Consider the following 288,358-nt stretch of genomic DNA (forward strand, 5'->3'; position numbering starts at 1 on the left):
TCCTGTGACTTGATGTCGTCATCGATCAATTTCATCTTCTTGAAAACCTCTCGACAAATTTGTCGTGATCATTGTCAACAATTTGACTTCTTCCAAGTTGTGTGTCGAAATTCAGGATGAGAAATTCCATCCCTGCCCCTCGATGAATTATGTTATCATCAACAATATTCTTACCTTCCCCCCCCCAACACGAACTTGTTCATATTTTGTGATGTATCTTGATTTCCCCTGCTATCCAACTTATGTTATGTTCCACCGTGGAGTATTACCATTTTTGATGTCAAGAATGTCGTGAACATTACTCCACCTCTTAAGAATTCTTGGTACAATGATACTTCTCACCATCACCATTCTTTCTTGGTCCCCGTGTAGTTTCTAAACGAAATACCGACAAATGGTCTGTGATGTGTAGATTCTAAACTTCTAGCAACCCTATTGCTTTGAAGTTATTGGTCTATAGTTCCATTCTACGTCTATGGCTTAATGAATCATCATTCGAACGTTGATCGTGCTACCTAGCCCATATTTCGGGTGCACATTTCAGCCAATGTTAAACTGTGTATGTTTTCCTCGAGCATACATCATTAAGTCATTCGATCTAGCAAATGTTATCTCCTTGTTCACATAGTTTTGGAAATCCATCTTTTGGAAGTCTCAATGGATTGTCGCTGAGTCAATCAGTCACCTCCTCACCTCTCCTTGGTTTAATGATGAACTCTTGTTTCGGAACTTGCTTTCATGGTTCATTTCCCGAGAATCTTACAATGTCATCACATCAATTTGTGTTGCACCTTTCTTCTCAGACATCCTAAGTCTGAGGTAACCTGACACCAATCTGATCTGAATCTTGGTCAGAAATGATGGTTGGAACGTAATTCCAAGAGTTATAACATTAGTCTTTTTATAACCCGGTAAGATGATGTCATGCCTAGCACACATGGCCGGATGACCTATTGATATAGTATCCTCCTTACCAAGGTTAGCCATTCTTCCATGAGGAAATTGTAAGACTTATTCCATAAGTTGTTCCTGATGGATCCTTTGTGAATCCATGGCCTGATCTTACCTATTGACCATGTCAATGCTATCTCGAAGCATGTCTATGGTACTCTGGGTTTCAACAGGAACATTTGAAGCCCAAAGCTAATTGTTTCCTGCTCAATTATCCAAACACCGTTGTATGGGTAATGTCATGAAATTTCCTTCCCCTTACCTAAAGAGTTTTCTACATTATATCCCGTCATGGATATCATGCTCTGCTTACCCTTGGGGAGAATATACCCTTGAAATATGTGTTTTAACACATTTTCCTTTCCATTCTTCTGTTTAATCTGATAATCATATTTTTCTTTCATTGGTTGGTTTAACGTTTCTTGTGATCTATATGATCTAAGCAGTAATATTCTCCTGCTTATGTAAACACCTCGGTGTACAATTCTGTCAGCAAGACCCTGTTACTATGTTGATAACATTCCGGTAGCCACCGATGGATGAGAACTTTGCCTATTGGTCCGCCTCGTTCAACGAGCAGGAAAATGGTTCTCTTCGTCCCTCGCCCTTGGTACCGACGATTTTGCTGACATATAACTGACAGGCTACCCTCTGACATGCCTTGCTATCATGATCGTGCAAGATGTCACTGCCCTTCCTACTTTTAACCCACATGGTGGGCCCATAACCCACAGTTCCACAGGATCAAAACCTGACTCTCTTGTACAACCCTGTCTCTAATGGTTATTCCTCACGCTTGGCTTCGTATTTAATTCACGGGCCACCTTCCTAGTGCTCTATTCTGGTATCAAACGCAATACTTACTCTCGCTGCTCTGAACCCCTTTTCCTCTCTGGTTAAGACTTCGAGCAACTATCTACCCGTTTGAAACTTCTTATTGTACCATATTACTTTGCTCTCGGCATGTTTTATTCGTTCAACTCGAGAGATACTCATATGTTCATTCGTGGGATAACCCCCGGTGATTACCCCTGGTAGCATTCTATCGTTGTCAAGCTGCCCCTTTTCCTATTCGTAAGTACGATGGAGCTCCCGAAGAAAGGATGCCAACATCGTCATGATGACCGAAGCAGAGAAATGAAGACACCCACGTAATGGATCGACCTCTTCGAGAAGAGCAACCAAGACCGAGATGACTCGTTAGAATTTCGTAACCAAATCCCTTCCCCGTCACTTCCCCTCTTAAATCTCGGGACGAGATTTCTTGTAGTGGAGGAGAATTGTGACGCCCGGATAACTAGGCTACAGTCAAACTCTGCTAATGATGCCACATCACCTCTGATACTATTGCAAATCTCGCGTTAGTTCAAAACCGATTCGGAATTCAACTTCAAATTAAAGGCAAACAATTAAAGTTTTCAAAAGTCAAAATAAAATGTTGTTAATGTGACAAATAAATCATGGATGATATTGGTGGAGAAACAACATCTTTTTAAAATATTTAAATACCCTAAAGTGATGACAACAGCAGCAAAAACAATTAGTTATACCCCTATTATATTTTATAAAATACTAAACTACTTTAGCTAGGTTCCAAAGTTATTGTGGCAGTGGTATAATTAATGTTACTATTTTAGGTACTAAATGAATATTTTACAAAACTAAAACAATTTGGGAAATAAAATTAAATCAGAAAAGAAAAATAAGAAAAAGGATAAGGCTAAACAAAAATTAAAACAAAAGGAGAGCCTCCTGGGCCACTTGGCCCATCTAGCCAAAAGGGCCAGCCCACCCCCTCGTCCCCTTCCTCTGCTACAGGGAGGCAGGGGGGATCGTGGAGCATATCCCCTGGCCATGGCGAGCCGAGCCCTGCGTGGCGGCCATCGGCCGGCTCCCCCGCTCCTACAAGGCCGACCCCGTGACCCCCGGTAAAACCCTAGCCACTATCCCCCTCCTCCACCTCGCCTCGTTTCCCCTCGATCTGGAGCTCACCTGTGAGGAGCCGGTGTGCGCCGTCGTCAAATACCGTGGCCACCGTCGTTCCCCCGCCCCCTAGAGTTGCTCGGGAGCTCCACCTCCATCGTCTACGTCCTCTACGCGAACCATCTCGACCTCAACCCGCCGCGCCGTCGGGATCGAGTTCTTCTCCGCCTTCAGCCACCGCCGCATCATCGCCGGATTCGTCGCCGTCAGCTCCTCTTCGACCACCCCTGCACCTCCCCGAGCTTGCCCCCGTCCTCACTGTGAGCGCGCGCTCCTTCTCCCCCTTTTCCCGGGCTTGATTTCGAGCTCGCACGCGTAGTTGCGACATGCCCGTACCCCCACCGCCGCCGATGAGCTCCCCCGACGCGTCCATGGCCGTCGTGGGCCTCGCCCGACCCCAGCACCATTCTCCTGTGCTCCCAGGAGCACGACGCACACTCGCACGCCTCACCTCTGCCCCGTAGCGCTGACGTTGCACCCCTCCCCAAACGCCACCGCTGCTCTTCGTCGCCGTTCCGGCCAGCTCCGGCTAACTCCGGCGACGCCACCGGTCCCAGTCGACGCGCCACCTCGCCAGCTTCCTGACGCACACAACCGCGCGGCAAACCGAGGTCGGAGGCGACCGCACGGTCGTCGCCGGTGTACCCCGCCTCACCGTCGTTAGCGCGCCGGTGCGCCGCTGACGTGGCACTTAGATTAGCTACTAATCACCCCCACTAACCCCACTGACACCTGGGCCCAAGGCCATTAACTTAAGCTAAAACATTAGATTAAATAAAACTCCCCCTGAGTCACTTACAAGTGGGGCCAGGCGGCCACTTTGACTGGTCAAGGTGTACCGGTCAACTGTTGTCTGTGCAGTTGACTGGTCCCACCAGTCAGCCCCTCTGGTGCACTCTGGGTGCAGTGCACCATGTGCACCTAGCAATTTCCAGTTTAATTTTCGAATTAAAATAAATCTGTAATTTCAGAAAATCAATAAAACTTTGGAAAATCATATAAAATAAACCGTAAGTCAGATAGAAATAATTTATATATGAAAGTTGCTCAGAACGACGAGACGAATCCGAACACGCAGTCCGTTCGTCCACCACACCTCCCTAACCTATCGATCTAGCAACTTTCCCCCTCCGGTCCGTCTGTCCGAAAACGCGAAACATCGGGAATACTTTCCCGGATGTTCCCCCCCTTTGCCGGTACCACCTACTGTCGCGTTAGGACACACCTAGCACCGCTCATTGTCATGTCACGCATCGTCATGCTTATGTTTGCATTGTATTTACTGTTTCTTCCCCCTCTTCTCTCCGGTAGACTACGAGACCGACACTGCTGCTGCCCAGTTCGACTACGGAGTCGACGACCCCTCCTACTTGCCAGAGCAACCAGGCAAGCCCCCCCCCTTGATCACCAGATATCGCCTATTCTTCTCTATACTGCTTGCATTAGAGTAGTGTAGCATGTTACTGCTTTCCGTTAATCCTATCCTGATGCATAGCCTGTCTTTGTTACTACAATTGTTACCCTTACCTGCTATCCTACTGCTTAGTATAGGATGCTAGTGTTCCATCAGTGGCCCTACACTCTTGTCCGTCTGCCATGCTATACTACTGGGCCGTGATCACTTCGGGAGGTGATCACGGGTATATACTTATATACTATATACATGACACATGTGGTGACTAAAGTCGGGTCGGCTCGAGGAGTACCCGCAAGTGATTCTGATGAGGGGGCTGAAAGGACAGGTGGCTCCACCCCGGTAGAGGTGGGCCTGGGTTCCTGACGGCCCCCGACTGTTACTTTATGGCGGAGCGACAGGGCAGGTTGAGATCACCTAGGAGAGAGGTGGGCCTGGCCCTGGTCGGCGATCGCGGATAAATAACACGCTTAACGACTTCTGGGTATTTGATCTGAGTCTGGCCATTTGGTCTATACGCACTAACCATCTACGTGGGAGTAGTTATGGGTATCCCGACGTCGTGGTATCAGCCAAAGCTCTTTTGACGTCAGCGACTGAGTGGCGCGCGCCGCATTGGACTGTAAGCTCGCGCTTGTATTAAGGGGGCTAGGTCTGCTTCCGGCCGCGTACGCAACGTGCATATGTGCATAGGGCGATGGGCCCAGACCCCTGTGCGCATAGGTTTAGACCGGCGTGCTGACCTCTCTGTTGAGCCTAGGTGGGGCTGCGACGTGTTGATCTTAGGAGGCCGGGCATGACCCAGAAAAGTGTGTCCGGCCAAATGGGATCGAGCGTGTTGGGTCATGTGGTGCACCCCTGTGCAGGGAAGTTTATCTATTCGAATAGCCGTGTCCCTCGGTAAAAGGACGACCCGGAGTTGTACCTTGACCTTATGACAACTAGAACTGGATACTGAATAAAATACACCCTTCCAAGTGCCAGATACAACCCGGTGATCGCTCTCTAACAGGGCGACGAGGAGGGGATCGCCGGGTAGGATTATGCTATGCGATGCTACTTGGAGGACTTCAATCTACTCTCTTCTACATGCTGCAAGATGGAGATGGCCAGAAGCGTAGTCTTCGGCTGGACTAGCTATCCCCCTCTTGTTCTGGCATTCTGCAGTTCAGTCCACTGATATGGCCCTTTACACATATACCCATTGCATATGTGGTGTAGCTCCTTGCTTGCGAGTACTTTGGATGAGTACTCACGGTTGCCTTTCTCCCTCTTTTCCCCTTTGTATACCTGATTGTCGCAACCAGATGCTGGAGTCCAGGAACTAGAGATCCCGAGGATGATTCTACATGGAGTTCGGCTTCGAGGAGTAGTTAGGAGGTCCCAGGCAGGAGGCCTTGCCTTTTCGATCGTTGCTACTTTTGTGCTAGCCTTCTTAAGGCAAACTTGTTTAACTTATGTCTGTACTCAGATATTGTTGCTTCCGCTGACTCGTCTGTGATCGAGCACTTGTATTCGAGCCCTCGAGGCCCCTGGCTTGTATTATAATGCTTGTATGACTTATTTATGTTTTAGAGTTGTGTTGTGATATCTTCCCGTGAGTCCCTGATCTTGATCGTACACATTTGCGTGCATGATTAGTGTACGGTCAAATCGGGGGCGTCACAGCGTCGTAGTCCTTCTCCTCCGCCTCGTAAGCAAGGAAAGAAGACAGCCGCAGCCGCTCCGTCTGCTCTGCCGGTGTCTAGCAGTACAGCTGCCAGAGGCGGGAGGCAATACAGATTCGGTCCTTCTCTGAAGACTCCAGAGAAGTTACCATATGAGAGGACCGAGGAGGAGAACGCGAAGATCGTGCGAGCCGAAGTGAAGAACTTCTTTGAAGGGGTGAAAGCAAAGAAACATCCACCTCCGGAGGAGAAGGTAGATCCGGTGAAAGCAAAGCGCACTCTGGCTGCCCTGACAAAACCACCAAAGTCTCCGCCGAGAGGCAACTATGAGCGTGTAACACCCCGAGAATCATGCTACAGTAACTCCTTGTGATTAAGCTAATCATGTTACTAAACAGGGCTTGATCACATTTGAATCACATTCCTTTCCAACTCCTAGTTCAAACTTCAATTAAATTTAAAGGTGGAAAATAAAACTTTTCAAATGTCAAAACTAAAATGTTCTAAAAGTGACAAATAAATCATAGGTAATATTGGTGGAGGAACCAAGTCTTTATAAAATGTTAAATGCACCAAACTAATTAAATCAGTAGCTAAAACCATTAGTTAAATGTCTTTTGTATTTTGTAAAATATTAAACTATATTATTTTGGGATGAAACTTTTGTGGTTGTGACATATTTGGTAACAACAAATTAGGTGCCATTTTGGTATCTTGCTAAAACAAAATAAAAGAGAAACTAGAAATAAAACAGAAAAGGAAATAAACAAATAAAAGGAAAACAGAAAACAGAACACACCCACAGAAAAGGAAAAAAAAAGGGAAAAGGGCCCGTTTCCCCCCACTGCCCCCCGGCCCAAACTGGGCCGCGACCCCGACCCCCGGCCCAGCCCATCTGGGGGCTTTCCCTTACCTCTGTTCACCGGAGGCGTGGTGGCCGCCGTTCGACCGCCCGCGGCCAAGGATGGCCACGCGGCGGCCATCCGCCGCTCCCCCGTCGCCTACTAGGTCGCCCCCGACCTAAACCCTAACCCTAACACCCGCAGTTCCCCTCTCCTTCGCGCCGCTCCTTGCTCCCCCCATCATCCCGAGCGCCTCCGACGCCGCTCGCCGTCGCAGCCGCGGCTACCGACCTCGCCTCGCCTCGCCGACCTGTCCAGCAGCTCCGCCGTCGTCGACTTCCTCATCCCCGTCCACGAGCGCAAGCCGGGGAACACCGCAGGCAGCGGATCGAGCCGCCCCCCTTCCGCCTCTGCTCCGATGATCCCCTTCGACTCCGGCGACGCCTGCTGCTGCTACTAACCTTCCAGGGGCTTTACGTAGCTGCCCGGTGACCCTCACCTCTCTCCCTTCGTCTTCCCGCCGTGGTCGTGCCCGTAGGTGCCGTCCCCCCCCCCAACATGTCCGAGTTCGCCTCCACCGAGCTCGTCGCCGGCCACGTTCCGGTGACCGAACGACCGCGCAAGTGTGTCCATCATGCTCGCCCGCACGCGTAGACGTCGTACGTGCTTAGCACCGCTTGTTTTGCTCGCCGTTGCGCCGTTTGCAAGCTCGCCGTGCCTCGGGTCTCCGCCGTCCATGTCACCGGCGACGACTCCGGCCATCCCTGCTTGCGTCACCACCCGTGTTGGACGCGGCGCTCTCCACTCGTTCGAACACAAGTCACGGCGCGTGTTTTGGCTTGCTGTAGCGAAAGTCCCGACGAACTCCGGCGAGAAACCGCCGCGGACGCGCTCGCCGGAGCTCCTCCGGCGCCGGCCCTGACCTGGCGTGGCGTGGGGCCCGCCCAGTGCCGCTGACAGTGGGCCCCTGCGCCTCTGTTTGACTGCGTTGACCGTGGTCAACGCGGGGTACTATTCCCCAGTCACTGACATATAGGCCCCACCACCTAATTAGGTTAGACACACTTTTTTAAAAAATAAACTTAATTAGTTAAAACCTGATCAGTCACTGACAGGTGGGCCCAGTAGTTAATTAACTAAAAAACTAATTAGTTAATCCTCTGTTAACCCACTGTCTATGACAGGTGGGTCCCCCGTGTCAGTTTGACCAGTCAACCCGGACTGTTGACCGCTGACGTCACTCATACGTCATGCTGACGTCATATCCCTTTTTCTGTTAATTAAATAATTCCAGAAATTCAAATAAACTTTGAAAATTCATATCTTTTAAACCGTAACTCGGATGAAAATGTTTTCTATATGAAAGTTGCTCAGAACGACGAGACGAATCCAAATACGCATTCCGTTCATCCACCACACCTCCCTAACCTATCGAACTAGCAACTTCCCCCTCCGGTCCGTCTGTCCGAAAACGCGAAACATCGGGAATACCTCCCGGATGTCCCCCCCCTTCACCGGTACCACCTACTGTCGCGTTAGGACACCCCTAGCACCGCTCATTGACATGTCACGCATCGTCATGCTTATGTTTGCATTGTATTTACTGTTTCTTCCCCCTCTTCTCTCCGGTAGACTACGAGACCGACACTGCTGCTGCCCAGTTCGACTACGGAGTCGACGACCCCTCCTACTTGCCAGAGCAACCAGGCAAGCCCCCCCTTGATCACCAGATATCGCCTACTCTAGTCTCTACTACTTGCATTAGAGTAGTGTAGCATGTTACTACTTTCGATATCCTATTCTGATGCATAGCCTATCCTTGCTACTATTGTTGCTACCTTTACCTGCAATCCTACATGCTTATTATAGGATGCTAGTTTTCCATCAGTGGCCCTACATTCTTGTCCGTCTGCTGTGCTATACTATCGGGCCGTGATCACCTGGGTGGTGAACACGGGCATATACTTATATACTATATACATGACACATGTGATGACTAAAGTCGGGTCGGCTCGTAGGAGTACCCGCAAGTGGATCTTTGTGGCGGAGCGACAGGGCAGGTTGAGACCGCCTAGGTGAGAGGTGGGCCTGGCCTTCGTCGGCGTTCGCGGATACTTAACACGCTTAACGAGATCTTGGTATTTGATCTGAGTCTGGCCATTTGGTCTATACGCACAAACCATCTACGTGGGAGTAGTTATGGGTATCCCGACGTCGTGGTATCAGCCGAAGCTCTTTTGACGTCAGCAACTGAGTGGCGCGCGCCGCATTGGACCGTAAGCTCGCGCTTGTATTAAGGGGGCTAGGTCTGCTTCCGGCCGCGTACGCAACGTGCAGGTGTGCATAGGGCGATGGGCCCAGACCCCTGCGCGCATAGGTTTAGACCGGCGTGCTGACCTCTCTGTTGAGCCTAGGTGGGGCTGCGACGTGTTGATCTTACGAGGCCGGGCATGACCCAGAAAAGTGTGTCCGGCCAAATGGGATCGAGCGTGTTGGGTTATGTGGTGCACCCCTGCAGGGAAGTTTATCTATTCGAATAGCCGTGTCCCTCAGTAAAAGGACGACCCGGAGTTGTACCTTGAGCTTATGACAACTAGAACTGGATACTGAATAAAATACACCCTTCCAAGTGCCAGATACAACCCGGTGATCGCTCTCTAACAGGGCGACGAGGAGGGGATTGCCGGGTAGGATTATGCTATGCGATGCTACTTGGAGGACTTCAATCTACTCTCTTCTATATGCTGCAAGATGGAGATGTCCAGAAGCGTAGTCTTCGTCAGGACTAGCTATCCCCCTTTTATTCTGGCATTCTGCAGTTCAGTCCACTGATATGCCCCTTTACACATATACCCATGCATATGTAGTATAGCTCCTTGCTTGCGAGTACTTTGGATGAGTACTCACGGTTGCTTTTCTCCCTCTTTTCCCCTTTCTATACCGGATTGTCGCAACCAGATGCTGGAGTTCAGGAGCCAGACGCCACCGTCGACGACGACACCTACGACACTGGAGGTGCCTACTACTACGTGCGGGCCGCTGACGACGACCAGGAGTAGTTAGGAGGTCCCAGGCAGGAGGCCTTGCCTTTTCGATCGTTGCTACTTTTGTGCTAGCCTTCTTAAGGCAAACTTGTTTAACTTATGTCTGTACTCAGATATTGTTGCTTCCGCTGACTCGTCTATGATCGAGCACTTGTATTCGAGCCCTCGAGGCCCCTGGCTTGTATTATAATGCTTGTATGACTTATTTATGTTTTAGAGTTGTGTTGTGATATCTTCCCGTGAGTCCCTGATCGTGATCGTACCCATTTGCGTGCATGATTAGTGTATGGTCAAATCGGGGGCGCCACAAGTTGGTATCAGAGCCAACTGCCTGTAGGAATCCCCCTTTCCAACTCCTTGGCCGAAGTCGAGTCTAGACATTGCAAAAACTTTTACTAACATGGCTGTGTGTCTTACGGGCCCACGTCGCCATTGGGTGGTTTAGGATCTTTTACTCCTTGTCTATACTCTGGGACTCTGATCTCTCTTCTATTCGGGTTAAGTGAATTTTACTAAATCTAACATTAGGATCTCGTTATCACTTTCACCCGGAGAGCCCCTTATTACTGATGATCGTCTGCTGCACGTGAAGACCCTGAAGATACTCTCCACTGATAACCCGAGAACTTGTGATCATCGCTTTTGCAATTCCCTTTCATCGATAAACTCCTACGGATAACCACGTATATTCGCCATTCATACAATATTTCCCAGTTGATCTTGTTATTGCAAGATACCCCGAAATTCTCTCTGTTGTTCCGAGAATCCTTTGAGCTTACTGCCTTGTTGTTCTTTGTCACCTGAATACCCCTACGGATAATTCTCGCACTTACCGAGTATCCGGTCATCCCCAGTTGATTTAAGTATTCCACAATAGTCTTCAAAATACTATTCGATCTTCCGAAAATCTTCAGGAGCCTGTTGCTCTTGAAATTCTTGCTTACTAGCATTATGATTAATCCCATAAGTCTCGAAATCTTATTGGCACCCTTTGTCATTATCTTTTTGAGTCCGTTGATTCAATTTGTTGCGAATGCTCGCAAACCTCAATCATATTCTAGAATTCATTCTTCCGGCTCAGACGCCATTCTAAACGTGAGCTGGATCTCAACCTATCAAATTGCCATCGATTGTACCCCTAAGCCTACCCAACTTATCCATTCTTGATCAGAGCGTTGCTTCTGACCCCCTGATTTGGAAATCATAATTCTTTTGCATTTGAACTTTGAGTTAGTCAGTTGTTTCTATAATCAGATCTCCTTACATTCTTCTTCCTCTGGTTGAGTACTGATGCTCACATCAGATCCCTTGTGGACCACCAGACCCTTTTGTCGGATTTTATCCGACAATGTCCTCCATATTAAATAAGCTTGTGAGCTTTTCCACGGATATATAAAGCCTTTGGTAAATTGTATCCTCTGCTTTCTCAACCATGCTCTATTTTCGAGCTGGTGATATTTACTATTGAAGCTTGGGGTATATGTTTTCATGATGCCCCGATGGGTTGAACCTATGCCTTCCTTAATCTGTGCGAACCGAAAGATTTCGCGGGACATACTTATCTGGTATTGCACCAGGTAAAACTTTCGACAACTAATGCCATTATCGAAATAAGAGAGGCGAATGGAAGGTTATGCATTAAAGAAGTGGGAGTCGGCCTTGAACTTTGTGTTCATGCCCATGGACACGATGTAGATCTTATCATTAAAGCTTCTTTTAAATTAATTATTCCTTTGGTATAAGTTCATTTTATATCTGGGATCTGGTTTTTTTTGCAATCGTGGTTCCGACCATGTTTCTCCTTGATTCCGTTTCTCGTGCAAGTTTGAGCACTTGTCTTCTGCAGAGCAATACCCTAGTCCAACCTCTACCTTGATCTGTCGTCGAGTATTACCCCCTGGTATCTCGAGATTATCATGGAACTGCATAACTTCTTATGAGTTCTTCATCAAGTGCTACATTCTCACTGATTCCAATTTTCCACGGGCTCTGAGTTATTAGTCACTCGAGAACACCGATAAGTGAATCGATTCCGCACTCCGATTCAATAACTCTAAGTAATTCTTGTTGCTTACGAGTTTATTAATCCTTCAAGTCATTCCTAGCCTGATCGGCTATATCATTATCGTATTAAATTTTAACTGTGCTACCTGGTCCTTAACCCCGGAGCACAACTTTCGATGATGAGCTAAGCTTACGCCGATCTTCCTCTCATACCATTTCACCTGGAACAACAAGCTTGATTTCAAGCGTGTGTCCTACCCATGGTTCCAATAACCGTCTGCTTCATCATTCCTTTGACTTGATATCGTCGCTGATTGATTACATCTTCATGAAATCTCTCGAAAAATGTGTCATGATCATCATCAACCTTATGCGCTCTTCCAGGATATCGATTGAGTTCATGATGAGAAATACCATCCTTGCCCTCGATGATCTGTGTTATCGTCGACCACTTTATTGCCTTCCCACCAACACAAGCTTGTTCGTGTTTGGTGTTATACCTTGAGTTCCTTGCTATCCAGCAATTGTTCTTCTTTACCTTGGAGTATTACCATCTTTTATGTCAAGTATGTCGTAAGAATTTCACCACCTCGTATGACATCTTGGTACAGTGATACTTCTCCCCATCACTATTCTTTCTTGGTCCCCGTGTTGTTTCTAAAAGGAATACCAACAAATGGGTTGTGATGTGTAAATTCTAAAGTTCTAGCAACCCTACTGCTTTGAAGTCATTGGTCTATAGCTTCATTCTACGTCTGTGGTTTAATGAATCATCATTCGAACATTGATTGTGCCACCTAGCCCACATTTCGGTTGCACATTTCAACCAATGTTTAACTGTGTATGTTTTCCTCGAGCATACATCATTAAGTCATTCGATCTAGCTAATGTTATCTCCTTGTTCACATAGTGGTGGAAATCCATCTTTTGGAAATCTCAAAGGATTGTCGCTGAGTCAATCAGTCATCTCCTCACCTCTCCTTGATGAAATGAACCCTTGTTCGGAACTCGCTTCCATAGTTCATTTCCGGAGAATCTTACAATGTCATCCCATCAATTTGTGCTGCACCTTTCTTCTCAGACATCCTAAGTTTGAGGTAACCTGACACCAATCTGATCTGAATCTTGGTCAGGAATGATGGTTGGAATGTAATTCCAAGAGTTATAACATTAGTCTATTTATAACCCGGTAAGATGATGTCATGCCTAGCACACATGGCCGGAGGACCTATTGTTATAAGCTTTCCTTTCAGCAAGGTTATCTATTCTTCCATGAGGAAATTGTAAGACTTATTCTATAAGTTGTTCCTGATGGATCCTTTTTGTTTCCAAATTCTGATCTTCACCTGTTGACCATGTCAATGCTATCTCAAAGCATGTCTATGGTACTCCGATTTTCAACAGGAACATTTGAAGCCCAATGCTAAATGTTTCCTGCTCAATTATCCAAACACCATTGTATGGGTAATGTCATGAAATTTTCTCTCCCGTACCTAAAGAGTTTTCTACATTATATCATGTCATGGTTATCGTGCTCTGCTTGTCCTTGGAAAGGATATAACCTTGAAATATGTGTTTAAACATATTTCCCTTTCCATTCTTCTGCTTAATCTGATAATCATATTTTCCTTTCCATTGCTTGGTTTAACCTTCCTGGTGGACTATATGATCTAAGCAGTAATATTCTCCTGCTTAGGTAAACACCTCGGTGTACAGCTCTGTCAGTAAGACCCTGTTACTATTGTTGGTGACATTCCGGTAACCACCGATGGACGAGAACTTTGCCTATTGTTCTGCCTCGTTTCAACGAGCAGGAAAATGGTTCTCTTCGTCCCTCGCCCTTGGTACCGACGATGTTGCTGACATATAACTGACAGGCTACCCTCTGACATGCCTTGCTATCATGATCGTGCAAGATGTCACCGCCCTTCCTACTTTTAACCCACATGGTGGGCCCATAACCCACAGTTCCACAGGATCGAAACCTGACTCTTATGTACACCCCCTGTTTCCAAGGTTGTTCCTCGCACCTGGCCTCGTATGTAATTCACGAGCCACCTTCAGGTCTGATATCGGACACAATACTTATTCCCGTTGCTTTGACCCTTTCACGCCCTATAACAGGCATCGAACGATTGCCTGCCCGCTCGAAACTTCCCAGGTTACCTCCTTACTTTGCTCTCGATATTTTCTTAAGTTTCGATTCGAGGGTTACCTTTCGCCACCTTCCTCGATACTGTCGACCCGATAGACAACCTTGTCGAGGCCCGTTCTCCCAGAATGCCCACCCCTTATTCTTTCGTAAGTACGATGGAGTTCCTGAAGAAAGGACGCCGACTTCATCATGATGACCGAAGCAGAGAAATGAAGACATCAGTGTATTGGACCAGCCTCTTCCAGAAGTGCAAGCCAGGATGAGAAGACCCGCTAGATTCGTTACCAAACCTTCCCCCCTTACTCCCCTCTTAAATCTCGGGACGAGATTTCTTGTAGTGGAGGAGATTTGTAACACCCCGAGAATCATGCTACAGTAACTCCTTGTGATTAAGCTAATCATGTTACTAAACAGGGCTTGATCACATTTGAATCACATTCCTTTCCAACTCCTAGTTCAAACTTCAATTAAATTTAAAGGTGGAAAATAAAACTTTTCAAATGTCAAAACTAAAATGTTCTAAAAGTGACAAATAAATCATAGGTAATATTGGTGGAGGAACCAAGTCTTTATAAAATGTTAAATGCACCAAACTAATTAAATCAGTAGCTAAAACCATTAGTTAAATGTCTTTTGTATTTTGTAAAATATTAAACTATATTATTTTGGGATGAAACTTTTGTGGTTGTGACATATTTGGTAACAACAAATTAGGTGCCATTTTGGTATCTTGCTAAAACAAAATAAAAGAGAAACTAGAAATAAAACAGAAAAGGAAATAAACAAATAAAAGGAAAACAGAAAACAGAACACACCCAGAGAAAAGGAAAAAAAAAGGGAAAAGGGCCCGTTTCCCCCCACTGCCCCCCCGGCACAAACTGGGCCGCGACCCCGACCCCCGGCCCAGCCCATCTGGGGGCTTTCCCTTACCTCTGTTCACCGGAGGCGTGGTGGCCGCCGTTCGACCGCCCGCGGCCAAGGATGGCCACGCGGCGGCCATCCGCCGCTCCCCCGTCGCCTACTAGGTCGCCCCCGACCTAAACCCTAACCCTAACACCCACAGTTCCCCTCTCCTTCGCGCCGCTCCTTGCTCCCCCCATCATCCCGAGCGCCTCCGACGCCGCTCGCCGTCGCAGCCGCGGCTACCGACCTCGCCTCGCCTCGCCGACCTGTCCAGCAGCTCCGCCGTCGTCGACTTCCTCATCCCCGTCCACGAGCGCAAGCCGGGGAACACCGCAGGCAGCGGATCAAGCCGCCCCCCTTCCGCCTCTGCTCCGACGATCCCCTTCGACTCCGGCGACGCCTGCTGCTGCTACTAACCTTCCAGGGGCTTTACGTAGCCGCCCGGTGAGCCTCGCCTCTCTTCCTTCGTCTTCCTGCCGTGGTCGTGCCCGTAGGTGCCGCCCCCCCCCACATGTCCGAGTTCGCCTCCACCGAGCTCGTCGCCGGCCACGTTCCGGTGACCGAACGACCGTGGAAGTGTGTCCATCATGCTCGCCCGCACGCGTAGACGTCGTACGTGCTTAGCACCGCTTGTTTTGCTCGCCGTTGCGCCGTTTGCAAGCTCGCCGTGCCTCGGGTCTCCGCCGTCCATGTCACCGACGACGACTCCGGCCATCCCTGCTCGCGTCACCACCCGTGTTGGACGCGGCGCTCTCCACTCGTTCGAACACAAGTCACGGCGCGTGTTTTGGCTTGCTGTAGCGAAAGTCCCGACGAACTCCGGTGAGAAACCGCCGCGGACGCGCTCGCCGGAGCTCCTCCGGCGCCGGCCCTGACCTGGCGTGGCGTGGGGCCCGCCCAGTGCCGCTGACAGTGGGCCCCTGCGCCTCTGTTTGACTGCGTTGACCGTGGTCAACGCGGGGTACTATTCCCCAGTCACTGACATATAGGCCCCACCACCTAATTAGGTTAGACAAACTTTTTTAAAAAATAAACATAATTAGTTAAAACGTGATCAGTCACTGACAGGTGGGCCCAGTAGTTAATTAACTAAAAAACTAATTAGTTAATCCTCTGTTAACCCACTGTCTATGACAGGTGGGTCCCCCGTGTCAGTTTGACCAGTCAACCCGGACTGTTGACAGCTGACGTCACTCATACGTCACGCTGACGTCATATCCCTTTTTCTGTTAATTAAATAATTCCAGAAATTCAAATAAACTTTGAAAATTCATATCTTTTAAACCGTAACTCGGATGAAAATGTTTTCTATATGAAAGTTGCTCAGAACGACGAGACGAATCCAAATACGCATTCCGTTCATCCACCGCACCTCCCTAACCTATCGAACTAGCAACTTTCCCCCTCCGGTCCGTCTGTCCGAAAACGTGAAACATCGGGAATACCTCCCGGATGTTCCCCCCCCTTCACCGGTACCACCTACTGTCGCGTTAGGACACCCCTAGCACCGCTCATTGACATGTCACGCATCGTCATGCTTATGTTTGCATTGTATTTACTGTTTCTTCCCCCTCTTCTCTCCGGTAGACTACGAGACCGACACTGCTGCTGCCCAGTTCGACTACGGAGTCGACGACCCCTCCTACTTGCCAGAGCAACCAGGCAAGCCCCCCCTTGATCACCAGATATCGCCTACTCTACTCTCTACTACTTGCATTAGAGTAGTGTAGCATGTTACTACTTTCGATATCCTATTCTGATGCATAGCCTATCCTTGCTACTATTGTTGCTACCTTTACCTGCAATCCTACATGCTTAGTATAGGATGCTAGTTTTTCCATCAGTGGCCCTACATTCTTGTCCGTCTGCTGTGCTATACTATCGGGCCGTGATCACCTGGGTGGTGAACACGGGCATATACTTATATACTATATACATGACACATGTGATGACTAAAGTCGGGTCGGCTCGTAGGAGTACCCGCAAGTGGATCTTTGTGGCGGAGCGACAGGGCAGGTTGAGACCGCCTAGGTGAGAGGTGGGCCTGGCCCTGGTCGGCGTTCGCGGATACTTAACACGCTTAACGAGATCTTGGTATTTGATCTGAGTCTGGCCATTTGGTCTATACGCACAAACCATCTACGTGGGAGTAGTTATGGGTATCCCGACGTCGTGGTATCAGCCGAAGCTCTTTTGACGTCAGCAACTGAGTGGCGCGCGCCGCATTGGACGTAAGCTCGCGCTTGTATTAAGGGGGCTAGGTCTGCTTCCGGCCGCGTACGCAACGTGCAGGTGTGCATAGGGCGATGGGCCCAGACCCCTGCGCGCATAGGTTTAGACCGGCGTGCTGACCTCTCTGTTGAGCCTAGGTGGGGCTGCGACGTGTTGATCTTACGAGGCCGGGCATGACCCAGAAAAGTGTGTCCGGCCAAATGGGATCGAGCGTGTTGGGTTATGTGGTGCACCCCTGCAGGGAAGTTTATCTATTCGAATAGCCGTGTCCCTCGGTAAAAGGACGACCCGGAGTTGTACCTTGAGCTTATGACAACTAGAACTGGATACTGAATAAAATACACCCTTCCAAGTGCCAGATACAACCCGGTGATCGCTCTCTAACAGGGCGACGAGGAGGGGATTGCCGGGTAGGATTATGCTATGCGATGCTACTTGGAGGACTTCAATCTACTCTCTTCTATATGCTGCAAGATGGAGATGTCCAGAAGCGTAGTCTTCGTCAGGACTAGCTATCCCCCTTTTATTCTGGCATTCTGCAGTTCAGTCCACTGATATGCCCCTTTACACATATACCCATGCATATGTAGTATAGCTCCTTGCTTGCGAGTACTTTGGATGAGTACTCACGGTTGCTTTTCTCCCTCTTTTCCCCTTTCTATACCGGATTGTCGCAACCAGATGCTGGAGTTCAGGAGCCAGACGCCACCGTCGACAACGACACCTACGACACTGGAGGTGCCTACTACTACGTGCGGGCCGCTGACGACGACCAGGAGTAGTTAGGAGGTCCCAGGCAGGAGGCCTTGCCTTTTCGATCGTTGCTACTTTTGTGCTAGCCTTCTTAAGGCAAACTTGTTTAACTTATGTCTGTACTCAGATATTGTTGCTTCCGCTGACTCGTCTATGATCGAGCACTTGTATTCGAGCCCTCGAGGCCCCTGGCTTGTATTATAATGCTTGTATGACTTATTTATGTTGTAGAGTTGTGTTGTGATATCTTCCCGTGAGTCCCTGATCGTGATCGTACACATTTGCGTGCATGATTAGTGTACAGTCAAATCGGGGGCGCCACAGAGCGCGTTCTTGCAAAGGCATATGCCGAAGCGGAGCAGTCGGGAAGTACTGTCAGTGATAAAAGGATGAAAGAACGACGAGCTGGGAAAAAAATTGCCCAGCTCGGCGAACAAGAGAACCAATCGTGCCCCCCGCTCAAGGTGTCAAAAGACATCGTCGCTAATGATCCAAGTATTGTGCCCGGTTATAGCAATCTTGGAGATTACCTGCCCGACGATGTACATTATGAAATCATGGAGGTGGACGAACACAAATACCATTACGGGAAGCCTCTCGTCAAAGATGTCAGATCTCTAAGCACGATGATGCGAAGACTACATGATTGGTACATGGAAACCTGCAGAGAGTCTGATGGGATGAGTACTTTGACGCTGAGAGTTAAACCAGAGCATGACCTCGTTGGAATTGAACTGCTGAATGTTCCATTTGAGGATTTCTTCCAGTTTTACAATCAAAAGGCCCTCGATAAAACAACGATCACTTGCTACTGTCTGTAAGTAGTAATACTTCTGTCATTAAGTCTCTCTATATAGGTCAGCTCTTTCATTGCATGTATTTATACTTATCCTCACTATATTATGCAGATTGAAGATCGCCGAATTGAAGAAAAGACAAATCGGTGATATTGGGTTCATTAACACAAATCTCATAGATGCATATACGGTTGAAAAACATCCCAATGAAGCCGAGGCCAACTTGCTACAATCGTTGGTACTAAATCAAAACAAAGATATAATACTCTTTTCTTACAACTTCAAGTGAGTGTTACTGTCTTGTGCATATTCGGTTTCCCTTATTAGTCCAGGTTATGGTAATGTAATTGATGACTTATCCATGCATGCGCAGCTTCCACTATATTCTCCTAGAGATTAAGCTTGAGCCGGGAGTAGTAACCGTCTTAGACTCGAGACGAAAAGATCCCCAGGACTATGCGAACATGACTCAAATGCTCCAGAAGTAAGTTAAATCGATCATTATCCACCATATCAGCAACTTTGTTCATTTCCTGATATCAAGTAATTGTTTTCTTTGTCTGGCAGGGTTTGGAGAAAATTCACCTCAAAAGCTCCGGGACTGCCGAAGAAGTTGCAATTTAATCACCCAAAAGTAAGTACTATAGTAGCATGTTCCGCGCACCTCCTAGTGATTCAAGCGGTAGTTTCATCAATACCATTTAGCATGCTTGCTTATCAGTTTGATTGACCTCTATTTCTTGTAAAGTGGTTGTGGCAGCAACCCGGGAATAATTACTGTGGATACTACGTTTGTGAGTCCATCCGCTACCATACCTGTGAGCGGGGCTACACTGAAGAACAATATGAAGTGCGTAAGCAATAATATTCACAATTTTATTTTATTACCATCATTTGTGTTGAGTTTCATTTATTCATATATATATGTATTGACCCCCTTCTTCAAATTAGATGTTTCGGAAGCGGGATGAACTCCTAGCACCAGATCGTATGCGAGGAATTCAAGAGGAATTGGAGGCATTCTTCCTTGACCACGTGATCGCTGAAAACGGAGAGTACTATGTGGACCCTGTGTTCCTACAATATAATTAGGAGATTGTATTGTAAGAGATAATTATTGTATATATGTAGCCAGTAGTGTCGGATAGATATACGAGAACTTGTTGTTCGGCCAATATCTCGGAGAAGGAGAGGTGGTCGATATTACTTCTCTCTGTATGCATATGTTCATGACGATCTTCTGTTTCCTTCATTTGATTACTAGCTAGCGTGTCTACTCCTCTCCATACGTATATAGTACGTAGCGTCGACCAAGCACGGAGATAAGAGAGGACACTTCTCTCTATTAATTAGCTAGCTAACACAATATATGAAACACCTAAATTAACCCCCCAAAACCCCTAAACCACCCCCTTTCAAAAAACAAAAACCTCAGCTCCTGCCAGGTGCTGACGCGTGGATGCCTATTGGTCCCGGTTGGTGGCACCAACCGGGACCAAAGGCCCTCCTGCCTGGGCTCCCCGCACCGGCCACGTGGACGGCCTTTAGTCCCGGTTCGTGTAAGAACCAGGACTAAAGGGCTAGGGCATTAGTAACGACCCTTTAGTCCCGGTTCCAGAACCGGGACTAAAGGCCCTTATGAACCGGGGTAAAAGCCCCTTTTCCTACTAGTGCATGATGGATCAAAACGGTTAAAAATGTATCAAATTATCAGATTTCTATAGGTAATTTGCTATCTGAGGTGCATATAGATGCATGGACTACCCTCGAAGCATGAAATGGTGGAAACGATTTCGGAATATGTCGATGACTCTTAATTAATAAGTTTTCAGTTTTGAACAAAGTGAAAATCTATAGTGATGAATCAAAAGGTAACAAAATTGGTGATGAAATTATATGATTACTAGTTATAAGTTGTTATAAGAGATCCCTATGGTCGAACATACTACTTCCGAAGCTTGAAAGGAAGAAATGCTAGTGGAATGTCTGAATGATGCTATTTAAGTAAGCTTTTTGCTTAGCGAATAAAAAATCATCGGTAACGGATCAGAAGTTTATGTAAATGTGCTAAACATGAATAATTTTATGTGGATAAGCTGTTCTATGACTTCCACATGGCCGTTGAGACCACTCTCGAAGAATGAAATGATGGAAAGACAATTATAATGTGTCTAATGTCCTATTTAAATGATTTCTGAGTTTCAAAGGAGGAGAAAATTCAAAGTAATAAATCAAAAGGTTATGAAAAACTGCTAAAAATTATGTGACTCCCACATATATAAGTTGTTGTAGGATTTTCAAATGGCGGCAAAGACAACTTCGAAACAAGAAACGAACAAAGGCTTCTATCACTAGTTGATACTGCAATTTAAACAAGTTTTCAGTTTCGCAAAAATAGAAAATCTAGCATGATGGATCAAAATAGTTAAAAATGTATCATATTATCAGATTTCTATAGGTAATTTGCTATCCGAGGTGCATATAAATGCATGGACTACCCTCGAAGCATGAAATGGTGGAAACGATTTCGGAATATGTCGATGACTCTTAATTAATAAGTTTTTAGTTTTGAACAAAGTGAAAATCTATAGTGATAGATTAAAAGGTAACAAAATTGGTGATGAAATTATATGATTACTAGTTATAAGTTGTTATAAGAGATCCATATGGTCGAACATACTACTTCTGAAGCTTGAAAGGAAGAAATGCTGTTGGAATGTCTGAATGATGCTATTTAAGTAAGCTTTTTGTTTAGAGAATAAAAAATCATCGGTAACGGATCAGAAGTTTTTGTAAATGTGCTAGAAATGAATAATTTATGTGGATAAGCTGTTCTATGACTTCCACATGGCCGTTGAGACCACTCTTGAAGAATAAAATGATGGAAAGGCAATTATAATGTGTCTAATGTCCTATTTAGATGATTTCTGAGTTTCAAAGGAGGAGAAAATTCAAAGTAATAAATCAAAAGGTTATGAAAAACTGCTAAAAATTATGTGACTCCCACATATATAAGTTGTTGTAGGACTTTCAAATGGCGGCAAAGACAACTTCGAAACAAGAAACGAACAAAGGCTTCTATCACTTGTTGATAATGCAATTTAAACAAGTTTTTAGTTTCGCAAAAATAGAAAATGGACCATGATGGCTCAAAACGGTTAAAAATGTATCAAATTATCAGATTTCTATAGGTAATATGCTAGCTGAGGTGCATATAGATGCATGGACTACACTCGAAGCATGAAATGGTGGATACGATTTCGGAATATGTCGATGATGCTTAATTAATAAGTTTTCAGTTTTGAAGAAAGTGAAAAGCTATAGTGATGAATCAAAAGGTAACAACATTGGTGATGAAATTATATGATTACTAGTTATAAGTTGTTATAAGAGATCCATATGGTCGAACATACTACTTCCGAGGCTTGAAAGGAAGAAATGCTACTGGAATGTCTGAATGATGCTATTTAAGTAAGCTTTTTGTTTAGAGAATAAAAAATCATCGGTAACGGATCAGAAGTTTATGTAAATGTGCTAAACATGAATAATTTATGTGGATAAGCTGTTCTATGACTTCCACATGGCTGTCGAGACCACTCTCGAAGAACGAAATGATGGAAAGACAATTATAATGTGTCTAATGTCCTATTTAAATGATTTATGAGTTTCAAAGGAGGAGAAAATTCAAAGCAATAAATCAAAAGGTTATGAAAATTTGCTAAAAATTATGTGACTCCCACATATATAAGTTGTTGTAGGATTTTCATATGGCGGCAAAGACAACTTCGAAAGAAGAAACAAACAAAGGCTTCTATCACTTGTTGATACTGCAATTTAAACAAGTTTTCAGTTTCGCAAAAATAGAAAATCTACCATGATGGATCAAAACGGTTAAAAATGTATCATATTATCAGATTTCTATAGGTAATTGCTATCTGAGGTGCATATAGATGCATGAAATGGTGGAAACGATTTCGGAATATGTCGATGACTATTAATTAATAAGTTTTCAGTTTTGAACAAAGTGAAAATCTATAGTGATGGATTAAAAGGTAACAAAATTGGTGATGAAATTATATGATTACTAGTTATAAGTTGTGATAAGAGATCCATATGGTCGAACATACTACTTCCGAAGCTTGAAAGGAAGAAATGCTGTTGGTATGTCTGAATGATGCTATTTAAGTAAGCTTTTTGTTTAGAGAATAAAAAATCATCGGTAATGGATCAGAAGTTTATGTAAATATGCTAGACATGAATAATTTATGTGGATAAGCCGTTCTATGACTTCCACATGGCCGTTGAGACCACTCTTGAAGAATAAAATGATGGAAAGGCAATTATAATGTGTCTAATGTCCTATTTAAATGATTTCTCAGTTTAAAGGAGGAGAAAATTCAAAGTAATAAATCAAAAGGTTATGAAAAACTGCTAAAAATTATGTGACTCCCACATATATAAGTTGGTGTAGGATTTTCAGATGGTGGCAAAGACAACTTCAAAACAAGAAACGAACAAAGGCTTCTATCACTTGTTGACAATACAATTTAAACAAGTTTTTAGTTTCGCAAAAATAGAAAATCAACCATGATGGAGCAAAACGGTTAAAAATGTATCAAATTATCAGATTTCTATAGGCCAAGGAGTGTGGATAGGGGGATTCCTACAGGCAGTCGGCTCTGATACCAACTTGTGACGCCCCCGATTTGACCGTACACTAATCATGCACGCAAATGTGTACGATCACGATCAGGGACTCACGGGAAGATATCACAACACAACTCTACAACATAAATAAGTCATACAAGCATCATAATACAAGCCAGGGGCCTCGAGGGCTCGAATACAATTGCTCGATCATAGACGAGTCAGCGGAAGCGACAATATCTGAGTACAGACATAAGTTAAACAAGTTTGCCTTAAGAAGGCTAGCACAAAAGTAGCAACGATCGAAAAGGCAAGGCCTCCTGCCTGGGACCTCCTAACTACTCCTGGTCGTCGTCAGCGGCCTGCACGTAGTAGTAGGCACCTCCAGTGTCGTAGGTGTCGTCTGGCTCCTGGACTGCAGCATCTGGTTGCGACAACCAGATAGAAAGGAAAGGGGGAAAAGAGGGAGAGAAGCAACCGTGAGTACTCATCCAAAGTACTCGCAAGCAAGGAGCTATACTACATATGCATGGGTATATGTGTAAAGGGGCATATCAGTGGACTGAACTGCAGAATGCCAGAATGAAAGGGGGATAGCTAGTCCTGTCGAAGACTACGCTTCTGGACATCTCCATCTTGCAGCATGTAGAAGAGAGTAGATTGAAGTCCTCCAAGTAGCATCACATAGCATAATCCTACCCGGCAATCCCCTCCTCGTCGCCCTGTTAGAGAGCGATCACCGGGTTGTATCTGGCACTTTGAAGGGTGTATTTTATTCAGTATCCAGTTCTAGTTGTCATAAGCTCAAGGTACAACTCCGGGTCGTCCTTTTACCGAGGGACACGGCTATTCGAATAGATAAACTTCCCTGCAGGGGTGCACCACATAACCCAACACGCTCGATCCCATTTGGCCGGACACACTTTTCTGGGTCATGCCCGGCCTCGTAAGATCAACACGTCGCAGCCCCACCTAGGCTCAACAGAGAGGTCAGCACGCCGGTCTAAACCTATGCGCGCAGGGGTCTGGGCCCATCGCCCTATGCACACCTGCACGTTGCGTACGCGGCCGGAAGCAGACCTAGCCCCCTTAATACAAGCGCGAGCTTACGGTCCAATGCGGCGCGCGCCACTCAGTTGCTGACGTCAAAAGAGCTTCGGCTGATACCACGACGTCGGGATACCCATAACTACTCCCACGTAGATGGTTAGTGCGTATAGACCAAATGGCCAGACTCAGATCAAATACCAAGATCTCGTTAAGCGTGTTAAGTATCCGCGAACGCCGACCAGGGCCAGGCCCACCTCTCACCTAGGCGGTCTCAACCTGCCCTGTCGCTCCGCCACAAAGATCCACTCGCGGGTACTCCTACGAGCCGACCCGACTTAATCATCACATGTGTCATGTATATAGTATATAAGTATATACCCGTGATCACCGCCCAGGTGATCACGGCCCGATAGTATAGCACAGCAGACGGACAAGAATGTAGGGCCACTGATGGAAATCTAGCATCCTAGACTAAGCATGTAGGATTGCAGGTAAGGGTAACAACAATAGTAGCAAGGATAGGCTATGCATCAGAATAGGATATCAGAAAGCAGTAACATGCTACACTACTCTAATGCAAGCAGTATAGAGAAGTATAGGCGATATCTGGTGATCAAGGGGGGGGGGCTAGCCTGGTTGCTTTGGCAAGTAGGAGGGGTCGTCGACTCCGTAGTCGAACTGGGCAGCAGCAGTGTCGGTCTCGTAGTCTACCGGAGAGAAGAGGGGGAAGAAACAGTAAATACAATGCAAACATAAGCATGACGATGCGTTTCATGACAATGAGCGGTGCTAGGTGTGTCCTAAAGCGACAGTAGGTGGTACCGGTGAAGGGGGGGAACATCCGGGAGGTATTCCCGATGTTTCGCGTTTTCGGACAGACGGACCGGAGGGGGAAAGTTGCTAGTTCGATAGGTTAGGGAGGTGTGGTGGACGAACGGACTGCGTATTTGGATTCGTCTCGTCGTTCTGAGCAACTTTCATATAGAAAACATTTTCATCCGAGTTACGGTTTAAAAGATATGAATCTTCAAAGTTTATTTGAATTTCTGGAATTATTTATATTAAGCAAAATTGAATTATGACGTCAGCATGAGGCAATGCTGACGTCAGCAGGTCAACAGGTCGGCTGACCAGTCAAACCAGACAGGTGGGTCCAGTGGGACCCACATGTCAGCCTCTGTTAGTCTAATATTTATTTAAACTAAACTAACAGTCTAATTAGAGGGGTGGGCCCCATATGTCAGTGAGTGATTAGTTAAACTAATTATTTTTATTTATAAAACATTTTTCTTTTTCTTTTTTTTTATTTTGCGGCGGGGCCCGCATGTCAGTGGCTGGGCCTACCCAGTCAGCACGTTGACTGGGTTGACCCAGTCAACGGGGCCCACGGGGCCCACTGGCAGTGGCACTGGGGGTGGCCCCAGGCCAGCCACGTCGGCGGCCGGCGCCGGAGCGCCTCCGGCGAGCCAAACGCGGCGGCGCGGCTCGGGAGGGGTACGGGTTTCACGCACAGGGGGTTTTCGGGGGCGTGGCTGGGCGCGTTCGACGCGGCTCGGCGCCGCGCGTCCAATGGTGGTGGCCGGAGGGGCTGGAACGGGCGGGGGCGAGCGCTACGAGCTCGCCGGTGGCGAGGTGCTTCGGGCTGGGGGCGGGTGCTGCGTTAGAGCGCGCGAGCGGCCGAACTGACTAGCTAGGCGGGTGCGGCACGACGCGATCGAGCTAGCGGGCCTACGCCCATGACCATTTGGTCACCGGAGACCCGCCGGCGGCGAGCTCCGCGGCGCGGCGTTCGGGCGCGCGTGGAAACAGCGGCTACGGGACGCGGGCGAGCTAACGGAGAGGGGGAGGAGAAGCGGGAGCTCACAGCGGAGCCGTAGGGAGTGGCAGTGAGCTTGGGGAGGGCTCGGGGTACCCGGAATCGGCGACGAACGACGGGGGCCGTGCGGGGAAGGCGAGCTCGGGTAGGTCGGTGTAGAGGCGCTCGGCTCGCTCCCGATGGCGCAGTCGACGTAGTCGACAGCGGGGAGTCGTTCGAGCACGTCGTCGGGGCGATCGGGGCACGGTGGCCGCGGGAACGACGGTGAACGGCGGCGAGCACGCTCAGGCAGAGGGGATCGAAGGGGAGAGGGAGGTGGATCTGGCGGGGGGGGGAGGTGCAGAGGCCGAGAGGGAGCGGGGGTGAGTGGGAGAGAGGCCCGAGGAGGCGGGGGGAGCTGGCGCCCTTATCCTCCCCGTCGCCGGCGAGGGGGTGCGGCGGGGACGGCCACTGTTCCGACCCCGGTCGGGGGAACAGGGAAGGGGGCGAGGGGGGAGAGGTGGGCTGGTCGACTGGGCCGGGGGTCGGGGTCCGCCCAGTTTGGGCCGGGGGTTCGGTCCAGATGGGCCAGGGGCGCAGTGGGGGGGAGGGCCTTCTCCCTTTTGCTTCTTTTTTTTTCTTTGCCTGTGTTCTGTTTTCTGTTTTCTTATTATTTGTTTATTTTCTTTTCTGTTTTATTTCATTTAAAAGTATTTCGGTATTTTATAAAAATGTGTTTCCTCCACCATAATTACCAGTGTATTATTTGGCAACCACCAAACATTTTTGTTTAAACTTTTGAAAACTTTTATTTATCACTTTAATTATATTTGAAGTTTGAACTAGGAGTTTGAAAAGGAAGGTGATTCAAATGTGATCAAGCCCTGTTTAGCAACATGATTAGCTTAATCACAGGGAGTTACTGTAGCATGATTCTCAGGGTGTTACAAATCTCCTCCACTACAAGAAATCTCGTCCCGAGATTTAGGAGGTAGAAGGAAACAGTGCGGGGTATTCTTCGTGCAGACGATCCTCTCGTTCCCAAGTGGCCTCATCTTCAGAATGGTGCGACCACTGGACTTTGAGAAACTTGATCGCCTTCTGACGTGTGCGGCGTTCAGCTTGGTCGAGAATGCGGACCGGATGCTCCTTATAGGAGAGGTCTTGCTGCAATTCGAGCACTTCATGATCCACAGCTCGGATTGGATCCTTGAAGCAACGGCGTAGCTGTGACACATGGAACACATCGTGAACCTGAGAAAGGTTCGGCGGTAGCTCCAATTGGTATGCCACTTTTCGACGCCTTTCGAGAATAGCGAATGGGCCAATATAGCGAGGAGCTAGTTTGCCCTTGATCCCGAAGCGGTGGGCACCCTTCATAGGTGTGACTCGAAGATAAGCCTTTTCGCCAGGTTGATAGACCATGTCTTTATGATGACGGTCATACTGACTCTTCTGACGTGACTGAGCAGTCTTGAGATTCTCGCGAATAATGCGGACTTGTTCTTCGGCATCTTGGATAATATCCGGACCGAAGAGTGGACGTTCCCCAGTTTCTGACCAGTTCAGAGGGGTTCGGCACTTTCGTCCATATAACACTTCGAAGGGGGCCATCTTCAGACTAGCTTGATAGCTATTATTATAAGGGAACTCAGCATACGGGAGAGATTCCTCCCATTTCTTGCCGAAGGAAATAACGCAAGCTCGAAGCATGTCTTCGAGAACTTGATTGACGCGTTCAACTTGTCCTTGCGATTGAGGATGAAACGCAGTACTGAATGACAGATGAGTGCCCATAGCTTCTTGGAAACTTGCCCAGAATCTTGAAGTGAATAAGCTACCACGGTCTGAACTGATAATCAATGGAATACCGTGGAGTGAAACAATCCTGGACATATGGAGCGTTGCCAACTGGCTAGCAGTGATCGTTTCTTTGACTGCCAGGAAATGTGCAACTTTGGAAAGCCGGTCAATGACGACAAGAATCGCATCATTACCTTTCTGTGATTTGGGAAATCCAGTGACGAAGTCCATCTCAACATGGTCCCATTTCCATTCAGGAATAGAGATAGGTTGCAGAGTTCCAGCAGGCCTTTGATGTTCTGCTTTGATACGACGGCAAACGTCACACTCAGCAACATAACGAGCAATGTCTTGCTTCATATTAGACCACCAGAATCTCTGACGGATATCTTGGTACATCTTTGTACTACCTGGATGGATACATAGAGGCGTATCATGAGCTTCTTTCATAACTTCCTGTGTCATATCCAGGTTTTTCTCTGCACATGGCACCACTAGGCGGTCCTTGAAGTATAGGGTGCCATCTTCAGCAATGGTGAAGAATGAGGGCTTTCCTTCTGCGAGGTAGCGCTTAATCTTGTGGGCTTCAGAGTCATACCTCTGTAGCCTTTTGATGTTGTCCTCGAGATCTGGTTTAGCAACTAGGGTGTTGAGGGAACCCTGGGCAACAACGTGGAGGTTCACCTTGCCAAATTCCTTAGGAGGGGGAGCGAGTGCACCCGGAGGAACAATATGGAGGTTCAGCTTCCTGAATTCTTCAACAAGCGAGGGCTGAACTTTATGAACCTGGAGGTGGTTGCAGTAAGACTTGTGGCTCAAGGCATCAGCCATTACATTAGCCTTGCCTGGCGTATAGGAAATACCCAAGTCAAAGTCTGCAACAAGCTCCATCCATCTCTGCTGACGGAGGTTCAGATCTGGCTGAGTAAACAGATACTTCAGACTTTGGTGGTCAGTGAAGATCTCGCAACGATTACCGAGGAGGTAATGTCGCCACTGCTTTAGCGCATGAATGACAGCAGCAAGTTCGAGGTCGTGAACTGGGTAGTTCTCTTCGTGAGGGCGCAATTGTCGAGATGCATAAGCAATCACTTTGCGGTCTTGCATTAGGACACAGCCTAATCCTTGACGGGAAGCGTCGCAGTAAATGACGAAGTCCTTCTTAGTATCAGGTGGAGCTAGAACTGGGGCAGAAGTCAACTTGTCTTTGAGTGCCTGGAAACTTTCCTGACATTTGTCTGTCCATTGGAACTTGACGCCCTTATGTAACAGGTTAGTCAGAGGCCTGGCGATCTTGGAGAAGTTCTCGACAAATCGACGGCAATAGCTGGCGAGACCGAGAAAACTTCTGACTTGCTTAACGTTCTTGGGAGGGGTCCAATCAAGAATAGCCTGAACTCGTTCAGGGTTGACGGCAATACCATCCTTAGAGATGACATGCCCGAGATAGGTTACTTCGGGTAGCCAGAATTCACATTTAGAGAACTTGGCATATAGTTGATGCTCTCGTAGCTTTTCCAGCACAAGTCGAAGATGTTCAGCATGTTCTTCTTCGTTCTTGGAAAATATCAGGATATCATCCAGATAAACCACGACGAACTTGTCGAGGTAATCCATGAATATGTAGTTCATCAGACGAGAGAAGGTGGCTGGAGCATTGGTTAAACCGAAAGACATGACGGTGTACTCGTATGAACCATAGCGAGTCACGAAGGCGGTCTTTGGGATATCCTCTTCGCGAACACGGATCTGGTGGTAGCCCAACCTCAAGTCGATCTTAGAGAACACTGACGAACCCGCCAGTTGATCATACAGATCATTGATCCGAGGAAGAGGGTATTTATTCTGAATGGTAGCTTGGTTTATAGGACGGTAGTCTTGAACTAACCGGTTTGTCCCATCCTTCTTCTTGACAAAGAGAGAAGGTGCTCCCCAAGGAGAGCAACTTGGGAGAATGAATCCTTTGCGAAGAGACTTGTCGATTTCCTCCTTAAGCTCAAGGAGTTCATGCGGCGGCATTTTGTAGGGTTGCTTGGCTATAGGAGTGGTGCCTGGTTTCAAGTCGATGATGAATTCGACAGCTCTAGCAGGGGGAATCCCCGGAAGTTCTTCAGGGAAGACGTCGAGGAATTCACGCACGACGGGAATGTTTTCAATGCCCTCAAGTGGTGCAGCGTTCAATGCATTCAATACGTAAAGCCTTGCCTCGGCATTTTGCACCAGATTAGCTTGGTAAGCAACTATTTCATCTGAAGGGTGTAACAGATGGACGGTCTTAGAGGCGCAGACTATAGAAGCAGTATGCGCTTTCAACCAATCCATACCCAAAATGAGGTCGATGTTAGACGACTTCAGGATAATGGGAGAGGCATAGAATTCCAGCCCTTCGATTTCCACCGGGACATCGATGCCAACCAAGGAGGTTTGACACTGTCCCACGGGGGTTTTGACCAATATAGAGGTGTTCATCTCCTCACATTTAACGTCGTGCTTGTATGCAAAATCTTCTGACATGAATGAATGCGATGCACCTGTATCAAATAAAACGGATGCGGGTACTGAATTTACGAGGAGTGTACCCATCACAGTAGCAAGCTGGTCTTGAGCTTCGTTGAGATCAACGTGGTTGGCATGAGCACGACCATAAGGTTTAGCATTGTTGCTGCGGGGCTGGTTGTTACCACGGCCCGTTGCTGGAAGGGCAAGTTGATTCTGATTCTGATGGCAGTCCCTGGCACGGTGACCTGGTTGTCCACACTTGTAGCACAGACCATTATTGGGAGAGGGAACAGGAGCTTGGGATGGTGGAGCTGGAAGTCTTGACTACCTAGATGGTGGTGGAGGCAGACGAGGTGCAGCATAGGTCTGCCTTGGGGCAGATGCATTTGGACGGTACATGCTGTTCGGGATCCATATCTTACGCTTCTGTGCGGGCGAACCCGAAGATGAGCCCGTGTCACGGTTGCGCCTGTGAGAGCTCTGGTATTCCTGCAGACCAGTTTCGACATTGATGGCCTTGTTCACCAAGGTGGTGAAATCAGCAATGTCATGCACTAGAAGTGCGAGCTTGATGTCAGCTTGAAGGCCATCACGGAACTTCTCCTGTCTGCGTGCATTAGTTGCAATGTCTTCTTCAGCATAGCGGGACAAGTCCAGAAACTCCCGCTGATAAGCTTCGACAGATTTGTTGCCTTGGGTGAGGTTGCGGAACTCACGCTTCTTCCGGTCCATGACTCCCTAAGGAATAAAGCGGGCACGGAAAGCTGCTTGGAAGTCTGGCCAGGTGATGATTGTTCCAGCTGGCAGAGTACGCCTGTGGCTGTCCCACCATTGAGCTGCGGGTCCCTTCAGAAAGAAGGAAGCAAAATTGACATAGCTGGCAGGGGCTACATCAGCAGACTCCAACTCATAGGTGATGTCGCGGAGCCAGTCATCAGCATCCAGAGGCTGAGTTGAGCTGCGGTAGATGGTTGGGTTGAGGCGTATGAAATCTTGAAGAGTCACTTGGGCTGGCTGCTGGTTCATATTGGGGCGAGGAAACTGAGCCATCATATTTTCCATGAATTGGCGGTTCAGTTCAAACTGTTGGATCATACCAGCCATGTACTCAGGTGGTGGTGGGGCATCGCCACCACGACCACGACCACCTGGTCTAACCATCCTGCTAATATATAACAGGGGTGGTTCAGCATTGAGAAATATTTACAAAGACAAGAATCATTCATGATGAAACATGCATAACGAAAGGAGCACGATAGCTACTACATAGTAGTCGGCATAACTTACAAAAGGGGTCATGCATGGAGTTCAGTACATAAAGTTCAGTACATGGACTAAAACATCATAGGCGGCACACAGGCTCGCGGCGACTGCAACTAATACTACAAGCAAGCCTACATCAGTCCCAAGAGGTACTGTGGAGGTAATCGTAGCCCGACAGCTGGTAGTGAGGCAACGGATAGCCCTCCATGTCAGCAGACTGGGGGCCGCGGATACTCAGGTGTAGAGCCCGACGCTCAGGTGGCAGAAGAGGACCAAGTGCGGGAGAGTAGCCTCCCACCTCTGGCCAACCAACACCGTGGGGCATCACGGTCCTGGCTGGGTAGATCGCCGTACGCGGTACCTGTCCAGACTGGACAAAGGGGTGCAACAGCGTCAGAGCACGGTAAAGGTGCTGACGGGTGGTGTACATCTCGTGGCGAAGAGCTCGGTTAGCACGATCCAGCCCATCAGCATGCAGAACCAAGTGCTGATGGTAGAAGGGCTCTCGGGTGACAGTGGAGTAGGCAGCAGTATAGTATCCCTCCGCACCAACATCAGAGGCGATAGCAATGTGCCTGAAAGGGGAGGTGTCCAACTCCCGATACTCTCCACGAAGACGTGTCAGAGCAGCATAGGCAGCATCGTGGACAGCCATATCGATGGTCACACCAACACCATGTGCGGTGTGCAACACAGTAGTGGAGTCATACTCCCGAGAGTAGAGGTGGACGATGGCACAGTACTGCTCCTGGTTAAAGTCCTGGTACTCCTCGTAGACGGTGTACTCAGGGTGCCAGCGATAACCCAGATAGGTCATCATCTCAGCTAGCACCGCAGGTGATCCCGAGGCACCAATGGCCATCGTGTGGCGAACGACCTGCCTCGTGGGTTCCATCTGAAAGCAAAGACGTTACAAAGGAGTCAAATGACAGTGTGTGAATGGTTCAAAATACTATTCTGAGGAACATCTATGGCTTATCCATCTTTGGGGTGAACGCGGTCACGGGATCCTAGTGTTAGAGTTAGTAAATTCGTTTAACCCGAGTAGATGAGAGTTCAGAGTCCTAGAGTAAAGGTCGAGGAGTAAAAGATCCTAGTACCACCCAATGGCGACGTGGGCCCGTAAGACACACAGCCATGTTAGTAAAATGTTCTGTAATGTCTAGACTCGACTTCGGCCAAGGAGTGTGGATAGGGGGATTCCTACAGGCAGTCGGCTCTGATACCAACTTGTGACGCCCCCGATTTGACCGTACACTAATCATGCACGCAAATGTGTACGATCACGATCAGGGACTCACGGGAAGATATCACAACACAACTCTACAACATAAATAAGTCATACAAGCATCATAATACAAGCCAGGGGCCTCGAGGGCTCGAATACAATTGCTCGATCATAGACGAGTCAGCGGAAGCGACAATATCTGAGTACAGACATAAGTTAAACAAGTTTGCCTTAAGAAGGCTAGCACAAAAGTAGCAACGATCGAAAAGGCAAGGCCTCCTGCCTGGGACCTCCTAACTACTCCTGCTCGTCGTCAGCGGCCTACACGTAGTAGTAGGCACCTCCAGTGTCGTAGGTGTCGTCGTCGACGGTGGCGTCTGGCTCCTGGACTCCAGCATCTGGTTGCGACAACCAGATAGAAAGGAAAGGGGGGAAAAGAGGGAGAGAAGCAACCGTGAGTACTCATCCAAAGTACTCGCAAGCAAGGAGCTATACTACATATGCATGGGTATATGTGTAAAGGGGCATATCAGTGGACTGAACTGCAGAATGCCAGAATGTAAGGGGGATAGCTAGTCCTGTCGAAGACTACGCTTCTGGACATCTCCATCTTGCAGCATGTAGAAGAGAGTAGATTGAAGTCCTCCAAGTAGCATCGCATAGCATAATCCTACCCGGCAATCCCCTCCTCGTCGCCCTGTTAGAGAGCGATCACCGGGTTGTATCTGGCACTTGGAAGGGTGTATTTTATTCAGTATCCAGTTCTAGTTGTCATAAGCTCAAGGTACAACTCCGGGTCGTCCTTTTACCGAGGGACACGGCTATTCGAATAGATAAACTTCCCTGCAGGGGTGCACCACATAACCCAACACGCTCGATCCCAATTGGCCGGACACACTTTTCTGGGTCATGCCCGGCCTCGTAAGATCAAAACGTCGCAGCCCCACCTAGGCTCAACAGAGAGGTCAGCACGCCGGTCTAAACCTATGCGCGCAGGGGTCTGGGCCCGTCGCCCTATGCACACCTGCACGTTGCGTACGCGGCCGGAAGCAGACCTAGCCCCCTTAATACAAGCGCGAGCTTACGGTCCAATGCGGCGCGCGCCACTCAGTTGCTGACGTCAAAAGAGCTTCGGCTGATACCACGACGTCGGGATACCCATAACTACTCCCACGTAGATGGTTAGTGCGTATAGACCAAATGGCCAGACTCAGATCAAATACCAAGATCTCGTTAAGCGTGTTAAGTATCCGCGAACGCCGACCAGGGCCAGGCCCACCTCTCACCTAGGCGGTCTCAACCTGCCCTGTCGCTCCGCCACAAAGATCCACTCGCGGGTACTCCTACGAGCCGACCCGACTTAATCATCACATGTGTCATGTATATAGTATATAAGTATATACCCGTGATCACCGCCCAGGTGATCACGGCCCGATAGTATAGCACAGCAGACGGACAAGAATGTAGGGCCACTGATGGAAATCTAGCATCCTAGACTAAGCATGTAGGATTGCAGCTAAGGGTAACAACAATAGTAGCAAGGATAGGCTATGCATCAGAATAGGATATCGGAAAGCAGTAACATGCTACACTACTCTAATGCAAGCAGTATAGAGAAGTATAGGCGATATCTGGTGATCAAGGGGGGGGCTTGCCTGGTTGCTCTGGCAAGTAGGAGGGGTCATCGACTCCGTAGTCGAACTGGGCAGCAGCAGTGTCGGTCTCGTAGTCTACCGGAGAGAAGAGAGGGAAGAAACAGTAAATACAATGCAAACATAAGCATGACGATGCGTGACATGACAATGAGCGGTGCTAGGTGTGTCCTAAAGCGACAGTAGGTGGTACCGGTGAAGGGGGGGAACATCCGGGAGGTATTCCTGATGTTTCGCGTTTTTGGACAGACGGACCGGAGGGGGAAAGTTGCTAGTTCGATAAGTTAGGGAGGTGTGGTGGACGACCGGACTGCATATTTGGATTCGTCTCGTCGTTCTGAGCAACTTTCATATAGAAAACATTTTCATCCGAGTTACGGTTTAAAAGATATGAATTTTCAAAGTTTATTTGAATTTCTGGAATTATTTATATTAAGCAAAATTGAATTATGATGTCAGCATGAGGCAATGCTGACGTCAGCAGGTCAACAGGTCGGCTGACCAGTCAAACCAGACAGCTGGGTCCAGTGGGACCCACATGTCAGCCTCTGTTAGTCTAATATTTATTTAAACTAAACTAACAGTCTAATTAGAGGGGTGGGCCCCATATGTCAGTGAGTGATTAGTTAAACTAATTATTTTTATTTATAAAACATTTTTCTTTTTCTTTTCTTTTTTTCTTAATTTTGCGGCGGGGCCCGCATGTCAGTGGCTGGGACTGCCCAGTCAGCACGTTGACTGGGTTGACCCAGTCAACGGGGCCCACGGGGCCCACTGGCAGTGGCACTGGGGGTGGCCCCAGGCCAGCCACGTCGGCGGCCGGCGCCGGAGCGCCTCCGGCGAGCCAAACGCGGCGGCGCGGCTCGGGAGGGGTACGGGTTTCACGCACAGGGGGTTTTCGGGGGCGTGGCTGGGCGCGTTCGACGCGGCTCGGCGCCGCGCGTCCAATGGTGGTGGCCGGAGGGGCTGGAACGGGCGGGGGCGAGCGCTACGAGCTCGCCGGCGGCGAGGTGCTTCGGGCTGGGGGCGGGTGCTGCGTTAGAGCGCGCGAGCGGCCGAACTGACTAGCTAGGCGGGTGCGGCACGACGCGGTCGAGCTAGTGGGCCTACGCCCGTGACCATTTGGTCACCGGAGACCCGCCGGCGGCGAGCTCCGCGGCGCGGCGTTCGGGCGCGCGTGGAAACAGCGGCTACGGGACGCGGGCGAGCTAACGGAGAGGGGGAGGAGAAGCGGGAGCTCACAGCGGAGCCGTAGGGAGTGGCAGTGAGCTCGGGGAGGGCGCGGGGTAGCCGGAATCGGCGACGAACGACGGCGGCCGTGCGGGGAAGACGAGCTCGGGGAGGTCGGTGTAGAGGCGCTCGGCTCGCTCCCGATGGCGTAGTCGACGTAGTCGACGGCAGGGAGTCGTTCGGGCACGTCGTCGGGGCGATCGGGGCACGGTGGCCGCGGGAACGACGGTGAACGGCGGCGAGCACGCTCGGGCAGAGGGGATCGAAGGGGAGAGGGAGGTGGATCTGGCGGGGGGGAGGCGCAGAGGCCGAGAGGGAGCGGGGGTGAGTGGGAGAGAGGCCCGAGGAGGCGGGGGGAGCTGGGGCCCTTATCCTCCCCGTCGCCGGCGAGGGGGTGCGGCGGGGACGGCCACTGTTCCGACCCCGGTCGGGGGAACAGGGAAGGGGGCGAGGGGGGAGAGGTGGGCTGGTCGACTGGGCCGGGGGTCGGGGGTCGGCCCAGTTTGGGCCGGGGGTTCGGTCCAGATGGGCCAGGGGCGCAGTGGGGGGGGAGGGCCTTCTCCCTTTTGCTTCTTTTTTTTCTTTGCCTGTGTTCTGTTTTCTGTTTTCTTATTATTTGTTTATTTTATTTTCTGTTTTATTTCATTTAAAAGTATTTAGGTATTTTATAAAAATGTGTTTCCTCCACCATAATTACCAGTGTATTATTTGGCACCCACCGAACATTTTTGTTTAAACTTTTGAAAACTTTTATTTTTCACTTTAATTATATTTGAAGTTTGAACTAGGAGTTTGAAAAGGAAGGTGATTCAAATGTAATCAAGCCCTGTTTACCAACATGATTAGCTTAATCACAGGGAGTTACTGTAGCATGATTCTCAGGGTGTTACAGTAAGCTTTTTGTTTAGAGAATAAAAAATCATCGGTAACGGATCAGAAGTTTATGTAAATGTGCTAAACATGAATAATTTATGTGGATAAGCTGTTCTATGACTTCCACATGGCTGTCGAGACCACTCTCGAAGAACGAAATCATGGAAAGACAATTATAATGTGTCTAATGTCCTATTTAAATGATTTATGAGTTTCAAAGGAGGAGAAAATTCAAAGAAATAAATGAAAAGGTTATGAAAATTTGCTAAAAATTATGTGACTCCCACATATATAAGTTGTTGTAGGATTTTCATATGGCGGCAAAGACAACTTCGAAAGAAGAAACGAACAAAGGCTTCTATCACTTGTTGATACTGCAATTTAAACAAGTTTTCAGTTTCGCAAAAATAGAAAATCTACCATGATGGATCAAAACGGTTAAAAATGTATCATATTATCAGATTTCTATAGGTAATTGCTATCTGAGGTGCATATAGATGCATGGACTTCCCTCGAAGCATGAAATGGTGGAAACGATTTCGGAATATGTCGATGACTCTTAATTAATAAGTTTTCAGTTTTGAACAAAGTGAAAATCTATAGTGATGGATTAAAAGGTAACAAAATTGGTGATGAAATTATATGATTTCTAGTTATAAGTTGTTATAAGAGATCCATATGGTCGAACATACTACTTCCGAAGCTTGAAAGGAAGAAATGCTGTTGGAATGTCTGAATGATGCTATTTAAGTAAGCTTTATGTTTAGCGAATAAAAAATCATCGGTAATGGATCAGAAGTTTATGTAAATATGATAGACATGAATAATTTATGTGGATAAGCCGTTCTATGACTTCCACATGGCCGTTGAGACCACTCTTCAAGAATAAAATGATGGAAAGGCAATTATAATGTGTCTAATGTCCTATTTAGATGATTTCTCAGTTTCAAAGGAGGAGAAAATTCAAAGTAATAAATCAAAAGGTTATGAAAAACTGCTAAAAATTATGTGACTCCCACATATATAAGTTGGTGTAGGATTTTCAGATGGTGGCAAAGACAACTTCAAAACAAGAAACGAACAAAGGCTTCTATCACTTGTTGACAATACAATTTAAACAAGTTTTTATTTTCGCAAAAATAGAAAATCGACCATGATGCAGCAAAACGGTTAAAAATGTATCAAATTATTAGATTTCTATAGGTAATTTTCTATCTGAGGTGCATATAGATGCATGGACTACCCTCGAAGCATGAAATGGTGGAAACGATTTCGGAATATCTAGATGACGCTTAATTAATAAGTTTTCAGTTTTGAACAAAGTGAAAATCTATAGTGATGAATCAAAAGGTAACAAAATTGGTGATGGAATTATATGATTACTAGTTATAAGTTGTTATAAGAGATCCGTATGGTCGAACATACTACTTCCGAAGCTTGAAAGGAAGAAATGCTAGTGGAATGTCTGAATGATGCTATTTAAGTAAGCTTTTTGTTTAGCGAATAAAAAATCATCGGTAACGGATCAGAAGTTTATGTAAATGTGCTAAACATGAATAATTTATGTGGATAAGCTATTCTATGACTTCCACATGGCCGTCGAGACCACTCTCGAAGAATGAAATGATGGAAAGACAATTATGATGTGTCTAATGTCCTATTTAAATGATTTCTGAGTTTCAAAGGAGGAGAAAATTCAAAGCAATAAATAAAAAGGTTATGAAAAACTGCTAAAAATTATGTGACTCCCACATATATAAGTTGTTGTAGGATTTTCAAATGGCGGCAAAGACAACTTCGAAACAAGAAACGAACAAAGGCTTCTATCACTTGCTGATACTGCAATTTAAACAATCTTTCAGTTTCGCAAAAATAGAAAATGTACCATGATGGATCAAAACGGTTAAAAATGTATCAAATTATCAGATTTCTATAGGTAATTTGCTATCTGAGGTGCATATAGATGCATTGACTACCCCCGAAGCATGAAATGGTGGAAACGATTTCGGAATATGTCAATGACACTTAATTAATAAGTTTTCAGTTTTGAACAAAGTGAAAATCTATAGTGATGAATCAAAAGGTAACAAAATTGGTGATGAAATTATATGATTACTAGTTATAAGTTGTTATAAGAGATCCGTATGGTCGAACATACTACTTCCGAAGCTTGAAAGGAAGAAATGGTGGAATGTCTGAATGATCCTATTTAAGTAAGCTTTTTGTTTAGCGAATAAAAAATCATCGGTAACGGATCAGAAGTTTATGTAAAATGTGCTAAACATGAATAATTTATGCGGATAAGCTGTTCTATGACTTCCACATGGCCGTCGAGACCACTCTCGAAGAATGAAATGATGGAAAGACAATTATAATGTGTCTAATGTCCTATTTAAATGATTTCTGAGTTTCAAAGGAGGAGAAAATTCAAAGCAATAAATAAAAAGGTTATGAAAAACTGCTAAAAATTATGTGACTCCCACATATATAAGTTGTTGTAGGATTTTCAAATGGCGGCAAAGACAACTTCGAAACAAGAAACGAACAAAGGCTTCTATCACTTGTTGATATTGGAATTTAAAAAAGTTTTCAGTTTCGCAAAAATAGAAAATGTACCATGATGGATCAAAACGGTTAAAAATGTATCATATTATCATATTTCTATAGGTAATTTGCTATCTGAGGTGCATATAGATGCATGGACTACCCTCGAAGCATGAAATGGTGGAAACGATTTCGGAATATGTCGATGACTCTTAATTAATAAGATTTTAGTTTTGAACAAAGTGAAAATCTATAGTGATGGATTAAAACGTAACAAAATTGTTGATGAAATTATATGATTACTAGTTATAAGTTGTTATAAGAGATCCATATGGTCGAACATACTACTTCCGAAGCTTGAAAGGAAGAAATGCTGTAGGAATGTCTGAATGATGCTATTTAAGTAAGCTTTTTGTTTAGCTAATAAAAAATCATCGGTAACGGATCAGAAGTTTATGTAAATGTACTAAACATGAATAATTTATGCGGATATGCTGTTCTATGACTTCCACATGGCCGTCGAGACCACTCTCGAAGAATAAAATGATGGAAAGACAATTATAATGTGTCTAATGTCCTATTTAAATGATTTCTGAGTTTCAAAGGAGGAGAAAATTCAAAGCAATAAATAAAAAGGTTATGAAAAACTGCTAAAAATTATGTGACTCCCACATATATAAGTTGTTGTAGGATTTTCAAATGGCGGCAAAGACAACTTCGAAACAAGAAACGAACAAAGGCTTCTATCACTTGTTGATACTGCAATTTAAAAAAGTTTTCAGTTTCGCAAAAATAGAAAATGTACCATGATGGATCAAAACGGTTAAAAATGTATCATATTATCAGATTTCTATAGGTAATTTGCTATCTGAGGTGCATATAGATGCATGGACTACCCTCGAAGCATGAAATGGTGGAAACGATTTCGGAATATGTCGATGACTCTTAATTAATAAGTTTTTAGTTTTGAACAAAGTGAAAATCTATAGTGATGGATTAAAAGGTAACAAAATTGGTGATGAAATTATATGATTACTAATTATAAGTTGTTATAAGAGATCCATATGGTCGAACATACTACTTCCGAAGCTTGAAAGGAAGAAATGCTGTAGGAATGTCTGAATGATGCTATTTAAGTAAGCTTTTTGTTTAGCGAATAAAAAATCATCGGTAACGGATCAGAAGTTTATGCAAATGTGCTAGACATGAATAATTTATGTGGATAAGCTGTTCTATGACTTCCACATGGCCGTCGAGACCACTCTCGAAGAATGAAATGATGGAATGGCAATTATAATGTGTCTAATGTCCTATTTAAATGATTTCAAAGTTTCAAAGGAGGAGAAAATTCAAAGTAATAAATCAAAAGTTTATGAAAAACTGCTAAAAATTATGTGACTCCTACATATATAAGTTGTTGTAAGATTTGCAAATGGCGGCAAAGACAACTTCGAAACAAGAAACGAACAAAGGCTTCTATCACTTGTTGATAATGCAATTTAAACAAGTTTTCAGTTTCGCAAAAATAGAAAATGGACCATGATGGATCAAAACGGTTAAAAATGTATCAAATTATCAGATTTCTGTAGGTAATTTGCTATCTGAGGTGCATTTAGATGCATGGGCTACCCTCGAAGCATGAAATGGTGGAAACGATTTCGGAATATGTCGATGACGCTTAATTAATAAGTTTTCAGTTTTGAACAAAGTGAAAAGCTATAGTGATGAATCAAAAGGTAACAAAATTGGTGATGAAATTATATGATTACTAGTTATAAGTTGTTATAAGAGATCCATATGGTCGAACATACTACTTCCGAAGCTTGAAAGGAAGAAATGCTAGTGCAATGTCTGAATGATGCTATTTAAGTAAGCTTTTTGTTTAGCGAATAAAAAATCATCGGTAACGGATCAGAAGTTTATGTAAATGTGCTAAACATGAATAATTTATGTGCATAAGCTGTTCTATGACTTCCACATTGCCGTCGAGACCACTCTCGAAGAATGAAATGATGGAAAGACAATTATAATGTGTCTAATGTCCTATTTAAATTATTTCTGAGTTTCAAAGGAGGAGAAAATTCAAAGCAATAACTCAAAAGGTTATGAAAATTTGCTAAAAATTATGTGACTCCCACATATATAAGTTGTTGTAGGATTTTCATATGGCGGCAAAGACAAGTTCGAAACAAGAAACGAACAAAGGCTTCTATCACTTGTTAATACTGCAATTTAAACAAGTTTTCAGTTTCGCAAAAACAGAAAATCTACCATGATGGATCAAAACGGTTAAAATGTATCATATTATTAGATTTCTATAGGTAATTTGCTATCTGAGGTGCATATAGATGCATGGACTACCCTCGAAGCATGAAATGGTGGAAACGATTTCGGAATATGTCGATGACTCTTAATTAATAACTTTTCAGTTTTGAACAAAGTGAAAATCTATAGTGATGGATTAAAAGGTAACAAAATTGGTGATGAAATTATATGATTACTAGTTATAAGTTGTTATAAGAGATCCATATGGTCGAACATACTACTTCCGAAGTTTGAAAGGAAGAAATGTTGTTCGAATGTCTGAATGATGCCATTTAAGTAAGCTTTTTGTTTAGCGAATAAAACATCATCGGTAATGGGTCAGAAGTTTATGTAAAGGTGCTAAACATGAATAATTTATGTGGATAATCTGTTCTATGACTTCCACATGGCCGTCGAGACCACTCTCGAAGAATGAAATCATGGAAAGGTAATTATAATGTGTCTAATGTCCTATTTAAATGATTTCTGAGTTTCAAAGGAGGAGAAAATTCAAAGTAATAAATCAAAAGGTTATGAAAAACTGCTAAAAATTATGTGACTCCTACATATATAAGTTGTTGTAGGATTTTCAAATGGCGGAAAAGACAACTTTGAAACAAGAAACGAACAAAGGATTCTATCACTTGTTGATAATGCAATTTAAACAAGTTTTCAGTTTTGAACTAAGTGAAAATCTACCATGATGGATCAAAACGGTTAAAAATGTATCAAATTATCAGATTTCTGTAGGTAATTTGCTATCTGAGGTGCATATAGATGCATTGACTAGCCTCGAAGCATGAAATGGTGGAAACGATTTCGGAATATGTCGATGACGTTTAACTAATAAGTTTTCAGTTTTGAACTAAGTGAAAATCTATAGTGATGGATCAAAAGATAACAAAATTGGTGATGAAATTATATGATTACTAGTTATAAATTGTTATAAGAGATCCATATGGTCAAACATACTACTTCCGAAGCTTGAAAGGAAGAAATGCTGGTGGAATATCTGAATGATGCTATTTAAGTAAGTTTTTTGTTTAGCAAATAAAACATCATCGGTAATGGGTCAGAATTTATGTAAAGGTGCTAAACATGAATAATTTATGTGGATAATCTGTTCTATGACTTCCACATGGCCGTCAAGACCACTCTGAAAGAATGAAATCACGGAAAGGTAATTATAATGTGTCTAATGTCGTATTTAAATGATTTCTGAGTTTCAAAGGAGGAGAAAATTCAAAGTAATAAATCAAAAGGTTATGAAAAACTTCTAAAAATTATGTGACTCCTACATATATAAGTTGTTGTAGGATTTTCAAATGGCGGCAAAGACAACTTTGAAACAAGAAATGAACAAAGGCTTCTATCACTTGATGATAATGCAATTTAAACAAGTTTTCAGTTTCGCAAAAATAGAAAATCTACCATGATGGATCAAAACGGTTAAAAATGTATCAAATTATAAGATTTCTATAGGTAATTTGCTATCTGAGGTGCATATAGATGCACGGACTACCCTCAAAGCATGAAAATGGTGGAAACAATTTTGGAATATGTCGATGACGCTTAATTAATAAGTTTTCAGTTTTGAACAAAGTGAAAATCTATAGTCATGGATCAAAAGGTATCAAAATTGTTGATGAAATTATATGATTACTAGTTATAAGTTGTTATAAGAGATTCATATGGCCAAACATACTACTTCCGAAGCTTGAAAGGAAGAAATGCTAGTGGAATGTCTGAATGATGCTATTTAAGTAAGTTTTTTGTTTAGCGAATAAAAAATCATCGGTAACGGGTCAGAAGTTTATGTAAACGTGCTAAATATGAATAATTTATGTGCATAAGCTGTTCTATGACTTCCACATGGCCGTCGAGACAACTCTCGAAGAATGAAATGATGGAAAGGCAATTATAATGTGTCTAATGCCCTATTTAAATGATTTCTGAGTTTCAAAGAAGGAGAAAATTCAAAGTAATAAATCAAAAGATTATGAAAAACTGCTAAAAATTATGTGACTCCTACATATATAAGTTGTTGTAGGATTTTCAAATGACGGCAAAGACAACTTCGAAACAAGAAACGAACAAAGGCTACTATCACTTGTTCATAATGCAATTTAAACAAGTTTTCAGTTTCGCAAAAATAGAAAATCTACCATGATGGATCAAAAAGATTAAAACTGTATCAAATTATCAGATTTATATAGGCAATTTGCTGTCTGAGGTTCATATAGATGCATGGACAACCCTCGAAGCATGAAATGGTGGAAACAATTTCGGAATATGTCGATGACGCTTAATTAATAAGTTTTCTGTCTTGAACAAAGTGAAAATCTATAGTGATGGATCAAAAGGTAACAAAATTGGTGATGAAATTATATGATTACTAGTTATAAGTTGTTTTAAGAGATCCATATGGTCGAACAAACTACTTCCGAAGCTTGAAAGGAATAAATGCTGGTGGAATGTCTGAATGATGCTATTTAAGTAAGTTTTTTGTTTAGCGAATAAAACATCATTGGTAATGGGTCAGATGTTTATGTAAAGGTGCTAAACATGAATAATTTATGTGGATAATCTGTTCTATGACTTCCACAAGGCCGTTGAGACCACTCTTGAGGAATAAAATGATGGAAAGGCAATTATAATGTGTCTAATGTCCTATTTAGATGATTTCTGAGTTTCAAAGGAGGAGAAAATTCAAAGTAATAAATCAAAAGGTTATGAAAAACTGCTAAAAATTATGTGACTCCCACATATATAAGTTGTTGTAGGATTTTCAAATGGCGGCAAATACAACTTCGAAACAAGAAACGAACAAAGGCTTCTATCACTTGTTGATATTGCAATTTAAACAAGTTTTCAGTTTCACAAAAATAGAAAATCTACCATGATGGATCAAAACGGTTAAAAATGTATCAAATTATCAGATTTCTATAGGTAATTTGCTATCTGAGGTGCATATAGATGCATGGACTACCCTCGAAGCATGAAATGGTGGAAACGATTCCGGAATATGTCGATGACGCTTAATTAATAAGTTTTCAGTTTTAAACAAGGTGAAAATCTATAGTGAAGGATCAAAAGGTAACAAAATTGGTCACGAAATTATATGATTACTAGTTATAAGTTGTTATACGAGATCCATATGGTAGAACATACTACTTCCGAAGCTTGAAAGGAAGAAATGCTGGTGGAATGGCTGAATGATGCTATTTAAGTAAGTTTTTTGTTTAGCAAATAAAAAATCATCGGCAACAGATCAAAAGTTTATGTAAAGGTGCTAAACATGAATAATTTATGTGGATAAGCTGTTCTATGACTTCCACATGGCCGTCGAGACGACTCTCGAAGAATGAAATGATGGAAATGCAATTATAATGTGTCTAATGTCCTATTTAAATGATTTCTGAGTTTTAAAGGAGGAGAAAATTCAAATTCATGAATCAAAAGGTTATGAAAAACTGCTAAAAATTATGTGACTCCTACATATACAAGTTGTTTTAGGAGTTTCAAATGGCGGCAAAGACAACTTTGAAACAAGAAATGAACAAAGGCTTCTATCAGTTGTTGATACTGCAATTTAAACAAGTTTTCAGTTTCGCAAAAATAGAAAATCTAATATGATGGATCAAAACGGTTAAAAATGTATCAAATTATCAGATTTCTATAGGTAATTTGCTATCTGAGGTGCATATAGATGCATGGACTACCCTCGAAGCATTAAATGGTGGAAACGATTTCAGAATATGTCGATGACGCTTAATTAATAAGTTTTCAGTTTTGAACAAAGTGAAAATCTGTAGTCATGGATCAAAAGGTAACAAAATTGGTGATGAAATTATATGATTACTAGTTATAAGTTGTTATAAGAGATCCATATGGTCGAACATACTATTTCTGAAGCTTGAAAGGAAGAAATGCTGGTGGAATGTCTGAATGATGCTATTTAAGTAAGTTTTTTGTTTAGCGAATAAAAAATCATCGGTAACGATCAGAAGTTTATGTAAAGGTGCTAAACATGAATAATTTATGTGGATAAGCTGTTCTATGACTTCCACATGGCCGTCAAGACGAATCTCGAAGAATAAAATGATGGAAATGCAATTATAATGTGTCTAATGTCCTATTTAAATGATTTCTGAGTTTTAATGGAGGCGAAAATTCAAATAAATAAATCAAACGGTTAAAACTACTAAAAATTATGTGACTCCTACATATATAAGTTGTTTTAGGATTTTCAAATGGCGTCAAAGACAACTTAGAAACAATAAACGAACAAAGGCTTCTATCACTTGTTGATAATGCAATTTAAACAAGTTTTCAGTTTCGCAATAATAGAAAATCTAGCATGATGGATAAAAACGGTTAAAAATGTATCAAATTATCAGATTTCTATAGGTAATTTGCTATCTGAGGTGCATATAGATGCATGGACCACCCTCGAAGCATGAAATGGTGGAAACGATTTCGGAATATGTCGATGACGCTTAATTAATAAGTTTTCAGTTTTGAACAAAGTGAAAATCTGTAATCATGGATCAAAAGGTAACAAAATTGGTGATGAAATTATATGATTACTAGTTATAAGTTGTTATAAGAGATCCATATGGTCGAACATACTACTTCTGAAGCTTGAAAGGAAGAAATGCTGGTGGAATGTCTGAATGATGCTATTTAAGTAAGTTTTTTGTTTAGCGAATGAAAAATCATCGGTAACGGATCAGAAGTTTATGTAAAGGTGCTAAACATGAATAATTTATGTAGATAAGCTGTTCCATGACTTCCACATGGCCGTCGAGACCACTCTCGAAGAATGAAATGATGGAATGGCAATTATAATGTGTCTAATGTCCCATTTAAATGATTTCTGAGTTTCAAAGGAGGAGAAAATTCAAAGTAATAAATCAAAAGGTTATGAAAAACTGCTAAAAATTATGTGACTCCTACATATATAAGTTGTTGTAGGATTTGCAAATGGCGGCAAAGACAACTTCGATACAAAAAACGGACAAAGTCTTCTATCACTTGTTGGTAATGCAATTTAAACAAGTTTTCAGTTTCACAAAAATAGAAAATCTACCATGATGGATCAAAACGGTTAAAAATGTGTCAAATTATCATATTTCTTTAGCTAATTTGCTATGTGAGATGCATATAGATGGATGGACTACCCTCGAAGCATGAAATGGTGGAAACAATTTCGGAATATGTCGATGATGCTTAATTAATAAGTTTTCAGTTTTGAACAAGGTGAAAATCTATAGTGATGGATCAAAAGGTAACAAAATTGGTGATGAAATTATATGATTACTAGTTATAAGTTGTTATAAGAGATCCATATGGTCGAACATACTATTTCCGAAGCTTCAAAGGAAAACATGCTGGTGCAATGTCTGAATAATGCTATTTAAGTAAGTTTTTTGTTTAGCGCATAAAAAATCAGCGGTAACAGATCAGAAGTTTATGTAAATGTGCTAAACATGAATAATTTATGTGGATAAGCTGTTCTATGACTTCCACATGGCCGTTGAGACCACTCTCGAAAAATGAAATGATGGAAATGCAGTTATAATGTGTCTAATGTCCTATTTAAATGATTTCTGAGTTTTAAAGGAGGAGAAAATTCAAAGTAATAAATGAAAAGGTTATGAAAAACTGTTAAAAATTATGTGACTCCTACATATATAAGTTGTTGTAGGATTTTCAAATCGCGGCAAAGACAACTTCGAAACAAGAAACGAACAAAGGCTTCTATCACTTGTTGATAATGCAATTTAAACAAGTTTTCAGTTTCGCAAAAATAAAAAATCTACCATGATGGATCAAAACGGTTAAAAATGTATCAAACAATCAGATTTCTATAGGTAATTTGCTATCTGAGGTGCATATAGATGCATGGACTACCCTCGAAGCATGAAATGGTGGAAACGATTTCGGAATATGTCGATGACGCTTAATTAATAAGTTTTCAGTTTTAAACAAAGTGAAAATCTATAGTGAAGGATCAAAAGGTAAAAAAATTGGTGACGAAATTATATGATTACTAGTTATAAGTTGTTATACGAGATCCATATGGTCGAACATACTACTTCCGAAGCTTGAAAGGAAGAAATGCTAGTGGAATGTCTGAATGATGCTATTTAAGTAAGTTTTTTGTTTAGCGAATAAAAAATCATCGGCAACAGATCAAAAGTTTTTTGTAAAGGTTTTAAACATGAATAATTTATGTGGATAAGCTGTTCTATGACTTCCACATGGCCGTCGAGACGACTCTCGAAGAATAAAATGATGGAAAGGCAATTATAATGTGTCTAATGTCCTATTTAGATGATTTCTGAGTTTCAAAGGAGGAGAAAATACAAAGTAATAAATCAAAAGGTTATGAAAAACTGCTAAAAATGATGTGACTCCCACATATATAAGTTGTTGTAGGATTTTCAAATGGCGGCAAAGACAACTTCGAAACAAGAAACGAACAAAGGCTTCTATCACTTGTTGATATTGCAATTTAAACAAGTTTTCAGTTTCACAAAAATAGAAAATCTACCATGATGGATCAAAACGGTTAAAAATGTATCAAACTATCAGATTTCTATAGGTAATTTGCTATCTGAGGTGCATATAGATGCATGGACTACCCTCGAAGCATGAAATGGTGGAAACGATTTCGGAATGTGTCGATGACGCTTAGTTAATAAGTTTTCAGTTTTAAAGAAGGTGAAAATCTATAGTGAAGGATCGAAAGGTAACAAAATTGGTCACGAAATTATATGATTACTAGTTATAAGTAGTTATACGAGATCCATATGGTAGAACATACTACTTCCGAAGCTTGAAAGGAAGAAATGCTGGTGGAATGGCTGAATGATGCTATTTATGTAAGTTTTTTGTTTAGCAAATAAAAAATCATCGGCAACAGATCAAAAGTTTATGTAAAGGTGCTAAACATGAATAATTTATGTGGATAAGCTGTTCTATGACTTCCACATGGCCGTCGACACGACTCTCGAAGAACGAAATGATGGAAATGCAATTATAATGTGTCTAATGCCCTATTTAAATGATTTCTGAGTTTTAAAGGAGGAGAAAATTCAAATTAATAAATCAAAAGGTTATGAAAAACTGCTAAAAATTATGTGACTCCTACATATACAAGTTGTTTTAGGAGTTTCAAATGGCGGCAAAGACAACTTCGAAACAATAAATGAACAAAGGCTTCTATCACTTGTTGATATTGCAATTTAAACAAGTTTTCAGTTTCACAAAAATAGAAAATCTACTATGATGGATCAAAACGGTTAAAAATGTATCAAATTATCAGATTTCTATAGGTAATTTGCTATCTGAGGTGCATATAGATGCATGGACTAACCTCGAAGCTTGAAATGGTGGAAACGATTTTGGAATATGTCGATGACGCTTAATTAATAAGTTTTCAGTTTTAAACAAAGTGAAAATCTATAGTGAAGGATCAAAAGGTAAAAAAATTGGTGACGAAATTATATGATTACTAGTTATAAGTTGTTATACGAGATCCATATGGTCGAACATACTACTTCCGAAGCTTGAAAGGAAGAAATGCTAGTGGAATGTCTGAATGATGCTATCTAAGTAAGTTTTTTGTTTAGCGAATAAAAAATCATCGGCAACAGATCAAAAGTTTTTGTAAAGGTTCTAAACATGAATAATTTATATGGATAAGCTGTTCTATGACTTCCACATGGCCGTCGAGACGACTCTCGAAGAATAAAATGATGGAAAGGCAATTATAATGTGTCTAATGTCCTATTTAGATGATTTCTGAGTTTCAAAGGAGGAGAAAATACAAAGTAATAAATCAAAAGGTTATGAAAAACTGCTAAAAATTATGTGACTCCCACATATATAAGTTGTTGTAGGATTTTCAAATGGCGGCAAAGACAACTTCGAAACAAGAAACGAACAAAGGCTTCTATCACTTGTTGATATTGCAATTTAAACAAGTTTTCAGTTTCACAAAAATAGAAAATCTACCATGATGGATCAAAACGGTTAATAATGTATCAAACTATCAGATTTCTATAGGTAATTTGCTATCTGAGGTGCATATAGATGCATGGACTACCCTCGAAGCATGAAATGGTGGAAACGATTTCGGAATGTGTCGATGACGCTTAATTAATAAGTTTTCAGTTTTAAACAAGGTGAAAATCTATAGTGAAGGATCGAAAGGTAACAAAATTGGTCACGAAATTATATGATTACTAGTTATAAGTTGTTATACGAGATCCATATGGTAGAACATACTACTTCCGAAGCTTGAAAGAAGAAATGCTGGTGGAATGGCTGAATGATGCTTTTTATGTACGTTTTTTGTTTAGCAAATAAAAAATCATTGGCAACAGATCAAAAGTTTATGTAAAGGTGCTAAACATGAATAATTTATATGGATAAGCTGTTCTATGACTTCCACATGGCCGTCGACACGACTCTCGAAGAATGAAATGATGGAAATGCAGTTATAATGTGTCTAATGTCCTATTTAAATGATTTCTGAGTTTTAAAGGAGGAGAAAATTCAAATTAATAAATCAAAAGGTTATGAAAAACTGCTAAAAATTATGTGACTCCTACATATACAAGTTGTTTTAGGAGTTTCAAATGGCGGCAAAGACAACTTGGAAACAAGAAATGAACAAAGGCTTCTATCACTTGTTGATATTGCAATTTAAACAAGTTTTCAGTTTCGCAAAAATAGAAAATCTACTATGATGGATCAAAACGGTTAAAAATGTATCAAATTATCAGATTTCTATAGGTAATTTGCTATCTGAGGTGCATATAGATGCATGGACTAACCTTGAAGCTTGAAATGGTGGAAACGATTTCGGAATATGTCGATGACGCTTAATTAATAAGTTTTCAGTTTTAAACAAAGTGAAAATCTATAGTGAAGGATCAAAAGGTAAAAAAATTGGTGACGAAATTATATGATTACTAGTTATAAGTTGTTATACGAGATCCATATGGTCGAACATACTACTTCCGAAACTTGAAAGGAAGAAATGCTAGTGGAATGTCTGAATGATGCTATTTAAGTAAGTTTTTTGTTTAGCGAATAAAAAATCATCGGCAACAGATCAAAAGTTTTTGTAAAGGTTGTAAACATGAATAATTTATGTGGATAAGCTGTTCTATGACTTCCACATGGCCGTCGAGACGACTCTCGAAGAATAAAATGATGGAAAGGCAATTATAATGTGTCTAATGTCCTATTTAGATGATTTCTGAGTTTCAAAGGAGGAGAAAATACAAAGTAATAAATCAAAAGGTTATGAAAAACTGCTAAAAATTATGTGACTCCCACATATATAAGTTGTTGTAGGATTTTCAAATGGCGGCAAAGACAACTTCGAAACAAGAAACGAACAAAGGCTTCTATCACTTGTTGATATTGCAATTTAACCAAGTTTTCAGTTTCACAACAATAGAAAATCTACCATGATGGATCAACACGGTTAAAAATGTATCAAACTATCAGATTTCTATAGGTAATTTGCTATCTGAGGTGCATATAGATGCATGGACTACCCTCGAAGCATGAAATGGTGGAATCGATTTCGGAATGTGTCGATGATGCTTAATTAATAAGTCTTCAGTTTTAAACAAGGTGAAAATCTATAGTGAAGGATCGAAAGGTAACAAAATTGGTCACGAAATTATATGATTACTAGTTATAAGTTGTTATATGAGATCCATATGGTAGAACATACTACTTCCGAAGCTTGAAAGGAAGAAATGCTGGTGGAATGGCTGAATGATGCTATTTATGTAAGTTTTTTGTTTAGCAAATAAAAAATCATCGGCAACAGATCAAAAGTTTATGTAAAGGTGCTAAACATGAATAATTTATGTGGATAAGCTGTTCTATGACTTCCACACGGCCGTCAACACGACTCTCGAAGAATGAAATGATGGAAATGCAATTATAATGTGTCTAATGTCCTATTTAAATGATTTCTGAGTTTTAAAGGAGGAGAAAATTCAAATTAATAAATCAAAAGGTTATGAAAAACTTCTAAAAATTATGTGACTCCTACATATACAAGTTGTTTTAGGAGTTTCAAATGGTGGCAAAGACAACTTCGAAACAAGAAATGAACAAAGGCTTCTAGCACTTGTTGATATTGCAATTTAAACAAGTTTTCAGTTTCGCAAAAATAGAAAATCTACTATGATGGATCAAAACGGTTAAAAATGTATCAAATTATCAGATTTCTATAGGTAATTTGCTATCTGAGGAGCATATAGATGCATGGACTAGCCTCGAAGCATTAAATGGTGGAAACGATTTCAGAATATGTCGATGACGCTTAATTAATAAGTTTTCAGTTTTGAACAAAGTGAAAATCTGTAGTCATGGATCAAAAGGTAACAAAATTGGTGATGAAATTATATGATTACTAGTTATAAGTTGTTATAAGAGATCCATATGGTCGAACATACTACTTCTAAATCTTGAAAGGAAGAAATGCTGGTGGAATGTCTGAATGATGCTATTTAAGTAAGTTTTTTGTTTAGCGAATAAAAAATCATCGGTAACGGATCAGAAGTTTATGTAAAGGTGCTAAACATGAATAATTTATGTGGATAAGCTGTTCTATGACTTCCACATGGCCGTCAAGACGAATCTCGAAGAATGAAATGATGGAAATGCAATTATAATGTGTCTAATGTTCTATTTAAATGATTTCTGAGTTTTAAAGGAGGAGAAAATTCAAATTAATAAATCAAAAGGTTATGAAAAACTGCTAAAAATTATGTTACTCCTACATATATAAGTTGATTTAGGATTTCAAATGGCGTCAAAGACAACTTAGAAACAATAAACGAACAAAGGCTTCTATCACTTGTTGATAATGCAATTTAAACAAGTTTTCAGTTTCGCAAAAATAGAAAATCTACCATGATGGATAAAAACGGTTAAAAATGTATCAAATTATCAGATTTCTATAGGTAATTTGCTATCTGAGGTGCATATAGATGCATGGACCACCCTCGAAGCATGAAATGGTGGAAACGATTTCGGAATATGTCGATGACGCTTAATTAATAAGTTTTCAGTTTTGAACAAAGTGAAAATCTGTAGTCATGGATCAAAAGGTAACAAAATTGGTGATGAAATTATATGATTACTAGTTATAAGTTGTTATAAGAGATCCATATGGTCGAACATACTACTTCTGAAGCTTGAAAGGAAGAAATGCTGGTGGAATGTCTGAATGATGCTATTTAAGTAAGTTTTTTGTTTAGCGAATAAAAAACCATCGGTAACGGATCAGAAGTTTATGTAAAGGTGCTAAACATGAATAATTTATGTGGATAAGCTGTTCTATGACTTCCACATGGCCGTCGAGACCACTCTCGAAGAATGAAATGATGGAATGGCAATTATAATGTGTCTAATGTCCTATTTAAATGATTTCAAAGTTTCAAAGGAGGAGAAAATTCAAAGTAATAAATCAAAAGTTTATGAAAAACTGCTAAAAATTATGTGACTCCTACATATATAAGTTGTTGTAAGATTTGCAAATGGCGGCAAAGACAACTTCGAAACAAGAAACGAACAAAGTCTTCTATCACTTGTTGATAATGCAATTTAAACAAGTTTTCAGTTTCGCAAAAATGGAAAATCTACCATGATGGATCAAAACGGTTAAAAATGTATCAAATTATCAGATTTCTTTAGGTAATTTGCTATCTGAGGTGCATATAGATCCATGGACTAGCCTCGAAGCATTAAATGGTGGAAACGATTTCGGAATATATCGATGACGCTTAATTAATAAGTTTTCAGTTTTAAACAAAGTGAAAATCTATAGTGAAGGATCAAAAGGTAACAAAATTGGTGATGAAATTATATGATTACTAGTTATAAGTTGATATACGATGTCCATATGGTCGAACATACTACTTCCGAAGCTTGAAAGGAAGAAATGCTAGTGGAATGTCTGAATGATGCTATTTAAGTAAGATTTTTGTTTAGCGAATAAAAAATCATCGGCAACAGATCAAAAGTTTTTGTAAAGGTTCTAAACATGAATAATTTATGTGGATAAGCTGTTCTATGACTTCCACATGGCCGTCGAGACGACTCTCGAAGAATAAAATGATGGAAATGCAATTATAATGTGTCTAATGTCCTATTTAAATGATTTCTGAGTTTCAAAGGAGGAGAAAATTCAAAGTAATAAATCAAAAGGTTATGAAAAACTGCTAAAAATTATGTGACTCCGACATATATAAGTTGTTGTAGGATTTTCAAATGGCGGCAAAGACAACTTCGAAACAAGAAATGAACAAAGGCTTCTATCACTTGTTGATAATGCAATTTAAACAAGTTTACAGGTTCGCAAAAATAGAAAATCTACCATGATGGATCAAAACGGTTAAAAATGTATCAAATTATCAGATTTCTATAGGTAATTTGCTATCTGAGGTGCATATAGATGCATGGACTACCCTCGAAGCATGAAATGGTGGAAACAATTTCGGAATATGTCGATGACGCTTAATTAATAAGTTTTCAGTTTTGAACAAAATAAAAATCTAGAGTCATGGATCAAAAGGTAACAAAACTGGTCATGAAATTATATGATTACTAGTTATAAGTTGTTATAAGAGATCGATATGGTCGAACACACTACTTCCAAAGCTTGAAAGGAAGAAATGCTAGTGGAATGTCTAAATGATGCTATTTAAGTATGTCTTTTATTTAGCGATTAAAAAATCATCGGTAACGGATCAGAAGTTTATGTAAATGTGCTAAACATGAATAATTTATGTGGATAAGCTGTTCTATGAGTTCCACATAGCCGTCGAGACCACTCTCGAAGAATGAAATGATGGAAGGGCAATTATAATGTGTCTAATGTCCTATTTCAATGATTTCTGAGTTTTAAAGGAGGAGAAAATTCAAAGTAATAAATAAAAGGTTATGAAAAACTGCTAAAAATTATGTGACTCCTACATATATAAGTTGTTGTAGGATTTTCAAATGGCGGCAAAGACAACTTCGAAACAAGAAACGAACAAAGGCATCTATCACTTGTTGATAATGCAATTTAAACAACTTTTCAGTTTCGCAAAAATAAAAAATCTACCATGATGGATCAAAACGGTTAAAAATGTATCAAACTATCAGATTTCTATAGGTAATTTGCTATCTGAGGTGCATATAGATGCATGGACTAAACTCGAAGCTTGAAATGGTGGAAATGATTTCGGAATATGTCGATGACGCTTAATTAATAAGTTTTTAGTTTTAAACAAAGTGAAAATCTATAGTGAAGGATCAAAAGGTAACAAAATTGGTGACGAAATTATATGATTACTAGTTATAAGTTGTTATACGAGATCCATATGGTCGAACATACTACTTCCGAAGCTTCAAAGGAAGAAATGCTCGTGGAATGTCTCAATGATGCTATTTAAGTAAGTTTTTGTTTAGCCAATAAAAAATCATCGGCAACAGATCAAAAGTTTATGTAAAGGTGCTAAACATGAATAATTTATGTGGATAAGCTGTTCTATGACTTCCACATGGCCGTCGAGACGACTTCGAAGAATGAAATGATGGAAATGCAATTATAATGTGTCTAATGTCCTATTTATATGATCTCGGAGTTTCAAAGGAGGAGAAAATTCAAATTAATAAATCAAAAGGTTATGAAAAACTGCTAAAAATTATGTGACTCCTACATATATAAGTTGTTGTAGGATTTTCAAATGGCGGCAAAGACAACTTCGAAACAATAAACGAACAAAGTCTTCTATCACTTGTTGATAATGCAATTTAAACAAGTTTTCAATTTCGCAAAAATAGAAAATCTACCATGATGGATAACTACGTTTAAAAATGTATCAAATTATCAGATTTCTATAGGTAATTTGCTATCTGAGGTGCATATAGATGCATGGACTACCCTCGAAGCATGAAATGGTGGAAACGATTTCAGAATATATCGATGACGCTTAATTAATAAGTTTTCAGTTTTGAACCAAGTGAAAATCTGTAGTCATGGATCAAAAGGTAACAAAATTGGTCACGAAATTATATGATTACTAGTTATAAGTTGTTATACGAGATCCATATGGTAGAACATACTACTTCCGAAGCTTGAAAGGAAGAAATGCTGGTGGAATGGCTGAATGATGCTATTTAAGTAAGTTTTTTGTTTAGCAAATAAAAAATCATCGGTAACGGATCAAAAGTTTATGTAAAGGTGCTAAACATGAATAATTTATGTGGATAAGTTGTTCTATGACTTCCACATGGCCGTCGAGACGACTCTCGAAGAATGAAATGATGGAAATGCAATTATAATGTGTCTAATATCCTATTTAAATGATTTCTGAGTTTTAAAGGAGGAGAAAATTCAAATTAATAAATCAAAAGGTTATGAAAAACTGCTAAAAATTATGTGACTCCTACATATATAAGTTGTTTTAGGATTTTCAAATGGCGTCAAAGACAACTTAGAAACAATAAATGAACAAAGGCTTCTATCACTTGTTGATAATGCAATTTAAACAAGTTTTCAGTTTCGCAAAAATAGAAAATCTACCATGATGGATCAAAACGGTTAAAAATGTATCAAATTATCAGATTTCTATAGGTAATTTGCTATCTGAGGTGCATATAGATGCATGGACTAACCTTGAAGCTTGAAATGGTGGAAACGATTTCGGAATATGTCGATGACGCTTAATTAATAAGTTTTCAGTTTTAAACAAAGTGAAAATCTATAGTGAAGGATCAAAAGGTAAAAAAATTGGTGACGAAATTATATGATTACTAGTTATAAGTTGTTATACGGGATCCATATGGTCGAACATACTACTTCCGAAACTTGAAAGGAAGAAATGCTAGTGGAATGTCTGAATGATGCTATTTAAGTAAGTTTTTTGTTTAGCGAATAAAAAATCATCGGCAACAGATCAAAAGTTTTTGTAAAGGTTGTAAACATGAATAATTTATGTGGATAAGCTGTTCTATGACTTCCACATGGCCGTCGAGACGACTCTCGAAGAATAAAATGATGGAAAGGCAATTATAATGTGTTTAATGTCCTATTTAGATGATTTCTGAGTTTCAAAGGAGGAGAAAATACAAAGTAATAAATCAAAAGGTTATGAAAAACTGCTAAAAATTATGTGACTCCCACATATATAAGTTGTTGTAGGATTTTCAAATGGCGGCAAAGACAACTTCGAAACAAGAAACGAACAAAGGCTTCTATCACTTGTTGATATTGCAATTTAACCAAGTTTTCAGTTTCACAAAAATAGAAAATCTACCATGATGGATCAACACGGTTAAAAATGTATCAAACTATCAGATTTCTATAGGTAATTTGCTATCTGAGGTGCATATAGATGCATGGACTACCCTCGAAGCATGAAATGGTGGAATCGATTTCGGAATGTGTCGATGATGCTTAATTAATAAGTCTTCAGTTTTAAACAAGGTGAAAATCTATAGTGAAGGATCGAAAGGTAACAAAATTGGTCACGAAATTATATGATTACTAGTTATAAGTTGTTATATGAGATCCATATGGTAGAACATACTACTTCCGAAGCTTGAAAGGAAGAAATGCTGGTGGAATGGCTGAATGATGCTATTTATGTAAGTTTTTTGTTTAGCAAATAAAAAATCATCGGCAACAGATCAAAAGTTTATGTAAAGGTGCTAAACATGAATAATTTATGTGGATAAGCTGTTCTATGACTTCCACACGGCCGTCAACACGACTCTCGAAGAATGAAATGATGGAAATGCAATTATAATGTGTCTAATGTCCTATTTAAATGATTTCTGAGTTTTAAAGGAGGAGAAAATTCAAATTAATAAATCAAAAGGTTATGAAAAACTGCTTAAAATTATGTGACTCCTACATATACAAGTTGTTTTAGGAGTTTCAAATGGTGGCAAAGACAACTTCGAAACAAGAAATGAACAAAGGCTTCTAGCACTTGTTGATATTGCAATTTAAACAAGTTTTCAGTTTCGCAAAAATAGAAAATCTACTATGATGGATCAAAACGGTTAAAAATGTATCAAATTATCAGATTTCTATAGGTAATTTGCTATCTGAGGAGCATATAGATGCATGGACTAGCCTCGAAGCATTAAATGGTGGAAACGATTTCAGAATATGTCGATGACGCTTAATTAATAAGTTTTCAGTTTTGAACAAAGTGAAAATCTGTAGTCATGGATCAAAAGGTAACAAAATTGGTGATGAAATTATATGATTACTAGTTATAAGTTGTTATAAGAGATCCATATGGTCGAACATACTACTTCTAAATCTTGAAAGGAAGAAATGCTGGTGGAATGTCTGAATGATGCTATTTAAGTAAGTTTTTTGTTTAGCGAATAAAAAATCATCGGTAACGGATCAGAAGTTTATGTAAAGGTGCTAAACATGAATAATTTATGTGGATAAGCTGTTCTATGACTTCCACATGGCCGTCAAGACGAATCTCGAAGAATGAAATGATGGAAATGCAATTATAATGTGTCTAATGTTCTATTTAAATGATTTCTGAGTTTTAAAGGAGGAGAAAATTCAAATTAATAAATCAAAAGGTTATGAAAAACTGCTAAAAATTATGTTACTCCTACATATATAAGTTGATTTAGGATTTCAAATGGCGTCAAAGACAACTTAGAAACAATAAACGAACAAAGGCTTCTATGACTTGTAGATAATGCAATTTAAACAAGTTTTCAGTTTCGCAAAAATAGAAAATCTACCATGATGGATAAAAACGGTTAAAAATGTATCAAATTATCAGATTTCTATAGGTAATTTGCTATCTGAGGTGCATATAGATGCATGGACCACCCTCGAAGCATGAAATGGTGGAAACGATTTCGGAATATGTCGATGACGCTTAATTAATAAGTTTTCAGTTTTGAACAATGTGAAAATCTGTAGTCATGGATCAAAAGGTAACAAAATTGGTGATGAAATTATATGATTACTAGTTATAAGTTGTTATAAGAGATCCATATGGTCGAACATACTACTTCTGAAGCTTGAAAGGAAGAAATGCTGGTGGAATGTCTGAATGATGCTATTTAAGTAAGTTTTTTGTTTAGCGAATAAAAAACCATCGGTAACGGATCAGAAGTTTATGTAAAGGTGCTAAACATGAATAATTTATGTGGATAAGCTGTTCTATGACTTCCACATGGCCGTCGAGACCACTCTCGAAGATCGAAATGATGGAATGGCAATTATAATGTGTCTAATGTCCTATTTAAATGATTTCAAAGTTTCAAAGGAGGAGAAAATTCAAAGTAATAAATCAAAAGTTTATGAAAAACTGCTAAAAATTATGTGACTCCTACATATATAAGTTGTTGTAAGATTTGCAAATGGCGGCAAAGACAACTTCGAAACAAGAAACGAACAAAGTCTTCTATCACTTGTTGATAATGCAATTTAAACAAGTTTTCAGTTTCGCAAAAATGGAAAATCTACCATGATGGATCAAAACGGTTAAAAATGTATCAAATTATCAGATTTCTTTAGGTAATTTGCTATCTGAGGTGCATATAGATCCATGGACTAGCCTCGAAGCATTAAATGGTGGAAACGATTTCGGAATATATCGATGACGCTTAATTAATAAGTTTTCAGTTTTAAACAAAGTGAAAATCTATAGTGAAGGATCAAAAGGTAACAAAATTGGTGATGAAATTATATGATTACTAGTTATAAGTTGATATACGATGTCCATATGGTCGAACATACTACTTCCGAAGCTTGAAAGGAAGAAATGCTAGTGGAATGTCTGAATGATGCTATTTAAGTAAGATTTTTGTTTAGCGAATAAAAAATCATCGGCAACAGATCAAAAGTTTTTGTAAAGGTTCTAAACATGAATAATTTATGTGGATAAGCTGTTCTATGACTTCCACATGGCCGTCGAGACGACTCTCGAAGAATAAAATGATGGAAATGCAATTATAATGTGTCTAATGTCCTATTTAAATGATTTCTGAGTTTCAAAGGAGGAGAAAATTCAAAGTAATAAATCAAAAGGTTATGAAAAACTGCTAAAAATTATGTGACTCCGACATATATAAGTTGTTGTAGGATTTTCAAATGGCGGCAAAGACAACTTCGAAACAAGAAATGAACAAAGGCTTCTATCACTTGTTGATAATGCAATTTAAACAAGTTTACAGGTTCGCAAAAATAGAAAATCTACCATGATGGATCAAAACGGTTAAAAATGTATCAAATTATCAGATTTCTATAGGTAATTTGCTATCTGAGGTGCATATAGATGCATGGACTACCCTCGAAGCATGAAATGGTGGAAACAATTTCGGAATATGTCGATGACGCTTAATTAATAAGTTTTCAGTTTTGAACAAAATAAAAATCTAGAGTCATGGATCAAAAGGTAACAAAACTGGTCATGAAATTATATGATTACTAGTTATAAGTTGTTATAAGAGATCGATATGGTCGAACACACTACTTCCAAAGCTTGAAAGGAAGAAATGCTAGTGGAATGTCTAAATGATGCTATTTAAGTATGTCTTTTATTTAGCGATTAAAAAATCATCGGTAACGGATCAGAAGTTTATGTAAATGTGCTAAACATGAATAATTTATGTGGATAAGCTGTTCTATGAGTTCCACATGGCCGTCGAGACCACTCTCGAAGAATGAAATGATGGAAGGGCAATTATAATGTGTCTAATGTCCTATTTCAATGATTTCTGAGTTTTAAAGGAGGAGAAAATTCAATGTAATAAATAAAAGGTTATGAAAAACTGCTAAAAATTATGTGACTCCTACATATATAAGTTGTTGTAGGATTTTCAAATGGCGGCAAAGACAACTTCGAAACAAGAAACGAACAAAGGCATCTATCACTTGTTGATAATGCAATTTAAACAACTTTTCAGTTTCGCAAAAATAAAAAATCTACCATGATGGATCAAAACGGTTAAAAATGTATCAAACTATCAGATTTCTATAGGTAATTTGCTATCTGAGGTGCATATAGATGCATGGACTAAACTCGAAGCTTGAAATGGTGGAAATGATTTCGGAATATGTCGATGACGCTTAATTAATAAGTTTTTAGTTTTAAACAAAGTGAAAATCTATAGTGAAGGATCAAAAGGTAACAAAATTGGTGACGAAATTATATGATTACTAGTTATAAGTTGTTATACGAGATCCATATGGTCGAACATACTACTTCCGAAGCTTCAAAGGAAGAAATGCTCGTGGAATGTCTCAATGATGCTATTTAAGTAAGTTTTTGTTTAGCCAATAAAAAATCATCGGCAACAGATCAAAAGTTTATGTAAAGGTGCTAAACATGAATAATTTATGTGGATAAGCTGTTCTATGACTTCCACATGGCCGTCGAGACGACTCTCGAAGAATGAAATGATGGAAATGCAATTATAATGTGTCTAATGTCCTATTTATATGATCTCGGAGTTTCAAAGGAGGAGAAAATTCAAATTAATAAATCAAAAGGTTATGAAAAACTGCTAAAAATTATGTGACTCCTACATATATAAGTTGTTGTAGGATTTTCAAATGGCGGCAAAGACAACTTCGAAACAATAAACGAACAAAGTCTTCTATCACTTGTTGATAATGCAATTTAAACAAGTTTTCAATTTCGCAAAAATAGAAAATCTACCATGATGGATAACTACGTTTAAAAATGTATCAAATTATCAGATTTCTATAGGTAATTTGCTATCTGAGGTGCATATAGATGCATGGACTACCCTCGAAGCATGAAATGGTGGAAACGATTTCAGAATATATCGATGACGCTTAATTAATAAGTTTTCAGTTTTGAACCAAGTGAAAATCTGTAGTCATGGATCAAAAGGTAACAAAATTGGTCACGAAATTATATGATTACTAGTTATAAGTTGTTATACGAGATCCATATGGTAGAACATACTACTTCCGAAGCTTGAAAGGAAGAAATGCTGGTGGAATGGCTGAATGATGCTATTTAAGTAAGTTTTTTGTTTAGCAAATAAAAAATCATCGGTAACGGATCAAAAGTTTATGTAAAGGTGCTAAACATGAATAATTTATGTGGATAAGTTGTTCTATGACTTCCACATGGCCGTCGAGACGACTCTCGAAGAATGAAATGATGGAAATGCAATTATAATGTGTCTAATATCCTATTTAAATGATTTCTGAGTTTTAAAGGAGGAGAAAATTCAAATTAATAAATCAAAAGGTTATGAAAAACTGCTAAAAATTATGTGACTCCTACATATATAAGTTGTTTTAGGATTTTCAAATGGCGTCAAAGACAACTTAGAAACAATAAATGAACAAAGGCTTCTATCACTTGTTGATAATGCAATTTAAACAAGTTTTCAGTTTCGCAAAAATAGAAAATCTACCATGATGTCTAAAAACGGTTAGAAATGTATCAAATTATCAGATTTCTATAGGTAATTTGCTATCTGAGGTGCATATAGATGCATGGACTACCCTCGAAGCATGAAATGGTGGAAACGATTTCGGAATATGTCGATGACGCTTAATTAATAAGTTTTTAGTTTTAAACAAGGTGAAAACCTATAGTGAAGGATCGAAAGGTAACAAAATTGGTCACGAAATTATATGATTACTAGTTATAAGTTGTTATACGAGATCCATATGGTCGAACATACTACTTCCGAAGCTTGAAAGGAAGAAATGCTCGTGGAATGGCTGAATGATGCTATTTAAGTAAGTTTTTTGTTTAGCAAATAAACAATCATCGGTAACGGATCAAAAGTTTATGTAAAGGTGCTAAACATGAATAATTTATGTGGATAAGCTGTTCTATTACTTCCACATGGCCGTCGAGACGACTCTCGAAGAATGAAATGATGGAGATGCAATTATAATGTGTCTAATGTCCTATTTAAATGATTTCTGAGTTTTAAAGGAGGAGAAAATTCAAACTAATAAATCAAAAGGTTATGAAAAACTGCTAAAAATTATGTGACTCCTACATATACAAGTTGTTTTAGGAGTTTCAAATGGCGGCAAAGACAACTTAGAAACAATAAACGAACAAAGGCTTCTATCACTTGTTGATAATGCAATTTAAACAAGTTTTCAGTTTCGCAAAAATAGAAAATCTACCATGATGGATCAAAACGGTTAAAAATGTATCAAACTATCAGATTTCTATAGGTAATTTGCTATCTGAGGTGCATATAGATGCATGGACCACCCTCGAAGCATGAAATGGTGGAAACGATTTCGGAATATGTCGACGACGCTTAATTAATAAGTTTTCAGTTTTGAACAAAGTGAAAATCTGTAGTCATGGATCAGAAGGTAACAAAATTGGTGATGAAATTATATGATTACTAGTTATAAGTTGTTATAAGAGATCCATATGGTCGAACATACTACTTCTGAAGCTTGAAAGGAAGAAATGCTGGTGGAATGTCTGAATGATGCTATTTAAGTAAGTTTTTTGTTTAGCGAATAAAAAATCATCGGTAACGGATCAGAAGTTTATGTAAAGGTGCTAAACATGAATAATTTATGTGGATAAGCTGTTCTATGACTTCCACATGGTCGTCAAGACGAATCTCGAAGAATGAAATGATGGAAATGCAATTATAATGTGTCTAATGTCCTATTTAAATGATTTCTGAGTTTTAAAGGAGGAGAAAATTCAAATTAATAAATCAAAAGGTTATGAAAAACTGCTAAAAATTATGTGACTCCTACATATATAAGTTGTTTTAGGATTTTCAAATGGCGTCAAAGACAACTTAGAAACAATAAACGAACAAAGGCTTCTATCACTTGTTGATAATGCAATTTAAACAAGTTTTCAGTTTCGCACTAATAGAAAATCTACCATGATGGATCAAAACGGTTAAAAATGTATCAAATTATCAGATTTCTATAGGTAATTTGCTATCTGAGGTGCATATAGATGCATGGACCACCCTCGAAGCATGAAATGGTGGAAACGATTTCGGAATATGTCGATGACGCTTAATTAATAAGTTTTCAGTTTTGAACAAAGTGAAAATCTGTAGTCATGGATCAAAAGGTAACAAAATTGGTGATGAAATTATATGATTACTAGTTATAAGTTGTTATAAGAGATCCATATGGTCGAACATACTACTTCTGAAGCTTGAAAGGAAGAAATGCTGGTGGAATGTCTGAATGATGCTATTTAAGTAAGTTATTTGTTTAGCGAATAAAAAATCATCGGTAACGGATCAGAAGTTTATGTAAAGGTGCTAAACATGAATAATTTATGTGGATAAGCTGTTCTATGACTTCCACATGGCCGTCGAGGCCACTCTCGAAGAATGAAATGATGGAAATGCAATTATAATGTGTCTAATGTCCTATTTAAATGATTTCTGAGTTTTAAAGGAGGAGAAAATTCAAATTAATAAATCAAAAGGTTATGAAAAACTGCTAAAAATTATGTGACTCCTACATATATAAGTTGTTGTAGGATTTTCAAATGGCGTCAAAGACAACTTCGAAACAAGAAACGAACAAAGGCTTCTATCACTTGTTGATAATGCAATTTAAACAAGTTTTCAGTTTCGCAAAAATAGAAAATCTACCATGATGGATAAAAACGGTTAAAAATGTATCAAATTATCAGATTTCTTTAGGTAATTTGCTATCTGAGGTGCATATAGATGCATGGACCACCCTAGAAGCATGAAATGGTGGAAACGATTTCGGAATATGTCGATGACGCTTAATTAATAAGTTTTCAGTTTTGAACAAAGTGAAAATCTGTAGTCATGGATCAAAAGGTAACAAAATTGGTGATGAAATTATATGATTACTAGTTATAAGTTGTTATAAGAGATCCATATGGTCGAACATACTACTTCTTAAGCTTGAAAGGAAGAAATGCTGGTGGAATGTCTGAATGATGCTATTTAGGTAAGTTTTTTGTTTAGCGAATAAAAAATCATCGGTAACGGATCAGAAGTTTATGTAAAGGTGCTAAACATGAATAATTTATGTGGATAAGCTGTTCTATGACTTCCACATGGTCGTCAAGACGAATCTCGAAGAATGAAATGATGGAAATGCAATTATAATGTGTCTAATGTCCTATTTAAATGATTTCTGAGTTTTAAAGGAGGAGAAAATTCAAATTAATAAATCAAAAGGTTATGAAAAACTGCTAAAAATTATGTGACTCCTACATATATAAGTTGTTTTAGGATTTTCAAATGGCGTCAAAGACAACTTAGAAACAATAAACGAACAAAGGCTTCTATCACTTGTTGATAATGCAATTTAAACAAGTTTTCAGTTTCGCAAAAATAGAAAATCTACCATGATGGATAAAAACGGTTAAAAATGTATCAAATTATCAGATTTCTATAGGTAATTTGCTATCTGAGGTGCATATAGATGCATGGACCACCCTCGAAGCATGAAATGGTGGAAACGATTTCAGAATATGTCGATGACGCTTAATTAATAAGTTTTCAGTTTTGAACAAAGTGAAAATCTGTAGTCATGGATCAAAAGGTAACAAAATTGGTGATGAAATTATATGATTACTAGTTATAAGTTGTTATAAGAGATCCATATGGTCGAACATACTACTTCTGAAGCTTGAAAGGAAGAAATGCTGGTGGAATGTCTGAATGATGCTATTTAAGTAAGTTATTTGTTTAGCGAATAAAAAATCATCGGTAACGGATCAGAAGTTTATGTAAAGGTGCTAAACATGAATAATTTATGTGGATAAGCTGTTCTATGACTTCCACATGGCCGTCGAGGCCACTCTCGAAGAATGAAATGATGGAATGGCAATTATAATGTGTCTAATGTCCTATTTAAATGATTTCTGAGTTTTAAAGGAGGAGAAAATTCAAATTAATAAATCAAAAGGTTATGAAAAACTGCTAAAAATTATGTGACTCCTACATATATAAGTTGTTGTAGGATTTTCAAATGGCGTCAAAGACAACTTCGAAACAAGAAACGAACAAAGGCTTCTATCACTTGTTGATAATGCAATTTAAACAAGTTTTCAGTTTCGCAAAAATAGAAAATCTACCATGATGGATAAAAACGGTTAAAAATGTATCAAATTATCAGATTTCTTTAGGTAATTTGCTATCTGAGGTGCATATAGATGCATGGACCACCCTCGAAGCATGAAATGGTGGAAACGATTTCGGAATATGTCGATGACGCTTAATTAATAAGTTTTCAGTTTTGAACAAAGTGAAAATCTGTAGTCATGGATCAAAAGGTAACAAAATTGGTGATGAAATTATATGATTACTAGTTATAAGTTGTTATAAGAGATCCATATGGTCGAACATACTACTTCTGAAGCTTGAAAGGAAGAAATGCTGGTGGAATGTCTGAATGATGCTATTTAAGTAAGTTTTTTGTTTAGCGAATAAAAAATCATCGGTAACGGATCAGAAGTTTATGTAAAGGTGCTAAACATGAATAATTTATGTGGATAAGCTGTTCTATGACTTCCACATGGCCGTCGAGACCACTCTCGAAGAATGAAATGATGGAATGGCAATTATAATGTGTCTAATGTCCTATTTAAATGATTTCAAAGTTTCAAAGGAGGAGAAAATTCAAAGTAATAAATCAAAAGTTTATGAAAAACTGCTAAAAATTATGTGACTCCTACATATATAAGTTGTTGTAAGATTTGCAAATGGCGGCAAAGACAACTTCGAAACAAGAAACGAACAAAGTCTTCTATCACTTGTTGATAATGCAATTTAAACAAGTTTTCAGTTTCGCAAAAATGGAAAATCTACCATGATGGATCAAAACGGTTAAAAATGTATCAAATTATCAGATTTCTTTAGGTAATTTGCTATCTGAGGTGCATATAGATCCATGGACTAGCCTCGAAGCATTAAATGGTGGAAACGATTTCGGAATATGTCGATGACGCTTAATTAATAAGTTTTCAGTTTTAAACAAAGTGAAAATCTATAGTGAAGGATCAAAAGGTAACAAAATTGGTGATGAAATTATATGATTACTAGTTATAAGTTGATATACGATGTCCATATGGTCGAACATACTACTTCCGAAGCTTGAAAGGAAGAAATGCTAGTGGAATGTCTGAATGATGCTATTTAAGTAAGATTTTTGTTTAGCGAATAAAAAATCATCGGCAACAGATCAAAAGTTTTTGTAAAGGTTCTAAACATGAATAATTTATGTGGATAAGCTGTTCTATGACTTCCACATGGCCGTCGAGACGACTCTCGAAGAATAAAATGATGGAAATGCAATTATAATGTGTCTAATGTCCTATTTAAATGATTTCTGAGTTTCAAAGGAGGAGAAAATTCAAAGTAATAAATCAAAAGGTTATGAAAAACTGCTAAAAATTTTGTGACTCTGACATATATAAGTTGTTGTAGGATTTTCAAATGGCGGCAAAGACAACTTCGAAACAAGAAATGAACAAAGGCTTCTATCACTTGTTGATAATGCAATTTAAACAAGTTTACAGGTTCGCAAAAATAGAAAATCTACCATGATGGATCAAAACGGTTAAAAATGTATCAAATTATCAGATTTCTATAGGTAATTTGCTATCTGAGGTGCATATAGATGCATGGACTACCCTCGAAGCATGAAATGGTGGAAACAATTTCGGAATATGTCGATGACGCTTAATTAATAAGTTTTCAGTTTTGAACAAAATAAAAATCTAGAGTCATGGATCAAAAGGTAACAAAACTGGTCATGAAATTATATGATTACTAGTTATAAGTTGTTATAAGAGATCGATATGGTCGAACACACTACTTCCAAAGCTTGAAAGGAAGAAATGCTAGTGGAATGTCTAAATGATGCTATTTAAGTATGTCTTTTATTTAGCGATTAAAAAATCATCGGTAACGGATCAGAAGTTTATGTAAATGTGCTAAACATGAATAATTTATGTGGATAAGCTGTTCTATGAGTTCCACATGGCCGTCGAGACCACTCTCGAAGAATGAAATGATGGAAGGGCAATTATAATGTGTCTAATGTCCTATTTCAATGATTTCTGAGTTTTAAAGGAGGAGAAAATTCAAAGTAATAAATAAAAGGTTATGAAAAACTGCTAAAAATTATGTGACTCCTACATATATAAGTTGTTGTAGGATTTTCAAATGGCGGCAAAGACAACTTCGAAACAAGAAACGAACAAAGGCATCTATCACTTGTTGATAATGCAATTTAAACAACTTTTCAGTTTCGCAAAAATAAAAAATCTACCATGATGGATCAAAACGGTTAAAAATGTATCAAACTATCAGATTTCTATAGGTAATTTGCTATCTGAGGTGCATATAGATGCATGGACTAAACTCGAAGCTTGAAATGGTGGAAATGATTTCGGAATATGTCGATGACGCTTAATTAATAAGTTTTTAGTTTTAAACAAAGTGAAAATCTATAGTGAAGGATCAAAAGGTAACAAAATTGGTGACGAAATTATATGATTACTAGTTATAAGTTGTTATACGAGATCCATATGGTCGAACATACTACTTCCGAAGCTTCAAAGGAAGAAATGCTCGTGGAATGTCTCAATGATGCTATTTAAGTAAGTTTTTGTTTAGCCAATAAAAAATCATCGGCAACAGATCAAAAGTTTATGTAAAGGTGATAAACATGAATAATTTATGTGGATAAGCTGTTCTATGACTTCCACATGGCCGTCGAGACGACTCTCGAAGAATGAAATGATGGAAATGCAATTATAATGTGTCTAATGTCCTATTTATATGATCTCGGAGTTTCAAAGGAGGAGAAAATTCAAATTAATAAATCAAAAGGTTATGAAAAACTGCTAAAAATTATGTGACTCCTACATATATAAGTTGTTGTAGGATTTTCAAATGGCGGCAAAGACAACTTCGAAACAATAAACGAACAAAGTCTTCTATCACTTGTTGATAATGCAATTTAAACAAGTTTTCAATTTCGCAAAAATAGAAAATCTACCATGATGGATAACTACGTTTAAAAATGTATCAAATTATCAGATTTCTATAGGTAATTTGCTATCTGAGGTGCATATAGATGCATGGACTACCCTCGAAGCATGAAATGGTGGAAACGATTTCAGAATATATCGATGACGCTCAATTAATAAGTTTTCAGTTTTGAACCAAGTGAAAATCTGTAGTCATGGATCAAAAGGTAACAAAATTGGTCACGAAATTATATGATTACTAGTTATAAGTTGTTATACGAGATCCATATGGTAGAACATACTACTTCCGAAGCTTGAAAGGAAGAAATGCTGGTGGAATGGCTGAATGATGCTATTTAAGTAAGTTTTTTGTTTAGCAAATAAAAAATCATCGGTAACGGATCAAAAGTTTATGCAAAGGTGCTAAACATGAATAATTTATGTGGATAAGTTGTTCTATGACTTCCACATGGCCGTCGAGACGACTCTCGAAGAATGAAATGATGGAAATGCAATTATAATGTGTCTAATATCCTATTTAAATGATTTCTGAGTTTTAAAGGAGGAGAAAATTCAAATTAATAAATCAAAAGGTTATGAAAAACTGCTAAAAATTATGTGACTCCTACATATATAAGTTGTTTTAGGATTTTCAAATGGCGTCAAAGACAACTTAGAAACAATAAATGAACAAAGGCTTCTATCACTTGTTGATAATGCAATTTAAACAAGTTTTCAGTTTTGCAAAAATAGAAAATCTACCATGATGTCTAAAAACGGTTAGAAATGTATCAAATTATCAGATTTCTATAGGTAATTTGCTATCTGAGGTGCATATAGATGCATGGACTACCCTCGAAGCATGAAATGGTGGAAACGATTTCGGAATATGTCGATGACGCTTAATTAATAAGTTTTTAGTTTTAAACAAGGTGAAAACCTATAGTGAAGGATCGAAAGGTAACAAAATTGGTCACGAAATTATATGATTACTAGTTATAAGTTGTTATACGAGATCCATATGGTCGAACATACTACTTCCGAAGCTTGAAAGGAAGAAATGCTCGTGGAATGGCTGAATGATGCTATTTAAGTAAGATTTTTGTTTAGCAAATAAACAATCATCGGTAACGGATCAAAAGTTTATGTAAAGGTGCTAAACATGAATAATTTATGTGGATAAGCTGTTCTATTACTTCCACATGGCCGTCGAGACGACTCTCGAAGAATGAAATGATGGAGATGCAATTATAATGTGTCTAATGTCCTATTTAAATGATTTCTGAGTTTTAAAGGAGGAGAAAATTCAAACTAATAAATCAAAAGGTTATGAAAAACTGCTAAAATTATGTGACTCCTACATATACAAGTTGTTTTAGGAGTTTCAAATGGCGGCAAAGACAACTTAGAAACAATAAACGAACAAAGGCTTCTATCACTTGTTGATAATGCAATTTAAACAAGTTTTCAGTTTCGCAAAAATAGAAAATCTACCATGATGGATCAAAACGGTTAAAAATGTATCAAACTATCAGATTTCTATAGGTAATTTGCTATCTGAGGTGCATATAGATGCATGGACCACCCTCGAAGCATGAAATGGTGGAAACGATTTCGGAATATGTCGACGACGCTTAATTAATAAGTTTGCAGTTTTGAACAAAGTGAAAATCTGTAGTCATGGATCAGAAGGTAACAAAATTGGTGATGAAATTATATGATTACTAGTTATAAGTTGTTATAAGAGATCCATATGGTCGAACATACTACTTCTGAAGCTTGAAAGGAAGAAATGCTGGTGGAATGTCTGAATGATGCTATTTAAGTAAGTTTTTTGTTTAGCGAATAAAAAATCATCGGTAACGGATCAGAAGTTTATGTAAAGGTGCTAAACATGAATAATTTATGTGGATAAGCTGTTCTATGACTTCCACATGGTCGTCAAGACGAATCTCGAAGAATGAAATGATGGAAATGCAATTATAATGTGTCTAATGTCCTATTTAAATGATTTCTGAGTTTTAAAGGAGGAGAAAATTCAAATTAATAAATCAAAAGGTTATGAAAAACTGCTAAAAATTATGTGACTCCTACATATATAAGTTGTTTTAGGATTTTCAAATGGCGTCAAAGACAACTTAGAAACAATAAACGAACAAAGGCTTCTATCACTTGTTGATAATGCAATTTAAACAAGTTTTCAGTTTCGCACTAATAGAAAATCTACCATGATGGATCAAAACGGTTAAAAATGTATCAAATTATCAGATTTCTATAGGTAATTTGCTATCTGAGGTGCATATAGATGCATGGACCACCCTCGAAGCATGAAATGGTGGAAACGATTTCGGAATATGTCGATGACGCTTAATTAATAAGTTTTCAGTTTTGAACAAAGTGAAAATCTGTAGTCATGGATCAAAAGGTAACAAAATTGGTGATGAAATTATATGATTACTAGTTATAAGTTGTTATAAGAGATCCATATGGTCGAACATACTACTTCTGAAGCTTGAAAGGAAGAAATGCTGGTGGAATGTCTGAATGATGCTATTTAAGTAAGTTATTTGTTTAGCGAATAAAAAATCATCGGTAACGGATCAGAAGTTTATGTAAAGGTGCTAAACATGAATAATTTATGTGGATAAGCTGTTCTATGACTTCCACATGGCCGTCGAGGCCACTCTCGAAGAATGAAATGATGGAATGGCAATTATAATGTGTCTAATGTCCTATTTAAATGATTTCTGAGTTTTAAAGGAGGAGAAAATTCAAATTAATAAATCAAAAGGTTATGAAAAACTGCTAAAAATTATGTGACTCCTACATATATAAGTTGTTGTAGGATTTTCAAATGGCGTCAAAGACAACTTCGAAACAAGAAACGAACAAAGGCTTCTATCACTTGTTGATAATGCAATTTAAACAAGTTTTCAGTTTCGCAAAAATAGAAAATCTACCATGATGGATAAAAACGGTTAAAAATGTATCAAATTATCAGATTTCTTTAGGTAATTTGCTATCTGAGGTGCATATAGATGCATGGACCACCCTAGAAGCATGAAATGGTGGAAACGATTTCGGAATATGTCGATGACGCTTAATTAATAAGTTTTCAGTTTTGAACAAAGTGAAAATCTGTAGTCATGGATCAAAAGGTAACAAAATTGGTGATGAAATTATATGATTACTAGTTATAAGTTGTTATACGAGATCCATATGGTAGAACATACTACTTCCGAAGCTTGAAAGGAAGAAATGCTGGTGGAATGGCTGAATGATGCTATTTAAGTAAGTTTTTTGTTTAGCAAATAAAAAATCATCGGTAACGGATCAAAAGTTTATGTAAAGGTGCTAAACATGAATAATTTATGTGGATAAGTTGTTCTATGACTTCCACATGGCCGTCGAGACGACTCTCGAAGAATGAAATGATGGAAATGCAATTATAATGTGTCTAATATCCTATTTAAATGATTTCTGAGTTTTAAAGGAGGAGAAAATTCAAATTAATAAATCAAAAGGTTATGAAAAACTGCTAAAAATTATGTGACTCCTACATATATAAGTTGTTTTAGGATTTTCAAATGGCGTCAAAGACAACTTAGAAACAATAAATGAACAAAGGCTTCTATCACTTGTTGATAATGCAATTTAAACAAGTTTTCAGTTTTGCAAAAATAGAAAATCTACCATGATGTCTAAAAACGGTTAGAAATGTATCAAATTATCAGATTTCTATAGGTAATTTGCTATCTGAGGTGCATATAGATGCATGGACTACCCTCGAAGCATGAAATGGTGGAAACGATTTCGGAATATGTCGATGACGCTTAATTAATAAGTTTTTAGTTTTAAACAAGGTGAAAACCTATAGTGAAGGATCGAAAGGTAACAAAATTGGTCACGAAATTATATGATTACTAGTTATAAGTTGTTATACGAGATCCATATGGTCGAACATACTACTTCCGAAGCTTGAAAGGAAGAAATGCTCGTGGAATGGCTGAATGATGCTATTTAAGTAAGTTTTTTGTTTAGCAAATAAACAATCATCGGTAACGGATCAAAAGTTTATGTAAAGGTGCTAAACATGAATAATTTATGTGGATAAGCTGTTCTATTACTTCCACATGGCCGTCGAGACGACTCTCGAAGAATGAAATGATGGAGATGCAATTATAATGTGTCTAATGTCCTATTTAAATGATTTCTGAGTTTTAAAGGAGGAGAAAATTCAAACTAATAAATCAAAAGGTTATGAAAAACTGCTAAAATTATGTGACTCCTACATATACAAGTTGTTTTAGGAGTTTCAAATGGCGGCAAAGACAACTTAGAAACAATAAACGAACAAAGGCTTCTATCACTTGTTGATAATGCAATTTAAACAAGTTTTCAGTTTCGCAAAAATAGAAAATCTACCATGATGGATCAAAACGGTTAAAAATGTATCAAACTATCAGATTTCTATAGGTAATTTGCTATCTGAGGTGCATATAGATGCATGGACCACCCTCGAAGCATGAAATGGTGGAAACGATTTCGGAATATGTCGACGACGCTTAATTAATAAGTTTGCAGTTTTGAACAAAGTGAAAATCTGTAGTCATGGATCAGAAGGTAACAAAATTGGTGATGAAATTATATGATTACTAGTTATAAGTTGTTATAAGAGATCCATATGGTCGAACATACTACTTCTGAAGCTTGAAAGGAAGAAATGCTGGTGGAATGTCTGAATGATGCTATTTAAGTAAGTTTTTTGTTTAGCGAATAAAAAATCATCGGTAACGGATCAGAAGTTTATGTAAAGGTGCTAAACATGAATAATTTATGTGGATAAGCTGTTCTATGACTTCCACATGGTCGTCAAGACGAATCTCGAAGAATGAAATGATGGAAATGCAATTATAATGTGTCTAATGTCCTATTTAAATGATTTCTGAGTTTTAAAGGAGGAGAAAATTCAAATTAATAAATCAAAAGGTTATGAAAAACTGCTAAAAATTATGTGACTCCTACATATATAAGTTGTTTTAGGATTTTCAAATGGCGTCAAAGACAACTTAGAAACAATAAACGAACAAAGGCTTCTATCACTTGTTGATAATGCAATTTAAACAAGTTTTCAGTTTCGCACTAATAGAAAATCTACCATGATGGATCAAAACGGTTAAAAATGTATCAAATTATCAGATTTCTATAGGTAATTTGCTATCTGAGGTGCATATAGATGCATGGACCACCCTCGAAGCATGAAATGGTGGAAACGATTTCGGAATATGTCGATGACGCTTAATTAATAAGTTTTCAGTTTTGAACAAAGTGAAAATCTGTAGTCATGGATCAAAAGGTAACAAAATTGGTGATGAAATTATATGATTACTAGTTATAAGTTGTTATAAGAGATCCATATGGTCGAACATACTACTTCTGAAGCTTGAAAGGAAGAAATGCTGGTGGAATGTCTGAATGATGCTATTTAAGTAAGTTATTTGTTTAGCGAATAAAAAATCATCGGTAACGGATCAGAAGTTTATGTAAAGGTGCTAAACATGAATAATTTATGTGGATAAGCTGTTCTATGACTTCCACATGGCCGTCGAGGCCACTCTCGAAGAATGAAATGATGGAATGGCAATTATAATGTGTCTAATGTCCTATTTAAATGATTTCTGAGTTTTAAAGGAGGAGAAAATTCAAATTAATAAATCAAAAGGTTATGAAAAACTGCTAAAAATTATGTGACTCCTACATATATAAGTTGTTGTAGGATTTTCAAATGGCGTCAAAGACAACTTCGAAACAAGAAACGAACAAAGGCTTCTATCACTTGTTGATAATGCAATTTAAACAAGTTTTCAGTTTCGCAAAAATAGAAAATCTACCATGATGGATAAAAACGGTTAAAAATGTATCAAATTATCAGATTTCTTTAGGTAATTTGCTATCTGAGGTGCATATAGATGCATGGACCACCCTAGAAGCATGAAATGGTGGAAACGATTTCGGAATATGTCGATGACGCTTAATTAATAAGTTTTCAGTTTTGAACAAAGTGAAAATCTGTAGTCATGGATCAAAAGGTAACAAAATTGGTGATGAAATTATATGATTACTAGTTATAAGTTGTTATAAGAGATCCATATGGTCGAACATACTACTTCTTAAGCTTGAAAGGAAGAAATGCTGGTGGAATGTCTGAATGATGCTATTTAGGTAAGTTTTTTGTTTAGCGAATAAAAAATCATCGGTAACGGATCAGAAGTTTATGTAAAGGTGCTAAACATGAATAATTTATGTGGATAAGCTGTTCTATGACTTCCACATGGTCGTCAAGACGAATCTCGAAGAATGAAATGATGGAAATGCAATTATAATGTGTCTAATGTCCTATTTAAATGATTTCTGAGTTTTAAAGGAGGAGAAAATTCAAATTAATAAATCAAAAGGTTATGAAAAACTGCTAAAAATTATGTGACTCCTACATATATAAGTTGTTTTAGGATTTTCAAATGGCGTCAAAGACAACTTAGAAACAATAAACGAACAAAGGCTTCTATCACTTGTTGATAATGCAATTTAAACAAGTTTTCAGTTTCGCAAAAATAGAAAATCTACCATGATGGATCAAAACGGTTAAAAATGTATCAAATTATCAGATTTCTATAGGTAATTTGCTATCTGAGGTGCATATAGATGCATGGACCACCCTCGAAGCATGAAATGGTGGAAACGATTTCGGAATATGTCGATGACGCTTAATTAATAAGTTTTCAGTTTTGAACAAAGTGAAAATCTGTAGTCATGGATCAAAAGGTAACAAAATTGGTGATGAAATTATATGATTACTAGTTATAAGTTGTTATAAGAGATCCATATGGTCGAACATACTACTTCTGAAGCTTGAAAGGAAGAAATGCTGGTGGAATGTCTGAATGATGCTATTTAAGTAAGTTATTTGTTTAGCGAATAAAAAATCATCGGTAACGGATCAGAAGTTTATGTAAAGGTGCTAAACATGAATAATTTATGTGGATAAGCTGTTCTATGACTTCCACATGGCCGTCGAGGCCACTCTCGAAGAATGAAATGATGGAATGGCAATTATAATGTGTCTAATGTCCTATTTAAATGATTTCTGAGTTTTAAAGGAGGAGAAAATTCAAATTAATAAATCAAAAGGTTATGAAAAACTGCTAAAAATTATGTGACTCCTACATATATAAGTTGTTGTAGGATTTTCAAATGGCGTCAAAGACAACTTCGAAACAAGAAACGAACAAAGGCTTCTATCACTTGTTGATAATGCAATTTAAACAAGTTTTCAGTTTCGCAAAAATAGAAAATCTACCATGATGGATAAAAACGGTTAAAAATGTATCAAATTATCAGATTTCTTTAGGTAATTTGCTATCTGAGGTGCATATAGATGCATGGACCACCCTCGAAGCATGAAATGGTGGAAACGATTTCGGAATATGTCGATGACGCTTAATTAATAAGTTTTCAGTTTTGAACAAAGTGAAAATCTGTAGTCATGGATCAAAAGGTAACAAAATTGGTGATGAAATTATATGATTACTAGTTATAAGTTGTTATAAGAGATCCATATGGTCGAACATACTACTTCTTAAGCTTGAAAGGAAGAAATGCTGGTGGAATGTCTGAATGATGCTATTTAGGTAAGTTTTTTGTTTAGCGAATAAAAAATCATCGGTAACAGATCAGAAGTTTATGTAAAGGTGCTAAACATGAATAAATTATGTGGATAATCTGTTCTATGACTTCCACATGGCCGTCGAGACCACTCTCGAAGAATGAAATGATGGAATGGCAATTATAATGTGTCTAATGTCCTATTTAAATGATTTCAGAGTTTCAAAGGAGGAGAAAATTCAAAGTAATAAATCAAAAGGTTATGAAAAACTGCTAAAAATTATGTGACTCCTACATATATAAGTTGTTGTAGGATTTGCAAATGGCGGCAAAGACAACTTCGAAACAAGAAACGAACAAAGTCTTCTATCACTTGTTGATAATGCAATTTAAACAAGTTTTCAGTTTCGCAAAAATAGAAAATCTACCATGATGGATCAAAACGGTTAAAAATGTATCAAATTATCAGATTTCTTTAGGTAATTTGCTATTTGAGGTGCATATAGATGCATGGACTACCCTCGAAGCATGAAATGGTGGAAATGATTTCGGAATATGTCGATGATGCTTAATTAATAAGTTTTCAGTTTTGAACAAGGTGAAAATCTATAGTGATGGATCAAAAGGTAGCAAAATTGGTCATGAAATTATATGATTACTAGTTATAAGTTGTTATAAGAGGTCCATATGGTCGAACATACTACTTCCGAAGCTTGAAAGGAAAAAATGCTGGTGCAATGTCTGAATAATGCTATTTAAGTAAGTTTTTTGTTTAGCGAATAAAAAATCATCGGTAACAGATCAGAAGTTTATGTAAATGTGCTAAACATGAATAATTTATGTGGATAAGCTGTTCTATGACTTCCACATGGCCGTTGAGACCACTCTCGAAAAATGAAATGATGGAAAGGCAACCATATGTGTCTAATGTCCTATTTGAATTATTTTTGAGTTTCAAAGGAGGAGAAAATTCAAAGTAATAAATCAAAAGGTTATGAAAAACTGCTAAAAATTATGTGACTCCTACATATATAAGTTGTTGTAGGATTTTCAAATCGCGGCAAAGACAACTTCGAAACAAGAAACGAACAAAGGCTTCTATCACTTGTTGATAATGCAATTTAAACAAGTTTTCAATTTCGCAAAAATAAAAAATCTACCATGATGGATAAAAACGGTTAAAAATGTATCAAACTATCAGATTTTTATAGGTAATTTGCTATCTGAGGTGCATATAAATGCATGGACTAACCTCGAAGCTTGAAATGGTGGAAACGATTTCGGAATATGTCGATGACGCTTAATTAATAAGTTTTCAGTTTTAAACAAAGTGAAAATCTATAGTGAAGCATCAAAAGGTAACAAAATTGGTGACGAAATTATACGATTACTAGTTATAAGTTGTTATACAAGATCCATATGGTCGAACATACTACTTCCGAAGCTTGAAAGGAAGAAATGCTAGTGGAATGTCTGAATGATGCTATTTAAGTAAGTTTTTAGTTTAGCGAATAAAAAATCATCGGCAACAGATTAAAAGTTTTTGTAAAGGTTCTAAACATGAATAATTTATGTGGATAAGCTGTTCTATGACTTCCACATGGCCGTCGAGACGACTCTCGAAGAATAAAATGATGGAAAGGCAATTATAATGTGTCTAATGTCCTATTTAGATGATTTCTGAGTTTCAAAGGAGGAGAAAATTCAAAGTAATAAATCAAAAGGTTATGAAAAACTGCTAAAAATTATGTGACTCCCACATATATAAGTTGTTGTAGGATTTTCAAATGGCGGCAAAGACAACTTCGAAACAAGAAACGAACAAAGGCTTCTATCACTTGTTGATATTGCAATTTAACCAAGTTTTCAGTTTCACAAAAATAGAAAATCTACCATGATGGATCAAAACGGTTAAAAATGTATCAAACTATCAGATTTCAATAGGTAATTTGATATCTGAGGTGCATATAGATGCATGGACTACCCTCGAAGCATGAAATGGTGGAAAAGATTTCGGAATATGTCGATGACGCTTAATTAATAAGTTTTCAGTTTTAAACAAGGTGAAAATCTATAGTGAAGGATCGAAAGGTAACAAAATTGGTCACGAAATTATATGATTACTAGTTTTAAGTTGTTATACGAGATCCATATGGTAGAAGATACTACTTCCGAAGCTTGAAAGGAAGAAATGCTGGTGGAGTGGCTGAATGATGCTATTTATGTAAGTTTTTTGTTTAGCAAATAAAAAATCATCGGCAACAGATCAAAAGTTTATGTAAAGGTGCTAAACATGAATAATTTATGTGGATAAGCTGTTCTATGACTTCCACATGGCCGTCGAGACGACTCTCGAAGAATGAAATGATGGAAATGCAATTATAATGTGTCTAATGTCCTATTTAAATGATTTCTAAGTTTTAAAGGAGGAGAAAATTCAAATTAATAAATCAAAAGGTTATGAAAAACTGCTAAAAATTATGTTACTCCTACATATACAAGTTGTTTTAGGAGTTTCAAATGGCGGCAAAGACAACTTCGAAACAAGAAATGAACAAAGGCTTCTATCACTTGTTGATATTGCAATTTAAACAAGTTTTCAGTTTCGCAAAAATAGAAAATCTACGATGATGGTGTGACGCCCCCGATTTGACCGTACACTCATCATGCACGCAAATGTGTACGATCACGATCAGGGACTCACGGGAAGATATCACAACACAACTCTACAACATAAATAAGTCATACAAGCATTATAATACAAGCCAGGGGCCTCGAGGGCTCGAATACAAGTGCTCGATCATAGACGAGTCAGCGGAAGCAACAATATCTGAGTACAGACATAAGTTAAACAAGTATGCCTTAAGAAGGCTAGCACAAAAGTAGCAACGATCGAAAAGACAAGGCCTCCTGCCTGGGACCTCCTAACTACTCCTGGTCGTCGTCAGCGGCCTGCACGTAGTAGTAGGCACCTCCAGTGTCGTAGGTGTCGTCATCGACGGTGGCGTCTGGCTCCTGAACTCCAACATCTGATTGCGACAATCCGGTATAGAAGGGGAAAAGAGGGAGAAAAGCAACCGTGAGTACTCATCCAAAGTACTCGCAAGCAAGGAGCTACACTACATATGCATGGGTATATGTGTAAAGGGGCATATCAGTGGACTGAACTGCAGAATGCCGGAATAAGAGGGGGATAGCTAGTCCTGTCGAAGACTAAGCTTCTGGACATCTCCATCTTGCAGCATGTAGAAGAGAGTAGATTGTAGTCCTCCAAGTAGCATCGCATAGCATAATCCTACCCGGCAATCCCCTCCTCGTCGCCCTGTTAGAGAGCGATCACCGGGTTGTATCTGGCACTTGGAAGGGTGTATTTTATTCAGTATCCAGTTCTAGTTGTCATAAGCTCAAGGTACAACTCCGGGTCGTCCTTTTACCGAGGGACACGGCTATTCGAATAGATAAACTTCCCTGCAGGGGTGCACCACATAACCCAACACGCTCGATCCCAATTGGCCGGACACACTTTTCTGGGTCATGCCCGGCCTCGTAAGATCAACACGTCGCAGCCCCACCTAGGCTCAACAGAGAGGCCAGCATGCCGGTCTAAACCTATGCGCGCAGGGGTCTGGGCCCATCGCCCTATGCACACCTGCACGTTGCGTACGCGGCCGGAAGCAGACCTAGCCTAGTGGCGTTCCAGTCCAATCCGGCGCGCGCCACTCAGTCGCTGACGTCAAAAGAGCTTCGGCTGATACCACGACGTCGGGATACCCATAACTACTCCCACGTAGATGGTTAGTGCGTATAGACCAAATGGCCAGACTCAGATCAAATACCAAGATCTCGTTAAGCGTGTTAAGTATCCGCGAACGCCGACCAGGGCCAGGCCCACCTCTCACCTAGGCGGTCTCAACCTGCTCTGTCGCTCCGCCACAAAGATCCACTTGCGGGTACTCCTACGAGCCGACCCGACTTTAGTCATCACATGTGTCATGTATATAGTATATAAGTATATGCCCGTGTTCACCGCCCAGGTGATCACGGCCCGATAGTATAGCACAGCAGACGGACAAGAATGTAGGGCCACTGATGGAAATCTAGCATCATAGGCTAAGCATGTAGGATTGCAAGTAAAGGTAACAACAGTAGTAGCAAGGATAGGCTATGCATCAGAATAGGATATCGAAAGTAGTAACATGCTACACTACTCTAATGCAAGTAGTAGAGAGTAGAGTAGGCGATATCTGGTGATAAAGGGGGGGCTTGCCTGGTTGCTCTGGCAAGTAGGAGGGGTCGTCGACTCCGTAGTCGAACTGGGCAGCAGCGGTGTCGGTCTCGTAGTCTACCGGAGAGAAGAGGGGGAAGAAACAGTAAATACAATGCAAACATAAGCATGACGATGCGTGACATGACAATGAGCGGTGCTAGGGGTGTCCTAACGCGACAGTAGGTGGTACCGGGGAAGGGGGGGAACATCCGGGAGGTATTCCCGATGTTTCGCGTTTTTGGACAGACGGACCGGAGGGGGAAAGTTGCTAGTTCGATAGGTTAGGGAGGTGTGGTGGATGAACGGACTGCGTATTCGGATTCGTCTCGTCGTTCTGAGCAACTTTCATATAGAAAACATTTTCATCCGAGTTACGGTTTAAAAGATATGAATTTTCAAAGTTTATCTGAATTTCTGGAATTATTTAATTAACAGAAAAAGGGATATGACGTCAGCATGACGTAGGAGTGACGTCAGCGGTCAACAGTCTGGGTTGACTGGTCAAACTGACAAGGGGGACCCACCTGTCATAGACAGTGGGTTAACAGAGGATTAAACTAATTAGTTTTTAGTTAATTAACTACTGGGCCCACCTGTCAGTGAGAGATTAATTAAACTAATTATTTTTATTTATAAAACATTTTCTTTTTCTTTTCTTTTTTTAATTTTTGAGGCGGGGCCCGCATGTCAGTGACTGGGCCTGCCCAGTCAGCTGTTGACTGGGTCAACCCAGTCAACTGGGGCCCATGGGGGCCACTGGCAGTGACCCAGGGGTGGCCCCAGGTGTGCCACGTCGGCGGCCGGCGCCGGAGTATCGCCGGCGACCAAAACGCACGGCGGCGCGCACGGGAGGGGCGCGGGTTTCACCCACAGTGGGTTTGCGGGGGCGGGGCTGGGCGCGTACGACGCGGCTCGACGTCGCGCGTCCAACGGCGGTGGTCGGAGGGGCTGGAACGGACGGGGTCGACCGCTACGGGCTCGCCGGCGGCGAGGAGCTACGGGTGCCCGACGGAAACATATCTACGGCGAGCTATCGAGAAAGCGGAGGGGCTGGGGGCATCTACAAACGTCGAGGAGTGCAACGGGCTTGACCCCGTGACCATTTGGTCACCGGAGACCCGCCGGCGGCGAGCCTCGCGGCGCGGCGTTCGGGCGCGCGTGGGGGGGGGCAGCTACGGAGCGCGGGCGAGCTAGCGGAGAGGGGGAGGAGGTAGAGGAGCTCACCGCGCGGCTGTAGGGGGACGGCAGCGTGCTCGGGGAGGCTCGTCGGAGGTGAAACGGAGCGGCGTTCGACGGCGGCCGTGCGGGGAAGACGAGCTCGGTGTGCTCGTTGTAGTGGCTCCGGTCTCCAACGGGATGCACCAGACGATGCAGCGGGCGACGGCGGTCCTTGGAGACACCTTGGGGCGGCGAGGTGGGTACGGTGGCCGTGTGAACGACGGTGAACAGCGGCGAGCGCGTCGGGCGTGGGGAAGAGGGAAGCGGCGCGGATCCGGGGGAGAGGCGCAGAGGCCGAGGGAGTGAGCGGGGTGAGTGGGAGAGAGGCCCGAGGGAGCGGGGGCCGCTGGCGCCCTTATCCTCTCCCGGGGTTCACCGCCGGCGAGGGGGTGCGGCGGCAGCGCGCCCCTGTTCCGACCCGGTCGGGGGAACAGGGAAGGGGCGAGGGAGGAGGTGGGCTGGGCCGGGGGCGCGGGGGTGCGGCCCAGTTTGGGCCGGGGGGGGGGGGGGGTTCGGGGGTTTGGGCCGGGGGGGCAGTGGGGGGGGAGCGGGCCTTTTTCCCTTTGCTTTCTTTTTCTGTTTTGTTTTCTGTTTTCCTTTTATTTGTTTTATTTCCTTTTCTGTTTTATTTCATTTAAAGTATTTAGACATTTTATAAAGATGTGTTTTCTCCACCATAATTACCAGTGTAATATTTGGCACCCACTGAACATTTTTGTTTGAATTTTTGAAAACTTTTATTTTCCACTTTAATTATATTTGAAGTTTGAACTAGGAGTTTGACAAGGGTGTGGTTCAAATGTGATCAAGCCCTGTTTAGCAACATGATTAGCTTAATCACAGGGGGTTACTGTAGCATGATTCTCAGGGTGTTACAAATCTCCTCCACTATAAGAAATCTCGTCCCGAGATTTAGGAGGTAGAAGGAAACAGTGCGGGGTATTCTTCGCGCAGACGATCCTCTCGTTCCCAAGTGGCCTCATCTTCAGAATGGTGCGACCACTGGATTTTGAGAAACTTGATCACCTTCTGACGTGTGCGGCGTTCAGCTAGGTCGAGAATGCGGACCGGATGCTCCTTATAGGAGAGGTCTTGCTGCAATTCGAGCACTTCATGATCCACAGCTCGGATTGGATCCTTGAAGCAACGGCGGAGCTGTGACACATGGAACACATCGTGAACCTGAGAAAGGTTCGGCGGTAGTTCCAGTTGGTATGCCACTTTTCCACGCCTTTCGAGAATAGTGAATGGGCCAATATAGCGAGGAGCTAGTTTTCCCTTGATCCCGAAGCGGTGAGCACCCTTCATAGGTGTGACTCGAAGATAAGCCTTTTCGCCAGGTTGATAGACCATGTCTTTATGATGACGGTCATACTGACTCTTCTGACGCGACTGAGCAGTCTTGAGATTCTCGCGAATAATGCGGACTTGTTCTTCGGCATCTTGGATAATATCCGGACCGAAGAGTGGACGTTCCCCAGTTTCTGACCAGTTCAGAGGGGTTCGGCACTTTCGTCCATATAACACTTCGAAGGGGGCCATCTTCAGACTAGCTTGATAGCTATTATTATAGGAGAACTCAGCATACGGGAGAGATTCCTCCCATTTCTTGCCGAAGGAAATAACGCAAGCTCGAAGCATGTCTTCGAGAACTTGATTGACGCGTTCAACTTGTCCTTGCGATTGAGGATGAAACGCAGTACTGAATGACAGATGAGTTCCCATTGCTTCTTGGAAACTTGCCCAGAATCTTGAAGTGAATAAGCTGCCACGGTCTGAGCTGATAACCAATGGAATACCGTGGAGTGAAACAATCCTGGACATATAGAGCGTTGCCAACTTGCTAGCAGTGATCGTTTCTTTGACTGCCAGGAAATGTGCAACTTTGGAAAGCCGGTCAATGACGACAAGAATAGCATCATTACCTTTCTGTGATTTGGGGAATCCAGTGACGAAGTCCATCTCAACATGGTCCCATTTCCATTCAGGAATAGAGATAGGTTGCAGAGTTCCAGCAGGCCTTTGATGTTCTGCTTTGATACGACGGCAAACGTCACACTCAGCAACACAACGAGCAATGTCTTGCTTCATATTAGTCCACCAGAATCTCTGACGGATATCTTGATACATCTTTGTACTACCAGGATGGATACAAAGAGGCGTATCATGAGCTTCTTTCATAACTTCCTGTGTCATATCCAGGTTCTTCTCCGCACATGGCACCACTAGGCGGCCCTTGAAGTATAGGGTGCCATCTTCAGCAATGGTGAAGAATGAGGGCTTTCCTTCTGCGAGGTAGCGCTTAATCTTGTGGGCTTCAGAGTCATACCCCTGTAGCCTTTTGATGCTGTCCTCGAGATCTGGTTTAGCAACTAGGGTATTGAGAGAACCCTGGGTAACGACGTGGAGGTTCACCTTGCCAAATTGTTTAGGAGGGGGAGCGAGTGCACCCGGAGGAACAATATGGAGGTTCAGCTTCCTGAATTCTTCAACAAGTGAGGGCTGAACTTTATGAACCTGGAGGTGGTTGCAGTAAGACTTGCGGCTCAAGGCATCAGCCATTACATTAGCCTTGCCTGGCGTATAGGAAATACCCAAGTCGAAGTCTGCAACGAGCTCCATCCATCTCTGCTGACGGAGGTTCAGATCTGGTTGAGTAAACAGATACTTCAGACTTTGGTGGTCAGTGAAGATCTCGCAACGATTACCGAGGAGGTAATGTCGCCACTGCTTTAGCGCATGAATGACAGCAGCAAGTTCGAGGTCGTGAACTGGGTAGTTCTCTTCGTGAGGGCGCAATTGTCGAGAGGCATAAGCAATCACTTTGCGGTCTTGCATTAGGACACAGCCTAATCCTTGACGGGAAGCGTCGCAGTAAATGACAAAGTCCTTCTTAGTATCAGGTGGAGCTAGAACTGGAGCAGAAGTTAACTTGTCTTTGAGTGCCTGGAAACTTTCCTGACATTTGTCTGTCCATTGGAACTTGACGCCCTTATGTAACAGGTTAGACAGAGGCCTGGCGATCTTGGAGAAGTTCTCGACAAATCGACGGCAATAGCTGGCGAGACCGAGAAAACTTCTGACTTGCTTAACATTCTTGGGAGGAGTCCAATCAAGAATAGCCTGAACTCGTTCAGGGTTGACGGCAATACCATCCTTAGAGATGACATGCCCGAGATAGGTTACTTCGGGTAGCCAGAATTCACATTTAGAGAACTTGGCATATAGTTGATGTTCTCGTAGCTTTTCCAGCACAAGTCGAAGATGTTCAGCATGTTCTTCTTCGTTCTTGGAAAATATCAGGATATCATCCAGATAAACCACGACGAACTTGTCGAGGTAATCCATGAATATGTAGTTCATCAGACGAGAGAAGGTGGCTGGAGCATTGGTTAAACCGAAAGACATGACGGTGTACTCGTATGAACCATAGCGAGTCACGAAGGCGGTCTTTGGGATATCCTCTTCACGAACACGGATCTGGTGGTAGCCCAACCTCAAGTCGAGCTTAGAGAACACTGACGAACCCGCCAGTTGATCATACAGATCATTGATCCGAGGAAGAGGGTATTTATTCTGAATGGTAGCTTGGTTTATAGGACGGTAGTCTTGAACTAACCGGTTTGTCCCATCCTTCTTCTTGACAAAGAGAGAAGGTGCTCCCCAAGGAGAGCAACTTGGGCGAATGAATCCTTTGCGAAGAGACTTGTCGATTTCCTCCTTAAGCTCAAGGAATTCATGTGGCGGCATTTTGTAGGGTCGCTTGGCTATAGGAGTGGTGCCTGGTTTCAAGTCGATGATGAATTCGACAGCTCTAGCAGGGGGAATCCCTGGAAGCTCTTCAGGGAAGACGTCGAGGAATTCACGCACGACGGGGATGTTTTCAATGCCCTCGAGTGGTGCAGCGTTCAATGCATTCAATGCATAGAGCCTTGCCTCGGCATTTTGCACCAGATGAGCTTGGTAAGCAATTATTTCATCCGAAGGGTGTAGCAGATGGACGGTTTTAGTGGCGCAAACTATAGAAGCAGTATGCGCTTTCAACCAATCCATACCCAAAATGAGGTCGATGTTAGACGTCTTCAGGATAATGGGAGAGGCATAGAATTCCAGCCCTTCGATTTCCACGGGGACATCGATGCCAACCAAGGAGGTTTGACACTGTCCCACGGGGGTTTTGACCAATACAGAGGTGTTCATCTCCTCACATTTAACGTCGTGCTTGTATGCAAAATCTTCTGACATGAATGAATGCGATGCACCTGTATCAAATAAAACGGATGCTGGTACTGAATTTACGAGGAGTGTACCCATCACAGTAGCAGGCTGGTCTTGAGCTTCGTTGAGATCAACGTGGTTGGCATGAGCACGTCCATAAGACTTAGCATTGTTGTTGCGGGGCTGATTGTTACCACGGCCAGTTGCTGGAAGGGCCAGTTGATTCTGGTTCTGGTTGCATTCCTTAGCACGGTGCCCTGGTTGACCACACCTGAAGCACAAGCCATTATTCGGAGTGGGAACAGGAGCTTGGGATGGTGGAGCTGGAAGTCTTAACTGCCTGGACGGTGGCGTAGGCAGACGAGGGGCAGCATAGGTCTGCCTTGGGGCAGAAGCATTGGGACGGTACATGCTGTTCGGGATCCATATCTTACGCTTCTGTGAGGGCGGGCCCGAAGATGAGCCAGTGTCACGGTTGCGCCTGTGAGAGCTCTGGTATTCCTGCAGACCAGTTTCGACATTGATGGCCTTGTTCACCAAGGTGGCGAAATCAGCAAAGTCATGCACTAGAAGTGGGAGCTTGATGTCAGCTTGAAGGCCATCACGGAACTTCTCCTGTCTGCGTGCATCAGTTGCAATGTCTTCTTCAGCATAGCGGGACAAGTCCAGAAACTCCCGCTGATAAGATTCGACAGATTTGTTGCCTTGGGTGAGGTTGCGGAACTCACGCTTCTTCCGGTCCATGACTCCCTGAGGAATGAAGCGGGCACGGAAAGCAGCTTGGAAGTCTGGCCAGGTGATGATTGTTCCAGCTGGCAGAGTACGCCTGTGGCTGTCCCACCATTGAGCTGCGGGTCCCTTCAGAAAGAAGGAAGCAAAATTGACATAGCTAGCAGGGGCTACATCAGCAGACTCCAACTCATAGGTGATGTCACGGAGCCAGTCATCAGCATCCAGAGGCTGAGTTGAGCTGCGGTAGATGGTTGGGTTGAGGCGTATGAAATCTTGAAGAGTCACTTGGGCTGGCTGCTGGTTCATATTGGGGCGAGGAAACTGAGCCATCATATTCTCCATGAACTGGCGGTTCAGTTCAAGCTGTTGGATCATACCAGTCATGTACTCAGGTGGTGGTGGGGCATCGCCACCACGACCACGACCACCTGGTCTCACCATCCTGCTAATATATAACAGGGGTGGTTCAGCATTGAGAAATATTTACAAAGACAAGAATCATTCATGATGAAACATGCATAACGAAAGGAGCACGATAGCTACTACATAGTAGTCGGCATAGCTTACAAAAGGGGTCATGCTTAGAGTTCAGTACATAGAGTTCAGTACATGGACTAAAACATCATAGGCGGCACACAGGCTCGCGGCGAATGCACCTAACGATACAAGCAAGTCTACATCAGTCCCAAGAAGTACTGTGGAGGTAATCGTAGCCCGGCAGCTGGTAGTGAGGCAACGGATAGCCCTCCACGTCAGCAGACTGGGGCCCGCGGATACTCAGGTGTAGAGTCCGACGCTCAGGTGGCAGAAGAGGACCAAGTGCGGGAGAGTAGCCTCCCACCTCTGGCCAACCAACACCGTGGGGCATCACGGTCCTGGCTGGGTAGATCGCAGCACGCGGTACCTGGCCAGACCGGACAAAGGGTTGCAGCAGCGTCAGAGCACGGTAAAGGTGCTGACGGGTGGTGTACATCTCGTGGCGAAGAGCTCGGTTAGCTCGATCCAGCCCATCAGCATGCAGAACCAGGTGCTGATGGTAGAAGGGCTCTCGGGTGACAGTGGAGTAGGCAGCAGTGTAGTATCCCTCCGCACCAACATCAGAGGCGATAGCAATGTGCCTGAAGGGGGAGGTGTCCAACTCCCGATACTCTCCACGAAGACGTGTCACAGCAGCATAGGCTGCATCGTGGACAGCCATATCGATGGTCACACCAACACGATGTGCGGTGTGCAGCACAGTAGTGGAGTCGTACTCCCGAGAGTAGAGGTGGACGATGGCACGGTACTGCTCCTGGTTAAAGTCCTGGTACTCCTCGTAGACGGTGTACTCAGGGTGCCAGCGATAACCCAGATAGGTCATCATCCTCGTAGACGGTATAGAAGGGGAAAAGAGGGAGAAAAGCAACCGTGAGTACTCATCCAAAGTACTCGCAAGCAAGGAGCTACACTACATATGCATGGGTATATGTGTAAAGGGGCATATCAGTGGACTGAACTGCAGAATGCCGGAATAAGAGGGGGTAGCTAGTCCTGTCGAAGACTAAGCTTCTGGACATCTCCATCTTGCAGCATGTAGAAGAGAGTAGATTGTAGTCCTCCAAGTAGCATCGCATAGCATAATCCTACCCGACAATCCCCTCCTCGTCGCCCTGTTAGAGAGTGATCACCGGGTTGTATCTGGCACTTGGAAGGGTGTATTTTATTCAGTATCCAGTTCTAGTTGTCATAAGCTCAAGGTACAACTCCGGGTCGTCCTTTTACCGAGGGACACGGCTATTCGAATAGATAAACTTCCCTGCAGGGGTGCACCACATAACCCAACACGCTCGATCCCAATTGGCCGGACACACTTTTCTGGGTCATGCCCGGCCTCGTAAGATCAACACGTCGCAGCCCCACCTAGGCTCAACAGAGAGGCCAGCACGCCGGTCTAAACCTATGCGCGCAGGGGTCTGGGCCCATCGCCCTATGCACACCTGCACGTTGCGTACGCGGCCGGAAGCAGACCTAGCCTAGTGGCGTTCCAGTCCAATCCGGCGCGTGCCACTCAGTCGCTGACGTCAAAAGAGCTTCGGCTGATACCACGACGTCGGGATACCCATAACTACTCCCACGTAGATGGTTAGTGCGTATAGACCAAATGGCCAGACTCAGATCAAATACCAAGATCTCGTTAAGCGTGTTAAGTATCCGCGAACGCCGACCAGGGCCAGGCCCACCTCTCACCTAGGCGGTCTCAACCTGCTCTGTCGCTCCGCCACAAAGATCCACTTGCGGGTACTCCTACGAGCCGACCCGACTTTAGTCATCTCATGTGTCATGTATATAGTATATAATTATATGCCCGTGTTCACCGCCCAGGTGATCACGGCCCGATAGTATAGCACAGCAGACGGACAAGAATGTAGGGCCACTGATGGAAATCTAGCATCCTAGGCTAAGCATGTAGGATTGCAGGTAAAGGTAACAACAGTAGTAGCAAGGATAGGCTATGCATCGGAATAGGATATCGAAAGTAGTAACATGCTACACTACTCTAATGCAAGTAGTAGAGAGTAGAGTAGGCGATATCTGGTGATCAAGGGGGGGGCTTGCCTGGTTGCTCTGGCAAGTAGGAGGGGTCGTCGACTCCGTAGTCGAACTGGGCAGCAGCAGTGTCGGTCTCGTAGTCTACCGGAGAGAAGAGGGGGAAGAAACAGTAAATACAATGCAAACATAAGCATGACGATGCGTGACATGACAATGAGCGGTGCTAGGGGTGTCCTAACGCGACAGTAGGTGGTACCGGGGAAGGGGGGGAACATCCGGGAGGTATTCCCGATGTTTCGCGTTTTCGGACAGACGGACCGGAGGGGGAAAGTTGCTAGTTCGATAGGTTAGGGAGGTGTGGTGGATGAACGGACTGCGTATTCGGATTCGTCTCGTCGTTCTGAGCAACTTTCATATAGAAAACATTTTCATCCGAGTTACGGTTTAAAAGATATGAATTTTCAAAGTTTATCTGAATTTCTGGAATTATTTAATTAACAGAAAAAGGGATATGACGTCAGCATGACGTAGGAGTGACGTCAGCGGTCAACAGTCCGGGTTGACTGGTCAAACTGACAAGGGGGACCCACCTGTCATAGACAGTGGGTTAACAGAGGATTAAACTAATTAGTTTTTAGTTAATTAACTACTGGGCCCACCTGTCAGTGAGAAATTAATTAAACTAATTATTTTTATTTATAAAACATTTTCTTTTTCTTTTCTTTTTTTAATTTTTGCGGCGGGGCCCGCATGTCAGTGACTGGGCCTGCCCAGTCAGCAGTTGACTGGGTCAACCCAGTCAACTGGGGCCCGTGGGGGCCACCGGCAGTGACCCAGGGGTGGCCCCAGGTGTGCCACGTCGGCGGCCGGCGCCGGAGTATCGCCGGCGACCAAAACGCACGGCGGCGCGCACGGGAGGGGCGCGGGTTTCACCCACAGTGGGTTTGCGGGGGCGGGGCTGGGCGCGTACGACGCGGCTCGACTTCGCGCGTCCAACGGCGGTGGTCGGAGGGGCTGGAACGGACGGGGTCGACCGCTACGGGCTCGCCGGCGGCGAGGAGCTACGGGTGCCCGACGGAAACATATCTACGGCGAGCTATCGAGAAAGCGGAGGGGCTGGGGGCATCTACAAACGTCGAGGAGTGCAACGGGCTGGACCCCGTGACCATTTGGTCACCGGAGACCCGCCGGCGGCGAGCCTCGCGGCGTGGTGTTCGGGCGCGCGTGGGGGGGGGCAGCTACGGAGCGCGGGCGAGCTAGCGGAGAGGGGGAGGAGGTAGAGGAGCTCACCGCGCGGCTGTAGGGGGACGGCAGCGTGCTCGGGGAGGCTCGTCGGAGGCGAAACGGGGCGGCGTTCGACGGCGGCCGTGCGGGGAAGACGAGCTCGGTGTGCTTGTTGTAGGGGCTCCGGTCTCCAACGGGATGCACCAGACGATGCTGCGGGCGACGGCGGTCCTTGGAGACACCTTGGGGCGGCGAGGTGGGTACGGTGGCCGTGTGAACGACGGTGAACAGCGGCGAGCGCGTCGGGCGTGGGGAAGAGGGAAGCGGCCCGGATCCGGGGGAGAGGCGCAGAGGCCGAGGGAGTGAGCGGGGTGAGTGGGAGAGAGGCCCGAGGGAGCGGGGGCCGCTGGCGCCCTTATCCTCTCCCGGGGTTCACCGCCGGCGAGGGGGTGCGGCGGCAGCGCGCCCCTGTTCCGACCCGGTCGGGGGAACAGGGAAGGGGCGAGGGAGGAGGTGGGCTGGGCCGGGGGCGCGGGGGTGCGGCCCAGTTTGGGCCGGGGGGGGGGGTTCGGGGGTTTGGGCCGGGGGGGCAGTGGGGGGGGGAGCGGGCCTTTTTCCCTTTGCTTTCTTTTTCTGTTTTGTTTTCTGCTTTCCTTTTATTTGTTTTATTTCCTTTTCTGTTTTATTTCATTTAAAGTATTTAGACATTTTATAAAGATGTGTTTTCTCCACCATAATTACGAGTGTAATATTTGGCACCCACTGAACATTTTTGTTTGAATTTTTGAAAACTTTTATTTTCCACTTTAATTATATTTGAAGTTTGAACTAGGAGTTTGACAAGGGTGTGGTTCAAATGTGATCAAGCCCTGTTTAGCAACATGATTAGCTTAATCACAGGGGGTTACTGTAGCATGATTCTCAGGGTGTTACAAATCTCCTCCACTACAAGAAATCTCGTCCCGAGATTTAGGAGGTAGAAGGAAACAGTGCGGGGTATTCTTCGCGCAGACGATCCTCTCGTTCCCAAGTGGCCTCATCTTCAGAATGGTGCGACCACTGGACTTTGAGAAACTTGATCACCTTCTGACGTGTGCGGCGTTCAGCTAGGTCGAGAATGCGGACCGGATGCTCCTTATAGGAGAGGTCTTGCTGCAATTCGAGCACTTCATGATGCACAGCTCGGATTGGATCCTTGAAGCAACGGCGGAGCTGTGACACATGCAACACATCGTGAACCTGAGAAAGGTTCGGCGGTAGTTCCAGTTGGTATGCCACTTTTCCACGCCTTTCGAGAATAGTGAATGGGCCAATATAGCGAGGAGCTAGTTTGCCCTTGATCCCGAAGCGGTGAGCACCCTTCATAGGTGTGACTCGAAGATAAGCCTTTTCGCCAGGTTGATAGACCATGTCTTTATGATGACGGTCATACTGACTCTTCTGACGCGACTGAGCAGTCTTGAGATTCTCGCGAATAATGCGGACTTGTTCTTCGGCATCTTGGATAATATCCGGACCGAAGAGTGGACGTTCCCCAGTTTCTGACCAGTTCAGAGGGGTTCGGCACTTTCGTCCATATAACACTTCGAAGGGGGCCATCTTCAGACTAGCTTGATAGCTATTATTATAGGAGAACTCAGCATACGGGAGAGATTCCTCCCATTTCTTGCCGAAGGAAATAACGCAAGCTCGAAGCATGTCTTCGAGAACTTGATTGACGCGTTCAACTTGTCCTTGCGATTGAGGATGAAACGCAGTACTGAATGACAGATGAGTTCCCATTGCTTCTTGGAAACTTGCCCAGAATCTTGAAGTGAATAAGCTGCCACGGTCTGAGCTGATAACCAATGGAATACCGTGGAGTGAAACAATCCTGGACATATAGAGCGTTTCCAACTTGCTAGCAGTGATCGTTTCTTTGACTGCCAGGAAATGTGCAACTTTGGAAAGCCGGTCAATGACGACAAGAATAGCATCATTACCTTTCTGTGATTTGGGGAATCCAGTGACGAAGTCCATCTCAACATGGTCCCATTTCCATTCAGGAATAGAGATAGGTTGCAGAGTTCCAGCAGGCCTTTGATGTTCTGCTTTGATACGACGGCAAACGTCACACTCAGCAACATAACGAGCAATGTCTTGCTTCATATTAGTCCACCAGAATCTCTGACGGATATCTTGATACATCTTTGTACTACCAGGATGGATACAAAGAGGCGTATCATGAGCTTCTTTCATAACTTCCTGTGTCATATCCAGGTTCTTCTCCGCACATGGCACCACTAGGCGGCCCTTGAAGTATAGGGTGCCATCTTCAGCAATGGTGAAGAATGAGGGCTTTCCTTCTGCGAGGTAGCGCTTAATCTTGTGGGCTTCAGAGTCATACCCCTGTAGCCTTTTGATGCTGTCCTCGAGATCTGGTTTAGCAACTAGGGTATTGAGAGAACCCTGGGTAACGATGTGGAGGTTCACCTTGCCAAATTGTTTAGGAGGGGGAGCGAGTGCACCCGGAGGAACAATATGGAGGTTCAGCTTCCTGAATTCTTCAACAAGTGAGGGCTGAACTTTATGAACCTGGAGGTGGTTGCAGTAAGACTTGCGGCTCAAGGCATCAGCCATTACATTAGCCTTGCCTGGCGTATAGGAAATACCCAAGTCGAAGTCTGCAACGAGCTCCATCCATCTCTGCTGACGGAGGTTCAGATCTGGTTGAGTAAACAGATACTTCAGACTTTGGTGGTCAGTGAAGATCTCGCAACGATTACCGAGGAGGTAATGTCGCCACTGCTTTAGCGCATGAATGACAGCAGCAAGTTCGAGGTCGTGAACTGGGTAGTTCTCTTCGTGAGGGCGCAATTGTCGAGAGGCATAAGCAATCACTTTGCAGTCTTGCATTAGGACACAGCCTAATCCTTGACGGGAAGCGTCGCAGTAAATGACAAAGTCCTTCTTAGTATCAGGTGGAGCTAGAACTGGGCAGAAGTTAACTTGTCTTTGAGTGCCTGGAAACTTTCCTGACATTTGTCTGTCCATTGGAACTTGACGCCCTTATGTAACAGGTTAGACAGAGGCCTGGCGATCTTGGAGAAGTTCTCGACAAATCGCCGGCAATAGCTGGCGAGACCGAGAAAACTTCTGACTTGCTTAACATTCTTGGGAGGAGTCCAATCAAGAATAGCCTGAACTCGTTCAGGGTTGACGGCAATACCATCCTTAGAGATGACATGCCCGAGATAGGTTACTTCGGGTAGCCAGAATTCACATTTAGAGAACTTGGCATATAGTTGATGTTCTCGTAGCTTTTCCAGCACAAGTCGAAGATGTTCAGCATGTTCTTCTTCATTCTTGGAAAATATCAGGATATCATCCAAATAAACCACGACGAACTTGTCGAGGTAATCCATGAATATGTAGTTCATCAGACGAGAGAAGGTGGCTGGAGCATTGGTTAAACCGAAAGACATGACGGTGTACTCGTATGAACCATAGCGAGTCACGAAGGCGGTCTTTGGGATATCCTCTTCGCGAACACGGATCTGGTGGTAGCCCAACCTCAAGTCGAGCTTAGAGAACACTGACGAACCCGCCAGTTGATCATACAGATCATTGATCCGAGGAAGAGGGTATTTATTCTGAATGGTAGCTTGGTTTATAGGACGGTAGTCTTGAACTAACCGGTTTGTCCCATCCTTCTTCTTGACAAAGAGAGAAGGTGCTCCCCAAGGAGAGCAACTTGGGCGAATGAATCCTTTGCGAAGAGACTTGTCGATTTCCTCCTTAAGCTCAAGGAGTTCATGTGGCGGCATTTTGTAGGGTCGCTTGGCTATAGGAGTGGTGCCTGGTTTCAAGTCGATGATGAATTCGACAGCTCTAGCAGGGGGAATCCCTGGAAGCTCTTCAGGGAAGACGTCGAGGAATTCACGCACGACGGGGATGTTTTCAATGCCCTCGAGTGGTGCAGCGTTCAATGCATTCAATGCATAGAGCCTTGCCTCGGCATTTTGCACCAGATGAGCTTGGTAAGCAATTATTTCATCCGAAGGGTGTAGCAGATGGACGGTTTTAGTGGCGCAAACTATAGAAGCAGTATGCGCTTTCAACCAATCCATACCCAAAATGAGGTCGATGTTAGACGTCTTCAGGATAATGGGAGAGGCATAGAATTCCAGCCCTTCGATTTCCACGGGGACATCGATGCCAACCAAGGAGGTTTGACACTGTCCCACGGGGGTTTTGACCAATACAGAGGTGTTCATCTCCTCACATTTAACGTCGTGCTTGTATGCAAAATCTTCTGACATGAATGAATGCGATGCACCTGTATCAAATAAAACGGATGCTGGTACTGAATTTACGAGGAATGTACCCATCACAGTAGTAGGCTGGTCTTGAGCTTCGTTGAGATCAACGTGGTTGGCATGAGCACGTCCATAAGACTTAGCATTGTTGTTGCGGGGCTGATTGTTACCACGGCCAGTTGCTGGAAGGGCCAGTTGATTCTGGTTCTGGTTGCATTCCTTAGCACGGTGCCCTGGTTGACCACACCTGAAGCACAAGCCATTATTCGGAGTGGGAACAGGAGCTTGGGATGGTGGAGCTGGAAGTCTTGACTGCCTGGACGGTGGCGTAGGCAGACGAGGGGCAGCATAGGTCTGCCTTGGGGCAGAAGCATTGGGACGGTACATGCTGTTCGGGATCCATATCTTACGCTTCTGTGAGGGCGGGCCCGAAGATGAGCCCGTGTCACGGTTGCGCCTGTGAGAGCTCTGGTATTCCTGCAGACCAGTTTCGACATTGATGGCCTTGTTCACCAAGGTGGCGAAATCAGCAAAGTCATGCACTAGAAGTGGGAGCTTGATGTCAGCTTGAAGGCCATCACGGAACTTCTCCTGTCTGCGTGCATCAGTTGCAATGTCTTCTTCAGCATAGCGGGACAAGTCCAGAAACTCCCGCTGATAAGATTCGACAGATTTGTTGCCTTGGGTGAGGTTGCGGAACTCACGCTTCTTCCGGTCCATGACTCCCTGAGGAATGAAGCGGGCACGGAAAGCAGCTTGGAAGTCTGGCCAGGTGATGATTGTTCCAGCTGGCAGAGTACGCCTGTGGCTGTCCCACCATTGAGCTGCGGGTCCCTTCAGAAAGAAGGAAGCAAAATTGACATAGCTAGCAGGGGCTACATCAGCAGACTCCAACTCATAGGTGATGTCACGGAGCCAGTCATCAGCATCCAGAGGCTGAGTTGAGCTGCGGTAGATGGTTGGGTTGAGGCGTATGAAATCTTGAAGAGTCACTTGGGCTGGCTGCTGGTTCATATTGGGGCGAGGAAACTGAGCCATCATATTCTCCATGAACTGGCGGTTCAGTTCAAGCTGTTGGATCATACCAGTCATGTACTCAGGTGGTGGTGGGGCATCGCCACCACGACCACGACCACCTGGTCTCACCATCCTGCTAATATATAACAGGGGTGGTTCAGCATTGAGAAATATTTACAAAGACAAGAATCATTCATGATGAAACATGCATAACGAAAGGAGCACGATAGCTACTACATAGTAGTCGGCATAGCTTACAAAAGGGGTCATGCTTAGAGTTCAGTACATAGAGTTCAGTACATGGACTAAAACATCATAGGCGGCACACAGGCTCGCGGCGAATGCACCTAACGATACAAGCAAGTCTACATCAGTCCCAAGAAGTACTGTGGAGGTAATCGTAGCCCGGCAGCTGGTAGTGAGGCAACGGATAGCCCTCCACGTCAGCAGACTGGGGCCCGCGGATACTCAGGTGTAGAGTCCGACGCTCAGGTGGCAGAAGAGGACCAAGTGCGGGAGAGTAGCCTCCCACCTCTGGCCAACCAACACCGTGGGGCATCACGGTCCTGGCTGGGTAGATCGCAGCACGCGGTACCTGGCCAGACCGGACAAAGGGTTGCAGCAGCGTCAGAGCACGGTAAAGGTGCTGACGGGTGGTGTACATCTCGTGGCGAAGAGCTCGGTTAGCTCGATCCAGCCCATCAGCATGCAGAACCAGGTGCTGATGGTAGAAGGGCTCTCGGGTGACAGTGGAGTAGGCAGCAGTGTAGTATCCCTCCGCACCAACATCAGAGGCGATAGCAATGTGCCTGAAGGGGGAGGTGTCCAACTCCCGATACTCTCCACGAAGACGTGTCACAGCAGCATAGGCTGCATCGTGGACAGCCATATCGATGGTCACACCAACACGATGTGCGGTGTGCAGCACAGTAGTGGAGTCGTACTCCCGAGAGTAGAGGTGGACGATGGCACGGTACTGCTCCTGGTTAAAGTCCTGGTACTCCTCGTAGACGGTGTACTCAGGGTGCCAGCGATAACCCAGATAGGTCATCATCTCAGCTAGCACCGCAGGTGATCCCGAGGCACCAATGGCCATCGTGTGGCGAACGACCTGCCTCGTGGGTTCCATCTGAAAGCAAAGACGTTTCAAAGGAGTCAAATGACAGTGTGTGAATTGTTCAAAATACTATTCTAAGAAACAACTATGGCTTATCCATCTTAGGGGTGAACGCGGTCACGGGATCCTAGTGTTAGAGTTAGTAATTTCGTTTAACCCGAGTAGAAGAGAGTTCAGAATCCCAGAGTAAAGGTCGAGGAGTAAAAGATCCTAGTACCACCCAATGGCGACGTGGGCCCGTAAGACACACAGCCATGTTAGTAAAATGTTTTGTAATGTCTAGACTCGACTTCGGCCAAGGAGTGTGGAAGGGGGTTCCTACAGGCAGTCGGCTCTGATACCAACTTGTGACGCCCCCGATTTGACCGTACACTAATCATGCACGCAAATGTGTACGATCACGATCAGGGACTCACGGGAAGATATCACAACACAACTCTACAACATAAATAAGTCATACAAGCATTATAATACAAGCCAGGGGCCTCGAGGGCTCGAATACAAGTGCTCGATCATAGACGAGTCAGCGGAAGCAACAATATCTGAGTACAGACATAAGTTAAACAAGTATGCCTTAAGAAGGCTAGCACAAAAGTAGCAACGATCGAAAAGGCAAGGCCTCCTGCCTGGGACCTCCTAACTACTCCTGGTCGTCGTCAGCGGCCTGCACGTAGTAGTAGGCACCTCCAGTGTCGTAGGTGTCGTCGTCGACGGTGGCGTCTGGCTCCTGCACTCCAACATCTGATAGCGACAATCCGGTATAGAAGGGGAAAAGAGGGAGAAAAGCAACCGTGAGTACTCATCCAAAGTACTCGCAAGCAAGGAGCTACACTACATATGCATGGGTATATGTGTAAAGGGGCATATCAGTGGACTGAACTGCAGAATGCCGGAATAAGAGGGGGATAGCTAGTCCTGTCGAAGACTAAGCTTCTGGACATCTCCATCTTGCAGCATGTAGAAGAGAGTAGATTGTAGTCCTCCAAGTAGCATCGCATAGCATAATCCTACCCGGCAATCCCCTCCTCGTCGCCCTGTTAGAGAGCGATCATCGGGTTGTATCTGGCACTTGGAAGGGTGTATTTTATTCAGTATCCAGTTCTAGTTGTCATAAGCTCAAGGTACAACTCCGGGTCGTCCTTTTACCGAGGGACACGGCTATTCGAATAGATAAACTTCCCTGTAGGGGTGCACCACATAACCCAACACGCTCGATCCCAATTGGCCGGACACACTTTTCTGGGTCATGCCCGGCCTCGTAAGATCAACACGTCGCAGCCCCACCTAGGCTCAACAGAGAGGCCAGCACGCCGGTCTAAACCTATGCGCGCAGGGGTCTGGGCCCATCGCCCTATGCACACCTGCACGTTGCGTACGCGGCCGGAAGCAGACCTAGCCTAGTGGCGTTCCAGTCCAATCCGGCGCGCGCCACTCAGTCGCTGACGTCAAAAGAGCTTCGGCTGATACCACGACGTCGGGATACCCATAACTACTCCCACGTAGATGGTTAGTGCGTATAGACCAAATGGCCAGACTCAGATCAAATACCAAGATCTCGTTAAGCGTGTTAAGTATCCGCGAACGCCGACCAGGGCCAGGCCCACCTCTCACCTAGGCGGTCTCAACCTGCTCTGTCGCTCCGCCACAAAGATCCACTTGCGGGTACTCCTACGAGCCGACCCGACTTTAGTCATCACATGTGTCATGTATATAGTATATAATTATATGCCCGTGTTCACCGCCCAGGTGATCACGGCCCGATAGTATAGCACAGCAGACGGACAAGAATGTAGGGCCACTGATGGAAATCTAGCATCCTAGGCTAAGCATGTAGGATTGCAGGTAAAGGTAACAACAGTAGTAGCAAGGATAGGCTATGCATCAGAATAGGATATCGAAAGTAGTAACATGCTACACTACTGTAATGCAAGTAGTAGAGAGTAGAGTAGGCGATATTTGGTGATCAAGGGGGGGGGCTTGCCTGGTTGCTCTGGCAAGTAGGAGGGGTCGTCGACTCCGTAGTCGAACTGGGCAGCAGCAGTGTCGGTCTCGTAGTCTACCGGAGAGAAGAGGGGGAAGAAACAGTAAATACAATGCAAACATAAGCATGACGATGCATCACATGACAATGAGCGGTGCTAGGGGTGTCCTAACGCGACAGTAGGTGGTACCGGGGAAGGGGGGGAACATCCGGGAGGTATTCCCGATGTTTCGCGTTTTCGGACAGACGGGCCGGAGGGGGAAAGTTGCTAGTTCGATAGGTTAGGGAGGTGTGGTGGATGAACGGACTGCGTATTCGGATTCGTCTCGTCGTTCTGAGCAACTTTCATATAGAAAACATTTTCATCCGAGTTACGGTTTAAAAGATATGAATTTTCAAAGTTTATCTGAATTTCTGGAATTATTTAATTAACAGAAAAAGGGATATGACGTCAGCATGACGTAGGAGTGACGTCAGCGGTCAACAGTCCGGGTTGACTGGTCAAACTGACAAGGGGGACCCACCTGTCATAGACAGTGGGTTAACAGAGGATTAAACTAATTAGTTTTTAGTTAATTAACTACTGGGCCCACCTGTCAGTGAGAAATTAATTAAACTAATTATTTTTATTTATAAAACATTTTCTTTTTCTTTTCTTTTTTTAATTTTTGCGGCGGGGCCCGCATGTCAGTGACTGGGCCTGCCCAGCCAGCAGTTGACTGGGTCAACCCAGTCAACTGGGGCCCGTGGGGGCCACTGGCAGTGACCCAGGGGTGGCCCCAGGTGTGCCACGTCGGCGGCCGGCGCCGGAGTATCGCCGGCGACCAAAACGCTCGGCGGCGCGCACGGGAGGGGCGCGGGTTTCACCCACAGTGGGTTTGCGGGGGCGGGGCTGGGCGCGTACGACGCGGCTCGACTTCGCGCGTCCAACGGCGGTGGTCGGAGGGGCTGGAACGGACGGGGTCGACCGCTACGGGCTCGCCGGCGGCGACGAGCTACGGGTGCCCGACGGAAACATATCTACGGCGAGCTATCGAGAAAGCGGAGGGGCTAGGGGCATCTACAAACGTCGAGGAGTGCAACGGGCTTGACCCCGTGACCATTTGGTCACCGGAGACCCGCCGGCGGCGAGCCTCGCGGCGTGGTGTTCGGGCGCGCGTGGGGGGGGGCAGCTACGGAGCGCGGGCGAGCTAGCGGAGAGGGGGAGGAGGTAGAGGAGCTCACCGCGCGGCTGTAGGGGGACGGCAGCGTGCTCGGGGAGGCTCGTCGGAGGCGAAACGGGGCGGCGTTCGACGGCGGCCGTGCGGGGAAGACGAGCTCGGTGTGCTTGTTGTAGGGGCTCCGGTCTCCAACGGGATGCACCAGACGATGCTGCGGGCGACGGCGGTCCTTGGAGACACCTTGGGGCGGCGAGGTGGGTACGGTGGCCGTGTGAACGACGGTGAACAGCGGCGAGCGCGTCGGGCGTGGGGAAGAGGGAAGCGGCCCGGATCCGGGGGAGAGGCGCAGAGGCCGAGGGAGTGAGCGGGGTGAGTGGGAGAGAGGCCCGAGGGAGCGGGGGCCGCTGGCGCCCTTATCCTCTCCCGGGGTTCACCGCCGGCGAGGGGGTGCGGCGGCAGCGCGCCCCTGTTCCGACCCGGTCGGGGGAACAGGGAAGGGGCGAGGGAGGAGGTGGGCTGGGCCGGGGGCGCGGGGGTGCGGCCCAGTTTGGGCCGGGGGGGGGGGGTTCGGGGGTTTGGGCCGGGGGGGCAGTGGGGGGGGGAGCGGGCCTTTTTCCCTTTGCTTTCTTTTTCTGTTTTGTTTTCTGCTTTCCTTTTATTTGTTTTATTTCCTTTTCTGTTTTATTTCATTTAAAGTATTTAGACATTTTATAAAGATGTGTTTTCTCCACCATAATTACCAGTGTAATATTTGGCACCCACTGAACATTTTTGTTTGAATTTTTGAAAACTTTTATTTTCCACTTTAATTATATTTGAAGTTTGAACTAGGAGTTTGACAAGGGTGTGGTTCAAATGTGATCAAGCCCTGTTTAGCAACATGATTAGCTTAATCACAGGGGGTTACTGTAGCATGATTCTCAGGGTGTTACAGATGGATCAAAACGGTTAAAAATGTATCAAATTATCAGATTTCTATAGGTAATTTGCTATCTGAGGTGCATATAGATGCATGGACTACCCTCGAAGCATTAAATGGTCGAAACGATTTCAGAATATGTCGATGACGCTTAATTAATAAGTTTCCAGTTGTGAACAAAGTGAAAATCTGTAGTCAAGGATCAAAAGGTAACAAAATTGGTGATGAAATTATATGATTACTAGTTATAAGTTGTTATAAAAGATCCATATGGTCGAACATACTACTTCTGAAGCTTGACAGGAAGAAATGCTGGTGAAATGTCTGAATGATGCTATTTAAGTAAGTTTTTTATTTAGCGAATAAAAAATCATCGGTAACGGATCAGAAGTTTATGTAAAGGTGCTAAACATGAATAATTTATGTGGATAAGCTGTTCTATGACTTCCACATGGCCGTCGAGACGACTCTCGAAGAACGAAATGATGGAAATGCAATTATAATGTGTCTAATGTCCTATTTAAATGATTTCTGAGTTTTAAAGGAGGAGAAAATGCAAATTAATAAATCAAAAGGTTATGAAAAACTGCTAAAAATTATGTGACTCCTACATATATAAGTTGTTTTAGGATTTTCAAATGGAGTCAAAGACAACTTAGAAACAATAAATGAACAAAGGTTTCTATCACTTGTTAATAATGCAATTTAAGCAAGTTTTCAGTTTCGCAAAAATAGAAAATCTACCATGATGGATAAAAAGGTTAAAAATGTATCGAATTATCAGATTTCTATAGGTAATTTGCTATCTGAGGTGCATATAGATGCATGGACCACCCTTGAAGCATGAAATGGTGGAAACGATTTCGGAATATGTCGACGACGCTTAATTAATAAGTTTTCAGTTTTGAACAAAGTGAAAATCTGTAGTCATGGATCAAAAGGTAACAAAATTGGTGATGAAATTATATGATTACTAGTTATAAGTTGTTATAAGAGATCCATATGGTCGAACATACTACTTCTGAAGCTTGAAAGGAAGAAATGCTGGTGGAATGTCTGAATGATGCTATTTAAGTAAGTTTTTTGTTTAGCGAATAAAAAATCATCGGTAACGGATCAGAAGTTTATGTAAAGGTGCTAAACATGAATAATTTATGTGGATAAGCTGTTCTATGACTTCCACATGGCCGTCGAGACCTCTCTCGAAGAATGAAATGATGGAATGGCAATTATAACGTGTCTAATGTCCTATTTAAATGATTTCAGAGTTTCAAAGGAGGAGAAAATTCAAAGTAATAAATCAAAAGGTTATGAAAAACTGCTAAAAATTATGTGACTCCTACATATATAAGTTGTTGTAGGATTTGCAAATGGCGGCAAAGACAACTTCGAAACAAGAAACGAACAAAGTCTTCTATCACTTGTTGATAATGCAATTTAAACAAGTTTTCAGTTTCGCAAAAATAGAAAATCTACCATGATGGATCAAAACGTTTAAAAATGTATCAAATTATCAGATTTCTATAGGTAATTTGCTATCTGAGGTGCATATAGATGCGTGGACTACCCTCGAAGTATGAAATGGTGGAAACGATTTCGGAATATGTCGATGACGCTTAATTAATAACTTTTGAGTTTTGAACAAGGTGAAAATCTATAGTGATGGATCAAAAGGTAACAAAATTGGTGATGAAATTATATGATTACTAGGTACAAGTTGTTATAAGAGATCCATATGGTCGAACATACTACTTCTGAAGCTTGAAAGGAAAAAATGCTGGTGCAATGTCTGAATGATGCTATTTAAGTAAGTTTTTTGTTTAGCGAATAAAAAATCATCGGTAACGGATCAGAAGTTTATGTAAATGTGCTAAACATGAATAATTTATGTGGATAAGCTGTTCTATGACATCCACATGGCCGTTGAGACCACTCTCGAAGAATGAAATGATGGAAAGGCAATTATATGTGTCTAATGTCCTATTTAAATGATTTTTGAGTTTCAAAGGAGGAGAAAATTCAATATAATAAATCAAAAGGTTATGAAAAACTGCTAAAAATTATGTGACTCCTACATATATAAGTTGTTGTAGGATTTTCAAATCGCGGCAAAGACAACTTGGAAACAAGAAATGAACAAAGGCTTATATCACTTGTTGATAATGCAATTTAAACAAGTTTTCAGTTTCGCAAAAACAAAAAATCTACCATGATGGATCAAAACGGTTAAAAATGTATCAAACTAACAGATTTCTATAGGTAATTTGCTATCTGAGGTGCATATAGATGCATGGACTAACCTCGAAGCTTGAAATGGTGGAAATGATTTCGGAATATGTCGATGACGCTTAATTAATAAGTTTTCAGTTTCAAACAAAGTGAAAATCTATAGTGAAGGATCAAAAGGTAACAAAATTGGTGACGAAATTATACGATTACTAGTTATAAGTTGTTATACGAGATCCATATGGTCGAACATACTACTTCTAAAGCTTGAAAGGAAGAAATGCTAGTGGAATATCTGAATGATGCTATTTAAGTAAGTTTTTTGTTTAGCGAATAAAAAATCATCGGCAACAGATCAAAAGTTTCTTTAAAGGTGCTAAACATGAATAATTTATGTGGATAAGCTGTTCTATGACTTCCACATGGCCGTCGAGACGACTCTCGAAGAATAAAATGATGGAAATGCAATTATAATGTGTCTAATGTCCTATTTAAATGATTTTTGAGTTTCAAAGGAGGAGAAAATTCAATGTAATAAATCAAAAAGTTATGAAAAACTGCTAAAAATTATGTGACTCCTACATATATCAGTTGTTGTAGGATTTTCAAATGGCGGCAAAGACAACTTCGAAACAAGAAACGAACAAAGGCTTCTAGCACCTGTTGGTAATGCAATTTAAAAAGGTTTTCAGTTTCGCAAAAATAGAAAATCTACCATGATGGATCAAAACGGCTAAAAATGTATCAAATTATCAGATTTCTATAGGTAATTTGCTATCTGAGGTGCATATAGATGCATGGACTACCCTCGAAGCATGAAATGGTGGAAACAATTTCGGAATATGTCGATGACGCTTAATTAATAAGTTTTCAGTTTTGAACAAAGTGAAAACCTAGAGTCATGGATCAAAAGGTAACAAAATTGGTGATGAAATTATATGATTACTAGTTATAAGTTGTTATAAGAGATCCATATGGTCGAACATACTACTTCCGAAGCTTGAAACGAAGAAATGCTAGTGGAATGACCAAATGATGCTATTTAAGTATGTTTTTTGATTAGCGAATAAAAAATCATCGGTAACGGATCAGAAGTTTATGTAAATGTGCTAAACAGGAATAATTTATGTGGATAAGCTGTTCCATGACTTCCACATGGCCGTCGAGACCACTCTCGAAGAATGAAATGATGGAAAGGCAATTATAATGTGTCTAATGTCCTATTTCAATGATTACTGAGTTTTAAAAGAGGAGAAAATTCAAAGTAATAAATCAAAAGGTTATGAAAAACTGCTAAAAATTATGTGACCCCTACACATATAAGTTGTTTTAGGATTTTCAAATGGCGGCAAAGACAACTTCGAAACAAGAAACGAACAAAGGCTTCTATCACTTGTTGATATTGCAATTTAAACAAGTTTTCAGTTTTGCAAAGATAGAAAATCTACCGTGATGGATCAAAACGGTTAAAAATGTATCAAATTATCAGATTTCTATAGGTAATTTGCTATCTGAGGTGCATATAGATGCATGGACTACCCTCGAAGCATGAAATGGTGCAAACGATTTCAGAATATGTCGATGACGCTTAATTAATAAGTTTTCAGTTTTGAACAAAGTGAAAATCTAGAGTCATGGATCAAAAGGTAACAAAATTGGTGATGAAATTATATGATTACTAGTTATAAGTTGTTATAAGAGATCCATATGGTGGAACATACTACTTCCGAAGCTTGAAACGAAGAAATGCTAGTGGAATGACTAAATGATGCTATTTAAGTATGTTTTTTGATTAGCGAATAAAAAATCATCGGTAACGGATCAGAAGTTTATGTAAATGTGCTAAACAGGAATAATTTATGTGGATAAGCTGTTTCATGACTTCCACATGGCCGTCGATTCCACTCTCGAAGAATGAAATGATGGAAAGGCAATTATAATGTGTCTAATGTCCTATTTCAATGATTACTGAGTTTTAAAAGAGGAGAAAATTCAAAGTAATAAATCAAATGGTTATGAAAAACTGCTAAAAATTATGTGACCCCTACACATATAAGTTGTTTTAGGATTTTCAAATGGCGCCAAAGACAACTTCGAAACAAGAAACGAACAAAGGCTTCTATCACTTGTTGATATTGCAATTTAAACAAGTTTTCAGTTTTGCAAAAATAGAAAATCTACCGTGATGGATCAAAACGGTTAAAAATGTATCAAATTATCAGATTTCTATAGGTAATTTGCTATCTGAGGTGCATATAGATGCATGGACTACCCTCGAAGTATGAAATGGTGGAAACGATTCCGGAATATGTCGATGACGCTTAATTAATAAGTTTTCAGTTTTGAACAAGGTGAAAATCTATAGTGATGGATCAAAAGGTAACAAAATTGGTGATGAAATTATATGATTACTAGTTATAAGTTGTTATAAGAGATCCATATGGTCGAACATACTACTTCCGAAGCTTGAAAGGAAAAAATGCTGGTGCAATGTCTGAATGATGCTATTTAAGTAAGTTTTTTGTTTAGCGAATAAAAAATCATCGGTAACGGATCAGAAGTTTATGTAAATGTGCTAAACATGAATAATTTATGTGGATAAGCTGTTCTATGACTTCCACATGGCCGTTGAGACCACTCTCAAAGAATGAAATGATGGAAAGGCAATTATATGTGTCTAATGTCCTATTTAAATGATTTTTGAGTTTCAAAGGAGGAGAAAATTCAAAGTAATAAATCAAAAGGTTATGAAAAACTGCTAAAAATTATGTGACTCCTACATATATAAGTTGTTGTAGGATTTTCAAATCGCGGCAAAGACAACTTCGAAACAAGAAATGAACAAAGGCTTATATCACTTGTTGATAATGCAATTTAAACAAGTTTTCAGTTTCGCAAAAATAAAAAATCTACCATGATGGATCAAAACGGTTAAAAATGTATCAAACTAACAGATTTCTATAGGTAATTTGCTATCTGAGGTGCATATAGATGCATGGACTAACCTCGAAGCTTGAAATGGTGGAAACGATTTCGGAATATGTCGATGACGCTTAATTAATAAGTTTTCAGTTTCAAACAAAGTGAAAATCTATGGTGAAGGATCAAAAGGTAACAAAATTGGTGACGAAATTATATGATTACTAGTTATAAGTTGTTATACGAGATCCATATGGTCGAACATACTACTTCCGAAGCTTGAAAGGAAGAAATGCTAGTGGAATGTCTGAATGATGCTATTTAAGTAAGTTTTTGTTTAGCGAATAAAAAATCATCGGCAACAGATCAAAAGTTTCTATAAAGGTGCTAAACATGAATAATTTATGTGGATAAGCAGTTCTATGACTTCCACATGGCCGTCGAGACGACTCTCGGAGAATAAAATGATGGAAATGCAATTATAATGTGTCTAATGTCCTATTTAAATGACTTCTGAGTTTCAAAGGAGGAGAAAATTCAATGTAATAAATCAAAAAGTTATGAAAAACTGCTAAAAATTATGTGACTCCTACATATATCAGTTGTTGTAGGATTTTCAAATGGCGGCAAAGACAACTTCGAAACAAGAAACGAACAAAGGCTTCTAGCACCTGTTGATAATGCAATTTAAACAGGTTTTCAGTTTCGCAAAAATAGAAAATCTACAATGATGGATCAAAACGGTTAAAAATGTATCAAATTATCAGATTTCTATAGGTAAATTGCTATCTGAGGTGCATATAGATGCATGGACTAACCTCGAAGCATGAAATGGTGGAAACGATTTTGGAATATGTCAATGACGCTTAATTAATAAGTTTTCAGTTTTAAACAAAGTGAAAATCTATAGTCATGGATCCAAAGGTAACAAAATTGGTGATGAATATGGTCGAACATACTACTTCCGAAGCTTGAAAGGAAGAAATGCTGGTGGAATGTCTAAATGATGCTATTTAAGTAAGTTTTTTGTTTAGCGAATAAAAGATCATTGGTAACGGATCAAAAGTTTATGTAAATGTGCTAAACATGAATAATTTATGTGGATAAGCTGTTATATGACTTCCACATGGCCGTTGAGACCACTCTCGAAGAATGAAATAATGGAAAGGCAATTATATGTGTCTAATGTCATATTTAAATGATTTTTGAGTTTCAAAGGAGGAGAAAATTCAAAGTAATAAATCAAAAGGTTATCAAAAACTGCTAAAAATTATGTGACTCCTACATATATAAGTTGTTGTAGGATTTTCAAATCGCGGCAGAGACAACTTTGAAACAAGAAACGAACAAACGCTTCTATCACGTGTTGATAATGCAATTTAAACAAGTTTTCAGTTTCGCAAAAATAGAAAATCTACCATCATGGATCAAAACGGTTAAAAATGTATCAAACTATCAGATTTATATAGGTAATTTCCTATCTGAGGTGCATATAGATGCATGGACTACCCTCGAAGCATGAAATGGTGGAAACGATTTCGGAATATGTCGATGACGCTTAATTAACAAGTTTTCAGTTTTAAACAAAGTGAAAATCTATAGTGAAGGATCGAAAGGTAACAAAATTGGTGACGAAATTATATGATTACTAGTTATAAGTTTTTATACGAGATCCATATGGTAGAACATACTACTTCTGAAGCTTGAAAGGAAGAAATGCTGGTGGAATGGCTGAATGATGCTATTTAAGTAAGTTTTTTGTTTAGCGAATAAAAAATCATCGGCAACAGATCAAAATTTTATGTAAAGGTGCTAAACATGAATAATTTATGTGGATAAGCTGTTTTATGACTTCCACATGGCCGTCGAGACGACTCTCGAAAATGAAATGATGGAAATGCAATTATAATGTGTCTAATGTCCTATTTAAATGATTTCTGAGTTTTAAATGAGGAGAAAATTCAAATTAATAAATCGAAAGGTTATGAAAAACTGCTAAAAATTATGTGACCCCTACACATATAAGTTGTTTTAGGATTTTCAAATGGCGGCAAAGACAACTTTGAAACAAGAAACGAACAAAGGCTTCTATCACTTGTTGATATTGCAATTTAAACAAGTTTTCAGTTTTGCAAAAATAGAAAATCTACCGTGATGGATCAAAACGGTTAAAAATGTATCAAATTATCAGAGGTGCATATAGATGCATGGACTACCCTTGAAGTATGAAATGGTGGAAAACGATTTCGGAATATGTCGATGACGCTTAATTAATAACTTTTCAATTTTGAACAAGGTGAAAATCTATAGTGATGGATCAAAAGGTAACAAAATTGGTGATGAAATTATATGATTACTAGTTATAAGTTGTTATAAGAGATCCATATGGTCGAACATACTACTTCCGAAGCTTGAAAGGAAAAAATGCTGGTGCAATGTCTGAATGATGGTATTTAAGTAAGTTTTTTGTTTAGCGAATAAAAAATCATCGGTAACGGATCAGAAGTTTATGTAAATGTGCTAAACATGAATAATTATATGTGTCTAATGTCCTGTTTAAATGATTTTTGAGTTTCAAAGGAGGAGAAAATTCAATGTAATAAATCAAAAAGTTATGAAAAACTGCTAAAAATTATGTGACTCCTACATATATCAGTTGTTGTAGGATTTTCAAATGGTGGCAAAGACAACTTCGAAACAAGAAACGAACAAAGGCTTCTAGCACCTGTTGATAATGCAATTTAAACAGGTTTTCAGTTTCGCAAAAATAGAAAATCTACCATGATGGATCAAAACGGTTAAAAATGTATCAAATTATCATATTTCTATAGGTAATTTGCTATCTGAGGTGCATATAGATGCATGGACTACCCTCGAAGCATGAAATGGTGGAAACGATTTCAGAATATGTCGATGACGCTTAATTAATAAGTTTTCAGTTTTGAACAAAGTGAAAATCTAGAGTCATGGATCAAAAGGTAACAAAATTGGTGATGAAATTATATGATTACTAGTTGGAATGTCTCAATGATGCTATTTAAGTAAGTTTTTTGTTTAGCCAATAAAAAATCATCGGCAACAGATCGAAAGTTTATGTAAAGGTGCTAAACATGAATAATTTATGTGGATAAGCTGTTCTATGACTTCCACATGGCCGTCGAGACGACTCTCGAAGAATGAAATGATGGAAATGCAATTATAATGTGTCTAATGTCCTATTTAAATGATTACTGAGTTTCAAAGGAGGAGAAAATTCAAAGTAATAAATCAAAAGGTTATGACAAACTGCTAAAAATTATGTGACTCCTACATATATAAGTTGTTGTAGGATTTTCAAATGGCGGCAAAGACAACTTCGAAACAAGAAACGAACAAAGGCTTCTATCACTTGTTGATAATGCAATTTAAACAAGTTTTCAGTTTCGCAAAAATAAAAAATCTACCATGAAGGATCAAAACGGTTAAAAATGTATCGAACTATCACATTTCTATAGGTAATTTGCTATCTGAGGTGCATATAGATGCATGGACTAACCTCGAAGCTTGAAATTGTGGAAACAATTTTTGAATATGTCAATGACGCTTAATTAATAAGTTTTCAGCTTTAAACAAAGTGAAAATCTATAGTGAAGGATCAAAAGGTAACAAAATTGGTGACGAAATTATATGATTACTAGTTATAAGTTGTTATACGAGATCCATATGGTCGAACATACTACTTCCGAAGCTTCAAAGGAAGAAATGCTGGAGGAATGTCTCAATGATGCTATTTAAGTAAGTTTTTTGTTTAGCCAATAAAAAAACATCGGCAACAGATCAAAAGTTTATGTAAAGGTGCTAAACATGAATAATTTATGTGGATAAGCTGTTCTATGACTTCCACATGGCCGTCGAGACGACTCTCGAAGAATGAAATGATGGAAATGCAATTATAATGTGTCTAATGTCCTAGTTAAATGATTTCTGAGTTTCAAAGCAGGAGAAAATTCGAAGTAATAAATTAAAAGGTTATGACAAACTGCTAAAAATTATGTGACTCCTACATATATAAGTTGTTGTAGGATTTTCAAATGGCGGCAAAGACAACTTCGAAACAAGAAACGAACAAAGGCTTCTATCACTTGTTGATAATGCAATTTAAACATGTTTTCAGTTTCGCAAAAATAAAAAATCTACTATGAAGGATCAAAACGGTTAAAAATGTATCAAACTATCAGATTTCTATAGGTAATTTGCTATCTGAGGTGCATATAGATGCATGGACTAACCTCGAAGCTTGAAATTGTGGAAACAATTTTTGAATATGTCAATGACGCTTAATTAATAAGTTTTCAGCTTTAAACAAAGTGAAAATCTCTAGTGAAGGATCAAAAGGTAACAAAATTGGTGATGAAATTATATGATTACTAGTTATAAGTTGTTATACGAGATCCATATGGTCGAACATACTACTTCCGAAGCTTCAAAGGAAGCAATGCTGGTGGAATGTCTCAATGATGCTATTTAAGTAAGTTTTTTGTTTAGCCAATAAAAAATCATCGGCAACAGATCAAAAGTTTATGTAAAGGTGCTAAACATGAATAATTTATGTGGATAAGCTGTTCTATGACTTCCACATGGCCGTCGAGACGACTCTCGAAGAATGAAATGTTGGAAATGCTATTATAATGTGTTTAAATGTCCTATTTAAATGATTTCTGAGTTCCAAAGGAGGAGAAAATTCAAAGTAATAAATCAAAAGGTTATGACAAACTGCTAAAAATTATGTGACTCCTAGATATATAAGTTGTTGTAGGATTTTCAAATGGCGGCAAAGACAACTTCGAAACAAGAAACGAACAAAGGCTTCTATCACTTGTTGATAATGCAATTTAAACAAGTTTTCAATTTCGCAAAAATAAAAAATCTACCATGATGGATCAAAACGGTTAAAAATGTATCAAACTATCAGATTTCTATAGGTAATTTGCTATCTGAGGTGCATATAGATGCATGGACTAACCTCGAAGCTTGAAATGGCGGAAACGATTTTGGAATATGTCAATGACGCTTAATTAATAAGTTTTCAGCTTTAAACAAAGTGAAAATCTATATTGAAGGATCAAAAGGTAACAAAATTGGTGACGAAATTATATGATTACTAGTTATAAGTTGTTATACGAGATCCATATGGTCGAACATACTACTTCCGAAGCTTCAAAGGAAGCAATGCTGGTGGAATGTCTCAATGATGCTATTTAAGTAAGTTTTTTGTTTAGCCAATAAAAAATCATCGGCAACAGATCAAAAGTTTATGTAAAGGTGCTAAACATGAATAATTTATGTGGATAAGCTGTTCTATGACTTCCACATGGACGTCGAGACGACTCTCGAAGAATGAAATGATGGAAATGCAATTATAATGTGTCTAATGTCCTATTTAAATGATTTCTGAGTTTCAAAGGAGGAGAAAATTCAAAGTAATAAATCAAAAGGTTATGACAAACTGCTAAAAATTATGTGACTCCTACATATATAAGTTGTTGTAGGATTTTCAAATGGCGGCAAAGACAACTTCGAAACAAGAAACGAACAAAGGCTTCTATCACTTGTTGATAATGCAATTTAAACAAGTTTTCAGTTTTTCAAAAATAAAAAATCTACCATGATGGATCAAAACGGTTAAAAATGTATCAAACTATCAGATTTCTATAGGTAATTTGCTATCTGAGGTGCATATAGATGCATGGACTAACCTCGAAGCTTGAAATTGTGGAAACAATTTTGGAATATGTCAATGACGCTTAATTAATAAGTTTTCAGCTTTAAACAAAGTGAAAATCTATAGTGAAGGATCAAAAGGTAACAAAATTGGTGACGAAATTATATGATTACTAGTTATAAGTTGTTATACGAGATCCATATGGTCGAACATACTACTTCCGAAGCTTCAAAGGAAGAAATGCTCGTGGAATGTCTCAATGATGCTATTTAAGTAAGTTTTTGTTTAGCCAATAAAAAATCATCGGCAACAGATCAAAAGTTTATGTAAAGGTGCTAAACATAAATAATTTATGTGGATAAGCTGTTCTATGACTTCCACATGGCCGTCGAGACGACTCTCGAAGAATGAAATGATGGAAATGCAATTATAATGTGTCTAATGTCCTATTTAAATGATTTCTGAGTTTCAAAGGAGGAGAAAATTCAAAGTAATAAATCAAAAGGTTATGACAAACTGCTAAAAATTATGTGACTCCTACATATATAAGTTGTTGTAGGATTTTCAAATGGCGGCAAAGACAACTTCGAAACAAGAAACGAACAAAGGCTTCTATCACTTGTTGATAATGCAATTTAAACAAGTTTTCAGTTTTGCAAAAATAAAAAATTTACCATGATGGATCAAAACGGTTAAAAATGTATCAAACTATCAGATTTCTATAGGTAATTTGCTATCTGAGGTGCATATAGATGCATGGACTAACCTCGAAGCTTGAAATTGTGGAAATTTTTTTGGAATATGTCAATGACGCTTAATTAATAAGTTTTCAGCTTTAAACAAAGTGAAAATCTATAGTGAAGGATCAAAAGGTAACAAAATTGGTGACGAAATTATATGATTACTAGTTATAAGTTGTTATACGAGATCCATATGGTCGAACATACTACTTCCGAAGCTTCAAAGGAAGAAATGCTGGAGGAATGTCTCAATGATGCTATTTAAGTAAGTTTTTTGTTTAGCCAATAAAAAATCATCGGCAACAGATCAAAAGTTTATGTAAAGGTGCTAAACATGAATAATTTATGTGGATAAGCTGTTCTATGACTTCCACATGGCCGTCGAGACGACTCTCGAAGAATGAAATGATGGAAATGCAATTATAATATGTCTAATGTCCTATTTAAATGATTTCTGAGTTTCAAAGGAGGAGAAAATTCAAAGTAATAAATCAAAAGGTTATGACAAACTGCTAAAAATTATGTGACTCCTACATATATAAGTTGTTGTAGGATTTTCAAATGGCGGCAAAGACAACTTCGAAACAAGAAACGAACAAAGGCTTCTATCACTTGTTGATAATGCAATTTAAACAAGTTTTCAGTTTTGCAAAAATAAAAAATCTACCATGACGGATCAAAACGGTTAAAAATGTATCAAACTATCAGATTTCTATAGGTAATTTGCTATCTGAGGTGCATATAGATGCATGGACTAACCTCGAAGCTTGAAATTGTGGAAACAATTTTGGAATATGTCAATGACGCTTAATTAATAAGTTTTCAGCTTTAAACAAAGTGAAAATCTATAGTGAAGGATCAAAAGGTAACAAAATTGGTGACGAAATTATATGATTACTAGTTATAAGTTGTTATACGAGATCCATATGGTCGAACATACTACTTCCGAAGCTTCAAAGGAAGAAATGCTGGAGGAATGTCTCAATGATGCTATTTAAGTAAGTTTTTTGTTTAGCCAATAAAAAAACATCCGCTACAGATCAAAAGTTTATGTAAAGGTGCTAAACATGAATAATTTATGTGGATAAGCTGTTCTATGACTTCCACATGGCCGTCGAGACGACTCTCGAAGAATGAAATGATGGAAATGCAATTATAATGTGTCTAATGTCCTAGTTAAATGATTTCTGAGTTTCAAAGGAGGAGAAAATTCAAAGTAATAAATTAAAAGGTTATGACAAACTGCTAAAAATTATGTGACTCCTACATATATAAGTTGTTGTAGGATTTTCAAATGGCGGCAAAGACAACTTCGAAACAAGAAACGAACAAAGGCTTCTATCACTTGTTGATAATGCAATTTAAACAAGTTTTCAGTTTCGCAAAAATAAAAAATCTACCATGAAGGATCAAAACGGTTAAAAATGTATCAAACTATCAGATTTCTATAGGTAATTTGCTATCTGAGGTGCATATAGATGCATGGACTAACCTCGAAGCTTGAAATTGTGGAAACAATTTTTGAATATGTCAATGACGCTTAATTAATAAGTTTTCAGCTTTAAACAAAGTGAAAATCTATAGTGAAGGATCAAAAGGTAACAAAATTGGTGACGAAATTATATGATTACTAGTTATAAGTTGTTATACGAGATCCATATGGTCGAACATACTACTTCCGAAGCTTCAAAGGAAGCAATGCAGGTGGAATGTCTCAATGATGCTATTTAAGTAATTTTTTGTTTAGCCAATAAAAAATCATCGGCAACAGATCAAAAGTTTATGTAAAGGTGCTAAACATGAATAATTTATGTGGATAAGCTGTTCTATGACTTCCACATGGCCGTCGAGACGACTCTCGAAGAATGAAATGATGGAAATGCTATTATAATGTGTCTAATGTCCTATTTAAATGACTTCTGAGTTTCAAAGGAGGAGAAAATTCAAATTAATAAATCAAAAGGATATGACAAACTGCTAAAAATTATGTGACTCCTAGATACATAAGTTGTTGTAGGATTTTCAAATGGCGGCAAAGACAACTTCAAAACAAGAAACGAACAAAGGCTTCTATCACTTGTTGATAATGCAATTTAAACAAGTTTTCAATTTCGCAAAAATAAAAAATTTACCATGATGGATCAAAACAGTTAAAAATCTGTCAAACTATCAGATTTCTATAGGTAATTTGCTATCTGAGGTGCACATAGATGCATGAACTAACCTCGAAGCTTGAAATGGCGGAAACGATTTTGGAATATGTCAATGACTCTTAATTAATAAGTTTTCAGCTTTAAACAAAGTGAAAATCTATATTGAAGGATCAAAAGGTAACAAAATTGGTGACGAAATTATATGAATACTAGTTATAAGTTGTTATACGAGATCCATATGGTCGAACATACAATTCCGAAGCTTCAAAGGAAGCAATGCTGGTGGAATGTCTCAATGATGCTATTTAAGTAAGTTTTTTGTTTAGCCAATAAAAAATCATCGGCAACAGATCAAAAGTTTATGTAAAGGTCCTAAACATGAATAATTTATGTGGATAAGCTGTTCTATGACTTCCACATGGCCGTCGAGACGACTCTCGAAGAATGAAATGATGGAAATGCAATTATAATGTGTCTAATGTCCTATTTAAATGATTTCTGAGTTTCAAAGGAGGAGAAAATTCAAAGTAATAAATCAAAAGGTTATGACAAACTGCTAAAAATTATGTGACTCCTACATATATAAGTTGTTGTAGGATTTTCAAATGGCGGCAAAGACAACTTCGAAACAAGAAACGAACAAAGGCTTCTATCACTTGTTGATAATGCAATTTAAACAAGTTTTCAGTTTTGCAAAAATAAAAAATCTACCATGATGGATCAAAACGGTTAAAAATGTATCAAACTATCAGATTTCTATAGGTAATTTGCTATCTGAGGTGCATATAGATGCATGGACTAACCTCGAAGCTTGAAATTGTGGAAACAATTTTTGAATATGTCAATGACGCTTAATTAATAACTTTTCAGCTTTAAACAAAGTGAAAATCTATAGTGAAGGATCAAAAGGTAACAAAATTGGTGACGAAATTATATGATTACTAGTTATAAGTTGTTATACGAGATCCATATGGTCGAACATACTACTTCCGAAGCTTCAAAGGAAGAAATGCTGGAGGAATGTCTCAATGATGCTATTTAAGTAAGTTTTTTGTTTAGCCAATAAAAAATCATCGGCAACAGATCAAAAGTTTATGTAAAGGTGCTAAACATAAATAATTTATGTGGATAAGCTGTTCTATGACTTCCACATGGCCGTCGAGACGACTCTCGAAGAATGAAATGATGGAAATGCAATTATAATGTGTCTAATGTCCTATTTAAATGATTTCTGAGTTTCAAAGGAGGAGAAAATTCAAAGTAATAAATCAAAAGGTTATGACAAACTACTAAAAATTATGTGACTCCTACATATATAAGTTGTTGTAGGATTTTCAAATGGCGGCAAAGACAACTTCGAAACAAGAAACGAACAAAGGCTTCTATCACTTGTTGATAATGCAATTTAAACAAGTTTTCAGTTTCGCAAAAATAAAAAATCTACCATGAAGGATCAAAACGGTTAAAAATGTATCAAACTATCAGATTTCTATAGGTAATTTGCTATCTGAGGTGCATATAGATGCATGGACTAACCTCGAAGCTTGAAATGGCGGAAACGATTTTGGAATATGTCAATGACGCTTAATTAATAAGTTTTCAGCTTTAAACAAAGTGAAAATCTATAGTGAAGGATCAAAAGGTAACAAAATTGGTGACGAAATTATATGATTACTAGTTATAAGTAGTTATACGAGATCGATATGGTCGAACATACTACTTCCGAAGCTTCAAAGGAAGAAATGCTGGTGGAATGTCTCAATGATGCTATTTAAGTAAGTTTTTTGTTTAGCTAATAAAAAATCATCGGCAATAGATCAAAAGTTTATGTAAAGGTGCTAAACATGAATAATTTATGTGGATAAGCTGTTCTATGACTTCCACATGGCCGTCGAGACGACTCTCGAAGAATGAAATGATGGAAATGCAATTATAATGTGTCTAATGTCCTATTTAAATGATTTCTGAGTTTCAAAGGAGGAGAAAATTCAAAGTAATAAATCAAAAGGTTATGACAAACTGCTAAAAATTATGTGACTCCTACATATATAAGTTGTTGTAGGATTTTCAAATGGCGGCAAAGACAACTTCGAAACAAGAAACGAACAAAGCCTTCTATCACTTGTTGATAATGCAATTTAAACAAGTTTTCAGTTTCGCAAAATTAAAAAATCTACCATGAAGGATCAAAACGGTTAAAAATGTATCAAACTATCAGATTTCTATAGGTAATTTGCTATCTGAGGTGCATATAGATGCATGGACTAACCTCGAAGCTTGAAATTGTGGAAACAATTTTTGAATATGTCAATGACGCTTAATTAATAAGTTTTCAGCTTTAAACAAAGTGAAAATCTATAGTGAAGGATCAAAAGGTAACAAAATTGGTGACGAAATTATATGATTACTAGTTATAAGTTGTTATACGAGATCCATATGGTCGAACATACTACTTCCGAAGCTTCAAAGGAAGAAATGCTGGAGGAATGTCTCAATGATGCTATTTAAGTAAGTTTTTTGTTTAGCCAATAAAAAACATCGGCAACAGATCAAAAGTTTATGTAAAGGTGCTAAACATGAATAATTTATGTGGATAAGCTGTTCTATGACTTCCACATGGCCGTCGAGACGACTCTCGAAGAATGAAATGATGGAAATGCAATTATAATGTGTCTAATGTCCTAGTTAAATGATTTCTGAGTTTCAAAGGAGGAGAAAATTCAAAGTAATAAATTAAAAGGTTATGACAAACTGCTAAAAATTATGTGACTCCTACATATATAAGTTGTTGTAGGATTTTCAAATGGCGGCAAAGACAACTTTGAAACAAGAAACGAACAAAGGCTTCTATCACTTGTTGATAATGCAATTTAAACAAGTTTTCAGTTTCGCAAAAATAAAAAATCTACCATGACGGATCAAAACGGTTAAAAATGTATCAAACTATCAGATTTCTATAGGTAATTTGCTATCTGAGGTGCATATAGATGCATGGAGTAACCTCGAAGCTTGAAATTGTGGAAACGATTTTGGAATATGTCAATGACGCTTAATTAATAAGTTTTCAGCTTTAAACAAAGTGAAAATCTCTAGTGAAGGATCAAAAGGTAAGAAAATTGGTGACGAAATTATATGATTACTAGTTATAAGTTGTTATACGAGATCCATATGGTCGAACATACTACTTCCGAAGCTTCAAAGGAAGCAATGCTGGTGGAATGTCTCAATGATGCTATTTAAGTAAGTTTTTTGTTTAGCCAATAAGAAATCATCGGCAACAGATCAAAAGTTTATGTAAAGGTGCTAAACATGAATAATTTATGTGGACAAGCTGTTCTATGACTTCCACATGGCCGTCGAGACGACTCTCGAAGAATGAAATGATGGAAATGCTATTATAATGTGTCTAATGTCCTATTTAAATGATTTCTGAGTTTCAAAGGAGGAGAAAATTCAAAGTAATAAATCAAAAGGTTATGACAAACTGCTAAAAATTATGTGACTCCTAGATATATAAGTTGTTGTAGGATTTTCAAATGGCGGCAAAGACAACTTCGAAACAAGAAACGAACAAAGGCTTCTATCACTTGTTGATAATGCAATTTAAACAAGTTTTCAATTCCGCAAAAATAAAAAATCTACCATGATGGATCAAAACGGTTAAAAATGTATCAAACTATCAGATTTCTATAGGTAATTTGCTATCTGAGGTGCATATAGATGCATGGACTAACCTCGAAGCTTGAAATGGCGGAAACGATTTTGGAATATGTCAATGACGCTTAATTAATAAGTTTTCAGCTTTAAACAAATTGAAAATCTATATTGAAGGATCAAAAGTAACAAAATTGGTGACGAAATTATATGATTACTAGTTATAAGTTGTTATACGAGATCCATATGGTCGAACATACTACTTCCGAAGCTTCAAAGGAAGCAATGCTGGTGGAATGTCTCAATGATGCTATTTAAGTAAGTTTTTTGTTTAGCCAATAAAAAATCATCGGCAACAGATCAAAAGTTTATGTAAAGGTCCTAAACATGAATAATTTATGTGGATAAGCTGTTCTGTGACTTCCACATGGCCGTCGAGACGACTCTCGAAGAATGAAATGATGGAAATGCAATTATAATGTGTCTAACGTCCTATTTAAATGATTTCTGAGTTTCAAAGGAGGAGAAAATTCAAAGTAATAAATCAAAAGGTTATGACAAACTGCTAAAAATTATGTGACTCCTACATATATAAGTTGTTGTAGGATTTTCAAATGGCGGCAAAGACAACTTCGAAACAAGAAACGAACAAAGGCTTCTATCACTTGTTGATAATGCAATTTAAACAAGTTTTCAGTTTTGCAAAAATAAAAAATCTACCATGATGGATCAAAACGGTTAAAAATGTATCAAACTATCAGATTTCTATAGGTAATTTGCTATCTGAGGTGCATATAGATGCATGGACTAACCTAGAAGCTTGAAATTGTGGAAACAATTTTTGAATATGTCAATGACGCTTAATTAATAAGTTTTCAGCTTTAAACAAAGTGAAATCTATAGTGAAGGATCAAATGGTAACAAAATTGGTGACGAAATTATATGATTACTAGTTATAAGTTGTTATACGAGATCCATATGGTCGAACATACTACTTCCGAAGCTTCAAAGGAAGCAATGCTGGTGGAATGTCTCAATGATGCTATTTAAGTAAGTTTTTTGTTTAGCCAATAAAAAATGGTCGGCAACAGATCAAAAGTTTATGTAAAGGTGCTAAACATAAATAATTTATGTGGATAAGCTGTTCTATGACTTCCACATGGCCGTCGAGACGACTCTCGCAGAATGAAATGATGGAAATGCAATTATAATGTGTCTAATGTCCTATTTAAATGATTTCTGAGTTTCAAAGGAGGAGAAAATTCAAAGTAATAAATCAAAAGGTTATGACAAACTGCTAAAAATTATGTGACTCCTACATATATAAGTTGTTGTAGGATTTTCAAATGGCGGCAAAGACAACTTCGAAACAAGAAACGAACAAAGGCTTCTATCACTTGTTGATAATGCAATTTAAACAAGTTTTCAGTTTCGCAAAAATAAAAAATCTACCATGAAGGATCAAAACGGTTAAAAATGTATCAAACTATCAGATTTCTATAGGTAATTTGCTATCTGAGGTGCATATAGATGCATGGACTAACCTCGAAGCTTGAAATTGTGGAAACAATTTTGAATATGTCAATGACGCTTAATTAATAAGTTTTCAGCTTTAAACAAAGTGAAAATCTATAGTGAAGGATCAAAAGGTAACAAAATTGGTGACGAAATTATATGATTACTAGTTATAAGTTGTTATACGAGATCGATATGGTCGAACATACTACTTCCGAAGCTTCAGAGGAAGCAATGCTGGTGGAATGTCTCAATGATGCTATTTAAGTAAGTTTTTTGTTTAGCCAATAAAAAATCATCGGCAACAGATCAAAAGTTTATGTAAAGGTGCTAAACATGAATAATTTATGTGGATAAGCTGTTCTATGACTTCCACATGGACGTCGAGACGACTCTCGAAGAATGAAATGATGGAAATGCAATTATAATGTGTCTAATGTCCTATTTAAATGATTTCTGAGTTTCAAAGGAGGAGAAAATTCAAAGTAATAAATCAAAAGGTTATGACAAACTGCTAAAAATTATGTGACTCCTAGATATATAAGTTGTTGTAGGATTTTCAAATGGCGGCAAAGACAACTTCGAAACAAGAAACGAAAAAAGGCTTCTATCACTTGTTGATAATGCAATTTAAACAAGTTTTCAATTTCGCAAAAATAAAAAATCTACCATGATGGATCAAAACGGTTAAAAATCTATCAAACTATCAGATTTCTATAGGTAATTTGCTATCTGAGGTGCATATAGATGCATGGACTAACCTCGAAGCTTGAAATTGTGGAAACGATTTTGGAATATGTCAATGACGCTTAATTAATAAGTTTTCAGCTTTAAACAAAGTGAAAATCTATAGTGAAGGATCAAAAGGTAACAAAATTGGTGACGAAATTATATGATTACTAGTTATAAGTTGTTATACGAGATCCATATGGTCGAACATACTACTTCCGAAGCTTCAAAGGAAGCAATGCTGGTGGAATGTCTCAATGATGCTATTTAAGTAAGTTTTTTGTTTAGCCAATAAAAAATCATCGGCAACAGATCAAAAGTTTATGTAAAGGTGCTAAACATAAATAATTTATGTGGATAAGCTGTTCTATGACTTCCACATGGCCGTCGAGACGACTCTCGAAGAATGAAATGATGGAAATGCAATTATAATGTGTCTAATGTCCTATTTAAATGATTTCTGAGTTTCAAAGGAGGAGAAAATTCAAAGTAATAAATCAAAAGGTTATGACAAACTGCTAAAAATTATGTGACTCCTACATATATAAGTTGTTGTAGGATTTTCAAATGGCGGCAAAGACAACTTCGAAACAAGAAACGAACAAAGGCTTCTATCACTTGTTGATAATGCAATTTAAACAAGTTTTCAGTTTTGCAAAAATAAAAAACATACCATGATGGATCAAAACGGTTAAAAATGTATCAAACTATCTGATTTCTATAGGTAATTTGCTATCTGAGGTGCATATAGATGCATGGACTAACCTCGAAGCTTGAAATTGTGGAAACAATTTTGGAATATGTCAATGACGCTTAATTAATAAGTTTTCAGCTTTAAACAAAGTGAAAATCTATAGTGAAGGACAAAAGGTAACAAAATTGGTGACGAAATTATATGATTACTAGTTATAAGTTGTTATACGAGATCCATATGGTCGAACATACTACTTCCGAAGCTTCAAAGGAAGCAATGCTGGTGGAATGTCTCAATGATGCTATTTAAGTAAGTTTTTTTTTAGCCAATAAAAAATCATCGGCAACAGATCAAAAGTTTATGTAAAGGTGCTAAACATGAATAATTTATGTGGATAAGCTGTTCTATGACTTCCACATGGCCGTCGAGACGACTCTCGAAGAATGAAATGATGGAAATGCAATTATAATGTGTCTAATGTCCTATTTAAATGATTTCTGAGTTTCAAAGGAGGAGAAAATTCAAAGTAATAAATCAAAAGGTTATGACAAACTGCTAAAAATTATGTGACTCCTAGATATATAAGTTGTTGTAGGATTTTCAAATGGCGGCAAAGACAACTTCGAAACAAGAAACGAACAAAGGCTTCTATCACTTGTTGATAATGCAATTTAAACAAGTTTTCAATTTCGCAAAAATAAAAAATCTACCATAATGGATCAAAACGGTTAAAAATCTATCAAACTATCAGATTTCTATAGGTAATTTGCTATCTGAGGTGCAAATAGATGCATGGACTAACCTCGAAGCTTGAAATGGCGGAAACGATTTTGGAATATGTCAATGATGCTTAATTAATAAGTTTTCAGCTTTAAACAATGTGAAAATCTATATTGAAGGATCAAAAGGTAACAAAATTGGTGACGAAATTATATGATTACTAGTTATAAGTTGTTATACGAGATCCATATGGTCGAACATACTACTTCCGAAGCTTCAAAGGAAGAAATGCTGGTGGAATGTCTCAATGATGCTATTTAAGTAAGTTTTTTGTTTAGCCAATAAATAATCATCGGCAACAGATCAAAAGTTTATGTAAAGGTGCTAAACATGAATAATTTATGTGGATAAGCTGTTCTATGACTTCCACATGGCCGTCGAGACGACTCTCGAAGAATGAAATGATGGAAATGCAATTATAATGTGTCTAATGTCCTATTTAAATGATTTCTGAGTTCCAAAGGAGGAGAAAATTCAAAGTAATAAATCAAAAGGTTATGACAAACTGCTAAAAATTATGTGACTCCTACATATATAAGTTGTTGTAGAATTTTCAAATGGCGGCAAAGACAACTTCGAAACGAGAAACGAACAAAGGCTTCTATCAGTTGTTGATAATGCAATTTAAACAAGTTTTCAGTTTTGCAAAAATAAAAAATCTACCATGATGGATCAAAACGGTTAAAAATGTATCAAACTATCAGATTTCTATAGGTAATTTGCTATCTGAGATGCATATAGATGCATGGACTAACCTCGAAGCTTGAAATTGTGGAAACAATTTTGCATTATGTCAATGACGCTTAACTAATAAGTTTTCAGCTTTAAACAAAGTGAAAATCTATAGTGAAGGATCAAAAGGTAACAAAATTGGTGACGAAATTATATGATTACTAGTTATAAGTTGTTATACGAGATCCATATGGTCGAACATACTACTTCCGAAGCTTCAAAGGAAGCAATGCTAGTGGAATGTCTCAATGATGCTATTTAAGTAAGTTTTTTGTTTAGCCAATAAAAAATCATCGGCAACAGATCAAAAGTTTATGTAAAGGTGCTAAACATGAATAATTTATGTGGATAAGCTGTTCTATGACTTCCACATGGCCGTCGAGACGACTCTCGAAGAATGAAATGATGGAAATGCAATTATAATGTGTCTAATGTCCTATTTAAATGATTTCTGAGTTTCAAAGGAGGAGAAAATTCAAAGTAATAAATCAAAAGGTTATGACAAACTGCTAAAAATTATGTGACTCCTACATATATAAGTTGTTGTAGGATTTTCAAATGGCGGCAAAGACAACTGCGAAACGAGAAACGAACAAAGGCTTCTATCACTTGTTGATAATGCAATTTAAACAAGTTTTCAGTTTTGCAAAAATAAAAAATCTACCATGATGGATCAAAACGGTTAAAAATGTATCAAACTATCTGATTTCTATAGGTAATTTGCTATCTGAGGTGCATATAGATGCATGGACTAACCTCGAAGCTTGAAATTGTGGAAACAATTTTGGAATATGTCAATGACGCTTAATTAATAAGTTTTCAGCTTTAAGCAAAGTGAAAATCTATAGTGAAGGATCAAAAGGTAACAAAATTGGTGACGAAATTATATGATTACTAGTTATAAGTTGTTATACGAGATCCATATGGTCGAACATACTACTTCCGAAGCTTCAAAGGAAGCAATGCTGGTGGAATGTCTCAATGATGCTATTTAAGTAAGTTTTTTGTTTAGCCAATAAAAAATCATCGGCAACAGATCAAAAGTTTATGTAAAGGTGCTAAACATGAATAATTTATGTGGATAAGCTGTTCTATGACTTCCACATGGCCGTCGAGACGACTCTCGAAGAATGAAATGATGGAAATGCAATTATAATGTGTCTAATGTCCTATTTAAATGATTTCTGAGTTTCAAAGGTGTGACGCCCCCGATTTGACCGTACACTAATCATGCACGCAAATGTGTACGATCACGATCAGGGACTCACGGGAAGATATCACAACACAACTCTACAACATAAATAAGTCATACAAGCATTATAATACAAGCCAGGGGCCTCGAGGGCTCGAATACAAGTGCTCGATCATAGACGAGTCAGCGGAAGCAACAACATCTGAGTACAGACATAAGTTAAACAAGTTTGCCTTAAGAAGGCTAGCCCAAAAGTAGCAACGATCGAAAAGGCATGGCCTCCTGCCTGGGACCTCCTAACTACTCCTCGAAGCCGAACTCCATGTAGCAACATCCTCGGGATCTCTAGCTCCTGGACTCCAGCATCTGGTTGCGACAATCCGGTATAGAAAAGGGGAAAAGAGGGACAAAAGCAACCGTGAGTACTCATCCAAAGTACTCGCAAGCAAGGAGCTACACTACATATGCAAGGGTATATGTGTAAAGGGGCATATCAGTGGACTGAACTGCAGAATGCCAGAATAAGAGGGGGATAGCTAGTCCTGTCGAAGACTACGCTTCTGGACATCTCCATCTTGCAGCATGTAGAAGAGAGTAGATTGAAGTCCTCCAAGTAGCATCGCATAGCATAATCCTACCCGGCGATCCCCTCCTCGTCGCCCTGTTAGAGAGCGATCACCGCGTTGTATCTGGCACTTGGAAGGGTGTATTTTATTCAGTATCCAGTTCTAGTTGTCATAAGGTCAAGGTACAACTCCGGGTCGTCCTTTTACCGAGGGACACGGCTATTCGAATAGATAAACTTCCCTGCAGGGGTGCACCACATAACCCAACACGCTCGATCCCATTTGGCCGGACACACTTTTCTGGGTCATGCCCGGCCTCGTAAGATCAACACGTCGCAGCCCCACCTAGGCTCAACAGAGAGGTCAGCACGCCGGTCTAAACCTATGTGCGCAGGGGTCTGGGCCCATCGCCCTATGCACACCTACACGTTGCGTACGCGGCCGGAAGCAGACCTAGCCTAGTGGCGTTCCAGTCCAATCCGGCGCGCGCCACTCAGTCGCTGACGTCAAAAGAGCTTCGGCTGATACCACGACGTCGGGATACCCATAACTACTCCCACGTAGATGGTTAGTGCGTATAGACCAAATGGCCAGACTCAGATCAAATACCCAGAACTCGTTAAGCGTGTTGTTTATCCGCGAACGCCGACCAGGGCCAGGCCCACCTCTCTCCTAGGCGGTCTCAACCTGCCCTGTCGCTCCGCCACAAAGTAACAGTCGGGGGCCGTCAGGAACCCAGGCCCACCTCTACCGGGGTGGAGCCACCTGTCCTTTCAGCCCCCTCATCAGAATCACCTGCGGGTACTCCTCGAGCCGACCCGACTTTAGTCACCACATGTGTCATGTATATAATGTATATAGTATATACCCGTGATCACCGCCCAGGTGATCACGGCCCGATAGTATAGCACAGCAGACGGACAAGAATGTAGGGCCACTGATGGAAACTAGCATCCTATACTAAGCAGTAGGATAGCAGGTAAGGGGAACAACTGTAGCAACAATGACAGGCTATGCAACAGAATAGGATTAATCGAAAGCAGTAACATGCTACACTACTCTAATGCAAGTAGTAGAGAGTAGAGTAGGCGATATCTGGTGATCAAGGGGGGGCTTGCCTGGTTGCTCAGACAAGAGAGAGGGGTCGTCGGTGACGTAGTCGACCACAGGGGCATCAGCATCGTCACGAGGTCTGCCGAAGAGAAGAGGGGGGAGAAACAGTAAATACATAGCAAGCAAGTGCATAACAAGACAACAGGTAGAGCTAGACGTATTCTAACACGGTATGAGGTGATACCGGTGAAGAGGGGGAAACATCCGGGAAAATATCCCCGGTGTTTCGCGTTTTCGGGCAGATGAATCGGAGGGGAAAAGTTGCGTGTTCGTTATGCTAGGGATGCGTGGCGGACGAACGGGCTGCGTAACCGGATTCGTCTCGTCGTTCTGAGCAACTTTCAGGTACAAAGTTTTTTCATCCGAGTTACGGTTTATTTTCTATGAATTATTAAAGTTTTAATTGATTGTCTAGAATTCCAATAATTCAAATTAAAAGCAGAATATACTTTGCCACCTACTGCTACTCTAGTCCGTGTGTATGATAGTGGGACCAGTACGGTGCTGAGTCAGCAGGGTCAACAGTCAACATTGACTGGGTTGACTGGTCAAAACTGGGCTGTGGGCCCAGGTGTCATTGGGTCATTTTCCTAACAGATTGCTTAAATCAGCCCAATTAGTGGTGGGGCCCTGCTATCATTGACACATTAAGTTAATTACAAGTTAATTAGCTAATTAAGCAATATTTCTTAGGTTAATTAATCCGTTAATTAATTAATTAAGCTATTTATTTATTTATTTTTAAATAACCAGGGGGCCGGGCCCCACTAGTCAGTGGGCCAAAGGCCACACTGGGCGGGGTGCTTAGCGGGCGCGGGCATGGGGTTGCCTGGTCAGAGGCCGAGCCCGGGCGCGGCCGTGGAGAGGCCGGCCGGCCGGAGCTGCGCCCTGCAGCGGCGAGCCGAGGCAGAGGCCGGTCGCGGGAGGGCGGCGCGTGTGCGCAAGGGCGCAGCGAGCAGCGCGCGAGGGGGGAGGGGTTTGAGCGGGAGGCGCGACACGGTCCGGCGGGGCGGGCGCGACGAGCGCCGTGCGGGGCTGGCGCAGCAGCAGCGGGCAGCACAGGCGCGTGCATGCGGCAGGGGGTAAGGGAAGGACGAGGCCGACGGCCTCACCATCGTTGTAGATGAACGGGGGGCGGCGTGGCTCGATGAAGCTGCGCGAGGAGGGGGACGGGGATGACGTGCGGCGCAGGGGAAGACGAGGAGGCAGTCCGGCGACGGCGTGGCAGTTCCAGGCGAGGTCAGCTCCGGGCGGCGGCGATCCGGTGATGGGGCCACGGGTGGTGGCTCGGGCCGGGGTTGTCGAGGCCGACGCGGGAAGGCGAGGTGGCGGAGGAGGTGGTCGAGGTCCGGCGAAGGGCAGCACCAGCGTCGGGGCGCGGGGAAGGGGGGTCGACGCGGCGTTGAGGCGATGGGGGCGTCCGGCGACGGGGGCGAGGCGGCGGCGTCGCGGTCGTTGCCCCGATCCAGATGGGATCGGGGAGTGGGGGAGCGAGGGAGTGGGGAGGTGGGGGTTGTCGGTGGGGGAGTGGGGTGGATAAGGGAGAGGAGTGGGGGGGCCGACCTGGGCCGGCCTGGTTGGCCCGATGGCCAGCTGGGCCGCGGTCCAGCAGGGGGGGCTTCTCCTCCTTTTTTTTTGCTTTTCTTTTTTTTGTTCTATTTAATTTTGTTTTATAAATTATAAATGTTGCACTATAATTAGTGGTTTAAAATATGTCACTACCACAAAAGTTTGGCAACTTTAATAAAATTAGTTAGAATAATTTTCTATTAAAAAGGTATTTAAATAATAGTTTAAGCCTCTGATTTAATTGCTTTAGTGTATTCAAATTCTTTATAAAAAAATGATTTCTCCAACAATATTACTCATGATTTATTTGTCATAGTTTGTACCTTTTAGTTTTGATTTTTGAAAACTTTAAATTTTGACTTTGATTTAAATTTGAATATGAACCGGCTTTGACTCGAGTGAGATTAGCAACAGTAATGATGGTGACCTGGCATCATTAGCAGGGGATTACTGTAGCTTAATTATCCGGGCGTCACAATTCTCCTCCACTACAAGAAATCTCGTCCCGAGATTTAAGAGGGGAGTACGGGGGAAAGTTCTGGTTACGGAATTCTAACGAATCTTCTCGGTCTTGGTTTCTTTTCTCGAAGCGGTTGATCCATTACGTTGATGTCTTCATTTTCCTGCTTCAGGTCATCATGATGAAGCTGGCATCCTTTCATTCGGGAACTCCATCGTACTTACGACAGAGTAAGGGGGTATTCTGGAAGAACGGACCTCTGCAAGGTTTACTATCTGGTTATTATCATCGGGGAAGGTGGCGGAAAGTAACTCTCGAACTAAATCTTAAGAAAGACCGAGAGAAAGTAAGAAAGTTCCACGAGAAGTTTCAAGCGGGTAGGCAATCGTTCGATGCCTGAAACAAAGTGTAAAAGGGGTCCAGATCAATGGGAGTAAGTTTTGTGTCTGATACCAGAACTGATGACCTCTCGGGAGGTGACTCGTGAATTATATACGAGATCAAGCGCGAGGAATAAGTTTGGAAACAGAGATTATAGGAGAGTCAGGTTTCGATCCTGTGGAACGGTGGGTTATGGGCCCACCATGTGGTTAAAAGTAGGAAGGTCGTTGTCATCTTACACGGTCATGATAGCAAGACATGCCAGAGGGTAGCCTGTCGATTATGCCGGCAACAACGTCGATACCAAGGGCGAGGGACGAAGAGAACCATTTTTCCTGCTCGTTGAACGAGGCGGACCAATAGGCAAAGTTCTCGTCCATCGGTGGTTACCGGAATGTCATCGACAATAGTAACAGGGTCTTACTGACAGAATTGTACACCGAGGTGTTTACATAAGCAGGAGAATACTACTGCTTAGATCATATAGATCACCAGAAAGGTTAAACCAAACAATGGAAAGGAAAATATGATTATCAGATTAAACAGAACAATGGAAAGAAAATGTGTTTAAACACATATTTCAAGGGTATATCCTTCCCAAGGGCAAGCAGAGCATGATATCCATGACAGGATATAATGTAGAAAACTCTTTTAGGTACGGCAGAGAATTTTCATGACATTACCCATACAATGGTGTTTGGATAATTGAGCAGGAAACATTTAGCATTGGGCTTCAAATGTTCCCGTTGAAAATCGGAGTACCATAGACATGCTTCGAGATAGCATTGACATGGTCAACAGGTGAAGATCAGACTTTGGAAACAAAAGGGTCCATCAGGAACAACTTATAGAATAAGTCTTACAATTTCCTCATGGAAGAACAGCTAACCTTGCTAAAAGGGAAAACTTATAACAATAGGTCCTCCCGCCAGGTGTGCTGGGTATCATCACCTTACCGGGTCATAAATAGGCCAATGTTATAACTCTTGGAAATATGTTCCAACCATCATATCTGACCGAGATTCAGATCTGATTGGTGTTAGGATAACTCAGACTTAGGAGGCCTGAGAAGAAAGGTGCAACACAAATTGTCGAAACGACATCGAAGATTCTCGGGAGATGAACTATGGAAGCGAGTTCCGAACAAGGGTTCATCATTAAATCAAGGAGAGGTGAGGAGGTGACTGATTGACTCAGCGACAATCCTTTGAGATTTCCAAAAGATGGATTTCCACCACTATGTGAACAAGGAGATAACATTAGCTAGATCGAATGACTTAATGATGTATGCTCGAGGAAAACATACACAGTTAAATATTGGTTGAAATGTGCACCCGAAATACGGGCTAGGTAGCACAATCAATGTTCGAATGATGATTCATTAAGCCATAGACGTAGAATGAAACTATAGACCAATAACTTCAAAGCAATAGGGTTGCTAGAAGTTTAGAATTTACACATCACAGACCATTGGTCGGTATTCCTTTTAGAAACAATACGGGGACCAAGAAGGAATGGTGATGGGGAGAAGTATCACTGTACCAAGATGTCATACGAGGTGGTGAGATTCTTACGACATTCTTGACATAAAAGATGGTAATACTCCAGGGTAGAACATATCATAAGCTAGATAGCAAGGAAATCAAGGTACAACACAAAACACGAACAAGTTTGTGTTGAATGGAAGGCAATAAAATGGTCGATGATAAAACAAATCATCGAGGGCAAGGATGGTATTTCTCATCCAGAATTTGATAGATATCTTGGAAGAAATCAAATTGTTTGACAATGATCACGACAAATTGTCGAGAGGTTTTCAAGAAGATGTAATTGATCGATGATGACATCAAGTCAAAGGAATGATGAAAGCGATAGGTTAATGGAACCCAGGGTACGGCACAAACTCGAAATCAAGCTTGCTGTTCAAGGCGAAATGATATGATGAGGAAAATCGACGTAAGCTTAGCTCAGCGTCGAAGGTGGTGCTCCGGGAATAAAGACCAGGTAGCACAGTTAAAATCGGCACGATAATAACATAGCCGAGCAGGCTAGGGATGACGTGATCGAGTACGAACTCGTAAACAAGGGAGATTATTAAGAGTTGTTTATTCATGATGCGGACTCGATTCAGTTATCGATGTCCTTGAGTGTTTAATAACTCGGAGCCCGTGAAAAATTGGAATCCATGAGAATGTAATACTTGATGGAGAACTCATAAGAAGTTATGCAGTTCCGTGATAATCTCGAGATGCCAAGGGGTAATACTCGACGACAAACCAAAGTAGAGGTTGGACTGGGGTATTGCTCTTACAGAAGACAAGTGCTTAAACTTGTACGAGAAATGGTATTTAAAGGAGAACATGGTCGGAACCATGATTGAAAAAGGCCAGATCCCAGATATAAGATGAACTTATACCAATAGAATAATTAATTTAAGAAAAGCTTGAATGATAAGATCTACATCGGGTCCATGGGCATGAACACAAAGTTCAAGGTCGACTCCCACTTCTCCAATGCATATCCTTTCATTTACTTCTCGCGTTCGATGAAGTTGTAGTGTTGAAATTTTATATGGCAAAATACCAGGAGAGTATGACTCATGAAAACTTTCGAGTTCACACATATTAAGGAAAGCATAGGTTCAACCCATCAGGGCATCTTAGGAACTTATACCACAAACTTCGGAGTAAATAATACAAGCTCGAAAGTAGAGCATGGTTCACAAAGCAGAGGATACAATTTACCAAAGGCTTTATATATCCGTGGAAAAGCTCACAAGCTTATTTAATATGGAGGACATTGTCGGATAAAATCCGACAAAAGGGTCTGGTGGTCCACAAGGGATCTGATGTGAGCGTCAGTACTCAACCAGAGGAAGAAGAATGTAAGGAGATCTGATTATAGAAACAACTGACTAACTCAAAGTTCAAAATGCAAAGGAATTATGATTTCCAAATCAGGGGGTCAGAAGCAACGCTCTGAGCAAGGATGGATAAGTTGAGTAGGCTTAGGGGTACCATCGATGGCAATTTGATAGGTCGAGATCCAGCTCACGTTTAGAATGGCGACTGAGCCGGAAGAATGAATTCTAGAATATGATTGAGGTTTGCGAGCATTCGCAACAAATTGAATCAACGGACTCAAAAAGATAATGACAAAGGGTGCCAATAAGATTTCGAGACTTATGGGATTAATCATAATGCTAGTAAGCAAGAATTTCAAGAGCAACAGGCTCCTGAAGATTTACGGAAGATCGAATAGTATTTTGAAGACTATTGTGGAATACTCGAATCAACTCGGGATGAGCGGATACTCGGTAAGTGCGAGAATTATCTGTAGGGGTATTCAGATGATAAGGAACAGCAAGGCAGTAAGCTCAAAAGTGTTCTCGGAACAACAGAGAGAATTTCGGGGTATCTTGCAATGACAAGATCAACTGGGAAATATTGTATGAATGGCGAGTATACGTGGTTATCCATAGGAGTTTATCGATGAAAGGGAATTGCAAAAGCGATGAACACAAGTTCTCGGGTTATCAGCGGAGAGTATCTTCAGGGTCTTCACGTGCAACAGACGATCATCAGTAATAAGGGGCTCTCCGGGTGAAAGTGATAACGAGATCCTAATGTTAGATTTAAAATTCACTTAACCCGAATAGAAGAGAGATCAGAGTCCCAGAGTATAGGCAAGGAGTAAAGATCCTAATACCACCCAATGGCGACGTGGGCCCGTAAGCCACACAACCATGTTAGTAAAAGTTTTGTAATGTCTAGACTCGACTTCGGCCAAGGAGTGTGGAAAGGGGGATTCCTACAGGCAGTTGGCTCTGATACCAACTTGTGACGCCCCCGATTTGACCGTACACTAATCATGCACGCAAATGTGTACGATCACGATCAGGGACTCACGGGAAGATATCACAACACAACTCTACAACATAAATAAGTCATACAAGCATTATAATACAAGCCAGGGGCCTCGAGGGCTCGAATACAAGTGCTCGATCATAGACGAGTCAGCGGAAGCAACAACATCTGAGTACAGACATAAGTTAAACAAGTTTGCCTTAAGAAGGCTAGCTCAAAAGTAGCAACGATCGAAAAGGCAAGGCCTCCTGCCTGGGACCTCCTAACTACTCCTCGAAGCCGAACTCCATGTAGCAACATGTGACGCCCCCGATTTGACCGTACACTAATCATGCACGCAAATGTGTACGATCACGATCAGGGACTCACGGGAAGGTATCACAACACAACTCTACAACATAAACAAGTCATACAAGCATTATAATACAAGCCAGGGGCCTCGAGGGCTCGAATACAAGTGCTCGGTCATAGACGAGTCAGCCGAAGCAACAATATCTGAGTACAGACATAAGTTAAACAAGCTTGCCTTAAGAAGGCTAGCACAAAAGTAGCAACGATCGAAAAGGCAAGGCCTCCTGCCTGGGACCTCCTAACTACTCCTGGTCGTCGTCAGCGGCCTGCACGTAGTAGTAGGCACCTCCAGTGTCGTAGGTGTCGTCGTCGACGGTGGCGTCTGGCTCCTGAACTCCAGCATCTGGTTGCGACAATCCGGTATAGAAAGGGGAAAGGAGGGAGAAAAGCAACCGTGAGTACTCATCCAAAGTACTCGCAAGCAAGGAGCTACACTACATATGCATGGGTATATGTGTAAAGAGGCATATCAGTGGACTGAACTGCAGAATGCCGAAATAAGAGGGGGATAGCTAGCCCTGGCGAAGACTACGCTTCTGGACATCTCCATCTTGCAGCATATAGGAGAGAGTAGATTGAAGTCCTCCAAGTAGCATCGCATAGCATAATCCTACCCGGCAATCCCCTCCTCGTCGCCCTGTTAGAGAGCGATCACCGGGTTGTATCTGGCACTTGGAAGGGTGTATTTTATCCAGTATCCAGTTCTAGTTGTCATAAGCTCAAGGTACAACTCCGGGTCGTCCTTTTACCGAGGGACACGACTATTCGAATAGATAAACTTCCCTGCAGGGGTGCACCACATAACCCAACACGCTCGATCCCATTTGGCCGGACACACTTTTCTGGGTCATGCCCGGCCTCGTAAGATCAACACGTCGCAGCCCCACCTAGGCTCAACAGAGAGGTCAGCTCGCCGGTCTAAACCTATGCGCGCAGGGGTCTGGGCCCATCGCCCTATGCACACCTGCACGTTGCGAACGCAGCCGCGAGCAGACCTAGCAACCCACACGATCACGGCGGTTACGTCAAAGCGGTCCAACACGGCGCGCGCCACTCAGTCGCTGACGTCACGAAGGCTTCGGCTGATACCACGACGCCGGGATACCCATAACTACTCCCGCGTAGATGGTTAGTGCGTATAGACCAAATGGCCAGACTCAGATCAAATACCAAGATCTCGTTAAGCGTGTTAAGTATCCGCGAACGCCGACCAGGGCCAGGCCCACCCCTCACCTAGGCGGTCTCAACCTGCCCTGTCGCTCCGCCACAAAGATCCACTTGCGGATACTCCTACGAGCCGACCCGACTTTAGTCATCACATGTGTCATGTTTATAGTATATAAGTATATGCCCGTGAGCACCGCCCAGGTGATCACGGCCCGATAGTATAGCACAGCAGACGGACAAGAATGTAGGGCCACTGATGGAAATCTAGCATCCTATACTAAGCATGTAGGATTGCAGGAAAAGGTAACAACAGTAGTAGCAAGGATAGGCTATGCATCAGAATAGGATATCGAAAAGCAGTAACATGCTACACTACTCTAATGCAAGCAGTAGAGATTAGAGTAGGCGATATCTGGTGATCAAAGGGGGGGGCTTGCCTGATTGCTCTGGCAAGTAGGAGGGGTCGTCGACTCCGTAGTCGAACTGGGCAGCAGCAGTGTCGGTCTCGTAGTCTACCGGAGAGAAGAGGGGGAAGAAACAGTAAATACAATGCAAACATAAGCATGACGATGCGTGACATGACAATGAGCGGTGCTAGGGGTGCCCTAACGCGACAGTAGGTGGTACCGGTGAAGGGGGGGAACATCCGGGAGGTATGCCCGATGTTTCGCGTTTTCGGACAGACGGACCGGAGGGGGAAAGTTGCTAGTTCGATAGGTTAGGGAGGTGTGGTGGATGAACGGACTGCGTATTCGGATTCGTCTCGTCGTTCTGAGCAACTTTCATATAGAAATCATTTTCATCCGAGTTACGGTTTAAAAGATATGAATTTTCAAAGTTTATTTGAATTTCTGGAATTATTTAAATAACAGAAAAAGGATATGACGTCAGCATGACGTAGGAGTGACGTCAGCGGTCAACAGTCTCGCTGACCAGGTCAAACTGACCAGTGGGTCCTACATGTCATAGAGAGAGGGCTAACAGTGGGTTATTTTAATTAAACGTGGTTAATTAGCAGCTGGGTCCCACATGTCAGTGACTAATTAGTTAAACTAATTACTTTTAATTATAAAATCATTTTAATTAGTTATTTTAAGTGGTGGGGCCCGCACGTCAGTGGCTGGGGAATAGTACCCCGCGTTGACCACGGTCAACGCAGTCAAACAGAGGCGCAGGGGCCCACTGTCAGCGGCACTGGGCGGGCCCCACGCCACGCCAGGTCAGGGCCGGCGCCGGAGGAGCTCCGGCGACCAAATCAACGGCGGAGGCGCTCGGGACCTCGCCGGAATCGTGCTAGGGGCGGCCGTTTCGCGTGCGGTTGGCACCGTTCGAACACGCGCACGGCGCCGTGTCGGATGGTGGTGGTGGCTCGCCTGGGGACGGCCGGAATACCCATCGGCGGCGAGCATGGGCGGCGACGGCGTTCGGGGCCACGTCGGGAATGGGCTAGGGGGCACAAGAGGGCGAGAGGAAGGGCTCGCCGGGCTCCTGGGAACACCAGGAGCACGGCGGAGGGCTCGGACGGGGGCCATGGCAGCCGTGGCCACGGCGGTGACGCAGCAGGGGCGGCGGGAGGGTGAGCGTGGCGGGGGAGCGAGCTAAGGGATGCTGTGAGCTAGTGAGGGGAGGAGGAGGAGGAGGAGCTCACTCTGAGAGCGTAGGGTCTCGGCAGCGGGCGCGGGGAGAACCGGTGGAGCAGGTCGACGGCGAGGTCGCGCGGTGGCCGTAGATGGGGAAGAGGAGAAATGCGACGGCGGTGGCGCTCCCGGTCCCGATCCAGCGTCGAGGAAGAAGAGGCGAACCACGACGGAGCTCCTGGACTTGTCGGAGTGGCGAACGATGGTCGGTGGCTGGGGAACGACGGCGGCACGTCGGCGATGGCGCTCGGGTGAGGCGGGTGAGCGAGACAGAGGGGGGGAGCATGTGGATCTTGGAGGCGCAGGGGCGCGTGAGAGGGGGGCAAGTGGGAGAGATGGGTGGGGGGGCCACGGCGACGGGGCGGCCTTATCCCCTCCCGGCATCGGCGCCGGCGAGGTGGTCGGGCGGGGACGGGCCCCTGTGGCTTCCCCGGTCGGGGGAACAGGGGGGGAGGCGAGGGAGAGTGGGCTGGGCCGGGGGCGCGGGGGTGCGGCCCAGTTTGGGCCAGGGTTCGGGGGTGCGGGGGTGCGGTGCAGATGGGCCACGGGTCCAGTGGGGGGGGCCTGCTCTTTTTTTCTTTTGACTGTTTTGTTTTCTGTTTTCTCTTATTTGTTTATTTCCTTTTTGTTTTATTTCATTTAAAAGTATTTAGACATTTTATAAAAATGTGATTTCTCCACCATAATTACCAGTGTATTATTTAGAACCCACTGAACATTTTTGTTTGAATTTTTGAAAACTTTTATTTTCCACTTTTAAATTTAATTGAAGTTTGAACTAGGAGTTTGACAAGGGTGTGGTTCAAATGTGATCTAGCCCTGTTTAGCAATATGATTAGCTTAATCACAGGGGGTTACTGTAGCATGATTCTCAGGGTGTTACAAATCTCCTCCACTACAAGAAATCTCGTCCCGAGATTTAGGAGGTAGAAGGAAACAGTGCGGGGTATTCTTCGCGCAGACGATCCTCTCGTTCCCAAGTGGCCTCATCTTCAGAATGGTGCGACCACTGGACTTTGAGAAACTTGATCGCCTTCTGACGTGTGCGGCGTTCAGCTTGGTCGAGAATGCGGACCGGATGCTCCTTATAGGAGAGGTCTTGCTGCAATTCGAGCACTTCGTGATCCACCGCTCGGATTGGATCCTTGAAGCAACGGCGGAGCTGTGACACATGGAACACATCGTGAACCTGAGAAAGGTTCGGCGGTAGTTCCAGTTGGTATGCCACTTTTCCACGCCTTTCGAGAATAGTGAATGGGCCAATATAGCGAGGAGCTAGTTTGCCCTTGATCCCGAAGCGGTGAGCACCCTTCATAGGTGTGACTCGAAGATAAGCCTTTTCGCCAGGTTGATAGACCATGTCTTTATGATGACGGTCATACTGACTCTTCTGACGTGACTGAGCAGTCTTGAGATTCTCGCGAATAATGCGGACTTGTTCTTCGGCATCTTGGATAATATCCGGACCGAAGAGTGGACGTTCCCCAGTTTCTGACCAGTTCAGAGGGGTTCGGCACTTTCGTCCATATAACACCTCGAAGGGGGCCATCTTCAGACTAGCTTGATAGCTATTATTATAGGAGAACTCAGCATACGGGAGAGATTCCTCCCATTTCTTGCCGAAGGAAATAACGCAAGCTCGAAGCATGTCTTCGAGGATTTGATTGACGCGTTCAACTTGTCCTTGCGATTGAGGATGAAACGCAGTACTGAATGACAGATGAGTTCCCATTGCTTCTTGGAAACTTGCCCAGAATCTTGAAGTGAATAAGCTACCACGGTCTGAACTGATAACCAATGGAATACCGTGGAGCGAAACAATCCTGGACATATAGAGCGTTGCCAACTGGCTAGCAGTGATCGTTTCTTTGACTGCCAGGAAATGTGCAATTTGGAAAGCCGGTCAATGACGACAAGAATAGCATCATTACCTTTCTGCGATTTGGGAAATCCAGTGACGAAGTCCATCTCAACATGGTCCCATTTCCATTCAGGAATAGAGATAGGTTGCAGAGTTCCAGCAGGCCTTTGATGTTCTGCTTTGATACGACGGCAAACGTCACACTCAGCAACATAACGAGCAATGTCTTGCTTCATATTAGTCCACCAGAATCTCTGACGGATATCTTGATACATCTTTGTACTACCAGGATGGATACACAGAGGCGTATCATGAGCTTCTTTCATAACTTCCTGTGTCATATCCAGGTTTTTCTCTGCACATGGCACCACTAGGCGGCCCTTGAAGTATAGGGCGCCATCTTCAGAAATGGTGAAGAATGAGGGCTTTCCTTCTGCGAGGTAGCGCTTAATCTTGTGGGCTTCAGAGTCATACCCCTGTATTCTCTTGATGGAGTCCAGGAGATCTGGTTCGACGACCAGGGTATTGAGGGAACCCTGGGGAACAACACGGAGGTTCATCTTGCGGAACTCCTTAGGAGGGGGAGCGAGTGCACCCGGAGGAACAATATGGAGGTTCAGCTTCCTGAATTCTTCAACAAGTGAGGGCTGAACTTTATGAACCTGGAGGTGGCTGCAGTAAGACTTGCGGCTCAAGGCATCAGCCATTACATTAGCCTTGCCTGGAGTATAGGAAATACCCAAGTCAAAGTCTGCAACGAGCTCCATCCATCTCTGTTGACGGAGGTTCAGATCTGGCTGAGTAAACAGATACTTCAGACTTTGGTGGTCAGTGAAGATCTCGCAACGATTACCGAGAAGGTAATGTCGCCACTGCTTCAGCGCATGAATGACAGCAGCAAGTTCGAGGTCGTGAACTGGGTAGTTCTCTTCGTGAGGGCGCAATTGTCGAGAGGCATAAGCAATCACTTTGCGGTCTTGCATTAGGACACAGCCTAATCCTTGACGGGAAGCGTCGCAGTAAATGACAAAGTCCTTCTTAGTATCAGGTGGAGCTAGAACTGGAGCAGAAGTCAACTTGTCTTTGAGTGCTTGGAAACTTTCCTGACATTTGTCTGTCCATTGGAACTTGACGCCCTTATGTAACAGGTTAGTCAGAGGCCTGGCGATCTTGGAGAAGTTCTCGACAAATCGACGGCAATAGCTGGCGAGACCGAGAAAACTTCTGACTTGCTTAACGTTCTTGGGAGGAGTCCAATCAAGAATAGCCTAAACTCGCTCGGGGTTGACGGCAATACCATCCTTAGAGATGACATGCCCGAGATAGGTTACTTCGGGTAGCCAAAATTCACATTTAGAGAACTTGGCATATAGTTGATGTTCTCGTAGCTTTTCCAGCACAAGACGAAGATGTTCAGCATGTTCTTCTTCGTTCTTGGAAAATATCAGGATATCATCCAGATAAACCACGACGAACTTGTCGAGGTAATCCATGAATATGTAGTTCATCAGACGAGAGAAGGTGGCTAGAGCATTGGTTAAACCGAAAGACATGACGGTGTACTCGTATGAACCATAGCGAGTCACGAAGGCGGTCTTTGGGATATCCTCTTCGCGAACACGGATCTGGTGGTAGCCCAACCTCAAGTCGAGCTTAGAGAACACTGACGAAACCGCCAGTTGATCATACAGATCATTGATCCGAGGAAGAGGGTATTTATTCTGAATGCTAGCTTGGTTTATAGGACGGTAGTATTGAACTAATCGGTTTGTCCCATCCTTCTTCTTGACAAAGAGAGAAGGTGCTCCCCAAGGAGAGCAACTTGGGCGAATGAATCCTTTGCGAAGAGACTTGTCGATTTCCTCCTTAAGCTCAAGGAGTTCATGCGGCGGCATTTTGTAGGGTCGCTTGGCTATAGGAGTGGTGCCTGGTTTCAAGTCGATGATGAATTCGACAGCTCTAGCAGGGGGAATCCCCGGAAGTTCTTCAGGAAAGACGTCGAGGAATTCACGCACGACGGGAATGTTTTCAATGCCCTCGAGTGGTGCAGCGTTCAATGCATTCAATGCATAGAGCCTTGCCTCGGCATTTTGCACCAGATGGGCTTGGTAAGTAACTATCTCATCCGAAGGGTGTAGCAGATGGACGGTCTTAGTGGTGCAAACGATTGATGCAGTATGCGCTGTTAACCAATTCATTCCCAGAATGAGATCAATGCTACAGGACTTCAGTACGATGGGAGAGACAAGAAATTCCAGTCCTTCAATTTCAACAGTAACATCGCGACTAACCATAGAGGTTTGACATTGGCCCGCTGGGGTGTGTACCACTAGCGGAGTGTTTATCTCTTCGTGATTAATGCCATGCAGGAATGCAAATTCTGCTGAAATGAATGAGTGGGATGCTCCTGTATCAAATAAAACGGATGCTGGTACTGAATTTACGAGGAGTGTACCCATCACAGTAGCAGGCTGGTCTTGAGCTTCGCTGAGATCAACGTGGTTGGCATGAGCACGACCTTGAGACTTAGCATTGTTGTTGCGGGGCTGGTTGTTACCACGGCCAGCTGCTGGAAGGGCCAGTTGATTCTGATTCTGATAGCAGTTCCTGGCAAAGTGACCCGGTTGACCACACTTGAAGCACAGACCATTATCTGGAGTGGGAACAGGAGCCCCAGGTGGGGGAGCTGGTAGCTTTGACTGCTTAGATGGTGGAGGAGGCAGACGCGGTGCAGCATAAGATTTCCTGGGAGCAGGTGCATTTGGACGATACATGCTGTTCGGGATCCATATCTTACGCTTCTGTGAGGGCGAGCCCGAAGATGAGCCCGTGTCACGGTTGCGCCTGTGAGAGCTCTGGTATTCCTGCAGGCAGTTTCGACATTGATGGCCTTGTTCACCAAGGTGGCGAAATCAGCAAAGTCATGCACTAGAAGTGCGAGCTTGATGTCAGCTTGAAGGCCATCACGGAACTTCTCCTGTCTGCGTGCATCAGTTGCAATGTCTTCTTCAGCATAGCGGGACAAGTCCAGAAACTCCCGCTGATAAGCTTCGACCGTTTTGTTGCCTTGGGTGAGGTTGCGGAACTCACGCTTCTTCCGGTCCATGACTCCCTGAGGAATGAAGCGGGCACGAAAAGCAGCTTGGAAGTCTGGCCAGGTGATGATTGTTCCAGCTGGCAGAGTACGCCTGTGGCTGTCCCACCATTGAGCTGCGGGTCCCTTCAAGAAGAAGGAAGCAAAATTGACATAGCTGGCAGGGGCTACATCAGCAGACTCCATCTCATAGGTGATGTCACGGAGCCAGTCATCAGCATCCAGAGGCTGAGTTGAGCTGCGGTAGATGGTTGGGTTGAGGCGTATGAAATCTTGAAGAGTCACTTGAGCTGGCTGTTGGTTCATATTGGGGCGAGGAAACTGAGCCATCATATTTTCCATGAATTGGCGGTTCAGTTCAAACTGTTGGATCATACCAGCCATGTACTCAGGTGGTGGTGGGGCATCGCCACCACGACCACGACCACCTGGTCTAACCATCCTGCTAATATATAACAGGGGTAGTTCAGCATTGAGAAAATTGGCAATGACAAGAATCATTCATGATGAAACATGCATAATTGAAGGGAGCACGATAGCTACTACATAGTAGTCGGCATAACTTACAAAAGGGGTCATGCATAGAGTTCAGTACATAGAGTTCAGTACATGGACTAAAACATCATAGGCGGCACACAGGCTCGCGGTGACTGCAACTAATACTACAATCAAGCCTACATCAGTCCCAAGAGGTGTTGTGGAGGTAATCGTAGCCCGACAGCTGGTAGTGAGGTAACGGATAGTCCTCCACGTCAGCAGACTGGGGCCCGCGGATACTCAGGTGTAGAGTCCGACGCTCAGGGGGCAGAAGAGAACCAAGTGCGGGAGAGTAGCCTCCCACCTCTGGCCAACCGACACCGTGGGGCATCACGGTCCTGGCTGGGTAGATCGCAGCACGCGGTACCTGTCCAGATCGGACAAAGGGGTGCAGCAGCGTCAGAGCACGGTAAAGGTGCTGACGGGTGGTGTACATCTCGTGGCGAAGAGCTCGGTTAGCTCGATCCAGCCCATCAGCATGCAGAACCAGGTGCTGATGGTAGAAGGGCTCCCGGGTGACAGTGGAGTAGGCAGCAGTATAGTATCCCTCCGCACCAACATCAGAGGCGATAGCAATGTGCCTGAAAGGGGAGGTGTCCAACTCCCGATACTCTCCACGAAGACGTGTCAGAGCAGCATAGGCTGCATCGTGGACAGCCATATCGATGGTCACACCAACACCATGTGCGGTGTGCAGCACAGTGGTGGAGTCGTACTCCCGAGAGTAGAGGTGGACGATGGCACGGTACTGCTCCTGGTTAAAGTCCTGGTACTCCTCGTAGACGGTGAACTCAGGGTGCCAGCGATAACCCAGATAGGTCATCATCTCAGCTAGCACCGCAGGTGATCCCGAGGCACCAATGGCCATCGTGTGGCGAACAACCTGCCTCGTGGGTTCCATCTGAAAGCAAAGACGTTTCAAAGGAGTCAAATGACAGTGTGTGAATTGCTCAAAATACTATTCTAAGAAACAACTATGGCTTATCCATCTTAGGGGTGAACGCGGTCACGGGATCCTAGTGTTAGAGTTAGTAAACTCGTTTAACCCGAATAGAAGAGAGCTCAGAGTCCCAGAGTAAAGGTCGGGGAGTAAAAGATCCTAGTACCACCCAATGGCGACGTGGGCCCGTAAGCCGCACAGCCATGTTAGTAAAAGTTTTGCAATGTCTAGACTCGACTTCGGCCAAGGAGGGTGGAAGGGGGGTTCCTACAGGCAGTCGGCTCTGATACCAACTTGTGACGCCCCCGATTTGACCGTACACTAATCATGCACGCAAATGTGTACGATCACGATCAGGGACTCACGGGAAGGTATCACAACACAACTCTACAACATAAACAAGTCATACAAGCATTATAATACAAGCCAGGGGCCTCGAGGGCTTGAACACAAGTGCTCGATCATAGACGAGTCAGCGGAAGCAACAATATCTGAGTACAGACATAAGTTAAACAAGCTTGCCTTAAGAAGGCTAGCACAAAAGTAGCAACGATCGAAAAGGCAAGGCCTCCTGCCTGGGACCTCCTAACTACTCCTGGTCGTCGTCAGCGGCCTGCACGTAGTAGTAGGCACCTCCAGTGTCGTAGGTGTCGTCGTCGACGGTGGCGTCTGGCTCCTGAACTCCAGCATCTGGTTGCGACAATCCGGTATAGAAAGGGGAAAGGAGGGAGAAAAGCAACCGTGAGTACTCATCCAAAGTACTCGCAAGCAAGGAGCTACACTACATATGCATGGGTATCTGTGTAAAGAGGCATATCAGTGGACTGAACTGCAGAATGCCGGAATAAGAGGGGGATAGCTAGCCCTGGCGAAGACTACGCTTCTGGACATCTCCATCTTGCAGCATATAGGAGAGAGTAGATTGAAGTCCTCCAAGTAGCATCGCATAGCATAATCCTACCCGGCAATCCCCTCCTCGTCGCCCTGTTAGAGAGCGATCACCGGGTTGTATCTGGCACTTGGAAGGGTGTATTTTATCCAGTATCCAGTTCTAGTTGTCATAAGCTCAAGGTACAACTCCGGGTCGTCCTTTTACCGAGGGACACGGCTATTCGAATAGATAAACTTCCCTGCAGGGGTGCACCACATAACCCAACACGCTCGATCCCATTTGGCCAGACACACTTTTCTGGGTCATGCCCGGCCTCGTAAGATCAACACGTCGCAGCCCCACCTAGGCTCAACAGAGAGGTCAGCACGCCGGTCTAAACCTATGCGCGCAGGGGTCTGGGCCCATCGCCCTATGCACACCTGCACGTTGCGAACGCGGCCGCGAGCAGACCTAGCAACCCACACGATCACGGCGGTTACGTCAAAGCGGTCCAACACGGCGCGTGCCACTCAGTCGCTGACGTCACGAAGGCTTCGGTTGATACCACGACGCCGGGATACCCATAACTACTCCCGCGTAGATGGTTAGTGCGTATAGACCAAATGGCCAGACTCTGATCAAATACCAAGATCTCGTTAAGCGTGTTAAGTATCCGCGAACGCCGACCAGGGCGAGGCCCACCCCTCACCTAGGCGGTCTCAACCTGCCCTGTCGCTCCGCCACAAAGATCCACTTGCGGGTACTCCTACGAGCCGACCCGACTTTAGTCATCACATGTGTCATGTTTATAGTATATAAGTATATGCCTGTGAGCACCGCCCAGGTGATCACGGCCCGATAGTATAGCACAGCAGACGGACAAGAATGTAGGGCCACTGATGGAAATCTAGCATCCTATACTAAGCATGTAGGATTGCAGGTAAAGGTAACAACAGTAGTAGCAAGGATAGGCTATGCATCAGAATAGGATATCGAAAAGCAGTAACATGCTGCACTACTCTAATGCAAGCAGTAGAGATTAGAGTAGGCGATATCTGGTGATCAAAGGGGGGGCTTGCCTGATTACTCTGGCAAGTAGGAGGGGTCGTCGACTCCGTAGTCGAACTGGGCAGCAGCAGTGTCGGTCTCGTAGTCTACCGGAGAGAAGAGGGGGAAGAAACATTAAATACAATGCAAACATAAGCATGACGATGCGTGACATGACAATGAGCGGTGCTAGGGGTGCCCTAACGCGACAGTAGGTGGTACCGGTGAAGGGGGGGAACATCCGGGAGGTATGCCCGATGTTTCGCGTTTTCGGACAGACGGACCGGAGGGGGAAAGTTGCTAGTTCGATAGGTTAGGGAGGTGTGGTGGATGAACGGACTGCGTATTCGGATTCGTCTCGTCGTTCTGAGCAACTTTCATATAGAAATCATTTTCATCCGAGTTAAGGTTTAAAAGATATGAATTTTCAAAGTTTATTTGAATTTCTGGAATTATTTAAATAACAGAAAAAGGATATGACGTCAGCATGACGTAGGAGTGACGTCAGCGGTCAACAGTCTCGCTGACCAGGTCAAACTGACCAGTGGGTCCTACATGTCATAGAGAGAGGGCTAACAGTGGGTTATTTTAATTAAATGTGGTTAATTAGCAGCTGGGTCCCACATGTCAGTGACTAATTAGTTAAACTAATTACTTTTAATTATAAAATCATTTTAATTAGTTATTTTAAGTGGTGGGGCCCGCACGTCAGTGGCTGGGGAATAGTACCCCGCGTTGACCACGGTCAACGCAGTCAAATAGAGGCGCAGGGGCCCACTGTCAGCGGCACTGGGCGGGCCCCATGCCACGCCAGGTCAGGGCCGGCGCCGGAGGAGCTCCGGCGACCAAATCAACGGCGGAGGCGCTCGGGACCTCGCCAGAATCGTGCTAGGGGCGGCCGTTTCGCGTGCGGTTGGCACCGTTCGAACACGCGCACGGCGCCGTGTCAGATGGTGGTGGTGGCTCGCCCGGGGACGGCCGGAATACCCATCGGCGGCGAGCATGGGCGGCGACGGCGTTCGGGGCCACGTCGGGAATGGGCTAGGGGGCACAAGAGGGCGAGAGGAAGGGCTCGCCGGGCTCCTGGGAACACCAGGAGCACGGCGGAGGGCTCGGACGGGGGCCATGGCAGCCGTGGCCACGGCGGTGACGCAGCAGGGGCGGCGGGAGGGTGAGCGTGGCGGGGGAGCGAGCTAAGGGATGCGGTGAGCTAGTGAGGGGAGGAGGAGGAGGAGGAGCTCACTCTGAGAGCGTAGGGTCTCGGCAGCGGGCGCGGGGAGAACCGGTGGAGCAGGTCGACGGCGAGGTCGCGCGGTGGCCGTAGATGGGGAAGAGGAGAAATGCGACGGCGGTGGCGCTCCCGGTCCCGATCCAGCGTCGAGGAAGAAGAGGCGAACCACGACGGAGCTCCTGGACTTGTCGGAGTGGCGAACGATGGTCGGTGGCTGCGGGAACGACGGCGGCACGTCGGCGATGGCGCTCGGGTGAGGCGGGTGAGCGAGACAGAGGGGGGAGCATGTGGATCTTGGAGGCGCAGGGGCGGGTGAGAGGGGGGGCAAGTGGGAGAGATGGGTGGGGGGGGGGCCACGGCGACGGGGCGGCCTTATCCCCTCCCGGCATCGGCGCCGGCGAGGTGGTCGGGCGGGGACGGGCCCCTGTGGCTTCCCCGGTCGGGGGAACAGGGGGGGGGAGGCGAGGGAGAGTGGGCTGGGCCGGGGGCGCGGGGGTGCGGCCCAGTTTGGGCTGGGGTTCGGGGGTGCGGGGGTGCGGTGCAGATGGGCCACGGGTCCAGTGGGGGGGGCCTGCTCTTTTTTTCTTTTGACTGTTTTGTTTTCTGTTTTCTCTTATTTGTTTATTTCCTTTTTGTTTTATTTCATTTAAAAGTATTTAGACATTTTATAAAAATGTGATTTCTCCACCATAATTACCAGTGTATTATTTAGAACCCACTGAACATTTTTGTTTGAATTTTTGAAAACTTTTATTTTCCACTTTTAAATTTAATTGAAGTTTGAACTAGGAGTTTGACAAGGGTGTGGTTCAAATGTGATCTAGCCCTGTTTAGCAATATGATTAGCTTAATCACAGGGGGTTACTGTAGCATGATTCTCAGGGTGTTACACAACATCCTCGGGATCTCTAGCTCCTGGACTCCAGCATCTGGTTGCGACAATCCGGTATAGAAAAGGGGAAAAGAGGGACAAAAGCAACCGTGAGTACTCATCCAAAGTACTCGCAAGCAAGGAGCTACACTACATATGCAAGGGTATATGTGTAAAGGGGCATATCAGTGGACTGAACTGCAGAATGCCAGAATAAGAGGGGGATAGCTAGTCCTGTCGAAGACTACGCTTCTGGACATCTCCATCTTGCAGCATGTAGAAGAGAGTAGATTGAAGTCCTCCAAGTAGCATCGCATAGCATAATCCTACCCGGCGATCCCCTCCTCGTCGCCCTGTTAGAGAGCGATCACCGGGTTGTATCTGGCACTTGGAAGGGTGTATTTTATTCAGTATCCAGTTCTAGTTGTCATAAGGTCAAGGTACAACTCCGGGTCGTCCTTTTACCGAGGGACACGGCTATTCGAATAGATAAACTTCCCTGCAGGGGTGCACCACATAACCCAACACGCTCGATCCCATTTGGCCGGACACACTTTTCTGGGTCATGCCCGGCCTCGTAAGATCAACACGTCGCAGCCCCACCTAGGCTCAACAGAGAGGTCAGCACGCCGGTCTAAACCTATGTGCGCAGGGGTCTGGGCCCATCGCCCTATGCACACCTGCACGTTGCGTACGCGGCCGGAAGCAGACCTAGCCTAGTGGCGTTCCAGTCCAATCCGGCGCGCGCCACTCAGTCGCTGACGTCAAAAGAGCTTCGGCTGATACCACGACGTCGGGATACCCATAACTACTCCCACGTAGATGGTTAGTGCGTATAGACCAAATGGCCAGACTCAGATCAAATACCCAGAACTCGTTAAGCGTGTTGTTTATCCGCGAACGCCGACCAGGGCCAGGCCCACCTCTCTCCTAGGCGGTCTCAACCTGCCCTGTCGCTTCGCCACAAAGTAACAGTCGGGGGCCGTCAGGAACCCAGGCCCACCTCTACCGGGGTGGAGCCACCTGTCCTTTCAGCCCCCTCATCAGAATCACCTGCGGGTACTCCTCGAGCCGACCCGACTTTAGTCACCACATGTGTCATGTATATAATGTATATAGTATATACCCGTGATCACCGCCCAGGTGATCACGGCCCGATAGTATAGCACAGCAGACGGACAAGAATGTAGGGCCACTGATGGAAAACTAGCATCCTATACTAAGCAGTAGGATAGCAGGTAAGGGGAACAACTGTAGCAACAATGACAGGCTATGCAACAGAATAGGATTAATCGAAAGCAGTAACATGCTACACTACTCTAATGCAAGTAGTAGAGAGTAGAGTAGGCGATATCTGGTGATCAAGGGGGGGGCTTGCCTGGTTGCTCAGACAAGAGAGAGGGGTCGTCGGTGACGTAGTCGACCACAGGGGCATCAGCATCGTCACGAGGTTGCCGAAGAGAAGAGGGGGGAGAAACAGTAAATACATAGCAAGCAAGTGCATAACAGGACAACAGGTAGAGCTAGACGTGTTCTAACACGGTATGAGGTGATACCGGTGAAGAGGGGGAAACATCCGGGAAAATATCCCCGGTGTTTCGCGTTTTCGGGCAGATGAATCGGAGGGGAAAAGTTGCGTGTTCGTTATGCTAGGGATGCGTGGCGGACGAACGGGCTGCGTAACCGGATTCGTCTCGTCGTTCTGAGCAACTTTCATTTACAAAGTTTTTTCATCCGAGTTACGGTTTATTTTCTATGAATTATTAAAGTTTTAATTGATTGTCTAGAATTCCAATAATTCAAATTAAAAGCAGAATATACTTTGCCACCTACTGCTACTCTAGTCCGTGTGTATGACAGTGGGACCAGTACGGTGCTGAGTCAGCAGGGTCAACAGTCAACATTGACTGGGTTGACTGGTCAAAACTGGGCTGTGGGCCCAGGTGTCATTGGGTCATTTTCCTAACAGATTGCTTAAATCAGCCCAATTAGTGGTGGGGCCCTGCTATCATTGACACATTAAGTTAATTACAAGTTAATTAGCTAATTAAGCAATATTTCTTAGGTTAATTAATCCGTTAATTAATTAATTAAGCTATTTATTTATTTATTTATTTATTTTTAAATAACCAGGGGGCCGGGCCCCACTAGTCAGTGGGCCAAAGGCCACACTGGGCGGGGTGCTTAGCGGGCGCGGGCATGGGGTTGCCTGGTCAGAGGCCGAGCCCGGGCGCGGCCGTGGAGAGGCCGGCCGGCCGGAGCTGCGCCCTGCAGCGGCGAGCCGAGGCAGAGGCCGGTCGCGGGAGGGCGGCGCGTGTGCGCAAGGGCGCAGCGAGCAGCGCGCGAGGGGGGGGGGTTTGAGCGGGAGGCGCGACACGGTCCGGCGGGGCGGGCGCGACGAGCGCCGTGCGGGGCTGGCGCAGCAGCAGCGGGCAGCACAGGCGCGTGCATGCGGCAGGGGGTAAGGGAAGGACGAGGCCGACGGCCTCACCATCGTTGTAGATGAACGGGGGGCGGCGTGGCTCGATGAAGCTGCGCGAGGAGGGGGACGGGGATGACGTGCGGCGCAGGGGAAGACGAGGAGGCAGTCCGGCGACGGCGTGGCAGTTCCAGGCGAGGTCAGCTCCGGGCGGCGGCGATCCGGTGATGGGGCCACGGGTGGTGGCTCGGGCCGGGGTTGTCGAGGCCGACGCGGGAAGGCGAGGTGGCGGAGGAGGTGGTCGAGGTCCGGCGAAGGGCAGCACTAGCGTCGGGGCGCGGGGAAGGGGGGTCGACGCGGCGTTGAGGCGATGGGGGCGTCCGGCGACGGGGGCGAGGCGGCGGCGTCGCGGTCGTTGCCCCGATCCAGATGGGATCGGGGAGTGGGGGAGCGAGGGAGTGGGGAGGTGGGGGTTGTCGGTGGGGGAGTGGGGTGGATAAGGGAGAGGAGTGGGGGGGGCGACCTGGGCCGGCCTGGTTGGCCCGATGGCCAGCTGGGCCGCGGTCCAGCAGGGGGGGCTTCTCCTCCTTTTTTTTTTGCTTTTCTTTTTTTTTGTTCTATTTAATTTTGTTTTATAAATTATAAATGTTGCACTATAATTAGTGGTTTAAAATATGTCACTACCACAAAAGTTTGGCAACTTTAATAAAATTAGTTAGAATAATTTTCTATTAAAAAGGTATTTAAATAATAGTTTAAGCCTCTGATTTAATTGCTTTAGTGTATTCAAATTCTTTATAAAAAAATGATTTCTCCAACAATATTACTCATGATTTATTTGTCATAGTTTGTACCTTTTAGTTTTGATTTTTGAAAACTTTAAATTTTGACTTTGATTTAAATTTGAATATGAACCGGCTTTGACTCGAGTGAGATTAGCAACAGTAATGATGGTGACCTGGCATCATTAGCAGGGGATTACTGTAGCTTAATTATCCGGGCGTCACAAAAGGAGGAGAAAATTCAAAGTAATAAATCAAAAGGTTAGGACAAACTGCTAAAAATTATGTGACTCCTACATATATAAGTTGTTGTAGGATTTTCAAATGGCGGCAAAGAGAACTTCGAAACGAGAAACGAACAAAGGCTTCTATCACTTGTTGATAATGCAATTTAAACAAGTTTTCAGTTTCGCAAAAATAAAAAATCTACCATGATGGATCAAAACGGTTAAAAATGTATCAAACTATCTGATTTCTATAGGTAATTTGCTATCTGAGGTGCATATAGATGCATGGACTAACCTCGAAGCTTGAAATTGTGGAAACAATTTTGGAATATGTCAATGACGCTTAATTAATAAGTTTTCAGCTTTAAACAAAGTGAAAATCTATAGTGAAGGATCAAAAGGTAACAAAATTGGTGACGAAATTATATGATTACTAGTTATAAGTTGTTATACGAGATCCATATGGTCGAACATACTACTTCCGAAGCTTCAAAGGAAGCAATGCTGGTGGAATGTCTCAATGATGCTATTTAAGTAAGTTTTTTGTTTAGCCAATAAAAATCATCGGCAACAGATCAAAAGTTTATGTAAAGGTGCTAAACATGAATAATTTATGTGGATAAGCTGTTCTATGACTTCCACATGGCCGTCGAGACGACTCTCGAAGAATGAAATGATGGAAATGCAATTATAATGTGTCTAATGTCCTATTTAAATGATTTCTGAGTTTCAGAGGAGGAGAAAATTCAAAGTAATAAATCAAAAGGTTATGACAAACTGCTAAAAATTATATGACTCCTAGATATATAAGTTGTTGTAGGATCTTCAAATGGCGGCAAAGACAACTTCGAAACAAGAAACGAACAAAGGCTTCTATCACTTGTTGATAATGCAATTTAAACAAGTTTTCAATTTCGCAAAAATAAAAAATCTACCATGATGGATCAAAACGGTTAAAAATCTATCAAACTATCAGATTTCTATAGGTAATTTGCTATCTGAGGTGCATATAGATGCATGGACTAACCTCGAAGCTTGAAATTGTGGAAACGATTTTGGAATATGTCAATGACGCTTAATTAATAAATTTTCAACTTTAAACAAGGTGAAAATCTATAGTGAAGGATCAAAAGGTAACAAAATTGGTGACGAAATTATATGATTACTAGTTATAAGTTGTTATACGAGATCCATATGGTCGAACATACTACTTCCGAAGCTTCAAAGGAAGCAATGCTGGTGGAATGTCTCAATGATGCTATTTAAGTAAGTTTTTTGTTTAGCCAATAAAAATCATCGGCAACAGATCAAAAGTTTATGTAAAGGTGCTAAACGTGAATAATTTATGAGGATAAGCTGTTCTATGACTTCCACATGGCCGTCGAGACGACTCTCGAAGAATGAAATGATGGAAATGCAATTATAATGTGTCTAATGTCCTATTTAAATGATTTCTGAGTTTCAAAGGAGGAGAAAATTCAAAGTAATAAATCAAAAGGTTATGACAAACTGCTAAAAATTATATGACTCCTAGATATATTAGTTGTTGTAGGATTTTCAAATGGCGGCAAAGACGACTTCGAAACAAGAAACGAACAAAGGCTTCTATCACTTGTTGATAATGCAATTTAAACAAGTTTTCAATTTCGCAAAAATAAAAAATCTACCATGATGGATCAAAACGGTTAAAAATCTATCAAACTATCAGATTTCTATAGGTAATTTGCTATCTGAGGTGCATATAGATGCATGGACTAACCTCGAAGCTTGAAATTGTGGAAACGATTTTGGAATATGTCAATGACGCTTAATTAATAAATTTTCAGCTTTAAACAAGGTGAAAATCTATAGTGAACGATCAAAAGGTAACAAAATTGGTGACGAAATTATATGATTACTAGTTATAAGCTGTTATACGAGATCCATATGGTCGAACATACTACTTCCGAAGCTTCAAAGGAAGCAATGCTGGTGGAATGTCTCAATGATGCTATTTAAGTATGTTTTTTGTTTAGCCAATAAAAAATCATCGGCAACAGATCAAAAGTTTATGTAAAGGTGCTAAACATGAATAATTTTTGTGGATAAGCTGTTCTATGACTTCCACATGGCCGTCGAGACGACTTTCGAAGAATGAAATGATGGAAATGCAATTATAATGTGTCTAATGTCCTATTTAAATGATTTCTGAGTTTCAAAGGAGGATAAAATTCAAAGTAATAAATCAAAAGGTTATGACAAACTGCTAAAAATTATGTGACTCCTACATATATAAGTTGTTGTAGGATTTTCAAATGGCGGCAAAGACAACTTCGAAACGAGAAACGAACAAAGGCTTCTATCACTTGTTGATAATGCAATTTAAACAAGTTTTCAGTTTTGCAAAAATAAAAAATCTACCATGATGGATCAAAACGGTTAAAAATGTATCAAACTATCAGATTTCTATAGGTAATTTGCTATCTGAGGTGCATATAGATGCATGGACTAACCTCGAAGCTTGAAATTGTGGAAACAATTTTGGAATATGTCAATGACGCTTAATTAATAAGTTTTCAGCTTTAAACAAAGTGAAAATCTATAGTGAAGGATCAAAAGGTAACAAAATTGGTGACGAAATTATATGATTACTAGTTATAAGTTGTTATACGAGATCCATATGGTCGAACATACTACTTCCGAAGCTTCAAAGGAAGCAATGCTGGTGGAATGTCTCAATGATGCTATTTAAGTAAGTTTTTTGTTTAGCCAACAAAAAAACATCGGCAACAGATCAAAAGTTTATGTAAAGGTGCTAAACATGAATAATTTATGTGGATAAGCTGTTCTATGACTTCCACATGGCCGTCGAGACGACTCTCGAAGAATGAAATGATGGAAATGCTATTATAATGTGTCTAATGTCCTATTTAAATGATTTCTGAGTTTCAAAGGAGGAGAAAATTCAAAGTAATAAATCAAAAGGTTATGACAAACTGCTAAAAATTATGTGACTCCTACATATATAAGTTGTTGTAGGATTTTCAAATGGCGGCAAAGACAACTTCGAAACAAGAAACGAACAAAGGCTTCTATCACTTGTTGATAATGCAATTTAAACAAGTTTTCAGTTTCGCAAAAATAAAAAATCTACCATGAAGGATCAAAACGGTTAAAAATGTATCAAACTATCAGATTTCTATAGGTAATTTGCTATCTGAGGTGCATATAGATGCATGGACTAACCTCGAAGCTTGAAATTGTGGAAACAATTTTTGAATATGTCAATGACGCTTAATTAATAAGTTTTCAGCTTTAAACAAAGTGAAAATCTATAGTGAAGGATCAAAAGGTAACAAAATTGGTGACAAAATTATATGATTACTAGTTATAAGTTGTTATACGAGATCCATATGGTCGAACATACTACTTCCGAAGCTTCAAAGGAAGCAATGCTGGTGGAATGTCTCAATGATGCTATTTAAGTAAGTTTTTTGTTTAGCCAATAAAAAATCATCGGCAACAGATCAAAAGTTTATGTAAAGGTGCTAAACATGAATAATTTATGTGGATAAGCTGTTCTATGACTTCCACATGGCCGTCGAGACGACTCTCGAAGAATGAAATGATGGAAATGCTATTATAATGTGTCTAATGTCCTATTTAAATGATTTATGAGTTTCAAAGTAGGAGAAAATTCAAAGTAATAAATCAAAAGGTTATGACAAACTGCGAAAAATTATGTGACTCCTTGATATATAAGTTGTTGTAGGATTTTCAAATGGCGGCAAAGACAACTTCGAAACAAGAAACGAACAAAGGCTTCTATCACTTGTTGATAATGCAATTTAAACAAGTTTTCAGTTTTGCAAAAATAAAAAATCTACCATGATGGATCAAAACGGTTAAAAATGTATCAAACTATCAGATTTCTATAGGTAATTTGCTATCTGAGGTGCATATAGATGCATGGACTAACCTCGAAGCTTGAAATTGTGGAAACAATTTTTCAATATGTCAATGACGCTTAATTAATAAGTTTTCAGCTTTAAACAAAGTGAAAATCTATAGTGAAGGATCAAAAGGTAACAAAATTGGTGACGAAATTATATGATTACTAGTTATAAGTTGTTATACGAGATCCATATGGTCGAACATACTACTTCCGAAGCTTCAAAGGAAGCAATGCTGGTGGAATGTCTCAATGATGCTATTTAAGTAAGTTTTTTGTTTAGCCAATAAAAAATCATCGGCAACAGATCAAAAGTTTATGTAAAGGTGCTAAACATAAATAATTTATGTGGATAAGCTGTTCTATGACTTCCACATGGCCGTCGAGACGACTCTCGAAGAATGAAATGATGGAAATGCAATTATAATGTGTCTAATGTCCTATTTAAATGATTTCTGAGTTTCAAAGGAGGAGAAAGTTCAAAGTAATAAATCAAAAGGTTATGACAAACTGCTAAAAATTATGTGACTCCTACATATATAAGTTGTTGTAGGATTTTCAAATGGCGGCAAAGACAACTTCGAAACAAGAAACGAACAAAGGCTTCTATCACTTGTTGATAATGCAATTTAAACAAGTTTTCAGTTTCGCAAAAATAAAAAATCTACCATGAAGGATCAAAACGGTTAAAAATGTATCAAACTATCAGATTTCTATAGGTAATTTGCTATCTGAGGTGCATATAGATGCATGGACTAACCTCGAAGCTTGAAATTGTGGAAACAATTTTGGAATATGTCAATGACGCTTAATTAATAAGTTTTCAGCTTTAAACAAAGTTAAAATCTATAGTGAAGGATCAAAAGGTAACAATATTGGTGACGAAATTATATGATTACTAGTTATAAGTTGTTATACGAGATCGATATGGTCGAACATACTACTTCCGAAGCTTCAAAGGAAGCAATGCTGGTGGAATGTCTCAATGATGCTATTTAAGTAAGTTTTTTGTTTAGCCAATAAAAAATCATCGGCAACAGATCAAAAGTTTTTGTAAAGGTGCTAAACATGAATAATTTATGTGGATAAGCTGTTCTATGACTTCCACATGGCCGTCGAGACGACTCTCGAAGAATGAAATGATGGAAATGCAATTATAATGTGTCTAATGTCCTATTTAAATGATTTCTGAGTTTCAAAGGAGGAGAAAATTCAAAGTAATAAATCAAAAGGTTATGACAAACTGCTAAAAATTATGTGACTCCTAGATATATAAGTTGTTGTAGGATTTTCAAATGGCGGCAAAGACAACTTCGAAACAAGAAACGAACAAAGGCTTCTATCACTTGTTGATAATGCAATTTAAACAAGTTTTCAATTTCGCAAAAATAAAAAATCTACCATGATGGATCAAAACGGTTAAAAATCTATCAAACTATCAGATTTCTATAGGTAATTTGCTATCTGAGGTGCATATAGATGCATGGACTAACCTCGAAGCTTGAAATGGCGGAAACGATTTTGGAATATGTCAATGACGCTTAATTAATAAGTTTTCAGCTTTAAACAAAGTGAAAATCTATATTGAAGGATCAAAAGGTAACAAAATTGGTGACGAAATTATATGATTACTAGTTATAAGTTGTTATACGAGATCGATATGGTCGAACATACTACTTCCGAAGCTTCAAAGTAAGCAATGCTGGTGGAATGTCTCAATGATGCTATTTAAGTAAGTTTTTTGTTTAGCCAATAAAAAATCATCGGCAACAGATCAAAAGTTTATGTAAAGGTGCTAAACATAAATAATTTATGTGGATAAGCTGTTCTATGACTTCCACATGGCCGTCGAGACGACTCTCGAAGAATGAAATGATGGAAATGCAATTATAATGTGTCTAATGTCCTATTTAAATGATTTCTGAGTTTCAAAGGAGGAGAAAATTCAAAGTAATAAATCAAAAGGTTATGACAAACTGCTAAAAATTATGTGACTCCTACATATATAAGTTGTTGTAGGATTTTCAAATGGCGGCAAAGACAACTTCGAAACAAGAAACGAACAAAGGCTTCTATCACTTGTTGATAATGCAATTTAAACAAGTTTTCAGTTTCGCAAAAATAAAAAATCCACCATGAAGGATCAAAACGGTTAAAAATGTATCAAACTATCAGATTTCTATAGGTAATTTGCTATCTGAGGTGCATATAGATGCATGGACTAACCTCGAAGCTTGAAATTGTGGAAACATTTTTGGAATATGTCAATGACGCTTAATTAATAAGTTTTCAGCTTTAAACAAAGTTAAAATCTATAGTGAAGGATCAAAAGGTAACAAAATTGGTGACGAAATTATATGATTACTAGTTATAAGTTGTTATACGAGATCGATATGGTCGAACATAGTACTTCCGAAGCTTCAAAGGAAGCAATGCTGGTGGAATGTCTCAATGATGCTATTTAAGTAAGTTTTTTGTTTAGCCAATAAAAAATCATCGGCAACAGATCAAAAGTTTTTGTAAAGGTGCTAAACATGAATAATTTATGTGGATAAGCTGTTCTATGACTTCCACATGGCCGTCGAGACGACTCTCGAAGAATGAAATGATGGAAATGCAATTATAATGTGTCTAATGTCCTATTTAAATAATTTCTGAGTTTCAAAGGAGGAGAAAATTCAAAGTAATAAATCAAAAGGTTATGACAAACTGCTAAAAATTATGTGACTCCTAGATATATAAGTTGTTGTAGGATTTTCAAATGGCGGCAAAGACAACTTCGAAACAAGAAACGAACAAAGGCTTCTATCACTTGTTGATAATGCAATTTAAACAAGTTTTCAATTTCGCAAAAATAAAAAATCTACCATGATGGATCAAAACGGTTAAAAATCTATCAAACTATCAGATTTCTATAGGTAATTTGCTATCTGAGGTGCATATAGATGCATGGACTAACCTCGAAGCTTGAAATGGCGGAAACGATTTTGGAATATGTCAATGACGCTTAATTAATAAGTTTTCAGCTTTAAACAAAGTGAAAATCTATAGTGAAGGATCAAAAGGTAACAAAATTGGTGACGAAATTATATGATTACTAGTTATAAGTTGTTATACGAGATCCATATGGTCGAACATACTACTTCCGAAGCTTCAAAGGAAGCAATGCTGGTGGAATGTCTCAATGATGCTATTTAAGTAAGTTTTTTGTTTAGCCAATAAAAAATCATCGGCAACAGATCAAAAGTTTATGTAAAGGTGCTAAACATGAATAATTTATGTGGATAAGCTGTTCTATGACTTCCACATGGCCGTCGAGACGACTCTCGAAGAATGAAATGATGGAAATGCTATTATAATGTGTCTAATGTCCTATTTAAATGATTTATGAGTTTCAAAGTAGGAGAAAATTCAAAGTAATAAATCAAAAGGTTATGACAAACTGCGAAAAATTATGTGACTCCTTGATATATAAGTTGTTGTAGGATTTTCAAATGGCGGCAAAGACAACTTCGAAACAAGAAACGAACAAAGGCTTCTATCACTTGTTGATAATGCAATTTAAACAAGTTTTCAATTTCGCAAAAATAAAAAATCTACCATGATGGATCAAAACGGTTAAAAATCTATCAAACTATCAGATTTCTATAGGTAATTTGCTATCTGAGGTGCATATAGATGCATGGACTAACCTCGAAGCTTGAAATTGTGGAAACGATTTTGGAATATGTCAATGATGCTTAATTAATAAGTTTTCAGCTTTAAACAAAGTGAAAATCTATATTGAAGGATCAAAAGGTAACAAAATTGGTGACGAAATTATATGATTACTAGTTATAAGTTGTTATACGAGATCGATATGGTCGAACATACTACTTCCGAAGCTTCAAAGGAAGCAATGCTGGTGGAATGTCTCAATGATGCTATTTAAGTAAGTTTTTTGTTTAGCCAATAAAAAATCATCGGCAACAGATCAAAAGTTTATGTAAAGGTGCTAAACATGAATAATTTATGTGGATAAGCTGTTCTATGACTTCCACATGGCCGTCGAGACGACTCTCGAAGAATGAAATGATGGAAATGCAATTATAATGTGTCTAATGTCCTATTTAAATGATTTCTGAGTTTCAAAGGAGTAGAAAATTCAAAGTAATAAATCAAAAGGTTATGACAAACTGCTAAAAATTATGTGACTCCTAGATATATAAGTTGTTGTAGGATTTTCAAATGGCGGCAAAGACAACTTCGAAACAAGAAACGAACAAAGGCTTCTATCACTTGTTGATAATGCAATTTAAACAAGTTTTCAATTTCGCAAAAATAAAAAATCTACCATGATGGATCAAAACGGTTAAAAATCTATCAAACTATCAGATTTCTATAGGTAATTTGCTATCTGAGGTGCATATAGATGCATGGACTAACCTCGAAGCTTGAAATTGTGGAAACGATTTTGGAATATGTCAATGATGCTTAATTAATAAGTTTTCAGCTTTAAACAAAGTGAAAATCTATATTGAAGGATCAAAAGGTAACAAAATTGGTGACGAAATTATATGATTACTAGTTATAAGTTGTTATACGAGATCGATATGGTCGAACATACTACTTCCGAAGCTTCAAAGGAAGCAATGCTGGTGGAATGTCTCAATGATGCTATTTAAGTAAGTTTTTTGTTTAGCCAATAAAAAATCATCGGCAACAGATCAAAAGTTTATGTAAAGGTGCTAAACATGAATAATTTATGTGGATAAGCTGTTCTATGACTTCCACATGGCCGTCGAGACGACTCTCGAAGAATGAAATGATGGAAATGCAATTATAATGTGTCTAATGTCCTATTTAAATGATTTCTGAGTTTCAAAGGAGTAGAAAATTCAAAGTAATAAATCAAAAGGTTATGACAAACTGCTAAAAATTATGTGACTCCTAGATATATAAGTTGTTGTAGGATTTTCAAATGGCGGCAAAGACAACTTCGAAACAAGAAACGAACAAAGGCTTCTATCACTTGTTGATAATGCAATTTAAACAAGTTTTCAATTTCGCAAAAATAAAAAATCTACCATGATGGATCAAAACGGTTAAAAATCTATCAAACTATCAGATTTCTATAGGTAATTTGCTATCTGAGGTGCATATAGATGCATGGACTAACCTCGAAGCTTGAAATTGTGGAAACGATTTTGGAATATGTCAATGATGCTTAATTAATAAGTTTTCAGCTTTAAACAAAGTGAAAATCTATATTGAAGGATCAAAAGGTAACAAAATTGGTGACGAAATTATATGATTACTAGTTATAAGTTGTTATACGAGATCGATATGGTCGAACATACTACTTCCGAAGCTTCAAAGGAAGCAATGCTGGTGGAATGTCTCAATGATGCTATTTAAGTAAGTTTTTTGTTTAGCCAATAAAAAATCATCGGCAACAGATCAAAAGTTTATGTAAAGGTGCTAAACATGAATAATTTATGTGGATAAGCTGTTCTATGACTTCCACATGGCCGTCGAGACGACTCTCGAAGAATGAAATGATGGAAATGCAATTATAATGTGTCTAATGTCCTATTTAAATGATTTCTGAGTTTCAAAGGAGTAGAAAATTCAAAGTAATAAATCAAAAGGTTATGACAAACTGCTAAAAATTATGTGACTCCTACATATATAAGTTGTTGTAGGATTTTCAAATGGCGGCAAAGACAACTTCGAAACAAGAAACGAACAAAGGCTACTATCACTTGTTGATAATGCAATTTAAACAAGTTTTCAATTTCGCAAAAATAAAAAATCTACCATGATGGATCAAAACGGTTAAAAATGTATCAAACTATCAGATTTCTATAGGTAATTTGCTATCTGAGGTGCATATAGATGCATGGACCAACCTCGAAGCTTGAAATTGTATAAACGATTTTGGAATATGTCAATGACGCTTAATTAATAAGTTTTCAGCTTTAAACAAAGTGAAAATCTATAGTGAAGGATCAAAAGGTAACAAAATTGGTGACGAAATTATATGATTACTAGTTATAAGTTGTTATACGAGATCCATATGGTCGAACATAGTACTTCCGAAGCTTCAAAGGAAGCAATGCTAGTGGAATGTCTCAATGATGCTATTTAAGTAAGTTTTTTGTTTAGCCAATAAAAAATCATCGGCAACAGATCAAAAGTTTATGTAAAGGTGCTAAACATGAATAATTTATGTGGATAAGCTGTTCTATGACTTCCACATGGCCGTCGAGACGACTCTCGGAGAATGAAATGATGGAAATGCAATTATAATGTGTCTAATGTCCTATTTAAATGATTTCTGAGTTTCAAAGGAGGACAAAATTCAAAGTAATGAATCAAAAGGTTATGACAAACTGCTAAAAATTATGTGACTCCTACATATATAAGTTGTTGTAGGATTTTCAAATGGCGGCAAAGACAACTTCGAAACGAGAAACGAACAAAGGCTTCTATCACTTGTTGATAATTCAATTTAAACAAGTTTTCAGTTTCGCAAAAATAAAAAATCTACCATGATGGATCAAAACGGTTAAAAATGTATCAAACTATCTGATTTCTATAGGTAATTTGCTATCTGAGGTGCATATAGATGCATGGACTAACCTCGAAGCTTGAAATTGTGGAAACAATTTTGGAATATGTCAATGACGCTTAATTAATAAGTTTTCAGCTTTAAACAAAGTGAAAATCTATAGTGAAGGATCAAAAGGTAACAAAATTGGTGACGAAATTATATGATTACTAGTTATAAGTTGTTATACGAGATCCATATGGTCGAACATAGTACTTCCGAAGCTTCAAAGGAAGCAATGCTAGTGGAATGTCTCAATGATGCTATTTAAGTAAGTTTTTTGTTTAGCCAATAAAAAAATCATCGGCAACAGATCAAAAGTTTATGTAAAGGTGCTAAACATGAATAATTTATGTGGATAAGCTGTTCTATGACTTCCACATGGCCGTCGAGACGACTCTCGAAGAATGAAATGATGGAAATGCAATTATAATGTGTCTAATGTCCTATTTAAATGATTTCTGAGTTTCAAAGGAGGACAATATTCAAAGTAATGAATCAAAAGGTTATGACAAACTGCTAAAAATTATCTGACTCCTACATATATAAGTTGTTGTAGGATTTTCAAATGGCGGCAAAGACAACTTCGAAACGAGAAACGAACAAAGGCTTCTATCACTTGTTGATAATGCAACTTAAACAAGTTTTAAGTTTCGCAAAAATAAAAAATCTACCATGATGGATCAAAACGGTTAAAAATGTATCAAACTATCAGATTTCTATAGGTAATTTGCTATCTGAGGTGCATATAGATGCATGGACTAACCTCGAAGCTTGAAATTGTGGAAACAAGTTTGGAATATGTCAATGACGCTTAATTAATAAGTTTTCAGCTTTAAAAAAAGTGAAAATCTATAGTGAAGGATCAAAAGGTAACAAAATTGGTGACGAAATTATATGATTACTAGTTATAAGTTGTTATACGAGATCCATATGGTCGAACATACTACTTCCGAAGCTTCAAAGGAAGCAATGCTGGTGGAATGTCTCAATGATGCTATTTAAGTAAGTTTTTTGTTTAGCCAATAAAAATCATCGGCAACAGATCAAAAGTTTATGTAAAGGTGCTAAACATGAATAATTTATGTGGATAAGCTGTTCTATGACTTCCACATGGCCGTCGAGACGACTCTCGAAGAATGAAATGATGGAAATGCAATTATAATGTGTCTAATGTCCTATTTAAATGATTTCTGAGTTTCAAAGGAGGAGAAAATTCAAAGTAATAAATCAAAAGGTTATGACAAAATGCTAAAAATTATGTGACTCCTACATATATAAGTTGTTGTAGGATTTTCAAATGGCGGCAAAGACAACTTCGAAACGAGAAACGAAGAAAGGCTTCTATCACTTGTTGATAATGCAATTTAAACAAGTTTTCAGTTTCGCAAAAATAAAAAATCTACCATGATGGATCAAAACGGTTAAAAATGTATCAAACTATCAGATTTCTATAGGTAATTTGCTATCTGAGGTGCATATAGATGCATGGACTAACCTCGAAGCTTGAAATTGTGGAAACAATTTTGGAATATGTCAATGACGCTTAATTAATAAGTTTTCAGCTTTAAACAAAGTGAAAATCTATAGTGAAGGATCAAAAGGTAACAAAATTGGTGACGAAATTATATGATTACTAGTTATAAGTTGTTATACGAGATCCATATGGTCGAACATACTACTTCCGAAGCTTCAAAGGAAGCAATGCTAGTGGAATGTCTCAATGATGCTATTTAAGTAAGTTTTTTGTTTAGCCAATAAAAAATCATCGGCAACAGATCAAAAGTTTATGTAAAGGTGCTAAACATGAATAATTTATGTGGATAAGCTGTTCTATGACTTCCACATGGCCGTCGAGACGACTCTCGAAGAATGAAATGATGGAAATGCAATTATAATGTGTCTAATGTCCTATTTAAATGATTTCTGAGTTTCAAAGGAGGAGAAAATTCAATGTAATAAATCAAAAGGTTATGACAAACTGCTAAAAATTATGTGACTCCTACATATATAAGTTGTTGTAGGATTTTCAAATGGCGGCAAAGACAACTTCGAAACGAGAAACGAACAAAGGCTTCTATCACTTGTTGATAATGCAATTTAAACAAGTTTTCAGTTTCGCAAAAATAAAAAATCTACCATGATGGATCAAAACGGTTAAAAATGTATCAAACTATTTGATTTCTATAGGTAATTTGCTATCTGAGGTGCATATAGATGCATGGACTAACCTCGAAGCTTGAAATTGTGGAAACAATTTTGGAATATGTCAATGACGCTTAATTAATAAGTTTTCAGCTTTAAACAAAGTGAAAATCTATAGTGAAGGATCAAAAGGTAACAAAATTGGTGACGAAATTATATGATTACTAGTTATAAGTTGTTATACGAGATCCATATGGTCGAACATACTACTTCCGAAGCTTCAAAGGAAGCAATGCTGGTGGAATGTCTCAATGATGCTATTTAAGTAAGTTTTTTGTTTAGCCAATAAAAATCATCGGCAACAGATCAAAAGTTTATGTAAAGGTACTAAACATGAATAATTTATGTGGATAAGCTGTTCTATGACTTCCACATGGCCGTCGAGACGACTCTCGAAGAATGAAATGATGGAAATGCAATTATAATGTGTCTAATGTCCTATTTAAATGATTTCTGAGTTTCAAAGGAGGAGAAAATTCAAAGTAATAAATCAAAAGGTTATGACAAACTGCTAAAAACTATGTGACTCCTACATATATAAGTTGTTGTAGGATTTTCAAATGGCGGCAAAGACAACTTCGAAACGAGAAACGAACAAAGGCTTCTATCACTTGTTGATAATGCAATTTAAACAAGTTTTCAGTTTTGCAAAAATAAAAAATCTACCATGATGGATCAAAACGGTTAAAAATGTATCAAACTATCAGATTTCTATAGGTAATTTGCTATCTGAGGTGCATATAGATGCATGGACTAACCTCGAAGCTTGAAATTGTGGAAACAATTTTGGAATATGTCAATGACGCTTAATTAATAAGTTTTCAGCTTTAAAAAAAGTGAAAATCTATAGTGAAGGATCAAAAGGTAACAAAATTGGTGACGAAATTATATGATTACTAGTTATAAGTTGTTATACGAGATCCATATGGTCGAACATACTACTTCCGAAGCTTCAAAGGAAGCAATGCTGGTGGAATGTCTCAATGATGCTATTTAAGTAAGTTTTTTGTTTAGCCAATAAAAAATCATCGGCAACAGATTAAAAGTTTATGTAAAGGTGCTAAACATGAATAATTTATGTGGATAAGCTCTTCTATGACTTCCACATGGCCGTCGAGACGACTCTCGAAGAATGAAATGATGGAAATGCAATTATAATGTGTCTAATGTCCTATTTAAATGATTTCTGAGTTTCAAAGGAGGAGAAAATTCAAAGTAATAAATCAAAAGGTTATGACAAACAACTAAAAATTATGTGACTCCTATATATATAAGTTGTTGTAGGATTTTCAAATGGCGGCAAAGACAACTTCGAAACAAGAAACGAACAAAGGCTTCTATCACTTGTTGATAATGCAATTTAAACAAGTTTTCAGTTTTGCAAAAATAAAAAATCTACCATGATGGATCAAAACGGTTAAAAATGTATCAAACTATCAGATTTCTATAGGTAATTTGCTATCTGAGGTGCATATAGATGCATGGACTAACCTCGAAGCTTGAAATTGTGGAAACAATTTTGGAATATGTCAATGACCCTTAATTAATAAGTTTTCAGCTTTAAACAAACTGAAAATCTATAGTGAAGGATCAAAAGGTAACAAAATTGGTGACGAAATTATATGATTACTAGTTATAAGTTGTTATACGAGATCCATATGGTCGAACATACTACTTCCGAAGCTTCAAAGGAAGCAATGCTGGTGGAATGTCTCAATGATGCTATTTAAGTATGTTTTTTGTTTAGCCAATAAAAAATCATCGGCAACAGATCAAAAGTTTATGTAAAGGTGCTAAACATGAATAATTTTTGTGGATAAGCTGTTCTATGACTTCCACATGGCCGTCGAGACGACTTTCGAAGAATGAAATGATGGAAATGCAATTATAATGTGTCTAATGTCCTATTTAAATGATTTCTGAGTTTCAAAGAAGGATAAAATACAAAGTAATAAATCAAAAGGTTATGACAAACTGCTAAAAATTATGTGACTCCTACATATATAAGTTGTTGTAGGATTTTCAAATGGCGGCAAAGACAACTTCGAAACGAGAAACGAACAAAGGCTTCTATCACTTGTTGATAATGCAATTTAAACAAGTTTTCAGTTTCGCAAAAATAAAAAATCTACCATGATGGATCAAAACGGTTAAAAATGTATCAAACTATTTGATTTCTATAGGTAATTTGCTATCTGAGGTGCATATAGATGCATGGACTAACCTCGAAGCTTGAAATTGTGGAAACAATTTTGGAATATGTCAATGACGCTTAATTAATAAGTTTTCAGCTTTAAACAAAGTGAAAATCTATAGTGAAGGATCAAAAGGTAACAAAATTGGTGACGAAATTATATGATTACTAGTTATAAGTTGTTATACGAGATCCATATGGTCGAACATACTACTTCCGAAGCTTCAAAGGAAGCAATGCTAGTGGAATGTCTCAATGATGCTATTTAAGTAAGTTTTTTGTTTAGCCAATAAAAAATCATCGGCAACAGATCAAAAGTTTATGTAAAGGTGCTAAACATGAATAATTTATGTGGATAAGCTGTTCTATGACTTCCACATGGCCGTCGAGACGACTCTCGAAGAATGAAATGATGGAAATGCAATTATAATGTGTCTAATGTCCTATTTAAATGATTTCTGAGTTTCAAAGGAGGAGAAAATTCAATGTAATAAATCAAAAGGTTATGACAAACTGCTAAAAATTATGTGACTCCTACATATATAAGTTGTTGTAGGATTTTCAAATGGCGGCAAAGACAACTTCGAAACGAGAAACGAACAAAGGCTTCTATCACTTGTTGATAATGCAATTTAAACAAGTTTTCAGTTTCGCAAAAATAAAAAATCTACCATGATGGATCAAAACGGTTAAAAATGTATCAAACTATTTGATTTCTATAGGTAATTTGCTATCTGAGGTGCATATAGATGCATGGACTAACCTCGAAGCTTGAAATTGTGGAAACAATTTTGGAATATGTCAATGACGCTTAATTAATAAGTTTTCAGCTTTAAACAAAGTGAAAATCTATAGTGAAGGATCAAAAGGTAACAAAATTGGTGACGAAATTATATGATTACTAGTTATAAGTTGTTATACGAGATCCATATGGTCGAACATACTACTTCCGAAGCTTCAAAGGAAGCAATGCTGGTGGAATGTCTCAATGATGCTATTTAAGTAAGTTTTTTGTTTAGCCAATAAAAATCATCGGCAACAGATCAAAAGTTTATGTAAAGGTACTAAACATGAATAATTTATGTGGATAAGCTGTTCTATGACTTCCACATGGCCGTCGAGACGACTCTCGAAGAATGAAATGATGGAAATGCAATTATAATGTGTCTAATGTCCTATTTAAATGATTTCTGAGTTTCAAAGGAGGAGAAAATTCAAAGTAATAAATCAAAAGGTTATGACAAACTGCTAAAAATTATGTGACTCCTACATATATAAGTTGTTGTAGGATTTTCAAATGGCGGCAAAGACAACTTCGAAACGAGAAACGAACAAAGGCTTCTATCACTTGTTGATAATGCAATTTAAACAAGTTTTCAGTTTTGCAAAAATAAAAAATCTACCATGATGGATCAAAACGGTTAAAAATGTATCAAACTATCAGATTTCTATAGGTAATTTGCTATCTGAGGTGCATATAGATGCATGGACTAACCTCGAAGCTTGAAATTGTGGAAACAATTTTGGAATATGTCAATGACGCTTAATTAATAAGTTTTCAGCTTTAAACAAAGTGAAAATCTATAGTGAAGGATCAAAAGGTAACAAAATTGGTGACGAAATTATATGATTACTAGTTATAAGTTGTTATACGAGATCCATATGGTCGAACATACTACTTCCGAAGCTTCAAAGGAAGCAATGCTGGTGGAATGTCTCAATGATGCTATTTAAGTAATTTTTTGTTTAGCCAATAAAAAATCATCGGCAACAGATTAAAAGTTTATGTAAAGGTGCTAAACATGAATAATTTATGTGGATAAGCTCTTCTATGACTTCCACATGGCCGTCGAGACGACTCTCGAAGAATGAAATGATGGAAATGCAATTATAATGTGTCTAATGTCCTATTTAAATGATTTCTGAGTTTCAAAGGAGGAGAAAATTCAAAGTAATAAATCAAAAGGTTATGACAAACAACTAAAAATTATGTGACTCCTACATATATAAGTTGTTGTAGGATTTTCAAATGGCGGCAAAGACAACTTCGAAACAAGAAACGAACAAAGGCTTCTATCACTTGTTGATAATGCAATTTAAACAAGTTTTCAGTTTTGCAAAAATAAAAAATCTACCATGATGGATCAAAACGGTTAAAAATGTATGAAACTATCAGATTTCTATAGGTAATTTGCTATCTGAGGTGCATATAGATGCATGGACTAACCTCGAAGCTTGAAATTGTGGAAACAATTTTGGAATATGTCAATGACCCTTAATTAATAAGTTTTCAGCTTTAAACAAAGTGAAAATCTATAGTGAAGGATCACAAGGTAACAAAATTGGTGACGAAATTATATGATTACTAGTTATAAGTTGTTATACGAGATCCATATGGTCGAACATACTACTTCCGAAGCTTCAAAGGAAGCAATGCTGGTGGAATGTCTCAATGATGCTATTTAAGTATGTGTTTTGTTTAGCCAATAAAAAATCATCGGCAACAGATCAAAAGTTTATGTAAAGGTGCTAAACATGAATAATTTTTGTGGATAAGCTGTTCTATGACTTCCACATGGCCGTCGAGACGACTTTCGAAGAATGAAATGATGGAAATGCAATTATAATGTGTCTAATGTCCTATTTAAATGATTTCTGAGTTTCAAAGGAGGATAAAATTCAAAGTAATAAATCAAAAGGTTATGACAAACTGCTAAAAATTATGTGACTCCTACATATATAAGTTGTTGTAGGATTTTCAAATGGCGGCAAAGACAACTTCGAAACGAGAAACGAACAAAGGCTTCTATCACTTGTCGATAATGCAATTTAAACAAGTTTTCAGTTTTGCAAAAATAAAAAATCTACCATGATGGATCAAAACGGTTAAAAATGTATCAAACTATCAGATTTCTATAGGTAATTTGCTATCTGAGGTGCATATAGATGCATGGACTAACCTCGAAGCTTGAAATTGTGGAAACAATTTTGGAATATGTCAATGACGCTTAATTAATAAGTTTTCAGCTTTAAACAAAGTGAAAATCTATAGTGAAGGATCAAAAGGTAACAAAATTGGTGACGAAATTATATGATTACTAGTTATAAGTTGTTATACGAGATCCATATGGTCGAACATACTACTTCCGAAGCTTCAAAGGAAGCAATGCTGGTGGAATGTCTCAATAATGCTATTTAAGTAAGTTTTTTGTTTAGCCAATAAAAAATCATCGGCAACAGATCAAAAGTTTATGTAAAGGTGCTAAACATGAATAATTTATGTGGATAAGCTGTTCTATGACTTCCACATGGCCGTCGAGACGACTCTCGAAGAATGAAATGATGGAAATGCAATTATAATGTGTCTAATGTCCTATTTAAATGATTTCTGAGTTTCAAAGGAGGAGAAAATTCAAAGTAATAAATCAAAAGGTTATGACAAACTGCTAAAAATTATGTGACTCCTACATATATAAGTTGTTGTAGGATTTTCAAATGGCGGCAAAGACAACTTCGAAACAAGAAACGAACAAAGGCTTCTATCACTTGTTAATAATGCAATTTAAACAAGTTTTCAATTTCGCAAAAATAAAAAATCTACCATGATGGATCAAACGGTTAAAAATGTATCAAACTATCAGATTTCTATAGGTAATTTGCTATCTGAGGTGCATATAGATGCATGGACTAACCTCGAAGCTTGAAATGGCGGAAACGATTTTGGAATATGTCAATGATGCTTAATTAATAAGTTTTCAGCTTTAAACAAAGTGAAAATCTATATTGAAGGATCAAAAGGTAACAAAATTGGTGACGAAATTATATGATTACTAGTTATAAGTTGTTATACGAGATCGATATGGTCGAACATACTACTTCCGAAGCTTCAAAGGAAGCAATGCTGGTGGAATGTCTCAATGATGCTATTTAAGTAATTTTTTTGTTTAGCCAATAAAAAATCATCGGCAACAGATCAAAAGTTTATGTAAAGGTGCTAAACATGAATAATTTATGTGGATAAGCTGTTCTATGACTTCCACATGGCCGTCGAGACGACTCTCGAAGAATGAAATGATGGAAATGCAATTATAATGTGTCTAATGTCCTATTTAAATGATTTCTGAGTTTCAAAGGAGTAGAAAATTCAAAGTAATAAATCAAAAGGTTATGACAAACTGCTAAAAATTATGTGACTCCTACATATATAAGTTGTTGTAGGATTTTCAAATGGCGGCAAAGACAACTTCGAAACAAGAAACGAACAAAGGCTACTATCACTTGTTGATAATGCAATTTAAACAAGTTTTCAATTTCGCAAAAATAAAAAATCTACCTTGATGGATCAAAACGGTTAAAAATGTATCAAACTATCAGATTTCTATAGGTAATTTGCTATCTGAGGTGCATATAGATGCATGGACCAACCTCGAAGCTTGAAATTGTGTAAACGATTTTGGAATATGTCAATGACGCTTAATTAATAAGTTTTCAGCTTTAAACAAAGTGAAAATCTATAGTGAAGGATCAAAAGGTAACAAAATTGGTGACGAAATTATATGATTACTAGTTATAAGTTGTTATACGAGATCCATATGGTCGAACATACTACTTCCGAAGCTTCAAAGGAAGCAATGCTAGTGGAATGTCTCAATGATGCTATTTAAGTAAGTTTTTTGTTTAGCCAATAAAAAATCATCGGCAACAGATCAAAAGTTTATGTAAAGGTGCTAAACATGAATAATTTATGTGGATAAGCTGTTCTATGACTTCCACATGGCCGTCGAGACGACTCTCGAAGAATGAAATGATGGAAATGCAATTATAATGTGTCTAATGTCCTATTTAAATGATTTCTGAGTTTCAAAGGAGGAGAAAATTCAAAGTAATGAATCAAAAGGTTATGACAAACTGCTAAAAATTATGTGACTCCTACATATATAAGTTGTTGTAGGATTTTCAAATGGCGGCAAAGACAACTTCGAAACGAGAAACGAACAAAGGCTTCTATCACTTGTTGATAATTCAATTTAAACAAGTTTTCAGTTTCGCAAAAATAAAAAATCTACCATGATGGATCAAAACGGTTAAAAATGTATCAAACTATCTGATTTCTATAGGTAATTTGCTATCTGAGGTGCATATAGATGCATGGACTAACCTCGAAGCTTGAAATTGTGGAAACAATTTTGGAATATGTCAATGACGCTTAATTAATAAGTTTTCAGCTTTAAACAAAGTGAAAATCTATAGTGAAGGATCAAAAGGTAACAAAATTGGTGACGAAATTATATGATTACTAGTTATAAGTTGTTATACGAGATCCATATGGTCGAACATAGTACTTCCGAAGCTTCAAAGGAAGCAATGCTAGTGGAATGTCTCAATGATGCTATTTAAGTAAGTTTTTTGTTTAGCCAATAAAAAATCATCAGCAACAGATCAAAAGTTTATGTAAAGGTGCTAAACATGAATAATTTATGTGGATAAGCTGTTCTATGACTTCCACATGGCCGTCGAGACGACTCTCGAAGAATGAAATGATGGAAATGCAATTATAATGTGTCTAATGTCCTATTTAAATGATTTCTGAGTTTCAAAGGAGGACAAAATTCAAAGTAATGAATCAAAAGGTTATGACAAACTGCTAAAAATTATGTGACTCCTACATATATAAGTTGTTGTAGGATTTTCAAATGGCGGCAAAGACAACTTCGAAACGAGAAACGAACAAAGGCTTCTATCACTTGTTGATAATTCAATTTAAACAAGTTTTCAGTTTCGCAAAAATAAAAAATCTACCATGATGGATCAAAACGGTTAAAAATGTATCAAACTATCAGATTTCTATAGGTAATTTGCTATCTGAGGTGCATATAGATGCATGGACTAACCTCGAAGCTTGAAATTGTGGAAACAATTTTGGAATATGTCAATGACGCTTAATTAATAAGTTTTCAGCTTTAAACAAAGTGAAAATCTATAGTGAAGGATCAAAAGGTAACAAAATTGGTGACGAAATTATATGATTACTAGTTATAAGTTGTTATACGAGATCCATATGGTCGAACATAGTACTTCCGAAGCTTCAAAGGAAGCAATGCTGGTGGAATGTCTCAATGATGCTATTTAAGTAAGTTTTTTGTTTAGCCAATAAAAAATCATCGGCAACAGATCAAAAGTTTATGTAAAGGTGCTAAACATGAATAATTTATGTGGATAAGCTGTTCTATGACTTCCACATGGCCGTCGAGACGACTCTCGAAGAATGAAATGATGGAAATGCAATTATAATGTGTCTAATGTCCTATTTAAATGATTTCTGAGTTTCAAAGGAGGAGAAAATTCAAAGTAATAAATCAAAAGGTTATGACAAACTGCGAAAAATTATGTGACTCCTAGATATATAAGTTGTTGTAGGATTTTCAAATGGCGGCAAAGACAACTTCGAAACAAGAAACGAACAAAGGCTTCTATCACTTGTTAATAATGCAATTTAAACAAGTTTTCAATTTCGCAAAAATAAAAAATTTACCATGATGGATCAAAACGGTTAAAAATGTATCAAACTATCAGATTTCTATAGGTAATTTGCTATCTGAGGTGCATATAGATGCATGGACTAACCTCGAAGCTTGAAATGGCGGAAACGATTTTGGAATATGTCAATGATGCTTAATTAATAAGTTTTCAGCTTTAAACAAAGTGAAAATCTATATTGAAGGATCAAAAGGTAACAAAATTGGTGACGAAATTATATGATTACTAGTTATAAGTTGTTATACGAGATCCATATGGTCGAACATACTACTTCCGAAGCTTCAAAGGAAGAAATGCTGGTGGAATGTCTCAATGATGCTATTTAAGTAAGTTTTTTGTTTAGCCAATAAAAAATCATCGGCAACAGATCAAAAGTTTATGTAAAGGTGCTAAACATGAATAATTTATGTGGATAAGCTGTTCTATGACTTCCACATGGCCGTCGAGACGACTCTCGAAGAATGAAATGATGGAAATGCAATTATAATGTGTCTAATGTCCTATTTAAATGATTTCTGAGTTTCAAAGGAGGAGAACATTCAAAGTAATAAATCAAAAGGTTATGACAAACTGCTAAAAATTATGTGACTCCTACATATATAAGTTGTTGTAGGATTTTCAAATGGCGGCAAAGACAACTTCGAAACAAGAAACGAACAAAGGCTTCTATCACTTGTTGATAATGCAATTTAAACAAGTTTTCAGTTTCGCAAAAATAAAAAATCTACCATGAAGGATCAAAACGGTTAAAAATGTATCAAACTATCAGATTTCTATAGGTAATTTGCTATCTGAGGTGCATATAGATGCATGGACTAACCTCGAAGCTTGAAATTGTGGAAACAATTTTTGAATATGTCAATGACGCTTAATTAATAAGTTTTCAGCTTTAAACAAAGTGAAAATCTATAGTGAAGGATCAAAAGGTAACAAAATTGGTGACGAAATTATATGATTACTAGTTATAAGTTGTTATACGAGATCCATATGGTCGAACATACTACTTCCGAAGCTTCAAAGGAAGCAATGCTGGTGGAATGTCTCAATGATGCTATTTAAGTAAGTTTTTTGTTTAGCCAATAAAAAATCATCGGCAACAAATCAAAAGTTTATGTAAAGGTGCTAAACATGAATAATTTATGTGGATAAGCTGTTCTATGACTTCCACATGGCCGTCGAGATGACTCTCGAAGAATGAAATGATGGAAATGCAATTATAATGTGTCTAATGTCCTATTTAAATGATTTCTCAGTTTCAAAGAAGGAGAAAATTCAAAGCAATAAATCAAAAGGTTATGAAAAACTGCTAAAAATTATGTGACTCCTACATATATAAGTTGTTGTAGGATTTTCAAATGGCGGCAAAGACAACTTCGAAACAAGAAACGAACAAAGGCTTCTATCACTTGTTGATAATGCAATTTAAACAAGTTTTCAGTTTCGCAAAAATAAAAAATCTACCATGATGGATCAAAACGGTTAAAAATGTATCAAACTATCAGATTTCTATAGGTAATTTGCTATCTGAGGTGCATATAGATGCATGGACTAACCTCAAAGCTTGAAATTGTGGAAACAATTTTGGAATATGTCAATGACGCTTAATTAATAAGTTTTCAGCTTTAAACAAAGTGAAAATCTATAGTGAAGGATCAAATGGTAACAAAATTGGTGACGAAATTATATGATTACTAGTTATAAGTTGTTATACGAGATCCATATGGTCGAACATACTACTTCCGAAGCTTCAAAGGAAGCAATGCTGGTGGAATGTCTCAATGATGCTATTTAAGTAAGTTTTTGTTTAGCCAATAAAAAATCATCGGCAACAGATCAAAAGTTTATGTAAAGGTGCTAAACATGAATAATTTATGTGGATAAGCTGTTCTATGACTTCCACATGGCCGTCGAGACGACTCTCGAAGAATGAAATGATGGAGATTCAATTATAATGTGTCTAATGTCCTATTCAAATGATTTTTGAGTTTCAAAGGAGGAGAAAATTCAAAGTAATAAATCAAAAGGTTATGACAAACTGCTAAAAATTATGTGACTCCTACATATATAAGTTGTTGTAGGATTTTCAAATGGCGGCAAATACAACTTCGAAACAAGAAATGAACAAAGGCGTCTATCACTTGTTGATAATGCAATTTAAACAAGTTTTTCAGTTTCGCAAAAATAAAAACTCTACCATGATGGATCAAAACGGTAATTTTTTTTATCAAACTATCAGATTTCTATAGGTAATTTGCTATCTGAGGTGCATATAGATGCATGGACAAACCTCGAAGCTTGAAATGGTGGAAACGATTTTGGAATATGTCGATGACGCTTAATTAATAAGTTTTCAGTTTTAAACAAAGTGAAAATCTATAGTGAAGGATCAAAAGGTAACAAAATTGGTGACGAAATTGTATGATTACTAATTATAAGTTGTTATACGAGATCCATATGGTCGAACATACTACTTCCGAAGCTTCAAAGGAAGCAATGCTGGTGGAATGTCTCAATGATGCTATTTAAGTAAGTTTTTTGTTTAGCCAATAAAAAATCATCGGCAACAGATCAAAAGTTTATGTAAAGGTGCTAAACATGAATAATTTATGTGGATAAGCTGTTCTATGACTTCCACATGGCCGTCGAGACGACTCTCGAAGAATGAAATGATGGAAATGCAATTATAATGTGTCTAATGTCCTATTTAAATGATTTCTCAGTTTCAAAGAAGGAGAAAATTCAAAGTAATAAATCAAAAGGTTATGAAAAACTGCTAAAAATTATGTGACTCCTACATATATAAGTTGTTGTAGGATTTTCAAATGGCGGCAAAGACAACTTCGAAACAAGAAACGAACAAAGGCTTCTATCACTTGTTGATAATGCAATTTAAACAAGTTTTCAGTTTCGCAAAAATAAAAAAACTACCATGATGGATAAAAACGGTTAAAAATGTATTAAACTATCAAATTTCTATAGGTAATTTGCTATCTGAGGTGCATATAGATGCATGGACTAACCTCGAAGCTTGAAATTGTGGAAACAATTTTGGAATATGTCAATGACGCTTAATTAATAAGTTTTCAGCTTTAAACAAAGTGAAAATCTATAGTGAAGGATCAAAAGGTAACAAAATTGGTGACGAAATTATATGATTACTAGTTATAAGTTGTTATACGAGATCCATATGGTCGAACATACTACTTTCGAATCTTCAAAGGAAGCAATGCTGGTGGAATGTCTCAATGATGCTATTTAAGTAAGTTTTTTGTTTAGCCAATAAAAACTCATCGGCAACAGATCAAAAGTTTATGTAAAGGTGCTAAACATGAATAATTTATGTGGATAAGCTGTTCTATGACTTCCACATGGCCGTCGAGACGACTCTCGAAGAATGAAATGATGGAAATGCAATTATAATGTGTCTAATGTCCTATTCAAATGATTTCTGAGTTTCAAAGGAGGAGAAAATTCAAAGTAATAAATCAAAAGGTTATGACAAACTGCTAAAAATTATGTGACTCCTACATATATAAGTTGTTGGAGGATTTTCAAATGGCGGCAAAGACAACTTCGAAACAAGAAACGAACAAAGGCTTCTATCACTTGCTGATAATGCAATTTAAACAAGTTTTTCAGTTTCGCAAAAATAAAAACTCTACCATGATGGATCAAAACGGTAAAAAATTTATCAAACTATCAGATTTCTATAGGTAGTTTGCTATGTGAGGTGCATATAGATGCATGGACAAACCTCGAAGCTTGAAATGGTGGAAACGATTTTGGAATATGTCAATGACGCTTAATTAATAAGTTTTCAGCTTTAAACAAAGTGAAAATCTATAGTGAAGGATCAAAAGGTAACAAAATTGGTGACGAAATTATATGATTACTAGTTATAAGTTGTTATACGAGATCCATATGGTCGAACATACTACTTCCGAAGCTTCAAAGGAAGCAATGCTGGTGGAATGTCTCAATGATGCTATTTAAGTAAGTTTTTTGTTTAGCCAATAAAAAATCATCGGCAACAGATCAAAAGTTTATGTAAAGGTGCTAAACATGAATAATTTATGTGGATAAGCTGTTCTATGACTTCCACATGGCCGTCGAGATGACTCTCGAAGAATGAAATGATGGAAATGCAATTATAATGTGTCTAATGTCCTATTTAAATGATTTCTGAGTTTCAAAGGAGGAGAAAATTCAAAGTAATAAATCAAAAGGTTATGACAAACTGCGAAAAATTATGTGACTCCTAGATATATAAGTTGTTGTAAGATTTTCAAATGGCGGCAAAGACAACTTCGAAACAAGAAACGAACAAAGGCTTCTATCACTTGTTAATAATGCAATTTAAACAAGTTTTCAATTTCGCAAATATAAAAAATCTACCATGATGGATCAAAACGGTTAAAAATGTATCAAACTATCAGATTTCTATAGGTAATTTGCTATCTGAGGTGCATATAGATGCATGGACTAACCTCGAAGCTTGAAATGGCGGAAACGATTTTGGAATATGTCAATGACGCTTAATTAATAAGTTTTCAGCTTTAAACAAAGTGAAAATCTATATTGAAGGATCAAAAGGTAACAAAATTGGTGACGAAATTATATGATTACTAGTTATAAGTTGTTATACGAGATCCATATGGTCGAACATACTACTTCCGAAGCTTCAAAGGAAGAAATGCTGGTGGAATGTCTCAATGATGCTATTTAAGTACGTTTTTTTTAGCCAATAAAGAATCATCGGCGACAGATTCAAAGTTTATGTAAAGGTGCTAAACATGAATAATTTATGTGGATAAGCTGTTCTATGACTTCCACATGGCCGTCGAGACGACTCTCGAAGAATGAAATGATGGAAATGCAATTATAATGTGTCTAATGTCCTATTTAAATGATTTCTCAGTTTCAAAGAAGGAGAAAATTCAAAGTAATAAATCAAAAGGTTATGAAAAACTGCTAAAAATTATGTGACTCCTACATATATAAGTTGTTGTAGGATTTTCAAATGGCGGCAAAGACAACTTCGAAACAAGAAACGAACAAAGGCTTCTATCACTTGTTGATAATGCAATTTAAACAAATTTTCAGTTTCGCAAAAATAAAAAATCTACCATGATGGATCAAAACGGTTAAAAATGTATCAAACTATCAGATTTCTATAGGTAATTTGCTATCTGAGGTGCATATAGATGCATGGACTAACCTCAAAGCTTGAAATTGTGGAAACAATTTTGGAATATGTCAATGATACTTAATTAATAAGTTTTCAGCTTTAAACAAAGTGAAAATCTATAGTGAAGGATCAAAAGGTAACAAAATTGGTGACGAAATTATATGATTACTAGTTATAAGTTGTTATACGAGATCCATATGGTCGAACATACTACTTCCGAAGCTTCAAAGGAAGCAATGCTGGTGGAATGTCTCAATGATGCTATTTAAGTAAGTTTTTTGTTTAGCCAATAAAAAATCATCGGCAACAGATCAAAAGTTTATGTAAAGGTGCTAAACATGAATAATTTATGTGGATAAGCTGTTCTATGACTTCCACATGGCCGTCGAGACGACTCTCGAAGAATGAAATGATGGAAATGCAATTATAATGTGTCTAATGTCCTATTCCAATGATTTTTGAGTTTCAAAGGAGGAGAAAATTCAAAGTAATAAATCAAAAGGTTATGACAAACTGCTAAAAATTATGTGACTCCTACATATATAAGTTGTTGGAGGATTTTCAAATGGCGGCAAAGACAACTTCGAAACAAGAAACGAACAAAGGCTTCTATCACTTGCTGATAATGCAATTTAAACAAGTTTTTCAGTTTCGCAAAAATAAAAACTCTACCATGATGGAACAAAACGGTAAAATTTTTATCAAACTATCAGATTTCTATAGGTAGTTTGCTATGTGAGGTGCATATAGATGCATGGACAAACCTCGAAGCTTGAAATGGTGGAAATGATTTTGGAATATGTCGATGACGCTTAATTAATAAGTTTTCAGTTTTAAACAAAGTGAAAATCTATAGTGAAGGATCAAAAGGTAACAAAATTGGTGACGAAATTATATGATTACTAGTTATAAGTTGTTATACGAGATCCATATGGTCGAACATACTACTTCCGAAGCTTCAAAGGAAGCAATGCTGGTGGAATGTCTCAATGATGCTATTTAAGTAAGTTTTTGTTTAGCCAATAAAAAATCATCGGCAACAGATCAAAAGTTTATGTAAAGGTGCTAAACATGAATAATTTATGTGGATAAGCTGTTCTATGACTTCCACATGGCCGTCGAGACGACTCTCGAAGAATGAAATGATGGAGATGCAATTATAATGTGTCTAATGTCCTATTCAAATGATTTTTGAGTTTCAAAGGAGGAGAAAATTCAAAGTAATAAATCAAAAGGTTATGACAAACTGCTAAAAATTATGTGACTCCTACATATATAAGTTGTTGTAGGATTTTCAAATGGCGGCAAATACAACTTCGAAACAAGAAACGAACAAAGGCTTCTATCACTTGTTGATAATGCAATTTAAACAAGTTTTTCAGTTTCGCAAAAATAAAAACTCTACCATGATGGATCAAAACGGTAATTTTTTTTATCAAATTATCAGATTTCTATAGGTAATTTGCTATCTGAGGTGCATATAGATGCATGGACAAACCTCGAAGCTTGAAATGGTGGAAACGATTTTGGAATATGTCGATGACGCTTAACTAATAAGTTTTCAGTTTTAAACAAAGTGAAAATCTATAGTGAAGGATCAAAAGGTAACAAAATTGGTGACGAAATTGTATGATTAGTAATTATAAGTTGTTATACGAGATCCATATGGTCGAACATACTACTTCCGAAGCTTCAAAGGAAGCAATGCTGGTGGAATGTCTCAATGATGCTATTTAAGTAAGTTTTTTGTTTAGCCAATAAAAAATCATCGGCAACAGATCAAAAGTTTATGTAAAGGTGCTAAACATGAATAATTTATGTGGATAAGCTGTTCTATGACTTCCACATGGCCGTCGAGACGACTCTCGAAGAATGAAATGATGGAAATGCAATTATAATGTGTCTAATGTCCTATTTAAATGATTTCTCAGTTTCAAAGAAGGAGAAAATTCAAAGTAATAAATCAAAAGGTTATGAAAAACTGCTAAAAATTATGTGACTCCTACATATATAAGTTGTTGTAGGATTTTCAAATGGCGGCAAAGACAACTTCGAAACAAGAAACGAACAAAGGCTTCTATCACTTGTTGATAATGCAATTTAAACAAGTTTTCAGTTTCGCAAAAATAAAAAAACTACCATGATGGATCAAAACGGTTAAAAATGTATCAAACTATCAAATTTCTATAGGTAATTTGCTATCTGAGGTGCATATAGATGCATGGACTAACCTCGAAGCTTGAAATTGTGGAAACAATTTTGGAATATGTCAATGATGCTTAATTAATAAGTTTTCAGCTTTAAACAAAGTGAAAATCTATAGTGAAGGATCAAAAGGTAACAAAATTGGTGACGAAATTATATGATTACTAGTTATAAGTTGTTATACGAGATCCATATGGTCGAACATAGTACTTCCGAAGCTTCAAAGGAAGAAATGCTGGTGGAATGTCTCAATGATGCTATTTAAGTAAGTTTTTTGTTTAGCCAATAAAAAATCATCGGCAACAGATCAAAAGTTTATGTAAAGGTGCTAAACATGAATAATTTATGTGGATAAGCTGTTCTATGACTTCCACATGGCCGTCGAGACGACTCTCGAAGAATGAAATGATGGAAATGCAATTATAATGTGTCTAATGTCCTATTCAAATGATTTTTGAGTTTCAAAGGAGGAGAAAATTCAAAGTAATAAATCAAAAGGTTATGACAAACTGCTAAAAATTATGTGACTCCTACATATATAAGTTGTTGGAGGATTTTCAAATGGCGGCAAAGACACTTCGAAACAAGAAACGAACAAAGGCTTCTATCACTTGCTGATAATGCAATTTAAACAAGTTTTTCAGTTTCGCAAAAATAAAAACTCTACCATGATGGATCAAAACGGTAAAAATTTTATCAAACTATCAGATTTCTATAGGTAGTTTGCTATGTGAGGTGCATATAGATGCATGGACAAACCTCGAAGCTTGAAATGGTGGAAATGATTTTGGAATATGTCGATGACGCTTAATTAATAAGTTTTCAGTTTTAAACAAAGTGAAAATCTATAGTGAAGGATCAAAAGGTAACAAAATTGGTGACGAAATTATATGATTACTAGTTATAAGTTGTTATACGAGATCCATATGGTCGAACATACTACTTCCGAAGCTTCAAAGGAAGAAATGCTGGTGGAATGTCTCAATGATGCTATTTAAGTACGTTTTTTGTTTAGCCAATAAAGAATCATCGGCGACAGATTAAAAGTTTATGTAAAGATGCTAAACATGAATAATTTATGTGGATAAGCTGTTCTATGACTTCCACATGGCCGTCGAGACGACTCTCGAAGAATGAAATGATGGAAATGCAATTATAATGTGTCTAATGTCCTATTTAAATGATTTCTGAGTTTCAAAGGAGGAGAAAATTCAAAGTAATAAATCAAAAGGTTATGACAAACTGCTAAAAATTATGTGACTCCTACATATATAAGTTGTTGTAGGATTTTCAAATGGCGGCAAAGACAACTTCGAAACAAGAAACGAACAAAGGCTTCTATCACTTGGTCATAATGCAATTTAAACAAGTTTTCAGTTTCGCAAAAATAAAAAATCTACCATGAAGGATCAAAGCGGTTAAAAATGTATCAAACTATCAGATTTCTATAGGTAATTTGCTATCTGAGGTGCATATAGATGCATGGACAAACCTCGAAGCTTGAAATGGTGGAAACGATTTTGGAATATGTCAATGACGCTTAATTAATAAGTTTTCAGTTTTAAACAGAGTGAAAATCTATAGTGAAGGATCAAAAGGTAACAAAATTGGTGACGAAATTATATGATTACTAGTTATAAGTTGTTATACGAGATCCATATGGTCGAACATACTACTTCCGAAGCTTCAAAGGAAGCAATGCTGGTGGAATGTCTCAATGATGCTATTTAAGTAAGTTTTTTGTTTAGCCAATAAAAAATCATCGGCAACAGATCAAAAATTTATGTAAAGGTGCTAAACATGAATAATTTATGTGGATAAGCTGTTCTATGACTTCCACATGGCCGTCGAGACGACTCTCGAAGAATGAAATGATGGAAATGCAATTATAATGTGTCTAATGTCCTATTTAAATGATTTCTGAGTTTCAAAGGAGGAGAAAATTCAAAGTAATAAATCAAAAGGTTATGACAAACTGCGAAAAATTATGTGACTCCTAGATATATAAGTTGTTGTAGGATTTTCAAATGGCGGCAAAGACAACTTCGAAACAAGAAACGAACAAAGGCTTCTATCACTTGTTGATAATGCAATTTAAACAAGTTTTCAGTTTCGCAAAAATAAAAAATCTACCATGATGGATCAAAACAGTTAAAAATGTATCAAACTATCAGATTTCTATAGGTAATTTGCTATCTGAGGTGCATATAGATGCATGGACTAACCTCGAAGCTTGAAATGGTGGAAACGATTTTGGAATATGTCAATGACGCTTAATTAATAAGTTTTCAGCTTTAAACAAAGTGAAAATCTATAGTGAAGGATCAAAAGGTAACAAAATTGGTGACGAAATTATATGATTACTAGTTATAAGTTGTTATACGAGATCCATATGGTCGAACATACTACTTCCGAAGCTTCAAAGGAAGAAATGCTGGTGGAATGTCTCAATGATGCTATTTAAGTACGTTTTTTGTTTAGCCAATAAAGAATCATCGGCAACAGATCAAAAGTTTATGTAAAGGTGCTAAACATGAATAATTTATGTGGATAAGCTGTTCTATGACTTCCACATGGCCGTCGAGACGACTCTCGAAGAATGAAATGATGGAAATGCAATTATAATGTGTCTAATGTCCTATTCAAATGATTTTTGAGTTTCAAAGGAGGAGAAAATTCAAAGTAATAAATCAAAAGGTTATGACAAACTGCTAAAAATTATGTGACTCCTACATATATAAGTTGTTGTAGGATTTTCAAATGGCGGCAAATACAACTTCGAAACAAGAAACGAACAAAGGCTTCTATCACTTGTTGATAATGCAATTTAAACAAGTTTTTCAGTTTCGCAAAAATAAAAACTCTACCATGATGGATCAAAACGGTAAATTTTTTTTATCAAACTATCAGATTTCTATAGGTAATTTGCTATCTGAGGTGCATATAGATGCATGGACAAACCTCGAAGCTTGAAATGGTGGAAACGATTTTGGAATATGTCGATGACGCTTAATTAATAAGTTTTCAGTTTTAAACAAAGTGAAAATCTATAGTGAAGGATCAAAAGGTAACAAAATTGGTGACGAAATTGTATGATTACTAATTATAAGTTGTTATACGAGATCCATATGGTCGAACATACTACTTCCGAAGCTTCAAAGGAAGCAATGCTGGTGGAATGTCTCAATGATGCTATTTAAGTAAGTTTTTTGTTTAGCCAATAAAAAATCATCGGCAACAGATCAAAAGTTTATGTAAAGGTGCTAAACATGAATAATTTATGTGGATAAGTTGTTCTATGACTTCCACATGGCCGTCGAGACGACTCTCGAAGAATGAAATGATGGAAATGCAATTATAATGTGTCTAATGTCCTATTTAAATGATTTCTCAGTTTCAAAGAAGGAGAAAATTCAAAGTAATAAATCAAAAGGTTATGAAAAACTGCTAAAAATTATGTGACTCCTACATATATAAGTTGTTGTAGGATTTTCAAATGGCGGCAAAGACAACTTCGAAACAAGAAACGAACAAAGGCTTCTATCACTTGTTGATAATGCAATTTAAACAAGTTTTCAGTTTCGCAAAAATAAAAAAACTACAATGATGGATCAAAACGGTTAAAAATGGATCAAACTATCAAATTTCTATAGGTAATTTGCTATCTGAGGTGCATATAGATGCATGGACTAACCTCGAAGCTTGAAATTGTGGAAACAATTTTGGAATATGTCAATGACGCTTAATTAATAAGTTTTCAGCTTTAAACAAAGTGAAAATCTATAGTGAAGGATCAAAAGGTAACAAAATTGGTGACGAAATTATATGATTACTAGTTATAAGTTGTTATACGAGATCCATATGGTCGAACATACTACTTCCGAATCTTCAAAGGAAGCAATGCTGGTGGAATGTCTCAATGATGCTATTTAAGTAAGTTTTTTGTTTAGCCAATAAAAAATCATCGGCAACAGATCAAAAGTTTATGTAAAGGTGCTAAACATGAATAATTTATGTGGATAAGCTGTTCTATGACTTCCACATGGCCGTCGAGACGACTCTCGAAGAATGAAATGATGGAAATGCAATTATAATGTGTCTAATGTCCTATTCAAATGATTTTTGAGTTTCAAAGGAGGAGAAAATTCAAAGTAATAAATCAAAAGGTTATGACAAACTGCTAAAAATTATGTGACTCCTACATATATAAGTTGTTGGAGGATTTTCAAATGGCGGCAAAGACAACTTCGAAACAAGAAACGAACAAAGGCTTCTATCACTTGGTCATAATGCAATTTAAACAAGTTTTCAGTTTCGCAAAAATAAAAAATCTACCATGAAGGATGAAAGCGGTTAAAAATGTATCAAACTATCAGATTTCTATAGGTAATTTGCTATCTGAGGTGCATATAGATGCATGGACAAACCTCGAAGCTTGAAATGGTGGAAACGATTTTGGAATATGTCAATGACGCTTAATTAATAAGTTTTCAGTTTTAAACAGAGTGAAAATCTATAGTGAAGGATCAAAATGTAACAAAATTGGTGACGAAATTATATGATTACTAGTTATAAGTTGTTATACGAGATCCATATGGTCGAACATACTACTTCCGAAGCTTCAAAGGAAGCAATGCTGGTGGAATGTCTCAATGATGCTATTTAAGTAAGTTTTTTGTTTAGCCAATAAAGAATCATCGGCAACAGATCAAAAATTTATGTAAAGGTGCTAAACATGAATAATTTATGTGGATAAGCTGTTCTATGACTTCCACATGGCCGTCGAGACGACTCTCGAAGAATGAAATGATGGAAATGCAATTATAATGTGTCTAATGTCCTATTTAAATGATTTCTGAGTTTCAAAGGAGGAGAAAATTCAAAGTAATAAATCAAAAGGTTATGACAAACTGCGAAAAATTATGTGACTCCTAGATATATAAGTTGTTGTAGGATTTTCAAATGGCGGCAAAGACAACTTCGAAACAAGAAACGAACAAAGGCTTCTATCACTTGTTGATAATGCAATTTAAACAAGTTTTCAGTTTCGCAAAAATAAAAAATCTACCATGATGGATCAAAACAGTTAAAAATGTATCAAACTATCACATTTCTATAGGTAATTTGCTATCTGAGGTGCATATAGATGCATGGACTAACCTCGAAGCTTGAAATGGTGGAAACGATTTTGGAATATGTCTATGACGCTTAATTAATAAGTTTTCAGCTTTAAACAAAGTGAAAATCTATAGTGAAGGATCAAAAGGTAACAAAATTGGTGACGAAATTATATGATTACTAGTTATAAGTTGTTATACGAGATCCATATGGTCGAACATACTACTTCCGAAGCTTCAAAGGAAGAAATGCTGGTGGAATGTCTCAATGATGCTATTTAAGTACGTTTTTTGTTTAGCCAATAAAGAATCATCGGCAACAGATCAAAAGTTTATGTAAAGGTGCTAAACATGAATAATTTATGTGGATAAGCTGTTCTATGACTTCCACATGGCCGTCGAGACGACTCTCGAAGAATGAAATGATGGAAATGCAATTATAATGTGTCTAATGTCCTATTCAAATGATTTTTGAGTTTCAAAGGAGGAGAAAATTCAAAGTAATAAATCAAAAGGTTATGACAAACTGCTAAAAATTATGTGACTCCTACATATATAAGTTGTTGTAGGATTTTCAAATGGCGGCAAATACAACTTCGAAACAAGAAACGAACAAAGGCTTCTATCACTTGTTGATAATGCAATTTAAACAAGTTTTTCAGTTTCGCAAAAATAAAAACTCTACCATGATGGATCAAAACGGTAAAAAAATTTTATCAAACTATCAGATTTCTATAGGTAATTTGCTATCTGAGGTGCATATAGATGCATGGACAAACCTCGAAGCTTGAAATGGTGGAAACGATTTTGGAATATGTCGATGACGCTTAATTAATAAGTTTTCAGTTTTAAACAAAGTGAAAATCTATAGTGAAGGATCAAAAGGTAACTAAATTGGTGACGAAATTGTATGATTACTAATTATAAGTTGTTATACGAGATCCATATGGTCGAACATACTACTTCCGAATCTTCAAAGGAAGCAATGCTGGTGGAATGTCTCAATGATGCTATTTAAGTAAGTTTTTTGTTTAGCCAATAAAAAATCATCGGCAACAGATCAAAAGTTTATGTAAAGGTGCTAAACATGAATAATTTATGTGGATAAGTTGTTCTATGACTTCCACATGGCCGTCGAGACGACTCTCGAAGAATGAAATGATGGAAATGCAATTATAATGTGTCTAATGTCCTATTTAAATGATTTCTCAGTTTCAAAGAAGGAGAAAATTCAAAGTAATAAATCAAAAGGTTATGAAAAACTGCTAAAAATTATGTGACTCCTACATATATAAGTTGTTGTAGGATTTTCAAATGGCGGCAAAGACAACTTCGAAACAAGAAACGAACAAAGGCTTCTATCACTTGTTGATAATGCAATTTAAACAAGTTTTCAGTTTCGCAAAAATAAAAAAACTACAATGATGGATCAAAACGGTTAAAAATGTATCAAACTATCAAATTTCTATAGGTAATTTGCTATCTGAGGTGCATATAGATGCATGGACTAACCTCGAAGCTTGAAATTGTGGAAACAATTTTGGAATATGTCAATGACGCTTAATTAATAAGTTTTCAGCTTTAAACAAAGTGAAAATCTATAGTGAAGGATCAAAAGGTAACAAAATTGGTGACGAAATTATATGATTACTAGTTATAAGTTGTTATACGAGATCCATATGGTCGAACATACTACTTCCGAATCTTCAAAGGAAGTAATGCTGGTGGAATGTCTCAATGATGCTATTTAAGTAAGTTTTTTGTTTAGCCAATAAAAAATCATCGGCAACAGATCAAAAGTTTATGTAAAGGTGCTAAACATGAATAATTTATGTGGATAAGCTGTTCTATGACTTCCACATGGCCGTCGAGACGACTCTCGAAGAATGAAATGATGGAAATGCAATTATAATGTGTCTAATGTCCTATTCAAATGATTTTTGAGTTTCAAAGGAGGAGAAAATTCAAAGTAATAAATCAAAAGGTTATGACAAACTGCTAAAAATTATGTGACTCCTACATATATAAGTTGTTGGAGGATTTTCAAATGGCGGCAAAGACAACTTCGAAACAAGAAACGAACAAAGGCTTCTATCACTTGGTCATAATGCAATTTAAACAAGTTTTCAGTTTCGCAAAAATAAAAAATCTACCATGAAGGATGAAAGCGGTTAAAAATGTATCAAACTATCAGATTTCTATAGGTAATTTGCTATCTGAGGTGCATATAGATGCATGGACAAACCTCGAAGCTTGAAATGGTGGAAACGATTTTGGAATATGTCAATGACGCTTAATTAATAAGTTTTCAGTTTTAAACAGAGTGAAAATCTATAGTGAAGGATCAAAATGTAACAAAATTGGTGACGAAATTATATGATTACTAGTTATAAGTTGTTATACGAGATCCATATGGTCGAACATACTACTTCCGAAGCTTCAAAGGAAGCAATGCTGGTGGAATGTCTCAATGATGCTATTTAAGTAAGTTTTTTGTTTAGCCAATAAAGAATCATCGGCAACAGATCAAAAATTTATGTAAAGGTGCTAAACATGAATAATTTATGTGGATAAGCTGTTCTATGACTTCCACATGGCCGTCGAGACGACTCTCGAAGAATGAAATGATGGAAATGCAATTATAATGTGTCTAATGTCCTATTTAAATGATTTCTGAGTTTCAAAGGAGGAGAAAATTCAAAGTAATAAATCAAAAGGTTATGACAAACTGCGAAAAATTATGTGACTCCTAGATATATAAGTTGTTGTAGGATTTTCAAATGGCGGCAAAGACAACTTCGAAACAAGAAACGAACAAAGGCTTCTATCACTTGTTGATAATGCAATTTAAACAAGTTTTCAGTTTCGCAAAAATAAAAAATCTACCATGATGGATCAAAACAGTTAAAAATGTATCAAACTATCAGATTTCTATAGGTAATTTGCTATCTGAGGTGCATATAGATGCATGGACTAACCTCGAAGCTTGAAATGGTGGAAACGATTTTGGAATATGTCTATGACGCTTAATTAATAAGTTTTCAGCTTTAAACAAAGTGAAAATCTATAGTGAAGGATCAAAAGGTAACAAAATTGGTGACGAAATTATATGATTACTAGTTATAAGTTGTTATACGAGATCCATATGGTCGAACATACTACTTCCGAAGCTTCAAAGGAAGAAATGCTGGTGGAATGTCTCAATGATGCTATTTAAGTACGTTTTTTGTTTAGCCAATAAAGAATCATCGGCAACAGATCAAAAGTTTATGTAAAGGTGCTAAACATGAATAATTTATGTGGATAAGCTGTTCTATGACTTCCACATGGCCGTCGAGACGACTCTCGAAGAATGAAATGATGGAAATGCAATTATAATGTGTCTAATGTCCTATTCAAATGATTTTTGAGTTTCAAAGGAGGAGAAAATTCAAAGTAATAAATCAAAAGGTTATGACAAACTGCTAAAAATTATGTGACTCCTACATATATAAGTTGTTGTAGGATTTTCAAATGGCGGCAAATACAACTTCGAAACAAGAAACGAACAAAGGCTTCTATCACTTGTTGATAATGCAATTTAAACAAGTTTTTCAGTTTCGCAAAAATAAAAACTCTACCATGATGGATCAAAACGGTAAAAAATTTTTATCAAACTATCAGATTTCTATAGGTAATTTGCTATCTGAGGTGCATATAGATGCATGGACAAACCTCGAAGCTTGAAATGGTGGAAACGATTTTGGAATATGTCGATGACGCTTAATTAATAAGTTTTCAGTTTTAAACAAAGTGAAAATCTATAGTGAAGGATCAAAAGGTAACTAAATTGGTGACGAAATTGTATGATTACTAATTATAAGTTGTTATACGAGATCCATATGGTCGAACATACTACTTCCGAATCTTCAAAGGAAGCAATGCTGGTGGAATGTCTCAATGATGCTATTTAAGTAAGTTTTTTGTTTAGCCAATAAAAAATCATCGGCAACAGATCAAAAGTTTATGTAAAGGTGCTAAACATGAATAATTTATGTGGATAAGTTGTTCTATGACTTCCACATGGCCGTCGAGACGACTCTCGAAGAATGAAATGATGGAAATGCAATTATAATGTGTCTAATGTCCTATTTAAATGATTTCTCAGTTTCAAAGAAGGAGAAAATTCAAAGTAATAAATCAAAAGGTTATGAAAAACTGCTAAAAATTATGTGACTCCTACATATATAAGTTGTTGTAGGATTTTCAAATGGCGGCAAAGACAACTTCGAAACAAGAAACGAACAAAGGCTTCTATCACTTGTTGATAATGCAATTTAAACAAGTTTTCAGTTTCGCAAAAATAAAAAAACTACAATGATGGATCAAAACGGTTAAAAATGTATCAAACTATCAAATTTCTATAGGTAATTTGCTATCTGAGGTGCATATAGATGCATGGACTAACCTCGAAGCTTGAAATTGTGGAAACAATTTTGGAATATGTCAATGACGCTTAATTAATAAGTTTTCAGCTTTAAACAAAGTGAAAATCTATAGTGAAGGATCAAAAGGTAACAAAATTGGTGACGAAATTATATGATTACTAGTTATAAGTTGTTATACGAGATCCATATGGTCGAACATACTACTTCCGAATCTTCAAAGGAAGTAATGCTGGTGGAATGTCTCAATGATGCTATTTAAGTAAGTTTTTTGTTTAGCCAATAAAAAATCATCGGCAACAGATCAAAAGTTTATGTAAAGGTGCTAAACATGAATAATTTATGTGGATAAGCTGTTCTATGACTTCCACATGGCCGTCGAGACGACTCTCGAAGAATGAAATGATGGAAATGCAATTATAATGTGTCTAATGTCCTATTCAAATGATTTTTGAGTTTCAAAGGAGGAGAAAATTCAAAGTAATAAATCAAAAGGTTATGACAAACTGCTAAAAATTATGTGACTCCTACATATATAAGTTGTTGGAGGATTTTCAAATGGCGGCAAAGACAACTTCGAAATAAGAAACGAACAAAGGCTTCTATCACTTGCTGATAATGCAATTTAAACAAGTTTTTCAGTTTCGCAAAAATAAAAACTCTACCATGATGGATCAAAACGGTAAAAATTTTATCAAACTATCAGATTTCTATAGGTAGTTTGCTATGTGAGGTGCATATAGATGCATGGACAAACCTCGAAGCTTGAAATGGTGGAAATGATTTTGGAATATGTCGATGACGCTTAATTAATAAGTTTTCAGTTTTAAACAAAGTGAAAATCTATAGTGAAGGATCAAAAGGTAACAAAATTGGTGACGAAATTATATGATTACTAGTTATAAGTTGTTATACGAGATCCATATGGTCGAACATACTACTTCCGAAGCTTCAAAGGAAGAAATGCTGGTGGAATGTCTCAATGATGCTATTTAAGTACGTTTTTTGTTTAGCCAATAAAGAATCATCGGCGACAGATTAAAAGTTTATGTAAAGATGCTAAACATGAATAATTTATGTGGATAAGCTGTTCTATGACTTCCACATGGCCGTCGAGACGACTCTCGAAGAATGAAATGATGGAAATGCAATTATAATGTGTCTAATGTCCTATTTAAATGATTTCTGAGTTTCAAAGGAGGAGAAAATTCAAAGTAATAAATCAAAAGGTTATGACAAACTGTTAAAAATTATGTGACTCCTACATATATAAGTTGTTGTAGGATTTTCAAATGGCGGCAAAGACAACTTCGAAACAAGAAACGAACAAAGGCTTCTATCACTTGGTCATAATGCAATTTAAACAAGTTTTCAGTTTCGCAAAAATAAAAAATCTACCATGAAGGATCAAAGCGGTTAAAAATGTATCAAACTATCAGATTTCTATAGGTAATTTGCTATCTGAGGTGCATATAGATGCATGGACAAACCTCGAAGCTTGAAATGGTGGAAACGATTTTGGAATATGTCAATGACGCTTAATTAATAAGTTTTCAGTTTTAAACAGAGTGAAAATCTATAGTGAAGGATCAGAAGGTAACAAAATTGGTGACGAAATTATATGATTACTAGTTATAAGTTGTTATACGAGATCCATATGGTCGAACATACTACTTCCGAAGCTTCAAAGGAAGCAATGCTGGTGGAATGTCTCAATGATGCTATTTAAGTAAGTTTTTTGTTTAGCCAATAAAAAATCATCGGCAACAGATCAAAAATTTATGTAAAGGTGCTAAACATGAATAATTTATGTGGATAAGCTGTTCTATGACTTCCACATGGCCGTCGAGACGACTCTCGAAGAATGAAATGATGGAAATGCAATTATAATATGTCTAATGTCCTATTTAAATGATTTCTGAGTTTCAAAGGAGGAGAAAATTCAAAGTAATAAATCAAAAGGTTATGACAAACTGCGAAAAATTATGTGACTCCTAGATATATAAGTTGTTGTAGGATTTTCAAATGGCGGCAAAGACAACTTCGAAACAAGAAACGAACAAAGGCTTCTATCACTTGTTGATAATGCAATTTAAACAAGTTTTCAGTTTCGCAAAAATAAAAAATCTACCATGATGGATCAAAACAGTTAAAAATGTATCAAACTATCAGATTTCTATAGGTAATTTGCTATCTGAGGTGCATATAGATGCATGGACTAACCTCGAAGCTTGAAATGGTGGAAACGATTTTGGAATATGTCAATGACGCTTAATTAATAAGTTTTCAGCTTTAAACAAAGTGAAAATCTATAGTGAAGGATCAAAAGGTAACAAAATTGGTGACGAAATTATATGATTACTAGTTATAAGTTGTTATACGAGATCCATATGGTCGAACATACTACTTCCGAAGCTCCAAAGGAAGCAATGCTGGTGGAATGTCTCAATGATGCTATTTAAGTAAGTTTTTTGTTTAGCCAATAAAAAATCATCGGCAACAGATCAAAAGTTTATGTAAAGGTGCTAAACATGAATAATTTTTGTGGATAAGCTGTTCTATGACTTCCACATGGCCGTCGAGACGACTTTCGAAGAATGAAATGATGGAAATGCAATTATAATGTGTCTAATGTCCTATTTAAATGATTTCTGAGTTTCAAAGGAGGAGAAAATTCCAAGTAATAAATCAAAAGGTTATGACAAACTGCTAAAAATTATGTGACTCCTACATATATAAGTTGTTGTAGGATTTTCAAATGGCGGCAAAGACAACTTCGAAACAAGAAACGAACAAAGGCTTCTATCACTTGTTGATAATGCAATTTAAACAAGTTTTCAGTTTCGCAAAAATAAAAAATCTACCATGATGGATCAAAACGGTTAAAAATGTATCAAACTATCAGATTTCTATAGGTAATTTGCTATCTGAGGTGCATATAGATGCATGGACTAACCTTGAAGCTCGAAATGGTGGAAACGATTTTGGAATATGTCAATGACGCTTAATTAATAAGTTTTCAGCTTTAAACAAGTGAAAATCTATAGTGAAGGATCAAAAGGTAACAAAATTGGTGACGAAATTATATGATTACTAGTTATAAGTTGTTATACGAGATCCATATGGTCGAACATACTACTTCTGAAGCTTCAAAGGAAGAAATGCTGGTGGAAGGTCTCAATGATGCTATTTAAGTACGTTTTTTGTTTAGCCAATAAAAAATCATCGGCAACAGATCAAAAGTTTATGTAAAGGTGCTAAACATGAATAATTTTTGTGGATAAGCTGTTCTATGACTTCCACATGGCCGTCGAGACGACTCTCAAAGAATGAAATGATGGAAATGCAATTATAATGTGTCTAATGTCCTATTTAAATGATTTCTGAGTTTCAAAGGAGGAGAAAAATCAAAGTAATAAATCAAAAGGTTATGACAAACAGCTAAAAATTATGTGACTCCTACATATATAAGTTGTTGTAGGATTTTCAAATGGCGGCAAAGACAACTTCGAAACAAGAAACGAACAAAGGCTTCTATCACTTGTTGATAATGCAATTTAAACAAGTTTTCAGTTTCGCAAAAATAAAAAATCTACCATGATGGATCAAAACGGTTAAAAATGTATCAAACTATCAGATTTCTATAGGTAATTTGCTATCTGAAGTGCATATAGATGCATGGACTAACCTCGAAGCTTGAAATGGTGGAAACGATTTTGGAATATGTCAATGACACTTAATTAATAAGTTTTCAGCTTTAAACAAAGTGAAAATCTATAGTGAAGGATCAAAAGGTAACAAAATTGGTGACGAAATTATATGATTACTAGTTATAAGTTGTTATACGAGATCCATATGGTCGAACATACTACTTCCGAAGCTTCAAAGGAAGAAATGCTGGTGGAATGTCTCAATGATGCTATTTAAGTAAGTTTTTTGTTTACCCAATAAAAAATCATCGGCAACAGATCAAAAGTTTATGTAAAGGTGCTAAACATGAATAATTTATGTGGATAAGCTGTTCTATGACTTCCACATGGCCGTCGAGACGACTCTCGAAGAATGAAATGATGGAAATGCAATTATAATGTGTCTAATGTCCTATTTAAATGATTTCTGAGTTTCAAAGGAGGAGAAAAATCAAAGTAATAAATCAAAAGGTTATGACAAACTGCTAAAAATTATGTGACTCCTACATATATAAGTTGTTGTAGGATTTTCAAATGGCGGCAAAGACAACTTCGAAACAAGAAACGAACAAAGGCTTCTATCACTTGTTGATAATGCAATTTAAACAAGTTTTCAGTTTCGCAAAAATAAAAAATCTACCATGATGGATCAAAACGGTTAAAAATGTATCAAACTATCAGATTTCTATAGGAATTTGCTATCTGAGGTGCATATAGATGCATGGACTAACCTTGAAGCTTGAAATGGTGGAAACGATTTTGGAATATGTCAATGACGCTTAATTAATAAGTTTTCAGCTTTAAACAAAGTGAAAATCTATAGTGAAGGATCAAAAGATAACAAAATTGGTCACGAAATTATATGATTACTAGTTATAAGTTGTTATACGAGATCCATATGGCCGAACATACTACTTCTGAAGCTTCAAAGGAAGAAATGCTGGTGGAAGGTCTCAATGATGCTATTTAAGTACGTTTTTTGTTTAGCCAATAAAAAATCATCGGCAACAGATCAAAAGTTTATGTAAAGGTGCTAAACATGAATAATTTTTGTGGATAAGCTGTTCTATGACTTCCACATGGCCGTCAAGACGACTCTCAAAGAATGAAATGATGGAAATGCAATTATAATGTGTCTAATGTCCTATTTAAATGATTTCTGAGTTTCAAAGGAGGAGAAAAATCAAAGTAATAAATCAAAAGGTTATGACAAACAGCTAAAAATTATGTGACTCCTACATATATAAGTTGTTGTAGGATTTTCAAATGGCGGCAAAGACAACTTCGAAACAAGAAACGAACAAAGGCTTCTATCACTTGTTGATAATGCAATTTAAACAAGTTTTCAGTTTCGCAAAAATAAAAAATCTACCATGATGGATCAAAACGGTTAAAAATGTATCAAACTATCAGATTTCTATAGGTAATTTGCTATCTGAGGTGCATATAGATGCATGGACTAACCTCGAAGCTTGAAATGGTGGAAACGATTTTGGAATATGTCAATGACACTTAATTAATAAGTTTTCAGCTTTAAACAAAGTGAAAATCTATAGTGAAGGATCAAAAGGTAACAAAATTGGTGACGAAATTATATGATTACTAGTTATAAGTTGTTATACGAGATCCATATGGTCGAACATACTACTTCCGAAGCTTCAAAGGAAGAAATGCTGGTGGAATGTCTCAATGATGCTATTTAAGTAAGTTTTTTGTTTACCCAATAAAAAATCATCGGCAACAGATCAAAAGTTTATGTAAAGGTGCTAAACATGAATAATTTATGTGGATAAGCTGTTCTATGACTTCCACATGGCCGTCGAGACGACTCTCGAAGAATGAAATGATGGAAATGCAATTATAATGTGTCTAATGTCCTATTTAAATGATTTCTGAGTTTCAAAGGAGGAGAAAAATCAAAGTAATAAATCAAAAGGTTATGACAAACTGCTAAAAATTATGTGACTCCTACATATATAAGTTGTTGTAGGATTTTCAAATGGCGGCAAAGACAACTTCGAAACAAGAAACGAACAAAGGCTTCTATCACTTGTTGATAATGCAATTTAAACAAGTTTTCAGTTTCGCAAAAATAAAAAATCTACCATGATGGATCAAAACGGTTAAAAATGTATCAAACTATCAGATTTCTACAGGAATTTGCTATCTGAGGTGCATATAGATGCATGGACTAACCTTGAAGCTTGAAATGGTGGAAACGATTTTGGAATATGTCAATGACGCTTAATTAATAAGTTTTCAGCTTTAAACAAAGTGAAAATCTATAGTGAAGGATCAAAAGGTAACAAAATTGGTGACGAAATTATATGATTACTAGTTATAAGTTGTTATACGAGATCCATATGGTCGAACATACTACTTCTGAAGCTTCAAAAGAAGAAATGCTGGTGGAAGGTCTCAAGGATGCTATTTAAGTACGTTTTTTGTTTAGCCAATAAAAAATCATCGGCAACAGATCAAAAGTTTATGTAAAGGTGCTAAACATGAATAATTTTTGTGGATAAGCTGTTCTATGACTTCCACATGGCCGTCGAGACGACTCTCAAAGAATGAAATGATGGAAATGCAATTATAATGTGTCTAATGTCCTATTTAAATGATTTCTGAGTTTCAAAGGAGGAGAAAAATCAAAGTAATAAATCAAAAGGTTATGACAAACAGCTAAAAATTATGTGACTCCTACATATATAAGTTGTTGTAGGATTTTCAAATGGCGGCAAAGACAACTTCGAAACAAGAAACGAACAAAGGCTTCTATCACTTGTTGATAATGCAATTTAAACAAGTTTTCAGTTTCGCAAAAATAAAAAATCTACCATGATGGATCAAAACGGTTAAAAATGTATCAAACTATCAGATTTCTATAGGTAATTTGCTATCTGAGGTGCATATAGATGCATGGACTAACCTCGAAGCTTGAAATGGTGGAAACGATTTTGGAATATGTCAATGACACTTAATTAATAAGTTTTCAGCTTTAAACAAAGTGAAAATCTATAGTGAAGGATCAAAAGGTAACAAAATTGGTGACGAAATTATATGATTACTAGTTATAAGTTGTTATACGAGATCCATATGGTCGAACATACTACTTCCGAAGCTTCAAAGGAAGAAATGCTGGTGGAATGTCTCAATGATGCTATTTAAGTAAGTTTTTTGTTTACCCAATAAAAAATCATCGGCAACAGATCAAAAGTTTATGTAAAGGTGCTAAACATGAATAATTTATGTGGATAAGCTGTTCTATGACTTCCACATGGCCGTCGAGACGACTCTCGAAAAATGAAATGATGGAAATGCAATTATAATGTGTCTAATGTCCTATTCAAATGATTTTTGTGTTTCAAAGGAGGAGCAAATTCAAAGTAATAAATCAAAAGGTTATGAAAAACTGCTAAAAATTATGTGACTCCTACATATATAAGTTGTTGTAGGATTTTCAAATGGCGGCAAAGACAACTTCGAAACAAGAAACGAACAAAGGCTTCTATCACTTGCTGATAATGCAATTTAAACAAGTTTTTCAGTTTCGCAAAAATAAAAACTCTACCATGATGGTTCAAAACGGTAAATTTTTTATCAAACTATCAGATTTCTATAGGTAATTTGCTATCTGAGGTGCATATAGATGCATGGACAAACCTCGAAGCTTGAAATGGTGGAAACGATTTTGGAATATGTCAATGACGCTTAATTAATATGTTTTCAGCTTTAAACAAAGTGAAAATCTATAGTGAAGGATCAAAAGGTAACAAAATTGGTGACGAAATTATATGATTACTAGTTATAAGTTGTTATACGAGATCCATATGGTCGAACATACTATTTCCGAAGCTTCAAAGGAAGAAATGCTGGTGGAATGTCTCAATGATGCTATTTAAGTACGTTTTTTGTTTAGCCAATAAAGAATCATCGGCAACAGATCAAAAGTTTATGTAAAGGTGCTAAACATGAATAATTTATGTGGATAAGCTGTTCTATGACTTCCACATGGCCGTCGAGACGACTCTCGAAGAATGAAATGATGGAAATGCAATTATAATGTGTCTAATGTCCAATTCAAATGATTTCTGAGTTTCAAAGGAGGAGAAAATTCAAAGTAATAAATCAAAATGTTATGAAAAACTGCTAAAAATTATGTGACTCCTACATATATAAGTTGTTGGAGGATTTTCAAATGGCGGCAAAGACAACTTCGAAACAAGAAACGAACAAAGGCTTCTATCACTTGCTGATAATGCAATTTAAACAAGTTTTTCAGTTTCGCAAAAATAAAAACTCTACCATGATGGATCAAAACGGTAAAAATTTTATCAAACTATCAGATTTCTATAGGTAGTTTGCTATGTGAGGTGCATATAGATGCATGGACAAACCTCGAAGCTTGAAATGGTGGAAATGATTTTGGAATATGTCGATGACGCTTAATTAATAAGTTTTCAGTTTTAAACAAAGTGAAAATCTATAGTGAAGGATCAAAAGGTAACAAAATTGGTGACGAAATTATATGATTACTAGTTATAAGTTGTTATACGAGATCCATATGGTCGAACATACTACTTCCGAAGCTTCAAAGGAAGAAATGCTGGTGGAATGTCTCAATGATGCTATTTAAGTACGTTTTTTGTTTAGCCAATAAAGAATCATCGGCGACAGATCAAAAGTTTATGTAAAGGTGCTAAACATGAATAATTTATGTGGATAAGCTGTTCTATGACTTCCACATGGCCGTCGAGACGACTCTCGAAGAATGAAATGATGGAAATGCAATTATAATGTGTCTAATGTCCTCTTTAAATGATTTCTGAGTTTCAAAGGAGGAGAAAATTCAAAGTAATAAATCAAAAGGTTATGACAAACTGCTAAAAATTATGTGACTCCTACATATATAAGTTGTTGTAGGATTTTCAAATGGCGGCAAAGACAACTTCGAAACAAGAAACGAACAAAGGCTTCTATCACTTGTTGATAATGCAATTTAAACAAGTTTTCAGTTTCGCAAAAATAAAAAATCTACAATGATGGATCAAAACGGTTAAAAATGTATCAAACTATCAGATTTCTACAGGTAATTTGCTCTCTGAGGTGCATATAGATGCATGGACTAACCTCGAAGCTTGAAATGGTGGAAACGATTTTGGAATATGTCAATGACGCTTAATTAATATGTTTTCAGCTTTAAACACAGTGAAAATCTATAGTGAAGGATCAAAAGGTAACAAAATTGGTGACGAAATTATATGATTACTAGTTATAAGTTGTTATACGAGATCCATATGGTCGAACATACTACTTCCGAAGCTTCAAAGGAAGAAATGCTGGTGGAATGTCTCAATGATGCTATTTAAGTAAGTTTTTTGTTTAGCCAATAAAAAATCATCGGCAACAGATCAAAAGTTTATGTAAAGGTGCTAAACATGAATAATTGATGTGGATAAGCTGTTCTATGACTTCCACATGGCCGTCGAGACCACTCTCGAAGAATGAAATGATGGAAATGCAATTATAATGTGTCTAATGTCCTATTCAAATGATTTCTGAGTTTCAAAGGAGGAGAAAATTCAAAGTAATAAATCAAAAGGTTATGAAAAACTGCTAAAAATTATGTGACTCCTACATATATAAGTTGTTGTAGGATTTTCAAATGGCGGCAAAGACAACTTCGAAACAAGAAACGAACAAAGGCTTCTATCACTTGTTGATAATGCAATTTAAACAAGTTTTTCAGTTTCGCAAAAATAAAAACTCTACCATGGTGGATCAAAACGGTAATTTTTTTATCAAACTATCAGATTTCTATAGGTAATTTGCTATCTGAGGTGCATATAGATGCATGGACAAACCTCGAAGCTTGAAATGGTGGAAACGTTTTGGAATATGTCGATGACGCTTAATTAATAAGTTTTCAGTTTTAAACAAAGTGAAAATCTATAGTGAAGGATCAAAAGGTAACAAAATTGGTGACGAAATTATATGATTACTAGTTATAAGTTGTTATACGAGATCCATATGGTCGAACATACTACTTCCGAAACTTCAAAGGAAGAAATGCTGGTGGAATGTCTCAATGATGCTATTTAAGTACGTTTTTTGTTTAGCCAATAAAGAATCATCGGCGACAGATTAAAAGTTTATGTAAAGGTGCTAAACATGAATAATTTATGTGGATAAGTTGTTCTATGACTTCCACATGGCCGTCGAGACGACTCTCGAAGAATGAAATGATGGAAATGAAATTATAATGTGTCTAATGTCCTATATAAATGATTTCTGAGTTTCAAAGGAGGAGAAAATTCAAAGTAATAAATCAAAAGGTTATGACAAACTGCTAAAAATTATGTGACTCCTACATATATAAGTTGTTGTAGGATTTTCAAATGGCGGCAAAGACAACTTCGAAACAAGAAACGAACAAAGGCTTCTATCACTTGGTCATAATGCAATTTAAACAAGTGTTCAGTTTCGCAAAAATAAAAAATCTACCATGAAGGATCAAAGCGGTTAAAAATGTATCAAACTATCAGATTTCTATAGGTAATTTGCTATCTGAGGTGCATATAGATGCATGGACAAACCTCGAAGCTTGAAATGGTGGAAACGATTTTGGAATATGTCAATGACGCTTAATTAATAAGTTTTCAGTTTTAAACAGAGTGAAAATCTATAGTGAAGTATCAAAAGGTAACAAAATTGGTGACGAAATTATATGATTACTAGTTATAAGTTGTTATACGAGATCCATATGGTCGAACATACTACTTCCGAAGCTTCAAAGGAAGCAATGCTGGTGGAATGTCTCAATGGTGCTATTTAAGTAAGTTTTTTGTTTAGCCAATAAAAAAATCATCGGCAACAGATCAAAAATTTATGTAAAGGTGCTAAACATGAATAATTTATGTGGATAAGCTGTTCTATGACTTCCACATGGCCGTCGAGACGACTCTCGAAGAATGAAATGATGGAAATGCAATTATAATGTGTCTAATGTCCTATTTAAATGATTTCTGAGTATCAAAGGAGGAGAAAATTCAAAGTAATAAATCAAAAGGTTATGACAAACTGCTAAAAATTATGTGACTCCTACATATATAAGTTGTTGTAGGATTTTCAAATGGCGGCAAAGACAACTTCAAAACAAGAAACGAACAAAGGCTTCTATCACTTGTTGATAATGCAATTTAAAAAAGTTCTGAGTTTCGCAAAAATAAAAAATCTACCATGATGGATCAAAACAGTTAAAAATGTATCAAACTATCAGATTTCTATAGGTAATTTGCTATCTGAGGTGCATATAGATGCATGGACTAACCTCGAAGCTTGAAATGGTGGAAACGATTTTGGAATATGTCAATGACGCTTAATTAATAAGTTTTCAGCTTTAAACAAAGTGGAAATCTATAGTGAAGGATCAAAAGGTAACAAAATTGGTGACGAAATTATATGATTACTAGTTATAAGTTGTTATACGAGATCCATATGGTCGAACATACTACTTCCGAAGCTTCAAATTAAGAAATGCTGGTGGAATGTCTCAATGATGCTATTTATGTACGTTTTTTGTTTAGCCAATAAAGAATCATCGGCAACAGATCAAAAGTTTATGTAAAGGTGCTAAACATGAATAATTTATGTGGATAAGCTGTTCTATGACTTCCACATGGCCGTCGAGACGACTCTCGAAGAATGAAATGATGGAAATGCAATTATAATGTGTCTAATGTCCTATTTAAATGATTTGTGAGTTTCAAAGGAGGAGAAAATTCAAAGTAATAAATCAAAAGGTTATGACAAACAGCTAAAAATTATGTGACTCCTACATATATAAGTTGTTGTAGGATTTTCAAATGGCGGCAAAGACAACTTCGAAACAAGAAACGAACAAAGACTTCTATCACTCGGTCATAATGCAATTTAAACAAGTTTTCAGTTTCGCAAAAATAAAAAATCTACCATGATGGATCAAAACAGTTAAAAATGTATCAAACTATCAGATTTCTATAGGTAATTTCCTATCTGAGGTGCATATAGATGCATGGACTAACCTCGAAGCTTGAAATGGTGGAAACGATTTTGGAATATGTCGATGACGCTTAATTAATAAGTTTTCAGTTTTAAACAGAGTGAAAATCTATAGTGAAGGATCAAAAGGTAACAAAATTGGTGACGAAATTATATGATTACTAGTTATAAGTTGTTATACGAGATCCATATGGTCGAACATACTACTTCCGAAGCTTCAAAAGGAAGCAATGCTGGTGGAATGTCTCAATGGTGCTATTTAAGTAGTTTTTTGTTTAGCCAATAAAAAATTCATCGGCAACAGATCAAAAATTTATGTAAAGGTGCTAAACATGAATAATTTATGTGGATAAGCTGGTTCTATGGACTTCCACATGGCCGTCGAGACGACTCTCGAAGAATGAAATGATGGAAATGCAATTATAATGTGTCTAATGTCCTATTTAAATGATTTCTGAGTATCAAAGGAGGAGAAAATTCAAAGTAATAAATCAAAAGGTTATGACAAACTGCTAAAAATTATGTGACTCCTACATATATAAGTTGTTGTAGGATTTTCAAATGGCGGCAAAGACAACTTCAAAACAAGAAACGAACAAAGGCTTCTATCACTTGTTGATAATGCAATTTAAACAAGTTTTGAGTTTCGCAAAAATAAAAAATCTACCATGATGGATCAAAACAGTTAAAAAATGTATCAAACTATCAGATTTCTATAGGTAATTTGCTATCTGAGGTGCATATAGATGCATGGACTAACCTCGAAGCTTGAAATGGTGGAAAACGATTTTGGAATATGTCAATGACGCTTAATTAATAAGTTTTCAGCTTTAAACAAAGTGGAAATCTATAGTGAAGGATCAAAAGGTAACAAAATTGGTGACGAAATTATATGATTACTAGTTATAAGTTGTTATACGAGATCCATATGGTCGAACATACTACTTCCGAAGCTTCAAATTAAGAAATGCTGGTGGAATGTCTCAATGATGCTATTTAAGTACGTTTTTTTGTTTAGCCAATAAAGAATCATCGGCAACAGATCAAAAGTTTATGTAAAGGTGCTAAACATGAATAATTTATGTGGATAAGCTGTTCTATGACTTCCACATGGCCGTCGAGACGACTCTCGAAGAATGAAATGATGGAAATGCAATTATAATGTGTCTAATGTCCTATTTAAATGATTTTTGAGTTTCAAAGGAGGAGAAAATTCAAAGTAATAAATCAAAAGGTTATGACAAACAGCTAAAAATTATGTGACTCTACATATATAAGTTGTTGTAGGATTTTCAAATGGCGGCAAAGACAACTTCGAAACAAGAAACGAACAAAGACTTCTATCACTTGTTGATAATGCAATTTAAACAAGTTTTCAGTTTCGCAAAAATAAAAAATCTACCATGATGGATCAAAAACAGTTAAAAATGTATCAAACTATCAGATTTCTATAGGTAATTTCCTATCTGAGGTGCATATAGATGCATGGACTAACCTCGAAGCTTGAAATGGTGGAAACGATTTTGGAATATGTCGATGACGCTTAATTAATAAGTTTTCAGTTTTAAACAAAGTGAAAATCTATAGTGAAGGATCAAAAGGTAACAAAATTGGTGACGAAATTATATGATTACTAGTTTATAAGTTGTTATACGAGATCCATATGGTCGAACATACTACTTCCGAAGCTTCAAAGGAAGCAATGCTGGTGGAATGTCTCAATGATGCTATTTAAGTAAGTTTTTTGTTTAGCCAATAAAAAATCATCGGCAACAGATCAAAAGTTTATGTAAGGTGCTAAACATGAATAATTTTTTTGGATAAGCTGTTCTATGACTTCCACATGGCCGTCGAGACGACCTTTCGAAGAATGAAATGATGGAAATGCAATTATAATCTGTCTAATGTCATATTTAAATGATTTCTGAGTTTCAAAGGAGGAGAAAATTCAAAGTAATAAATCAAAAGGTTATGACAAACTGCTAAAAATTATGTGACTCCTACATATATAAGTTGTTGTAGGATTTTGTAGGATTTTCAAATGGCGGCAAAGAAACTTCGAAACAAGAAATGAACAAAGGCTTCTATCACTTGTTGATAATGCAATTTAAACAAGTTTTCAGTTCCGCAAAAATAAAAATCTACCATGATGGATCAAAATGGTTAAACAATGTATCAACTATCAAATTTCTATAGGTAATTTTGCTATCTGAGGTGCATATAGATGCATGTACTAACCTTGAAGCTTGAAATGGTGGAAACGATTTTGGAATATGTCAATGACGCTTAATTAATAAGTTTTCAGCTTTAAACAAAGTGAAAATCTATAGTGAAGGATCAAAAGGTAACAGAATTGGTGACGAAATTATATGATTACTAGTTATAAGTTGTTATACGAGATCCATATGGTCGAACATACTACTTCGGAAGCTCCAAAGGAGAAATGCTGGTGGAATGTCTCAATGATGCTATTTAAGTAAGTTATTTGTTTACCCAATAAAAAATCATCGGCAACAGATCAAAAGTTTATGTAAAGGTGCTAAACATGAATAATTTATGTGGATAAGCTGTTCTATGACTTCCACATGGCCGTCGAGACGACTCTCGAAGAATGAAATGATGGAAATGCAATTATAATGTGTCTAATGTCCTATTTAAATGATTTCTGAGTTTCAAAGGAGGAGAAAATTCAAAGTAATAAATCAAAAGGTTATGACAAACTGCTAAAAATTATGTGACTCCTACATATATAAGTTGTTGTAGGATTTTCAAATGGCGGCAAAGACAACTTCGAAACAAGAAACGAACAAAGGCTTCTATCACTTGTTGATAATTCAATTTAAACAAGTTTTCAGTTCGCAAAAATAAAAAATCTACCATGATGGATCAAAACGGTTAAAAATGTATCAAACTATCAGATTTCTATAGGTAATTTGCTATCTGAGGTGCATATAGATGCATGGACTAACCTCGAAGCTTGAAATGGTGGAAACGATTTTGGAATATGTCAATGACGCTTAATTAATAAGTTTTCAGCTTTAAACAAGTGAAAATCTATAGTGAAGGATCAAAAGGTAACAAAATTGGTGACGAAATTATATGATTACTAGTTATAAGTTGTTAGACGAGATCCATATGGTCGAACATACTACTTCCGAAGCTTCAAAGGAAGAAATGCTGGTGGAATGTCTCAATGATGCTATTTAAGTAAGTTTTTTGTTTAGCCAATAAAATATCATCGGCAACAGATCAAAAGTTTATGTAAAGGTGCTAAACATGAATAATTTATGTGGAATAAGCTGTTCTATGACTTCCACATGGCCGTCGAGACGACTCTCGAAGAATGAAATGATGGAAATGCAATTATAATGTGTCTAATGTCCTATTCAAATGATTTTGAGTTTCAAAGGAGGAGAAAATTCAAAGTAATAAATCAAAAGGTTATGAAAAACTGCTAAAAATTATGTGACTCCTACATATATAAGTTGTTGTAGGATTTTCAAATGGCGGCAAAGACAACTTCGAAACAAGAAACGAACAAAGGCTTCTATCACTTGCTGATAATGCAATTTAAACAAGTTTTTCAGTTTCGCAAAAACAAAAACTCTACCATGATGGATCAAAACGGTAAATTTTTTATCAAACTATCAGATTTCTATAGGTAATTTGCTATCTGAGGTGCATATAGATGCATGGACAAACCTCGAAGCTTGAAATGGTGGAAACGATTTTGGAATATGTCGATGACCCTTAATTAATAAGTTTTCAGCTTTAAACAAAGTGAAAATCTATAGTGAAAGATCAAAAGGTAACAAAATTGGTGACGAAATTATATGATTACTAGTTATAAGTTGTTATCCGAGATCCATATGGTCGAACAAACTACTTCCGAAGCTTCAAAGGAAGAAATGCTGGTGGAATGTCTCAATGATGCTATTTCAGTATATTTTTTGTTTAGCCAATAAAGAATCATCGGCAACAGATCAAAAGTTTATGTAAAGGTGCTAAACATGAATAATTTATGTGGATAAGCTGTTCTATGACTTCCACATGGCCGTCGAGACGACTCTCGAAGAATGAAATGATGGAAATGCAATTATAATGTGTCTAATGTCCTATTCAAATGATTTCTGAGTTTCAAAGGAGGAGAAAATTCAAAGTAATAAATCAAAAGGTTATGAAAAACTGCTAAAAATTATGTGACTCCTACATATATAAGTTGTTGTAGGATTTTCAAATGGCGGCAAAGACAACTTCGAAACAAGAAACGAACAAAGGCTTCTATCACTTGTTGATAATGCAATTTAAACAAGTTTTTCAGTTTCGCAAAAATGAAAACTCTACCATGATAGATCAAAACGGTAAATTTTTTATCAAACTATCAGATTTCTATAGGTAATTTGCTATCTGAGGTGCATATAGATGCATGGACAAACCTCGAAGCTTGGAATGGTGGAAAAGATTTTGGAATATGTCGATGACGCTTAATTAATAAGTTTTCAGTTTTAAACAAAGTGAAAATCTATTGTGAAGGATCAAAAGGTAACAAAATTGGTGACGAAATTATATGATTACTAGTTATAAGTTGTTATACGAGATCCATATGGTCGAACATACTACTTCCGAAGCTTCAAAGGAAGAAATGCTGGTGGAAGGTCTCAATGATGCTATTTAAGTACGTTTTTTGTTTAGACAATAAAGAAGCATCGGCAACAGATCAAAAGTTTATGTAAAGGTGCTAAACATGAATAATTTATGTGGATAAGCTGTTCTATGACTTCCACATGGCCGTCGAGACGACTCTCGAAGAATGAAATGATGGAAATGCAATTATAATGTGTCTAATGTCCTATTCAAATGATTTCTGAGTTTCAAAGGAGGAGAAAATTCAAAGTAATAAATCAAAAGGTTATGAAAAACTGCTAAAAATTATGTGACTCCTACATATATAAGTTGTTGTAGGATTTTCAAATGGCGGCAAAGAAAACTTCGAAACAAGAAACGAACAAAGGCTTCTATCACTTGTTGATAATGCAATTTAAACAAATTTTCAGTTTCGCAAAAATAAAAAATCTACCATGATGGATCAAAACGGTTAAAAATGTATCAAACTATCAGATTTCTATAGGTAATTTGCTATCTGAGGTGCATATAGATGCATGGACTAACCTCAAAGCTTGAAATTGTGGAAACAATTTTGGAATATGTCAATGATACTTAATTAATAAGTTTTCAGCTTTAAACAAAGTGAAAATCTATAGTGAAGGATCAAAAGGTAACAAAATTGGTGACGAAATTATATGATTACTAGTTATAAGTTGTTATACGAGATCCATATGGTCGAACATAATACTTCCGAAGCTTCAAAGGAAGAAATGCTGGTGGAATGTCTCAATGATGCTATTTAAGTAAGTTTTTTGTTTAGCCAATAAAATATCATCGGCAACAGATCAAAAGTTTATGTAAAGGTGCTAAACATGAATAATTTATGTGGATAAGCTGTTCTATGACTTCCACATGGCCGTCGAGACGACTCTCGAAGAATGAAATGATGGAAATGCAATTATAATGTGTCTAATGTCCTATTCAAATGATTTCTGAGTTTCAAAGGAGGAGAAAATTCAAAGTAATAAATCAAAAGGTTATGAAAAACTGCTAAAAATTATGTGACTCCTACATATATAAGTTGTTGTAGGATTTTCAAATGGCGGCAAAGAAAACTTCGAAACAAGAAACGAACAAAGGCTTCTATCACTTGTTGATAATGCAATTTAAACAAATTTTCAGTTTCGCAAAAATAAAAAATCTACCATGATGGATCAAAACGGTTAAAAATGTATCAAACTATCAGATTTCTATAGGTAATTTGCTATCTGAGGTGCATATAGATGCATGGACAAACCTCGAAGCTTGGAATGGTGGAAAAGATTTTGGAATATGTCGATGACGCTTAATTAATAAGTTTTCAGTTTTAAACAAAGTGAAAATCTATTGTGAAGGATCAAAAGGTAACAAAATTGGTGACGAAATTATATGATTACTAGTTATAAGTTGTTATACGAGATCCATATGGTCGAACATACTACTTCCGAAGCTTCAAAGGAAGAAATGCTGGTGGAAGGTCTCAATGATGCTATTTAAGTACGTTTTTTGTTTAGCCAATAAAGAAGCATCGGCAACAGATCAAAAGTTTATGTAAAGGTGCTAAACATGAATAATTTATGTGGATAAGCTGTTCTATGACTTCCACATGGCCGTCGAGACGACTCTCGAAGAATGAAATGATGGAAATGCAATTATAATGTGTCTAATGTCCTATTTAAATGATTTCTGAGTTTCAAAGGAGGAGAAAATTCAAAGTAATAAATGAAAAGGTTATGACAAACTGCTAAAAATTTTGTGACTCCTACATATATAAGTTGTTGTAGGATTTTCAAATGGCGGCAAAGACAACTTCGAAACAAGAAACGAACAAAGGCTTCTATCACTTGTTGATAATGCAATTTAAACAAGTTTTCAGTTTCGCAAAAATAAAAAATCTACAATGATGGATCAAAACGGTTAAAAATGTATCAAACTATCAGATTTCTACAGGTAATTTGCTATCTGAGGTGCATATAGATGCATGGACTAACCTCGAAGCTTGAAATGGTGGAAACGATTTTGGAATATGTCAATGATGCTTAATTAATATGTTTTCAGCTTTAAACAAAGTGAAAATCTATAGTGAAGGATCAAAAGGTAACAAAATTGGTGACGAAATTATATGATTACTAGTTATAAGTTGTTATACGAGATCCATATGGTCGAACATACTACTTCTAAAGCTTCAAAGGAAGAAATGCTGGTGGAATGTCTCAATGATGCTATTTAAGTAAGTTTTTTGTTTAGCCAATAAAAAATCATCGGCAACAGATCAAAAGTTTATGTAAAGGTGCTAAACATGAATAATTGATGTGGATAAGCTGTTCTATGACTTCCACATGGCCGTCGAGACGACTCTCGAAGAATGAAATGATGCAAATGCAATTATAATGTGTCTAATGTCCTATTTAAATGATTTCTGAGTTTCAAAGGAGGAGAAAATTCAAAGTAATAAATCAAAAGGTTATGACAAACTGTTAAAAATTATGTGACTCCTACATATATAAGTTGTTGTAGGATTTTCAAATGGCGGCAAAGACAACTTCGAAACAAGAAACGAACAAAGGCTTCTATCACTTGTTGATAATGCAATTTAAACAAGTTTTCAGTTTCGCAAAAATAAAAAATCTACCATGATGGATCAAAATGGTTAAAAATGAATCAAACTATCAAATTTCTATAGGTAATTTGCTATCTGAGGTGCATATAGATGCATGTACTAACCTTGAAGCTTGAAATGGTGGAAACGATTTTGGGATATGTCAATGACGCTTAATTAATAAGTTTTCAGCTTTAAACAAAGTGAAAATCTATAGTGAAGGATCAAAAGGTAACAGAATTGGTGACGAAATTATATGATTACTAGTTATAAGTTGTTATACGAGATCCATATGGTCGAACATACTACTTCCGAAGCTTCAAAGGAAGAAATGCTGGTGGAATGTCTCAATGATGCTATTTAAGTAAGTTATTTGTTTAGCCAATAAAGAATCATCGGCAACAGATCAAAAGTTTATGTAAAGGTGCTAAACATGAATAATTTATGTGGATAAGCTGTTCTATGACTTCCACATGGCCGTCGAGACGACTCTCGAAGAATGAAATGATGGAAATGCAATTATAATGTGTCTAATGTCCTATTCAAATGATTTCTGAGTTTAAAAGGAGGAGAAAATTCAAAGTAATAAATCAAAAGGTTATGAAAAACTGCTAAAAATTATGTGACTCCTACATATATAAGTTGTTGTAGGATTTTCAAATGGCGGCAAAGACAACTTCGAAACAAGAAACGAACAAAGGCTTCTATCACTTGTTGATAATGCAATTTAAACAAGTTTTTCAGTTTCGCAAAAATGAAAACTCTACCATGATAGATCAAAACGGTAAATTTTTTATCAAACTATCAGATTTCTATAGGTAATTTGCTATCTGAGGTGCATATAGATGCATGGACAAACCTCGAAGCTTGGAATGGTGGAAAAGATTTTGGAATATGTCGATGACGCTTAATTAATAAGTTTTCAGTTTTAAACAAAGTGAAAATCTATTGTGAAGGATCAAAAGGTAACAAAATTGGTGACGAAATTATATGATTACTAGTTATAAGTTGTTATACGAGATCCATATGGTCGAACATACTACTTCCGAAGCTTCAAAGGAAGAAATGCTGGTGGAAGGTCTCAATGATGCTATTTAAGTACGTTTTTTGTTTAGACAATAAAGAAGCATCGGCAACAGATCAAAAGTTTATGTAAAGGTGCTAAACATGAATAATTTATGTGGATAAGCTGTTCTATGACTTCCACATGGCCGTCGAGACGACTCTCGAAGAATGAAATGATGGAAATGCAATTATAATGTGTCTAATGTCCTATTCAAATGATTTCTGAGTTTCAAAGGAGGAGAAAATTCAAAGTAATAAATCAAAAGGTTATGAAAAACTGCTAAAAATTATGTGACTCCTACATATATAAGTTGTTGTAGGATTTTCAAATGGCGGCAAAGAAAACTTCGAAACAAGAAACGAACAAAGGCTTCTATCACTTGTTGATAATGCAATTTAAACAAATTTTCAGTTTCGCAAAAATAAAAAATCTACCATGATGGATCAAAACGGTTAAAAATGTATCAAACTATCAGATTTCTATAGGTAATTTGCTATCTGAGGTGCATATAGATGCATGGACTAACCTCAAAGCTTGAAATTGTGGAAACAATTTTGGAATATGTCAATGATACTTAATTAATAAGTTTTCAGCTTTAAACAAAGTGAAAATCTATAGTGAAGGATCAAAAGGTAACAAAATTGGTGACGAAATTATATGATTACTAGTTATAAGTTGTTATACGAGATCCATATGGTCGAACATAATACTTCCGAAGCTTCAAAGGAAGAAATGCTGGTGGAATGTCTCAATGATGCTATTTAAGTAAGTTTTTTGTTTAGCCAATAAAATATCATCGGCAACAGATCAAAAGTTTATGTAAAGGTGCTAAACATGAATAATTTATGTGGATAAGCTGTTCTATGACTTCCACATGGCCGTCGAGACGACTCTCGAAGAATGAAATGATGGAAATGCAATTATAATGTGTCTAATGTCCTATTCAAATGATTTCTGAGTTTCAAAGGAGGAGAAAATTCAAAGTAATAAATCAAAAGGTTATGAAAAACTGCTAAAAATTATGTGACTCCTACATATATAAGTTGTTGTAGGATTTTCAAATGGCGGCAAAGAAAACTTCGAAACAAGAAACGAACAAAGGCTTCTATCACTTGTTGATAATGCAATTTAAACAAATTTTCAGTTTCGCAAAAATAAAAAATCTACCATGATGGATCAAAACGGTTAAAAATGTATCAAACTATCAGATTTCTATAGGTAATTTGCTATCTGAGGTGCATATAGATGCATGGACAAACCTCGAAGCTTGGAATGGTGGAAAAGATTTTGGAATATGTCGATGACGCTTAATTAATAAGTTTTCAGTTTTAAACAAAGTGAAAATCTATTGTGAAGGATCAAAAGGTAACAAAATTGGTGACGAAATTATATGATTACTAGTTATAAGTTGTTATACGAGATCCATATGGTCGAACATACTACTTCCGAAGCTTCAAAGGAAGAAATGCTGGTGGAAGGTCTCAATGATGCTATTTAAGTACGTTTTTTGTTTAGCCAATAAAGAAGCATCGGCAACAGATCAAAAGTTTATGTAAAGGTGCTAAACATGAATAATTTATGTGGATAAGCTGTTCTATGACTTCCACATGGCCGTCGAGACGACTCTCGAAGAATGAAATGATGGAAATGCAATTATAATGTGTCTAATGTCCTATTTAAATGATTTCTGAGTTTCAAAGGAGGAGAAAATTCAAAGTAATAAATGAAAAGGTTATGACAAACTGCTAAAAATTTTGTGACTCCTACATATATAAGTTGTTGTAGGATTTTCAAATGGCGGCAAAGACAACTTCGAAACAAGAAACGAACAAAGGCTTCTATCACTTGTTGATAATGCAATTTAAACAAGTTTTCAGTTTCGCAAAAATAAAAAATCTACAATGATGGATCAAAACGGTTAAAAATGTATCAAACTATCAGATTTCTACAGGTAATTTGCTATCTGAGGTGCATATAGATGCATGGACTAACCTCGAAGCTTGAAATGGTGGAAACGATTTTGGAATATGTCAATGATGCTTAATTAATATGTTTTCAGCTTTAAACAAAGTGAAAATCTATAGTGAAGGATCAAAAGGTAACAAAATTGGTGACGAAATTATATGATTACTAGTTATAAGTTGTTATACGAGATCCATATGGTCGAACATACTACTTCTAAAGCTTCAAAGGAAGAAATGCTGGTGGAATGTCTCAATGATGCTATTTAAGTAAGTTTTTTGTTTAGCCAATAAAAAATCATCGGCAACAGATCAAAAGTTTATGTAAAGGTGCTAAACATGAATAATTGATGTGGATAAGCTGTTCTATGACTTCCACATGGCCGTCGAGACGACTCTCGAAGAATGAAATGATGCAAATGCAATTATAATGTGTCTAATGTCCTATTTAAATGATTTCTGAGTTTCAAAGGAGGAGAAAATTCAAAGTAATAAATCAAAAGGTTATGACAAACTGTTAAAAATTATGTGACTCCTACATATATAAGTTGTTGTAGGATTTTCAAATGGCGGCAAAGACAACTTCGAAACAAGAAACGAACAAAGGCTTCTATCACTTGTTGATAATGCAATTTAAACAAGTTTTCAGTTTCGCAAAAATAAAAAATCTACCATGATGGATCAAAATGGTTAAAAATGAATCAAACTATCAAATTTCTATAGGTAATTTGCTATCTGAGGTGCATATAGATGCATGTACTAACCTTGAAGCTTGAAATGGTGGAAACGATTTTGGGATATGTCAATGACGCTTAATTAATAAGTTTTCAGCTTTAAACAAAGTGAAAATCTATAGTGAAGGATCAAAAGGTAACAGAATTGGTGACGAAATTATATGATTACTAGTTATAAGTTGTTATACGAGATCCATATGGTCGAACATACTACTTCCGAAGCTTCAAAGGAAGAAATGCTGGTGGAATGTCTCAATGATGCTATTTAAGTAAGTTATTTGTTTACCCAATAAAAAATCATCGGCAACAGATCAAAAGTTTATGTAAAGGTGCTAAACATGAATAATTTATGTGGATAAGCTGTTCTATGACTTCCACATGGCCGTCGAGACGACTCTCGAAGAATGAAATGATGGAAATGCAATTATAATGTGTCTAATGTCCTATTTAAATGATTTCTGAGTTTCAAAGGAGGAGAAAATTCAAAGTAATAAATCAAAAGGTTATGACAAACTGCTAAAAATTATGTGACTCCTACATATATAAGTTGTTGTAGGATTTTCAAATGGCGGCAAAGACAACTTCGAAACAAGAAACGAACAAAGGCTTCTATCACTTGTTGATAATGCAATTTAAACAAGTTTTCAGTTTCGCAAAAATAAAAAATCTACCATGATGGATCAAAACGGTTAAAAATGTATCAAACTATCAGATTTCTATAGGTAATTTGCTATCTGAGGTGCATATAGATGCATGGACTAACCTCGATGCTTGAAATGGTGGAAACGATTTTGGAATATGTCAATGACGCTTAATTAATAAGTTTTCAGCTTTAAACAAAGTGAAAATCTATAGTGAAGGATCAAAAGGTAACAAAATTGGTGACGAAATTATATGATTACTAGTTATAAGTTGTTATACGAGATCCATATGGTCGAACATACTACTTCCGAAGCTTCAAAGGAAGAAATGCTGGTGGAATGTCTCAATGATGCTATTTAAGTAAGTTTTTTGTTTAGCCAATAAAATATCATCGGCAACAGATCAAAAGTTTATGTAAAGGTGCTAAACATGAATAATTTATGTGGATAAGCTGTTCTATGACTTCCACATGGCCGTCGAGACGACTCTCGAAGAATGAAATGATGGAAATGCAATTATAATGTGTCTAATGTCCTATTCAAATGATTTTTGAGTTTCAAAGGAGGAGAAAATTCAAAGTAATAAATCAAAAGGTTATGACAAACTGCTAAAAATTATGTGACTCCTACATATATAAGTTGTTGTAGGATTTTCAAATGGCGGCAAAGACAACTTCGAAACAAGAAACGAACAAAGGCTTCTATCACTTGCTGATAATGCAATTTAAACAAGTTTTTCAGTTTCGCAAAAACAAAAACTCTACCATGATGGATCAAAACGGTAATTTTTTTATCAAACTATCAGATTTCTATAGGTAATTTGCTATCTGAGGTGCATATAGATGCATGGACAAACCTCGAAGCTTGAAATGGTGGAAACGATTTTGGAATATGTCGATGACCCTTAATTAATAAGTTTTCAGCTTTAAACAAAGTGAAAATCTATAGTGAAGGATCAAAAGGTAACAAAATTGGTGACGAAATTATATGATTACTAGTTATAAGTTGTTATACGAGATCCATATGGTCGAACAAACTACTTCCGAAGCTTCAAAGGAAGAAATGCTGGTGGAATGTCTCAATGATGCTATTTCAGTATGTTTCTTGTTTAGCCAATAAAGAATCATCGGCAACAGATCAAAAGTTTATGTAAAGGTGCTAAACATGAATAATTTATGTGGATAAGCTGTTCTATGACTTCCACATGGCCGTCGAGACGACTCTCGAAGAATGAAATGATGGAAATGCAATTATAATGTGTCTAATGTCCTATTCAAATGATTTCTGAGTTTCAAAGGAGGAGAAAATTCAAAGTAATAAATCAAAAGGTTATGAAAAACTGCTAAAAATTATGTGACTCCTACATATATAAGTTGTTGTAGGATTTTCAAATGGCGGCAAAGACAACTTCGAAACAAGAAACGAACAAAGGCTTATATCACTTGTTGATAATGCAATTTAAACAAGTTTTTCAGTTTCGCAAAAATGAAAACTCTACCATGATAGATCAAAACGGTAAAATTTTTATCAAACTATCAGATTTCTATAGGTAATTTGCTATCTGAGGTGCATATAGATGCATGGACAAACCTCGAAGCTTGGAATGGTGGAAAAGATTTTGGAATATGTCGATGACGCTTAATTAATAAGTTTTCAGTTTTAAACAAAGTGAAAATCTATTGTGAAGGATCAAAAGGTAACAAAATTGGTGACGAAATTATATGATTACTAGTTATAAGTTGTTATACGAGATCCATATGGTCGAACATACTACTTCCGAAGCTTCAAAGGAAGAAATGCTGGTGGAAGGTCTCAATGATGCTATTTAAGTACGTTTTTTGTTTAGCCAATAAAGAAGCATCGGCAACAGATCAAAAGTTTATGTAAAGGTGCTAAACATGAATAATTTATGTGGATAAGCTGTTCTATGACTTCCACATGGCCGTCGAGACGACTCTCGAAGAATGAAATGATGGAAATGCAATTATAATGTGTCTAATGTCCTATTTAAATGATTTCTGAGTTTCAAAGGAGGAGAAAATTCAAAGTAATAAATGAAAAGGTTATGACAAACTGCTAAAAACTTTGTGACTCCTACATATATAAGTTGTTGTAGGATTTTCAAATGGCGGCAAAGACAACTTCGAAACAAGAAACGAACAAAGGCTTCTATCACTTGTTGATAATGCAATTTAAACAAGTTTTCAGTTTCGCAAAAATAAAAAATCTACAATGATGGATCAAAACGGTTAAAAATGTATCAAACTATCAGATTTCTACAGGTAATTTGCTATCTGAGGTGCATATAGATGCATGGACTAACCTCGAAGCTTGAAATGGTGGAAACGATTTTGGAATATGTCAATGATGCTTAATTAATATGTTTTCAGCTTTAAACAAAGTGAAAATCTGTAGTGAAGGATCAAAAGGTAACAAAATTGGTGACGAAATTATATGATTACTAGTTATAAGTTGTTATACGAGATCCATATGGTCGAACATACTACTTCTAAAGCTTCAAAGGAAGAAATGCTGGTGGAATGTCTCAATGATGCTATTTAAGTAAGTTTTTTGTTTAGCCAATAAAAAATCATCGGCAACAGATCAAAAGTTTATGTAAAGGTGCTAAACATGAATAATTGATGTGGATAAGCTGTTCTATGACTTCCACATGGCCGTCGAGACGACTCTCGAAGAATGAAATGATGGAAATGCAATTATAATGTGTCTAATGTCCTATTTAAATGATTTCTGAGTTTCAAAGGAGGAGAAAATTCAAAGTAATAAATCAAAAGGTTATGACAAACTGTTAAAAATTATGTGACTCCTACATATATAAGTTGTTGTAGGATTTTCAAATGGCGGCAAAGACAACTTCGAAACAAGAAACGAACAAAGGCTTCTATCACTTGTTGATAATGCAATTTAAACAAGTTTTTCAGTTTCGCAAAAATAAAAACTCTACCATGATGGATCAAAACGGTAATTTTTTTATCAAACTATCAGATTTCTATAGGTAATTTGCTATCTGAGGTGCATATAGATGCATGGACAAACCTCGAAGCTTGAAATGGTGGAAACGATTTTGGAATATGTCGATGACGCTTAATTAATAAGTTTTAAGTTTTAAACAAAGTGAAAATCTATAGTGAAGGATCAAAAGGTAACAAAATTGGTGACGAAATTATATGATTACTAGTTATAAGTTGTTATACAAGATCCATATGGTCGACCATACTACTTCCGAAGCTTCAAAGGAAGAAATGCTGGTGGAAGGTCTCAATGATGCTATTTAAGTACGTTTTTGTTTAGCCAATAAAGAATCATCGGCAACAGATCAAAAGTTTATGTAAAGGTGCTAAACATGAATAATTTATGTGGATAAGCTGTTCTATGACTTCCACATGGCCGTCGAGACGACTCTCGAAGAATGAAATGATGCAAATGCAATTATAATGTGTCTAATGTCCTATTTAAATGATTTCTGAGTTTCAAAGGAGGAGAAAATTCAAAGTAATAAATCAAAAGGTTATGACAAACTGTTAAAAATTATGTGACTCCTACATATATAAGTTGTTGTAGGATTTTCAAATGGCGGCAAAGACAACTTCGAAACAAGAAACGAAAAAGGCTTCTATCACTTGTTGATAATGCAATTTAAACAAGTTTTTCAGTTTCGCAAAAATAAAAACTCTACCATGATAGATCAAAACGGTAAATTTTTTATCAAACTATCAGATTTCTATAGGTAATTTGCTATCTGAGGTGCATATAGATGCATGGACAAACCTCGAAGCTTGAAATGGTGGAAACGATTTTGTAATATGTCGATGACGCTTAATTAATAAGTTTTCAGTTTTAAAAAAAGTGAAAATCTATAGTGAAGGATCAAAAGGTAACAAAATTGGTGACAAAATTATATGATTACTAGTTATAAGTTGTTATACGAGATCCATATGGTCGAACATACTACTTCCGAAGCTTCAAAGGAAGAAATGCTGGTGGAATGTCTCAATGATGCTATTTAAGTAAGTTTTTTGTTTAGCCAATAAAAAATCATCGGCAACAGATCAAAAGTTTATGTAAAGGTGCTAAACATGAATAATTGATGTGGATAAGCTGTTCTATGACTTCCACATGGCCGTCGAGACCACTCTCGAAGAATGAAATGATGGAAATGCAATTATAATGTGTCTAATGTCCTATTCAAATGATTTCTGAGTTTCAAAGGAGGAGAAAATTCAAAGTAATAAATCAAAAGGTTATGAAAAACTGCTAAAAATTATGTGACTCCTACATATATAAGTTGTTGTAGGATTTTCAAATGGCGGCAAAGACAACTTCGAAACAAGAAACGAACAAAGGCTTCTATCACTGGTTGATAATGCAATTTAAACAAGTTTTTCAGTTTCGCAAAAATAAAAACTCTACCATGATAGATCAAAACGGTAAATTTTTTATCAAACTATCAGATTTCTATAGGTAATTTGCTATCTGAGGTGCATATAGATGCATGGACAAACCTCAAAGCTTGGAATGGTGGAACAGATTTTGGAATATGTCGATGACGCTTAATTAATAAGTTTTCAGTTTTAAACAAAGTGAAAATCTATTGTGAAGGATCAAAAGGTAACAAAATTGGTGACGAAATTATATGATTACTAGTTATAAGTTGTTATACGAGATCCATATGGTCGAACATACTACTTCCGAAGCATCAAAGGAAGAAATGCTGGTGGAAGGTCTCAATGATGCTATTTAAGTACGTTTTTTGTTTAGCCAATAAAGAATCATCGGCAACAGATCAAAAGTTTATGTAAACACTACAGGAAACAGCTACTTTGCCGTCTGCCATGGCGGACGGCAAAGGCTCGAAAGGCGGACGGCAAAGACCTTTGCCGTCAGCCGCGGACGGCAAAAGGCTCCGGCAAAGAAGGCTACGGTAAACAGCTTCTTTGCCGTCTGCTTCCTGGCGGCGGACGGCAAAGGATCTTTGCCGTCTGCGGCGGACGGCAAAGAGGGCGGACGGCAATATTTGCGCTGTCAGTCCGTTAAGTGGCTAACGGCAGACCTTTGCCGTCCGCCGCAGACGGCAAAGAGCCTTTGGTCTTTGCCGTCCGCCTTATGATGTCATCTACACGTCACTAGATGCCAGGTTCTTTGCCGTCTGCCACTGTAGGCAAACTGCAGGTTCTTTGCCGTCCGCCACGGACGGCAAAGTCTTTGCCGTCTGCCACTGTAGGCAAACTGACCAAATGGGTCAGCTCCCAGGAAGCACAGTTGGCTGCCACGTGGCTTCTTTGCCGTCTGCGGCGGACGGCAAAGAGCTCTTTGCCGTCGGTGGCAGACGGCAAAGAGCCTGCATATTGTCTGTTTTTTCTGTTTTTTGTTAAATCCCACAATTTGCACAGAAAATATATATGACATATAGATATATTTCACAGGCATTCATCACATAAACAAGTTCATACATCATTTCATACACAAACAAGGTCCATCCATCATTTCATACATAAACAAGTTCCATCCATCATTTCATACATAAAGAAGTTCCATCCATACATAAAGTAGCACTCCATAGCTAAGGTGACTAGAATGAGAAGACAAGAATGAGAAGACAAGAAGAAGAAGAGTAGAACAAGCACTCCATCCAGCACATAATGAAATCTGCAAAATGGCAAAATAAGAAAGTTAGAAATGGATCGTTTTTGAGCTAACTTAGTTGAAATGGATCGTTTTTGAGCTAACTTAGTTGAAATGGATCGTTTTTGAGGTAACTAAGGTGAAATGGGTCGTTTTTTAGCTCACTTAGGTCAAAAGGATCGTATTTCAGCTAACTTAGTTGAAATGGATCGTTTATGAGCTAACTTTGTTGAAATGGATCGTTTATGAGATAACCTAGGTAAGATGGGTCATTTTGGAGTTAACGTAGGTGAAATGGGCCATTTGAAAGCTAACGTAGGTAAAATGGATCATTTAGGAGCTAATCTAGGTGAAATGGGTCATTTTTGAGCTAACTTGGATGAACTGCATCATTTATAAGTTAACCTAGGTAAAATGGGTCATTTTGGAGGAAAATAAGCTAACTCTAGGTCATTATGGTAAGCATATTGGAGGAAATAAAGCTAAGTCTAGGTCTTTATGCATTTGTTAAGCAAAACACTAGAGAAACTTACCGTGATCAGGGAGGTGTAGGACCGGGGTGGCTAGTGCCGCTACCTGGAGAAGGATCGTGCGATGCGTTTCTGGAGTTAAGCTGCAACAAAGATCATTTTCAATGTCTCGTTAGCATTACGACACTCAAATGTTGAGACTACCAACTAATGTCCATTCAAACTAAACTCACCGTGCTCCCAGGAGCAATCACTGGCATCGGCGGAGCGGGCTGACCGGACTTCTCGCACACAGACTGCACATTTGGTTTTCAGAACAGAGTCATACTAGTTAGTAATGAGACTTAAATGTTAAGACTAGCAAGTAATCTGCAGAAGAAACTTACCACAAGGAGCTCGTACATGGCCCTTGCCTGCATGTCATTCCGTGCCCTCTCCTCCTCCATCATCTTTCTCGTCCTCTCCTCCATCTCCCGCTGCCTCTCCGCCGCCTCTGCCAGAAGTTTCTCCGTTCTATCTCTCTCAGTCTGTATAGCAGCCTGCAACACCACTCACATGACCATTTGTAATCATTGATGGAAGCGCACACAATGTAATGGAGACAGATAACTGAGTACGTATCACTAACCTTGATGGCGAGTTGCACTGGCCGTTCACGAGGCCTTATCTCAGGAGCGGAGCTCGACTGGCGCGCCTTGATCTCCGGGAGAGTGCTAGGACAACGGATAAGTCCATCTCCAATGGCTATGGAGCCATGGGACCTCCCGCCACCAGATATCATCACCAGCTCTGGATCAATGGGACCCTGGCTCGGGTTAAAGTCCTCCCCTTTCCTCGCCTTCCCCTCATCTCTATATCTCACGAGCTTGTTGTGGGAGGAGATGTTGGTGAAGTTGTTTGCATCATCGAGGTCAGACTGAGAGAAAGCCTTGACTTTCTTGTAAGAGCCAGTGTGGGCCATGGCATACAGGTCGTACACCTCTGGCACCTTATCCGCCTTATTGTGGCGTGCCTGAAAGAGAGAAGCAATGAAAGTTAGTAATTAAAGGGCTCAAGCTAGCATGATGAATGAATTGCATGAATCATGAAGCAAACCACATACCCAGTTGCGCCCGAACTGATATAAGTTGGAGCTGCCTTGATGGTGTGGCACACCTTCCATTTGGGCACGTTTGTCCTTGGCCTGGTTGTGGAGGGCTAGCCATTCTTGTGAGCACCACTCATCGACCAACACCTCCCAACAATCCATCCGATCCGCACACCATCTCGGAGGCGCCTAAGTTAGCAAATAGAAACTTGAGCGCTACGGCTAAGAATTACTAAATGAAGGAACTTAAGTAGAAGGCCTTAAGAATTACCTTCATGTACTGCTCCTTACTCAGGAACTTATCGCGGCACGCCGGCTTGGTCTTCTTGATACCACGCAAGGCGTAGTAGTCTCGAACAGCCTGCACCCGAGCCTCGTGCCGTAAGTTCTGGAGTAGGCGCTTGCAGACGTTCTCGATAACATTTGCGCACTCCTCCTCGTATCCCTCCTCACACCTGTAGAATGTCTGCAATCAAATGAGACAATATTGATTAGTACAATTAATAACTAGCTAGTTGAAGATTTTGAAATGTGTAAAGGAGAAATTACCCAGAACGTCCTGATCACCATGTCTGCCCTCGTGTCGCACACGACACCGTCGATAATGACATCCGGCGGGGCCGGGGCAGCCACGTAGTGCTCCCAGCTCAACCCAAGCTCTGGAAGCCGACCCTCACCAGGCAACGTGACAAACCCCGGGAAGTTTTGCCGGCAAAGAACTCCAAGGACGGAGTTGGGCCGGCGGACACTATGATGGTGGTCCCAACCCCTGCAGCATGACAAGGCCAACGCATTAGTTATTTGAAGAAACGTGAATGCAGAAGGTACAAAAATTTTAAATGCACTTACGTACCTCTCCCCATCAGGGAAGATCAACCACCTCTGCTCGCGGGTCGCCGGCACGGACGGGAGCCGTGTAGCACCACGCTGGTAGACGGTGCCACCCTCCTCCTCAAGATCAGTCGGCTCCCCGCCATCATCAGCATGGCCACTCGGTCCTCGGGCTGATCCGGCCAGGTACCCCATCCGGACGTGTGCTCCTCCGGGGTCTCGTGGGCCGAACTCTCGTGGGCCGAAGGCCAGTCGACCCGAGGCTCGTGGGCCCAAGACCCGTGGACCGGAGGCTCGTGGACCGGAGTCCGTGTAGCCTCCTCCTCGGACGAGTCCACCCTAGCAGTCACGTGCTCGGGTGAAACAGCTGGGGGTGGCGGCGAGGAAGGCGCCCTAGCAGTCACCCTACCTCCTCTCCCGCGACCACGTGCCCCACCTCCTCTCTTCCTACCTCGTCCCCTGCTGGGCACCGCGGTGGACGAAGAAGGGCCCGGCGGTGTGGACATACTGTCCAGCAACGCTCGGCGAAGAGGTACGTCTGGAATCGAAGACCTCAGACCACGCGCCGAGGAAGAAGGAGCCTTGGCGCGCTCCCGACCAGCGCCCACCATCTTTCAACACCTGCCATGACAAACAGTAAACGAAATTAGTACAACATAAAAAAAAGACCGACATGAATAATAATATGTGTATCACTTGAGTGTATCATCATCAAGTACAACATTAAAAAATTTAATACCTGACACTACTAATAATCTCGATCAGTATCATCAATAAATGCATAATCATCATCATCACTATAATCAATGACGGGCTCATAGGGTTCAGTGGCATCAACATGTGCAAGGCCACCTTGACGTAATCGGTCAAGCAATGACAGGTCATCCGCAGCAGTAACCTCTTCTTGTTCCGGCTCTTCTTGTTCCTCCTCTGGGGTGATGTCGGATTCACTGTCACTGTCTACTTCAATGTTTTGGGGTGAAGTATAGCGGTTCTTGAAACGCTTTTTGGAAAGACGTATCTCTTGGAAGAATTCTCCTTCATATGTGTCTGGGTTAATGTGAGGTTCATAATCCTCTTCCTTTGGGGGAGATAGTCTAGCACGTGGCGGCACTTCATAAACGACATCCCAACCTTTCAGATTTGGATTAGTTTGGCAGGCCCACGGTAGATAGAATACTTGGGTTGCCTGTTGAGCCGTAATATAGACATCAGGAACATCTAAATGGGTGCTTTGGTTGATTTCAACTAGCCCTATATGTTCATGAGTTCTTCTAGTCTCCTTCGGCTGAAACCAATAACATTTGAAGACTACGACATTCGGTGGGTTTTCACCATAGAATAGAAGTTCATAAATTGCTTCAACTCTCCCATAATACTCGGTACCTCCTTCGCCGATAGCAGATACACAACAATTTGTAGACTTTCGGTCGGCCATAGATACCTCTTTGCCATAGGTACGAAAGCGATACCCGTTGATGTCGTATTTGTCAAATGAACGGACCTTATAGTCAAAACCATTAGCGACTTGTCTCAATTCGGCATCCATAGACTCTGAATTAGCCTACAAGTTTAATATGAAAGGATTGTTGCATTACGCACAAATTAGCGAATGAAACCGGGATAGCCGCCTACAAATTAGCCTACAAGTCTAATAGAAATTACCGTTTGTTTGAACCAAGAGATGAAACCGGGATAGCCGCCACCTTGCTTTGCGAGAAGCTCATACTCTTCGACAGAATCCTTTTGGATCACCGCTCCATACGAGAATAAGGCGACGTATCGACTGTATGAAATATCCAGGAATAAGAGCAGTTCAAAGGAAATAGAAGTTGCGAAACTATGTACCGAGAACTTACTCGATGTACGGCCGCACTTCTATCAGGTTGTTGAAGATATACAACGAAATGGTCCGCCATTGTTCGTTATCCAAAGATACTGGATTTGAAACACTGGCTGGTGCGAGATTCCCTTTGAATAGGCTGAGGTTGGATCCACCCTTTTTAGGGTCGTCAGCATTGTACCGAGGCTTCGGATTATGCAAATGACGATTTTTGGCTTCGTAGTGTGCTGTCACGAAGTTTGCCGCCTCCTCAGTGATGAATGCCTCAGCCATCGATGCTTCAATTCTACGTTTATTTTTACATTTTTGTCGAAGCGTCTTCTGCATCCTCTCAGTTGGGTAGCACCAACGATTTTGCACGGGCCCCCCCAATCTTGCCTCGGTCGGGAGATGCAAAATCAAATGTTGCATTGGATTAAAGAAGCCCGGTGGAAAGATCTTCTCTAACTTGCAGATCAACTCCGGCGCCAACTCTTCCATTTCTTCTAGCACGCTAGGCGATAGTTCTTTCGCACAAAGAACACGGAAGAAATAGCTGAGTTCTGCCAGTACTAGCCATTCATCCTCAGGGATGAAGCCACGCAACATCACCGGCATTACCCGCTCAATCCATATGTGCCAATCATGACTCTTGAGACCAAATATCTTCAATTTGTCAAGACTGGCTCCCCTCTGTAGATTCGCTGCATACCCATCGGGGAACATCAACTGCATTTTCACCCACAAGATAATTTCCCTCATAGCCGGCCTTCCAAGATTGAACCATGCCTTTGGCTTCGTCCAGTTCTGCTTTCCTTTCGGTTCTTTCATGTTTTGTAACGGCCTATCACATAGCGCCTCCAGATCGACTCTAGCCTTAGTATTATCCTTTGACTTCCCATCTATGCCGAACAATGTACCAAAAAGTGCCTCGGCGATATTCTTCTCAGTGTGCATCACGTCGATGTTGTGTGGGCAAAGGAGGTCTTTGAAGTAAGGCAGATCCCATAAGCATGTTTTGTGAGTCCAGGCGTGCTTAGAATTATACCCCTTGAAGTACCCTGGACGCTCGGGATCTGGCTCGAGAGCGTTTAACTGATCCAGGGTCTGTTGACCTGTCAATGCATGTGGTGCAGAGTTTTTGACAACTCTACCTCTGATGAAGTTCTTCTTGTCTTTCCTGAACTTATGGCGAGGATTCAGGAACTCTCTATGCATGTCGAAGCAAGAAAACTTGCGACCGGCCTGAAGCCAACGAAACTCAAGAGCTCCCTTGCATGTGGGGCACGGGAACCTTCCATGCACACACCAGCCAACGAATAGCGCATACGCCGGCAAGTCATGCGTCGAGTACATGTACCAGACACGCATTATGAAGTTCCGTTTGCTATAGGCATCGTATGTCTTGAACCCATTATCCCAGGCTTCTTGCAATTCGTCCTTAAGCGGTTGCATGTACACATTCATATTTTTCCCCGGATAGTTGGGCCCTGGAATTATCAACGTCAGGAAAATGTTCTTTCTTTTCATAATCTGTCCGGGGGGGAGATTGAGTGGAAAGACAAATACGGGCCAACAACTGTATTGGGCTGCCGTCATACCAAACACACTGAACCCATCCGTGCTGATGCCGACTCGAGGATGCCTCGGATCTGCCGCTTTGTCACCATGTAATTCATCAAACTTTTTCCACGCAACACCATCCGATGTGTGTACAATCATCAGATTCCCATCTGCATCTAGTTCGGTTCTTTTGCCCGTTTTGTGCCATGTCATCTGTCTGGCCGTCTCTTCGACCATGAAAAGACGTTGAAGTCTTGGTACGATTGGCATATACCGAAGAACACTAACGGGGATTTTGGTCTGTGTCTTCTCACCCATACCGTTGTCTACCACAACATACCTGGAAGACTTGCAAATGGGACAACAGTTCAAGTCCGCATAGTCAAGCCTAAACAAGACACATCCTTTCTCACAGGCATGTATCTTATCATAGGGCATCTTAAGTGCACGGAGGATTTTGTCCGACTGGTACAGGTTTGCAGGCATTACATGGACTTTGGGTAGAAAGCGTCCAAATACTGTCATCATTGCATCATAGCATTCTCTGCCCAAGTTGAACTGAGCCTTCAGAGCCATTACTTGTGAGATGGCATCCAACTGACAAAGCTCAGTGTGCTCATGGAGCGGACGTTTTGCAGACTCCAACATTTCATTGAAGGCCTTTGCAGATTCCTCCATCTCCTCGTCCGAATCCCGAGCATCATCAAAGTCTTGCACCATGTTTTCCATACCGGTACCATGCTCGTCGGTGCGACGACGATCCACCTCGGCTCGGTCACGTTGGGCAGACTCACCATGAAATGTCCACACCGTATAATCGGGCGTAAAACCACTCTTTTGCAGGTGTTTGCCCATTTCAGCCTCTGTCCTCTTTAACCAATTGCCGCACCGTAAACAGGGGCACCAGGTTTTCCTCTGGCCATTTGCAAATGCGGCTCGCACAAACCCCTTGGTTTTTGTGAACCATTCAGTGCTCCATTTGTTCTGACCAGTGTGACCGGTGTACATCCACGCACGATCACTCATCTTGACTTTCAGAGCTACTAGACACACAACAAATATATATATATATATAATTCACCATGTATGTATTCATCAGTTGATCTACTTTGTCAATTTTATTACGTCCATGCAACCTACACTCTAATAGGTAATGATAGGTCCTAATCCCACCCGAGTATGTTTAGATTGGGTTCATTTTCCCATGCTATGCCCCGGATCCTACGCAAAATTTCGGCAGCACCTCCCCGCTGTTCTCCTGATACACGTCTCTGCAATAAACAGAGAGGATGTGTACCCGGAGAACAACAGGGGAGGCACTGACGAAATTTATGCGTCGGATCCGGAGCAAAGCATATGGGAAAACGAACCCAATCTAAACATACTCGGGCTGTCCATGGATAGCGTTGGACAATTCGAAAGAATCAAGGTTATAAATATGCAAATGCATGCATATTTATAACTATGACGCTTTCGAACGGGAGACACATATTGGTTACGCATACTGATAATTCAAGACACATATATATCTAGCTATCAAGTTTCATCGGAATAGATCAAATAATTAATGGGGGAGGAGGACATGTCATTTGTGCTCACCCACGAACGAAGGGGCAGAGCTCGTCAAACGCACGGCCAGGTCGTCGAACACCAAACCTCGCAGCGATGAAACAACTGCACATTTAAAACTACCCGATCAACACAATTATATATGATGTTTTTCATAACAAAATCGAAAGATATATGACCTAACTAATAATTCACAAATATATGACCCCGTCGGCTTCTGGAAGGCCAAAGAACACCTTTTCGGGACGTGTCGGGGGTCGGGGTGTCGTGTCGGTCTCGGGGTGCCGTGTCGGGGTCGGGGTTGGGGTCTCGGGGTCGGGGTGTCGGGTCGGGGTGTCGGGTCGGGGTGCCGGGTCGGGGTCGGTGTGCCTTGTCGGTGTCGGGGTCGGGGTGTCGGGTCAGGCTCGGGGTCGGGGTGTCGGGGTCGGGGTCCGGGTCGGGGTATCGTGCTCGGGGTCTCGGGGTCGGGGTGCCGGGTCGGGGTCGGGGTGCCGTGTCGGTGTCGGGGTCGGGGTGTCGGGTCAGGCTCGGGGTCGGGGTCTCGGGGTCGGGGTGTCGGGTCGGGGTGCCGGGTCGGGGTGTCGGGTCGGGGTGTCGGGTCGGGGTGCCGTCTCGGGGTCGGGGTGCCGGGTCGTGGTCGGGGTGTCGGGGTGTCGGGTCAGGCTCGGGGTCGGGGTCGGGGTGCCGTGTCGGTGTCGGGGTCGGGGTGTCGGGTCAGGCTCGGGGTCGGGGTGTCGGGGTCGGGGTCTAGGGGTCGTGGTGTCGTGTCGGGGTGCCGCGTCGGGGTCGGGGTGCCGTGTCGGGTCGGGGTTTTTTCCTCTTTTTTCCTTTTCTTCTTCTTCCTATTCTTCCTTTTCTTCCTCTTCTTCTTTTTTCTTCTCCTCCTCCTCTTCTTCTTCTTCCTTTCCTTTTTCCTCTTCTTCTTCTCCTCCTCTCCTCTTTTTTCTTCTTCTTCTTCCTCTTCTTCTTTTTTCTTCTCCTCCTCCTCTTCTTCTTCTTCCTCTTCTTCTTTTTTCTTCTCCTCCTCCTCTTCGTCTTCTTCCTTTCCTTTTTCCTCTTCTTCTTCTCCTCCTCTCCTCTTTTTTCTTCTTCTTCTTCCTCTTCTTCTTTTTTCTTCTCCTCCTCCTCTTCTTCTTCTTCCTTTCCTTTTTCCTCTTCTTCTTCTCCTCCTCTCCTCTTTTTTCTTCTTCTTCTTCCTCTTCTTCTTTTTTCTTCTCCTCCTCCTCTTCTTCTTCTTCCTTTCCTTTTTCCTCTTCTTCTTCTCCTCCTCTCCTCTTTTTCTCTTCTTCTTCTTCTTCCTCTTCTTCTTTTTTCTTCTACAACCTAAACCTAAAACTAAACCTAAACCTAAAACTAAACCTAAAACTACAACTAAAACTAAATCTAAACTAAAACTAAAACTAAAAAGGAAAAAAAAGAAAAAAACTGAAAAAAAACTGAAAAATGGGGGCTCACCTGGGGGGTGGAGGAGGCCGGTGGAGGAGGGGGCGGGGCGGTGGAGGAGGCGGCCTGGGGGCGGCGGCGAGCCGGGGCGGCCTGGGGGCGGCGGCGAGCCGGGGAGGCGGGGGCGGCGGGGGGCGGGGGGCGCGGGGGGCGCGGGGCGGCGGGGGGCCGGGGGCGGCGGGGGGCCGGGCGGTGAGGGCGACGGTGCCCCGGGGCGGCGGCGAGCCGGGGTGGCGGGGGCGACGGGGCGGCGGGGGCGACGGGGCGGCGGGGGGCGCGGGGGCGCGGGGCACGGGGGGCGCGGGGCGGCGGGGGGCCGGGGCGGTGAGGGCGACGGGGCCCCGGGGCGGCGGCGAGCCGGGGCGGCGGGGGCGACGGGGCGGCGGCGGCGCGCGGCGGGCGGCGGCGTGGGAGGAGAGAAACGGCGGCGTGGGAGGGAGAGGGAAGAAGCGAGTAACGGGCGGGGGTACGGGCCGTTAGGTAGTAGGCTCTTTGCCGTCCGCCCCCCTTTGCCGTCCGCTTTTTTGCCTCTCTGCCGTCTGCTAGCGGACGGCAAAGAGGTGGCCCGTTAAGTTTTTCAAAAACGGGCGGGGGGTGGGGGCCACCTCACTCTTTGCCGTCCGCCAGCGGACGGCAAAGATTCTTTGCCGTCAGCTGGCCGACGGCAAAGAGCTGGCAGACGGCAAAGAGCTTCTTTGCCGTCTGCTTTTGGGTAGCTGATGGCAAAGAGCTGGCAGACGGCAAAGAGCTTCTTTGCTGTCAGCTAGCAGACGGCAAAGAGCTGGCAGATGGCAAATTAGCTGATTCCAGTAGTGAAAGGTGCTAAACATGAATAATTTATGTGGATAAGCTGTTCTATGACTTCCACATGGCCGTCGAGACGACTCTCGAAGAATGAAATGATGGAAATGCAATTATAATGTGTCTAATGTCCTATTTAAATGATTTCTGAGTTTCAAAGGAGGAGAAAATTCAAAGTAATAAATCAAAAGGTTATGACAAACTGCTAAAAATTATGTGACTCCTACATATATAAGTTGTTGTAGGATTTTCAAATGGCGGCAAAGACAACTTCGAAACAAGAAACGAACAAAGGCTTCTATCACTTGCTGATAATGCAATTTAAACAAGTTTTTCAGTTTCGCAAAAACAAAAACTCTACCATGATGGATCAAAACGGTAAATTTTTTATCAAACTATCAGATTTCTATAGGTAATTTGCTATCTGAGGTGCATATAGATGCATGGACAAACCTCGAAGCTTGAAATGGTGGAAACGATTTTGGAATATGTCGATGACCCTTAATTAATAAGTTTTCAGCTTTAAACAAAGTGAAAATCTATAGTGAAGGATCAAAAGGTAACAAAATTGGTGACGAAATTATATGATTACTAGTTATAAGTTGTTATACGAGATCCATATGGTCGAACAAACTACTTCCGAAGCTTCAAAGGAAGAAATGCTGGTGGAATGTCTCAATGATGCTATTTCAGTATGTTTTTTGTTTAGCCAATAAAGAATCATCGGCAACAGATCAAAAGTTTATGTAAAGGTGCTAAACATGAATAATTTATGTGGATAAGCTGTTCTATGACTTCCACATGGCCGTCGAGACGACTCTCGAAGAATGAAATGATGGAAATGCAATTATAATGTGTCTAATGTCCTATTCAAATGATTTCTGAGTTTCAAAGGAGGAGAAAATTCAAAGTAATAAATCAAAAGGTTATGAAAAACTGCTAAAAATTATGTGACTCCTACATATATAAGTTGTTGTAGGATTTTCAAATGGCGGCAAAGACAACTTCGAAACAAGAAACGAACAAAGGCTTATATCACTTGTTGATAATGCAATTTAAGCAAGTTTTTCAGTTTCGCAAAAATGAAAACTCTACCATGATAGATCAAAACGGTAAATTTTTTATCAAACTATCAGATTTCTATAGGTAATTTGCTATCTGAGGTGCATATAGATGCATGGACAAACCTCGAAGCTTGGAATGGTGGAAAAGATTTTGGAATATGTCGATGACGCTTAATTAATAAGTTTTCAGTTTTAAACAAAGTGAAAATCTATTGTGAAGGATCAAAAGGTAACAAAATTGGTGACGAAATTATATGATTACTAGTTATAAGTTGTTATACGAGATCCATATGGTCGAACATACTACTTCCGAAGCTTCAAAGGAAGAAATGCTGGTGGAAGGTCTCAATGATGCTATTTAAGTACGTTTTTTGTTTAGCCAATAAAGAAGCATCGGCAACAGATCAAAAGTTTATGTAAAGGTGCTAAACATGAATAATTTATGTGGATAAGCTGTTCTATGACTTCCACATGGCCGTCGAGACGACTCTCGAAGAATGAAATGATGGAAATGCAATTATAATGTGTCTAATGTCCTATTTAAATGATTTCTGAGTTTCAAAGGAGGAGAAAATTCAAAGTAATAAATGAAAAGGTTATGACAAACTGCTAAAAATTTTGTGACTCCTACATATATAAGTTGTTGTAGGATTTTCAAATGGCGGCAAAGACAACTTCGAAACAAGAAACGAACAAAGGCTTCTATCACTTGTTGATAATGCAATTTAAACAAGTTTTCAGTTTCGCAAAAATAAAAAATCTACAATGATGGATCAAAACGGTTAAAAATGTATCAAACTATCAGATTTCTACAGGTAATTTGCTATCTGAGGTGCATATAGATGCATGGACTAACCTCGAAGCTTGAAATGGTGGAAACGATTTTGGAATATTTCAATGATGCTTAATTAATATGTTTTCAGCTTTAAACAAAGTGAAAATCTATAGTGAAGGATCAAAAGGTAACAAAATTGGTGACGAAATTATATGATTACTAGTTATAAGTTGTTATACGAGATCCATATGGTCGAACATACTACTTCTAAAGCTTCAAAGGAAGAAATGCTGGGGAATGTCTCAATGATGCTATTTAAGTAAGTTTTTTGTTTAGCCAATAAAAAATCATCGGCAACAGATCAAAAGTTTATGTAAAGGTGCTAAACATGAATAATTGATGTGGATAAGCTGTTCTATGACTTCCACATGGCCGTCGAGACGACTCTCGAAGAATGAAATGATGGAAATGCAATTATAATGTGTCTAATGTCCTATTTAAATGATTTCTGAGTTTCAAAGGAGGAGAAAATTCAAAGTAATAAATCAAAAGGTTATGACAAACTGTTAAAAATTATGTGACTCCTACATATATAAGTTGTTGTAGGATTTTCAAATGGCGGCAAAGACAACTTCGAAACAAGAAACGAACAAAGGCTTCTATCACTTGTTGATAATGCAATTTAAACAAGTTTTTCAGTTTCGCAAAAATAAAAACTCTACCATGATGGATCAAAACGGTAATTTTTTTATCAAACTATCAGATTTCTATAGGTAATTTGCTATCTGAGGTGCATATAGATGCATGGACAAACCTCGAAGCTTGAAATGGTGGAAACGATTTTGGAATATGTCGATGACGCTTAATTAATAAGTTTTAAGTTTTAAACAAAGTGAAAATCTATAGTGAAGGATCAAAAGGTAACAAAATTGGTGACGAAATTATATGATTACTAGTTATAAGTTGTTATACAAGATCCATATGGTCGACCATACTACTTCCGAAGCTTCAAAGGAAGAAATGCTGGTGGAAGGTCTCAATGATGCTATTTAAGTACATTTTTGTTTAGCCAATAAAGAATCATCGGCAACAGATCAAAAGTTTATGTAAAGGTGCTAAACATGAATAATTTATGTGGATAAGCTGTTCTATGACTTCCACATGGCCGTCGAGACGACTCTCGAAGAATGAAATGATGGAAATGCAATTATAATGTGTCTAATGTCCTATTTAAATGATTTCTGAGTTTCAAAGGAGGAGAAAATTCAAAGTAATAAATCAAAAGGTTATGACAAACTGTTAAAAATTATGTGACTCCTACATATATAAGTTGTTGTAGGATTTTCAAATGGCGGCAAAGACAACTTCGAAACAAGAAACGAACAAAGGCTTCTATCACTTGTTGATAATGCAATTTAAACAAGTTTTTCAGTTTCGCAAAAATAAAAACTCTACCATGATAGATCAAAACGGTAATTTTTTTATCAAACTATCAGATTTCTATAGGTAATTTGCTATCTGAGGTGCATATAGATGCATGGACAAACCTCGAAGCTTGAAATGGTGGAAACGATTTTGTAATATGTTGATGACGCTTAATTAATAAGTTTTCAGTTTTAAACAAAGTGAAAATCTATAGTGAAGGATCAAAAGGTAACAAAATTGGTGACAAAATTATATGATTACTAGTTATAAGTTGTTATACGAGATCCATATGGTCGAACATACTACTTCCGAAGCTTCAAAGGAAGAAATGCTGGTGGAATGTCTCAATGATGCTATTTAAGTAAGTTTTTTGTTTAGCCAATAAAAAATCATCGGCAACAGATCAAAAGTTTATGTAAAGGTGCTAAACATGAATAATTGATGTGGATAAGCTGTTCTATGACTTCCACATGGCCGTCGAGACCACTCTCGAAAAATGAAATGATGGAAATGCAATTATAATGTGTCTAATGTCCTATTCAAATGATTTCTGAGTTTCAAAGGAGGAGAAAATTCAAAGTAATAAATCAAAAGGTTATGAAAAACTGCTAAAAATTATGTGACTCCTACATATATAAGTTGTTGTAGGATTTTCAAATGGCGGCAAAGACAACTTCGAAACAAGAAACGAACAAAGGCTTCTATCACTGGTTGATAATGCAATTTAAACAAGTTTTTCAGTTTCGCAAAAATAAAAACTCTACCATGATAGATCAAAACGGTAATTTTTTTATCAAACTATCAGATTTCTATAGGTAATTTGCTATCTGAGGTGCATATAGATGCATGGACAAACCTCAAAGCTTGGAATGGTGGAACAGATTTTGGAATATGTCGATGACGCTTAATTAATAAGTTTTCAGTTTTAAACAAAGTGAAAATCTATTGTGAAGGATCAAAAGGTAACAAAATTGGTGACGAAATTATATGATTACTAGTTATAAGTTGTTATACGAGATCCATATGGTCGAACATACTACTTCCGAAGCATCAAAGGAAGAAATGCTGGTGGAAGGTCTCAATGATGCTATTTAAGTACGTTTTTTGTTTAGCCAATAAAGAATCATCGGCAACAGATCAAAAGTTTATGTAAAGGTGCTAAACATGAATAATTTATGTGGATAAGCTGTTCTATGACTTCCACATGGCCGTCGAGACGACTCTCGAAGAATGAAATGATGGAAATGCAATTATAATGTGTCTAATGTCCTATTTAAATGATTTCTGAGTTTCAAAGGAGGAGAAAATTCAAAGTAATAAATCAAAAGGTTATGACAAACTGCTAAAAATTATGTGACTCCTACATATATAAGTTGTTGTAGGATTTTCAAATGGCGGCAAAGACAACTTCGAAACAAGAAACGAACAAAGGCTTCTATCACTTGCTGATAATGCAATTTAAACAAGTTTTTCAGTTTCGCAAAAACAAAAACTCTACCATGATGGATCAAAACGGTAAATTTTTTTATCAAACTATCAGATTTCTATAGGTAATTTGCTATCTGAGGTGCATATAGATGGATGGACAAACCTCGAAGCTTGAAATGGTGGAAACGATTTTGGAATATGTCGATGACGCTTAATTAATAAGTTTTCAGCTTTAAACAAAGTGAAAATCTATAGTGAAGGATCAAAAGGTAACAAAATTAGTGACGAAATTAGATGATTACTAGTTATAAGTTGTTATACGAGATCCATATGGTCGAACAAACTACTTCCGAAGCTTCAAAGGAAGAAATGCTGGTGGAATGTCTCAATGATGCTATTTAAGTACGTTTTTTGTTTAGCCAATAAAGAATCATCGGCAACAGATCAAAAGTTTATGTAAAGGTGCTAAACATGAATAATTTATGTGGATAAGCTGTTCTATGACTTCCACATGGCCGTCGAGACGACTCTCGAAGAATGAAATGATGGAAATGCAATTATAATGTGTCTAATGTCCTATTCAAATGATTTCTGAGTTTCAAAGGAGGAGAAAATTCAAAGTAATAAATCAAAAGGTTATGAAAAACTGCTAAAAATTATGTGACTCCTACATATATAAGTTGTTGTAGGATTTTCAAATGGCGGCAAAGACAACTTCGAAACAAGAAACGAACAAAGGCTTCTATCACTTGTTGATAATGCAATTTAAACAAGTTTTTCAGTTTCGCAAAAATGAAAACTCTACCATGATAGATCAAAACGGTAAATTTTTTATCAAACTATCAGATTTCTATAGGTAATTTGCTATCTGAGGTGCATATAGATGCATGGACAAACCTCGAAGCTTGGAATGGTGGAAATGATTTTGGAATATGTCGATGACGCTTAATTAATAAGTTTTCAGTTTTAAACAAAGTGAAAATCTATTGTGAAGGATCAAAAGGTAACAAAATTGGTGACGAAATTATATGATTACTAGTTATAAGTTGTTATACGAGATCCATATGGTCGAACATACTACTTCCGAAGCTTCAAAGGAAGAAATGCTGGTGGAAGGTCTCAATGATGCTATTTAAGTACGTTTTTTGTTTAGCCAATAAAGAAGCATCGGCAACAGATCAAAAGTTTATGTAAAGGTGCTAAACATGAATAATTTATGTGGATAAGCTGTTCTATGACTTCCACATGGCCGTCGAGACGACTCTCGAAGAATGAAATGATGGAAATGCAATTATAATGTGTCTAATGTCCTATTTAAATGATTTCTTAGTTTCAAAGGAGGAGAAAATTCAAAGTAATAAATCAAAAGGTTATGACAAACTGCAAAAAATTATGTGACTCCTGCATATATAAGTTGTTGTAGGATTTTCAAATGGCGGCAAAGACAACTTCGAAACAAGAAACGAACAAAGGCTTCTATCACTTGTTGATAATGCAATTTAAACAAGTTTTTCAGTTTCGCAAAAATAAAAACTCTACCATGATGGATCAAAACGGTAAATTTTTTATCAAACTATCAGATTTCTATAGGTAATTTGCTATCTGAGGTGCATATAGATGCATGGACAAACCTCGAAGCTTGAAATGGTGGAAACGATTTTGGAATATGTCAATGACGCTTAATTAATAAGTTTTCAGTTTTAAACAAAGTGAAAATCTATATTGAAGGATCAAAAGGTAACAAAATTGGTGACGAAATTATATGATTACTAGTTATAAGTTGTTATACAAGATCCATATGGTCGAACATACTACTTCCGAAGCTTCAAAGGAAGAAATGCTGGTGGAATGTCTCAATGATGCTATTTAAGTACGTTTTTTGTTTAGCCAATAAAGAATCATCGGCAACAGATCAAAAGTTTATGTAAAGGTGCTAAACATGAATAATTTATGTGGATAAGCTGTTCTATGACTTCCACATGGCCGTCGAGACGACTCTCGAAGAATGAAATGATGGAAATGCAATTATAATGTGTCTAATGTCCTATTCAAATGATTTCTGAGTTTCAAAGGAGGAGAAAATTCAAAGTAATAAATCAAAAGGTTATGAAAAACTGCTAAAAATTATGTTACTCCTACATATATAAGTTGTTGTAGGATTTTCAAATGGCGGCAAAGACAACTTCGAAACAAGAAACGAACAAAGGCTTCTATCACTTGTTGATAATGCAATTTAAACAAGTTTTTCAGTTTCGCAAAAATAAAAACTCTACCTTGATAGATCAAAACGGTAAATTTTTTATCAAACTATCAGATTTCTATAGGTAATTTGCTATCTGAGGTGCATATAGATGCATGGACAAACCTCGAAGCTTGGAATTGTGGAAAAAATTTTGGAATATGTCGATGACGCTTAATTAATAAGTTTTCAGTTTTAAACAAAGTGAAAATCTATTGTGAAGGATCAAAAGGTAACAAAATTGGTGACGAAATTATATGATTACTAGTTATAAGTTGTTATACGAGATCCATATGGTCGAACATACTACTTCCGAAGCTTCAAAGGAAGAAATGCTGGTGGAAGGTCTCAATGATGCTATTTAAGTAAGTTTTTTGTTTAGCCAATAAAGAATCATCGGCAACAGATCAAAAGTTTATGTAAAGGTGCTAAACATGAATAATTTATGTGGATAAGCTGTTCTATGACTTCCACATGGCCGTCGAGACGACTCTCGAAGAATGAAATGATGGAAATGCAATTATAATGTGTCTAATGTCCTATTTAAATGATTTCTGAGTTTCAAAGGAGGAGAAAATTCAAAGTAATAAATCAAAAGGTTATGACAAACTGCTAAAAATTATGTGACTCCTACATATATAAGTTGTTGTAGGATTTTCAAATGGCGGCAAAGACAACTTCGAAACAAGAAACGAACAAAGGCTTCTATCACTTGTTGATAATGCAATTTAAACAAGTTTTTCAGTTTCGCAAAAATAAAAACTCTACCATGATGGATCAAAACGGTAAATTTTTTATATAACTATCAGATTTCTATAGGTAATTTGCTATCTGAGGTGCATATAGATGCATGGACTAACCTCGAAGCTTGAAATGGTGGAAACGATTTTGGAATATGTCAATGACGCTTAATTAATAAGTTTTCAGCTTTAAACAAAGTGAAAATCTATAGTGAAGGATCAAAAGGTAACAAAATTGGTGACGAAATTATATGATTACTAGTTATAAGTTATTATACGAGATCCATATGGTCGAACATACTACTTCCGAAGCTTCAAAGGAAGCAATGCTGGTGGAATGTCTCAATGATGCTATTTAAGTAAGTTTTTTGTTTAGCCAATAAAGAATCATCGGCAACAGATCAAAAGTTTATGTAAAGGTGCTAAACATGAATAATTTATGTGGATAAGCTGTTCTATGACTTCCACATGGCCGTCGAGACGACTCTCGAAGAATGAAATGATGGAAATGCAATTATAATGTGTCTAATGTCCTATTTAAATGATTTCTTAGTTTCAAAGGAGGAGAAAATTCAAAGTAATAAATCAAAAGGTTATGACAAACTGCTAAAAATTATGTGACTCCTACATATATAAGTTGTTGTAAGATTTTCAAATGGCGGCAAAGACAACTTCGAAACAAGAAACGAACAAAGGCTTCTATCACTTGTTGATAATGCAATTTAAACAAGTTTTTCAGTTTTGCAAAAATAAAAACTCTAAAATGATGGATCAAAACGGTAATTTTTTTATCAAACTATCAGATTTCTATAGGTAATTTGCTATCTGAGGTGCATATAGATGCATGGACAAACCTCGAAGCTTGAAATGGTGGAAATTATTTTGGAATATGTCGATGACGCTTCATTAATAAGTTTTCACTTTTAAACAAAGTGAAAATCTATAGTGAAGGATCAAAAGGTAACAAAATTGGTGACGAAATTATATGATTACTAGTTATAAGTTGTTATACGAGATCCATATGGTCGAACATACTACTTCCGAAGCTTCAAAGGAAGAAATGCTGGTGGAAGGTCTCAATGATGCTATTTAAGTACGTTTTTTGTTTAGCCAATAAAAAATCATCGGCAACAGATCAAAAGTTTATGTAAAGGTGCTAAACATGAATAATTTATGTGGATAAGCTGTTCTATGACTTCCACATGGCCGTCGAGACGACTCTCAAAGAATGTAATGATGGAAATGCAATTATAATGTGTCTAATGTTTTATTCAAATGATTTCTGAGTTTCAAAGGAGGAGAAAATTCAAAGTAATAAATCAAAAGGTTATGAAAAACTGCTAAAAATTATGTGACTCCTACATATATAAGTTGTTGTAGGATTTTCAAATGGCGGCAAAGACAACTTCGAAACAAGAAACGAACAAAGGCTTCTATCACTTGTTGATAATGCAATTTAAACAAGTTTTTCAGTTTCGCAAAAATAAAAACTCTACCATGATAGATCAAAACGGTAATTTTTTATCAAACTATCAGATTTCTATAGGTAATTTGCTATCTGAGGTGCATATAGATGCATGGACAAACCTCGAAGCTTGGAATGGTGGAAAAGATTTTGGAATATGTCGATGACGCTTAATTAATAAGTTTTCAGTTTTAAACAAAGTGAAAATCTATTGTGAAGGATCAAAAGGTAACAAAATTGGTGACGAAATTATATGATTACTAGTTATAAGTTGTTATACGAGATCCATATGGTCGAACATACTACTTCCGAAGCTTCAAAGGAAGAAATGCTGGTGGAAGGTCTCAATGATGCTATTTAAGTACGTTTTTTGTTTAGCCAATAAAGAATCATCGGCAACAGATCAAAAGTTTATGTAAAGGTGCTAAACATGAATAATTTATGTGGATAAGCTGTTCTATGACTTCCACATGGCCGTCGAGACGACTCTCGAAGAATGAAATGATGGAAATGCAATTATAATGTGTCTAATGTCCTATTTAAATGATTTCTGAGTTTCAAAGGAGGAGAAAATTCAAAGTAATAAATCAAAAGGTTATGACAAACTGCTAAAAATTATGTGACTCCTACATATATAAGTTGTTGTAGGATTTTCAAATGGCGGCAAAGACAACTTCGAAACAAGAAACGAACAAAGGCTTCTATCACTTGTTGATACTGCAATTTAAACAAGTTTTTCAGTTTCGCAAAAATAAAAACTCTACCATGATGGATCAAAACGGTAAATTTTTTATCAAACTATCAGATTTCTATAGGTAATTTGCTATCTGAGGTGCATATAGATGCATGGACAAACGTCGAAGCTTGAAATGGTGGAAATGATTTTGGAATATGTCGATGACGCTTCATTAATAAGTTTTCACTTTTAAACAAAGTGAAAATCTATAGTGAAGGATCAAAAGGTAACAAAATTGGTGACGAAATTATATGATTACTAGTTATAAGTTGTTATACAAGATCCATATGGTCGAACAATCTACTTCCGAAGCTTCAAAGGAAGAAATTCTGGTGGAATGTCTCAATGATGCTATTTAAGTACGTTTTTTGTTTAGCCAATAAAGAATCATCGGCAACAGATCAAAAGTTTATGTAAAGGTGCTAAACATGAATAATTTATGTGGATAAGATGTTCTATGACTTCCACATGGCCGTCGAGACGACTCTCGAAGAATGAAATGATGGAAATGCAATTATAATGTGTCTAATGTCCTATTCAAATGATTTCTGAGTTTCAAAGGAGGAGAAAATTCAAAGTAATAAATCAAAAGGTTATGAAAAACTGCTAAAAATTATGTTACTCCTACATATATAAGTTGTTGTAGGATTTTCAAATGGCGGCAAAGACAACTTCGAAACAAGAAACGAACAAAGGCTTCTATCACTTGTTGATAATGCAATTTAAACAAGTTTTTCAGTTTCGCAAAAATAAAAACTCTACCATGATAGATCAAAACGGTAAATTTTTTATCAAACTATCAGATTTCTATAGGTAATTTGCTATCTGAGGTGCATATAGATGCATTGGACAAACCTCGAAGCTTGGAATGGTGGAAAAGATTTTGGAATATGTCGATGACGCTTAATTAATAAGTTTTCAGTTTTAAACAAAGTGAAAATCTATTGTGAAGGATCAAAAGGTAACAAAATTGGTGACGAAATTATATGATTACTAGTTATAAGTTGTTATACGAGATCCATATGGTCGAACATACTACTTCCGAAGCTTCAAAGGAAGAAATGCTGGTGGAAGGTCTCAATGATGCTATTTAAGTACTTTTTTGTTTAGCCAATAAAGAAGCATCGGCAACAGATCAAAAGTTTATGTAAAGGTGCTAAACATGAATAATTTATGTGGATAAGCTGTTCTATGACTTCCACATGGCCGTCGAGACGACTCTCGAAGAATGAAATGATGGAAATGCAATTATAATGTGTCTAATGTCCTATTTAAATGATTTCTGAGTTTCAAAGGAGGAGAAAATTCAAAGTAATAAATCAAAAGGTTATGACAAACTGCTAAAAATTATGTGACTCCTACATATATAAGTTGTTGTAGGATTTTCAAATGGCGGCAAAGACAACTTCGAAACAAGAAACGAACAAAGGCTTCTATCACTTGTTGATAATGCAATTTAAACAAGTTTTTCAGTTTCGCAAAAATAAAAACTCTACCATGATGGATCAAAACGGTAAATTTTTTATCAAACTATCAGATTTCTATAGGTAATTTGCTATCTGAGGTGCATATAGATGCATGGACTAACCTCGAAGCTTGAAATGGTGGAAACGATTTTGGAATATGTCAATGACGCTTAATTAATAAGTTTTCAGCTTTAAACAAAGTGAAAATCTATAGTGAAGGATCAAAAGGTAACAAAATTGGTGACGAAATTATATGATTACTAGTTATAAGTTGTTATACGAGATCCATATGGTCGAACATACTACTTCCGAAGCTTCAAAGGAAGCAATGCTGGTGGAATGTCTCAATGATGCTATTTAAGTAAGTTTTTTGTTTAGCCAATAAAGAATCATCGGCAACAGATCAAAAGTTTATGTAAAGGTGCTAAACATGAATAATTTATGTGGATAAGCTGTTCTATGACTTCCACATGGCCGTCGAGACGACTCTCGAAGAATGAAATGATGGAAATGCAATTATAATGTGTCTAATGTCCTATTTAAATGATTTCTGAGTTTCAAAGGAGGAGAAAATTCAAAGTAATAAATCAAAAGGTTATGACAAACTGCTAAAAATTATGTGACTCCTACATATATAAGTTGTTGTAGGATTTTCAAATGGCGGCAAAGACAACTTCGAAACAAGAAATGAACAAAGGCTTCTATCACTTGTTGATAATGCAATTTAAACAAGTTTTTCAGTTTCGCAAAAATAAAAACTCTACCATGATAGATCAAAACGGTAATTTTTTTATCAAACTATCAGATTTCTATAGGTAATTTGCTATCTGAGGTGCATATAGATGCATGGACAAACCTCGAAGCTTGGAATGGTGGAAAAGATTTTGGAATATGTCGATGACGCTTAATTAATAAGTTTTCAGTTTTAAACAAAGTGAAAATCTATTGTGAAGGATCAAAAGGTAACAAAATTGGTGACGAAATTATATGATTACTAGTTATAAGTTGTTATACGAGATCCATATGGTCGAACATACTACTTCCGAAGCTTCAAAGGAAGAAATGCTGGTGGAAGGTCTCAATGATGCTATTTAAGTACGTTTTTTGTTTAGCCAATAAAGAAGCATCAGCAACAGATCAAAAGTTTATGTAAAGGTGCTAAACATGAATAATTTATGTGGATAAGCTGTTCTATGACTTCCACATGGCCGTCGAGACGACTCTCGAAGAATGAAATGATGGAAATGCAATTATAATGTGTCTAATGTCCTATTTAAATGATTTCTGAGTTTCAAAGGAGGAGAAAATTCAAAGTAATAAATCAAAAGGTTATGACAAACTGCTAAAAATTATGTGACTCCTACATATATAAGTTGTTGTAGGATTTTCAAATGGCGGCAAAGACAACTTCGAAACAAGAAACGAACAAAGGCTTCTATCACTTGTTGATAATGCAATTTAAACAAGTTTTTCAGTTTCGCAAAAATAAAAACTCTACCATGATGGATCAAAACGGTAAATTTTTTATCAAACTATCAGATTTCTATAGGTAATTTGCTATCTGAGGTGCATATAGATGCATGGACAAACCTCGAAGCTTGGAATTGTGGAAAAGATTTTGGAATATGTCGATGACGCTTAATTAATAAGTTTTCAGTTTTAAACAAAGTGAAAATCTATTGTGAAGGATCAAAAGGTAACAAAATTGGTGACGAAATTATATGATTACTAGTTATAAGTTGTTATACGAGATCCATATGGTCGAACATACTACTTCCGAAGCTTCAAAGGAAGAAATGCTGGTGGAAGGTCTCAATGATGCTATTTAAGTACGTTTTTTGTTTAGCCAATAAAGAATCATCGGCAACAGATCAAAAGTTTATGTAAAGGTGCTAAACATGAATGATTTATGTGGATAAGCTGTTCTATGACTTCCACATGGCCGTCGAGACGACTCTCGAAGAATGAAATGATGGAAATGCAATTATAATGTGTCTAATGTCCTATTTAAATGATTTCTGAGTTTCAAAGGAGGAGAAAATTCAAAGTAATAAATCATAAGGTTATGACAAACTGCTAAAAATTATGTGACTCCTACATATATAAGTTGTTGTAGGATTTCCAAATGGCGGCAAAGACAACTTCGAAACAAGAAACGAACAAAGGCTTCTATCACTTGTTGATAATGCAATTTAAACAAGTTTTTCAGTTTCGCAAAAATAAAAACTCTACCATGATAGATCAAAACGGTAATTTTTTTATCAAACTATCAGATTTCTATAGGTAATTTGCTATCTGAGGTGCATATAGATGCATGGACAAACCTCGAAGCTTGGAATGGTGGAAAAGATTTTGGAATATGTCGACGACGCTTAATTAATAAGTTTTCAGTTTTAAACAAAGTGAAAATCTATTGTGAAGGATCAAAAGGTAACAAAATTGGTGACGAAATTATATGATTACTAGTTATAAGTTGTTATACGAGATCCATATGGTCGAACATACTACTTCCGAAGCTTCAAAGGAAGAAATGCTGGTGGAAGGTCTCAATGATGCTATTTAAGTACGTTTTTTGTTTAGCCAATAAAGAATCATCGGCAACAGATCAAAAGTTTATGTAAAGGTGCTAAACATGAATAATTTATGTGGATAAGCTGTTCTATGACTTCCACATGGCCGTCGAGACGACTCTCGAAGAATGAAATGATGGAAATGCAATTATAATGTGTCTAATGTCCTATTTAAATGATTTATGAGTTTCAAAGGAGGAGAAAATTCAAAGTAATAAATCATAAGGTTATGACAAACTGCTAAAAATTATGTGACTCCTACATATATAAGTTGTTGTAGGATTTCCAAATGGCGGCAAAGACAACTTCGAAACAAGAAACGAACAAAGTCTTCTATCACTTGTTGATACTGCAATTTAAACAAGTTTTTCAGTTTCGCAAAAATAAAAACTCTACCATGATGGATCAAAACGGTAAATTTTTTATCAAACTATCAGATTTCTATAGGTAATTTGCTATCTGAGGTGCATATAGATGCATGGACAAACCTCGAAGCTTGAAATGGTGGAAACGATTTTGGAATATGTCGATGACGCTTAATTAATAAGTTTTCAGTTTTAAACAAAGTGAAAATCTATATTGAAGGATCAAAAGGTAACAAAATTGGTGACGAAATTATATGATTACTAGTTATAAGTTGTTATACAAGATCCATATGGTCGAACATACTACTTCCGAAGCTTCAAAGGAAGAAATGCTGGTGGAATGTCTCAATGATGCTATTTAAGTACGTTTTTTGTTTAGTCAATAAAGAATCATCGGCAACAGATCAAAAGTTTATGTAAAGGTGCTAAACATGAATAATTTATGTGGATAAGCTGTTCTATGACTTCCACATGGCCGTCGAGACGACTCTCGAAGAATGAAATGATGGAAATGCAATTATAATGTGTCTAATGTCCTATTCAAATGATTTCTGAGTTTCAAAGGAGGAGAAAATTCAAAGTAATAAATCAAAAGGTTATGAAAAACTGCTAAAAATTATGTTACTCCTACATATATAAGTTATTGTTGGATTTTCAAATGGCGGCAAAGACAATTTCGAAACAAGAAACGAACAAAGGCTTCTATCACTTGTTGATAATGCAATTTAAACAAGTTTTTCAGTTTCGCAAAAATAAAAACTCTACCATGATAGATCAAAACGGTAAATTTTTTATCAAACTATCAGATTTCTATAGGTAATTTGCTATCTGAGGTGCATATAGATGCATGGACAAACCTCGAAGCTTGGAATTGTGGAAAAGATTTTGGAATATGTCGATGACGCTTAATTAATAAGTTTTCAGTTTTAAACAAAGTGAAAATCTATTGTGAAGGATCAAAAGGTAACAAAATTGGTGACGAAATTATATGATTACTAGTTGTAAGTTGTTATACGAGATCCATATGGTCGAACATACTACTTCCGAAGCTTCAAAGGAAGAAATGCAGGTGGAAGGTCTCAATGATGCTATTTAAGTAAGTTTTTTGTTTAGCCAATAAAGAATCATCGGCAACAGATCAAAAGTTTATGTAAAGGTGCTAAACATGAATAATTTATGTGGATAAGCTGTTCTATGACTTCCACATGGCCGTCGAGACGACTCTCGAAGAATGAAATGATGGAAATGCAATTATAATGTGTCTAATGTCCTATTTAAATGATTTCTGAGTTTCAAAGGAGGAGAAAATTCAAAGTAATAAATCAAAAGGTTATGACAAACTGCTAAAAATTATGTGACTCCTACATATATAAGTTGTTGGAGGATTTTCAAATGGCGGCAAAGACAACTTCGAAACAAGAAACGAACAAAGGCTTCTATCACTTGCTGATAATGCAATTTAAACAAGTTTTTCAGTTTCGCAAAAATAAAAACTCTACCATGATGGATCAAAACGGTAAATTTTTTATCAAACTATCAGATTTCTATAGGTAATTTGCTATCTGAGGTGCATATAGATGCATGGACAAACCTCGAAGCTTGAAATGGTGGAAATGATTTTGGAATATGTCGATGACGCTTCATTAATAAGTTTTCACTTTTAAACAAAGTGAAAATCTATAGTGAAGGATCAAAAGGTAACAAAATTGGTGACGAAATTATATGATTACTAGTTATAAGTTGTTATACGAGATCCATATGGTCGAACATAATACTTCCGAAGCTTCAAAGGAAGAAATGCTGGTGGAAGGTCTCAATGATGCTATTTAAGTACGTTTTTTGTTTAGCCAATAAAAAATCATCGGCAACAGATCAAAAGTTTATGTAAAGGTGCTAAACATGAATAATTTATGTGGATAAGCTGTTCTATGACTTCCACATGGCCGTCGAGACGACTCTCGAAGAATGAAATGATGGAAATGCAATTATAATGTGTCTAATGTCCTATTCAAATGATTTCTGAGTTTCAAAGGAGGAGAAAATTCAAAGTAATAAATCAAAAGGTTATGAAAAACTGCTAAAAATTATGTGACTCCTACATATATAAGTTGTTGTAGGATTTTCAAATGGCGGCAAAGACAACTTCGAAACAAGAAACGAACAAAGGCTTCTATCACTTGTTGATAATGCAATTTAAACAAGTTTTTCAGTTTCGCAAAAATAAAAACTCTACCATGATAGATCAAAACGGTAATTTTTTTATCAAACTATCAGATTTCTATAGGTAATTTGCTATCTGAGGTGCATATAGATGCATGGACAAACCTCGAAGCTTGGAATAGTGGAAAAGATTTTGGAATATGTCGACGACGCTTAATTAATAAGTTTTCAGTTTTAAACAAAGTGAAAATCTATTGTGAAGGATCAAAAGGTAACAAAATTGGTGACGAAATTATATGATTACTAGTTATAAGTTGTTATACGAGATCCATATGGTCGAACATACTACTTCCGAAGCTTCAAAGGAAGAAATGCTGGTGGAAGGTCTCAATGATGCTATTTAAGTACGTTTTTTGTTTAGCCAATAAAGAATCATCGGCAACAGATCAAAAGTTTATGTAAAGGTGCTAAACATGAATGATTTATGTGGATAAGCTGTTCTATGACTTCCACATGGCCGTCGAGACGACTCTCGAAGAATGAAATGATGGAAATGCAATTATAATGTGTCTAATGTCCTATTTAAATGATTTCTGAGTTTCAAAGGAGGAGAAAATTCAAAGTAATAAATCATAAGGTTATGACAAACTGCTAAAAATTATGTGACTCCTACATATATAAGTTGTTGTAGGATTTCCAAATGGCGGCAAAGACAACTTCGAAACAAGAAACGAACAAAGGCTTCTATCACTTGTTGATAATGCAATTTAAACAAGTTTTTCAGTTTCGCAAAAATAAAAACTCTACCATGATAGATCAAAACGGTAATTTTTTTATCAAACTATCAGATTTCTATAGGTAATTTGCTATCTGAGGTGCATATAGATGCATGGACAAACCTCGAAGCTTGGAATGGTGGAAAAGATTTTGGAATATGTCGATGACGCTTAATTAATAAGTTTTCAGTTTTAAACAAAGTGAAAATCTATTGTGAAGGATCAAAAGGTAACAAAATTGGTGACGAAATTATATGATTACTAGTTATAAGTTGTTATACGAGATCCATATGGTCGAACATACTACTTCCGAAGCTTCAAAGGAAGAAATGCTGGTGGAAGGTCTCAATGATGCTATTTAAGTACGTTTTTTGTTTAGCCAATAAAGAATCATCGGCAACAGATCAAAAGTTTATGTAAAGGTGCTAAACATGAATAATTTATGTGGATAAGCTGTTCTATGACTTCCACATGGCCGTCGAGACGACTCTCGAAGAATGAAATGATGGAAATGCAATTATAATGTGTCTAATGTCCTATTTAAATGATTTCTGAGTTTCAAAGGAGGAGAAAATTCAAAGTAATAAATCATAAGGTTATGACAAACTGCTAAAAATTATGTGACTCCTACATATATAAGTTGTTGTAGGATTTCCAAATGGCGGCAAAGACAACTTCGAAACAAGAAACGAACAAAGTCTTCTATCACTTGTTGATACTACAATTTAAACAAGTTTTTCAGTTTCGCAAAAATAAAAACTCTACCATGATGGATCAAAACGGTAATTTTTTTATCAAACTATCAGATTTCTATAGGTAATTTGCTATCTGAGGTGCATATAGATGCATGGACAAACCTCGAAGCTTGAAATGGTGGAAACGATTTTGGAATATGTCGATGACGCTTAATTAATAAGTTTTCAGTTTTAAACAAAGTGAAAATCTATATTGAAGGATCAAAAGGTAACAAAATTGGTGACGAAATTATATGATTACTAGTTATAAGTTGTTATACAAGATCCATATGGTCGAACATACTACTTCCGAAGCTTCAAAGGAAGAAATGCTGGTGGAATGTCTCAATGATGCTATTTAAGTACGTTTTTTGTTTAGTCAATAAAGAATCATCGGCAACAGATCAAAAGTTTATGTAAAGGTGCTAAACATGAATAATTTATGTGGATAAGCTGTTCTATGACTTCCACATGGCCGTCGAGACGACTCTCGAAGAATGAAATGATGGAAATGCAATTATAATGTGTCTAATGTCCTATTCAAATGATTTCTGAGTTTCAAAGGAGGAGAAAATTCAAAGTAATAAATCAAAAGGTTATGAAAAACTGCTAAAAATTATGTTACTCCTACATATATAAGTTATTGTAGGATTTTCAAATGGCGGCAAAGACAATTTCGAAACAAGAAACGAACAAAGGCTTCTATCACTTGTTGATAATGCAATTTAAACAAGTTTTTCAGTTTCGCAAAAATAAAAACTCTACCATGATAGATCAAAACGGTAATTTTTTTATCAAACTATCAGATTTCTATAGGTAATTTGCTATCTGAGGTGCATATAGATGCATGGACAAACCTCGAAGCTTGGAATTGTGGAAAAGATTTTGGAATATGTCGATGACGCTTAATTAATAAGTTTTCAGTTTTAAACAAAGTGAAAATCTATTGTGAAGGATCAAAAGGTAACAAAATTGGTGACGAAATTATATGATTACTAGTTGTAAGTTGTTATACGAGATCCATATGGTCGAACATACTACTTCCGAAGCTTCAAAGGAAGAAATGCAGGTGGAAGGTCTCAATGATGCTATTTAAGTAAGTTTTTTGTTTAGCCAATAAAGAATCATCGGCAACAGATCAAAAGTTTATGTAAAGGTGCTAAACATGAATAATTTATGTGGATAAGCTGTTCTATGACTTCCACATGGCCGTCGAGACGACTCTCGAAGAATGAAATGATGGAAATGCAATTATAATGTGTCTAATGTCCTATTTAAATGATTTCTGAGTTTCAAAGGAGGAGAAAATTCAAAGTAATAAATCAAAAGGTTATGACAAACTGCTAAAAATTATGTGACTCCTACATATATAAGTTGTTGGAGGATTTTCAAATGGCGGCAAAGACAACTTCGAAACAAGAAACGAACAAAGGCTTCTATCACTTGCTGATAATGCAATTTAAACAAGTTTTTCAGTTTCGCAAAAATAAAAACTCTACCATGATGGATCAAAACGGTAAATTTTTTATCAAACTATCAGATTTCTATAGGTAATTTGCTATCTGAGGTGCATATAGATGCATGGACAAACCTCGAAGCTTGAAATGGTGGAAATGATTTTGGAATATGTCGATGACGCTTCATTAATAAGTTTTCACTTTTAAACAAAGTGAAAATCTATAGTGAAGGATCAAAAGGTAACAAAATTGGTGACGAAATTATATGATTACTAGTTATAAGTTGTTATACGAGATCCATATGGTCGAACATAATACTTCCGAAGCTTCAAAGGAAGAAATGCTGGTGGAAGGTCTCAATGATGCTATTTAAGTACGTTTTTTGTTTAGCCAATAAAAAATCATCGGCAACAGATCAAAAGTTTATGTAAAGGTGCTAAACATGAATAATTTATGTGGATAAGCTGTTCTATGACTTCCACATGGCCGTCGAGACGACTCTCGAAGAATGAAATGATGGAAATGCAATTATAATGTGTCTAATGTCCTATTCAAATGATTTCTGAGTTTCAAAGGAGGAGAAAATTCAAAGTAATAAATCAAAAGGTTATGAAAAACTGCTAAAAATTATGTGACTCCTACATATATAAGTTGTTGTAGGATTTTCAAATGGCGGCAAAGACAACTTCGAAACAAGAAACGAACAAAGGCTTCTATCACTTGTTGATAATGCAATTTAAACAAGTTTTTCAGTTTCGCAAAAATAAAAACTCTACCATGATAGATCAAAACGGTAATTTTTTTATCAAACTATCAGATTTCTATAGGTAATTTGCTATCTGAGGTGCATATAGATGCATGGACAAACCTCGAAGCTTGGAATAGTGGAAAAGATTTTGGAATATGTCGACGACGCTTAATTAATAAGTTTTCAGTTTTAAACAAAGTGAAAATCTATTGTGAAGGATCAAAAGGTAACAAAATTGGTGACGAAATTATATGATTACTAGTTATAAGTTGTTATACGAGATCCATATGGTCGAACATACTACTTCCGAAGCTTCAAAGGAAGAAATGCTGGTGGAAGGTCTCAATGATGCTATTTAAGTACGTTTTTTGTTTAGCCAATAAAGAATCATCGGCAACAGATCAAAAGTTTATGTAAAGGTGCTAAACATGAATGATTTATGTGGATAAGCTGTTCTATGACTTCCACATGGCCGTCGAGACGACTCTCGAAGAATGAAATGATGGAAATGCAATTATAATGTGTCTAATGTCCTATTTAAATGATTTCTGAGTTTCAAAGGAGGAGAAAATTCAAAGTAATAAATCATAAGGTTATGACAAACTGCTAAAAATTATGTGACTCCTACATATATAAGTTGTTGTAGGATTTCCAAATGGCGGCAAAGACAACTTCGAAACAAGAAACGAACAAAGGCTTCTATCACTTGTTGATAATGCAATTTAAACAAGTTTTTCAGTTTCGCAAAAATAAAAACTCTACCATGATAGATCAAAACGGTAATTTTTTTATCAAACTATCAGATTTCTATAGGTAATTTGCTATCTGAGGTGCATATAGATGCATGGACAAACCTCGAAGCTTGGAATGGTGGAAATGATTTTGGAATATGTCGATGACGCTTAATTAATAAGTTTTCAGTTTTAAACAAAGTGAAAATCTATTGTGAAGGATCAAAAGGTAACAAAATTGGTGACGAAATTATATGATTACTAGTTATAAGTTGTTATACGAGATCCATATGGTCGAACATACTACTTCCGAAGCTTCAAAGGAAGAAATGCTGGTGGAAGGTCTCAATGATGCTATTTAAGTACGTTTTTTGTTTAGTCAATAAAGAATCAACGGCAACAGATCAAAAGTTTATGTAAAGGTGCTAAACATGAATAATTTATGTGGATAAGCTGTTCTATGACTTCCACATGGCCGTCGAGACGACTCTCGAAGAATGAAATGATGGAAATGCAATTATAATGTGTCTAATGTCCTATTTAAATGATTTCTGAGTTTCAAAGGAGGAGAAAATTCAAAGTAATAAATCATAAGGTTATGACAAACTGCTAAAAATTATGTGACTCCTACATATATAAGTTGTTGTAGGATTTCCAAATGGCGGCAAAGACAACTTCGAAACAAGAAACGAACAAAGTCTTCTATCACTTGTTGATACTACAATTTAAACAAGTTTTTCAGTTTCGCAAAAATAAAAACTCTACCATGATGGATCAAAACGGTAATTTTTTTATCAAACTATCAGATTTCTATAGGTAATTTGCTATCTGAGGTGCATATAGATGCATGGACAAACCTCGAAGCTTGAAATGGTGGAAACGATTTTGGAATATGTCGATGACGCTTAATTAATAAGTTTTCAGTTTTAAACAAAGTGAAAATCTATATTGAAGGATCAAAAGGTAACAAAATTGGTGACGAAATTATATGATTACTAGTTATAAGTTGTTATACAAGATCCATATGGTCGAACATACTACTTCCGAAGCTTCAAAGGAAGAAATGCTGGTGGAATGTCTCAATGATGCTATTTAAGTACGTTTTTTGTTTAGTCAATAAAGAATCATCGGCAACAGATCAAAAGTTTATGTAAAGGTGCTAAACATGAATAATTTATGTGGATAAGCTGTTCTATGACTTCCACATGGCCGTCGAGACGACTCTCGAAGAATGAAATGATGGAAATGCAATTATAATGTGTCTAATGTCCTATTCAAATGATTTCTGAGTTTCAAAGGAGGAGAAAATTCAAAGTAATAAATCAAAAGGTTATGAAAAACTGCTAAAAATTATGTTACTCCTACATATATAAGTTATTGTAGGATTTTCAAATGGCGGCAAAGACAATTTCGAAACAAGAAACGAACAAAGGCTTCTATCACTTGTTGATAATGCAATTTAAACAAGTTTTTCAGTTTCGCAAAAATAAAAACTCTACCATGATAGATCAAAACGGTAATTTTTTTATCAAACTATCAGATTTCTATAGGTAATTTGCTATCTGAGGTGCATATAGATGCATGGACAAACCTCGAAGCTTGGAATGGTGGAAACGATTTTGGAATATGTCGATGACGCTTAATTAATAAGTTTTCAGTTTTAAACAAAGTGAAAATCTATATTGAAGGATCAAAAGGTAACAAAATTGGTGACGAAATTATATGATTACTAGTTATAAGTTGTTATACAAGATCCATATGGTCGAACATACTACTTCCGAAGCTTCAAAGGAAGAAATGCTGGTGGAATGTCTCAATGATGCTATTTAAGTACGTTTTTTGTTTAGTCAATAAAGAATCATCGGCAACAGATCAAAAGTTTATGTAAAGGTGCTAAACATGAATAATTTATGTGGATAAGCTGTTCTATGACTTCCACATGGCCGTCGAGACGACTCTCGAAGAATGAAATGATGGAAATGCAATTATAATGTGTCTAATGTCCTATTCAAATGATTTCTGAGTTTCAAAGGAGGAGAAAATTCAAAGTAATAAATCAAAAGGTTATGAAAAACTGCTAAAAATTATGTTACTCCTACATATATAAGTTATTGTAGGATTTTCAAATGGCGGCAAAGACAATTTCGAAACAAGAAACGAACAAAGGCTTCTATCACTTGTTGATAATGCAATTTAAACAAGTTTTTCAGTTTCGCAAAAATAAAAACTCTACCATGATAGATCAAAACGGTAATTTTTTTATCAAACTATCAGATTTCTATAGGTAATTTGCTATCTGAGGTGCATATAGATGCATGGACAAACCTCGAAGCTTGGAATTGTGGAAAAGATTTTGGAATATGTCGATGACGCTTAATTAATAAGTTTTCAGTTTTAAACAAAGTGAAAATCTATTGTGAAGGATCAAAAGGTAACAAAATTGGTGACGAAATTATATGATTACTAGTTGTAAGTTGTTATACGAGATCCATATGGTCGAACATACTACTTCCGAAGCTTCAAAGGAAGAAATGCAGGTGGAAGGTCTCAATGATGCTATTTAAGTAAGTTTTTTGTTTAGCCAATAAAGAATCATCGGCAACAGATCAAAAGTTTATGTAAAGGTGCTAAACATGAATAATTTATGTGGATAAGCTGTTCTATGACTTCCACATGGCCGTCGAGACGACTCTCGAAGAATGAAATGATGGAAATGCAATTATAATGTGTCTAATGTCCTATTTAAATGATTTCTGAGTTTCAAAGGAGGAGAAAATTCAAAGTAATAAATCAAAAGGTTATGACAAACTGCTAAAAATTATGTGACTCCTACATATATAAGTTGTTGGAGGATTTTCAAATGGCGGCAAAGACAACTTCGAAACAAGAAACGAACAAAGGCTTCTATCACTTGCTGATAATGCAATTTAAACAAGTTTTTCAGTTTCGCAAAAATAAAAACTCTACCATGATGGATCAAAACGGTAAATTTTTTATCAAACTATCAGATTTCTATAGGTAATTTGCTATCTGAGGTGCATATAGATGCATGGACAAACCTCGAAGCTTGAAATGGTGGAAATGATTTTGGAATATGTCGATGACGCTTCATTAATAAGTTTTCACTTTTAAACAAAGTGAAAATCTATAGTGAAGGATCAAAAGGTAACAAAATTGGTGACGAAATTATATGATTACCAGTTATAAGTTGTTATACGAGATCCATATGGTCGAACATACTACTTCCGAAGCTTCAAAGGAAGAAATGCTGGTGGAATGTCTCAATGATGCTATTTAAGTACGTGTTTTGTTTAGCCAATAAAGAATCATCGGCAACAGATCAAAAGTTTATGTAAAGGTGCTAAACATGAATAATTTATGTGGATAAGCTGTTCTATGACTTCCACATGGCCGTCGAGACGACTCTCGAAGAATGAAATGATGGAAATGCAATTATAATGTGTCTAATGTCCTATTTAAATGATTTCTGAGTTTCAAAGGAGGAGAAAATTCAAAGTAATAAATCGAAAGGTTATGACAAACTGCTAAAAATTATGTGACTCCTACATATATAAGTTGTTGTAGGATTTTCAAATGGCGGCAAAGACAACTTCGAAACAAGAAACGAACAAAGGCTTCTATCACTTGTTGATAATGCAATTTAAACAAGTTTTTCAGTTTCGCAAAAATAAAAACTCTACCATGATGGATCAAAACGGTAAATTATTTATCAAACTATCAGATTTCTCTAGGTAATTTGCTATCTGAGGTGCATATAGATGCATGGACAAACCTCGAAGCTTGAAATGGTGGAAACGATTTTGGAATATGTCGATGACGCTTAATTAATAAGTTTTCAGTTTTAAACAAAGTGAAAATCTATTGTGAAGGATCAAAAGGTAACAAAATTGGTGACGAAATTATATGATTACTAGTTGTAAGTTGTTATACGAGATCCATATGGTCGAACATACTACTTCCGAAGCTTCAAAGGAAGAAATGCAGGTGGAAGGTCTCAATGATGCTATTTAAGTAAGTTTTTTGTTTAGCCAATAAAGAATCATCGGCAACAGATCAAAAGTTTATGTAAAGGTGCTAAACATGAATAATTTATGTGGATAAGCTGTTCTATGACTTCCACATGGCCGTCGAGACGACTCTCGAAGAATGAAATGATGGAAATGCAATTATAATGTGTCTAATGTCCTATTCAAATGATTTCTGAGTTTCAAAGGAGGAGAAAATTCAAAGTAATAAATCAAAAGGTTATGAAAAACTGCTAAAAATTATGTTACTCCTACATATATAAGTTATTGTAGGATTTTCAAATGGCGGCAAAGACAATTTCGAAACAAGAAACGAACAAAGGCTTCTATCACTTGTTGATAATGCAATTTAAACAAGTTTTTCAGTTTCGCAAAAATAAAAACTCTACCATGATAGATCAAAACGGTAATTTTTTTATCAAACTATCAGATTTCTATAGGTAATTTGCTATCTGAGGTGCATATAGATGCATGGACAAACCTCGAAGCTTGGAATTGTGGAAAAGATTTTGGAATATGTCGATGACGCTTAATTAATAAGTTTTCAGTTTTAAACAAAGTGAAAATCTATTGTGAAGGATCAAAAGGTAACAAAATTGGTGACGAAATTATATGATTACTAGTTGTAAGTTGTTATACGAGATCCATATGGTCGAACATACTACTTCCGAAGCTTCAAAGGAAGAAATGCAGGTGGAAGGTCTCAATGATGCTATTTAAGTAAGTTTTTTGTTTAGCCAATAAAGAATCATCGGCAACAGATCAAAAGTTTATGTAAAGGTGCTAAACATGAATAATTTATGTGGATAAGCTGTTCTATGACTTCCACATGGCCGTCGAGACGACTCTCGAAGAATGAAATGATGGAAATGCAATTATAATGTGTCTAATGTCCTATTTAAATGATTTCTGAGTTTCAAAGGAGGAGAAAATTCAAAGTAATAAATCAAAAGGTTATGACAAACTGCTAAAAATTATGTGACTCCTACATATATAAGTTGTTGGAGGATTTTCAAATGGCGGCAAAGACAACTTCGAAACAAGAAACGAACAAAGGCTTCTATCACTTGCTGATAATGCAATTTAAACAAGTTTTTCAGTTTCGCAAAAATAAAAACTCTACCATGATGGATCAAAACGGTAAATTTTTTATCAAACTATCAGATTTCTATAGGTAATTTGCTATCTGAGGTGCATATAGATGCATGGACAAACCTCGAAGCTTGAAATGGTGGAAATGATTTTGGAATATGTCGATGACGCTTCATTAATAAGTTTTCACTTTTAAACAAAGTGAAAATCTATAGTGAAGGATCAAAAGGTAACAAAATTGGTGACGAAATTATATGATTACCAGTTATAAGTTGTTATACGAGATCCATATGGTCGAACATACTACTTCCGAAGCTTCAAAGGAAGAAATGCTGGTGGAATGTCTCAATGATGCTATTTAAGTACGTGTTTTGTTTAGCCAATAAAGAATCATCGGCAACAGATCAAAAGTTTATGTAAAGGTGCTAAACATGAATAATTTATGTGGATAAGCTGTTCTATGACTTCCACATGGCCGTCGAGACGACTCTCGAAGAATGAAATGATGGAAATGCAATTATAATGTGTCTAATGTCCTATTTAAATGATTTCTGAGTTTCAAAGGAGGAGAAAATTCAAAGTAATAAATCGAAAGGTTATGACAAACTGCTAAAAATTATGTGACTCCTACATATATAAGTTGTTGTAGGATTTTCAAATGGCGACAAAGACAACTTCGAAACAAGAAACGAACAAAGGCTTCTATCACTTGTTGATAATGCAATTTAAACAAGTTTTTCAGTTTCGCAAAAATAAAAACTCTACCATGATGGATCAAAACGGTAAATTATTTATCAAACTATCAGATTTCTATAGGTAATTTGCTATCTGAGGTGCATATAGATGCATGGACAAACCTCGAAGCTTGAAATGGTGGAAACGATTTTGGAATATGTCGATGACGCTTAATTAATAAGTTTTCAGTTTTAAACAAAGTGAAAATCTATTGTGAAGGATCAAAAGGTAACAAAATTGGTGACGAAATTATATGATTACTAGTTGTAAGTTGTTATACGAGATCCATATGGTCGAACATACTACTTCCGAAGCTTCAAAGGAAGAAATGCAGGTGGAAGGTCTCAATGATGCTATTTAAGTAAGTTTTTTGTTTAGCCAATAAAGAATCATCGGCAACAGATCAAAAGTTTATGTAAAGGTGCTAAACATGAATAATTTATGTGGATAAGCTGTTCTATGACTTCCACATGGCCGTCGAGACGACTCTCGAAGAATGAAATGATGGAAATGCAATTATAATGTGTCTAATGTCCTATTTAAATGATTTCTGAGTTTCAAAGGAGGAGAAAATTCAAAGTAATAAATCAAAAGGTTATGACAAACTGCTAAAAATTATGTGACTCCTACATATATAAGTTGTTGGAGGATTTTCAAATGGCGGCAAAGACAACTTCGAAACAAGAAACGAACAAAGGCTTCTATCACTTGCTGATAATGCAATTTAAACAAGTTTTTCAGTTTCGCAAAAATAAAAACTCTACCATGATGGATCAAAACGGTAAATTTTTTATCAAACTATCAGATTTCTATAGGTAATTTGCTATCTGAGGTGCATATAGATGCATGGACAAACCTCGAAGCTTGAAATGGTGGAAATGATTTTGGAATATGTCGATGACGCTTCATTAATAAGTTTTCACTTTTAAACAAAGTGAAAATCTATAGTGAAGGATCAAAAGGTAACAAAATTGGTGACGAAATTATATGATTACCAGTTATAAGTTGTTATACGAGATCCATATGGTCGAACATACTACTTCCGAAGCTTCAAAGGAAGAAATGCTGGTGGAATGTCTCAATGATGCTATTTAAGTACGTGTTTTGTTTAGCCAATAAAGAATCATCGGCAACAGATCAAAAGTTTATGTAAAGGTGCTAAACATGAATAATTTATGTGGATAAGCTGTTCTATGACTTCCACATGGCCGTCGAGACGACTCTCGAAGAATGAAATGATGGAAATGCAATTATAATGTGTCTAATGTCCTATTTAAATGATTTCTGAGTTTCAAAGGAGGAGAAAATTCAAAGTAATAAATCGAAAGGTTATGACAAACTGCTAAAAATTATGTGACTCCTACATATATAAGTTGTTGTAGGATTTTCAAATGGCGGCAAAGACAACTTCGAAACAAGAAACGAACAAAGGCTTCTATCACTTGTTGATAATGCAATTTAAACAAGTTTTTCAGTTTCGCAAAAATAAAAACTCTACCATGATGGATCAAAACGGTAAATTATTTATCAAACTATCAGATTTCTCTAGGTAATTTGCTATCTGAGGTGCATATAGATGCATGGACAAACCTCGAAGCTTGAAATGGTGGAAACGATTTTGGAATATGTCGATGACGCTTAATTAATAAGTTTTCAGTTTTAAACAAAGTGAAAATCTATTGTGAAGGATCAAAAGGTAACAAAATTGGTGACGAAATTATATGATTACTAGTTGTAAGTTGTTATACGAGATCCATATGGTCGAACATACTACTTCCGAAGCTTCAAAGGAAGAAATGCAGGTGGAAGGTCTCAATGATGCTATTTAAGTAAGTTTTTTGTTTAGCCAATAAAGAATCATCGGCAACAGATCAAAAGTTTATGTAAAGGTGCTAAACATGAATAATTTATGTGGATAAGCTGTTCTATGACTTCCACATGGCCGTCGAGACGACTCTCGAAGAATGAAATGATGGAAATGCAATTATAATGTGTCTAATGTCCTATTTAAATGATTTCTGAGTTTCAAAGGAGGAGAAAATTCAAAGTAATAAATCAAAAGGTTATGACAAACTGCTAAAAATTATGTGACTCCTACATATATAAGTTGTTGGAGGATTTTCAAATGGCGGCAAAGACAACTTCGAAACAAGAAACGAACAAAGGCTTCTATCACTTGCTGATAATGCAATTTAAACAAGTTTTTCAGTTTCGCAAAAATAAAAACTCTACCATGATGGATCAAAACGGTAAATTTTTTATCAAACTATCAGATTTCTATAGGTAATTTGCTATCTGAGGTGCATATAGATGCATGGACAAACCTCGAAGCTTGAAATGGTGGAAATGATTTTGGAATATGTCGATGACGCTTCATTAATAAGTTTTCACTTTTAAACAAAGTGAAAATCTATAGTGAAGGATCAAAAGGTAACAAAATTGGTGACGAAATTATATGATTACCAGTTATAAGTTGTTATACGAGATCCATATGGTCGAACATACTACTTCCGAAGCTTCAAAGGAAGAAATGCTGGTGGAATGTCTCAATGATGCTATTTAAGTACGTGTTTTGTTTAGCCAATAAAGAATCATCGGCAACAGATCAAAAGTTTATGTAAAGGTGCTAAACATGAATAATTTATGTGGATAAGCTGTTCTATGACTTCCACATGGCCGTCGAGACGACTCTCGAAGAATGAAATGATGGAAATGCAATTATAATGTGTCTAATGTCCTATTTAAATGATTTCTGAGTTTCAAAGGAGGAGAAAATTCAAAGTAATAAATCGAAAGGTTATGACAAACTGCTAAAAATTATGTGACTCCTACATATATAAGTTGTTGTAGGATTTTCAAATGGCGGCAAAGACAACTTCGAAACAAGAAACGAACAAAGGCTTCTATCACTTGTTGATAATGCAATTTAAACAAGTTTTTCAGTTTCGCAAAAATAAAAACTCTACCATGATGGATCAAAACGGTAAATTATTTATCAAACTATCAGATTTCTCTAGGTAATTTGCTATCTGAGGTGCATATAGATGCATGGACAAACCTCGAAGCTTGAAATGGTGGAAACGATTTTGGAATATGTCGATGACGCTTAATTAATAAGTTTTCAGTTTTAAACAAAGTGAAAATCTATTGTGAAGGATCAAAAGGTAACAAAATTGGTGACGAAATTATATGATTACTAGTTGTAAGTTGTTATACGAGATCCATATGGTCGAACATACTACTTCCGAAGCTTCAAAGGAAGAAATGCAGGTGGAAGGTCTCAATGATGCTATTTAAGTAAGTTTTTTGTTTAGCCAATAAAGAATCATCGGCAACAGATCAAAAGTTTATGTAAAGGTGCTAAACATGAATAATTTATGTGGATAAGCTGTTCTATGACTTCCACATGGCCGTCGAGACGACTCTCGAAGAATGAAATGATGGAAATGCAATTATAATGTGTCTAATGTCCTATTCAAATGATTTCTGAGTTTCAAAGGAGGAGAAAATTCAAAGTAATAAATCAAAAGGTTATGAAAAACTGCTAAAAATTATGTTACTCCTACATATATAAGTTGTTGTAGGATTTTCAAATGGCGGCAAAGACAACTTCGAAACAAGAAACGAACAAAGGCTTCTATCACTTGTTGATAATGCAATTTAAACAAGTTTTTCAGTTTCGCAAAAATAAAAACTCTACCATGATAGATCAAAACGGTAAATTTTTTATCAAACTATCAGATTTCTATAGGTAATTTGCTATCTGAGGTGCATATAGATGCATGGACAAACCTCGAAGCTTGGAATTGTGGAAAAGATTTTGGAATATGTCGATGACGCTTCATTAATAAGTTTTCAGTTTTAAACAAAGTGAAAATCTATTGTGAAGGATCAAAAGGTAACAAAATTGGTGACGAAATTATATGATTACCAGTTATAAGTTGTTATACGAGATCCATATGGTCGAACATACTACTTCCGAAGCTTCAAAGGAAGAAATGCTGGTGGAAGGTCTCAATGATGCTATTTAAGTACTTTTTTGTTTAGCCAATAAAGAAGCATCGGCAACAGATCAAAAGTTTATGTAAAGGTGCTAAACATGAATAATTTATGTGGATAAGCTGTTCTATGACTTCCACATGGCCGTCGAGACGACTCTCGAAGAATGAAATGATGGAAATGCAATTATAATGTGTCTAATGTCCTATTTAAATGATTTCTGAGTTTTAAAGGAGGAGAAAATTCAAAGTAATAAATCAAAAGGTTATGACAAACTGCTAAAAATTATGTGACTCCTACATATATAAGTTGTTGTAGGATTTTCAAATGGCGGCAAAGACAACTTCGAAACAAGAAACGAACAAAGGCTTCTATCACTTGTTGATAATGCAATTTAAACAAGTTTTTCAGTTTCGCAAAAATAAAAACTCTACCATGATGGATCAAAACGGTAAATTTTTTATCAAACTATCAGATTTCTATAGGTAATTTGCTATCTGAGGTGCATATAGATGCATGGACAAACCTCGAAGCTTGAAATGGTGGAAAAGATTTTGGAATATGTCAATGACGCTTAATTAATAAGTTTTCAGCTTTAAACAAAGTGAAAATCTATAGTGAAGGATCAAAAGGTAACAAAATTGGTGACGAAATTATATGATTACTAGTTATAAGTTGTTATACGAGATCCATATGGTCGAACATACTACTTCCGAAGCTTCAAAGGAAGCAATGCTGGTGGAATGTCTCAATGATGCTATTTAAGTAAGTTTTTTGTTTAGCCAATAAAGAATCATCGGCAACAGATCAAAAGTTTATGTAAAGGTGCTAAACATGAATAATTTATGTGGATAAGCTGTTCTATGACTTCCACATGGCCGTCGAGACGACTCTCGAAGAATGAAATGATGGAAATGCAATTATAATGTGTCTAATGTCCTATTTAAATGATTTCTGAGTTTCAAAGGAGGAGAAAATTCAAAGTAATAAATCAAAAGGTTATGACAAACTGCTAAAAATTATGTGACTCCTACATATATAAGTTGTTGTAGGATTTTCAAATGGCGGCAAAGACAACTTCGAAACAAGAAACGAACAAAGGCTTCTATCACTTGTTGATAATGCAATTTAAACAAGTTTTTCAGTTTCGCAAAAATAAAAACTCTACCATGATAGATCAAAACGGTAAATTTTTTATCAAACTATCAGATTTCTATAGGTAATTTGCTATCTGAGGTGCATATAGATGCATGGACAAACCTCGAAGCTTGGAATGGTGGAAAAGATTTTGGAATATGTCGATGACGCTTAATTAATAAGTTTTCAGTTTTAAACAAAGTGAAAATCTATTGTGAAGGATCAAAAGGTAACAAAATTGGTGACGAAATTATATGATTACTAGTTATAAGTTGTTATACGAGATCCATATGGTCGAACATACTACTTCCGAAGCTTCAAAGGAAGAAATGCTGGTGGAAGGTCTCAATGATGCTATTTAAGTACGTTTTTTGTTTAGCCAATAAAGAAGCATCGGCAACAGATCAAAAGTTTATGTAAAGGTGCTAAACATGAATAATTTATGTGGATAAGCTGTTCTATGACTTCCACATGGCCGTCGAGACGACTCTCGAAGAATGAAATGATGGAAATGCAATTATAATGTGTCTAATGTCCTATTTAAATGATTTCTGAGTTTCAAAGGAGGAGAAAATTCAAAGTAATAAATCAAAAGGTTATGACAAACTGCTAAAAATTATGTGACTCCTACATATATAAGTTGTTGTAGGATTTTCAAATGGCGGCAAAGACAACTTCGAAACAAGAAACGAACAAAGGCTTCTATCACTTGTTGATAATGCAATTTAAACAAGTTTTTCAGTTTCGCAAAAATAAAAACTCTACCATGATGGATCAAAACGGTAAATTTTTTATCAAACTATCAGATTTCTATAGGTAATTTGCTATCTGAGGTGCATATAGATGCATGGACAAACCTCGAAGCTTGGAATTGTGGAAAAGATTTTGGAATATGTCGATGACGCTTCATTAATAAGTTTTCAGTTTTAAACAAAGTGAAAATCTATTGTGAAGGATCAAAAGGTAACAAAATTGGTGACGAAATTATATGATTACTAGTTATAAGTTGTTATACGAGATCCATATGGTCGAACATACTACTTCCGAAGCTTCAAAGGAAGAAATGCTGGTGGAATGTCTCAATGATGCTATTTAAGTACGTTTTTTGTTTAGTCAATAAAGAATCATCGGCAACAGATCAAAAGTTTATGTAAAGGTGCTAAACATGAATAATTTATGTGGATAAGCTGTTCTATGACTTCCACATGGCCGTCGAGACGACTCTCGAAGAATGAAATGATGGAAATGCAATTATAATGTGTCTAATGTCCTATTCAAATGATTTCTGAGTTTCAAAGGAGGAGAAAATTCAAAGTAATAAATCAAAAGGTTATGAAAAACTGCTAAAAATTATGTTACTCCTACATATATAAGTTATTGTTGGATTTTCAAATGGCGGCAAAGACAATTTCGAAACAAGAAACGAACAAAGGCTTCTATCACTTGTTGATAATGCAATTTAAACAAGTTTTTCAGTTTCGCAAAAATAAAAACTCTACCATGATAGATCAAAACGGTAAATTTTTTATCAAACTATCAGATTTCTATAGGTAATTTGCTATCTGAGGTGCATATAGATGCATGGACAAACCTCGAAGCTTGGAATTGTGGAAAAGATTTTGGAATATGTCGATGACGCTTAATTAATAAGTTTTCAGTTTTAAACAAAGTGAAAATCTATTGTGAAGGATCAAAAGGTAACAAAATTGGTGACGAAATTATATGATTACTAGTTATAAGTTGTTATACGAGATCCATATGGTCGAACATACTACTTCCGAAGCTTCAAAGGAAGAAATGCAGGTGGAAGGTCTCAATGATGCTATTTAAGTAAGTTTTTTGTTTAGCCAATAAAGAATCATCGGCAACAGATCAAAAGTTTATGTAAAGGTGCTAAACATGAATGATTTATGTGGATAAGCTGTTCTATGACTTCCACATGGCCGTCGAGACGACTCTCGAAGAATGAAATGATGGAAATGCAATTATAATGTGTCTAATGTCCTATTTAAATGATTTCTGAGTTTCAAAGGAGGAGAAAATTCAAAGTAATAAATCATAAGGTTTATGACAAACTGCTAAAAATTATGTGACTCCTACATATATAAGTTGTTGTAGGATTTCCAAATGGCGGCAAAGACAACTTCGAAACAAGAAACGAACAAAGGCTTCTATCACTTGTTGATACTGCAATTTAAACAAGTTTTTCAGTTTCGCAAAAATAAAAACTCTACCATGATGGATCAAAACGGCAAATTTTTTATCAAACTATCAGATTTCTATAGGTAATTTGCTATCTGAGGTGCATATAGATGCATGGACAAACCTCGAAGCTTGAAATGGTGGAAACGATTTTGGAATATGTCGATGACGCTTAATTAATAAGTTTTCAGTTTTAAACAAAGTGAAAATCTATATTGAAGGATCAAAAGGTAACAAAATTGGTGACGAAATTATATGATTACTAGTTATAAGTTGTTATACAAGATCCATATGGTCGAACATACTACTTCCGAAGCTTCAAAGGAAGAAATGCTGGTGGAATGTCTCAATGATGCTATTTAAGTACGTTTTTTGTTTAGCCAATAAAGAATCATCGGCAACAGATCAAAAGTTTATGTAAAGGTGCTAAACATGAATAATTTATGTGGATAAGCTGTTCTATGACTTCCACATGGCCGTCGAGACGACTCTCGAAGAATGAAATGATGGAAATGCAATTATAATGTGTCTAATGTCCTATTCAAATGATTTCTGAGTTTCAAAGGAGGAGAAAATTCAAAGTAATAAATCAAAAGGTTATGAAAAACTGCTAAAAATTATGTTACTCCTACATATATAAGTTATTGTAGGATTTTCCAATGGCGGCAAAGACAATTTCGAAACAAGAAACGAACAAAGGCTTCTATCACTTGTTGATAATGCAATTTAAACAAGTTTTTCAGTTTCGCAAAAATAAAAACTCTACCATGATAGATCAAAACGGTAAATTTTTTATCAAACTATCAGATTTCTATAGGTAATTTGCTATCTGAGGTGCATATAGATGCATGGACAAACCTCGAAGCTTGGAATTGTGGAAAAGATTTTGGAATATGTCGATGACGCTTAATTAATAAGTTTTCAGTTTTAAACAAAGTGAAAATCTATATTGAAGGATCAAAAGGTAACAAAATTGGTGACGAAATTATATGATTACTAGTTATAAGTTGTTATACAAGATCCATATGGTCGAACATACTACTTCCGAAGCTTCAAAGGAAGAAATGCTGGTGGAATGTCTCAATGATGCTATTTAAGTACGTTTTTTGTTTAGTCAATAAAGAATCATCGGCAACAGATCAAAAGTTTATGTAAAGGTGCTAAACATGAATAATTTATGTGGATAAGCTGTTCTATGACTTCCACATGGCCGTCGAGACGACTCTCGAAGAATGAAATGATGGAAATGCAATTATAATGTGTCTAATGTCCTATTCAAATGATTTCTGAGTTTCAAAGGAGGAGAAAATTCAAAGTAATAAATCAAAAGGTTATGAAAAACTGCTAAAAATTATGTTACTCCTACATATATAAGTTATTGTTGGATTTTCAAATGGCGGCAAAGACAATTTCGAAACAAGAAACGAACAAAGGCTTCTATCACTTGTTGATAATGCAATTTAAACAAGTTTTTCAGTTTCGCAAAAATAAAAACTCTACCATGATAGATCAAAACGGTAAATTTTTTATCAAACTATCAGATTTCTATAGGTAATTTGCTATCTGAGGTGCATATAGATGCATGGACAAACCTCGAAGCTTGGAATTGTGGAAAAGATTTTGGAATATGTCGATGACGCTTAATTAATAAGTTTTCAGTTTTAAACAAAGTGAAAATCTATTGTGAAGGATCAAAAGGTAACAAAATTGGTGACGAAATTATATGATTACTAGTTGTAAGTTGTTATACGAGATCCATATGGTCGAACATACTACTTCCGAAGCTTCAAAGGAAGAAATGCAGGTGGAAGGTCTCAATGATGCTATTTAAGTAAGTTTTTTGTTTAGCCAATAAAGAATCATCGGCAACAGATCAAAAGTTTATGTAAAGGTGCTAAACATGAATAATTTATGTGGATAAGCTGTTCTATGACTTTCACATGGCCGTCGAGACGACTCTCGAAGAATGAAATGATGGAAATGCAATTATAATGTGTCTAATGTCCTATTTAAATGATTTCTGAGTTTCAAAGGAGGAGAAAATTCAAAGTAATAAATCAAAAGGTTATGACAAACTGCTAAAAATTATGTGACTCCTACATATATAAGTTGTTGGAGGATTTTCAAATGGCGGCAAAGACAACTTCGAAACAAGAAACGAACAAAGGCTTCTATCACTTGCTGATAATGCAATTTAAACAAGTTTTTCAGTTTCGCAAAAATAAAAACTCTACCATGATGGATCAAAACGGTAAATTTTTTATCAAACTATCAGATTTCTATAGGTAATTTGCTATCTGAGGTGCATATAGATGCATGGACAAACCTCGAAGCTTGAAATGGTGGAAATGATTTTGGAATATGTCGATGACGCTTCATTAATAAGTTTTCACTTTTAAACAAAGTGAAAATCTATAGTGAAGGATCAAAAGGTAACAAAATTGGTGACGAAATTATATGATTACTAGTTATAAGTTGTTATACGAGATCCATATGGTCGAACATAATACTTCCGAAGCTTCAAAGGAAGAAATGCTGGTGGAAGGTCTCAATGATGCTATTTAAGTACGTTTTTGTTTAGCCAATAAAAAATCATCGGCAACAGATCAAAAGTTTATGTAAAGGTGCTAAACATGAATAATTTATGTGGATAAGCTGTTCTATGACTTCCACATGGCCGTCGAGACGACTCTCGAAGAATGAAATGATGGAAATGCAATTATAATGTGTCTAATGTCCTATTCAAATGATTTCTGAGTTTCAAAGGAGGAGAAAATTCAAAGTAATAAATCAAAAGGTTATGAAAAACTGCTAAAAATTATGTGACTCCTACATATATAAGTTGTTGTAGGATTTTCAAATGGCGGCAAAGACAACTTCGAAACAAGAAACGAACAAAGGCTTCTATCACTTGTTGATAATGCAATTTAAACAAGTTTTTCAGTTTCGCAAAAATAAAAACTCTACCATGATAGATCAAAACGGTAATTTTTTTATCAAACTATCAGATTTCTATAGGTAATTTGCTATCTGAGGTGCATATAGATGCATGGACAAACCTCGAAGCTTGGAATAGTGGAAAAGATTTTGGAATATGTCGACGACGCTTAATTAATAAGTTTTCAGTTTTAAACAAAGTGAAAATCTATTGTGAAGGATCAAAAGGTAACAAAATTGGTGACGAAATTATATGATTACTAGTTATAAGTTGTTATACGAGATCCATATGGTCGAACATACTACTTCCGAAGCTTCAAAGGAAGAAATGCTGGTGGAAGGTCTCAATGATGCTATTTAAGTACGTTTTTTGTTTAGCCAATAAAGAATCATCGGCAACAGATCAAAAGTTTATGTAAAGGTGCTAAACATGAATGATTTATGTGGATAAGCTGTTCTATGACTTCCACATGGCCGTCGAGACGACTCTCGAAGAATGAAATGATGGAAATGCAATTATAATGTGTCTAATGTCCTATTTAAATGATTTCTGAGTTTCAAAGGAGGAGAAAATTCAAAGTAATAAATCATAAGGTTATGACAAACTGCTAAAAATTATGTGACTCCTACATATATAAGTTGTTGTAGGATTTCCAAATGGCGGCAAAGACAACTTCGAAACAAGAAACGAACAAAGGCTTCTATCACTTGTTGATACTGCAATTTAAACAAGTTTTTCAGTTTCGCAAAAATAAAAACTCTACCATGATGGATCAAAACGGTAAATTTTTTATCAAACTATCAGATTTCTATAGGTAATTTGCTATCTGAGGTGCATATAGATGCATGGACAAACCTCGAAGCTTGAAATGGTGGAAACGATTTTGGAATATGTCGATGACGCTTAATTAATAAGTTTTCAGTTTTAAACAAAGTGAAAATCTATATTGAAGGATCAAAAGGTAACAAAATTGGTGACGAAATTATATGATTACTAGTTATAAGTTGTTATACAAGATCCATATGGTCGAACATACTACTTCCGAAGCTTCAAAGGAAGAAATGCTGGTGGAATGTCTCAATGATGCTATTTAAGTACGTTTTTTGTTTAGTCAATAAAGAATCATCGGCAACAGATCAAAAGTTTATGTAAAGGTGCTAAACATGAATAATTTATGTGGATAAGCTGTTCTATGACTTCCACATGGCCGTCGAGACGACTCTCGAAGAATGAAATGATGGAAATGCAATTATAATGTGTCTAATGTCCTATTCAAATGATTTCTGAGTTTCAAAGGAGGAGAAAATTCAAAGTAATAAATCAAAAGGTTATGAAAAACTGCTAAAAATTATGTTACTCCTACATATATAAGTTATTGTAGGATTTTCCAATGGCGGCAAAGACAATTTCGAAACAAGAAACGAACAAAGGCTTCTATCACTTGTTGATAATGCAATTTAAACAAGTTTTTCAGTTTCGCAAAAATAAAAACTCTACCATGATAGATCAAAACGGTAAATTTTTTATCAAACTATCAGATTTCTATAGGTAATTTGCTATCTGAGGTGCATATAGATGCATGGACAAACCTCGAAGCTTGGAATTGTGGAAAAGATTTTGGAATATGTCGATGACGCTTAATTAATAAGTTTTCAGTTTTAAACAAAGTGAAAATCTATATTGAAGGATCAAAAGGTAACAAAATTGGTGACGAAATTATATGATTACTAGTTATAAGTTGTTATACAAGATCCATATGGTCGAACATACTACTTCCGAAGCTTCAAAGGAAGAAATGCTGGTGGAATGTCTCAATGATGCTATTTAAGTACGTTTTTTGTTTAGTCAATAAAGAATCATCGGCAACAGATCAAAAGTTTATGTAAAGGTGCTAAACATGAATAATTTATGTGGATAAGCTGTTCTATGACTTCCACATGGCCGTCGAGACGACTCTCGAAGAATGAAATGATGGAAATGCAATTATAATGTGTCTAATGTCCTATTCAAATGATTTCTGAGTTTCAAAGGAGGAGAAAATTCAAAGTAATAAATCAAAAGGTTATGAAAAACTGCTAAAAATTATGTTACTCCTACATATATAAGTTATTGTTGGATTTTCAAATGGCGGCAAAGACAATTTCGAAACAAGAAACGAACAAAGGCTTCTATCACTTGTTGATAATGCAATTTAAACAAGTTTTTCAGTTTCGCAAAAATAAAAACTCTACCATGATAGATCAAAACGGTAAATTTTTTATCAAACTATCAGATTTCTATAGGTAATTTGCTATCTGAGGTGCATATAGATGCATGGACAAACCTCGAAGCTTGGAATTGTGGAAAAGATTTTGGAATATGTCGATGACGCTTAATTAATAAGTTTTCAGTTTTAAACAAAGTGAAAATCTATTGTGAAGGATCAAAAGGTAACAAAATTGGTGACGAAATTATATGATTACTAGTTGTAAGTTGTTATACGAGATCCATATGGTCGAACATACTACTTCCAAAGCTTCAAAGGAAGAAATGCAGGTGGAAGGTCTCAATGATGCTATTTAAGTAAGTTTTTTGTTTAGCCAATAAAGAATCATCGGCAACAGATCAAAAGTTTATGTAAAGGTGCTAAACATGAATAATTTATGTGGATAAGCTGTTCTATGACTTCCACATGGCCGTCGAGACGACTCTCGAAGAATGAAATGATGGAAATGCAATTATAATGTGTCTAATGTCCTATTTAAATGATTTCTGAGTTTCAAAGGAGGAGAAAATTCAAAGTAATAAATCAAAAGGTTATGACAAACTGCTAAAAATTATGTGACTCCTACATATATAAGTTGTTGGAGGATTTTCAAATGGCGGCAAAGACAACTTCGAAACAAGAAACGAACAAAGGCTTCTATCACTTGCTGATAATGCAATTTAAACAAGTTTTTCAGTTTCGCAAAAATAAAAACTCTACCATGATGGATCAAAACGGTAAATTTTTTATCAAACTATCAGATTTCTATAGGTAATTTGCTATCTGAGGTGCATATAGATGCATGGACAAACCTCGAAGCTTGAAATGGTGGAAATGATTTTGGAATATGTCGATGACGCTTCATTAATAAGTTTTCACTTTTAAACAAAGTGAAAATCTATAGTGAAGGATCAAAAGGTAACAAAATTGGTGACGAAATTATATGATTACTAGTTATAAGTTGTTATACGAGATCCATATGGTCGAACATAATACTTCCGAAGCTTCAAAGGAAGAAATGCTGGTGGAAGGTCTCAATGATGCTATTTAAGTACGTTTTTTGTTTAGCCAATAAAAAATCATCGGCAACAGATCAAAAGTTTATGTAAAGGTGCTAAACATGAATAATTTATGTGGATAAGCTGTTCTATGACTTCCACATGGCCGTCGAGACGACTCTCGAAGAATGAAATGATGGAAATGCAATTATAATGTGTCTAATGTCCTATTCAAATGATTTCTGAGTTTCAAAGGAGGAGAAAATTCAAAGTAATAAATCAAAAGGTTATGAAAAACTGCTAAAAATTATGTGACTCCTACATATATAAGTTGTTGTAGGATTTTCAAATGGCGGCAAAGACAACTTCGAAACAAGAAACGAACAAAGGCTTCTATCACTTGTTGATAATGCAATTTAAACAAGTTTTTCAGTTTCGCAAAAATAAAAACTCTACCATGATAGATCAAAACGGTAATTTTTTTATCAAACTATCAGATTTCTATAGGTAATTTGCTATCTGAGGTGCATATAGATGCATGGACAAACCTCGAAGCTTGGAATAGTGGAAAAGATTTTGGAATATGTCGACGACGCTTAATTAATAAGTTTTCAGTTTTAAACAAAGTGAAAATCTATTGTGAAGGATCAAAAGGTAACAAAATTGGTGACGAAATTATATGATTACTAGTTATAAGTTGTTATACGAGATCCATATGGTCGAACATACTACTTCCGAAGCTTCAAAGGAAGAAATGCTGGTGGAAGGTCTCAATGATGCTATTTAAGTACGTTTTTTGTTTAGCCAATAAAGAATCATCGGCAACAGATCAAAAGTTTATGTAAAGGTGCTAAACATGAATGATTTATGTGGATAAGCTGTTCTATGACTTCCACATGGCCGTCGAGACGACTCTCGAAGAATGAAATGATGGAAATGCAATTATAATGTGTCTAATGTCCTATTTAAATGATTTCTGAGTTTCAAAGGAGGAGAAAATTCAAAGTAATAAATCATAAGGTTATGACAAACTGCTAAAAATTATGTGACTCCTACATATATAAGTTGTTGTAGGATTTCCAAATGGCGGCAAAGACAACTTCGAAACAAGAAACGAACAAAGGCTTCTATCACTTGTTGATACTGCAATTTAAACAAGTTTTTCAGTTTCGCAAAAATAAAAACTCTACCATGATGGATCAAAACGGTAAATTTTTTATCAAACTATCAGATTTCTATAGGTAATTTGCTATCTGAGGTGCATATAGATGCATGGACAAACCTCGAAGCTTGAAATGGTGGAAACGATTTTGGAATATGTCGATGACGCTTAATTAATAAGTTTTCAGTTTTAAACAAAGTGAAAATCTATATTGAAGGATCAAAAGGTAACAAAATTGGTGACGAAATTATATGATTACTAGTTATAAGTTGTTATACAAGATCCATATGGTCGAACATACTACTTCCGAAGCTTCAAAGGAAGAAATGCTGGTGGAATGTCTCAATGATGCTATTTAAGTACGTTTTTTGTTTAGTCAATAAAGAATCATCGGCAACAGATCAAAAGTTTATGTAAAGGTGCTAAACATGAATAATTTATGTGGATAAGCTGTTCTATGACTTCCACATGGCCGTCGAGACGACTCTCGAAGAATGAAATGATGGAAATGCAATTATAATGTGTCTAATGTCCTATTCAAATGATTTCTGAGTTTCAAAGGAGGAGAAAATTCAAAGTAATAAATCAAAAGGTTATGAAAAACTGCTAAAAATTATGTTACTCCTACATATATAAGTTATTGTAGGATTTTCAAATGGCGGCAAAGACAATTTCGAAACAAGAAACGAACAAAGGCTTCTATCACTTGTTGATAATGCAATTTAAACAAGTTTTTCAGTTTCGCAAAAATAAAAACTCTACCATGATAGATCAAAACGGTAAATTTTTTATCAAACGATCAGATTTCTATAGGTAATTTGCTATCTGAGGTGCATATAGATGCATGGACAAACCTCGAAGCTTGGAATTGTGGAAAAGATTTTGGAATATGTCGATGACGCTTAATTAATAAGTTTTCAGTTTTAAACAAAGTGAAAATCTATTGTGAAGGATCAAAAGGTAACAAAATTGGTGACGAAATTATATGATTACTAGTTGTAAGTTGTTATACGAGATCCATATGGTCGAACATACTACTTCCGAAGCTTCAAAGGAAGAAATGCAGGTGGAAGGTCTCAATGATGCTATTTAAGTAAGTTTTTTGTTTAGCCAATAAAGAATCATCGGCAACAGATCAAAAGTTTATGTAAAGGTGCTAAACATGAATAATTTATGTGGATAAGCTGTTCTATGACTTCCACATGGCCGTCGAGACGACTCTCGAAGAATGAAATGATGGAAATGCAATTATAATGTGTCTAATGTCCTATTTAAATGATTTCTGAGTTTCAAAGGAGGAGAAAATTCAAAGTAATAAATCAAAAGGTTATGACAAACTGCTAAAAATTATGTGACTCCTACATATATAAGTTGTTGGAGGATTTTCAAATGGCGGCAAAGACAACTTCGAAACAAGAAACGAACAAAGGCTTCTATCACTTGCTGATAATGCAATTTAAACAAGTTTTTCAGTTTCGCAAAAATAAAAACTCTACCATGATGGATCAAAACGGTAAATTTTTTATCAAACTATCAGATTTCTATAGGTAATTTGCTATCTGAGGTGCATATAGATGCATGGACAAACCTCGAAGCTTGAAATGGTGGAAATGATTTTGGAATATGTCGATGACGCTTCATTAATAAGTTTTCACTTTTAAACAAAGTGAAAATCTATAGTGAAGGATCAAAAGGTAACAAAATTGGTGACGAAATTATATGATTACCAGTTATAAGTTGTTATACGAGATCCATATGGTCGAACATACTACTTCCGAAGCTTCAAAGGAAGAAATGCTGGTGGAATGTCTCAATGATGCTATTTAAGTACGTGTTTTGTTTAGCCAATAAAGAATCATCGGCAACAGATCAAAAGTTTATGTAAAGGTGCTAAACATGAATAATTTATGTGGATAAGCTGTTCTATGACTTCCACATGGCCGTCGAGACGACTCTCGAAGAATGAAATGATGGAAATGCAATTATAATGTGTCTAATGTCCTATTTAAATGATTTCTGAGTTTCAAAGGAGGAGAAAATTCAAAGTAATAAATCGAAAGGTTATGACAAACTGCTAATAATTATGTGACTCCTACATATATAAGTTGTTGTAGGATTTTCAAATGGCGGCAAAGACAACTTCGAAACAAGAAACGAACAAAGGCTTCTATCACTTGTTGATAATGCAATTTAAACAAGTTTTTCAGTTTCGCAAAAATAAAAACTCTACCATGATGGATCAAAACGGTAAATTATTTATCAAACTATCAGATTTCTCTAGGTAATTTGCTATCTGAGGTGCATATAGATGCATGGACAAACCTCGAAGCTTGAAATGGTGGAAACGATTTTGGAATATGTCGATGACGCTTAATTAATAAGTTTTCAGTTTTAAACAAAGTGAAAATCTATTGTGAAGGATCAAAAGGTAACAAAATTGGTGACGAAATTATATGATTACTAGTTGTAAGTTGTTATACGAGATCCATATGGTCGAACATACTACTTCCGAAGCTTCAAAGGAAGAAATGCAGGTGGAAGGTCTCAATGATGCTATTTAAGTAAGTTTTTTGTTTAGCCAATAAAGAATCATCGGCAACAGATCAAAAGTTTATGTAAAGGTGCTAAACATGAATAATATATGTGGATAAGCTGTTCTATGACTTCCACATGGCCGTCGAGACGACTCTCGAAGAATGAAATGATGGAAATGCAATTATAATGTGTCTAATGTCCTATTCAAATGATTTCTGAGTTTCAAAGGAGGAGAAAATTCAAAGTAATAAATCAAAAGGTTATGACAAACTGCTAAAAATTATGTGACTCCTACATATATAAGTTGTTGGAGGATTTTCAAATGGCGGCAAAGACAACTTCGAAACAAGAAACGAACAAAGGCTTCTATCACTTGCTGATAATGCAATTTAAACAAGTTTTTCAGTTTCGCAAAAATAAAAACTCTACCATGATGGATCAAAACGGTAAATTTTTTATCAAACTATCAGATTTCTATAGGTAATTTGCTATCTGAGGTGCATATAGATGCATGGACAAACCTCGAAGCTTGAAATGGTGGAAATGATTTTGGAATATGTCGATGACGCTTCATTAATAAGTTTTCACTTTTAAACAAAGTGAAAATCTATAGTGAAGGATCAAAAGGTAACAAAATTGGTGACGAAATTATATGATTACTAGTTATAAGTTGTTATACGAGATCCATATGGTCGAACATAATACTTCCGAAGCTTCAAAGGAAGAAATGCTGGTGGAAGGTCTCAATGATGCTATTTAAGTACGTTTTTTGTTTAGCCAACAAAAAATCATCGGCAACAGATCAAAAGTTTATGTAAAGGTGCTAAACATCAATAATTTATGTGGATAAGCTGTTCTATGACTTCCACATGGCCGTCGAGACGACTCTCGAAGAATGAAATGATGGAAATGCAATTATAATGTGTCTAATGTCCTATTCAAATGATTTCTGAGTTTCAAAGGAGGAGAAAATTCAAAATAATAAATCAAAAGGTTATGAAAAACTGCTAAAAATTATGTGACTCCTACATATATAAGTTGTTGTAGGATTTTCAAATGGCGGCAAAGACAACTTCGAAACAAGAAACGAACAAAGGCTTCTATCACTTGTTGATAATGCAATTTAAACAAGTTTTTCAGTTTCGCAAAAATAAAAACTCTACCATGATAGATCAAAACGGTAATTTTTTTATCAAACTATCAGATTTCTATAGGTAATTTTCTATCTGAGGTGCATATAGATGCATGGACAAACCTCGAAGCTTGAAATGGTGGAAAAGATTTTGGAATATGTCGATGACGCTTCATTAATAAGTTTTCAGTTTTAAACAAAGTGAAAATCTATTGTGAAGGATCAAAAGGTAACAAAATTGGTGACGAAATTATATGATTACTAGTTATAAGTTGTTATACGAGATCCATATGGTCGAACATACTACTTCCGAAGCTTCAAAGGAAGAAATGCTGGTGGAAGGTCTCAATGATGCTATTTAAGTACGTTTTTTGTTTAGCCAATAAAGAATCATCGGCAACAGATCAAAAGTTTATGTAAAGGTGCTAAACATGAATAATTTATGTGGATAAGCTGTTCTATGACTTCCACATGGCCGTCGAGACGACTCTCGAAGAATGAAATGATGGAAATGCAATTATAATGTGTCTAATGTCCTATTTAAATGATTTCTGAGTTTCCAAGGAGGAGAAAATTCAAAGTAATAAATCAAAAGGTTATGACAAACTGCTAAAAATTATGTGACTCCTACATATATAAGTTGTTGTAGGATTTTCAAATGGCGGCAAAGACAACTTCGAAACAAGAAACGAACAAAGGCTTCTATCACTTGTTGATACTGCAATTTAAACAAGTTTTTCAGTTTCGCAAAAATAAAAACTCTACCATGATGGATCAAAACGGTAAATTTTTTATCAAACTATCAGATTTCTATAGGTAATTTGCTATCTGAGGTGCATATAGATGCATGGACAAACCTCGAAGCTTGAAATGGTGGAAACGATTTTGGAATATGTCGATGACGCTTAATTAATAAGTTTTCAGTTTTAAACAAAGTGAAAATCTATATTGAAGGATCAAAAGGTAACAAAATTGGTGACGAAATTATATGATTACTAGTTATAAGTTGTTATACAAGATCCATATGGTCGAACATACTACTTCCGAAGCTTCAAAGGAAGAAATGCTGGTGGAATGTCTCAATGATGCTATTTAAGTACGTTTTTTGTTTAGCCAATAAAGAATCATCGGCAACAGATCAAAAGTTTATGTAAAGGTGCTAAACATGAATAATTTATGTGGATAAGCTGTTCTATGACTTCCACATGGCCGTCGAGAGGACTCTCGAAGAATGAAATGATGGAAATGCAATTATAATGTGTCTAATGTCCTATTCAAATGATTTCTGAGTTTTAAAGGAGGAGAAAATTCAAAGTAACAAATCAAAAGGTTATGAAAAACTGCTAAAAATTACGTGACTCCTACATATATAAGTTGTTGTAGGATTTTCAAATGGCGGCAAAGACAACTTCGAAACAAGAAACGAACAAAGGCTTCTATCACTTGCTGATAATGCAATTTAAACAAGTTTTTCAGTTTCGCAAAAATAAAAACTCTACCATGATGGATCAAAACGGTAAATTATTTATCAAACTATCAGATTTCTATAGGTAATTTGCTATCTGAGGTGCATATAGATGCATGGACAAACCTCGAAGCTTGAAATGGTGGAAACGATTTTGGAATATGTCGATGATGCTTAATTAATAAGTTTTCAGTTTTAAACAAAGTGAAAATCTATAGTGAAGGATCAAAAGGTAACAAAATTGGTGACGAAATTATATGATTACTAGTTATAAGTTGTTATACGAGATCCATATGGTCGAACATACTACTTCCGAAGCTTCAAAGGAAGAAATGCTGGTGGAAGGTCTCAATGATGCTATTTAAGTACGTTTTTTGTTTAGCCAATAAAGAATCATCGGCAACAGATCAAAAGTTTATGTAAAGGTGCTAAACATGAATAATTTATGTGGATAAGCTGTTCTATGACTTCCACATGGCCGTCGAGACGACTCTCGAAGAATGAAATGATGGAAATGCAATTATAATGTGTCTAATGTCCTATTTAAATGATTTTTGAGTTTCAAAGGAGGAGAAAATTCAAAGTAATAAATCAAAAGGTTATGACAAACTGCTAAAAATTATGTGACTCCTACATATATAAGTTGTTGGAGGATTTTCAAATGGCGGCAAAGACAACTTCGAAACAAGAAACGAACAAAGGCTTCTATCACTTGCTGATGATGCAATTTAAACAAGTTTTTCAGTTTCGCAAAAATAAAAACTCTACCATGATGGATCAAAACGGTAAATTTTTTATCAAACTATCAGATTTCTATAGGTAATTTGCTATCTGAGGTGCATATAGATGCAAGAAGCTTGAAATGGTGGAAATGATTTTGGAATATGTCGATGACGCTTAATTAATAAGTTTTCAGTTTTAAACAAAGTGAAAATCTATTGTGAAGGATCAAAAGGTAACAAAATTGGTGACGAAATTATATGATTACTAGTTATAAGTTGTTATACGAGATCCATATGGTCGAACATACTACTTCCGAAGCTTCAAAGGAAGAAATGCTGGTGGAAGGTCTCAATGATGCTATTTAAGTACGTTTTTTGTTTAGCCAATAAAAAATCATCGGCAACAGATCAAAAGTTTATGTAAAGGTGCTAAACATGAATAATTTATGTGGATAAGCTGTTCTATGACTTCCACATGGCCGTCGAGACGACTCTCGAAGAATGAAATGATGGAAATGCAATTATAATGTGTCTAATGTCCTATTCAAATGATTTCTGAGTTTCAAAGGAGGAGAAAATTCAAAGTAATAAATCAAAAGGTTATGAAAAACTGCTAAAAATTATGTGACTCCTACATATATAAGTTGTTGTAGGATTTTCAAATGGCGGCAATGACAACTTCGAAACAAGAAACGAACAAAGGCTTCTATCACTTGTTGATAATGCAATTTAAACAAGTTTTTCAGTTTCGCAAAAATAAAAACTCTACCATGATAGATCAAAACGGTAAATTTTTTATCAAACTATCAGATTTCTATAGGTAATTTGCTATCTGAGGTGCATATAGATGCATGGACAAACCTCGAAGCTTGGAATGGTGGAAAAGATTTTGGAATATGTCGATGACGCTTAATTAATAAGTTTTCAGTTTTAAACAAAGTGAAAATCTATTGTGAAGGATCAAAAGGTAACAAAATTGGTGATGAAATTATATGATTACTAGTTATAAGTTGTTATACGAGATCCATATGGTCGAACATACTACTTCTGAAGCTTCAAAGGAAGAAATGCTGGTGGAAGGTCTCAATGATGCTATTTAAGTACGTTTTTTGTTTAGCCAATAAAAAATCATCGGCAACAGATCAAAAGTTTATGTAAAGGTGCTAAACATGAATAATTTATGTGGATAAGCTGTTCTATGACTTCCACATGGCCGTCGAGACGACTCTCGAAGAATGAAATGATGGAAATGCAATTATAATGTGTCTAATGTCCTATTTAAATGATTTCTGAGTTTCCAAGGAGGAGAAAATTCAAAGTAATAAATCAAAAGGTTATGACAAACTGCTAAAAATTATGTGACTCCTACATATATAAGTTGTTGTAGGATTTTCAAATGGCGGCAAAGACAACTTCGAAACAAGAAACGAACAAAGGCTTCTATCACTTGTTGATAATGCAATTTAAACAAGTTTTCAGTTTCGCAAAAATAAAAAATCTACAATGATGGATCAAAACGGTTAAAAATGTATCAAACTATCAGATTTCTATAGGTAATTTGCTATCTGAGGTGCATATAGATGCATGGACTAACCTCGAAGCTTGAAATGGTGGAAACGATTTTGGAATATGTCAATGACGCTTAATTAATATGTTTTCAGCTTTAAACAAAGTGAAAATCTATAGTGAAGGATCAAAAGGTAACAAAATTGGTGACGAAATTATATGATTACTAGTTATAAGTTGTTATACGAGATCCATATGGTCGAACATACTACTTCCGAAGCTTCAAAGGAAGAAATGCTGGTGGAATGTCTCAATGATGCTATTTAAGTAAGTTTTTTGTTTAGCCAATAAAAAATCATCGGCAACAGATCAAAAGTTTATGTAAAGGTGCTAAACATGAATAATTTATGTGGATAAGCTGTTCTATGACTTCCACATGGCCGTCGAGACGACTCTCGAAGAATGAAATGATGGAAATGCAATTATATTGTGTCTAATGTCCTATTCAAATGATTTCTGAGTTTCAAAGGAGGAGAAAATTCAAAGTAATAAATCAAAAGGTTATGAAAAACTGCTAAAAATTATGTGACTCCTACATATATAAGTTGTTGTAGGATCTTCAAATGGCGGCAAAGACAACTTCGAAACAAGAAACGAACAAAGGCTTCTATCACTTGTTGATAATGCAATTTAAACAAGTTTTTCAGTTTCGCAAAAATAAAAACTCTACCATGATGGATCAAAATGGTAAATTATTTATCAAACTATCAGATTTCTATAGGTAATTTGCTATCTGAGGTGCATATAGATGCATGGACAAACCTCGAAGCTTGAAATGGTGGAAACAATTTTGGAATATGTCGATGACGCTTAATTAATAAGTTTTCAGTTTTAAACAAAGTGAAAATCTATAGTGAAGGATCAAAAGGTAACAAAATTGGTGACGAAATTATATGATTACTAGTTATAAGTTGTTATACGAGATCCATATGGTCGAACATACTACTTCCGAAGCTTCAAAGCAAGAAATGCTGGTGGAATGTCTCAATGATGCTATTTAAATATGTTTTTTGTTTAGCCAATAAAGAATCATCGGCAACAGATCAAAAGTTTATGTAAAGGTGCTAAACATGAATAATTTATGTGGATAAGCTGTTCTATGACTTCCACATGGCCGTCGAGACGACTCTCGAAGAATGAAATGATGGAAATGCAATTATAATGTGTCTAATGTCCTATTCAAATGATTTCTGAGTTTCAAAGGAGGAGAAAATTCAAAGTAATAAATCAAAAGGTTATGAAAAACTGCTAAAAATTACGTGACTCCTACATATATAAGTTGTTGTAGGATTTTCAAATGGCGGCAATGACAACTTCGAAACAAGAAACGAACAAAGGCTTCTATCACTTGCTGATAATGCAATTTAAACAAGTTTTTCAGTTTCGCAAAAATAAAAACTCTACCATGATGGATCAAAACGGTAATTTTTTTTATCAAACTATCAGATTTCTATAGGTAATTTGCTATCTGAGGTGCATATAGATGCATGGACAAACCTCGAAGCTTGAAATGGTGGAAACAATTTTGGAATATGTCGATGACGCTTAATTAATAAGTTTTCAGTTTTAAACAAAGTGAAAATCTATAGTGAAGGATCAAAAGGTAACAAAATTGGTGACGAAATTATATGATTACCAGTTATAAGTTGTTATACGAGATCCATATGGTCGAACATACTACTTCCGAAGCTTCAAAGGAAGAAATGCTGCTGGAATGTCTCAATGATGCTATTTAAGTACGTGTTTTGTTTAGCCAATAAAGAATCATCGGCAACAGATCAAAAGTTTATGTAAAGGTGCTAAACATGAATAATTTATGTGGATAAGCTGTTTTATGACTTCCACATGGCCGTCGAGACGACTCTCGAAGAATGAAATGATGGAAATGCAATTATAATGTGTCTAATGTCCTATTCAAATGATTTCTGAGTTTCAAAGGAGGAGAAAATTCAAAGTAATAAATCAAAAGGTTATGAAAAACTGCTAAAAATTATGTGACTCCTACATATATAAGTTGTTGTAGGATTTTCAAATGGCGGCAATGACAACTTCGAAACAAGAAACGAACAAAGGCTTCTATCACTTGTTGATAATTCAATTTAAACAAGTTTTTCAGTTTCGCAAAAATAAAAACTCTACCATGATAGATCAAAACGGTAAATTTTTTATCAAACTATCAGATTTCTATAGGTAATTTGCTATCTGAGGTGCATATAGATGCATGGACAAACCTCGAAGCTTGGAATGGTGGAAAAGATTTTGGAATATGTCGATGACGCTTAATTAATAAGTTTTCAGTTTTAAACAAAGTGAAAATCTATTGTGAAGGATCAAAAGGTAACAAAATTGGTGATGAAATTATATGATTACTAGTTATAAGTTGTTATACGAGATCCATATGGTCGAACATACTACTTCTGAAGCTTCAAAGGAAGAAATGCTGGTGGAAGGTCTCAATGATGCTATTTAAGTACGTTTTTTGTTTAGCCAATAAAAAATCATCGGCAACAGATCAAAAGTTTATGTAAAGGTGCTAAACATGAATAATTTATGTGGATAAGCTGTTCTATGACTTCCACATGGCCGTCGAGACGACTCTCGAAGAATGAAATGATGGAAATGCAATTATAATGTGTCTAATGTCCTATTTAAATGATTTCTGAGTTTCCAAGGAGGAGAAAATTCAAAGTAATAAATCAAAAGGTTATGACAAACTGCTAAAAATTATGTGACTCCTACATATATAAGTTGTTGGAGGATTTTCAAATGGCGGCAAAGACAACTTCGAAACAAGAAACGAACAAAGGCTTCTGTCACTTGCTGATAATGCAATTTAAACAAGTTTTTCAGTTTCGCAAAAATAAAAACTCTACAATGATGGATCAAAACGGTTAAAAATGTATCAAACTATTAGATTTCTACAGGTAATTTGCTATCTGAGGTGCATATAGATGCATGGACTAACCTCGAAGCTTGAAATGGTGGAAACGATTTTGGAATATGTCAATGACGCTTAATTAATATGTTTTCAGCTTTAAACAAAGTGAAAATCTATAGTGAAGGATCAAAAGGTAACAAAATTGGTGACGAAATTATATGATTACTAGTTATAAGTTGTTATACGAGATCCATATGGTCGAACATACTACTTCCGAAGCTTCAAAGGAAGAAATGCTGGTGGAATGTCTCAATGATGCTATTTAAGTACGTTTTTTGTTTAGCCAATAAAAAATCATCGGCAACAGATCAAAAGTTTATGTAAAGGTGCTAAACATGAATAATTTATGTGGATAAGCTGTTCTATGACTTCCACATGGCCGTCGAGACCACTCTCGAAGAATGAAATGATGGAAATGCAATTATATTGTGTCTAATGTCCTATTCAAATGATTTCTGAGTTTCAAAGGAGGAGAAAATTCAAAGTAATAAATCAAAAGGTTATGAAAAACTGCTAAAAATTATGTGACTCCTACATATATAAGTTGTTGTAGGATTTTCAAATGGCGGCAAAGACAACTTCGAAACAAGAAACGAACAAAGGCTTCTATCACTTGTTGATAATGCAATTTAAACAAGTTTTTCAGTTTCGCAAAAATAAAAGCTCTACCATGATAGATCAAAACGGTAAATTTTTTATCAAACTATCAGATTTCTATAGGTAATTTGCTATCTGAGGTGCATATAGATGCATGGACAAACCTCGAAGCTTGGAATGGTGGAAAAGATTTTGGAATATGTCGATCACGCTTAATTAATAAGTTTTCAGTTTTAAACAAAGTGAAAATCTATTGTGAAGGATCAAAAGGTAACAAAATTGGTGATGAAATTATATGATTACTAGTTATAAGTTGTTATACGAGATCCATATGGTCGAACATACTACTTCCGAAGCTTCAAAGGAAGCAATGCTGGTGGAATGTCTCAATGATGCAATTTAAGTAAGTTTTTTGTTTAGCCAATAAAAAATCATCGGCAACAGATCAAAAGTTTATGTAAAGGTGCTAAACATGAATAATTTATGTGGATAAGCTGTTCTATGACTTCCACATGGCCGTCGAGACGACTCTCGAAGAATGAAATGATGTAAATGCAATTATAATGAGTCTAATGTCCTATTCAAATGATTTCTGAGTTTCAAAGGAGGAGAAAATTCAAAGTAATAAATCAAAAGGTTATGAAAAACTGCTAAAAATTATGTGACTCCTACATATATAAGTTGTTGTACGATTTTCAAATGGCGGCAATGACAACTTCGAAACAAGAAACGAACAAAGGCTTCTATCACTTGTTGATAATGCAATTTAAACAAGTTTTTCAGTTTCGCAAAAATAAAAACTCTACCATGATAGATCAAAACGGTAAATTTTTTATCAAACTATCAGATTTCTATAGGTAATTTGCTATCTGAGGTGCATATAGATGCATGGACAAACCTCGAAGCTTGGAATGGTGGAAAAGATTTTGGAATATGTCGATGACGCTTAATTAATAAGTTTTCAGTTTTAAACAAAGTGAAAATCTATTGTGAAGGATCAAAAGGTAACAAAATTGGTGATGAAATTATATGATTACTAGTTATAAGTTGTTATACGAGATCCATATGGTCGAACATACTACTTCTGAAGCTTCAAAGGAAGAAATGCTGGTGGAAGGTCTCAATGATGCTATTTAAGTACGTTTTTTGTTTAGCCAATAAAAAATCATCGGCAACAGATCAAAAGTTTATGTAAAGGTGCTAAACATGAATAATTTATGTGGATAAGCTGTTCTATGACTTCCACATGGCCGTCGAGACGACTCTCGAAGAATGAAATGATGGAAATGCAATTATAATGTGTCTAATGTCCTATTTAAATGATTTCTGAGTTTCCAAGGAGGAGAAAATTCAAAGTAATAAATCAAAAGGTTATGACAAACTGCTAAAAATTATGTGACTCCTACATATATAAGTTGTTGTAGGATTTTCAAATGGCGGCAAAGACAACTTCGAAACAAGAAACGAACAAAGGCTTCTATCACTTGTTGATAATGCAATTTAAACAAGTTTTCAGTTTCGCAAAAATAAAAAATCTACAATGATGGATCAAAACGGTTAAAAATGTATCAAACTATTAGATTTCTACAGGTAATTTGCTATCTGAGGTGCATATAGATGCATGGACTAACCTCGAAGCTTGAAATGGTGGAAACGATTTTGGAATATGTCAATGACGCTTAATTAATATGTTTTCAGCTTTAAACAAAGTGAAAATCTATAGTGAAGGATCAAAAGGTAACAAAATTGGTGACGAAATTATATGATTACTAGTTATAAGTTGTTATACGAGATCCATATGGTCGAACATACTACTTCCGAAGTTTCAAAGGAAGAAATGCTGGTGGAATGTCTCAATGATGCTATTTAAGTAAGTTTTTTGTTTAGCCAATAAAGAATCATTTTTAACAGATCAAAAGTTTATGTAAAGGTGCTAAACATGAATAATTTACGTGGATAAGCTGTTCTATGACTTCCACATGGCCGTCGAGACGACTCTCGAAGAATGAAATGATAGAAATGCAATTATAATGTGTCTAATGTCCTATTCAAATAATTTCTGAGTTTCAAAGGAGGAGAAAATTCAAAGTAATAAATCAAAAGGTTATGAAAAACTGCTAAAAATTATGTGACTCCTACATATATAAGTTGTTGTAGGATTTTCAAATGGCGGCAAAGACAACTTCGAAACAAGAAACGAACAAAGGCTTCTATCACTTGTTGATAATGCAATTTAAACAAGTTTTTCAGTTTCGCAAAAATAAAAACTCTAAAATGATGGATCAAAACGGTAATTTTTTTATCAAACTATCAGATTTCTATAGGTAATTTGCTATCTGAGGTGCATATAGATGCATGGACAAACCTCGAAGCTTGAAATGGTGGAAACGATTTTGGAATATGTCGATGACGCTTCATTAATAAGTTTTCAGCTTTAAACAAAGTGAAAATCTATAGTGAAGGATTAAAAGGTAACAAAATTGGTGACGAAATTATATGATTAATAGTTATAAGTTGTTATACGAGATCCATATGGTCGAACATACTACTTCCGAAGCTTCAAAGGAAGCAATGCTGGTGGAATGTCTCAATGCTGCTATTTAAATAAGTTTTTTGTTTAGCCAATAAAGAATCATCGGCAACAGATCAAAAGTTTATGTAAAGGTGCTAAACATGAATAATTTATGTGGATAAGCTGTTCTATGACTTCCACATGGCCGTCGAGACGACTCTCGAAGAATGAAATGATGGAAATGCAATTATAATGTGTCTAATGTCCTATTTAAATGATTTCTGAGTTTCAAAGGAGGAGAAAATTCAAAGTAATAAATCAAAAGGTTATGACAAACTGCTAAAAATTATGTGACTCCTACATATATAAGTTGTTGTAGGATTTTCAAATGGCGGCAAAGACATCTTCGAAACAAGAAATGAACAAAGGCTTCTATCACTTGTTGATAATGCAATTTAAACAAGTTTTTCAGTTTTGCAAAAATAAAAACTCTAAAATGATGGATCAAAACGGTAATTTTTTTATCAAACTATCAGATTTCTATAGGTAATTTGCTATCTGAAGTGCATATAGATGCATGGACAAACCTCGAAGCTTGAAATGGTGGAAATGATTTTGGAATATGTCGATGACGCTTCATTAATAAGTTTTCACTTTTAAACAAAGTGAAAATCTATAGTGAAGGATCAAAAGGTAACAAAATTGGTGACGAAATTATATGATTACTAGTTATAAGTTGTTATACGAGATCCATATGGTCGAACATACTACTTCCGAAGCTTCAAAGGAAGAAATGCTGGTGGAAGGTCTCAATGATGCTATTTAAGTACGTTTTTTGTTTAGCCAAGAAAGAATCATCGGCAACAGATCAAAAGTTTATGTAAAGGTGCTAAACATGAATAATTCATGTGGATAACCTGTTCTATGACTTCCACATGGCCGTCGAGACGACTCTCGAAGAATGAAATGATGGAAATGCAATTATAATGTGTCTAATGTCCTATTTAAATGATTTCTGAGTTTCAAAGGAGGAGAAAATTCAAAGTAATAAATCAAAAGGTTCTGACAAACTGTTAAAAATTATCTGACTCCTTCATATATAAGTTGTTGTAGGATTTTCAAATGGCGGCAAAGACAACTTCGAAACAAGAAACGAACAAAGGCTTCTATCACTTGTTGATAACGCAATTTAAACAAGTTTTTCAGTTTCGCAAAAATAAAAACTCTACCATGATGGATCAAAACGGTAATTTTTTTATCAAACTATCAGATATCTATAGGTAATTTGCTATCTGAGGTGCATATAGATGCATGGACAAACCTCGAAGCTTGTAATGGTGGAAACGATTTTGGAATATGTCGATGACGCTTAATTAATAAGTTTTCAGTTTTAACAAAGTGAAAATCTATAGTGAAGGATCAAAAGGTAACAAAATTGGTAACGAAATTATATGATTACTAGTTATAAGTTGTTATACGAGATCCATATGGTCGAACATACTACTTCCGAAGTTTCAAAGGAAGAAATGCTGGTGGAAGGTCTCAATGATGCTATTTAAGTTCGTTTTTTGTTTAGCCAATAAAGAATCATCGGCAACAGATCAAAAGTTTATGTAAAGGTGCTAAACATGAATAATTTATGTGGATAAGCTGTTCTATGACTTCCACATGGCCGTCGAGACGACTCTCGAAGAATGAAATGATGGAAATGCAATTATAATGTGTCTAATGTCCTATTCAAATGATTTCTGAGTTTCAAAGGAGGAGAAAATTCAAAGTAACAAATCAAAAGGTTATGAAAAACTGCTAAAAATTACGTGACTCCTACATATATAAGTTGTTGTAGGATTTTCAAATGGCGGCAAAGACAACTTCGAAACAAGAAACGAACAAAGGCGTCTATCACTTGTTGATAATGCAATTTAAACAAGTTTTTCAGTTTCGCAAAAATAAAAACTCTACCATGATGGATCAAAACGGTAAATTTTTTATCAAACTATCAGATTTCTATAGGTAATTTGCTATCTGAGGTGCATATAGATGCATGGACAAACCTCGAAGCTTGAAATGGTGGAAACGATTTTGGAATATGTCGATGACGCTTAATTAATAAGTTTTCAGTTTTAAACAAAGTGAAAATCTATAGTGAAGGATCAAAAGGTAACAAAATTGGTGACGAAATTATATGATTACTAGTTATAAGTTGTTATACGAGATCCATATGGTCGAACATACTACTTCCGAAGCTTCAAAGGAAAAAATGCTGGTGGAATGTCTCAATGATGCTATTTAAGTACGTTTTTTGTTTAGCCAATAAAGAATCATCGGCAACAGATCAAAAGTTTATGTAAAGGTGCTAAACATGAATAATTTACGTGGATAAGCTGTTCTATGACTTCCACATGGCCGTCGAGACGACTCTCGAAGAATGAAATGATAGAAATGCAATTATAATGTGTCTAATGTCCTATTCAAATGATTTCTGAGTTTCAAAGGAGGAGAAAATTCAAAGTAATAAATCAAAAGGTTATGAAAAACTGCTAAAAATTATGTGACTCCTACATATATAAGTTGTTGTAGGATTTTCAAATGGCGGCAAAGACAACTTCGAAACAAGAAACGAACAAAGGCTTCTATCACTTGTTGATAATGCAATTTAAACAAGTTTTTCAGATTCGCAAAAATAAAAACTCTAGAATGATGGATCAAAACGGTAATTTTTTTATCAAACTATCAGATTTCTATAGGTAATTTGCTATCTGAGGTGCATATAGATGCATGGACAAACCTCGAAGCTTGAAATGGTGGAAAGGATTTTGGAATATGTCGATGACGCTTCATTAATAAGTTTTCACTTTTAAACAAAGTGAAAATCTATAGTGAAGGATCAAAAGGTAACAAAATTGGTGACGAAATTATATGATTACTAGTTATAAGTTGTTATACGAGATCCATATGGTCGAACATACTACTTCCGAAGCTTCAAAGGAAGAAATGCTGGTGGAAGGTCTCAATGATGCTATTTAAGTACGTTTTTTGTTTAGCCAAGAAAGAATCATCGGCAACAGATCAAAAGTTTATGTAAAGGTGCTAAACATGAATAATTCATGTGGATAAGCTGTTCTATGACTTCTACATGGCCGTCGAGACGACTCTCGAAGAATGAAATGATGGAAATGCAATTATAATGTGTCTAATGTCCTATTTAAATGATTTCTGAGTTTCAAAGGAGGAGAAAATTCAAAGTAATAAATCAAAAGGTTATGACAAACTGCTAAAAATTATGTGACTCCTACATATATAAGTTGTTGGAGGATTTTCAAATGGCGGCAAAGACAACTTCGAAACAAGAAACGAACAAAGGCTTCTGTCACTTGCTGATAATGCAATTTAAACAAGTTTTTCAGTTTCGCAAAAATAAAAACTCTACCATGATGGATCAAAACGGTAATTTTTTTATCAAACTATCAGATTTCTATAGGTAGTTTGCTATGTGAGGTGCATATAGATGCATGGACAAACCTCGAAGCTTGAAATGGTGGAAATGATTTTGGAATATGTCGATGACGCTTAATTAATAAGTTTTCAGTTTTAAACAAAGTGAAAATCTATAGTGAAGGATCAAAAGGTAACAAAATTGGTGACGAAATTATATGATTACTAGTTATAAGTTGTTATACGAGATCCATATGGTCGAACATACTACTTCCGAAGCTTCAAAGGAAGAAATGCTGGTGGAAGGTCTAAATGATGCTATTTAAGTTCGTTTTTTGTTTAGCCAATAAAGAATCATCGGCAACAGATCAAAAGTTTATGTAAAGGTGCTAAACATGAATAATTTATGTGGATAAGTTGTTCTATGACTTCCACATGGCCGTCGAGACGACTCTCGAAGAATGAAATGATGGAAATGCAATTATAATGTGTCTAATGTCCTATTTAAATGATTTCTGAGTTTCAAAGGAGGAGAAAATTCAAAGTAATAAATCAAAAGGTTATGACAAACTGTTAAAAATTATCTGACTCCTTCATATATAAGTTGTTGTAGGATTTTCAAATGGCGGCAAAGACAACTTCGAAACAAGAAACGAACAAAGGCTTCTATCACTTGTTGATAACGCAATTTAAACAAGTTTTTCAGTTTCGCAAAAATAAAAACTCTACCATGATGGATCAAAACAGTAATTTTTTTATCAAACTATCAGATTTCTATAGGTAGTTTGCTATCTGAGGTGCATATAGATGCATGGACAAACCTCGAAGCTTGTAATGGTGGAAACGATTTTGGAATATGTCGATGACGCTTAATTAATAAGTTTTCAGTTTTAACAAAGTGAAAATCTATAGTGAAGGATCAAAAGGTAACAAAATTGGTAACGAAATTATATGATTACTAGTTATAAGTTGTTATACGAGATCCATATGGTCGAACATACTACTTCCGAAGTTTCAAAGGAAGAAATGCTGGTGGAAGGTCTCAATGATGCTATTTAAGTACGTTTTTTGTTTAGCCAATAAAGAATCATCGGCAACAGATCCAAAGTTTATGTAAAGGTGCTAAACATGAATAATTTATGTGGATAAGCTGTTCTATGACTTCCACATGGCCGTCGAGACGACTCTCGAAGAATGAAATGATGGAAATGCAATTATAATGTGTCTAATGTCCTATTCAAATGATTTCTGAGTTTCAAAGGAGGAGAAAATTCAAAGTAACAAATCAAAAGGTTATGAAAAACTGCTAAAAATTACGTGACTCCTACATATATAAGTTGTTGTAGGATTTTCAAATGGCGGCAAAGACAACTTCGAAACAAGAAACGAACAAAGGCTTCTATCACTTGTTGATAATGCAATTTAAACAAGTTTTTCAGTTTCGCAAAAATAAAAACTCTACCATGATAGATCAAAACGGTAATTTTTTATCAAACTATCAGATTTCTATAGGTAATTTGCTATCTGAGGTGCATATAGATGCATGGACAAACCTCGAAGCTTGGAATGGTGGAAAAGATTTTGGAATATGTCGATGACGCTTAATTAATAAGTTTTCAGTTTTAAACAAAGTGAAAATCTATTGTGAAGGATCAAAAGGTAACAAAATTGGTGACGAAATTATATGATTACTAGTTATAAGTTGTTATACGAGATCCATATGGTCGAACATACTACTTCCGAAGCTTCAAAGGAAGAAATGCTGGTGGAAGGTCTCAATGATGCTATTTAAGTACGTTTTTTGTTTAGCCAATAAAGAATCATCGGCAACAGATCAAAAGTTTATGTAAAGGTGCTAAACATGAATAATTTATGTGGATAAGCTGTTCTATGACTTCCACATGGCCGTCGAGACGACTCTCGAAGAATGAAATGATGGAAATGCAATTATAATGTGTCTAATGTCCTATTCAAATGATTTCTGAGTTTCAAAGGAGGAGAAAATTCAAAGTAACAAATCAAAAGGTTATGAAAAACTGCTAAAAATTACGTGACTCCTACATATATAAGTTGTTGTAGGATTTTCAAATGGCGGCAAAGACAACTTCGAAACAAGAAACGAACAAAGGCGTCTATCACTTGTTGATAATGCAATTTAAACAAGTTTTTCAGATTCGCAAAAATAAAAACTCTACCATGATGGATCAAAACGGTAAATTTTTTATCAAACTATCAGATTTCTATAGGTAATTTGCTATCTGAGGTGCATATAGATGCATGGACAAACCTCGAAGCTTGAAATGGTGGAAACGATTTTGGAATATGTCGATGACGCTTCATTAATAAGTTTTCAGTTTTAAACAAAGTGAAAATCTATAGTGAAGGATCAAAAGGTAACAAAATTGGTGACGAAATTATATGATTACTAGTTATAAGTTGTTATACGAGATCCATATGGTCGAACATACTACTTCCGAAGCTTCAAAGGAAAAAATGCTGGTGGAATGTCTCAATGATGCTATTTAAGTACGTTTTTTGTTTAGCCAATAAAGAATCATCGGCAACAGATCAAAAGTTTATGTAAAGGTGCTAAACATGAATAATTTACGTGGATAAGCTGTTCTATGACTTCCACATGGCCGTCGAGACGACTCTCGAAGAATGAAATGATGGAAATGCAATTATAATGTGTCTAATGTCCTATTTAAATGATTTCTGAGTTTCAAAGGAGGAGAAAATTCAAAGTAATAAATCAAAAGGTTATGACAAACTGCTAAAAATTATGTGACTCCTACATATATAAGTTGTTGGAGGATTTTCAAATGGCGGCAAAGACAACTTCGAAACAAGAAACGAACAAAGGCTTCTGTCACTTGCTGATAATGCAATTTAAACAAGTTTTTCAGTTTCGCAAAAATAAAAACTCTACCATGATGGATCAAAACGGTAATTTTTTTATCAAACTATCAGATTTCTATAGGTAGTTTGCTATGTGAGGTGCATATAGATGCATGGACAAACCTCGAAGCTTGAAATGGTGGAAATGATTTTGGAATATGTCGATGACGCTTAATTAATAAGTTTTCAGTTTTAAACAAAGTGAAAATCTATAGTGAAGGATCAAAAGGTAACAAAATTGGTGACGAAATTATATGATTACTAGTTATAAGTTGTTATACGAGATCCATATGGTCGAACATACTACTTCCGAAGCTTCAAAGGAAGAAATGCTGGTGGAAGGTCTAAATGATGCTATTTAAGTTCGTTTTTTGTTTAGCCAATAAAGAATCATCGGCAACAGATCAAAAGTTTATGTAAAGGTGCTAAACATGAATAATTTATGTGGATAAGTTGTTCTATGACTTCCACATGGCCGTCGAGACGACTCTCGAAGAATGAAATGATGGAAATGCAATTATAATGTGTCTAATGTCCTATTTAAATGATTTCTGAGTTTCAAAGGAGGAGAAAATTCAAAGTAATAAATCAAAAGGTTATGACAAACTGTTAAAAATTATCTGACTCCTTCATATATAAGTTGTTGTAGGATTTTCAAATGGCGGCAAAGACAACTTCGAAACAAGAAACGAACAAAGGCTTCTATCACTTGTTGATAACGCAATTTAAACAAGTTTTTCAGTTTCGCAAAAATAAAAACTCTACCATGATGGATCAAAACAGTAATTTTTTTATCAAACTATCAGATTTCTATAGGTAGTTTGCTATCTGAGGTGCATATAGATGCATGGACAAACCTCGAAGCTTGTAATGGTGGAAACGATTTTGGAATATGTCGATGACGCTTAATTAATAAGTTTTCAGTTTTAACAAAGTGAAAATCTATAGTGAAGGATCAAAAGGTAACAAAATTGGTAACGAAATTATATGATTACTAGTTATAAGTTGTTATACGAGATCCATATGGTCGAACATACTACTTCCGAAGTTTCAAAGGAAGAAATGCTGGTGGAAGGTCTCAATGA

This window comes from Aegilops tauschii, chromosome 4, assembly GCF_002575655.3.
Source record: "Aegilops tauschii subsp. strangulata cultivar AL8/78 chromosome 4, Aet v6.0, whole genome shotgun sequence".
NCBI classification, from domain to species: domain Eukaryota; kingdom Viridiplantae; phylum Streptophyta; class Magnoliopsida; order Poales; family Poaceae; genus Aegilops; species Aegilops tauschii.